The sequence below is a fragment of the Quercus robur genome, chromosome 9 (assembly GCF_932294415.1).
Source record: "Quercus robur chromosome 9, dhQueRobu3.1, whole genome shotgun sequence".
NCBI lineage: Eukaryota > Viridiplantae > Streptophyta > Magnoliopsida > Fagales > Fagaceae > Quercus > Quercus robur.
Genome location: NC_065542.1, coordinates 49,849,019 through 50,137,376, shown reverse-complemented (window position 1 = coordinate 50,137,376; position 288,358 = coordinate 49,849,019). Strand labels below are relative to the sequence as shown.

General features: G+C 35.6%; 11 protein-coding genes and 3 long non-coding RNA genes across 18 annotated transcripts in view; 11 read left to right on the top strand and 3 right to left on the bottom strand.

Annotated features, from left to right (window-relative positions):
* LOC126698906 (protein FAR1-RELATED SEQUENCE 5-like) overlaps positions 1-1,992 on the top strand; it is a 5,001-nt gene extending 3,009 nt beyond the window's left edge. The window contains exon 4 of the mRNA XM_050396410.1: positions 1,460-1,992. Coding sequence (XP_050252367.1) covers positions 1,460-1,702 — 243 coding nt within the window. The 3' untranslated portion in view covers positions 1,703-1,992. The remainder of the gene's footprint in view (positions 1-1,459) is intronic.
* A 7,340-nt stretch (positions 1,993-9,332) lies between these two features.
* LOC126698905 (uncharacterized) lies at positions 9,333-10,374 on the top strand. Its single transcript, XM_050396409.1, has 2 exons — positions 9,333-9,568; positions 9,655-10,374. Exons 1-2 carry the CDS (start codon positions 9,555-9,557, stop codon positions 10,205-10,207), a joined length of 567 nt encoding a protein of 188 aa, XP_050252366.1. The 5' UTR covers positions 9,333-9,554; the 3' UTR covers positions 10,208-10,374.
* Positions 10,375-54,387: 44,013 nt separating this feature from the next.
* LOC126698904 (uncharacterized) lies at positions 54,388-57,093 on the top strand. 2 transcript variants are annotated; one of them, XR_007646635.1, is made up of 2 exons: positions 54,388-55,453; positions 56,829-57,093. It is a non-coding gene; the product is annotated as an uncharacterized LOC126698904 (long non-coding RNA). The 2 variants fall into 2 exon arrangements; XR_007646636.1 differs by having other exon boundaries at positions 56,590-57,093.
* Positions 57,094-93,636: 36,543 nt separating this feature from the next.
* On the top strand, positions 93,637-101,620 carry LOC126698898 (UPF0481 protein At3g47200-like). Of its 2 annotated transcripts, none has more exons than XM_050396404.1 (3): positions 93,637-93,783; positions 94,534-94,615; positions 99,955-101,620. In XM_050396404.1, the coding sequence occupies exons 2-3, from the start codon at positions 94,604-94,606 to the stop codon at positions 101,404-101,406; spliced, it is 1,464 nt and encodes a 487-aa protein (XP_050252361.1). In that variant the 5' UTR covers positions 93,637-93,783; positions 94,534-94,603; the 3' UTR covers positions 101,407-101,620. The 2 variants fall into 2 exon arrangements, with proteins under 2 accessions (XP_050252361.1, XP_050252362.1); XM_050396405.1 differs by lacking the exon at positions 93,637-93,783 and adding an exon at positions 94,294-94,435.
* A 25,659-nt stretch (positions 101,621-127,279) lies between these two features.
* LOC126701159 (UPF0481 protein At3g47200-like) lies at positions 127,280-135,987 on the top strand. Its single transcript, XM_050399281.1, has 3 exons — positions 127,280-127,368; positions 130,533-131,813; positions 135,979-135,987. Exons 1-3 carry the CDS (start codon positions 127,357-127,359, stop codon positions 135,985-135,987), a joined length of 1,302 nt encoding a protein of 433 aa, XP_050255238.1. The 5' UTR covers positions 127,280-127,356.
* Positions 135,988-136,311: 324 nt separating this feature from the next.
* On the bottom strand, positions 136,312-234,344 carry LOC126698900 (protein FAR1-RELATED SEQUENCE 5). Of its 2 annotated transcripts, XR_007646632.1 has the most exons (4): positions 234,184-234,344; positions 233,072-233,523; positions 229,369-229,659; positions 136,312-136,399 (listed from the first exon to the last, which is right to left on the bottom strand). XR_007646632.1 is itself a non-coding variant. In XM_050396407.1 (3 exons), coding segments are annotated over exons 1-3 (654 nt in total). In that variant the 5' UTR covers positions 234,185-234,344; the 3' UTR covers positions 229,281-229,458. The 2 variants fall into 2 exon arrangements, 1 of the variants encoding a protein (XP_050252364.1); XM_050396407.1 differs by lacking the exon at positions 136,312-136,399 and having other exon boundaries at positions 229,281-229,659.
* Positions 155,358-157,276, top strand: LOC126698902 (uncharacterized). Its single transcript, XR_007646633.1, has 2 exons — positions 155,358-155,689; positions 156,874-157,276. It is a non-coding gene; the product is annotated as an uncharacterized LOC126698902 (long non-coding RNA).
* Positions 164,271-165,891, bottom strand: LOC126701158 (uncharacterized). The gene is made up of 2 exons (XM_050399280.1): positions 165,559-165,891; positions 164,271-164,846 (listed from the first exon to the last, which is right to left on the bottom strand). Exons 1-2 carry the CDS (start codon positions 165,889-165,891, stop codon positions 164,271-164,273), a joined length of 909 nt encoding a protein of 302 aa, XP_050255237.1.
* Positions 171,890-189,692, top strand: LOC126698899 (UPF0481 protein At3g47200-like). Its single transcript, XM_050396406.1, has 2 exons — positions 171,890-172,025; positions 188,356-189,692. The coding sequence occupies exons 1-2, from the start codon at positions 172,005-172,007 to the stop codon at positions 189,256-189,258; spliced, it is 924 nt and encodes a 307-aa protein (XP_050252363.1). The 5' UTR covers positions 171,890-172,004; the 3' UTR covers positions 189,259-189,692.
* LOC126698901 (UPF0481 protein At3g47200-like) lies at positions 214,946-220,077 on the top strand. Its single transcript, XM_050396408.1, has 2 exons — positions 214,946-215,230; positions 218,502-220,077. Exons 1-2 carry the CDS (start codon positions 215,219-215,221, stop codon positions 219,828-219,830), a joined length of 1,341 nt encoding a protein of 446 aa, XP_050252365.1. The 5' UTR covers positions 214,946-215,218; the 3' UTR covers positions 219,831-220,077.
* Positions 215,238-218,413, top strand: LOC126698903 (uncharacterized). The gene is made up of 2 exons (XR_007646634.1): positions 215,238-216,960; positions 217,901-218,413. It is a non-coding gene; the product is annotated as an uncharacterized LOC126698903 (long non-coding RNA).
* Positions 234,345-240,385: 6,041 nt separating the features above from the next.
* On the top strand, positions 240,386-245,998 carry LOC126698897 (protein FAR1-RELATED SEQUENCE 5-like). The gene is made up of 3 exons (XM_050396403.1): positions 240,386-240,605; positions 244,561-244,982; positions 245,605-245,998. Coding segments are annotated over exons 1-3 (627 nt in total). The 5' UTR covers positions 240,386-240,604; the 3' UTR covers positions 245,809-245,998.
* A 3,130-nt stretch (positions 245,999-249,128) lies between these two features.
* Positions 249,129-256,453, top strand: LOC126698896 (protein FAR1-RELATED SEQUENCE 5-like). Of its 2 annotated transcripts, none has more exons than XM_050396402.1 (3): positions 249,129-249,423; positions 252,137-252,737; positions 255,926-256,081. In XM_050396402.1, exons 2-3 carry the CDS (start codon positions 252,183-252,185, stop codon positions 255,941-255,943), a joined length of 573 nt encoding a protein of 190 aa, XP_050252359.1. In that variant the 5' UTR covers positions 249,129-249,423; positions 252,137-252,182; the 3' UTR covers positions 255,944-256,081. The 2 variants fall into 2 exon arrangements, with proteins under 2 accessions (XP_050252359.1, XP_050252358.1); XM_050396401.1 differs by having other exon boundaries at positions 249,131-249,423; positions 255,939-256,453.
* A 1,190-nt stretch (positions 256,454-257,643) lies between these two features.
* Positions 257,644-262,411, bottom strand: LOC126698895 (uncharacterized CRM domain-containing protein At3g25440, chloroplastic). Its single transcript, XM_050396399.1, has 4 exons — positions 262,219-262,411; positions 261,411-261,732; positions 259,385-259,792; positions 257,644-258,384 (listed from the first exon to the last, which is right to left on the bottom strand). Exons 1-4 carry the CDS (start codon positions 262,338-262,340, stop codon positions 257,848-257,850), a joined length of 1,389 nt encoding a protein of 462 aa, XP_050252356.1. The 5' UTR covers positions 262,341-262,411; the 3' UTR covers positions 257,644-257,847.
* Positions 262,412-288,358: the final 25,947 nt, after the last annotated feature.

Below are 288,358 nucleotides of genomic sequence, written 5' to 3'. Positions count from 1 at the left end.
TTTAGTTTATATTGCTTTGGTCTGATGATAGTTTTTGAAACAAGATTTTTTTATGAAAGGATTTATGCAACAAATGCAAGTGGAGAATATAAAGTTGTCTTCTGTTCTTTGTCTACCTCGCAGCTCCCTTAATAAAATATTCTCCTGTCTAATAAATCTTGAGCAGAGGAAAATTTGTTCTGTCCCTTTGCCTGCTGATTGGTTTCTACTAGAAGCTAATTTTATTCAACTAATCATAATAACAATATCTTGATCTTTGTATACATTTTCAATTGAATGTTTTAATCCTCTTAGCTGGAATTTGCTTGCCAAGATTTATCCTTTTAAATCACATGGATTCGTCCTATTCGGAGGACGAATATCTATTGACTTAGATGCCTTCTTTAGCCAAGAAGTGGTCGTCTATATTACTATGTTAGGGGATACGTTAGGTGTTCAAATCATAGAATGCTATTTTAATCTATGTAGTATGTCTCTTTGTTTGTTTCCATTCTTTCAGAGGAAATTTCTTCCACTTTTGTGTCTTCTCTTAATTATTTGAATATATCAAGATTTTAGGTGAAATCTACTACACAAAATTACTGGAATAGGAATTGGTATCCCTAAGAATAAATTGTGATTCCCATTCACTTATTTGGTTGCTATGGTGGAATACAACCAAGAATTAGAATTTTTTTCTTCTTTGTTATAATTAATCAGTTCCATATTGGAAAAATATATCATATGCACAGGTTGCTACCTGGCAGGATCAAGTACATTAAATGTGGCTAGATCAAGTGCATGCAAACATGTAGTTACAACAAAATAAATAAATGTGTAGTTGTGTTTATTTAGTGTCTAAATAATGTTGGTTTTCAATGTGTAGTTTACTGAATATTTGGTGCTGTTTATGGTTTGGTAAGTGTAAAAAGTGAATGCCTGTGGCATCATGTGGCTTCAACTGGCCTGATGTTGCTATTAGAAGAATTGTCATAGACTTGCTTGATTTGACGTGATTTTCCCAATCGAAATTAATGCTCAGCAATTAGGATGAGTTCCTTTTTGTTTGCAATAGGCCAATGGTGAACTGGTGGTAAGTACCCTGCAGCACCGATCTTTTTCTATGTCATGGTCCAGGTCCTTATGAATGCGGCAGAAAATGTCTTTTTAACTTCCTTTGAGAAGGGTCCCTGAAATCATCAGTCAAGGGTTTGATGAATTTGAGTGAAAAGTAGGCCAGATTTTCAACTGATTCACAACGAGTAATTCCCTACTAGCTTTGTAGCTTGAAAGGGCCATCATATATCATTATCATTCTTGGTGCACCACATTCCATTTGAACTTTTTTCTTGATTTGGGGAGTAAGTTTAAACAATGTTTTATTTCCAACTCGCAATTCCTACAATCATTCTCTCTTATTGGCATACTCTTTCATGCTCTCTTATTAGCATAATTTGTTCATGCATTGTTTCTTGTGAAGCTGACTCAAGCTTCCAGTAGTAATTCCATCTTGGACTGGATATACCTGTACTCTGCGAAGCACTTTCATCAGTTCACTGCACTGCCACTCATGGAGAGTAAGTGGCTACTTGGCTGGTTGCCAATGTACTGGCACTCATCCTGGTTGAGGATCAATGTAGGTTGTAGAAAAAAGGCACTGGATCCAACAGATTTGTCCAATTATTATGAGTTGCAACCCAATTTTTATAGGTATTTCCTCTAAAAGTATGCTCTCAATTTGGCCATGTCTGAGGGTGATTGGCAGTAGAGAACTTTAACTTTATACCCATCAAGTTAATGAGTGCAGTCCAAAGTTCTCCAGTAATTTGAGTTTCTTGGTCATGCACAATGTCCTCTTGCAACCTAAAGTACTTTACAAGCAGTGTGGTGAAATGCAGAAAATGCCTTCAAGGAATTAAGGTTTCCAAACTGATGAGGTGCATGGCTCCATAAGACACTTGCCTCATTGAAGCAAGGCATCAACTTTTATCTTGCATGCCTATGCGTTTAAACTTTAAACAATATAAATTGTTATCTCTGTATTTAAATGATAATGGGCTATTTATGGACAAGGCCCTCACCCATGAAGGTGAGCATTAAAAGAGAAGTAAAAAATAAAATTTATCTGTGATACCCTTCTGTATCAAGTGCTGCACTAGGTGCTTTTTTATATCTGAAGAAATTCAAGAGACATGTAAATAGTGTCCTAGAAAGAATTTTTTAGGTGAAAGAGTTGTGATTATAGGTCACTGCTTGGATGAAAAGATTGTAGTGCTTTTTCTTGCCCTTTGCAGAGATTGTTCATAATGTAGATTTAATGTGATGGGGGTTTGGACTTGGAAGTTTGTATACCGGGCATGATGTTTCGTGGAGAATGTCTCTGGAGAGATATAAGGACAGCCGAGATTTCTTTTCTAGGTTCTGAACTATTAAGATTAAGGATAGTAATCCAGACTGTTTTCAGCAATGTGTTTGGTCTGGGAAGCTATGAAGCCTTTCTTTGTTATTCTGCTCAATATCAATGAGGATGATGCTTTTGCTGCCAAGTTGTTTGCATGGTGTCAACTTTATTGCAGTCATAGACTTACAAGATTTTTTTATGATTAGGAATTGGATTATCTCTTCAAGCTTTATGTATTTTTCTAGGGGCTAGGGAGAGGGCAAGGGGGTGACCTGGACTTTAAATAGGAATCAACAATTTGTGGTCATCCCTTTTACAAGGTTTAAAGGCCTCCTGGGCCTAGGTTTTCCGTGGAAGTTTCTGCTCATGGGGTCCCTTCAAAGGTTTTTTTTTTTTTGGGGTCCTGTGTCCCTGATTGTACTACCCACAAACACCAAAATTTCTTATCTACTAAACCTTATTTAGAGGAGATACTCTCTTTTTAGTTGCTGCAGAATCCATACTGACTTGCTACCTCTTGATGGATTCTGCAGCAACTAAAAAGAGAGCATCTGCAGCAACTAAAAGAGAGTATATGGCCATATCAGGCCATATACTCTCTTTTAATCCAAATTTATGAGATGCTTGCTGGTCTGGAGTATATGGCCTGATACTTGATCTTATAGATGATTTTGTCTGTATGGAAAAAAATGAAATAGTCAGACCTTTAGGCTGGATTTGGTCCTTGTGAATGAAGTAAGTAGTTTGTCGTTTGAAGAGATGTAAGTTTTCCTTACAATTATATTTTTTATGCACTTCTCACTTGCATGGATGATAGACTTTTTCTTTGCTCTTTCTCCTTTTTCAGATCACATTGATTGCTTAAACTTTTAGGTGGTGTTTGCCATTGCTCCATAAAATACAAAGAAAAGGAATACTTTTTGCCAACTATTCTAAAAGGACTTTTCATTGAAGATCTATTTGGTAATGAGTTAGGAAGTCCTAGGTTATGCAACTTTGTTAGAAATTCCATCTTATGAAAGCAGGGTAGGAGAAATATTCTTGGAACTCATGTGCTGGAAGCACCCAGATATTCTAATAAAAATTTCTTCATTGACTTGTAAGTCAATTTTTTCTTATTTATTGTGTCAATTGGGCCAGAATTAAATCAAAGCACTCAAGAAGGTATCAATAAAGTAAGTATCATGCCTCAAATTTCACAATGCTGCATACCAACAGGGGTGGTCAAAAGTATTTTAGCATTTCCATGTGTTACTCCACTGGAAATATGTGAATTGTCTCTTCGTTTACTCTTGGAGTCAAGAATGGCATCATGGGAAGGATGGTTTAATATTTGGACAAAACTTAGGTACAGTACTTAAGTACTGTTTCTTAGATTTCCTTCTTAAAATTCAGCTATGCGGCTTTTTTTTTCCATAGGATGAAGTGTTTTTTTAGTTAAATACTGCTATATGGCTGAATTTTAAGAGAGGAACCTAAAGAACAGCATCTAAGTCTTGCCTTTAATATTTTTTGAGAGCATTTCTCGTGATTATAATTTCACCACTAGCAATTTTCCTTCCTTGCATGTAATAGCAAATTTACACCAACAGGGGAAAAAAGGGATAGATAGATGAAACAAATGGTTTTCTGACTCCAAGGCTAAACCTTTTTTTTTGGTCCTAACTAATGCATTAAAATGTGATTGGTTCCCAATAAGAAGATTGGGATGTTTTCATATTTGTTACTTCACAAGCCTTGAGTAAATTTTTATGACTTTTTTGTTCACTGTAGAATTCACAGTGAGTGTGTCTAAGCTTCTTTATCAATGTTAAGTCATTCAAAACAATTAGTAGTGGCTTTTTTGGCATATCAGTTTTCTGCCATCCTCATTTGTAATGAAAGTATGATGTGTTTTTGGAGGAGGGGGAGAAAACCCCCTCATTTCAGCTTTGTTTACATGAAAAGCATTTGCCTGCAAATAGTTTTTACAATTTTTAATAGCTGTTCTTTACAATTATTTTGGTGTATTTTTATTTTTTTATAGTTAAAATTTTAGAAATTGTATTTTAATATGTTCAGCAGAAGTACATTCTGTTGTGGCTTGCTGAGTGTTTAAGAAAAGTGTCTGACACTGACTAAAATAGGCTGCCTACCACAGGGGGCAGAGCAAGAGCTGCATTGTCATCAATGAGGACATTGTTCCCACTGAAGTTAGAAAATCTTATAGGTTCATGTACAATTTTAAGATTATTTATCTTAAGTGCCACCTACTTAAAAAATTGTGTTAATTATGAAACTTTACTTGAAAATTAGGGGTGTTACAAATTTAAAATAAATAGATTAGATTAAAGAACAGTAAAAGATTTAAAACAGAAAATTGATGTGGGTGAAAGAGGGGAAGACCCTACCATCTAAATATCAAAATATTTAATAACATTTGACCATGCAAGTTTTTTTGTTGTGTTGCCAATTTGATTTTAAATGTTTATATCTTTGGCATTTTTATTGTACTCATTGGTTTATGACTATTTATTTAATGTAGTCATTTGTCATAAGACTAGCAATTATAATCTTACTGAAAAGTGGGATGTTTATATGTCATGATTCATATGGTTTCTTAGAAAAATGAATACTATTATTTATTGTAAACGTAATTGGATGTTAACTATCAATTAATGTAATTTATTTTCCTGAGTAAGACATTGTAATTTATACTTCTTTTGAAACTTTCACTATTACTGTACTAATGTTATATATGAATATGTATGAAATAACTTAATTTAGGTCTTTTTCCATACATGAATGAAAGACAGTAGTAAAATCTAAAGATATCTATAATTTTCTTAAGAAGAGTGTCATATTTAATTGTCATTTGAAGTGAACTATTTGTGTAAGTCTTAACTCTTTATTATCAACTATTAATTTGAACCATTCTCTCATAATATAAATAGATATAGGGCTCATTCATCAAATCACCAGAATTTCCATTAATTCAATGGTACTTTTTTACAGAAAAAAAAAAAAAAGAAAAAAAGAAAAGAAAAAGAAAAGGGCTAATATCATGCCCAACTAAAATAGCTAAAGCTACTGCTTTTGTTTAAGTAGTTAATTATAATTGTTGGGCTGTAAATGATTTCTACAAAATTATTGGAGCTTAATTGTCAACATTTAGATTTCTAAGGATTGTTTGTATAGTGTAATTCCTTCCATATTTATTACTTTACTCTAATGGAAAATCTTGGAGGTATCATGGCTTAATTAAGCTTTAGCCAAAGCTATACAATTATGTTTATGCATGGTTGTTCTGTGCAGGATGAGAAAGATAAGAAAATACGGGAACTGTCCACGGAGCTCGGTCGTGCGAACCAACAAATAGCACAGTGCCAGGAGCAACTAAAAATAATTTTGAAATATATTGAACAACATGCAAACCACCTTACAAAAAGTGTTCAAAAAATAGTTGAGAATGTAAAAGAAGTTGATGCCGAGGGTCAAAGAGTAACTATATGATTTGTAGGTGTTAGCAAGCATATAGAACCTTCTTGTAATTTTCTCTTATTTAATAGTTGTTCAAGAGGTTGCCAATGATAGAAAAAAGAAAATGATTCACACAAGAAGTGAACAAATTGGAGATGCATATCCTTATGAATTGGTTGCCTATCTTGTTTTACATACTGTGGGCAACCAAAAGAGGTTGGGATTTGTCTTTGAAAATCTTTGTATGATAGTGGTAACTAATCTCTTTTGTGGGATTTCACTCTTGTAGATACGTTAAAACTTCTTGACCAAGTTGCCTGCATTTTTAGGAGGTAAAATACAGAAGAACTTCATTTTTATTCAATTAATTCAGGGTGGTACAGATGGACCCAAAAATGAAGGGTCTTAAATGAGAGACACTCTTTCATATAAGATAAACCATAAACTGACCATTAACTCTACCCAAAACACCATTAGGTAATCATAGTAGCTCGCTCCCTACTATAAACTATAAAGCCAATATCTAAGAAGCTTAGATAGACCCAAGATAAAGGGTCTCGATTGAGAGATCCGCAGACACTATTTCATGAGTTAAGCCATAAACTGACCACAACTCTTTCCAAAACACCATTATGTTTAGTTTTAAGTGTTAGCTGGCGAACATAGAAAAAGGATGCTAGTGCGTGACTCTAATTTCTAATCTGGTTGGATCAAAAAATTTATTCTAATAAGGCATAATTGGATTTTTGCTAGTGCGTGACTTTAATTTCTAATCTGGTTGGATCAAAAAATTTATTCTAATAAGGCATAATTGGATTTTTGAAGATTATGCAATGTTATTTGGAACAGATCAATTGATGAATTGGGAATATAAGAAAATTTATGGACAATCTCGTCTATGAGCAAAAATTGCAAGCCTTTACTTATTAGTTTGGGCCAAATATGTATGTTCTAGTTAATTCATTTGGAGTGTTTTCTGTTGTTAAATTAAGGATGTAAATTCAAATTTCGTCTACACTAAAAAAAAAATCTATTGGTGTCTTTGACTTGACTTGATAATCAAGAATAATTAAAAAAAATTGATGTCACATGTTTTTAAATACTATCAAAATTTTTTTTTTTTTTTTTTTGAGAAACAAATCCTCTCATATTTTATTAAAACAACAGCAACAAAAAGTTTGGATCAAGCATCATATTCTCCATCTAATTGATGTTATGGCCAATCAATTGTAAGTAGTCAATCTTTCTCCCCAAAAAAATTGTAAGTAGTCAAAAGTGCATAAGGGTAACCAATATTATCAATTGGCTCTCGTTAAATTAATACATTAATTTTTTTTTTTTTAAAGTAAGAAATGAAAAGAGTGACTGAAACTCATAATTTTTTTAATCCTAAATCTACTTTAAAGTTTAAATAAGTATTCTTTTGACTATGTAGATAATGGTTTATGAATAAGGCATATAGAAGATTTAAAAAAAAAGGCATATAGAAAAGTTAGAACCATGTGAAAAAGAGAGGAATTTGGATATGGTATTGGCTTTGCTATAAGAAATTTCAAAGGAATCTTCGTAACACAGCAAAAGTAGGTGCGGGTTTGGATTCAGCGTCCATGGCCACATTTTACACTGTAGCGAATTTTCAGTTTTTTTCCCCCTGGATGCGTATCTGGAACTGTTCATTGTCCATGAACAGTAAAAAAATAGAGTGAACAGTAATTTTTTTACACATTAAAAAATTATTTTGCTACAGTGTTTTCAGTTTTTAATTTTCAGTTTTCCGTTTCAGTAAAATAAAGTTGTATTCAAACGGAACTAGATATTTTCAGGGACCAAAGTTGGGTGGAAGCTCACTTTAATGGCTTCTTAAAAGCTCTACACTTCTATGCCAACAACAATACAACATGGACTTATGGATGTGCAATTAGTCAACCATATATGTGAGTGTGGTAATCTGTCCCACTTGAAACCTGTAATATTTTATTTTCAGGATGTGAAATTAGGATTTTTTATTTTTTTTTTGAGATTTTTCCAATTGAACTAATTAGAACCCACAAAAAACTTGAAACTTGATTTTTGTTTGACTTAAAATTTGCAATATTCTATAGATGTGAAGATGGCTATTATTGGTACATCTGGAAGATGTAAATTTTTTCTTATATATAAATAAAGGTTTTAAACTTGGCCATCTTTTCTTTGTTTTTGATGAATGGCCATCTTTTCTCATCCAATGTATGGATTACTTGTAAAGTTTAATCATTGAATAAAAGTAATAACGCGTAAACTTTTACGTTTTACCAAAGAAATAATAATATTTGCAAAGTTGCAGGAAGAATGTTAGGTGAGGTGGGGTGGGGTGAGTTCCTCAAAAAAAAAAAAAAAAAAAGGTGGGGTGGGGTGAATATTGTAATTTTACTACTTTAGAGAGAAAGTGAAAGCAATGAAAATTATTTACAGCCACGTGTCCTTCGGCTGAAAGTTTCAAATTTCCCCCCTGAATCTTGGTCCAGAAGATACCTCAGTTATATAGAAAGTCGGTGGAAAATTCAGGTCACCATCATGTCATCTGGACTAAAAGTATGATATAACAACTCAGCAAATAAAATGTGTGATATAATAAAAACTTTTAAAAAAATCACTAAAATTTGATTTGTATGTCATTAAAAAAAAAAAAAAAAAACAACTTTTCTCTATATGCCGACTGACCTCTAAAGTCTAAACCAACAAAAAGTTAATGATTAGGGTGGTGTAGATGATTATTTGACCAAAAATAAAATAAAGTAAAAGACTGAAATATGCTTTTTATTAATAAAATATGTTTGTAAAATTTAAAATATTGTAATTTTATATATTTATTCACAATGTCATGCCAAAATTAATACCTTATAAATTTTTGGCTGACGTACTGGGAGTAACACTTCTGATAATTTTCAAAATATGGTTTGATTTAGGTGATTAATAAATGATTATTTAGTAAATAAATTTTAATTTAGTTCAATTAAAACATTTAAAGTTCAAATTTTATTTAAGAGTTTTATTAATGTAAACCCTTAAAGCAATAGTTAGTAAATTATTTTAGAAATTTTTTTAATGAAAAGCAAAAAATTACTTAATTTTTTTGTAATTTTTTCAAATTTTAATAATTTTTTTTTTTAAACAGATGATTGATATGTGCCTTAAGATTAAGAGCATGACTCTTTATTTTATACCAAAAATTGAGTGATATTTTTTATTGAATAACAAAAAAACAATTATTATAAACCGGATATTATTACAAAAGGAAAAAGGATACACTCTTTTTTTTTTTTAAATCAGAAAAAAAAAAATTTCATGAAAAGAGGGGCACTTTATTTATTATCAATTTGGGGGCATTCCAGTCATTTTGTATTGTAATGCCTTTGTCCAACATCATGTTTAGACATTTGTACTTTTGTTTTGAAACAGTCCTCACCATCTGCCACCTTCACTGCTTCAAAGTTCACACCCTTATTTAAAGACCATACCAAATTCACCAATAAAGCAAAAACCCAAAAGCAAACCACAAACAAAAAGCAAAGTATTCTCTCTCTTCTTCCTTCCAAGAAACCATCATAAACCCTACAAGCAACAATCAATTAACAAAACAAAACCACACCTCCTTCCTTCATCAACATCCTCTCTATCTCTCTCCACACAAAGAAAAACATAAACCCCTTAAGCAACAATATATAGCAACACCACCATGTCCATGGATGAGTATTCTCTCTCTCTCTCTCTCTAGCTTTGATTCAGATAAAACCCATATCAAATATATAGCTCATATATGTGTTTTCTTTTTGCAGATCTCCAAAAGACTACAGCAGAGTGACATCAACTTCTATCACGGAGACAACAACAAGTGTACACGTGACAGCCTTGGATGGCCTAGTGAATGTAAACTCACTCTTCACAATAGCAGTTTTTGTGGGTCTTTCTCTAACAACACCAAATCAACGCAGCCTTGAACCCAACACAGCCTGTGATGCTGGCATTGACGTGGCGAGGAAACTCTTGGTGTTTGAGGTTGTCTCTTTTAGCTTCTTCTTGTTTTCTTCATTGGTGGCACAGGGGCTTAAGCTGGCTATCAACTTGTTGAATAGTAAGGATGTGGATGAGGCCTTCAGGGCCCACATAAATTTGAAGGTTTTGAGGCTTGGAATGATGGGGTCGGCTATTGGGTCGGTGATGGGGTGCTTGTTTTTGATGCTGTCAATGGTGAATGTGATTCAGATCAGGTTGGGGATGTTGTCTTGTGGGAGTAAATCTGCTGTGCATGCTGTGGCCGCTTTGCTAATCTTGGTTTCTTCTGCTCTTATTGTTTATATTTCCACTGCTATTTATGCTTTTTTGCACTGATCTTGTTGTTATTGTTGCTTCAAAATTATGTATTGGTACTTAATGTCTCTGTGTATTTGTGTGCGGAAAAGAATACATATGGCCGACCCCAAAATTTTGGGAAAAGGATATCTCTCTGTTTAAATGGATCCATTTTATGATTGGGGTAAAAATTAAATTATGTGCCAGTCTGTGTTTAATGTTTGATCTAGGAAATCGAATCTTAATGGACTCTTTCCATTTCCATTTCATGTGAAATGGAGAGGATCGATGGCTTTGTTTATTTTTGACTACTTGTGCTGCGCCTACCTCGCTAGTGCTGTTTGAGGGTCCTCACTGGTTATAACTGAAATGAGGGCAAGTCTTTGTGGGTTAAGGAGGAATTTGAGATGGGAAATTTGGGAATTGTTAATTCTTGAGGATTCATGAAAAGTTGGTTGTTCGGTTGATAAGTTAATTATAATTTGTGTGAATGTCTCAATTCCTCTGAAATGGGAGAATTCTAACCATGTAGGAAATGTTAATCTTGCATATCTTGTATGTGTTAGAAAATGTTCCTAATTGAGCTTATTTTTTATAATTCTATTGTCATGATAAGTGGGGGAGAGGGGATTCAAGCACTGGTTCTCCTTATAAAGGTGATCGGACAATGTCATTGAGTAACAAGGCTCTTGGCTTGCCTAATTGAGCTTATTGTTGGTAAATAGATAACTTTTGTTTGTTGAGACCCTGTTAAGGATAAGATTAGTTTGATTTGGACGCCAACTAACTTGATGTGGAATTACAGATCTTCACAAACGGCCACATCATTAAAAATTAAATTATGTGCCAGTCTGTGATTGTTAGATCTAGGATATCAAATCTTAATGGACTCTTTCCATTTCATGTGAAATGGAGAGGATCAATGGCTTTGTTTATTTTTGACTACTTGTGCTGCGCCTACCTCACTAGTGCCGTTTGAGGGTCCTCATTGGTTATAACTGAAATGAGGGCAAGGCTGTGTGGGTTTAGGGAGAATTTGAGATGGGAAATTTGGGAATTGTTAATTCTTGAAGATTTATGAAAATTTGGTTGTTCGGTTGACAAGTTATAATTTGTGTGAATGTCTCAATTCCTATGAAGTGGGAGAATTCTAACTATGTAGGAAATGTTAATCTTGCATATCTTGTATTTGTGTTAGAACTTGTCCTAATTGAGCTTATTTTTGATAATTCTATTGTTGTGATAAGTGGGGGAGAGGGAATTCAAGCACTGGTTCTCCTTATAAAGGTCATTGAGTCACAAGGCTCTTGGCTTGCCTAATTGAGCTTATTGTTGGTAAATAGATAACCTTTGTTTGTTGGCACCCTTTTAAGGATAAGATTAGTTTGATTTGGATGTCAAATAACTTGATGTGGAATTTGACCTACTTATTTGATTAGATTTGGTTATAATTTTATTAATGTGATAGGATGTTCACTTAATCAGCTCAAAACCTAATCTATAATAATTGTAATCATCAATATGAGAGTATTGGTTAGGAAAGGAGTTAGCTTTTATTATACTCAGCTGGATTATATACTAGTACTAATAATTTGTTGATCAGTTTGTATATTGGTACCAAAATCTTCCCCTTTTAAAGATTTTATTGGGAATAGTGCTGGTTTGGAGTCCTCATTTGTTATAAATGAATAAGCACATTGTGTCTAATGGGGATTAATATTAGCCTGTAATTCTGTTCTGTTTAAAGTGTTTTGGTTGGAAATTATGCCCAATTGAGCTTGCTGTTAATAATTAGCTAACTTATGTCTATTTCAACCCATTAAGGACAAGCTTAGTATTATTTAAATTGCCTGACCAACTTGATCTGCCATTTGACACATTTACATGATAAGATTTGGTCCGAATTCAACCTATACTCTAGAATCTTCCTCATCAATGTGAAGTATTACTTTAATTTTCTTAATTGATTAGCAAATGAGTTAGCTTTTACTTGGATAATCAGCTAGCTTGGTTAGCTTTAGTTTTACCCCTCGATTAGATATGTTGTTGACCTTATTGTTAATTTATCTTTGTGGTATCACATTTAAATGTTGGTTAGACTTACCCTTGTACCGATGTGGATGGTGATGTTCTATTACACATATTGGAGAAAAACATTGTTGGCTAGACTTGGTTATCTTAGCTAGTTGAGTGTTTTTGAAACTAGCTTGGTCAATTACTTTGCTGAACTTTTGTTTACTAAGCTTACTGGGTGTGGATTAGTTCAAACTGTGCAGTGCTTGGGAATTGATCTTATGTAATTTTGACCAAAACTATTAGGCTATTGGATGATTGGCTGACAATATTTGGTTAAAAGCTTTTTTACATAATTACCTGGCTTATTCAATTTGGTTTATATTGGCCTTAACAAGGTAGGAAGACTATCTCATCCAGAGACTCTACATATATATGTTCCCAGAAGCTCCTTTGAAGTTACCAAGTCCTACATGGTTATTTCCTTCATTATTGTCATCTATGCAACTGGTATCTATAATAACTACCTCAAAGATATATAGCTGCTATTCTTAGACCAATAAATCAAATGACTGGCTATCCTAGATTTTATTGAAGTCATCTCATGCTGGTTGTCTGATCCAGGAAGGCCTTTTTTAAATGTTAGTTAAGTCCTTGATCAATCTCAATATGTCACAAGTCTCAAAGCTCCATGCCTTCTGTTAGTTAATGAAGCAGAAAAGATTGGATTTTAATGGCCCAAAAAGACGTGAAGAAAGGCTTGAATCCATAAAAGATTGGATTCAAGTCATTCTTAACCTAATCCCTTAATGAAAAAGAGGTAGGAAAAATGTATGGTTTTAGAGAGAGAGAGAGAGAGAGAGAAGGGGGGGGGGGGGGTGGTGGTGATTGCTTGGAGTAGTCAGTCACCAAGAATATGAAACTAGTGTCTCCAGGAGTCCTTGTCCCTTTGAATTTTGAACCACAAGTTATGGGACAAATAGTTGGGCCCTTGAAGACAGACTGGTGATATCTATGGTTTTCTCTTTGCAATTTGACCCTATTGGCCTCTCTACTGCTGAGGGTAAAAGAAAATTTTCATTAATTTGATTGATAGCTTTGAGTTTGCTCTGGCAGCAACGTTTGATTGGACTTGATAGAATGAACAGGAGTTCCTCTGCCTCCCAGTGACCAAATAAAAAATTCTGATTAAATTGCCAACCTGAATTTCTCCCTGACGGTTTTGTTTCATATGTTTTTAGGCTTCTATCAAATTTCATTTTCCAGAACACAGGTAATGTAGTAGCAATGGCTTGAAAGAAGCCATCTGTTTTGTTTATTTTTTTGGAAAGAAGCCATCTCAAGTCTAGAGCACAAAGCCTGGAAGCAAAGAAATAGGCTGTTTACTTGTCAACTCAAGAAAAACAACTTCACTGGGGTCAAGGCAACTCAAGGAAACAAGGGATGGTGTTTTTGCTCTGTTAAGGGCAAGAGGCTATTATTGAATGTCTTCCCTCTCACGGTTAAGTCCACAGTTATGCAGAAACTAGGAAAGCAGTAAGTGATGGAATGATGATCACGGCATAATTAGGTAATTTTCTGTAACACATAATAGGTGGACTTAGTTTACTTAGCCAGTTGAGTTTTGTTGAAACTGGCTTGATCAAATACTTTTCTGAACCATTGTGTGCTACTAAAGCTTCTTAGATGAGGGTCTAGTTCAAACTGTGGAGAGGAACTTGGGAACTGATTTTAAGAAAAAAAATATTAGGCTATAGGATTATTGGTTTATACTGGCCTTTCAGAATTTAAGAATGCCATTTCATATAGAGACTCACCATATTTGTGTTTCCAGAAGTTGCTCTCAAGTTACAGGGTTCTACATGGTTATACCGAATATCTTTATTAGCATCATCTATATTATTCATATCTATAATAACACCCTCAAAGATATATGACAGCTTTACTTAGATCATTCGAACAAATGCCTAGTTGTCCTAGATGTTTTTGAACTCATTTCTAACTGCTCAAACTTCTTAGTCTTGGTTATTTTTATTTGCATAGCAAATCTAGCAGCAACTGCATTATGATCTTGCTGTTCAAGAACATGGTGGATGATGGGAAGTAACATATATGGGGGTTAATTATAAACTGGTTTTGTATTCTTCAGCCAGGGATGGCCTTCTTAAATTATTTGTCAAAAAGTAGCTAAATGATATTGCCTAGTCTCCTATACGAGGAGAATATGAGTTTGTATCTACCCCCACTTGTTGTGACAATTGAATTATCAAAATAGTTATGTCCTTGCTTCAGCATGAGTCAAGAAGCTCCATAACTTAAGTTAGTTAATGCATCCGAAAAGATTAATTCAAATGACTAAACAGTACAGTAAGAAAGACTTGGGTCCATAAAAAGATTGGATGGAGGTAAGAATAGGGAACTTAAGATTGGATTTAAGCCATCAATGAAATAGAGATAGTGAGAATGTTGGGTTTTGGAGGAGAGAGAACAGACCAGTCCGCACTTTTGAGTAGTCAAGTCACCAAGAATAGTTCCAAATTCTTGTCTAGTGTTTCCGTCTGGCCTCCTCTATTTTTATTTTTTTGATAAGCTTCAATGTGTTATTACCTTGCAAGCGGCTGCAAGAGCCTCTGGAAGCCTAAGAGTTCTAAGAAAGAATTTAGCTGCTGCATGTGCAGCTAAATTACAGTCTCTCTTGACCCAAAGAAAAATACAACCAGCAATAAACTCTCTAAAACATAGAATATTACTGATAATGTTGCAAATGGAGAAATCGGGTGCGGAGGCGGGCGAGGCTAATGAGTCGAAGCAAGACTTGGCATCACCCTCAAAAATAATATGGCTCCATCTTTCAATTTTTGCGAGTTGCAGTCCATAGGATGGCAGTAGCTTCGGCTTGGAGGGGTGAGCAAATGTAATGTGTTCTCGACCAGACTTTGATGGCAATGCCATTATCATCTCTTGCTACGGCTGCTAGAACTGTGAGAGATTTTGTCGTAGCTTCATCAACGTTAATCAGTTAATCTTGATCCAACCATGTGGGGAGGCTGCCATTTGCTGTGTTAGACTAGACAATTATTGGTCCAAGTGAGAACAAGCATATTAATCTATAGTATATAAACTAATAATCCTACATTGAGTTCATTAATACAAGTGCTTAATATACTGTAATATGTAGCTATCTAGGGCTTCATTGTAGATTTAGGTTGAACCACATCAACCTTTATATGTGAATTTCTATCTTAAAAAAAAAAAAAAAAAAAAAAATACTGGTCAACATACATTAGTTGCTTTACCAAGATGTCAAATTGGGCTTCAGACTTAACAAAGACCCACTTTACCAAGACGTAAGGATTACAAGAAGTGGCCCATCGTTTGGTCCCTCATGGACTCATGGCTATGTCCAAAAAATCAAAACAAACCAACCACAATAGTGTTACAAGGTGATCACATATAGCTTGTCTTTTCAATGGTGTAATTCTATGCAAGGTATTGATACTGGATCCTATCTATTTCAACAGTTTTGTCATGCCAACCAAGATGTCCACCTTGTCATCAGTGCCATGTCAGCGACACTAGATCTTGCCATGTCAATCGAGCAACATAGGTGCCACACTAAGCTTTATATTCAAGACCTTCCAAACTCAAGCTTTCACCTTTAGTTTGAGGGAGGGTGTTAGATATATTATGGCCCAAGTGGCCCCATACCAATTGTAAGCCCATGTACTTGTCGAATAAACATATTAATTTTAAGTTAGCCTATGGTTATCCTAGAGTTAGTCAAGTATTCTCTAGTATATAAATCCTACATTGGGTTCATTGTAACACAAGTGTTTAATATAATATGTAACCGTCTAGGGTTTTATTATCAACATAAATCTTTGTGTGTGCTCTCTCTTTCATGCTTTTACTTATCATTCAATCATCACACACAATTACAAAACAACATTCACATGCTAGAAACCAAATTGGGATTAATTGAGTGAAGGTGTACCTGTTCCATTAGCTTAGTGAAGGTGTACTAATTTTGGAGAATGAGATTAATTGAGTCCACAATATTAGCAAACTTATGCGAACCTCAACTTATTGGACATATGTTTCACTATTCAATAAAATTTTATTTTTTCAAATGCCATTGCATTAAGTTTTCTCCTTATATCTACTAGTCTCTAAGCATGCTCTCACGCGCGTGCTGAGAGACTCTTCTATTATTTTTTTTCCCTAAAGTCTAATTTCATTTATCATAATTTAGAGTTGTTGCATTTTTCAATTACAAAAATACATAAAGGTGTGGTGAGATTTATATAAAAAATTATTTTACCCATAAACACATAAATAGCTTCACATTTCTAGGTATTTTTATGATTGGAGAATGCAACAACCCCAATTATAATGAATGAAAATTATTAAACTTTATTTATAAAAAAAAGTCTCTAAGCAAGCATGTGCTTAGAGGCTAGTATTCCTAACATCACTCATTTATTAGAGAAGATCAAAAATTTATTTTAAAAAATACAACTATTCGACAATCAAGTTATTTGAAATTACTAACCATTTCTTAAAATACATAAATTTAAGTTTTATTGATATAACAAAATTTCACAATAATTTTTTACTTGTGATGATTTGACACCATCACATATTATGAAAATTTGTTGTGCACTTAAAACAACCGTGACATTTAAAAAATGTAAATACAATATTTTAGCTAGCGTTGTAAAACTATAATATAATCGTATAAATATAATTTTTTCACTTGTAGCTCAATTGATTCCCAAGTATTGATAGTATTTATAGGCTTTCATGTTATCATTTTTTTTTTAAATTTTTTATGGGAGTTATCTAGATATATTAAATCTTAAAAGGTAGTCACTTAGTACACATCCATAACAAAACAAAAAACAAAATTTAAAAAGTATTAATTTTTTTTTTGTTCCAAGAAAGACTCTCGCATTTTTTTGGTTTTTAGATTTTAGGAAAAAAAAGTTCTACATCCACAACATTTTCACAAAATTTTCAAAACAAATCTTAACAAAAGTTTCAGATTTCTAAAGAAAAAAAAAATTGAAATATATATATGTAGGGTCACGTTCCGAAACGAACCGTAATAGTAGTTGGGTCCGAACGTGAATGGGCCCATACAATATCATTTGTAGAGAGTGGGTTTGAAAGACTAAGTCGTGATTACCCGGCGGTGGTTTTGTTAAGGTGTTCATGCATGGTTCAGGGGTATTCACCTCTGGAGCCCTTTTTCCCCAGTGGGACTGCCCAGGCCCCTTTTTAGGTTACATATTTTTTCTTTTATACTAGCATGCGTTCAATTTCCTTCGTCCACGTGTAGAGTCGACCTTTCCAAGACTGATACTTGTCCCATCAGTCCCAGACCCAAGTCGTTGGGAGTAGTTGATAAAGCTAAAGAACACGGCTCTGTTAGGTGCAAAGCTCTGTCTGGGAAAGGTAGTAAGGGCAGCCTTTCCTAGATATTTCAGATTTTCTTTCAAGATTGTCTCTATGCCGCTTTTGCCCCTTTTCTTGGTGGAGCTTTGGGCCAGCCGAGGGCTGCACCGTCCTCGGCTGCTTCTCTGGGCCCATTTGTGCTTTGCGCTATTGGGCTTGGACTACCATCTTCTTCGGCTTGGGCCTTAAGGCTTCCCGTGAATAAGTGGGCCTGGCCCATATATTGTTGGGCCCCACAATAGCCCCTCAAAACCCTGCTGTCCGACCACTTGGTTGGAGAGGGGGGTTTTGATAACTCCGAGCCTTTATTACGGCTCATTTAATTCGACCCTTCCCTGGCGTTGGCAATTCTCCGAATGCCCAGGAAACGCTCCAATCTACGAGATATCCTTCTTGATTTAGCCTTGATACGTTCTGTCCGTTTGGCTACCCGAAGTAGGTCTTTAATGTTTTCCCTTCACGAGACCTCTCAAATTCAATGGCTACTGATGACGTGGGGGAGCGGAACAGGCGCATTCTTGCTGGCAGAATTCCTTGAAGATCTGAACACATTTAATGCCATCCTCTTCGTCCCTTATATAAAGAGGGTGGACATGAGTTGTTTCTTCCATATGTGAATCCCTTAATCCCCCAGAAAACTGAAGTCCTTAGATTCCTCCCAGAATTTACATTTACCCTCTGATTATACCTCGACCCGTAATACATTCGCCACAGTCATAGGTGATGAAGAAACCTTCTCCCTCCCAAAAATACCTTGTTCTGACCAAGCTCGAGATGGCTCAATCGGGGCAAGGATGGCGGAGACTCAAGATTTGTCTCGCCTTCCTTTCAGCCAAAATCCGAAGTAGGAACTCGTCACGTCGCACCTTCGGCGTGACTGAACCGAGGACACACAGCATCATCACCACCCGCTCTCTCATGAGCATATCTAATGTGGTACTGGTGTGCTAGGAGTCAGGACTGGGGCAGGGACTAAATGCCCCTGCTTCTTCCTCTCTTCGTTCACTGGCGCCACCCTTTACTTTTCTTTCTTCTTCTTTCCACCACCAGCTCCATCCTGGTGCTTTTCCTTCTCCCTCTTTTGCTCCTTTCTCCTTCTTTTCATTTCTTCCCTCTTCTTCTCCTCCTTCTCTTGCTCATGTCCTCCATCTTCCTCATTCATCTCCTCCATCTTCCAATTCTTCTTCCTTCTCCTTCAAATTCTTCTTCCTTGTCCTTCATCTTTTTCTAAAGAAAGTTCTTCTCTCAATATGAGTAATACTGAGGCAGAGATCGGAGAGACTTTGAAGATGAGTCCACAAGACACCTGACTGTTTACTTATCTGTATTGCAGTTGTTATTGTTGCTTCGGCAGTTCACCTTTTGTATAGGCTTGTTTAAGCCCTTCTTTGTACGTTGTAACAATTTTCCATATTAATAAAAGTTGCTGTTTATTTATTTCGCATGTTCTGTTTTTATAAGTTTACAAACGCTGCTTGGCACAATAATATAGCATTTGAATCAATGACAACTAAGGCTAAAATATTTGTTAATAAAAAGATGCCACCATAACTTTAATAAAATTATTATTCGACATAACAATCCGACCAGTGAGGAACGAGACTTACCTTAAAATTAGCCGAGATGGGGACTAAGTGCTCGATAAGGTGTAAGAAGTAGTTATCCGAGGACATGTCACCCTCCCAATGAATAGTTTCCTTAGGCTAACGACCATCAGGTCGTTTCGTCATCTTCTTAACATACTGGCCTTAACCTTTTCCAGTATTTGAGCCGAGAAACTTCTCCATCCGAGTAGTTGATTTCCCAAAAGGCCTGAGTCCGAGGACTTCGCAAAGCCTGGGTCCTGTTTAAGACTTATGCTTTTCTTTTATGTACTTGGTTTCCCCATAGGCTTGAGTCCGAGGACCATGCAAGTCCTAGGTTCTGTCCAAGACTTATGTTTTCAGTACTTGGTTTCCCCATAGGCTTGAGTCCGAGGACCATGCAAGTCCTAGGTTCTGTCCAAAACTCTTTGAGTTCAGATTCTCCCTTTCATCAGGCATTTCCCGAGGTGCCGAGCTGGGGTTGTCCTCGGCCACGGCTATTTCTCGGCGTGGGCCACAGCACCTGGGCCCTCACGTAGAGCGGGCCTGGGCCGCGAATTCACTTAGCCCACGAATTAAGAGATATTTCTGCAACCTCTGGCCACGCGGTACTCTCTGACGTCCCAATGATCGAGGTGCGTCTTTACGAGGCTTCTTTAATCTTGTGGTTGCAGTTGACGTTGGAAGTTGAGCCAGAACCATTTTGTCTGTAGCGTTCCTTGGGATGCTGCGTGAGTTGACTACCACCACCTTATCTTTTCAAATAAATAGGAGGGAGAGAGAGTTGCTTTATATACGCACAAATCCTTCAGTTTTCTCCCACATCATAAATCCCGTATCTGGTGCTATCCTCCCTTAACATAACATGTTTGAGGTGAGGGTTGGGAAGAAAGAACTCTCTCCGCCACAGAAGCGTCGTGTCCCCATGAAACTCAACATAGTAAGGTATGGGCACAGGAAGCATAAGTTCAGGAGAATACTCCATTTCGACCGAGGGGGAAGGGTGTCTCTCCCTCTTTTAGCCAAAATCCGAAGCAGGTTCTGCTCATGCCAGAATTTTGGTGTGTCAGAAGAAAGGTTCTCCGCCATCAGCACCTCTGCCTTGTGGCAGGCGAATATTTAGAGAAAGCCCCTCAACTTCTCACTCCCTACACCTTTCCTTCAACGGTGTCAGGTTCAAGTTGGGTTTTTTTTGCTGCCTGAGCCATGGGCATGTAAAAGCACTGAGGAAGAATAAGGTCTTGGAGCTGTAGCCAACCTATCCTTTGACCCACCTCCTCGGCTTTCTCTAATTCTCTTGTATTTTTCTTTATTACTTATGTAGTGAGCTTTGACATAGGCTGATTCCAGCTTTTCATTGTACGCTGTACTATCTCTTTGTTTTAGTAAAAATGGGAATTTATCTTATTGTTTTGGGTACTGTTCTTTTGGCAACACCACTTCGTGAATGAGTGTGCTCCCTGCATGTGTTTTTCCTCGGCGATACTTAGGGCAAGAGCCCCTTGAAACATAATTCAACTAGTTCTAATTTACCTATACTACCAGGCGTAATAATAATAATTGGCAGTAAGTTAAACTTAGGAAACTAACCGAGATAACGGTTGAACGTTCTGTGATATGTGCGAGAATGCTGTCCCAGAACGATAAACTCTAAATAATTCACCCAAGGGGGTGACCGAGTATCGCGCGACTTCGATTATGCTTTTGGAAACATGTTGCTCCATTCCGTACTGGCCCCCTTGGCGTTGAGGATCTGAGGGCAAACTATAGAATCCATGTAGATCAGGAATTAACCCAATCGTTAATGGAAAGTTCTCCTCGGGGAGATTCTAAGATCCACGTAACGTAGCTTTCTTTGTAAGTAGTTGGTTTCCCCAGAGGCTTGGGTCCGAGGACCATACAAGGCCTTGGTTCTGTCCAAAACTTGTATTTTCTTTGTAAGTAGTTGGTTTCCCCAGAGGCTTGGGTCCGAGGACCATACAAGGCCTTGGTTCTGTCCAAAACTTGTATTTTCTTTGTAAGTCGTTGGTTTCCCCAGAGGCTTGGGTCTGAGGACCATACAAGGCCTTGGTTCTGTCTAAAACTTGTATTTTCTTTGTAAGTCGTTGGTTTCCCCAGAGGCTTGGGTCCGAGGACCATACAAGGCCTTGGTTCTGTCCAAAACTTGTATTTTCTTTGTAAGTAGTTGGTTTCCCCAGAGGCTTGGGTCCGAGGACCATACAAGGCCTTGGTTCTGTCCAAAACTTGTATTTTCATTGTAAGTCGTTGGTTTCCCCAGAGGCTTGGGTCCGAGGACCATACAAGGCCTTGGTTCTGTCCAAAACTTGTATTTTCTTTGTAAGTAGTTGGTTTCCCCAGAGGCTTGGGTCCGAGGACCATACAAGGCCTTAGTTCTGTCCAAAACTTGTATTTTCTTTGTAAGTAGTTGGTTTCCCCAGAGGCTTGGGTCCGAAGACCATACAAGGCCTTGGTTCTGTCCAAAACTTGTATTTTCTTTGTAAGTAGTTGGTTTCCCCAGAGGCTTGGGTCCGAGGACCATACAAGGCCTTGGTTCTGTCCAAAACTTGTATTTTCTTTGTAAGTAGTTGGTTTCCCCAGAGGCTTGGGTCCGAGGACCATACCAGGCCTTGGTTCTGTCCAAAACTTGTATTTTCTTTGTAAGTAGTTGGTTTCCCCAGAGGCTTGGGTCTGAGGACCATACAAGGCCTTGGTTCTGTCCAAAACTTGTATTTTCTTTGTAAGTAGTTGGTTTCCCCAGAGGCTTGGGTCCGAGGACCATACAAGGCTTTGGTTCTGTCCAAAACTTGTATTTTCTTTGTAAGTCGTTGGTTTCCCCAGTGGCTTGGGTCCGAGGACCATACAAGGCCTTGGTTCTGTCCAAAACTTGTATTTTCTTTGTAAGTAGTTGGTTTCCCCAGAGGCTTGGGTCCGAGGACCATACAAGGCCTTGGTTCTGTCCAAAACTTGTATTTTCTTTGTAAGTAGTTGGTTTCCCCAGAGGCTTGGGTCCGAGGACCATACAAGGCCTTGGTTCTGTCCAAAACTTGTATTTTCTTTGTAAGTCGTTGGTTTCCCCAGAGGCTTGGGTCTGAGGACCATACAAGGCCTTGGTTCTGTCCAAAACTTGTATTTTCTTGTTCATTTATCCACTTCTTAAAGGTTAGCTCCTCGAATAAAGCGGGGGAAGCTATCTTGATGTTTGGAGCCCCTAGACTTGCCATGCCACTGGCATTATGAGGCGTAGCCCCTGGTGGGAACTTGTGTCGGAACAACGACAAGGTGTCGCCGGTCATAAAGGCATCCTCGTAGACCCCTGTTCAACAGAAACTCAACTCCATCGCCGCTCGAGTTCACGCGTAAGCCTTCCCACAGACGGCGCCAATTGTAGGGTCACGTTCCGAAACGAACCGTAATAGTAGTTGGGTCCGAACGTGAATGAGCCCATACAATATCATTTGTAGAGAGTGGGTTCGAAAGGCTAAGTCGTGATTACCCAGCGGTGGTTTTGTTAAGGTGTTCATGCATGGTTCAGGGGTATTCACCTCTGGAGCCCTTTTTCCCCAGTGGGACTGCCCAGGCCCCTCTTTAGGTTACATATTTTTTCTTTTATACTAGCATGCGTTCAATTTCCTTCGTCCACGTGTAGGGTCGACCTTTCCAAGACTGATACTTGTCCCATCAGTCCCAGACCCAAGTCGTTGGGAGTAGTTGATAAAGCTAAAGAACACGGCTCTGTTAGGTGCAAAGCTCTGTCTGGGAAATGTAGTAAGGGCAGCCTTTCCTAGATATTTCAGATTTTCTTTCAAGATTGTCCCTATGCCGCTTTTGCCCCTTTTCTTGGTGGAGCTTTGGGCCAGCTGAGGGCTGCACCGTCCTCGGCTGCTTCTCTGGGCCCATTTGTGCTTTGCACTATTGAGCTTGGACTACCACCTTCTTCGGCTTGGGCCTTAAGGCTTCCCGTGAATAAGTGGGCCTGGCCCATATATTGTTGGGCCCCACAATATATATATACATATTTTTTTTTGGGATAAAGGAAAGGCTTCAAGTTATCTCTTTTTTTTTTTTTTTTTTTTTTAAATGGAGAATCTTTATTTGTTGTTGTTGATTTTTTATATTATTATTTATGGGAGTTATCAATTTTTTTTTTAATCCTAAAATTTAGCCACTTATTACACATCCATAATAAAAGTTAAAAACAAGAAATTGTACCTAATATTTTTTATGGGTAGTAAATTAGTAATTATTTTTAACAGTACAATTCAACAAATAATAAACAGTTCACTGAATTGGGTATAATTGAAATTTAAAATATTAAAATAACAAAAGTTAAACTTAAAAGACTAAAATATCAAAACGTGAAACATAGAGAATAAATTTTACACGATTTGACCTAAAACAAAAGAAAAAGTACGAAGATCCCAAGGAATCCTTTGGCCTCACTTTGTTGCTCTCCTAGTTCTTGCATTGCTGCAGATTCCAGCTGTCCACCATGAGAGGGAACGAAATCAAAACTTAATGTTGTCCTGTTGTGTGGCCCTTAACAGAGAACAAAAGTTAAGAAACATCTGAAAAGTGAAAACCTCTGATTCACGTTTGTTTCTTCTTGAGTTTACTTTGACCCAAACTGAACTTGTTTTTCCTCCAAATCTAAGAGCATCCACTTTGATATCTAATGTGTCCCCCAGTAAATAGTATTGGATAAAAAATAAAAATAAAAAAGAAGTTTATTCAGGGTTACTTTTGCTGTTATGGTTTAATGTATCATGTATGAACTTTTTTTTTTTAATTATCCAATATCATAAGGTCTCAACATTTTGCATTGGATCCATTGCAATTGGTTGAATTTAGGATCGAATGGACTCAGGTTGAGAAGGTTTGTTGAGTTTGGTTCAAATTGAACAACCCTTTAGTAAAAGGCGAAAGAACAGTTTGCTCTGTGCTCACCGCGCGGCTGCGTCAAATTGAACAACCCTAGATATATTAGATGCAGCTAAAATGGTTTACAAGAGAAAGACGAGGTGGTTAACATGACATAAAACTAAGGCGGCTTGATCTAGATTGAGGCCTAAGGCGATTCAAGTGAATTTTAAAAAAATATTTAATATCAATTAAATAACATTTAATTAACTTTCTAGATTATAATTTTGTATTTAAAAACCATTTTTCATGCCTTTGAGATATAAATTACTAATTAAATTATTTTGTTTAGGTTTTGCTAACATTTTTTTTTCAAATTTTTTTTTTTTACAATTTTAAATTTTGAAAAATTGTTTATGCAAAAATAACTATAACAACATGTACAATTCTATAATTAGTATTAATAAATATGTTGTAAATAGTGAGTTCATATGAAAGTAACATTAATCTAATCGCAATAGTTATGAGAAATTGGTGGAAAATTTTGTGTCCCTACCATTACTTTAAGAAAAAATAAAAAAACTAGCATTCCACAAATTTTGGGGCCTTTTTATGATAGAGGTCCTTAGAGCACTAGCATCAGGTCTCTTAAAAAAAAAAAAAAAAATCTATTTTCATACTTAAAAAACCTTTTCTACTTTAATATAGCATTTGACAATACACTTTATATCACATGTTCTAATTTCATGTTCTATTCATTTATCTATTCATTTTTCTCTTTCTCTACCAACTCACCCATAATCAAATGTGATCCACCACTACCCATAATTAGGGTTGGCAAAATTGGACATGACCCATGAACCCGACACGACACTACACGAAATAAGCAGGTTATGGGTTGAGACTTAATGGGTTCATATCATATTTGGGTTAACATAACTAACCTATTTAATAAATGGGTTGGGTTAGTGCTCAACCCATGGAACCCGTTTGACTTGATTTACCTATTTAATTAAATAACATTTTACCAATATACCCTTCAAACCCTAGGTATATAAACTTATTACTTGTTGTAGTTTATTTATTTATTTTTGACATATTATGATTGATTATTTGTGATATTGAGATATGCTTTAGTTTTAATTTTGAATGATTATTTGTGATGCAGTTACTCGTTCGTTCTAAATTTTATATTACAAATATTTGTTTGTTTTTTCATAATTTTTTTTTTTCATTTTGATAAAATCTGATAAATAGGTTGACTCAACTGACCCATTTAATAAATGAGTCGTGTTAGAGTTGATGAATCTTGACCTGTTTAATAAACATGTCAAATTGGTGTTAACTCATATAGTCGGATACTCATAAGTTGACACGACACAAACCTGACACGCGAACACGAATTGTCACCCCTACCCACAATCACAATGATAACAACCGATCTCCACAACAAGGAGAGAGAGAAGATTTGTGGCAAGGAGAGAGAGAGAGAGAGAGAGAGAGAGAGAGAGAAGGACAAGAGAGAGACAGTGGTGAGTCTTCGTCGAGGGACACCTAGAGAGAGAGAGAGAGTAGAAAGAAGAAAAGAGAAGAAAGAAAGAAAGAAAGTGAGAGGCGGTCTAAGAAGAAAGAAGAGAGAGAGAGAGGAAAAAATAAAGAGAGAGGTAGAGAAGAAAGAAGAAGAAAGGAGAAAAAAACAAAGAGAGAGTTATAGAAGATAAAAAGGTGAGGCGGAGAAGAAAGAAGAAAAAGAAAGAGAGAGAAGAAAAAAGTCATAAAGAGGAGAGCGAAAATGAATTATAATTTTTTTTAGCATTTTTATCCGTATCATTCTAAATTTGGAACGATATTGTTCATCTATGCCAAATATTTTGAAACATCTCATGTAAGAGGTTTTTTGGTGTTTAGTGCGCCAAATGTCAAATATTTGGCATTCGGCACACCCGATGCTAATGCTTTTAGCCTTAGGTCTTGGTCTAGAGTGCCCCACCCTCCCTTAAAAGTTACCATGGCTTTTGAGTGGAGTTGTAGTGTATCTTTGTGTTAGAACTCATTTCCCTCTCCCTTGTGTGTGTGTGTGTTTGTTTCTCAAAAAAAAAAAAAAAAAAGGTCTTGGTCTAGAGCGAATCATGCATAAAAGTATAAAACTTTCTAAGAGTCTTTTAGCTCAACGAACACCTCTTGGTGGTTTAAAGATGTTGCCTAGATCTCAATTTTCAAATGCCCACTCTCTCAACTATTTAATTAAATATATATATATATATATATGTGTGTGTGTGTGTGTGTGTGTCAAAACATTTATAATAATAATAGAATAAATATGAGTGAGAATAAAGATAATATGGATCTTGAACAATCAAATTCCAAATTAAAAACGGGAATATGAATGTTCCATATTTAGATTTGCTTTGAGAGAAAAAGAAAAAGTGGAATTTGGATTATGAAGAATTGAATTTTACCCAATCCTACTCTTCCAACGTAGTTCCTCAAAAAAAAAAAAAAAAAAAAAAAAAACTTCCAACGTATGAACTCCTCACATTAATAATTTATTCCATTTGATAATTGATTCCCAAAAACTTAATTTATTTTGCTATTATCAATTATTTGCCTATTGCCTCCTTTTAGGTTTAAAGGTTTGTAATTTAAGTTAATTTTACTAGTATGTAACCTTGCGCATATATACGGGTACAATTAAAAACAATTACAATTATATAGATCAAATTATATATTTTTTATAGAAGATGTTGAAATTATACATAGTATTAGCTTACATCTTTAGATGGATATGCAACGTAGAATTGTACTCCAATTTAGAATTTAATTGGATTTGGACTTTTCGATTTTTACACTCAATAATTTACTTAGCGCAAAAATTAAAAATTAAATAACACACATGGCATACAATTAGATTCAAATTTGATTTTCTATGAGTTTTGGCTTTATATATAAATATATATATATATATATATATAGAGAGAGAGAGAGAGAGAGAGAGAGAGAGAGAGAGAGAGAGAGAGAGAGAGAGAGAGAGAGAGAGAGAGAGAGAGTCTATTTTTCAATCATATCATCAATGCAAGACTTTTTTTTTTTTTTTTTTCAAATTAAATCAAGAGTAATGTAACTTAATTAGTAAGCATTTCTCATTGTTTCTAATCAATATACGTGGTTTAAACTTTGGGCTCTGCGTAATAGATGTAACTTAATTAGATGCTAAGTGTGCGTTTGAATTGAAATGAAAAATTAAAATTATTTCACTATTCGGCCTATTTTTGCTGCTATTCATAAGCCCCACTACACTTTTTGATACTATTTATGGGTCCTACTGTACTATTTCAACTAATTTACTTTTATCTATAATACTTTCAACAATAATTTTTCAGTTTCAGCAAAATAAATGGTATATAAACACATCCTAAATCTCTTATTGATGTCTTGTCTTCTTTGAGCTGTACTAATAATTATATATCCTCTATGATGGATGATTGCAGGCTTCTAACTCCTTAAATTCAGTTTAGCCACTATTTTCGGGAAGTTAATAGAAGTGCTGATAAGTTAGTTAGGATGGGAGAGAAATAGATTAGTTTATTTGAAAGTCCCCTTGTGGACATAGCAAATGTTTTAGAGTTTGATTTAGTTGGCCCGTTCATGAAACTCTTTTTGTTACTAGGCCTTTGTTTAATGCAAATCCTTTTAACCCAACCCAAAAAAAAAAAAAAAAAAAAATCAAATACTCGAAATTATCAAAAAATTAAAAAAGAAAAAGAAAAAGGGAGGGGGGACAATGTTAGCTGTAAACGACAGAAAGTGTATAAAAAAAGAAGTGGACCTATATCAGACCGCTGCAACTGTTACTTCTCCTGTGTATATATTGCAGTGGTCTTATATTATTTTATTATAGAATCTCACAATCTCACAGTGTCTCTGTTAATCTCTGTTCTCTTCTTTATTTTTATTTTTCTTTTCCCACAAATCGCACCTCGGTCCGGAACTACTATCATGCCTTCGGCTGCTAGTGCTAATGCTAGTGCTACACGTACAATATGTTAACAATTATACCTGAGGTATGCTTTCATAATATAATATTTCCTCGTTATTTAAGTTCCATGTCTATCTACCTATTTATTTAATTTCTCGTTATTTATCTTGCTCGATTTTTTTTTTTTTTTTTTAACTAATGAATTGTTTGGATTGAGGGAAAGTGGGGTAGAGTTGGTAAGAAATTAGATTAATTTTCAATCAACTCGACTCTACTTTCCCTCAATCTAAACTGACATAAATCTTTGTAAGCAGTCCCATACAACAATTATTTGCTGAATTTTCTGTCCTTTTTGCCCCTATCCCCCACGTGACTCTCTCAATTTCTCCTCTCTCCTCTCATTTACTTCACTACTTCTTTTCTCTCTCACCATTCTCTCTACAACTCTCTCTCTCTCTCTTCTCGTCTCTTTCTTTTTTTTCTTTTTTTTTTTTACCCCACCATTAAATCCATTGTTTTCCTTCCCTATTGTACGGTTATTTTCTATCGTGATCCACGGTGGGTATTTCAGGGCTAGTAAAATTCTTTCAGGTCTGACAAAAAGGCTTTCAAACCCCAATCTCATTTCAATTGAATCTTTAATTTCAGTCGGTATTGATCGAAACGGTCCATAATGGGCCGAAATTTCATCGAAGGTGGAATAGGGGGCTTACCTTTCCAGATTATATATTAGTACGAGATTTTTAAGCCGTTTCAGCCAGACTGAAACGTTATCCATATTACATCAATTAATAAATATTATGCAGTAAAATTTATAGTATCTATAGTATTTTTGCAAAAACTATTTACATTTAGTTTAGTAAATTTTTAATTATTAAAATTCTTTCATTTACGAAATTGACTTTCTTGCTATTATATTTTACAATTATTTTTAATGAATTTTAAGTTATTTGTGATAATCAATTGTCAAATGTGGTTTATCTACTCTATTGATATCATTTTTGGTCACCCTCTTCTACATTTTTTTTTCAATTAAAAAAAATTGCAAGGAATATTATTAATCTATACAAAACTAAAGTGAAAGTTCAACAATTAAGCTAATCCACATTAATTTTATGTTTTTCTTAAATTTTATTGTCAATCTACTCAAATTTTATATCAAGTATCCGTACAATTTTTAATACTTCTATTCTGCTTATATGTTAAGGGTCTTGTTAACACTTGTATAAAAAAAATTGTCAAAAAAATTGGTCATATTTTTCTTTTCCGATAAAAAATTTAAAAAAAATATTTCCTATACCATGCCCTTAGAGCATTCGATAACTTTTCTCATATTTTAAAACTACTTTCAACCTAATTAAAGTTACTCTCGATTTCAAAATTCTCTAGGAATTCAAGAATTTAACTCAAGTACAAGGACAAACTTCAATGAGAAATTTATTGAACAACACCGTATTCCCATTAAAAGAAAAAAAATTGTGCCTTTTCAATATATTTCCATAATAAATTAATTTTAATAAAACATTAGAAAATTTCATAGTATCACAATAACAAAAATTGTAATAGGAAGTAGGAAGTATGTATATAAATATATCAAAAAGTACCTTCTTTTACCTACTAAAACGAAACAATTCAATTTGGCTATTTAATTACTCGGGTTTGGCTTATCTCTAGCACTTTTTTAACTGGAAGCTTCTTTTGTTTTAATGAGAAATTGCCACATTATCTACTAACTTTTTTTTTTTGGAGAAATAATTACAACATACTACTAACCTTGTAGCTCGAACTCTTTCCCCCTAGACCCCCAAGCACTTTGTACATGGGAAGGTGCTAATTCAGCTACAAGGCCTTTGACACATAATCCACTAACTAAATAAAATGTGAAAATTAAAACTCACTACTACTTGTCATTATATATTTAAAACAAAATGACATGTCCTTTTAAAAAAAAGTACTCGAAGTAAGCCACACGCTAATTACTCTATGTCTCTATCAAACTAACAAGGAAACTATCTATTAAAAAAACATTGAAATTAATGATTTAAGTACCAAAATGATTTGTTCTATTAATTATTGTTTCAAAAGAAGCCATTTTAAAATTCTTCATTTAAAATTACTATTGTCCTCCAGTTAAAATATTTGCAAATCTTTTATGTGATCAGCTTTACAGGACAATGAAGGAGGATGATTAAATTTAATTTTTTTTTTTATAAATTTTTATAAACATTAAATATAAAATGATCATTATTCTTGTAACACCAGTGCATTTTAACATATAAAAAAACAGTGCCATAGAATGAACTTTGAAGTCAAATTATAGCTTGCTGCACTTCACACGGAGTGTGTTTTTAATCCTAGTGGCCTTTATCTTAATTAGATAGGAGGCTCTTCAACTACAAATGGAATTGAAAATTTGGTAATTGACATCACAAGAATGCTTGAAAGTTTGAAGCTACAATTCTCACCTGGGAGTTTGATCAGTGTTCCAGATCACCTCCGTAAACTAGATGAGCAAGCCTTCACTCCTCTGCTTATTTCAATTGGCCTTATTCACCACTCCAATGTAAAATTACAAATCATGAAAAAGTGTAAAGTACTGTTTTGTGAGTGTTTCATTCATCAGGCTAACATAAACTTGCAGCATATAGTACACACAATAAGAGATAAGGAAGAAGAAATTCGCTCTTACTATGCAGAGACTATTGTGTCCAGCATAAGCAGTGATGATTTTGTGACAATGTTCCTGGTGGATGGGATGTTCATTCTTGAGTACTTCTTGAGACAATTTAACCCATGTTTGTTCAGGAACGATCCTAAGATGATAGTTGATTGGATGCCTCCAATTTTGAAATTTGACTTGGTATTACTTGAAATTCAGCTTCCCTTTTTTATTTTAGAGATTCTGTTCAAGCAAGCAAACTTTCCGGCTGAATTAAAGTTAGGACTCCTTCCTTTAAGGAAACTTGCTTTTAAATTCTTTCAATGTTACAACTTTCAAATGATGTCCCCTAGGAATTTCGATGCAAAAATAGAACACTTCACAGATCTGGTTAGATTCTTTTATCTAAGTGGACAATTATCGGATAGAAGCTCTGGAGGGGCTAAACTGTCATACTTTGCAACCCAATTGCATGAGGCAGGAGTCAAGTTGAAGGGAGTCTAGTTTGAAGAGAAGATAGGACATTATAGAGGGTATAGACGCTTTCTTGACATTAGGTTCGATTTAAACAATGGACTGTTGGAAATCCCATGCATTAAGTTAAATGATGAGAAAATACATCTTATTCGAAACATTACTACATCAGAGCAATCCCAATATGTAGGGCAGGCATTAGTTACGGATTTTTTTGTCATCTTGGATTTCCTTATCGATAATTCCAAAGATGTAGATTTACGTTGTGATAAGGGAATCCTCGTTAATTACCTTGGCGACAGCAACGCAGTAGCATCAGCTGCCAACAGTTTTAACACCAATATCTTATGGGATTATATAAACCTTGAATACTTGAAAATGTGTGAAGATTTGAATGCATTCTATAAGAAACATTGGCATAGATGGAAGGCAACGTTATGGCATCAATATTTTAGCACTCCTTGGAGATCTGCTTCTACTTATGCTGATATTATTCTTCTGTTGCTCATGCTCACACAAACTATATGCTCTTTAATTTCAGAGCGGAGGAGGTATGGAATGCGCTTCAACAAATGCACCCACAAAGTCACTAGGCCCAAACGGTATGTCCCCAATTTTTTATCAAAAGTACTAGGATGTAGTTGGTACAAATGTTATTGATTGTGTATTGCATACTCTTAATTCTGGGGTGATGCCCCCTGGCCTAAATGAAACTTTGATTTGCCTCATTCCAAAAGTGAAGTCTCCCCAAAAAATTACTGAATTTCGCCCTATTAGTTTGTGCAATGTAAGCTGTAAGATAATCTCCAAGGTGCTTGCAAATTGGCTGAAGAGGATTCTTGCCGATGTTATTAACGAATCTCAAAGTGCTTTTGTTCTAGGGAGGCAAATAACGGACAATGTTCTTGTGGCATTTGAAACAATGCACTGTATCAATGGAAAAAAGAAAAGCAAGGAGGCTCTGATGGCTTTAAAGCTTGATATGAGTAAAGTATATGATAAGGTGGAGTGGCAATACCTGAAGGTGATTATGCGAAAATTGGGATTTAATGAGAGATGGATTTCTTTGGTGCTTATGTGTATTAGTACAGTTTCCTATTCAGTACTAATTAATGGGTAAGCTAAAGGAAACATTGTTCCTTCAAGAGGGCTTAGACAAGGAGATCCAATATCTCCTTATTTGTTCTTGTTGTGTGCTGAGGGCTTGTCTACAATGCTAAGAAAGGAGGAAGAGCAAGGAAACATTCGGGGAATCTTAGTATGCAGAGGAGGTCCCCAAATTTCCCATCTCTTCTTCGCGAACGATAGTATTGTTTTCTGTAGGGCAACTGTGGATGAGGGAAGAAGAATTCTTCAAGTTTTGGAGGATTATGAGGTTGAGTTGGGGCAAAAATTAAATAAGGATAAAACTTCCTTATTCTTCATCAAGAACACAAAGAGAGAGGTTCAAGAACAAATAAAGTAGATTTTTGGGGCTCAAATCATTCAACATCATGAAAAGTATCTTGGTTTGCCCTCTCTTGTGGGAAAGGGGAAGAGGAAGGCCTTTAATTGCATTAAGGATCAAGTGGGCAAGAAAATTGCAGGATGGAAAGTGAAATTGCTCTCAAGTGTTGGTAGGGAGATATTAATCAAAGCCGTAGCCCAAGCAACCCCCACGTACACGATGAGTTGTTTCAAGTTGCCAGATTCCATTTGTAGGGAGTTAAATGCAATGATGAGTAGCTTTTGGTGGGGGCAAAAAGATAAGGAGAGAAAAATGGTGTGGATAGCATGGGAGAAGCTCTGTATTCTGAAAGAAGAAGGGGGCATGGGCTTTAGAGATTTAAGAGCGTTCAACCTTACTCTTCTCGCAAAACAAGGATAGAGAATCCAATAGAATCCTAACTCCTTAGTGCACCGGGTATTCAAAGCAAGATATTTTCCGAATAGGCCTTTTAAGGAGGCCGTGCTAGGAAGGAGACCCTCATATGCTTGGCGTAGCATTCTTGCAGCAAAGGATGTTGTTGTTTTAGGATCAAGGTGGGTTGCTGGATTCCTTCAAAGTAGTTAGCCCGAGGACCACGTTGGAATCAAGCAAAGTTCCCTGGCTACTAGATAAGGAGATGAGGTTGTGGGATGTAAGCAAAGTAAGAAGTTCATTCCTCCCTCATGAAGCTGATACAATTCTTGGGATTTCCATTAGCCCTCGCTTGTTAATGACTCTTTAATTTGGGCTTGGACAACCAATGGGGGGTTTTCGGTGAAGAGTGCATACAAGGTTGCCCAAAAATGCTTGAAGAAGAGTAGCCACAAGGCGGATGCAGGGAATACCTCGGAAAATAATAAGATGAGATCCCTTTGGAATTTAATTTGGAAGTTAAAATGCCCAAATAAAATAAAACAATTCATGTGGAGATCCTGTAGAGACATCCTTCCAACAAAGCAATGTTTGAGAGCTAAGGGAATTCACATTGAGGATGACTGTGATCAATGTGGGATGTGTGAATCCACGGGGCATATCTTGTGGGGGTGTAAGTTGGCTGCTGAGGTGTGGGTTGTTTCAAGACTTAAGCTGCCAGCAGTACCCAACCAGCCACAAGACTTCCTTGACTTAGTTTGGGAAATTAGAGAGGCGAAACCGGGCATAGATTGGGAGACTTTTGCAGTCATGGCTTGGAGCCTTTGGAACCATAGAAATGCACTTAAACATAGGGGACAGCGTAAGGATGCATGCCGAATCATAAAAGAAGTAGCAGAATATGTTAAGGAGTTTAGACAGGAAACTCACAACTTGTGCAAGCCTTCAAATCCACCTAAGTCTCATTGGTCTCCTCCTAGGTGTGGTTGGTATAAAATAAATGTGGATGGGGCTGTTTTTATGGAGTTTGGAAGTTGCAGGGTGGGAGTGGCTATAAGGAATGAAGAGGGGCTGATGATGGGAGCCATGAGCAAATGGGTGGAGCTGCCGCTGTAGGCTTTGGAGGTAGAGGCATGGGCAGTGCAGGAAGGTGTTCAGTTAGCATGGGAGTTGGGTTTAAGGGAGATCATAATTGAAGGAGATGCTCAAGTAGTTATCATGGCCTTGCAGAATTTTGAGTCTTGTCGTGGCCTATTCAGAAAGTTGTTGAGGGCTCTTTGCAAAGCCTTAGCTGTTTTAAGGCATGGACTACTTCTCATGTTCGCAGGAGTGGAAATGAAGCAGCTCATTTGATGGCTAAGATGGCCAAAACTCTATCGACATGTAAGATATGGGTAGAAGACATTCCGCCCATTATTGTAGACCAAGTGCTCAAAGATGTAACAAATATGTATTTTGTTTCGGTCTAATGAAAATATATCCAAGTTTCTTATAAAAAAAAACAAAAAAAAAGTGGCAACAGATTTTGCTAATCACTTTAGCCTTTGTTATCTGTTAATTATCTTTTGTTTTTAGTTGTTACTGTTTTGAATAAGGGTTTATCCTTATCATTAGGAAGTCTTTTTAGTGTGTTAGTGTTGGAATTGGATTAGATAAGCATAGTGCTTATGATCTATATCCGTTTAATTATCCTTTTGAGTTCTGTAATTCTATTTAAGACGGCATGGTTTTCAATAATAATTTTATCTAAAAATTTATCAGAAACTTTAATTGTTATTTGGGAGTTCTGGTTTTTATCAGATTCAAATTGGTTGTAGGGAGAAAGGACAAAAATTGTTAGATCAATTTTCTGTTGAGTTATTCTATTCCCACAAATAAATTCACAACTTTTGCCACAATTTTTCTATGTGACAGATTGTGATTGGCTTCTTGTCCCTTTCACGTGAACCTTTTTTTTTCCTCTCTAATCACAATCAACCTCATGGAGAATTGTGGCAAAAATTATGTATTTCTTTGTGGTATTAGAATTTTTATTTTCTATTTCCTATTGAAACTACAGAGGAAGAGAGTAAGGAATTTTATGAGAATTTATATTCTGGGGTCTACATTTGCATTAGCAAGCCAAAAACAAATATTATGCATTAGGTCCTATCAGTAAAAAAATACTATAAAATATTTATTATGCATTAGAAAGATAAATAAATAAGCATGTTATATCTTGTACAAATTCTGGGAAATTTTGATTTGTACATCATGCACCTTGTATGCCAAGAAAACCGTGGCTGATTTTTACATTTCCAAATTTTTATTTTTGATTACAATTATTGAGTAGGCAATAGTACTTTATGGTCCCCACTAATTTTGGAAGTTCAAGTAGTATTTGATTTGCCACTGCAATTCAAATACTCCCATGAGGCTCACCTAAATTAAGAATTGATTTTCAGAAGTCAACTGCTTTCTTAGCAAAGATTAATCTCAATACACAATATAACTTTAGAACGTCCAAGTTCGACATAATAGCTAATCGGCAAGCTATTTAGCCTTATTAATTGCATGAATGGTTCTTTCTCAAAAAAAAGAAAAAAAAATTGCATGAAAGGAGAGGAGAAGCATTTTAAAGAGAAACCTTTTCCTTTAGCTATTATCCTTATTTCTATGCTAGTAAAGAAACATTAGAAACATAATTTTTATTGTTACTTGTTAAGATTCTAAGTTGTAATTATAAAAATAGTCACCAAAATATGACTTTTATAAGATAAAAATTTATGAAAAAAAAAGTCAGAGAAATGAAATTTCTTGTCCCTAATTTATTGATTCCTACGTTGTATGTTGTTGTTATTTGGATGGTCATAAAATGGTGTGACCTTAAATTGAGATAGATTTATGTTAACGTGTGTCTTTGTACACTCATTAAGGAGGTTTCAAAAGGTTCTCACCTACATTTGGAAAATAGCAAAAACTAATAAAAATAAGGAATCAATTGTATTATAAAATTCAGTCTTAGTGGGTGCCCCTCCTATCTTTTTTTGTTCATTAATTTTATTTATGTTTTTTAAAAAGACCTATTAACAAAAACCATAAGACAATTTTTTTTTAAAGACCTATTATCTTTTTTATTTTTTATTTTTTAAAAAGACCTAAGACAAACTAGTTCAACTCTTCAAGATCCAAAATAGGTGGAATTTGGATCTTGAAGAATTGAATTTTATGCAATCCAACTCTTCATCAAATTACATGAAGGAAGATTCACGGGTTGAGATGGGATGAATTGAAAAAAGCTAAAGGGGAGGGAGGCATGGGATTTAGGGTCCGTTTGGTTGGAGGAGTGGAAAAGTGAGAGGGTGAAAAATTAGTGGGAAGATGGAAAAGTGGGAGGATAGAAAAGATTTGGTTTTCCTCATGTGTGCTTGGTTGGAGGGGTGGAAAAGTGGAAAACTTTTTTGTTTGGTTTGAGAGAAAAAGGGGAGGATGGAAAATGTAGTTTATGTAAATTGACTATTATGTCCTTGTTATATAATATATAAGAAATAGATATATTTGCACTCATTAAATAATATAAAAATTAACACAAATACATATGCATTTATATTACTTTTCTTTATTATTATATATTTTTAAAAATTTATGGGCAACAAAAATTGATTCTGCATTAACTGGGAAGACATAAGGAAAAAAAAAAAAAAAACTTTATCCACATGACCATTGTTACGTAAACTGGAAAGATATTTTCAAAAAAAAAAAAAAAACTTTATTCACATGACAATTGTTATGTAAACTGGGAAGACATTTTCAAAAATAATGAGGACAAGGCAAAAAAAAAAAAAAAAAAAAAAACAGAGAGAGAGAGAGAAGAGAACCTGGAGTTCATGTTGATGTACTGTGAAGATGCTAAAAAAGAGATAAGGATAAAGAGGCAAAAGGTTAATAAGGTCATAGGGCCAAAATTGGGAATTAACCTTGTTTGCCAAACAATATAATTAGTAGGCACTATTACAAAACTATATTTTTTACTAACATCTCGAGTTTAAAAGACTCGATTTAGGGCCTATAAATCAAGTCTCAAAGACTCGATTTTAGTGTTCTGATCACGTCTAATGTGGCATTTTTTTCACGTGGCGTCCACCTGAAAATCGAGTCTCTAAGACTCAATTTATAAGCCAACCAAGTAAAATGTTTTAAGCCTACATCTTTAGCCTCCTTACACACATGTTTAGCTCTCTCATGTACAAACCATTCCCCCCACCCCATAAAAAATGACTTACCATCACCATTCACCACAAACATCAACAACCACCAAAACCCACATTTGCCTATCCCACATCAAAATCCGCCCACCACCTTGGGGTTTGTAGAAGATCATGACTGAGCAAAACCCACCACCAAAAAAAAAAAAAAAAAAAAAAAAAAAAAAAAACCCAAGGCAAGCAAGCCTAGATCCACGGCGAGCAAAACCCAAATCCACGACGGCAAATCTATGGCGAGCAAAACGTAGGCCCACAGTGGCAAACCCAAAATGATCCGGCCACCTCTCTGTATACCACTCCCAACCCAGCCACCGATTTCATCCAATCTAATTTCATCCAGGCCCAGCTAGCCACCACTCCTAACCCACCTACCCAAAATCAAAACCCACCCATCACCCCACCACCACATACACCCCAGCAACCACCAAAAAAAAAAAAAAAAAGCAACCCCAAAGAAGAACAAGCGTCAAAACCATCGATTAGCAACCACTATCGCTTGGATCCATCACCACCACCACTTACATGCAGTCCGTAAACCCAGATTAAAAAAAAAAAAAGGATTGTAGATCAATTGAGAAAAGAGAGAGAGGGAGAATGGTGAAAAGGAAAGAAAAGAGAGAGTAGTGAGAAAGGACCCGATCTTACCCGTAGCCCAATTTGATGGAGGTTGAAAGGTAAAAGAGGCAAGAGATGGAGGTAGAATGGTGAAGAGGAAAGAAAAGAGAGAGCAGTGAGAGAGGAGAGAGAGGGAATGGTTTGTACATGAGAGAGCTAAACATATAAGGATTTTACTTGATGGGTCGGCTTATAAATCGAGTCTTAGAGACTCGATTTCCAGGTAGACACCATGTGGAAAAAACGTCACATCAGACGTGACCAGAACATTGAAATTGAGTATTTAAGACTCGATTTATAGGCCCTAAATCGAGTCTTTTAAACTCAAGATGTTAGTAATATATATAGTTTGAAAACAATGCCTACTAATTATATTATTTGGCAAATAGTGTTAATTTCTAATTTTGGCCAAGGTCACAAGTAGTGGGAAAGTGAGAGGGGTAGGTGAGTGCAATAAAAGTGAGGATATTTGTGTAATTTATTACCCACATCATCTTTTCCCCTTAGTTTTCCTCCCAAATTGGGAGGGCAAAATTATGTGGGCCTGGAGGAATTATTTTCCACACCATTTTCTTTTTCTCTTATTTTCTCTCCTGAACCAAACAAGAGAAAATTCCATTTTCCATCCTATTTTTCTTTCCTTCTTTTCTATCATCCATGTTGTCACCCCAACCAAACGGGGCCTTAGAGAGATAGCCATGTTCAATGATTCCTTATTGGCAAAACAAGCTTGGAGGCTTCTACATAATTCAGACTCCCTGTTTTATAAAGTCTTCAAAGCTTGCTTCTTCCCAACTTGCTCAATAATGGAAGCCAAAAATTCACATGCAGGTTCTCACACATGGACTAGCATATTACATGAGAGGGATGTGTTGCTTAGAGGATGCTGATGGAGGATAGGGAATGGAATATCAGTGAGCATTTGGTAGAATTTTTGGCTACCAAGGAAAAAATCACCACAGGTACTATCCCCTATTACTGATTCTATGGCAGGTGCTTAGGTTGATATTCTCATAGACGAAACAACAAGACAATGGAATCATGAATTGATTGATGGCATCTTTATTCCCTAAGAGGCAGATTTAGTCAGAACATACCATTGTCATAGTAAGAAGCAAAGGATAGCTTATTTTGGCCTTTCACTCATAACGGGCCATACACAAGTCCAGATACCGATTCTTGAAAGCTGTGGAGGAAGCCGAGATCAATGAAGAACAATTGGAGCGGGATAGATCACTTTGGCGAGGAATTTGGTCTTTGCAGGTTCCAAACAAGATTAAAAATCTGATATGAAGGGCCTGTAGAAACTCATTGCCGACTAAAGAAAACTTGCTACGCCGACCATAATTGACAATTCAGTTTGTGATCGATGTAAGCTTGCACCCGAATCGACAATCCATGCTTTCTAGTCCTGTACCGAACTAGATGTGGTATGGGAAGATGACTCGCTTTGGAACTGCCATCGAACAAATACCTTCAAGGAGCTTCTATCATGGCTCATCACAAACCAGCATCACCTGGAGTTATTCTCGGTCATGGCATGGTCAGTTTGGACCCAATGGAATCAGATTTGATTAAACAAACCCAACAGCAACCCACACTCGATTGCTTCACTAGCAAAAGAGCACCTTATTGAGTTTAAGGCGGTTCAACTTCCCGCACCACCTACGTGTTCTACTCCTTCTTTGACACGGTCTCGGTGGCAGCATCAAGTGCAGGGAGTGGTGAAGATAAACTGTGATAGAGCCATTTTTTCTGACAAGAAAAAATCGCCCATTGGGGTGGTGATCCAAGACAGCCTTGGCTTGGTATTAGGTTCACTCTCTAAGCAATTACCTCAGGCCTATACCCCATTGGAGATTGAAGCAATGGTAGAATCAACAACACTACAATTTGCCTAGGACTCGGGATTTACTTATGCTGTCCTTGAGTCCGATTCACAAGTCTTGGTGAATGCCCCCTGCAATGACACTATTTTCTTGTCTTCAAATGGCTTGTTAATTGAGGATATAAGACTTAATGCTAGGTTTTTTAATCAATTACATTACTCTCATATTAAGAGAGAAGGTAATAAGGTTGCTTATAATTTAGCTCCACATGATTTATGTATTTCAAATTTTGTTGTGTGGATGGGGGATGTTCCCCCACCTTTACCTCTTGTTGTCCTAGTTGATATTGCTGGGTTTTCATATTAAACAAGTTATGTTCCCTCTCAAAAAAAAAAAAAAAAAAAAAAAAACCCTTCATCATATGAACTCCTCACATTCATAATTGATTCCCAAAAACTTAATTTATTTTGCTATAATCAAATATTTGCCTACTTCCTCCTTTTAAGTTTAAAGGTTTGCAATTTAATTTAATTTTTAGAGTATCTATTTTTTAATCATATCATCAATACTAGACTTTTTTTTTTCAAAGTAAATCAAGAGTTATGTAACTTAATTAGTAAGTACTTCTTATTACTTTTAATTGATATACTCAAAATTCAAATAATCCAAATTATCAAATTATTAAAAATTAAAATTAAAAAGAGGGGGACAATGCTAGCTTTAAACAATACATTAGTTTATAAGTTCAGTTTTTAATTTTTAATTTTTATGTACAGTTTTTTAAAATCTCATTTTTTTTTTCTTACTTTTCCAAGACTCAAGTATACTTTAGAAGTAAAAATTTCAACAAAAAACTATACCTAACCTTCATTGTGTTATTACTTATTAGCAAGATCTAGAAGTGGACCATATCAGCTATACCTAACCTTCAGAGTTCAGAGTGCTGGCTGGGTGAAGTTGATACAATAAAACAGGAGAAAATGTGACGAAAGGCCACGGAGAGTAAATGAAGTAATAGTTGCAGTGGTCTTTATAGTATCTCACTGTCTCAAAAGCCCTCTCTCATCTTTCCCTTCTGTTTCTTTTACCACAAATCGCATCTCGGTCCGGAACTCCTACCTCTCCCTTGGCTGCTAGTGCAGTAGTACTGCTACACAAACAATATGTCAACTGAGGTATGCTTTAGTAATATAATATTTCCTCCTTATTTAAGTTCCATGTCTATCTACCTATTTATTTATCTTGCCGAAAATCATCTCTTTTTTATACTAAAATCTTCATAAGCTGTTTCCATGCAACAATTATCTGCTGAATTTTCTGTCATTTTTTTTTTTATAATTATTTTTAAAATATGAATCTAATGTAATTGGTTTTAAAAGGGTAAAGACAAATTGTTTAGCCAAAAAAAGTAAGGCTAAATTGGTATTTTTGTAAATAAGGATGGATTGGTGTTTGTAAATAGCACCTTCCAACATGTCTCTTTCTTCTTCTGTTTTTCTTTTATATTTACCCCACCATTAGATCCACTGTTTTCCTTCTCTATAATACTAGTTTTATCTACAGTGATCCATTCTCTTTTTAATTATTTTATAGTGCTTGCGCTACAGTACTTCGGTTTGTTCAATATCCACCGTTACTCTGAATTTGCATATATATTATAATAATAATAAAATATTAATAAAACAAGTTTTCACAATATTTTCATAATTGTTGAGAACGTGAGATGTTAATTTTTATAAAATAATAAAATATCATACTATAACCAATCACAGCAAAAAATAAAAGTATTGTAAAAAAAAAAAAGTGATACATCTACAACAATTTTATAACAAATCTTAGATAGTAAATTATTATTATAATTTAAACTTATCAATGAAATTACTTTTTTACCCACTAATAATAACCTGTAACAACCTATTACTTATAATTTGTAATGAAAATGTTATGAACATAGCATTTCTCTTGTGAAAATATTAAGACATCTTGTTGTCGTCACTATATTTTCACAATTGCTAAAGTGTCAATTCTTTACAAATCAAAGTAAAATATAACAAAATTGTAAAAGTATTATGAAAATGTTGTGTGACTTGTGTCATTTTTTGTGTTTCTAGAATTTTCTTTTTTATTAGTCAATTTTTGTTAAGCCAAATTCACAGTTTCACATATAGTTTTCTTGGGTTGAATTTTTGTATTTTGTTTTGTATTTTTTTTTCTTTATGCACTATTTTAAGTAAAAACACATAGTTTTACACACAAAAAAAAAAAACTTAGGATTAAAATAATTTTCATCCTTTATGTTTTGGGTAGTTCACAATTTCTCTTTAAACTTTAAAATCAAGCAATTTCCCCCTTAATATTTTGGAAAAGAGCAAATATGTTATATTATTATTCTCTCAATTAAACTATAATGAAAAATTATGATTCTTAAAATATTGCAATGTGTAGTGGCTAAAATACTATCACTAAATTTTAACATTCCAAAAATTTTATTAATGTATTTTGAGTTTTAGATGGTAGTAATGCTTAAAAAGTTTGAATGGTAATATAAGGTGTTTTATTTGTTACCTTGAGAACATTGATTTTCGGTTTAAATCTTAGAAACTTATAATTTATCTAATGAAAAATTTGATGACACATGCGTTTTGTTATATATTTTTTCTTGCCTAAAGTGGGTGTTCATAAAAACTAATTAAGTTAAAGATTGCACCTAGACTCATGTAAAATGATAAAGAAGAACGTATGAATGATTTTTTTTTTTCAATGTGTATGGTTGAAGGTATTTGATAAAGAGTTTCAATTGTAGCATATAACATCATTCATTGTGAAAATTTAAATATTGTGACAAAGTTTTAGCAAAACTCAGTTTCTTATTGTTGGAAGATAATATTTGTTATCATTCTTAAAAGTTTTTAATGAGTGGATATTGCCTTTAGCAAATAGGTATCAAAATTCTTATACAAATGAGATTAACTTTATATGACATACATTTTTTATGTATATAATTTCATATTTCTTCAAATAAATATTCTATCTTAATTTTCTTAATCAAGAGGTAGCACGTGTCTTACATGTGCCACCCACACTAGTGTGTTTGTACACACACACATAGTGTATTTACATTTTAGTTTAGTAAAATTTTAATTATTAAATTTTTTTTGTATAAACTATATATATATATATATAGTGGTAAATCCGAAACGTTTCCGGTATGAAATCGACTTCCTTACTATTATATTTTACGATTTTTTTGATGAATTTTAAGTTGCTTGTGATAATCAATTGTCGAATGTGGAATATTATTAATTTATACATAATTAAAGTGAAAGTTCAACAATTAAGTTAATCCACGTTAATTTTATGCTTTTCTTAAATTATATTGTCAATTTACTCAAATCTTATATCAAGTATCTGTATAATTTTTAATACTTTTGATTTGCTTATACGTTAAAGTTTCAGTTAACACCCATATAAAAAGTTGTCAAAAATATTAGTTATTTTTTTTTTCTTTTTGCATAATTTTTTTTTTTTAAATATAGCCTATACCAAGCCCTTAGGGCATTTGATAACTTTTCTCATATGTTAAAACTACTTTCAACCTAATTAAAGTTACTTCTGATTTCAAAATTCTTTGAGATTTCTAGAATTTAAGTCAAAGTACAAAGATTAACTTCAGTGGGAAATTTATTGAACAATACCATATTCCCATTAAAAGAAAAAAAATTGTGCCTTTTCAATATATTTCCAAAATGAAGAAATTATGATAGAACATTAAAAAATTTCATAGTATCACAATAACAAAAATTGTAATAGGAAGTAGAAAGTATGTATATAAATATATCAAAAAGTACTTTCTTTTACCTACTATAATGAAGCAATTCAATTTGGCTATTTAATTACTCTGTCTCTATCAAACTAACAATGAAATCATCTATTTTTAAAAAAAACAAAAATCAAATGATTTAATTAGTACCAATATTATTTGTTCAATTAATTATTGTTTCAAAAGAAATCATTTTAAAATTCTTCATTCAAAATTACTATTGTCATCCAGTTAAAATATTTGCAAATCTTTTATGTGATCAGCTTTATAGGACAATGAAAGAGGATGATTAAATTAAAATTTTATAAACGATTAAATATAAAATGATCATTATTCTTGTAACACCAGTGCATGCATTTTAACATATTAGAAGATAGTGGCATAGAATGAACTTTGAAGTCAAATTATAGCGTGTTGTACTTTACACGGGGTGTGTTTTTAATCCTAGTGGCTCTTATCTTGATAGATAGTAAGCTCTTCAACTGCAAAGGGAAGTGGAGATTTGGCACTTGACATCACAACATTGTTTGAAAGTTCGAAGCAACAATTCTCAATTGGGGGTTTGATCAGTGTTCCAGATCACCTTCGCAAACTGGATGAGCAAGCCTTCACTCCTCTCCTTATTTCAATTGGCCCTATTCACCACTCCAATCCAAAATTACAAACCATGAAAAAGTGTAAAGTACAGTTTTGTGAGTATTTCATTGAACAGGCTAATATAAACTTGCAGAATTTAGTACACACAATAAGAGATAAGGAAGAAGAAATTCGCTCTTACTACGCAGAGATTGTTGTGTCCAGCATATGCAGTGATGATTTTGTGACAATGATCCTGGTGGATGGGATGTTCATTCTTGAGTACTTCGTGAGACAATCTAACTCACTTTTGGAGGACGATCCTACAATACCAGTATGGATGCATACAATTTTGCAATCTGACTTGGTATTACTTGAAAATCAGCTTCCCTTTTTTGTTTTAGAGATGATGTTCCAGCAAGCAAACTTTCCGGCTGAATTAAACTTAAAACCCCTTTCTTTAAGGGAACTTGCTTTTGATTTCTTTAGTTGGTACAACTTTCAAAGGATAGACCTTGAGGATTTCAATGCGAAAATAGAACACTTCACAGGTCTAGTCAGATTCTTTTATCTAAGTGAAAGCGAACAATTACCGTACGTAAGACCTGGAGGGGCTAAACTGTCATACTCTGCAACCCAGCTGCATGGGGCATGAATCAAGTTTAAGGTGGCCCTGGAAAAATATGGTAGATGCTTTCCTGACATAAGGTTCGATTTAAAGAATGGAGTTTTGGAAATCCCATGCATTACGTTAAATGATGAGAAAATACGTCTTATTCGAAACATTATTGCATTAGAGCAATCCCATTATGTAGGGGACGCATATGTTACAAATTTCTTTGCTCTCTTGGATTTCCTTATCGATAATTCCAAAGATGTAGATTTACTTTGTGATAAGGGAATCCTTGTTAATTACCTTGGCGACAGCAACACTGCAGCATCAGCTATCAACAGTCTTCACACCAATATCTTATGGGATTATATGAACCCTGAATACTCGAATATATGTGAAAAATTGAATGCATTCTATAAGAAACCTTGGCATAGATGGAGGGCAACGTTATGGCATCAATATTTTAGCACTCCTTGGAGATCTACTTCTACTTGTGTTGCTATTATCCTTCTGCTTCTCACGCTCACACAAACTGTATGCTCTCTAAAGTCCACTAAGTGGTGACAGATATGCAGCAATTTTGCTGATCACTTTAGCCTTTGTTATCTGTTAATTATCTTTTGTTTTTAGTTGTTACTATTTTGAATAAGGGTTTATCCTCATCATTAGGAAGTCTTTTTGAGTGTGTTAGTGTTGGAAATGGATCAGATAAGCATAGTGCCTATGATCTATATCCGTTTAATTATCCTTTGAGTTCTGTAATTCTATTTAAGACTGCATGTTTTTCAATAATAATTTTATTTGAAAATTTATCAGAAACTTTAATTATTATTTGGGAGTTCTAGTTTTTATCATATTCAAATTGGTTGCAGGGAGAAAGGACAAAAATTGTTAGATCAATTTTCTATTGAGCTATTCTATTCTATTCTCATAGATAAATTCACAACTTTTGCTACAATTCTTCTATGTGAAAGACTGTGATTGACTTCTTGTCACTTTCATGTAGACCTATCTTTTTATTTTTCACTAATCACAATCAACCACATGAAAAGTTGCAGTAAAAATTGTGTATTTTTTTTGTAGTACTAGAATTTTTGTTTTCTATTTCCTATTGAAACTACCGAGGAAGAGAGAATTGTCCATTGCAAAGGGATACACCATTGATGAAAATATCTGAAGTGGAAGGAAAGTAAGGAATTTTATGAGAATTTTTATTCTGAGGTTTACATTTGCATTAGCAAGTCAAAAACAAATATTATGCATTAGGTCCTATCAATGAAAAAAAAATACTATAAAATATTTATTATGCATTAGGCAAGATAAATAAATAAGCATGTTATATTTTGTACAGATTCTGGGAAATTTTGATTTGTATATCATGCACCATGTATGCCAAGAAAACCGTGGCTGATTTGTACATTTCCAAATTTTTATTTTTGATTACAAATTATTGAGTAGGCAATAGCATTTTATGGTCACCACTAATTTTGCAAGTTCAAGTATTTGATTTGCCACTGCAATTCAAATACTCCCATGAGGCTCACCTAAATTAAGAATTGATTTTCAGTACTCAACTGCTTTCTTAGCAAAGATTCTCAATATACAATATAACTCTAGAACGTCCAAGTTCGACATAATAACTAATCGGCAAGCTATTTAGCCTTATTAATTGCATGAATGGAGAGGAGAAGCATTTTAAAGAGAAACTGTTTCCTTTAGCTATTATCCTTATTCCTATGCTAGTAAAGAAACACTAGAAGCACAATTTTTTTGTTACTTGTTAAGATGATAGTTGTAATTATAAAAATAGTCATCCAAATATGACTTTTATAATATAAAAATTTTTGAAAAAAAAATTCAAAGAGAAATGAAAATCCTTGTCCCTAATTTATTGATTCCTACACTGTATGTTGTTATTTAGATGGTCATAAAATGATGTGATCTTAAATTGAGATAGATTTATGTTGATGGGTATCTTTGTACATTCATTAAGGAGGCTTCAAAAGGTTCTTCCTTGCATTTGGAAAATAGCAAAAACTAATAAAAACAAAGAATCGATTGTATTATAAAATTCAATCTTAACGGGTGCCCCTCCTATCTTTTTTGTTCATTAATTTTATTTTTATTTTTTTGAAAGACCTATTAACAGAAACTATAAGACAAATTTTTTATTTTTATTTTTTAAAAAAGACCTAAGACAAACTAGTGTTTACCACCAACTAATGTACTGTGAGTTTTATTTTTTATTTTTTTATTTTTTTTTAATGCGAGATAATAAGGGGCTGTTTGGATTTTTAGTTTCCATCACCCATAACTCTGTTTCTCTCACCTATAACTCAAAATATGTGGGTCCCATGGCTGAATGGTTTGTTTGGGGATGTTTTTAGTTTTTGTTTCTATCACTCAATTTTCTGACTTTTGAATGATGAGTTATGGAAATTGAAAACATATTTTAGGTGTTTTGAAGTTAAAAAAATAGAGTCATGATGGCAATCTTGTAAATACACACACAATGAGAGACCCACCAGCTGCAACTTTTGACTTCACTCTCCCCCTTTTTTTTTTCTTCATCTCAGACCCGTAAAAAAAAATATAAAAAAAAAATTAAGAAACAAACTTTTCTTTCTTTGTTCTTCGCTGCAAGCATCAGATCTTTTTTTTCTTCCTTTTTGCCTTTATCATCTCAGATCCATAAAAAAAAATGGAGAAACATACCCACGAAGGAATATTTGAAGAAGAAGACATACCCATGGAGGAACAACGGCGATTGGAACTTCCACGGGCATGGATCGGTCTTTTAGCACACAACAGCAATGGATAAGGGAAAAAAACAGGGAGAAAACGAAGAGAAAAGCAGAGAAAAATGAAGGGGAGAGGCGGAGAAAGATAGTTAGGGGAAAAAGAAAAAAAAAAAAAGAAGAAAAGGAAAGAGGAAAGTCTTATGACATGGGTCAGTACATGGGTCCTAGTTTTTTTAGATTTTTTGGTTGAAAACATAATTGAGTGATATGTGCCAAACGGGTGGGTATAGGAAATTGGGGTATTTTAAGTGATGAGTGACGAAAATTGAGTGAGGAGTGATGAGTGATGAAAAAAAAAAAAAAACAACAACAACACCAAATAGCCCCTAAGTGACTATGAAATAAAAGGTGTAGCATGCTCACCATGTTTTCTATCAAGGTCCCCAATACTTAAAAAAGCACTTTGGTCAAGTCTTAATTGTTAGTAATACTGTGATTGCAATTCCCTTGGAATGTTTTCTAAAAAAATGGGATTAATTATGACTCATGGATACATCATTCAATTTCTCACTAACCAGCATACTTCTTCACTCTCTTGGAGTAACAAGAAGAATTTTTCTTTAGCTGGTTTATTACAACTAAAACAAGACTGTTTCATTCAGCTAGTAACGAGTGTTCTGCCGCAACGATTCCATTCATCCTAGGCAAGTTCAGCAATATATTGGAAGAAAATTAGGAGAGTTTTATGGTCTGCTACTGACAAGAAGAAGAAGTATTGTTCTTAGTCTTGAAGAAGATCTTAATATTACACTTAAAAGATCTAAAAATTGGAGATGGGAAAAGCACTTCTTTGTGGTATGATATTTGACACCCTTTCAAATTTCGTGTCTTGATTCAAAGAAGATTCTTGCATGATGCTGACTGCCAACTTGTATTGTAGTAGTGTAAAAATGTTGGAGTTGGCCTTGGGTAAGCTCCAACCAGTTAGTTGCCACAATCATCAAACTAATTTGGAGTTATCCAGGTGGTGGCTTTTTTGAGTTTGCATCTTTTTTTTTCTTTTTCTTTTTTTGAATGGAAAAATTTTATTAAGAAAGAGAGTTGAGAAACAACACTAACATCTTCCAAAATTACATCCAAAAGATTCAGAGGAGCTGAGCATGGGCCAAAGAAACCAAAAATGCTATTCAGCAAAGACCAGTGGGCCAATATATGGGGCAGCCCTGTTAGCAACTCTAGGGACCCAATCAAAAGAGATAGGTCTATTATAATTACAGTTTACTAAACTTTTGATCTCAGCTATAATGCTTACAATTCTCCCAAGGAACAATGACACATGAAGATAGCCCTAGAAGGATTGAATACAAGTTTTGCAATCACCCTCTATGCATAACGTGACCAGGTTGCAATGCATAGCCATGTAAACTGCATTTTCAAATCGCCTCTACTTCTGCTTGGACAGGGACATTGCGATTCACAGCTTGAGTAAGGTCCAACTCAACTATTTACATCGTTTTGATAATGGTGGTCATGGCTAAAAGTTGGTATTTACAAATCTTCTACTAGGATAATGCAAATGCAATCAGTTAGAATGTTATCAATTTAAGAGTAAAGCATTATTTATTGATTTCCTTTAAAAATATCATAGATTCTAGTATGTTTGAAACAAAAGAAGATAAAGGAGATAAGAGGAGAGTGAAGAATGGTCAGAATATACTAATCTGGAATTACCCTTAAAATATTAAGTGCAGATTTGTAGGTATAGACCCTAGTAAGCATCAAAAGTTATGCATTTGGTGTCATACAATCTGAAATTTTCCCTGTAGAAACTGGATTCCTTTATTGTTTCTTTAATGTGCTTTTGGTGGTGATTAGGGTGCCCTCAAATGCAGATTTTTACTGAAAGTTTATTTGTTTATTTGCTGAAAATTTATTAAAAAATAATTATACTCGGAAAAAGTAAGGCATTAAAAAGTTATACATAAACAAATAAACTGAAAAGTTACTTTCAAAAAAACAAAAAAAGTGGTGATGCCAAACAAAGTTTATTTGCTGCTTAATACCCTACAAGTAGAATTCGCAAAGCATCAGTTGAATCAATAGTTCACATCATCCTCTTTTTTTTTTCTTTTTCTTTTTTTCTTTTTTCTTTTTTTTTTATTTTATGTAAAGTACCAGCTGCCAGCCACTTAGATTCTTAATATGATTATCAAGCATCTACTAATGGCCAATTTGCTAATCAAAGTTTTTCTGCTATACCATGAATTGGAAGAGCAAGCACCCAACTGCAAAGTGCAAAGTTTATTGAAGGCCCCACATTCAGCAAGGATGGTTGGTTGAAACTTGAATATGCTTATTTTGTAAAAATACCGCTTCTGAGGGCCTGAAATTGTATTGGCTATTTATATATGGCTGGTTTTACTATTTGGAGTCATAATGTGCCATTTCAGTTTTTACTCAATGGTAAATACAACAAATCAGGTACAAATTCATAGATTTGAATCAAAATGACTAAGACACCCCAATAAAAAAAAAAAATGATGAAGGTTTCATTCTCAGTAGCCATGCCACAAATCAAGCTAAAGACAATTTCAGTCGAAGCACCAAGAATACATTTGTGGATTCAAAATCGAATTGTATCTATTGATGCCTAACCTTACTAGCATATCAGAAAGATAAATAACAATACTATATAATTGGAAGATTAACAAGATTTTAGTACCTAAGGTTTGGATCAACAAGTATTACCTTTTAGGCAAAACTAGTTTGTGAGTCATAGACTTCCAATCCCCAACAATATGAACACAATAGAATTCAACAAAGAGAGTGAAAATACAGCTTAAAATGGAAATTTTCAAATTGAAGTTCTGGCTCTAACTTCATCTTGATGTTTGATGTCCTGTAAATATTTTGGCTCTATGTTTGCAGGGATCATAAAGTGGAACAAGAAATTCAATAGATGCTCACACTCTTATACCTAACTAGTTTGCATTTGCCGTCCCTTCAAAAATTGGTAGCAAATATTGCTGTAAAAAATAAAAATAAAAATAATAAATAAATAAAAAGAGAGAGAGAGAGAGAGAGACAATATGGAAGATTAGGTGGCATATAAGAAGCAAATTTCATTTGCTTTAATGGGGTCATTTGATATTTAAAGTTTTATATCAGTGTACTAATTTAAATTGATGATATTTGTTTATGAGGTATTATGGATAAACATTCCAGTAATTAGCAGAAAGCTTTGTGATGCAATTGTGTTTCTAGCTTCTTTGGGCTGTTGTCATGGTAACCATAAATAAAGCTTTTCTAATTTTTTTTTAATATTACTTTTTTTTTAATATTTTTTTTTAATTTTTATCTCTATTATGAATTTATGCATTTTTTAATTATCGAAAAACCTGGAAGCATTATGAGATTTATGCATTTATTGGTATTCATGGCAATGAATGAAAAATTATGACACTAAACCTAAAACCTAGGGGAGTAAGAGATTTAAGTGTTTGTGAGTGAAATAATTTTTTGTGCTACATCTAATCACTCTCTAAACCACTCCAAATTAGTATACATGAAAATTTTTTGTCCTTTATAAAAAAAAAAGTGGCTAGTGTGTGTGTGTATATATATATATATATATATATATTTTTTAAATAAAGTCAAATTGTATAAATCTGTATCTATATATATCTAAAAGTTGAAATGTAGCATTTATTATTGTTATACTCCTATTAAGCCACATCAGTGCCACGTCATTAATCAATTTCCAACATTTTCTCAATCATTTTTAATTATTTTTCTCCTTATTAATTTTCACCTAACAATTACACTTTTTCTAACATTTCCTCACTTTTACTTTTTTACCCCACTATTCTATACCTTAACCTTACAATTCCTCCATCTATTCATCTTCCTTTTATTTTGACTTTTCTTCTTCCTATTTTATTTACTATAAAAATTTGTTATTTTCTCTTCCATTCAATTCATATTTTGCTCACAAAAAAAGGTGAATACTCTCTCTCTCTCTCTCTCTCTCTCTCTCTCTCTCTCTCTCTCTCTCTCTCTCTCTCTATATATATATATATATATATATATATATTGCCATCATTCTTTTGGTGGATTTTTAATTCTTTATTGCGACTCTAATTTAGATTGATGAATTTTTATATTTAAATCAACCATCCAAGGCTAGACCATCCTTCTTAACACCACCACCGAAGCAACCAAACCCAATTTCCATGGTACAAACCCACCATCAAATCAACAATGACTACATGGCCACTCTCATGCTCCTCCACTGTAGCCACAATAGCCACCATGACCCAAAGCTAGCCAAGACCCATGTGACCCATTGTGACCTAACACCGTGACCCATCGAGACAAAACACCAAGACCATGCCATTGCCGATCTAAGTGAGAGGGAGAAGAGTGAATAAAATATAGGAATAAATTTTTGCATTTTAGCTGCAGTAACATTTATTTTTAGATATTATAGTAGCAAAAACGCATTTGCTACAATATTATGCACGTCTTGGTGTGGGGGTGTTTTAATTGTTTTTTTTTTTTTTTAATCTTTTGTTGCTACAATGTTATGCAAAATGCTTTTTTTTTTTTAATTTTTTTTTTTTTTAAATTTGGGTTTTGCATACCCAATGTTAATTCTCTTTGATCCCACACAAGTGTGTATCACACAATGTAAGCCCACAAAGGCCATACAAATTATCTTGGAAAATTATTCAACAAAATAGTATTGCCAATAGTGCTAAACCAAAGAAGATTGATGCAACATGAGGTTCCCATAAATAAGAAGGAACTAATAAGACTTGTTTGTGGTATAAATGGATAGGCCTTGAACTACACAATAAAAAGCAATGATTCACATTTGAAAGAGATTTTGGCCTAAACATATAGATTTAAGCTTTTGAGTTAAGTTGCGTTCTTATATGTTATATTAAAACTTCAATTAGAGTCTCCCAAAGTCTTATATCTCCCTAACAAGCATATAATAAAATTTAGACAAATGTCTACAAACTTATAGGCATAAGAATGAAAATTATCATTTTTTACAAAAAAGAAAAAGAAAAAGAAAAAGAAAAAGAATGAAAATTATACATTTACATTGTATCTATGTTATACTTATATTTATGGTATTATTCTCATATTTGATATCACATTTGTTGCAACCTCTTTTTTTTTTTTTAAAATTAACATATTTTTTATTTTGAAAGTAAGCTCATATAAATTTTTTTCCTGCCGGGGAGATAAGAATGTAAAATTTACAATGATTTTTTTATAAGAAATAATAAATGTATTTTTTTCAAAATTTTGGCATCCCACCCCCCATAAGGTGGCTCCGCCCCTATGTATGAGTTACTTTATTTAAACCAAAAATAATAATAATAATAATAAAGGTAAAGATGTTTAATAACTATAATTTAGGGTTTGTTTACTTATTGCTGAAAATTGAAAACACTATAGTAAAATAATTTTTAAATATGTGAATAGTACCGTGAGATCTAATTTTAAAGTTGATCCTGTTGAAATCCGTACTTATGGGTCCTGTGAACAGTGTACAAGATCTACAAAAAAAAAGACAAACGCACAGTCTGCCCGCTATCCAAACCCAACCTTAATAGTGAAAATAAGTAAAATTTAGATAGATGTCTACAAATTATAAGCAAGTCACATCATTCCTTCTTCTTTTTTTATTTTTTTATTTTATGGAAATCACATCATTCCATTTGTTTCAACAAAAAAGAAAAGAAAAAGAAAAGAGAAGTTATTCAATATGTTGTCTACAAATTATAAGCAAGTCACATCATTCCTTCTTCTTTCTTTTTTTAATTTTTTTTTTATGGAAATCACATCATTCCATTTGTTTCAACAAAAAAAGAAAAGAGAAGTTATTCAATATGTATATTAAAACCACTTTGTTATATGTATCTAGTATATAATTTTTTTGAAGATGGAGATTGTCTCCTTTGTCTGACTTTACCTAAAGAAGAAAGGATTGCTCTATTTAGCAGGTTTTTTTTTTTTTTTTTTGCTAATCGAAAAGAAAAAAAAAAGTTCACATCTTTTTGGGCAAAACAAATATCTACTTTTGCTTTTGTAATCTTGATGCAAAGATACGAACTCATCTCCAACATATAAAAAAGCGCAAAGATAAGAAATGCCCTTCACAAATTTGAGCATAAATTACCTTTCTCTCATTTCGTCAATTATTCAGCAAAAAAAAATTACCTCTCTCTTTAAATAATAAATAAAATAAAAGAAAAAGTATGAAGATCCCAAGGAATCCTTTGGCCCCACTTTGTTGCTTTCCTAGTTCCTGTATTGCTGCATATTCCCGCTGTCCACCATGAGAGTGGAGCCAAATTCAGTGGCTTTGGCTCCCCTGAATTTGTTCTTCCTAGATTGGCGTGTAAACTACGGCTTTGCATCCTATAATAGCGATAGGCTTCTTCAAAGCCAAATCTAAGAGCATTTAATCTCTGTTCTCATCTTTTTCCTTTTCTTTTCCCTCAAATCGCATCTCGGTCCGGAACTCCTACCTCTCAAATTGCATCTGCTAGTGTAGTAGTACTGCTACTCAAACAATATGTCAACTGAGGTATGCTTTAATAATATAATATTTCCTTCTTATTTAAGTTCCACGTCTATCTACCTATTTATTTATCTTGCCGAAAATCATCTCTTTTTTATACTAAAATCTTCATAAGCTGTTTCCATACAACAATTATCTGCTGAATTTTCTGTCATTTTTTTTATAATTATTTTTAAAATATGAATCTAATGTAATCAATATATATATATAAAACCGAAGCTTTTGAAGCTTCCACAATTTTCCACATCAGCATAATATTAAAATAAAAAAAAATAAAAACTTTTTCAAGCAACATAAAACTTTTTTAAACCCCGATAAACGCAAAACCAGCTCTCTACCTTCTCCTTCCTCAAAAGTCAAAAGATAGCTCTCTGCCTTCTCCTTCCTCAATCAAAACCCACCATACCCACAAACCAACAGAGATCTCCTTCCTCAGACCCTATTTCTCCCGTTCCCCTTCTCCTTTCCTGTTCCACTCACAACCACCATAACTCAGCAGACAGTAGCAGCACCACCACCTACAACAATCACAACCCACAAACCACCATAGTCAAACCATATCAAACCCACAACCGAAAAGCAAAAAAGCATTTTGAAGATCTGCGATTGCAAAATCTGGGGGAGTCCGATTCTCGATGAATGCTGCGAAAGAGAGACAGGAGAAAAGTAACATCGATTGCGAAATTTGGGGGAGTCCGATTCTAGAGGAATGCTGCGAAAGAGAGACAGGAAAAGAGTAACATCGAGATGGTAACTTCTATATGAACGTTGTTCTCTTCTCCTTTAAATTAATAAAAATTTACTGACTCCAATTGTTCTTGCTAATTTCCTTTAGCTTGGGCATGTATACTAATCTGAAATAACAACTCATATGGTGTTCAATGCACAGGGGAAAATTTCATGTATTTTCCTACAAACTTTTCTAAAACCCGATAAACTCTTCTCCATAATCCCATGCTTACAAAGCTTTTCCTACTTCATTTGTTCTTGACTTTCTATCTTCTGGGTATTAAATTTTCAAGATTGACCTGAAGAATTGGGATCCTTTTCTGATGTTGGACTATTTTTCATGTATGAAAAATTCAATCTAATCTTTTTCAAATTTCAAATTTCTTTTATTGATATTACTGACTCGCTGTTGATCAATAGGAATTAGAAAATTTATGTTAGAGCTTTATTATTTGAAACTTATTCCTCTTGGTTTCATAAAAAAGGGATTTTAGGGTTGAATTGGACTTTGATGGAACTGATGGGGTTTGATGGAACTGATGTAACAGAGGGTTCTGAGAGGCTAACAGAAGCTATAGGTGATGATTCTGAAGCTGTGAATCCTGTGATATGTGCTATTGGGTTTAAGCCTGGATGGGATTTGTTTGCTTCATGGAAGGTCAGTAAATTTTGTGCCTGTGTGATTGATATCTATGCTCATTTGGCCTTTTGTAGCCTATTTCATATTTGTATTTTTACATTGTTCATATTCATGCCCTATCTGTAGTCATTTTTATGCTGTTGTCTTTGTTAATTGTCATTCATAATGCCTCAAGAAAATAATGAGATTTATACTTTGATGTCATCCATAAGCATGTTGATGAAGGCAATCTTATCTCAGTGTCAAACTAATTGCCTCAATGCATAGGTAACTTAGAGTTTGATGTTTTTATTTTGAGTAGGAGAGTATCATATTTGTTCAATTAGAGAAGGGTTGTAAATACCCTTTTATTTTAAGGATGATCTTCTATTGACTATGCTGCATTTTGTGTTTACAATTTCACACTTATATTGGTTTGTGTGAAAATCTTCTGGTATTTACAACTTCTTGTCATGTACTTTCTTTTAGCTTTGTTTGGATTCAGCTGTTAATCAATTGTAATTAAAATTTATCATGGAAGGATGTTGGTAGAAAGGGGCAACGAGCCTAAAGTACAATATAGAAAGAGCTATTGACTCACTACACTATAGGTTGTTAAACAACATCAAAGTATATTGATAACCTTTATCTGTTTTGAGAATGATAAATTCTATTTTGGACGAAAAACACTAAGAGGGCATTGATACCAATGAAAAACGTACAAAGTCAAACAGTAATTTTTCTGTACTAGACATGCTTCCTACCTTCAAGCAGTTAGGGCCTTTCTGATGGGAATATTGCTTTTCTTGCAATTGCTGTGTATTTATCTTGATCTTGAAGAAGCATGAAGTTAGCATTGCTCCTTTGTTACTGTCTTTAACTTTCTTCCATTCTTAGGAATAAGTATTTCTAACTTTCAAGCAGAGGAGCACACTATTTGTGATAACTGATGACTATAGTCCTTTAGTTGAGTAATACAGTAGTCTTCTTGTATTTGAACATAATCTTTGGACACATTAAGAAGACAATAGGATTACATGATCTTCAATTAATGGTTGTAATATTTTCTCAAATAAGGGCATCTATGTGTGACATGTATACAGGTTACAGTCTAATAAAAAGAATTGTTATGGGTGTGTTGATTATTCTAACTGAAAAATACAATGTTTTTGCAGGTTGATAATTTTGTAGGTTGATTTTCAAACCACATGCTCATATCTTTTGATTTTCATGATGGAAATAATGGACTGTATGTAATTTAAAGTCTTTGGTTTTATCTTTAATGTGAGTTACTAAATTCAATTGTGGATTAGTGAAACTAAATAATATGATTCCTATTCTGTTAAGTGGACATTTTCATGTGGTGGGTCTTTGTTATTGTCAAGGAAGTTAATAAGTTATTTTCTTTTTCAAGGCATATAAGCTACACTTTTGGGAGATCTAGAGTATCATGGAAAAGAAAGAACGCTGCCAGGGGCCTAAAAACAACTTTCTATTGCCCTTTGGGACCATGATTTAACTTTGTCTTGTGGTTGAAAATGAGATTACATCATACAAAGATACAATTGTGTACAACAATGAAGATTTTCAACCAGGAGAAGTGGAAGCATATAAGCATAAACAAATTATTTTTGTATATATTTGTATGTAAGTTTTTGGTGTTATATTATTGCAATTTTAATATGGAAATTGTTACTATAAACTTTGATTTATTTGTTCAAATATACAAATTTTATTTATTAGTGCTTAATAAAGAAGAAAAAATACATATAATATTTTAAAATAAATTTCCTGAACTTTCCCGTGCATAGCACGGGTTAGCGACTAGTTGGTTTTAAAAGGGTAAAGACAAATTGTTTAGCCAAAAAAACGTAAAGCCAAATTGGTATTTTTGTAAATAAGGATGGATTGGTGTTTGTAAATAGCACCTTCCAACATGTCTCTTTCTTCTTCTGTTTTTCTTTTATATTTACCCCACCATTAGATCCACTGTTTTTTTTTTTTTTTTTTTTTTTGGTTAAAGACTGTTTTCTCTATAGTACTGGTTTTATCTACAGTGATCCATTTTTATTATTATTATTTTATAGTGCTTGCGCTACAGTACTTCGGTTTGTTTAAAATCCACCCTTACACCGAACTTGCATATATAATAATAAAATATTAATACAATAAGATTTCACACTATTTTCATAATTGTTGAAAACTTGAGATGTTAATTTTTATAAAATAATAAATAATCATACTAGAACCAATCACAAAAAAAAATAAAGGTATTATAAAGAAAAAAAAAAGAGCTACATCAACAACATTTTCATAACAAATCTTAGGTAGTAAATTGTTATTTTAATTTAAACTTATCAATGAAATTACTTTTTTATCCACTAATAATAACCTGTAACAACCTATTACTTATAATTTGTAATGAAAATGTTGTGAACATAACATTTCTCTTAAGAAAATATTAAAACATCTTGTAAAATCAAAGTAAAATATAACAAAGTTGTAAAAATATTATGAAAATGTTGTGTCATTCTTTGTGTTTCTAGAATTTTCTTTTTTATTAGTCAATTTTTGTTGAGCCAAATTCACAGTTTCATATAAAGTTTTCTTAAGTTGAATTTTTGTATTTTGTTTTATATTTTTTTTTTCTTTATGCACCATTTTAAGTAAAAACACATAGTTTTACACACACACACACACTTAGGATTAAAATAATTTTCATCCCTTATATTTTGGGTAGTTCACAATTTCTCTTTAGGCTTTAAAATCAAGCAATTTCCCCCTTAATATTTTGGAAAAGAGCAAATATGTTATATTGTTATTTTCTCAATTAAACTCTAATGAAAGCTTATGATTCTTAAAATATTGCAATGTGTAGTGGCTAAAATACTCCCACTAAATTTTAACTTTCCAAAAATTTTATTCATGTATTTTAAGTTTTAGATGGTAGTAATGCTTAAAAAGTTTGAATAGTAATATAAGGTGTTTTATTTGTTACCTAGAGAACATTGATTTTCTTAGTTTAAATCTTAGAAACTTATAATTTATCTAATGAAAAATTTGATGACACGTGTTTTGTTATATATTTTTTTCTTGCCTAAAGTTGGTGTTCATAAAAACTAATTAAGTTAAAGATTGCACCTAGACTCATGTAAAATTATAAAGAAAAATGTATGAATGAAAAAATTTGCATTGTGTATGGTTGAAGCTATTTGATGAAGAGTTTCAATTGTAGCATATAACATCATTTATTGTGAAAATTTAAATATTGTGACAAAGTTTTAGCAAAACTCGGTTTCTTATTGTTGGAAGATGATATTCGTTATTATTCTTAAAAGTTTTTAATGAGTGGATATTGCCTTTAACAAATAGGTATCAAAAGTTTTATACAAATGAGATTAACTTTGTATGACATACATTTTTATATATATAATTTCATAGTTCTTCAAATAAAAATTCTATCTTAATTTTCTTACTTAAGAGGTAGCACATGTCTTACACGTGCCACCCACACTAGTGTGTTTGTACACACACACATATATATATCAAAAACTATTTACATTTTAGTTTAGTAAAATTTTAATTATTAAAATTTGTTTATTTAAACTATATATATACAGTGGTAAATCCAAAACAGTTTCGGTATGAAATCGACTTCCTTACTATTATATTTTATGATTTTTTAACGAATTTTAAGTTGCTTGTGATAATCAATTGTCGAATGTGGAATATTATTAATCTATACATAATTAAAGTGGAAGTTCAACAATTAAGTTAATCCACGTTAATTTTATGCTTTTCTTAAATTATATTGTCAATTTACTCAAATCTTATATCAAGTATCTGTATAATTTTTAATACTTCTAATTTGCTTATATGTTAAGGGTCCAATTAACACCCATATAAAAAGTTTTCAAAAATATTAATTATTTTTTCTTTTTGCATAAATGTTTTTTAAAAAATATAGCCTATACCAAGCCCTTAGGGCATTTGATAACTTTTCTCATATGTTAAAACTACTCTCAACCAAATTAAAGTTACTTCTAATTTCAAAATTCTTTGAGATTTCTAGAATTTAAGTCAAAGTACAAACACTAACTGCAATGGGAAATTTATTGAACAATACCATATTCCCATTAAAAGAAAAAAAAATTGTGCCTTTTCAATATATTTCCAAAATGAAGAAATTTTGATAAAACATTAAAAAATTTCATAGTATCACAATAACAAAAATTGTAATAGGAAGTAGAAAGTATGTATATAAATATATCAAAAAGTACTTTCTTTTACCTACTATAATGAAACAATTCAATCTGGCTATTTAATTACTCTGTCTCTATCAAACTAACAATGAAATCATCTATTTAAAAAAATAAAATAAAATAAAAACAAAAAAAAACAATGAAATTAAATGATTTAGTAAGTACCAAAATTATTTGTTCAATTAGTTATTGTATCAAAAGAAATCATTTTAAAATTCTTCATTCAAAATTACTATTGTCATCCAGTTAAAATATTTGCAAATCTTTTATGTGATCAGCTTTACAGGACAATGAAAGAGGATGATTAAATTAAATTTTTATAAACGATTAGATATAAAATGATCATTATTCTTGTAACACCAGTGCATGCATTTTAACATATTAGAAAATAGTGGCATAGAATGAACTTTGAAGTCAAATTATAGCGTTTTGTACTTTACACGGGGTGTGTTTTTAATCCTAGTGGCTCTTATCTTGATAGATAGGAAGCTCTTCAACTGCAAAGGGAAATGGAAATTTGGCACTTGACATCACAACAATGTTTTTAAGTTCGAAAATTGGAAGAGCAAGCCTTCACTCCTCTACTTATTTCAATTGGCCCTATTCACCACTTCAATGTAAAATTACAAACCATGAAAAAGTGTAAAGTACAGTTTTGTGAGTGTTTCATTCAACGGGCTAAAATAAACTTGCAGCATTTAGTACACACAATAAGAGATAAGGAAGAAGAAATTCGCTCTTACTACGCAGAAACTATTGTGTCTAGCATATGCAGTGATGATTTTGTGACAATGATCCTAGTGGATGGGATCTTCATTCTTGAGTACTTCGTGAGACAATCTAACCCATTTTTGTTCAGGAACGATCCTAAGGTGATAGCGGAATGGATGCATCCAATTTTGAAAGTTGACTTGGTATTACTTGAAAATCAGCTTGCCCTTTTTGTTTTAGAGATGTTGTTCGAACAAGCAAACTTTCTGGCTGAATTAGAGTTAAAACCCCTTTCTTTAAGGGAACTTGCTTTTGAATTCTTTTAATGTTACAACTTTTAGACGAAGACCCCACGGAGATTTAATGCGCAAATAGAACACTTAACAAATCTGCTTAGATTCTTTTATCTAGGTGAAGAAATACCGTATAGAAGATCTAGAGGGGCTAAACTTTCATACTCTGCAACCCAGCTACATGAGGCAGGAGTCAAGTTGAAGGGAGTCGAGTTTGATGAGAAGATAGGATGTTATAGAGGGTATAGACGCTTTCTTGACATAAGGTTCGATTTAAACAATGGAGTGTTGGAAATCCCATGCATTAAGTTAAATGATGAGAAAATACAACTTATTCGAAACATTATTGCATTAGAACAATCTCATTATGTAGGGGACGCTTATGTTACAAATTTCTTTGTCATCTTGGATTTCCTTATCGATAATTCCAAAGATGTAGATTTACTTTGTGATAAGGGAATCCTCGTTAATTACCTTGGCGACAGTAACGCAACAACATCAGCTGTCAACAATCTTAACACCAATATCTTATGGGATTATATAAACCATGAATACTCGAAAATATGTGAAGATTTGAATGCATTCTACAAGAAACCTTGGCATAGATGGACGGCAACGTTATGGCATCAATATTTTAGCACTCCTTGGAGATCTGCTTCTACTTGTGCTGCTATTATTCTTCTGCTGCTCACGCTCACACAAACTATATGCTCTCTAAGGTCCACTAAGTGGTGACAGATTCTGTTGATTACTTTAGCATTTGTTATCTGTTAATTATCTTTTGTTTTCAGCTGTTACTGTTTTGAATAAGGGTTTATCCTTATCATTAGGAAGTCTTTTTGAGTATGTTAGTGTTGGAATTGGATCAGATAAGCATAGTGCTTATCTATATCCGTTTAATTATCCTTTTGAGTTCTGTAATAATTTTATTCAAGACTGCATGTTTTTTCAATTATAATTTTGTCTAAAAATTTATCAGAAACTTTAATTGTTATTTGGGAGTTTTGGTTTTTATCAGAGATTCAAATTGGTTGTAGGGAGAAAGGATAAAATTGTGACCAGCTTCTTGTCACTTTCATGTGGACCAATATTTTTTTTTTATCCCTAATCACAATCAACCACAGGAAGAGTTGTGGCAAAAATTGTGTATTTTTTGGTAGTACTAGAATTTTTGTTTTGTATTTATTATGCATTAGGTCCTATCAATAAAAAAAAATATTATAAAATAATTATTATGCATCAGGCAAGATAAATAAATAAGCATTGTTAGGTTCTAAAAACTTAGGATCTTATGTATTTAGAACTCTAATATGTATTGTTGGCAAACCATGATCAAAACAAGATGTTTAGTCATGTTTAGACTTGCTCAAAGTTGGTTCATTTATGTAAAGTTGGATTTAAGTTATTGTAGAATTAAAAGTGCAATTTGGCCTGGTTCGATCAATTGAAGCTTAGGCTGGATCAATCGAAATTCGGGCAGAATGCGTTTTCTGCAGAATTCCAACTCAGCCCTAGTTTATTTAAAACGTTTAGGGTTTTGTATTTTTGCCTTAAGTATATAAGGCAAACTCTAGCCACGTTTTATAGTTACTCATATTGCTGTTTGTGTAAATCTCTTGTGAAATTTGTGAGGAGCTTTCCTTTACATAAACTTAGGATTATTAAGAAGGAGATTCATTCAAGAACTTGATGATCATTCAGTTACTGCAATAGAAGCTTAAAGAAACACAAGCGGGTGTGCTTGTACTTGTTGGAGAATCCAAGAAAGAAGGAGTCCGTGGTCTCAGAGCTTGCACATGGTCATGTCAGTAAGTTTCTACTGGTGGGTAGCAATAGGATGTTAGCGGTCTAAGTCCTGTTGAACAACTTCGATTCTTTCATAGTGGATTCAGGTTTACCTTGAGGATAGCTAAGTTAAATCCTTCCCAGGTTTTTACCGGTTTGGTTTCCTAGGTGATCATATCATTGTGTTATTTATCTTTCTGCTGCTTTGCATAATATAATTGTTTGATTGTGATAACCTAGATTTGGAATTTGGACTAAGTAACAACTTGGCTAATTACCTAGGTTAATCCAATTGTGTTTTTAAGGGGTCTAAAAACTATCAAGCATGTTATATTTTGTACAAATTCTAGGAAATTTTGATTTGTACATCATGCGCCATGTATGCCAAGAATACCGTGGTTGATCTGTACATTTCCAAATTTTTATTTTTGATTACAAATTATTGAGTAGGCAATAGCACTTTATGGTCACCACTAATTTTGGAAGTTCAAGTATCTGATTTGCCACTACAATTCAAATACTCCCATGAGGCTTACCTAAATTAAGAATTGATTTTCAGAACTCAGCTTCTTTCTTAGCAAAGATTCTCAATACACAATATAATCTAGAACGTCCAAGTTCGACATATATAATAGCTAACCAGCAAGTTATTTAGCCTTATTAATTGCTTGAATGGAGAGGTGAAGCATTTTAAAGAGAAACATTTTCCTTTAGCTATTATCCTTATTCCTATGCTAGTAAAGAAACACTAGAAGGGAAGGAAAAATTATTAGGTACTCCCGGAGTATCATAAATGCATACTCCTTCCTCCCACATGAATAATGGGTCCCACCATGAATTTAATTAGTGGGACCCACCATTCATGTGAGAGGAGGGAGTACGCATTTATGGTACTCCGGGAGTACCCAATAATTTCCCGATGGGAAGGGCTTGTGTCCGGTAAAAGTTATCACTGGACACATCAGGATTCGGACACGTGTCCAAAAGTGGACACGTCTCCGCAATCTAACATGTTCAGTGATAACTTTCACTGGACACAAGCCGCACCCACACTAGAAACACAATTTTTTTTTTTTTTATTTGTTAAGATGATAAGTTTAAATTATAAAAATAGTCACCAAAATATGACTTTTATAATATAAAAATTTTCGGAGAAAAAAAATTCAAAGAGAAATGAAAATCCTTGTCACTAATTTATTGATTCCTACGTTTTATGTTGTTGTTATTTGGATGGTCATAAAATGGTGTGACCTTAAATTGAGATAGATTTATGTTAACAGGTTTCCTTGTGCACTCATTAAGGAGGCTACAACAGATTCTCGCTTGCATTTGGAAAATAGCAAAAACTAATAAAAACAAAGAATCAATTGTATTATAAAATACAGTCTTAGTGGGTACTCGTCCTATCCTTTTTTGTTCATTAATTTTATTTTTATTTTTTAAAAAGACCTATTAACAGAAACCATAAGACATTTTTTTTTAAAGACCTATTATCTTTTTATCTTTTTTTTTTTTTAAGACCTAAGACGAACTAGTGTTACCACCAACTAATGTACTGTGAGCTCATTTACTTTTTTTTTTTTTTTTCGAGATAAAAAGTGACTATCAAATAAAAGGTACAACATGCTTACCATATTTTCTATCAAGGCCGCCAATGCCTAAAGGCACTACTTTTTAGAATGTGATTCCTTTAGCTAGGTTCTGATCAAGTCTTAATTGTTAGTAATACTGTAATTGTAATTACCTTGGAATATTTTCTAAAAAAAGGGGATTAATTATGACTCATTGATACATCATTCAATTTCTCACTACCCATTATACTTCTTCACTGTCTTGGAGTAACAAGAAGAATTTTTCTTTCGCTGGTTTATTACAACTAAAACAAGACTGTTTCATTCAGCTAGTAACAAGTGCTCTGCCGCAACGATTCCATGCATCCTAGGCAAGTTCAGCAATATATTGGAAGAAAATTAGGAGAGTTTTATGGCCAGCTACTGGCAAGAAGAAGAAGTATTGTTCTTAGTCTTGAAGATGATCTTAATACTACACTTAAAAGATCTAAAAACTGGAGATGGGAAAAGGACTTCTTTTTGGTATGATATTTGACACCCTTTCAAATATTATGTCTTAATTAAAAGAAGATTCTTGCATGATGCTCCAACCAGTTAGTTGCCACAATCATCAAACTAATTTGGAGTTATCCAGGTGGTGGCTTTTTTGAGTTTGCATCATTTTTTTTTTTTTTTGGGGCTGAATGGAAAAATTTTATCAAGAAGAGAGTTAAGAAACAACACCAACATCTTCCAAAATTACATCCAAAAGATTTAGAGGAGCAGAGCTTAGGCCAAAGAAACCAAAAATGCTATTCAGCAAAGATTAGTGGGCCAATAAATGGGCAGCCCTGTTAGCAACTCTAGGGACCCAATCAAAAGAGATAGGTCTATTTATAATTACAGTTTACTAAACTTTTGATCTCAGCTATAATGCTTACAATTCTCCAAGGAACAATGACACATGAAGATAGCCCTAGAAGGCTTGAATACAGGTTTTGCAATCACCCTCTATGCATACCGTGGCCAGGTTGCAATGCATAGCCATGTAAACTGCATTTTCAAATCACCTCTACTTCTGCTTGGACAGGGACATTGCGATTCACAGCTTGAGTAAGGTCCAACTCAACTATTTACATTGTTTTTGATAATGGTGGTCATGGCTAAAAGTTGGTATTTATAAATCTTCTACTAGGATAATGCAAATGCAATCAGTTAGTCAGAATGTTATCAATTGAAGGGTAAAGCATTATTCATTTCCTTTAAAAATATCATAGATTCTAGTATGTTTGGAATGAAAGAAAATAAAGGAGTCAAGAGAAGAACGAAGAATGGCCAGAATATTCTAAATTGGAATTACCCTTAAAATATTAAGCGCAGATTTGTTGGTATAAACCCTAGTAATCATCAAAAGTTATGCATTTGGTACCATACAATCTGAAATTTTCCTTGTAGAAACTGGATTCCTCTATTGTTTCTTTAATGTGCTTTTGGTGGTGATTAGAGTGCCTTCAAATGCATATTTTTACTGAAACTTTATTTTGTTTATTGGCTGAAAGTGGATTAAAAAATAATTATACTTGAAAAAAGTGAGGCATTAAAAAGTTATACATAAACAAATAAACTGAAAAGTTACTTTCAAAAAAAACAAAAAAAGTGGTGATGCCAAACAGAGTTTATTTGCTGCTTCTACCCCACAAGTAGAATTCACACAGCATCAGTTGAATCAATAATTCACATCACCCTCTCTCTTTTTTTTTTTTTATAATGTAAAGTACCAGCCAGCCATTTAGATTCTTAATATGATTATCAAGCATCTACAAATGGCCAATTTGGTAATCAAAGTTTCTCTGCTATGCCATGAATTGGAAGAGCAAGCACGCAACTGCAAATTGCAAAGTTTATTGAAGGCCCCACATTCAGCAAGGATGGTTGGTTGAAACTTGAGTATGCTTATTTTGTAAAAATGTCGCGGCTGAAGGCCTGAAATTGTATTGGTTATTTATACATGGCTGGTTTTACTTCATCATCAATATGAGAGTATTGGTTTGAAAGGAGTTAGCTTTTATTATACTCAGCTGGATTATATACTAGTACTATTAAGTTGTTGATCAGTTTGTATTTGGTACCAAAATCTTCCCCTTTTAAAGAATTTATTGGGACTAGTGCTGTTTTGGAGTCCTCATTCGTTATAAATGAATAAGCACATTGTGTCTAATGGGGATTAATATTAGCCTGTAATTCAGTCCTGTATAAGTGTTTTGGTTAGAAAATGTGCCCAATTGAGCTCGCTGTTAATAATTATCTAACTTATGTCTATTTCAACCCATTAAGGAAAAGATTAGTATTATTTAAATTGCCTGATCAACTTGATCTGCCATTTTACACATTTACATGATAAGATTTGGTCGGAATTCAACCTATGCTCTAGAATTTTCTTCATCAATATGAAGTATTACTTTAATTTTCTTAATTGATTAGCAAATGAGTTAGCTTTTACTTGGATTATCAGCTAGCATGGTTAGCTTTAGTTTTACCCTTGATTAGATATGTTGTTGACCTTATTGTTAATTTATCTTTGTGTTATCACATTTAAATGTTGGTTAGACTTACCCTTGTACCAATGTGAATGGTGATGTTCTATTACACATATTGGAGAAAAACATTGTTGGCTAGACTTGGTTATCTTAGCTAGTTGAGTGTTTTTGAAACTAGCTTGATCAATTACTTTGCTGAACTTTTGTTTACTAAGCTTGTTGGGCGTGGATTAGTTCAAACTGTGCAGTGCTTGGGAATTGATCTTATGCAATTTTGACCAAAACTATTAGGCTATTGGATGATTGGCCGACAATATTTGGTTAAAACCTTTTTTACACAATTAGCTGGCTTCGACAATTTGGTTTATAACTTTATATTGGCCTTAACAAGGTTTAGGAAGATTATCTCATGCAGAGACTATACATATCTACGTTCCCAGAAGCACCTTTGAAGTTACTAAGTTCTACATGGTTATTACCTTCATTATTGTTATCGATGCTACTGGTTTGTATAATAACTACCTCAAAGATATATAGCTGCTTTACTTAGACCAATGAATCAAATGACTGGTTGTCCTAGATTTTCTTGAAGTCATCTCTTGCTGGTTGCCTGACCCGCGAAGGCCTTTTTTAAATGTTAGTTAAGTCCTTGATCAATCTCAATATGTCACAAGTCTCAAAGCCCCATGCCTTCAGTTAGCTAATGCAGCAGAAAAGATTGGATTTTGATGGCTCAAAAAGACGTGAACAAAGACTTGAATCCATAAAAGATTGGATTCGAGTCATTCTTGATCTATGCCCCTAATGAAAAAGAGGTAGGAAAAATGTATGGTTTTAGAGAGGGAGAGTTGGGGGCGGGGGGGTTGTGATTGCTTGGAGTAGTCAGTCACCGAAACTAGCTTCTCCAGGTGTCCTTGTCCCTTTGAAGTTTGAACCTCAAGTTATGGGACAAATAGTTGGGCCGTTGAAGACAGACAGGTGATATCTATGGTTTTCTCTTTGCAATTTGACCCTATTGGCCTCTCTATTGCTGAGGGCAAAAGAAAATTTTCATTAATTTGATTGATAGCTTTGAGTTTGCTGTGGCAGCAATGTTTACATGACTGGACTTGATAGAATGAACAGGAGTTCCTCTGCCTCCCAGTGACCAAAAAAAAAAATTCTGATTAAATTGCCAACCCTGAATTTCTCCCTGATGGTTTTGTTTCATATGCTTTTAGGCTTCTATCAAATTTCATTTTCCAGAACACAGGTAATGTAGTAGCAATGGCTTGAAAGAAGGCATCTGTTTTGTTTATTTTTTTTGGAAAGAAGCCATCTCAAGTCTAGAGCACAAAGCCTGGAAGCAAAGAATAGGCTGTTTACTGTCAACTCAAGAAAAACATGTTCATTGGGGTCAAGGCAACTCAAGGAAACAGGGGTTGGTGTTTTTGCTCTGTTAAGGGCAAGGGGGTATTACTGAATGTCTTCCCTCTCACAGTGAAGTCCACAGTTATGCAGGAACTAGGAAAGCAGTAAGTGATGGAATGATGATCACGGCATAATTAGGTAATATTCTATAACACATAATAGGTGGACTTAGTTTACTTAGCCAGTTGAGTTTTGTCGAAACTGGCTTGATCAAATACTTTTCTGAACCATTGTGTGCTACTAAAGCTTCTTAGCAGTGGCGGAGCCAGAAATTTATATTTGGGGGGGCCAAACATAAAATTAGACAATTGATTATTTATGTGTATATATCAATTATATCCATACTAACAATAATGTACATACAATTTAATAATCAAAACCCAAAAGTGTATTATTTCTAAATTACCATCTCTTAAACTTGTCCATGAACCTAGATTTTTCAAATTAAATTATCATCCATTAAATATAATGACTAAAATGTTAAAAAATACTAATAATTTAAAGATTTTTAAATAAAAGACAAACAATCGTTCAAATTTCAATATATAAAAAAAAAAATAGCTATAACTGCAACCAAATACATATTATATTATTTTATATATAAATTAAATGATAGAAATAATATATTTTAATCATATACATTTATGATGTGATGATACATTGATTATTTTAATATTTTAAGAACAAAAAAAAATATGAGAATGCGAGAGTAGCCTTCACAGCTACGCACCTGCTTTTGCAAGAAGTATTTTAACCACACACATGGTTATGCAGTGGAGGAAAATAATTTAAATGTTATTTCCACAATATTTTTACAATAATTTCACAATAAATCTTAAGTAGTAAGTTGTTATTAGTTCTAATTTTAATCCACAACTTAAATAATTTTTTTTACGCACACGTAACAGCTAATAATAATTTGTCACTTAAAATTTATTGTAAAAATATTGTGAATATAATACTTCTTTATTAAAATAACTCTACTATATATATGCTAATTTTTTCAAATATTTTGGGGGGCCAAGGCCCCCTTGGGTCCCAATGTGGCTCCGCCACCGCTTCTTAGGTGAGGGTCTAGTTCAAACTGTGTAGAGGAGCTTGGGAACTGATTTTAAGAAAAAAAATATTAGGCTATTGGATTATTGGTTTATACTGGCCTTTCGGAATTTAAGAATACCATTTCATTTAGAGACTCACCATATTTGTGTTTCCAGAAGTTGCTCTGAAGTTACAGGGTTCTACATGGTTATACCGAATATCTTTATTATCATCATCTATATTATTCGTATCTGTAATAACACCCTCAAAGATATATGACAGCTTTACTAAGATCATTCGAACAAATGCCTAGTTGTCCTAGATTTTATTGAACTCATTTCTAACTGCCCAAACTTCTTAGTCTTGGCTTTTCTTTTTTTCTTTTTTTTTTTTTTGCATAGCAAATCTAGCAGCAACTGCATTATGATCTTGCAGTTCAAGAACGTGGTCGATGATGGGAAGTAACATAAATGGGGGTTAAATATAAACTGGTTTTGTATTCGTCAGCTAGGGATGACCTTTTTAAATTATTTATTGTCAAGAGCCTTGCAGGTAAATGATATCGCCTAGTCTCCCATATGAGGAGAATATGAGTTTGTGACAATTGAATTATCAAACAAGTTATGTCCTTGGTTAATCTCAGCATGAGTCAAAAAGCTCCATAACTAAAGTTAGTTAATACAACCGAAAAGATTAATTTGGATGACTAAACAGAACGGTAAGAAAGACTTGGGTCCATAAAAAGATTGGATGGAGGTATGAAGATGGAACTTAAGATTGGATTTAAGCCATCAATGAATTAGAGATAGTGAGAACGCTGGGTTTTTGAGGAGAGAGAACAGACCAGTCAGCACTTTTGAGTAGTCAATCACCAAGAATAGCTCCAAATTCTTGTCTAGTGTTTCCGTCTGGCCTCCTCTATTTTTATACCTTTTTGATAAGCCGCAATGTATTATTACTCAGAAGGAAAAGGAAAGCAGTCTACCTTACAAGCGGCTGCAAGAGCCTCTGGAAGACTGAAGAGTTCTAAGAAAGAATTTAGCCGCTGCATGTGCAGCTAAATTACAGACTGTCTTGGCCCAAAGAAAAATACAACCAGCAAAAAACTCTCTAAAAATATAGAATATTGTTTGGTTTTTAGACCCCTTAAAAATACAATTGGATTAATCTAGGTAATTAGCCAAGTGATTACTTAGTCCAAGTTTCAGATCTAGGTTAACACAATCATATAATCATATCATGCAAAGCAGTGGAAAGATAAATAACACAAAGACGAGGTGAGGGACGGACGTAGGTGAGGGTCCAGGCCCCCTGAGTCCAAAATTTTATTTATTTATTTTATATATATTTCATTTTTGTAGTTGAGCCCCATTAAAAAACAATTGACCCTTCGTCTCCCCATCAGCCTAACTAGCATAACCCAAATAGGCAAATAGCAATTATCCAACCCAAAAACTTAACAAAAATAACAAAAACATTCGCAATGGTGATTGCATTTTAACAAAAAAAAAAAAAAAAAAACTATTTTACTACTAAAGAATCAAAAACTCGTGTTATTGAATAAGCTATCTAAATTTTATGCAACTACAGTAAATTGGTATAAATACCAGTTGACTGTAATAAGTTGTTAAAAATAAAATATAATATTTTATTAAGATTATATATTTTTTTTCAATTAAAAAACTCAAATTTTATTTCTTCATTTATAATTTTAATGAGTTATTTACATTATTTTAAATGAAGTGAAAAAAAATAGAACATTTAATATTGGTTATATATTGTAAAGTGAGGTGGTAAAATAGATGAATTAACTTTTTAAGGTGCTAAAAGCTAAAATTTTTAGTACCACCGTTGTAAATGCTCTAATTTCAAAAAAAAAAAAATCATCACTAGCCTAATATTAGAAAAAATATATATATATATATTTTTTGTCTTTGTTAATAGATGATTGCATCTTAATATATTTAAAAATAATAATTTTTTATATTTATAATTTTTTTAATACTATATAAATATCTATTTAGATTTTTTTTTTCTTTGTACTCCAACTCCGTTAGCTTAAAATTCTAAATCTGTCCCTGATTAAGGTATATAATAAACAGTGGTAGTATAGCCCGTCCTTTTTGGGTGCAACCAAATGGATGCCATCAACGAACTTCTGCTGCAAACAGGACTCATACCTAAATGGGTTGGAAAACGTGCCTAAGTCTTATCAGCTTAGCCAAACCCCAGTTGGCCTATATTTTTACTTCATTTTTTGGACTTTTGAATAAGACAACACAAGCCAGTCAACGTAGTCACGTGATGTACAATAGCAGGAGAGCTTTCTTGCTCTTCTTTTGCGGCTAATGCAACTACTTTTTAGCTTTTATCTGACCTAGTGGACATACATTCAAGGACACTGCATGACTGTTGCACCAAATGCTATAGACACTAGTCAAAAAGTATTTGAAAAAGTGTAAGGAACTTAACGCTACTAAAATCAAGTTTTATGTGGTTTTATTTTTCAAATAAAAAATAAGTTTAAATCTTCTGTCATTTTTTTTTCTCTATTTTATATTTTATCAATAAATATTTGTCATGTGTTTATATAATTAATTAAATATTATCATTATTGACTTATTAATATTATAATTATTAATTAATAGTAATATTTAATTAATTAGGTGAACATATGGTAAATATTTATTGGTAAAGTATAGAGTGAAGTAGAAAAAGTGGGACAGAAGATTTGGACTCATAAAAAAGCCACATCAACAACTTCCACTTTGGCACAAATTATATGAAAATTGATTTTAATGATATCAAGTTATTTATAAAATTCAAATTTGCTAAAATTGAGATTAAAAACATCGACAAATTGTTAAATAGTTTCAAAAGAATGACATTTTACTACATAGTTTTTAAATTATGGATAAATACCAATTTTGGTCCTTAAAAATCAAGACTTTAGTGCATTTCAAGCATACGTTAAGGTCAGCGACGGACCTAGGTGAGGGCTTGGGCCCACTTGCATCCAATATTTTTTATTTATATATTTTAATTTTATAGTTGGATCCCATTCAAAAACCATTGATCCTCCTTCTCCCCATCAGCCTAACTAGCCTAACCCCAATAGGCAAATAGCCTCTATCTATCTCAAAAACAATAAAAACATTCATAATGGTGATTGTATTTTAGTAAAAAATTACTATTTTACCACTAAATAACCAAAAAATCATGTGTTATTGAAAAAGTTAAATCTAAATTTTTTGCAACTACAGTAAACTGGTATAAAAACAAATTGACTGTAGCAAGTTTTTAAAAAATAAAATACAATATTTTATTAAGATTATATCTTTTTTATTTAAAAAACTCAAATTTTCTTTATTTATTTATAATTTTAATGAGTTGTTTATATTATTTTAAATGAAGTGACAAAAAAATAGAACATTTGATATTAGGTATATATTGTAAAGTGATGTAGTAAAATAGATAAAGTAATTTTTTGAGTTGCTAAAAGCTAAAATTTTTAGCACTATCACTATAAATGTTCTAACTTCAACCAAAAATAAATAAATAAATGTTCTAACTTCAACCAAAAATAAATAAATAAATCCTCTCTAGCCTAGTATTAAAAAAAAAATTGTTGTTTTTTTTCTTTGTTGGTAGATGATTGCATCTTAATGTATTTAGAAATAATGATTTTTTGTATTTATAATTATTTAATACTATATAGATGCCTATTTAAAGTATTTTTTTTCTTTATACTCCGACCTCATTAACTTAAAATCCTAGATCTATCCCTGGTTAAGGTATATAATAAACTATAGTAGTATAGCACATTCTTTTTAAATACAGCTAACTCTTATGAATGCCTACTAACAAACTCCTGCTAACAGTTGGACTCGAATCTAAATGAATTAGAGGAAGTACACAAGCCTAGCCAGCTCAGCCAAGCCCCGATTCGCCTTTAATTTTTACTTCATTTTTTGGACTTGTGAATAAGACGATACAAGCCAGTCACATGATGTGCAATAGCATGAGAGCTTTCTTGCTATTCTTTTGAGGCTTCCTCTCTTAGAGTATCTCCAGTAAATTTTTGTACTGTTTAGAGAATGAACAGTGACTTTTACCTTTTAGTTATCCACTTTTTCAAATGCACTTCCAACAGATTCTCTATCCCATTCTCTATCTCATTTAAATATTATTTTTTTCATTCATTATTTATTCTTTTTTTTAACAATTACATATTTTTCAACATTTTTTTATTCAACAGCTGATTATTATAATAGAAAAAATTATTTGAAGAATGAACAGTAGCTCATCAGACTTGATGAGCTACTGTTCATGAACCCAAAAAAAATCCGGATATAAAGAGTCTGTTAGAGATCTATTTTGTGGGTTCACTTTCTATAGTAGAGAGGATTTTGGATTTAGAGAGCTTGTTGGATATGCTCTTATCACATCAATGCTGCTACAATCTTTTGCCAAGTGCACACAGAAGAAACCGTTTTATTTATCAATCCTACTCAATTTTTTTTTAATAATAAATATTTGAAGGGTCTGTTAATATATGCTAGAACATATATTAATTATTAATTTTATAAAAATTTGAAAAAGAGATAAATAAATTTAATCTCTTTTAAATATGAGTATACGTTAATAAAATTCATATTTTAATAACTTATAAGTATATTTATATGGGTTAAATTTTATTCTTTATATTAATACTAATTCAATAAGTTATGTGATAAATTAGTAAGAAGATAAAAAATAGTGAAAAGTTGAAAAAGTGGAAGAATATAATAGATTTAGTTTTTCACATGTGTTTGGTTAGAATGATTAAAAAGTGAAACTATAAAAAAATTGAGAGGATAAAAGCGGTAAATTGTACAAGTTTGCAATTACAACCCTGTTACATAAAAAAAAAAAAAAGTTTTTTTTAATACTTTATAAAGTAATTTTTTTAATTACTACAAACTTACAAGCTAATACAATTAATAAAATATCAGGCAAAAGAAGAATAAATAAATAAAACTACCGCTTGATATGAAAAAATCAAAATAAAACAATTAAACAACCAACGGGCAAATGAGTAATTTTCCCTTTATCCTGAGCCAATCTAGTTTTCTTTCCATATATCTATTCATAGGATTGTTGATTTACTTGTGGGTTTAGGAAAACCACACCAAATTTTTTCCCCTTTTTCCCCAACCAAACAATCCAAATAAATGTTTTCTCTGCTATTTTTTATCATCCTTTTCTATCTTTCCTTAAATTCAAAAATTTTTAGATAGTCCCAGAATTTAGTGAAATATTACTTCTTCCTCTTACATTTAGGGTCTGTTTGGATAGAACTTATTTTGTTGAAACTGAAAACTGAAAACACTGTAGCAAAATAATTTTTAAATATGTAAATAGTACTGTGGGACCCATATTTAATGAAAAAATTGATAAAAAATGAAATTTGTGGCTTCGTACACAGTGCACAGATGCACTGTTCACGCAAAACTGGTCAAAAGTTGCGGTTACTGTTCATGTATAGTACATGAACAGTAACCGCGTTGGAGTAAAACGCGTGCTCCAAAAAAAAAAAAAAAAAAGGCAAAACGCAGCAAACAAAACGCGTATCCAAACTAACACTTATAATGAACCTCGATTTAATGAATAAATCCCATCATAAATATAAGAAAAAATAACACCATTTTCCTTACTGCAAAAATACCAAAAAATTACTCCCTCAAATCAACCCAACGGATGCTTTCTCTTGTTTCTGGTCCTCTAGTTACTGTCACCCACTCAGACTTTTAGTCAATAAGTCATTATATTTTACTTTATATTTTAGACTTATTTTACTTTATATTTTAGACTCGGGAATAGGACAACACAAGCTAGTCGCGCAATCACATCAATGCTGCTACAATCTTTTGCCAAGTACCTACAGAAGATACAGTTTTTTATTTTTTTTCAGCCTACTCATATTTTTTTTATAATAAAATTTTATTTTTTTATACAACAATCACATTTACTGACTTTTTTTTTATCATCGAAACATTTATAATAAAAAAAACTAAATACAAAATGATATTGTGAATAAATTATTTTACACAATTATAAATAAACTAATGTGAGAGATTGTGGAAGTCGGTGGTGCAAAATATAGCGCTTTTTCTAGTTTAAAATGCAAATGCTTTTAGGTTCACCTTTCTTCGAATCGAATTGGGGAATAAAAAAAAATCATGTCTTGGACTTGTTTGCACATGATCATGTTTGGAAGTTGGGTTCGGAAAAAGACACTCCCAATCCGTGCATCACGTGGGCAAGTCTGAATTTCTCTGAATTCTGAGACATCCGTGACTTTTGTCCATTCCCAGCTACTGCAGCTGCATTAAATTGAACTTTGCCTACTACTAGCCAGTCCTCCTTCAGACGAGATCATGGTCGGATCAACCAATTTTTGGGGCACTACCTACGGCAGCCCTCTATCAGAGAGTGCAAACTCTTTCAAAAATGTGAGCAAACTAATTCAAAGCTCCCATTCCATCCATTCTTCTTTTTAGGTGAAGCGAAATGGCTGATTTACTTCATTTTTTGGACTTGTGAATAAAGACAATACAAGCCAGTTACTTGATGTACAATAGCTGGAAGGCTTTCTTGCTCTTCTTTTGAGGTTTCGTCAATTGTCACATCAATGCTGCTAGAATCTTTTGCAAAGTACAGAAGATTTTTTTTTTTTTTTTTAATTTTTATCCCTACTCATATCTATTTAATAATAAATATCTTCCGATTAATATATGCTGGAATATATATTAATAATTAATTTTACAATTTTTTTTAGTGAGAAATTAAAGAAATAGTCAAAAAATTAATCACTTTTTCTTAAAAAAATTTCAAAAATTGTTTAAAAATATGTGCTCGGGTCTTAATACATTTGGGTTTTAAAGCAAAAATAGAAATTGAGGGCCCTTTATATATATATATATATATATATATAAATATCACTTTTAAAAAATTAAATTTTATTTAAATTTTATTATCTTATTTTAGATGTAAAATTATTATTAATTAATGAATGGTCTAGAATTTTTTATTTTATTTTATAAAAGGTCTATAAACACAAAAAATTTAACAAAACTTTTCATTCCTACTGATATTGTGAACAAATTTTACACAATTATAAATAAACTAACGTGAGAGATTGTGGGAGTCGGTGGTGCAAAATATAGCGATTTTTCTAGTTTAAAACGCAAATGCTTTTAGGTTCACCTTTCTTCGAATCGAATTGGGGAATAAAAAAAAAAAAAATCATATCTTAGACTTGGTTTGCGCATGATCATGTTTAGAAGTTGGGTTCGGAAAAAGACACTGCCAATCCGTGCATCACGTGGGCAAGTCTGAATTTCTCTGAATTCTGAGACATCCGTGACTTGTCCATTCCCAGCTACTGCAGCTGCATTAAATTGAAATTTGCCTACTACTAATTTCTTCACCAGCCAGTCCTCTATCAGACGAGATCTAAGTCGGATCAACGAATTTTTGGGGCACTACCTACGGCAGTCCTCTTTCAGAGAGTGCAAACTCTTTCAAAATGTGAGCAAACTAACATTCAAGGCCCCCATTCCATCCATTCTTCTTCTTTTAGGTGAAGCGAAATGGCCGATTTACTTCATTTTTTGGACTTGTGGATAAAGACAATACAGGCCAGTCACTTGATGTACAATAGCTGGAGAGCTTTCTTGCTCTTCTTTTGAGGTTTCGTCTCTTGTCACATCAATGCTGCTAGAATCATTTATCAGGTACATACAGAAGATATATATATATATATAATTTTAGCCCTACTCATTTTTTTTTAGTAATAAATATCTTCCGATTAATGTATGGGGGGATATATATTAATAATTAATTTTTACAATTTTTTTATGTGAAATTAAAAATATAGTCAAAAAATTAATCACTTTTTCTTAAAAAAAATTTCTAAAATTGTTTAAAAATATGTGCTCGGGTCTTAATACGTTTGGGTTTTAAAGCAAAAATAGAAACTGCGGGCCTTTATATATATATATATTTAAATATCACTTTTAAAAAATTAAATATTATTCAAATTCTATTATCTTATTTTAGATGTAAAATTATTATTAATTAATGGATGATGTAGAATATTTTTTTTTATAGAAAGTCTATAAACACAAAAAATTTAACAAAATTTTTCACACCTACTGATGTGGTAAAATAATAATGGTAAGTAAAAAAAAAAAATATTAGTGGTGGATTTATGTGAGAATTAGTAAAAGTTTGCCAACTTGATTATTGTGAAAATATTGTGAATTTTATTGTGTATTGCTCTTTGTTATTTTGAGAAGTACTACATTTACAATAAACCCATTACTGAAATTATTTTTTTGTTATCAATAACAACAGCATGTAACAACCTGTTACTTAAAATTTGTTGCAAAAATATTATGAACGCAATATTTCTATCGCTCCTTTTTTTTCTTATTTTTCATTTGATAAAAAATAAAATTTTATTTATTGACTAATATTTGGACTTAATTAAATTAAAATTTGAGGTTTATTTTTTATGCTTGGGGCTTAGGCAAATGCATCAATTACATTTAGTATTAAGTGGACATTGAATGTATGCCTTAGGCTTAAGGTTAAGGTATACGTTAGTGTTTCTCAAAAAAAAAAAAAAAAAATGTATACGTTAGTGATTCTCATATTTTAATAACATATAAGTATATCTGTATGGGTTAAAGTTTATTCTTTGTATTAATACTAATTCAATAAATTATGTGATAAATTAATAAGAGGATAAAAAATGGTAAGGGGATCAAAAGTAAAAAAAAAATTAAAAATTAAAAATTTTAGTTTTTCATATGTATTTGGTTGGAATGATTAAAAAGTGAAGAGATCAAAAACGCTAAATTGTATAAATTTACACTCATGACTCAATTACATAATAATAAAAAAAAAGTTTTTTAATAGTTTATAAAAAGTAATTTTTTTAATTACTACAAATTTACAGACTAATACAACTAATAAAACATCCGGCAGAAGAAAAATAAATAAATAAAATAAAATTGCTGTTTGATATGAAAAAAACAAAACAACACAATTAAACAACCAACCCGTGCATGTTACAGGGTAGATGCTCTGGAGTCATTTTTCTCTGTCCTAACCCAATCTAGTTTTCTTTAGATATGTCTATCCGTGGGTGGGTTGATTTTTTTGTGGGTTTAGGAGAGGAACGCTTGAACCACACCAAAATATTTTTCCTTTTTTCTCCAACCAAACAATCCAAATAAATGTTTTCTCTCTTACGTTCCTTCATCCTTTCGTATCCTCAAATCAACCCAACGGAAGCATTCACTTGTATCTGGTCCTCTAGTTACTGTCACCCACTCACACTTTGGCCAATAAGTCTTAATATTTTAGACTTGGGAATAAGACAACACAAACTAGTCACGTGATATACACAACTCCCCTCTCAAATCACATCAATGTTGCTACAATCTTTTGCCAAGAACATACAAAAGATAATTTTTTTTTTTAATAAATTTTAGCCCTACTCATATTCTTTTAATAATAATTTTTTTGACATATAAATTTTTTTTTAATTTTCTTAAATTTTTTTCTTCTCACAATAATCATCTTCCACTCACTTTTTTTTATCACCAAAACATGTAAAATAAAAAAAATAAAAAAAAACTATATGCCAAATGATATTGTGAATAAATTTTACACAATTATGGGTTTAGGATTTACTTATTTTGTTGAAACTGAAAACTTTTTATTGGAAGTACTGTAAATAAATGTAAAATTTAGCTGAAATAATACAGTGAAACTCATAAATAATATTAAAAAACGCAGTGAGACTCATGAATAGTGACAAAAATAAGTTAAATAATAAAATAAGTTAACGAAAATAATTTTTGCTAAACATACTTTAATGTGTTCAAAGACAAACAGTACTGGATAAAAAAAAAAAAAAAAAGTTTCTCTCAAGGTTACTTTTGCTGTTATGGTTCAATGTATGATTTTTTTTTTTTATCCAATATCATTAGGTCTCAACATTTTGCACTAGATCCGTTACGAACAGTTGAATTTAGGATCGAATGGGCTTAGGTTGAGCAAGTTTGGTTCAAATTGAACAACCCTAAATAGATGTAGCTAACATGGCTTACAAGAGAAAGACGAGGTGGGTAACATGACATAAAACTAAAGCCGCTAGATTAAGGCCTAATGCGATTCAAGTTATTTTTTAAAATATTTAATATCAATTAAATTACATTTACTGTAATTAACCTTCTAGATTATAATTTTGTATTTAAAAACCATTTTTCATGCATTTGAGATTTAAAATTACTAATTAAATTATTTTATTTAAATTTTACTAACATTTTTTTTTCAATTTTTTTTACCATTTTTTATTTTGAAAAAATTGTTTATGAAAAAACAACTAAAACAACATATAAAATTATGTAAGTAATGCAACCATTTAGAAAAAGAAAAAAAAAAAACTATTAGTCGTTGTGATAAGTGTTAATAAAGATGGTATTAATAGTGAATTCATATAAAAGAGATATTAATCAAATCATAGTAACTGTGAAAAATTTTGTGTCTCTAATGTTACTTTAAAATAAAATAAAATAAAATAAAAAACTAACATTTTACAAAATTTGGGGCCTTTTATGATACAGGTCCTTAGACTTAGGTCTTGGTCTATAGCAGATCATGCATAAAACTCTTCAAGAGTCTTATCAATTTCTCCGTTGAAAGGCATTCTGTGACTATCCGACTTTGAACGGCAATGATTTAAGTCTAAAAAGTGTCATCCGATCCCTTTCACAACAAGACATACATATCTAGAAACTAAGGTAAATTATATCACCGAATTATGAAAACATGAAAAAGCTTAAATTTATTAAGGTCCCATATTTGAATGGCTTGTTGAAGCAAATCAAATAATATATATCAAAATAATAACCTACAAGAAGCTCCATGATGCTGCAATAATTTGGGGTTGTTTGGATTGCCAATTCTCATAACTCAATTCTCAGTTTCCATAACGTATAACTCAAAAATGGTGGGACCCATAGCAAAAAGGTTGTTTGGCAAACGATAACTCTGTTTCCATCACTCAATTCTCTGATTTTTGAGTTATGAGTTATGGAAACTGAAAACAGCGCCGCAACTTTTGACTACCTTTTGACTCTTTTTTTTTTTTTTTTTTACTAGTTCGGTCTTCAGTTCGTTTTTTTTTTTTTTTTTTTTTTTTTATAGCTTCGGTGAGTCTGGGTACTGAAAAAAAAAAAAAAAAAAAAAAAAAAAAAGCTGCACTGACTGAGAGGTATGGGCTCATAAATAGTGTGAAAAATATTAAGTGATGGAAATTGGGTAATAATGCCAAACAGATGTGAAAAATTGAGTGATAAGTGATGAGTGATGAAAATTGAGTGATCAAAAAATCGAATCCAAACAGCCCGTTGAAGTCCAATATAGTCACTTCAATGTGAAAGAAACAAAGATTTCTCACCACAATAGTCATTTAAAAGAACCTTAAACTATCAATTTAAACAATATATAGTTGAACCTAGTGATTTTGTGCAGTTGAACGACAGAAAGCGAACTGCACAGTTGAAATCACGAGTGGTGCAATCGGTGAAAGGACATTAGCTCCGGCAAGACCACAGATAGCAGGTTTCGTTTGATCCTCTCTCTTTCTCTCTCTTAAAACTGAGTCCTAAGTTTCTCTTTCCTCTCAATTGGTTCATTTGGGCCTGGCTATATATATATATATATATTTTTTTTTTTTTTTTCTCGTGCCTTCCACGTGAGTTAAATGTTAGTTTATTAACCAAAGACTAGCAAATGTAGTGTGCGTTTGAATACTGCTATTTTGCTGAAAACTTATTACTGAAAACATTGTTGCAAAATATTTTTTATTACTACAAATCGCTGTTCATCCATTTTTAGCACTTGGCTGGTCCATGAACAGTGCCATGGACCAGCCAAAAAAACACAATCTACAAAAACGCAGTAGCAAACGCTAGAAACAAACGCACCCATAGTGATTTGGCTAAGGTGTGAAGTTGGGGGACTAAATTAGCTAAAATAAAAGTTCATGGAGTGTCATGACAACAATCCCATACTTTAGGAAGTGTCAGGGCATTTTTCCCATAATAAAAGAATAAATATGAGAGAGAATAAATAGAATCTAGATCTTGAATAATCAAATTTCCAAATTAAAAAGGGGAATATGGACCACCGCGCACCCATGGTGCGGTGGTTACTCCACAATTATAAATACTTGTGGGATGAGAGGGGTAAGGAAGATTATAAATACTTGTGGGATTAGAGTTCAAATTTCCAAAAAAGAGTCACACACATATACACTTAGATTAGGCTAGAAAGAATTTCTATATTGTATAAAAAAAAAGGGGGGAATATGGATATTCCATATTTAGATTTGCTTTGAAAGAAAAAAAAAATAGTTGGAATTTGGATCTTGAAGAATTCAATTTTATGCAATCCAACACTTCATCATATTACATGAAGGAAGATTCACTGGTTGAGATGGGATGAACTAATAAAAGCTAAAGGGGAGAGAGGCATGGGATTTAAGGTCCATTTGGAAGTTTATAAAGGAATTGAATGATCAATAAAGGAATGGAATAGAATTTAAAAATCTTGTTTGGATGTTATAAAATAAAGGAATGAAAACGAATTGAACGTAAGTAACACCGTTTGAAAATGACATTGGAAGGAATTGAATAAAATCATTTTATAATAACATTATTGTAAGGACTCGATTTGTAACGACCCCAAGATGGTATTGGGGTTGTACGTTAAAGGCCCAAACAATATAATTTGTAGAGCGTGGGCTTGAAAGGCTAGGCCTTGGTCACCGAACAGCGGTTTGGGTGGCTCCGGTCACTGAATCTCGTCCGAGGAGTTTATAGAGCTTTGTGCTCTTATTATCCTCCTTTTTCTAGGACTCTATGGTTCGGAAGACGATTTGTCCCCCACCCTTTCTGTATTGCTTCTCTTTCCTTTTTATACTAGCATTTACCCTCTCTCTAGTGTCCACGTGTAAGCTCAATTTCTAGGGTTTGAGACATGTCCTATCAGCCCATACCTAGAGTGGTTGGGGGTGGTTGTAAAAGTTGAAGAGCATGGTGAAGAGCATGGATCTGTCAGGCGTAAAGTTCTTTATTGCAGTATTGGCAACCTTTTACTTAGGCCGCTCCTGCACTGTGCTCGCCCTTTCTTTTAGGGGCACTATGAGATGCTGAGCACAAGATCATCTTCGGCCATATCCTCAGGCCTTTTTGGACTTTTATTGTGCGTCCTCGGCAATGTATCTCCTTGGCTCAGGCCTTGAGCCTTAATATAAAGTGGGCCAGGGTCTTAAATTCTCTGACCCCACATTAGCCCCTCAAAATCCTGCTGTCCGACCTCTTAGTTGGAGAGGAGGGTTTTGGTGATGCCAGGCCTTTATCACAGTTCGCCTAACGTTGCCCTTCATTAATGTCGGTGTCTTTTCATTTGCCTGGGAGATGCGCCAGGTTATGAGACATTCCTTAAGATTTACTCACGTCACGCTCTTGCCGTTTCAGTGTACGAGGCGCATTTTTAATAAGTTTCCTTCACGAGGCCACCCAAATCCGACGGTTGTAGACGGCGTTGGGAGTTGAGTGGAAATTATCTCGTTCGCAGCTCTTCTTGGAAATCTATGTAAATTAAATGTCACCAGATTTACCTTCCATATATGAAGCAAAGTAGGAGATCACTTCCTTTACGTACAGACCCTTCAGTCTTTTCAAATTCCCAAACTTCCAGCCGCGCTCAAAGCTTTCATTATTAGTGCAACCAAGCCTTAGAGAGTGACATGCTTAAGGCAAAGGTGAGTGTGAAAGGACCACACCCTTTCCAGAAGCACTGAGTCTCTCCGAAACTAAAGATGGCGCAGTCAGGACAAGGGAGACGGAGATTCAAGACAGTTCTCCCTTTTCACAAGGCGGGAGAGAAGCCTCCCCCTCCTTCAGCCAAAATCCGAAGCAGGTGCTGGTCGCGTCAAATTTTTGGTGTGACAGCAATAGAGTTTCTTATCGTCGGTACCATCCGCTCTCTTTCGAGTGTTGCTAATATGGCACCTGCGTGTTAGGAGTCAGGGTTGAAGCGGGGATTAAGTATCCCTACTTCTTCCTCTCTTCCTTCACTGATGCCTCATTTTGCCTCCGCTTCATCTTCTTTCCCATCACCGAGGCCATCCTGGTGTTTCTACTTCTTTTTCTTCTTCTTCTTCCCTTCCATCAATGGGGTCATCCTGTCATGCGTAATCACTACTAGAGCAGAGTTTAGAAGGATTTGTTGTTTCCTTGTATCTTTTTTTTTTTTACTTTACTTTTTGCTTTTGTAATCAGCTTCTGGTATAGGCTTGTTTAAGCCCCTCATTGTACGATGTACTATTTATTTGTATTAATAAAGAGATGACTTTATTTTATCCTAAGTACTCTTTCTTTTCTGCAATAATCATATTGTAAGTGGATGTGCTATTGTATGGTTATTTTTTTATTCTGAACGATACTTAGGGCCGAAACCGTTGTTAAGAAAAAGATATTATTCTGAATTTATTGAAACTAATCGGCACAATAATGTTGACCTGAAAAAGGTTACATATATAAGACTAATCGAGATAATAGCTGAACGCTCGGTATTGCGTATGAGGTAATCATCCGAGGATGGGTAACCCAAAATGAACTACCCGTGCGGGTCGTCAAGTACTAGGGTGCTTTGCCACGTTCCTAATAACATTCATAGCCTTAACCATTTTTGGCATCCGGTCCGAGGACCTAAGTACGACCGTACCGGACTTAAACGCTCGTTTGCGTTAGTTCCTTTAGAGCTGAGGATCTGAGGACAGGTCGAGACCTTCATTCTGTCTAGGACTTAATCCGATTTTTAGTAAATAATCTTCCCGTAGGTCTGAGTAACCTAGAATTCTCCTTAACTAGTTGGTTTCACTATAGGCTTGAGTCCGAGGACCATACAATATCTTGGTTCTGTCCAAAACTTAATTTTTAAGTAGTTTGTTTCCCCATAGGTTTGAGTCCGAGGACCATGCAATACCTTGGTTCTGTCCAAAACTTAGCTTTTTAAGTAGTTGGTTTTCCCATAGGTTTGAGTCCGAGGACCATGCAATACCTTAGTTCTGTCCAAAACTTAGCTTTTAAAGTAATTGGTTTCCTCATATGTTTGAATCCGAGGACCATGCAATACCTTGATTCTGTCCAAAACTTAGCTTTTTAAGTAGTTGGTTTCCCCATAGGTTTGAGTCTGACGACCATGCAATACTTTGGTTCTGTCCAAAACTTAACTTTTTAAATAGTTGGTTTCCCCATAGGTTTGAGTCCGAGGACCATGCAATACCTTGGTTCTGTCCAAAACTTAGCTTTTTAAGTTTGGGGGGATTAGCCCCTCGGCCAAGGTGTGGGACGTTGATCTAAAGTTGGAAGCCCCTAGAACCGTCCGCGCTACTGACGCTTCGAAACGTAGCCCCTAGTGGAACTTTATGTTGGGGCACAACAACGAGCTGCTGAAAGCGATGGAGGGACTTTCTCGATCCACCGCCTAGGCCAATGCACAAGCCTTCCCATAGACGGCGCCAAATGTAAGGACTCGATTTGTAACGACCCCAAGATGGTGTTGGGGTCGTACGTTAAAGGCCCAAACAATATAATTTGTAAAGCGTGAGTTTGAAAGGCTAGGCCTTGGTCATCGGATAACAGTTTGGGTGGCTCCGGTCATTGAATCTCGTCCGAGGAGTTTATGGAGCTTCGTGCTCTTATTATCCTCCTTTTTTTAGGACTCCATGGTTCGGGAGACGATTTGTCCCCCACCCTTTCTGTATTGCTTCTCTTTCCTTTTTATACTAGCATTTACCCTCGCTCCAGTGTCCATGTGTAAGCTCAACTTTCTGAAATTTAAGACTTGTCTTATCAGCCCATACCTAGAGTGGTTGAGGGTGGTTGTAAAAATTGAAGAGCATGGACCTGTCAGGCGCAGAGTTCTTTATTGCAGTATTGGTAGACTTTTACTTGGGCCGCTCCTGCACTGTGTTCGCCCTTTCTTTTAGGGGCACTATGGGATGCCGAGCACAAGATCGTCCTCAACCATATCCTTAGGCCTTTTTGGACTTTCATTGTGCATCCTCGGCAATGTATCTCCTCGGCTCAGGCCTTGAGCCTTAATATAAAGTGGGCCGGGGTCTTAAATTCTTTGACCCTTATTATACCCCTCATTTTAAAGAACATAAAAAATAATCAATGAGAACTTATAATTGCTTTGAAATGTTTAGCATTTAGCGGATGATGTGAAACTAGTTAGCCACAATTGGGTCTGTGTTAGATTATTGAATTACAATATAGTTTTGTCAAGGTGAATAGATTGCATCACGCTAATCAATAATTTAACAGATGAAGATAATGGCATGAAAAATTGACAATAGCACAATTTCTTTATTTCAATTTGCAAATATTTTTTAGGAGCTGCTAGTTTTAGGTTGGACATTTTTCGACTGGTGGGCTTTACAATGGATTTGATAGTTTAATACATCCCCATCTCTCAATTTCTTATACTGAGCAACATCACTCTAAGACCAGAGATAATAGAACTATTAACATATCAATTTCCTGATATAAAACTAAAATAATTCTAGTTTAAGGAAAAATAAAATTTTATTGTAACTAACAGACAAGTTATGTATATTTCTATGTTGTAAAGCAATTCACGCATCACATATTTATACGCAATAAAATAAATATTTTCTAAAAATGCAAACAAATATCTTTTTATTTTTTTTAAACTTCAGTAATAAGTCTTGCCAAAACAAAATAAAATAATATAATCCATTCCAAAACTAAGGTTGGCCAAAAAATCCCACACTTTTTTTTTAATTTTTAGGCTTCGACATCAGTGTCAATAAGACATATTTGTGCCCATGATCTGGGCAACCAAAGAACATCTCCTTATATGTTGGATTTTCCATCAAAACTATTTAGGCCTCAGTCTTTGATATTGGATCTAAGTCGAATACGCCCAAAGCTGCATGAACTTCTGTTACATATGACTTTGCAAAGCACTTAGCCATAACCTCAGTCGCCCTATCAATTGCCATTGATACATTATCAAATGACTGGGAAATTACATTCCCGAGTTCATCATCTTCTGCCAGTTGTCTTTTCTTACTTTAAGAAGACATTGCATCTTGTGATGACATTCGAGAACGTGCAACATTAATTTTTAGTGACCTCTAATCATCTTCCACTTCAAAGTTCTCCAAAGAAATTTTATTTTGAGATATCAAATTATCAATCTCATCAATAGCGGTCGGTGCAACATACTTAGCACGTTTCTCCTTTGCTGTTTCAGCATGATCACCTTTTGCTCTATCTTTAACCCAAAGTTGTGTCATCTTAAAGTAGTTGGGCATAGGTGTTGTCATCCACTTCTTGACTGCAGGTTTAGACTGTTACAAATCAAGACAAATGGTTAAACAACAGATATAATTATATAATATAAAATTAAACTCATAAAAAATGATAATTTACCGCTATGAGTGGCTCCTAAACTTCGGGTTCAGCTGTCCATGTATTTGAAGAATCGTTCCATCCAAAACCACTCAATTTATCTTTAAATATGTCATAGCACTCATGAAAATTCTTCTTCAGTGTCTTTTGTCGATTTTTCACCTTATCTTGTTAATCTCCATGTGAAATTTTTCAACCAACTCTTTCACTATGTCATCATATGTCTTAAAGGTAAAAGTTCCATTAGCTCTACCACCTATGATCACCTAATGTAAAAAAGCATCCACTAAAGCATCATCCATAACACTACTTCATTGTACTTCTTTGCTTGGATCTCCACCATTCTTCTTTGATATCTTACCCATGCTATAATTAATAGGACAAAAAATACATATAAAAATATTGTGTAAATATTAATATTAATTATCTATAGATAGAGAGCAATATCAAAATGAAAAGAGAAATTTGCATAACATTTAGGTTTGGGTAATTGAAACATAACATAGTCTTAAACGACATGACAAGAATAAACACAAAAGCTATCACATTTGGATATAGTTTTGCCATATGGCTAATGCTATAGAATCTCTTATAATATCTCCTTGCCTAGCATCCTCATCATCTTCTCTTGGAGTAGGGGTCATACATTCACGATGAAAATGTAAAATCTCTTCATCAACTTCAGCAATAAGATTTTGGTCAGGATCGACACCTATTAAATAATTATGAAGTATGCAACATGCTAAAATGATTTCATTTTGTGTATCAACACAATAACTAGGCTTTGTAGTACTTGCTATGATAGAAAATCTCTTTTTAAGTACACCAAATGCTCTTTCAATAGTATTGTGCAATGATGCATGTCACAAATTAAACAATTCTTTAACATTTTCAGGGGGACGAACAAAGTACTTTTTTAAATGATAATGCACTCCACTATAATGTGCAATTAGACGACTTCTATTCATGTATCCCGCATTAACAAGATAATATTTACCTAATAAACAAGAACAATTGTTAATTATATACTATAAATTTTTTAATTATAAAGAATACATCTTAATACGTATTTGAATTCAATTTACTTTGTAAGATTTTCAAATTATTATTTGAAGTTAAAGTACTCTTTATTATTCTCGAATCTAAAGCAGTACCTTCCCAATCCGGTAATACGTACGTGAATTTCAAATTAAATAAGCATGCCGCCAACACGTTTTTTGTTGGGTAACCCTTCCTATCCCGATATCTTGGTGCATCCTTATTAGACACTTTGACACGAATATGTGTTCCATTAAGTGCCCTAATACAATCCTGAAATTAAAAATATCTCTCAAAGACATTTATCTTAAAATATACTTATACTAAACTACTATCAAATATATAATGTATACATTATATATTTACCTTAAAATATGGATTGAAACTACTACTCTGTAATATTTCAACTGGCACTTGGGTTCCATCAAGTTCTCAAAGGAGCTGATCCTCTAACATAATTATTGATCTTAACACATTTTGAAAATGGCAACTAATTGTCTCATTGGAACGACAAAAAAAGAAGGACATTGTACAGATCTTCACATTACGTAATAGAGTGCGAAGAAACTTGGCAACTTGCTCTTCGATCGTGGCACGTTGTGTGTCTTAAAGATCACCGTCTCTTCGCAAAATGTCACACAAACCTTGAAAAGCTATTGGACCCATGCGTATTACATCATAGCATTTTTCATTAGATCTAAGTCAATGCATTATTTCATCACAAACTAATTGTCTTTTTTTGGTTGATTGTGTAGGAATGTGGGGAACACGTCTTTTCAATCGTTACCTTCGATGAATAATATAGCATAAAAAACGGCATGAAGCATGAACCAAGGCTAATTTCCGCATATATTCTGAAAAAATTATGGTCTTAAGTACCTCATTATTCAAATCCATCTAGGTAAAAAACATAGTTATGTTATTAGTTGGAATCTTGGTCAAAGAAATTATAGGCACATGTTCCATTAGCCAATAAGTATCACTAGTATAGAGGAAGAACAGATTATACACATACTGGCAGGTAATCATTTATTGAACAGCCAAAGAAGAGCACTGAATAGATGTATATATGCAGGCAAGGGTTGTGGAGGATTTAAAGTTCTTGGTCTGTTGTCAATAGAAGCAATGGGAGAGGCCACATTTATCAGCAACCATTATGTTAAGAGTTATTGATTAGCATAAAGATTCAACATAAAAATTAAAACAAGATTTAATGTGGTTTGGCCAACTATAATCCTACATCCACCGATAATGCCAACAAAAATGCAATATTAATTACATGATTTATAAACACTACCAATGCTTATAAACAAACCTTACATAGTCAACTCAAACTAAATACCAACACTCTCTTTCTCTCTTTTCTTTTTTGGTTTTGATTTTTTTTTTTAATGAATCAATCTCAATCCACAATCCCAAGACATCAATGTATACATTGGCTCTCTCAAACTCAAGATAAAAATAGACTCTCAACACACATCTTTTGTACGCGTGCATTTTTCAGCCCAAAATATAGAAAACAAGTTCCTCACACAAACCCACACCACATTCTTTAAATAACCTTCTCCCAATGTAAAACTCTCCTTTTAAGAATGCTGTTTTGAGCTAAAGCAATATAACCAGTAGAAGCAATGATACATTCCTCAAATTTGTTCATAAATTTGGAGAAGATTGATCACAAAACAAAGATAGAAAATATATGACAAGACATGAAGTAGGAGGCAAACATAACAGAACCTGTAGAAACATAAGAAAAAGAAAGACTTACTTGTGAGCAGTAACCAAAACTTGTGGCAGTCAAAGAATAACATGTAGCTATGTCGATGAACAACAGTAGCTTCAATGTTGTCTCATGAAACAACAATAGCTTCACTTTGTTGCAAATAGGCAATAATGTGTAGCTATGCTTTTTTTCTTACGGCTAATTGAGAAAAGAATGGCTGATATTAAAGGGTATTTTAGGGGTTTTAACAAAAATTTCATTCAACCTAAATCCATTCCCTCCCATTCCTTCCAATTTTAAGGGGAACAAAAATTTGAAGTTTTGAAGGAAAAGGAAGGAATGAGCATTCCCTTCTAACCATTTCATTCCCTCTCACTTAAGTTCTGCTTGGGAGTTTATAAGGGAATGGAATGAGATGGTCATAAGGGAATGGAAATGAATGGAATGGAATGTAATGTATTTAAGTAAGAGAAATGAATAGAATGAAATGGAATTAAGTAACCTTGATTGGATGTTTTAAAATAAAGGAATGGAAATGAATAAAAATGAATGGAATGTAAGTAATCCTGTTTGGGAGCAACATGGAGAGAGTGTAATGAAATCATTTTATGACAATATTATTATTAGACCCCTATTTTAAAATAAATGGTATAGGGGTATTTTGGGAGTTTTAGTAAAAAAATCATTAAATCTAATTTCATTCCCTTCCATTTCTCCCAATTTCGGGGGGAATGAAAATTTGAGGTTTTAAGGGAATAGAGAGGAATGAGTGTTCCCTCCTACCAATTCCATTATCTCTCACTTAAACTCCCAAACAAGGGAATGAACTTTCCATTCCCTCCATTAAAACTCCCAAACAAGAGAAGGGAAGAATATTCTAAAATTATATTTTTTATTCATTTTCATTCCATTCCCTCCTCCCAGTTAAAACTCCCAAACAAGAGGAGGGAATAATATTCTAAACATATTCCTTTTATTCCATTCCATTTCCTACTTCCAAACGAAGCCTTAGAGATATAGCCATATTCAATGATTCCTTATAGGCAAAACAAGTTGGAAGGCTTCTGCTTAATTCAAACTCCCTGTTTTATAAAGTCTTCAAAGCTTATTTCTTCCCAACTTGCTCAATAATGGAAGCTAAAAATTCACATGCAGGTTCTCACGCATGGACTACTATATTACATAAGAGGGATGTGTTGCTTAGAGGATGCCGATGGAAGATTGGGAATGGAAAATCAATGAGCATTTGGCATAATTTTTGGCTACCAAGGAAAAAATCACCACAGGTACTTTCCCCTATTATTGATTCTATGGCAGGTGTTAAGGTTGATATTCTCATAGACGAAACAACAAGACAATGGAATCATGAATTGATTCCATAGAGGCTAGCTTATTTTGGCCTTTCACTCATAACGGGTCATACACAGGTAAGTCCGGATACGGTTCTTGAAATCTGATGAGGAAGCTGAGATCAGTGAAGAACTATTGGAGTGGGATAGATCACTTAGGCGAGGAATCTGGTCTTTACAGGTGCCAAACAAGATGAAAAATCTGGTATAGAGGGCTTGCCGAAACTTATTGCCAACTAAAGAAAACTTGCTACGCCGAACCATAATCGACAATTCTATTTATGATCGATGTAAGCTTGCACCCAAATCAACAATCCATGCTCTCTAGTCCTGTACCGAACTGGATATGGGATGGGAAGATAACTCGCTTTGGAACTGTCGTCGAATAAATACCTTTATAGACTACAAAGAGCTTCTATCATGGCTCATCACACACCAGCATCACCTGGAGTTATTCTCGGTCATGGCATGGTCAGTTTGGACCGAACGAAATTAGATTCGATTGAACAAACCCAATAGCAACCCACACTAGATTGCTTCATTGGCGAAAGAGCACCTTGCTGAGATTAAGGCAGTTCAACTTCCTGCACCACCTATGCGTTCTGCTCCCTCTGCGACACGGTCTCAGTGGCAGCATCCAATGCATGGGATTGGTGAAGATAAACTGTGATGGAGCCATTTTTGTCGACAAGAAAAAATCAGGCACTGGGGTGGTGATTTGAAAAAACCTTGGCTCGATATTGGGTTCACTCTCTAAGCAATTACCTTAGGCTTGTGCCCCATTGGAGATTGAAGCAATGATAGCGTCAACAACACTACAATTTGCCTTGGACATGGGATTTACTCGTGTTGTCCTTGAGTTCGATTCACAACTCTTGGTGAATGCCCTCTGCAATGACACTATTTTCTTGTCTTCAAAATGGCTTGTTAATTGAGGATATTAGACTTAATGCTAGGTTTTTTAATCAATTACATTACTCTCATGTTAAGAGAGAAGGTAATAAGGTTGCTTATAATTTAGCTCGCCATGCTTTATGTATTTCAAATTTTGTTGTTTGAATGAAAGATGTTCCATCACCTTTACTTCTTGTTTTCCTAGCTGATATTGCTGGGTTTTCATATTAAAACAAGTTACGTTCCCTTAAAAAAAAAAAAACTCTTCATCATATGAACTCCTCACATTCATAACTGATTCCCAAAAACTTAATTTATTTCGATATTATCAATTATTTCCCAACTTCCTCCTTTAAGTTTAAAGGTTTGCAATTTAGTTTAATTTTTAAAGTATCTATTTTTCAATCATATCTTCAATACAAGACTATATATTTTTTTCAAAATTAAATCAAGAGTTAACTTAATTAGCTAAGTTGCATCGACACAAACACGGGTATGGATACAACATGGGTACGGATACAAGGGCACGGTAATTTTTGAAAAATACGGGTACGACACAGCGTGAGTAGGACAATTAAATAATTAATTAAAATTTATATTTAGGCATATTTTTAAAATATTTTTAGACATAAAATACGCTTATGTCTAGAATTTAAATTACGTAAAAATTACAAATAAGTAAATTAACATTAAAAATAGTACAATAAGAGCACTTGCAGCAGTGGAGTTAAATAGCTAAATAGTTATTTTAGCTCCACTAAAACACAAAAAACCACGATCCAGCAGTGGAGCTATAGCTATTTTTGTTAGCTTTATTGCTATAGTGCACATCTATAGATAGATGTGCACTGTAGCTAAGAGCTAAAAAAAAAAAAAAAAAAAATTTATTCCAGCTGGGGAATAAAATAATACAACTTGCTTCTTTTTTTTCACACTGTGCCTCTCTCTCTCATTCACTCTCATCTTATCTGAAGATCATCTCTCTCAAGCTCACTCTCTCAACTCCGGTCTCTTAAGCTCACTCCGTTTACCTCCGTTGGCCCGACTCATCGTCAACGTCGCCGCTAACAAGCTCGACATCATTGACCCACCATCTGTCCCAAGCTGTCGATCAGCCTCAGACCCGCGGCGCCATCTGCCTCTAACCCACGTCATCGATCTGCCATTTGCCTCAGACCTACGGGTAGAGCGATGAGATCGAAGCCGAGTGAGATATGTAGCGTAATTGGAAACCAAAGCATCGACAAGGATGTTGATAGCGTGGGTAGCATCGACGCATGGGTTTGTCTCCGATTTGTGTTGGGTTTGTCTATGGTTGGTGATTTTGTTTGGTTTGGATTGAGGAAAAAGATTGAGGATTTGAGTTTTTTTTTTTTTTTTTTTTTCGCTGTGGACTGGTGGTGGTGGTGGGGGATGTTTCTTCTATGTTGGGTGTGGGTTGCTATGTTTGCCTACCAAGAAACTCTAAGAAAATATGAGAAGTTTGTGTGGATATATTATTTTATTGTAATAAATATATTATTTTATTGTAGTAGATATATTATTTTATTGTGATATTTATATTATTTTATTGTGTTGAAAGCTAAAATAGATCCACTGTTATAACTTGTGAGTAGGTGAAATACATAAAATAACTTTTTAGAATGTCAAATAAATATATTTTTAATTTCACTGCTATAAATGGTCTAATACACATAAAATGTTTAGAGTACGGACATAAAGTTTAAATGGATTATATTCAACACCAAACTAAAAACAGAAAGGGAAACTAGCTTTAAACTTGATGTGAATTTTAAAATAAAAAGAAAAATGAATTTTAAAATAAACCTTTTAGTTGAAGTGTTAAACACGTGAGTGTAACTTTTACTGACTACTGATTGATGTGATAAAAGGGCGTTCGAATGGTTAAAAAGTTATATTCAAATTTTCACTTTTTGTTAAACTTTCACAGTTCAAGACGGTGTCAATTCCTTAAAAAGTGTGTCAATTAGTAAAAAATTATTCAACTCTCATGCGGTAGAGGCGGATAAGACAAGAGAAAGGAATATAAAGAGAAAACTTGAAAAAGGAAGAGAAGGAGATGAAGCTAAAATAAGAAAAGAACGAAGCAGCAGTAGCAGCAACGTGAGGCTGAGAAGAAAAAGCAGAGAACTCTGAGATCGGCGTTGTGTCGGTGACTGGATCTGTGGTGGCAACCAACGACAAGGTTTTTACTTTCTCTTTTTTTTTTTTACCGGCCGGTTCAGATTTACCGCCGAAATCCGGAATTTTCTCCGGTATAACCGAAATAACTCGGGTACGGCCGGTGAAGAAACCGACACGCCGTGTCCGAGACGAAAAAAAAAAGACACCACTCGGACACCGGAGTCCGGCGAGTCTTATCGGTATCAGTGTCCGACACGTGCTTTGTCAAAAATGACGCGTCGGTGCAGCGTCGGTGCAACCTAGTTAATTAGTAAACACTTCTTACTACTTTTAACTGATATGTTCAAAATTCAAATTATTCAAAAAAAAAAATCAAATTATTAAAAACTAAAATTAAAAAGTGAGGGACAATGTTAGCAGTAAACCGTACATTAATTTATAAGTCTAACTTTTAGTTTTTATATAAATTTTTTAAAATTTTATTTTGTTTTTCTCATTTTTCAAGTTATAAATATACCTAAGAAATTTCAACAAAAAACACTTCCTAACCTTCATCGTGTTATTAGCAAGATCTAGAAGTGGACCGTATCAGCTGTACCTAACCTTTAGAGTTTAGACTTCAGAGTGCTGGCTGGGTGAAGAAGTTGATACAAAAAAAAAAAAAAAAAAAAAACAAGAGAAAATGTGACGAAAGGTCACGGAGAATAAATGACGTAATAGTTGCAGTGGTCTTTATTCTTTATAGTATCTCACAATCTCAAAAGCCCTCTCTCACTCTCATCTTTTTCTTTTCCTTTTTTTTTTCCCACAGATCGCATCTCGGTCCGGAACTCCTACCTTTCCCTTGGCTGCTAGTGCAGTAGTAGTGCTACACAAACAATATGGTAACTGAGGTATGCTTTAATAATATAATATTTCCTTCTTATTTAAGTTCCATATCTATCTACCTATTTATTTATCTTGCCGAAAGTCATCTCTTTTTTATACTAAAATCTTCATAAGCTGTTTCCATACAACAATTATCTGCTGAATTTTCTGTCATTTTTTTAATAATTATTTTTAAAATATGAATCTAATGTAATTGGTTTTAAAAGGGTAAAGACAAATTGGTATTTTGTTAAATAAGGATGGATTGGTGTTTGTAAATAGCACCTTCCAACATGTCTCTTTCTTCCGCTGTTTTTCTTTTACATTTACCCCACCATTAGATCCATTGTTTTCCTTCTCTGTAGTACCGGTATTTGCTATAGTGATCCACGGGGGGGTATTTCAGGGGAAGAAAAATTCTTTTAGGTTTGAGGAAAAAATTTTTGAACCCCAAATCTCATTCCAGCCAAATCTTTAATTTCGGCCGGTACTGACTGAAATGGTCTGAAGTGGGCTGAAATTTCATTGAAGGTGGAATAGGGTGGCTCACCTTTCTAGTTTATGTACTGGTACGAGATTTTTCTGCCGTTTTGGCCAGAACGGAACACTACCCATAACTAGGGGTGTCCACCCAACCCGGACCCCACCAGAACCGACCCACCCGTAACCGACCCGTGAGCTCTGGCGGTCAGTTGTGGGTTACAAATCCCAGAAACTGACTCCGGTGGGTCGGTTGGCGAGATCTCTCTTCTAAATCCCACCTCAACCAACCCGACCGAAGACTTACAAAAGTCCGGCGAGTTTTTGGTCAAATTTCTTTAGATCCAACGAAGTTTATTCTGGATTTGGGGAGAACTCAGCTAGAACATCTCACCAGATCCGGTGAGATCTCCGTCGGATCTGGCAAATTGTTGCCTGAAATAAATGATTTTGACGGATTTTTCACTGTGGACGGACCCAACCGGAACTGACCGCTTTCTAGTACCGACCCGACTGCTACATTCCGATTCCCTTGCCAAGTGGTGGCGGGTCTGAACTTCCTCCACCCGATTCTGTCGGGTCGGTCGCGAGTTAGGCATAAAACCCAACCGGACCGACCAATGGGCACCATGGCCATAACAGCATTAGCATTTTCCAAATGTAAGGGATATTTGGCATTTTAAGTCCAAAAATATATTGCATCAAGAAATGCTATTGCTAAGTATTGCAAACCCTTTTACAATACTACTACATCACAATTATAAAGATAGAATTATACTGTAGCACAATTCTTAAAAAAAAAAAACTAAAATTTTATTGTGATGGTTATTGGGAGAAAGAAAAAATAAATGATGGTGATTGGGGGAAATATTATTTTATTATGTAGATATATTATATAATGAGTAAAATAGGAAAATAAAAATTTGGGATGCTGGAAGTAGTGTAAAATGGGACTTTATAATTAATAAAGTAGTTTTTTGAGTTGGTAAAATAGAATAGAGTAGCATTTTCTAATACTAATGCTCAAACATTGACGGGGATAAAGAGGGAGATAAAATGTAAAAAGCGGAGACAGTGAGTGGACAAGATTAAAACAGATAGGATCTCTCTATATATAAAATGAGACAATGAGTCAGTTAGTGCTACGGTACTGCACTACTGGTATGTTCAATTCTTTTTATTTTTTATTTTATTGGCCTTGTGCTTCGGCACTTCGGTTAAACCCATGTTTACGCTTGCCTCAGTTGAACTTGCTTAAATAATAAAATTAAAATATTATTACGACAAATTCTCACAATATTTTCATAATTATTGAGAATTTGAGATGTTAATTTATATAAAATAATAAAATATCATATTAGAACCAACCACTACGGCCAAAAATAAAGGTATTGGGAAAAAAAAGAAGAGCTACACACACCATTTTCATAACAAATCTTAGGTAGTAAATTGTTATTCTAATTTAAACTTACCAATGAAATTACTTTTTTACTTACTAATAATAACCCGTAACAATCTACTACTTATTATTTGTAATGAAAAAAAAGCAAATATGTTATATTGTTATTCTCTCAATTAAACTCTAATGAAAGCTTATGATTCTTAAAATATTGCAATGTGTAGTGGCTAAGGTTGTGTTTGGTTGCTGTAAAACGTTTTTCGGAAAATACATATTTTTCAGAAATGCTAATTTTCGGAAAAGGAAAATATTTTTATGTGTTTGGTAAAAAATTTTCCGGAAAATATTTTCTGGTGTTTGAAAAAGAACCACAACCCAGAAAAAAATCATGTGATCTCGCCTTCGCGAGATCGTGGTCTCGCCGACGTGATCTCGCGAACCTCGAGATCGCGGTCAACGTCGCCGTTCGCGAGATCGTGGTCAACAACGCAAGATCGCGATCGACGTTTCGCGAGATCATGCCGTCGATCGTGATCTCGATCCGGCGCGATCTCTCTCTCTCTCTCTCTCTCTCTCTCTCTCTCGCGCGTGCGCTCTCTCTTTCTCTCTCTCTTTTTCCGGAAATCCTTTGGAGTGTAAATAGAAGTGGTAATTGATTTCCGTGGTCAAAGGCTTTTTTTTTTGGGTCAACGGATTTCAATTTCCGGAAAAGCATTTCCAGAAATGATTTTCACCCAAAACAAACACAGCTAAAATACTCTCACTAAATTTTAACTTCCCAACAATTTTAGATGGTAGTATTGCTTAAGAAGTTTGAATGGTGATATAAGGTGTTTTGTTTGTTACCTAGGCAGCGTTTGGGCTGCGCGTTTCTGCGTTTGCGTTTTCTCTTGTTCACGTTTTTTTTTTTTTTTTTTTTTTTGGCCTGCATTTGTTGACTTTGGGGGACAAATTTTACTGTTATAAGCATTGAATACACTGTTCATGCACAGTGCTGACACTGTTCACGTATTAAAAAATATTAAAAATAGGTCCTACGGTTCTATTTGCATATTTAAAAATTATTTTGCTACAGTGTTTTCAGTTTTTAGTTTCAGCAACAATAAGATCAATCCAAATGGACCCCTAGAGAACATTGATTTTCTTGGTTTACATCTTCAAAACTTATAATTTATCTAATGAAAAATTTGATGAGACATGCTTTTTGTTATGTATATATTTTTCTTGCCTAAAATGGGTGTTCAAAAAAACTAATTAAGTTAAAGATTGCACCTAAACTTATGTAAAATGATGAAGATGAAAGAATGAAATTTTTTTTATTTGTGTATGGTTGAAGGTATTTGATGAAAAGTTTCAATTGTAGCATATAACATCATTCATTGTGAAAATTTAAATATTGTGACAAGGTTTAGCAAAACTCAGTTTCTAATTTTTGGAAGATGATATTTGTTATCGTTCTTAAAAGTTTTTAATGAGTGGATATTGCCTTTAGCAAATAGCTATCAAGATTCTTATGCAGAGGAGATTAATTTTTTATGTAAACAGTTTCCAGTGTGAAATTGACTTCCTTACTATTATATTTTACGATTTTTTAATGATTTTTAAGTTGCTTGTGGTCATTAATTGTCGAATGTGGAATATTAGTAATCTATGCATAATTAATATGAAAGTTCAACAATTAAGTTAATCCACGTTAATTTTATGCTTTTCTTAAATTATATTGTCAACCTACTCAAATCTTATATCAAGTATATGTATAATTTATAGTACTTCCAATTTGCTTAAATTTTAAGGGTTCAGGTAACACACATATAAAAGAGTCTTTTGGGTTAAAATTGCAAATTTTAAAGTTAATTTGCGTTATAGCTACTGTTCGAAGTTAATTGGGAATCTGAGGAGAGAGACTGAATTTCGGCAATGGCGTTGCCGAAATTCAGCCAAAAAAGATGGAGAGAGAATAAGGCTACCGAAATTCAACCAGAAAGCAGGAGAGAGGAGAGAGAATAACCAAAATTTTTTTTTTTTCCCCCACAATTTCGGTAATGGCATTGCCGAAATTGTGGGGGAAAAATTTTTTTAGGAAAAAAATTTTTTTTTTTCCCCACAATTTGCCATTGCCGAAATTGTGGGGGAAAAATTTTTTTAGGAAAAAAATTTTTTTTTTCCCCACAATGGAAAAATTTTTTTAGGAAAAAAAAAAATTTTTTTTCCCCACAATTTGCCAAAAAATTTTTTTAGGAAAAAAAATTTTTCCCTCACAATTTCGGCAATGTCATTACCGAAATTGTGGGGAAATAAAAAAAAATTTCCCGAACAATTTCGGCAATGGCATTACCGAAATTGTGGGGAAAAAAAAAAAATTTTTCCTAAAAAAATTTTTCCCCCACAATTTCGGCAATGCCATTACCGAAATTGTGGGGGAAAAAAAATTTTTTTTGGTTATTCTCTCTCCTCTCTCCTGCTTTTTGGTTATTCTCTCTCCTACTTTTTTTGTTATTCTCTCTCCTCTCTCCTGCTTTCTGGTTGAATTTCGGTAGCCTTATTCTCTCTCTATTTTTTTTGGCTGAATTTCGGCAACGCCATTGCCGAAATTCAGTCTCTCTCCTCAGATTCCCAATTAATTTCGAACAGTAGCTATAACACAAATTAACTTTAAAATTTGCAATTTTAACCCAAAAGACTCCATATAAAAGGTTGTCAAAAATATTAGCTATTTTTTTTTCTTTTTGCATAAATTTTTTTTTTAAAAAAATATACCCTATACCAAGCCCTTAGGGCATTTGATAACTTTTCCCATATGTTAAAATTACTTTCAACCTAATTAAAGTTACTTCTGATTTCAAAATTGTTTGAGATTTCTAGAATTTAAATAAAGTACTAAGACTAACTTCAATGGGAAATTTATTGAATGATACCATATTCCCATTAAAAGAAAAATATTATGCCTTTTCAATATATTTCCAAAATGAAGAAATTTTGATAGAACATTAAAAAATTTCATAGTATCACAATTACAAAAATTTAATAGGAAGTAGAAAGTATGTATATAAATATATCAAAAAGTTCTTTCTTTTACCTACTAAAATGAAACAATTCAATCTGGCTATTTAATTACCCAATGTCTCTATCAAACTAACAATGAAATTATCTATTTATAAAGAACAATGGAATTAAATGATCTAATTAGTACCAAAATTATTTATTTAATTAATTATTGTTTCAAAAGAAACCATTTTAAAATTCTTCATTCAAAATTACTATTGTCAACCAGTTTTCAAATCTTTTATGTGATCAACTTTACCTGACAGTGAAAGAGGATGATTAAATCAAAATTTTATAAATGATGTAATATAAAATGTTCATTATTCTTGTAACACCAGTGCATGCATTTTGATAGTGGCATAGAATGAAATTTGAAGTCAAATTATAGCGAGTTGTACTTTACACGTGGTGTGTTTTTAATCCTTGTGGCTCTTATCTTGATAGATTGGAAGCTCTTCAGCTGCAGATGTAAGTGGAGATTGGGTGAATGACTTTAAAGCAATGTTTGTAAGTCCGAAGCAACAATTCTCAATTGGGTGTTTGATCAGTGTTCCAGATCACCTACGCAAACTGGATGAGCAAGCCTTCACTCCTTTGCTTATTTCTATTGGCCCTATTCACCGCTCCATTACAAAATTACAGACCATGAACAGGTGCAAATTACAGTTTTGTGAGCGTTTCATTCAACGGGCTAACATAAATTGGGAGGAATTATTATACGCAGTAAAAGAGAAGGAAAAAGAAATTCGCTCTTACTATGTAGAGGATATTGTGTCCAGCATAAGCATTAAGGATTTTGTGAAAATGATCGTGTTGGATGGGATGTTCATTCTTGAATACTTCTTGAGACATTCTAACCCACATTTGGAAAGGAACGATTCTATGATTGCGGAATGGATGCATCGAATTTTGAAATTTGACTTGGTAATACTTGGAAATCAGCTTCCCTTTTTTGTTTTAGACATGCTATTCAAGCAAGCAAAATTTCCGGCTGGATTAGGGATACGTCCTTTGAATTTAAAGCAACTTGCTTTTGCATTCTTTGAATGTTACGACTTTCAAGGACCTGGGGTTTTGCCATTGGATGGGCACGTAGAAAACTTAACAGATCTGGTTAGATTGTTTTATCTACGTGGAATATCAACGAATGTAAGACCTGAAGGGGATAAACTGTCATACTCTGCAACCCAGTTGCATGAGGCAGGAGTCGAGTTGAAGGGAGTCGAGTGGGATGTGGAGGGCGGATGGTTTGTTGACAAAAGGTTCTGGGGGTTTGAAAGCAGACGTAGGAGTCGAGAATTTGTAAATGGATCGCGTAGATGCTGTCTTGACATACGGTTCCTGCTTCCTGAGGCACTTGTCAAGTTGTGGGGAGTTGGGCTTGATGAGGAAGAGGAATTTAATAGACTGCGTAGACACTTTCTTGAGATAAGGTTCCACAATGGAGTGTTGGAAATCCCCTGCATTAAGTTAAATGGTGAGAGAATACGTCTTATTCGAAACATTATTGCATTAGAGCAATCGCATTATGTAGGGCACACATATGTTACGGATTTCTTTGTCTTCTTGGATTTCCTAGTTGATAATTCCAAAGATGTAGATTTACTTTGTGATAAGGGAATCCTCGTTAATTACCTTGGCGACAGCAACACAGCAGCATCAGCTGTCAACAGTTTTAGCACCGATATGTTATTGGATTATATGAATCCTGAATACTCGAAAATATGTAAAGATTTGAATGCATTCTGTAAGAAACCTTGGCATAGATGGAGGGCAACGTTATGGCGTCAATATTTTTGCACTCCTTGGAGGGCCGCTTCAACCAGTGCTGCTATTCTGCTTCTTTTGCTCACGGGCATACAAACTGTATGCGCTCTATGGTCCACTAACTGGTGACAGGTATGCAGCAGTTCTGCTGATCACTTTAGCCTTTGTTATCTGTTAATTATCCTTTGTTTTCAGTTGTTACTATTTTGAATAAGGGTTTATCCTTATCATTTGGAAGTCTTTTTGAGTGTGTTTGTGTTGGAATTAGATCAGATAGTCATATTGCTTATCTATATCTGTTTAATTATCCTTTGAGTTTTGTAATAATTCTTTTCAATTCTATTCAGGTTTGCATGTTTTTCAGTAGTAATTTTATCTGAAAATTTATCTGAAACTTTAATTGTTATTTGGGAGTTCTGGTTTTTATTAGATTCAATTTGGTTGTAGGGAGAAATGAAAAAATTGTGACTGACTTTTATCACTTCCACGTGGACCCATTTTTTTTTATTCACCAATCACAATCAAGCACATAAAGAATTATGGCAAAAGTTGTGTATTTTTTTGTGGTACTAGAATTTTGTTTTCTATTTCCTATTGCAAGTGTAGAGGAAGTGAGTATTGTCCAATGAAATGGGATATATCTCTGATGAAAATAGCTGAAGTGGAAAGTAAGGAATTTGATGAGAATTTTTATTCTGAGTTCTAAATTTGCATTAGCAAGTCAAAAACAAATATTATGCATTAGGTTCTATCAATAAAAAAAAAAAAAATACTACAAAATGTTTATTATGCGTTAGGCAAGGTAAATAAATAAGCTTGTTATATTTTGTACAGATTCTTGGAAATTTTGATTTGTACAACATGCATCAAGTTTGCCAAGAAAACCGTGGCTAGTTTGTAGATTTCCAAATTTGTATTATTGATTACAAATTATTGAGTAGGCAATAGCACTTTATAGTCTCCACCAATTTTGGAAGTTCAAGTATTTGATTTGCCACTGCAATTCAAATACTCCCATGAAGGTCACCCAAATTAAGAATTGATTTTCAGAACACAGCTGCTTTCTTAGCAAAGATTCTCAATACACTATATAACTTTAGAACGTCCAGGTTCGACACAATAGCTAATCGGCAAGCTATTTAGCCTTATTAATTGCATGAATGGAGAGGGGAAGCATTTTAAAGAGAAATGTTTTCTCATGGGCCAGATAGTTTATGGGCCAGGCCCACTTGCTCATGGGGAGCCCGCAAGCCCAAGCTGAAAAAAGTTGTGGCCCAAGCTTAAAGGTATAAGGCCGAGGATGGCCCAGATATGCGGCCGATGACGGTTTAGTCCTCGGCAAGCCTAAAGCTCCCTTGACAAAAAGGGTGAGAGAGAGCTATAAGAACAAATCCGTAAGAAAGATCTAAAATATCTCAGGGAAGTTGTCCTTAATACCCTTCACTGATAAGACTTTACACCTAACAGAACCTGATTTTTAGGCTTTATTAACCATCCCCAACAATTCTGGGATTAGATTGACGGGACAAATATCAGTCCTGGAAAAGTTGACCCTACACGTGGACGAGGGACAACAAACGTTGGCTAGTATAAAAGGTAAGGTAAACTAATTAGAGGGGGATCCCCATCTCACTCTCTGAAAAAAACTCCAAGGATGAGAATGCCCGGACAATATATGTATACCACCACGAAAAACCCACCGCCGGGTAACCGGAGAAAAACATTAGTGCTCCTCGGACCTGATCCGAGGAGCCCAATCCCTCAAGTTATAAAACTGTGGGGCTTGGATATCTAGGCTGAAGCCTTTTCTTATCTGAGTTCCCTAAAATCTGGTTTGGACCAATGCCCTGTGACCAAACGCCAGCCTTTCAAGCCCACTCTCTCTACAAATTTTATTGTGAGGGATCCTTCACGCGCGAGCCCAACGTCATTGTTGGGCCGTTTGAGAATCGTGTCCCTACAATTGGCGCCGTCTGTGGGAAGGCTTACGCGTTGGCACGGGTGGCGCATGAGTCAGCTCTCTAGCAAGCAGAGATTCGCGAGTTTTTCCCATCTCCGGCGACGTGCAGTTGTTGCTCTGACATAAGCCTCTGCTAGGGGCTACGCCTTGCACTGCTAACGGCGCGGGCAACTCTAGGGGCTTCCGGCCTCAAGCCAACTCTCCCCTCCCTGGCCTAGGGGTTAACCTTCGAAAAGTAAATAAGTATGGAGAAAAAATTACTTAAAAAGAAATCTTACAAGTTTTGGACAGAACCAAGGCCTTGCATGGTCCTCGGACACAAGCCTATGGGGAAACCAAGTACAAAAAAGAAATCTTACAAGTTTTGGACAGAACCAAGACCTTGCATGGTCTTCGGATACAAGCCTATGGGGAAACCAAGTACACAAAAGCACAGTCGGAGCTCCTTATTTCCCAGTCAATCGCTCGGATGGATTATTTAGGGATTATCAGTCTTGGACGGTATTCGCGCGTTTATCATAGAATATTCAACTGTTATCCCGGTTAGTTTCCTAAATTTGATTTACTATGAATTAGAATTAGTTAGATTATGTTTCAAGGTATTTGCTCTAAATATTCTTGAAACAACACGCACATGGAGCACACCCATTCACAAAGTAATGTTGCCCAAAGGATCAGTACATAAAGCATGTAAATAAATTTCTATTTTTACTAAAACAAAGAAGTAGTACAGCGTACAACGAAAAGCTGGAATCAGCTTATGTCAGAGCTCACTACATAATTGAGTAGAAAGATACAAGAAAATAAGAGAAAGCTGATGAAGTGGGTCAGAGGAGAGGATGGCTACTGCTCCAAGACCTTGTTCTTCCTCAATGCTTTTACATACCCATAACTCAGGCAGCAAAAGAAACCCAACTTGAGCCTGACACCGCAGAAGGAAAGGTGCAGGGAGCCGGAAGTTGAGGGGCTTTCTCTAGATATTTGCTTGCCACAAGGCAGAGGCACTGATGGCGGAGAGTCTTTCTTCTGACACGCCAAGATTCTGGCATGAACAGAACCTGCTTCGGATTTTGACTAAAAGGGGGAGAAACACCCTTTCCCCTCGGTCGAAATGGAGTATTCTCCTGAACTTATGCTTCCTGCGCCCATACCTTACTATTTTGAGTCTCATGAGGACACGGCGCTTCTGTGGCGGAGAGAGTTCTTCCTTCCCAACCTCCACCTCAAACATGTCATGTTAAGGGAGGACAACACTGAATATAGGAGTTGTGATTTGGGGGAAACTGAAGGAGCTGTGTATATAAAGCAACTCTCTCTCCCTCCTATTTATTTGAAAAGACAAGGTGATGGCAGTCAACTCACGCGGCGTCCCAAGGAACGCTACAGACAAAATGGCTTTGGCCCAACTTCCAACGTCAACTGCAACCACAAGATTAAATGGGGCCGCGTAAAGGCGCACCTCGAACACTGGGACATCAGAAAGTGCCGCTTGGCCGGAGATTGCATAAATACCTCTTAATTCGTGGGCCTGGTGAATTCGTGGCCCAGGCCCGTTCTGCATAAGGGCCCAGGGGCTATGGCCCACGCCAAGGAATAGCCGCTGCCGAGGGCAACCTCCTGCTCGGCGCCTCGTGATATACCTGAAGAAAGGAAGAAATTGAACTCAAAAAGTTTTGACAGAACCAAGGCATTACGTGGTCCTCGGACTCATGCCTATGGGGAAACCAAGTACTCCAAAAAAGTTTTGGACAGAATCAAGGCATTGCATGGTCCTCGGACTCAAGCCTATGGGGAAACCAAGTACTCCAAAAAAGTTTTGGACAGAACCAAGGCATTGCATGGTCCTCGGACTCAAGCCTATGGGGACGCCAACTGCTCGGACGGGAAAGTCCTCGGCTCAAATACTGTAAAATGTTAAGGCCAGTATGTTAAGATGGCAAAATGACCCCCTATTCAATAGCCTAAGGAAACTGTTCGTTTTGCGGATGACATGTCCTCGGATAGTTACTTCTTACACCGTATCGAATATCAGTCCTCATCTTGGCTAATTTTGAGGTAAGTGTCGTCCCTCCCTGGTCGGCATTACTATGTCAAGTAATTCTGTTAAAGTTATGGTGGTATCTTTTTATTAGTAAGTATTTTGGCCTTAGTTGTCATTGATTCAAATGTTATACTATTGTGCCGAGCAGCGTTTGCAAATTTATTAAAACATATAAACAGAACATGCAAAATAGAACAACAATAATTTTTATTAATATGAAAAATTATTACAACGTACAAAGAAGGGCTTAAACAAGCCTATACAAAAAATGAATTGCTAAAGCAACAATAGCATCCGCAATACATATCAGTAAACAGTCAGGTGTCTTTTAAACTCGCCTTCAAAGTCTCTCCAATCTCTGCCTCAGTACTGCTCATATCAAGAAAAGAACCTTCTTTAAAAAAAAAAAATGAAGGAGAAGGAAGAAGAATTGGAACACATGGAAGCACTTCAGCAAGTTCTTGTCAGCAAGCAACGCAAAGGAAGAAGAAGATGGAAGACATGAGCAGAAGATGGAGGAGATTAATGAAGAAGATGGAGGACATGAGTAAGAAGGAGGAGAATAAGAGAGAAGAGATGAAAAGAAAGAGAAAGGAGTAAAAGAGGGAAAAGGAAAAGCACCAGGATGGATATGGTGGTGGAAAGAAGAAGAAGGAGAGGCAAAGGGGGGCGCCAGTGAACAAAGAGAGGAAGAAGCAGGGGCACTTAGTCCCTGCCCCAGTCCTGACTCCTAACACGCTGGCGCCATGTTAGATATGCTCGTGAGAGAGCGGACGGTGGTGATAATGGATGATTTTGACTCAGTCACACCGAAAGTGAGATGTGACGGGTCCCTGCTTCGGATTTTGGCTAAAAGGAAGGGGAGACGAATCTTGAGTCTCCGCCATCCTTGCCCTGACCGAGCCATCTCAAGCTTTATTAGGACATAGCGTTTCTGGGAAAGGAATGGTTTATTCATGGCTGACTATTATGGTGAACGTATTATTGGATAGGGTATAACCAGAAGGAAGAAGTGAACTCTGGGAAGAGCCTGGGGTATTCAGATATGAGAGAATCACCTTTTGTCTTCTCTCTTTATGTAAGGGACGAAGAAAAGAGTACATAACACATTTAGATCCCCGGGGAAACCTACAAATAAGAATGCGCCGTTTCGTTCTCCCACACCATCAATAACCGTCAGATCTGGGAGGCCTCGTAAAGGGAGGATATTAAAGACGTGCCTTGAATACCCAAACGACATAAGGGCAACGTGCTCAAATTAAGGGGAACAGCTCGTAGACCGGTACATTCCTTAGGCATGTGAAGAGTCACCCGCGTCCTTCAAGGGCTGAAATGAATGAGCCACAATAAGGGCTTAGCATTACCAAAACCCACCTTTCCAACCAAGATGTTGGACAGCAGGGTTTTGAGGGGCTATTGTGGGGCCCGATATTTCATGGGTCAGGCCCACTTGCTCATGGGGAGCCCGCAAGACCAAGCTGAAAAAAGTTGTGGCCCAAGCTTAAAGGTATAAGGCCGAGGATGGCCCAGATATGCGGCCGAGGACGGTTTAGTCCTCGGCAAGCCTAAAGCTCCCTTGACAAAAGGGGTGAGAGAGAGCTATAAGAACAAATCCGTAAGAAAAATCTAATATATCTCAGGGAAGTTGTCCTTAATACCCTTCACTAATAAGACTTTACACCTAATAGAACCTGATTTTTAGGCTTTATTAACCATCCACAACAATTCTAGGATTAGATTGACGGGACAAATATCAGTCCTGGAAAAGTTGACCCTACACGTGGACGAGGGACAACAAACGTAGGCTAGTATAAAAGGTAAGGTAAACTAATTAGAGGGGGATCCCCATCTCACTCTCTGGAAAAAACTCCAAGGATGAGAATGCCCGGACAATATATGTATACCACCACGAAAAACCCACCGCTGGGTAACCGGAGAAAAACATTAGTGCTCCTCGGACCTGATCCGAGGAGCCCAATCCCTCAAGTTACAAAACTGTGGGGCTTGGATATCCAGGCTGAAGCCTTTTCTTATCTGAGTTCCCTAAAATCCGGTTTGGACCAATGCCCTGTGACCAAACGCCAGCCTTTCAAGCCCACTCTCTCTACAAATTTTATTGTGAGGGATCCTTCACGCGCGAGCCCAACGTCATTGTTGGGCTGTTTGAGAATCGTGTCCCTACAGAAGCCATAAGACAATTTTTTTTAAAAAAAAAAATTTTGTAAAAGACCTAAGATGGACTAGTGTTTTCAACCAACTAATGTATCGAGAGTTTTTTACTTTTTTTTTTTTTTTTGGGATATAATAAGTGGATATCAACTAAAAGGTGTAACATGATCACCATGTTTTCTATCAAGTTCCCCAATTTTGAAAGGCACTTCTTTCTAGAATTGGATTCCTTTAGCTAGGTTTGTCAAGTCTTAATTGTTAGTAATAATGTGAATGCAATTCCCTTGGAGTTTTCTAAAAAAAGGGGACTAATTTTGACTCATTGATACATCATTCAATTTCTCACTACCCATTATACTTCTTCACTCTTGGTGTAACAAGAAGAATTATTCTTTTGCTGGTTTATTACAACTAGAACAAGACTGTTTCATTCAGCTAGTGACAAGTGTTCTGTTGCAACGATTCCATGCATCCTAGGCAAGTTCAGCAATATATTGGAAGAAAATTAAGGAGAGTTTTATGGTCTACTACTGGCAAGAAGTATCGTTCTGTGTCTTGAAGAAGCTCTTAATACTGCACTTAGAAAATCTAAAAATTGGAGATGAGAAAAGCACTTCTTTGTGGTATGATATTTGACACAAAAAGAATTTTATTGACCTGGGGCCATTTTCTTAAGAATTGAACTAGCGCGAATTGAAGGTTATATAGCTAAGTTTCTTTCTAAGCCTTCTTATTATCTAAAACGTTGCAGGGTAACATATTTCAGTACTCTTGTAGCAGTAGCTGTCACGCTATAATCAACCTAAGCTAAGAAAATAGAATAAGATACCATTTGGGAGCTTCAGAATGCTTGAACCAATTAGGATGTGTGTTGAAACTAAAAGGCCGATTGATTCTCTGCATCAAGGTAAGCTGCATTCTGTCAATCAATGTAGCTCTCAGCATCAGGGAAAGGTTCAAGCTGAAATCGTGACAAGAGGCATTGATCAAACAGCTGTTGCAGAATCGGAATTGGTAAAGGAAGATCTAATGGTCCTGATTGAATCAATGCCACATAGATTAGGAGGTTAGGGAGCTGATTTGGTGATAAATACGTTTGCAAATTAGTTCTGATTCTGTTGTAACAGATTTTCCCTCCAATTAGGGACCCAAATTTTGTGTCTCGATTCAAAGGAGACTCTTGCATGATGCCGATTGCCAACTTGTATTGTAGTAGTGTAAAAATGTTGGAGTTGGCGTTGGGTAAGCTCCAACCAGTTAGTTGCCACAATCGTCGTCAAACTAATTTGGAGTTATCCAGGTGGTGGCTATTTTGAGTTTGTATTTTTTTTTTTTTGGCTGAATGGAAAATTTTATTAAGAAGAGAGTTGAGAAACAACACCAACATCTTCCAAAATTACATCCAAAAGATTCAGAGGAGCTGAGCTTGGGCCAAAGAAACCAAAAATGCTATTCAGCAAAGAGTGGGCCAGTATATGGGCAGCCCTGTTAGCAACTCTAGGGACCCAATCAAACGAGATAGGTCTATTATAATTACAGTTTACTAAACTTTTGATCTCAGCTATAATGCTTACAATAGTCCAAGGAACAATGACACATGAAGATAGCCCAAGAAGGCTTGAATACAGGTTTTGCAATCACCCTCTATGCATACCGTGGCCTGGTTCCAATGCATAGCCATGTAAACTGCATTTTCTAATCGCCTCTACTTCTGCTTGGACAGGGACATTGCGATTCACAGCTTGAGTAAGGTCCAACTCAACTATTTAAATTGTTTTGATAATGGTGGTCATGGCTAAAAGTTGGTATTTATAAATCTTCTACTAGGATAGTGCAAATGCAATCAGTTAGTCAGAATGTTATCAATTGAAGGGTACAGCATTATTCATTTCCTTTATAAATATCATAGATTCTAGTATGTTTGGAACGAAAAAAAAAATCAAGGAGTCATGAGGAGAGTGAAGAATGGTCAGAATATTCTAATTTGGAATTACCCTTAAAATTTTAAGCGCAGATTTGTTGGTAAAGACCCAAGTAATCATCAAAGTTATGCGTTTGGTGTCATACAATCTGAAATTTTGCCTGTAGAAACAGGATTCCTCTATTGTTTCTTTAATGTGCTTTTGGTGGTGATTAGAGTGCCTTCAAATGCATATTTTTACTGAAAGTTTATTTTATTTATTTGTTGAAAGTTGATTAATAAAAATTATATTTGGAAAAAGTGAGGCATTAAAGAAGTTATAAATAAACTGAAAAGTTACTTTCAAAAAAAAAAAAAAAAAAAAAAAAAGAGGTGATGTCAAACAGTGTTTATTTGCTGCTTAATACTACCCCACAAGTTGAATTCACACAGCATCAGTTGTCAATAATTCACATCATCCTCTCTCTTTTTTTTTTTTTTTTTTTTAATGTAAAGTACCAGCCAGATATTTAGATTCTTAATATGATTATCAAGCATCTACTAATGGCCAATTTGCTAATCAAAGTTTATCTGCTATGCCATGAATTGGAAGAGCAAGCACCCAACTGCAAAGTGCAAAGTTTATTGAAGGCCCCGCATTCAGCAAGGATGGTTGGTTGAAACTTTAATATGCTTATTTTTAAAAAATACCGCTGCTGAGGGCCTGAAATTGTATTGGTTATTTATGTATGGCTGGTTTTAATATTTGGAGTCATAATGTGCCATTTCAGTTTTTACTCAATGGTAAATACAACAAATCAGGTACAGATTCATAGATTTGATTCAAAATGACTAATACACCCCAATAAAAAAAAAAATGATGAAGGTTTCATTTTCAGTAGCCATGCCACAAATCAAGCTAAAGACAATTTCAGTCGAAGCACCAAGAATACATTTGTGGATATTGATGCCCAACCTTACTAGCATATCAAAAAGATAAATAACAATACTATATAATTGGAAGATTAACAAGATTTTAGTACCTAAGGTTTGGATCAACAAGTATTACCTTTTAGGCAAAACTAGTTTGAGTGTCATAGACTTCCAATCCCCAACAATAAGAACACAATAGAATTCAACAAAGAGAGTGAAAATACCGCTTAAAATGGAAATTTTGAAATTGAAGTTCTGGCTCTAACTTCATCTTGATGTTTGATGTCCTGTAAATATTTTGGCTTTATGTTTGCAGGGATCATAATGTGGAACAAGAAATTCAATAGATGCTCACACTCTTATACCTAACTAGTTTGCATTTGCCGTCCCTTCAAAAATTGGTAGCAAACATTGCTTTAAAAAAAAAAAAAAAAAAAAAAAAAAAATGAAAAAGAAAAAAGAGAGGGAGACAATTATGGAAGATCAGGTGACATATAAGAAGCAAATTTCATTTGCTTTAATGGGGTCATTTGATATTTAAAGTTTTATATCAGTGTACTAATTTAAATTGATAATATTTGTTTATGATGTATTATGGACAAACATTCCAGTAATTAGCAGAAAGCTTTGTGATGCATAATATTTGTCATGGTAACCATGAATAAAGCTTTTCTATTTTTTTTTATATTACTTTTTTTTTTTAATCTCTATTGTGAATTTATGCATTTTTTAATCTTCGAAAAACCTGGAAGCATTATGAGATTTATGCATTTATTGGTTTATTGTTCATGGCAGTGAATGAAAAATTATGACACTAAACCTAAAGCCTAGGGGAGTAAGAGATTTATATGTTTGTGAGTGAAATAATTTTTTGTGCTACATCTAATCACTCTCTAAACCACCCCGAATTAGTATACATGAAAAGTTTTTGTCCTTTATATAAAAAAAAAATTGGCTAGTGTGTGTGTATATATATATTTTAAAAATAAAGTCAAATTGTACAAATCTATATCTATATATATATATATATATATCTAAAAGTTGAAATGTAGCATTTATTATTGTTATACTCCTATTAAGCCACATTAGTGCTACGTCATCAACCAATTTCCAACATTTTCTCTATCATTTTTAATTATTTTTCTCCTTATTAATTTTCACCTAACAATTACATTTTTTCTAACATTTCCTCACATTTACTTTTTTACCCCACTATTCTATACCTTAACCTTACAATTCCTCCATCTATTCATCTTCCTTTTATTTTGACTTTTCATCTTCCTATTTTATTTACTATAAAAATTTGTTATTTTCTCTTCCATTCAATCCATATTTTGCTCACAAAAAAAGGTGAATACTCTCTCTCTCTCTCTCTCTATATATATATATATATTGCCTTTATTCTTTTGGTGGATTTTTAATTCTTTATTGCACCTCTAATTTAGATTGATGAATTTTTATATTTAAATCAACCACCCAAGGCTAGACCATCCTTCTTAACCCCACCACTAGAGCAACCAAGCCCAAATTTCATGGTACAAACCCACCATCGAATCAACAATGACTACATGGCCACTCTCATGCTCCTCCATGGTTGCCACAATTGCCACCATGACCCAAAGCTAGCCAAGACCCATGTGACCTAAAACCGTGACCCATTGAGACAAAATGCCAAGACCATGCCACCGCCGATCTAAGTGAGAGAGAGAAGAGTGAATAAAATATTGGAATAAATTTTTGCATTTTAGCTACAGTAACATTTATTTTTAGATATTACAGTAGCAAAAATGTATTTGCTACAATATTATGCATGTCATGGTGTGGGAGTGTTTTAATGTTTTTTTTTTTAAATCTTTTGTTGCTACAATGTTATGCAAAATGCTTTTTTATTTTTTATTTAATAATTTTGGGTTTTGCATACCCAATGTTAATTCTCTTTGATCCCACAGAAGTGTGTATCACACAATGTAAGCCCCCACATAGGCCATACAAATTATCTTGGAAAATTATTCAACAAAATTGTATTGCCAATAGTGCTAAACCAAAGAAGATTGATACAACATGAGGTTCCCATAAATAAGGAGGAACTAATAAGACTTGTTTGTGGTACAAATGGATAGGTCTTGAACTACACAATTGAAGCAATGATTTACATTTGAAAGTGATATTGGCCTAAACATATAGATTTAAGCTTTTGAGTTAAGTTGCGTTCCTATATTTTATATTAGAACTTCAATTAGAGTCTGACAAAGTCTTATATCTCCCTAACAAGCGTATAATAAAATTTAGATAAATGTCTGCAAACTTATAGGCGTAAGAATGAAAATGTAAGGTTGAATTTATTTAATCATTTGCTGGCTTTATTTCGTGCCAGATTTGCTTGTAATTTAGCAATTAGATACCCTGTATTTAGGTGGGAATTATGTAAGGGTAGTGTGTGAGAGAGTGTGAAGAAATCTCAAGAAGTGTGCAATTCAAGGGAGTCTCACGACTAGCAAGTCGCCAGAATGGCACACGTGTGAAGCATGCAGGGGGAGCTAAAGGGTCATGTTAGCTGGAGCACTACAGGACAAAACTTTCAGTCTGACCAGGCAGTTAGCTCTCGACTCAAACTCGTGACTCGTTCCAATCACGAGGTCGAGTCGCTAGAATGCCTTGTTTGGTTGAAACTGACTTTTTGCATTCCTCATACACACTACTATAAATACCTTCATACCCACGAAATGTAGAGAGTTTCCAGAGAGAATTTTGATAGAGAAACCCTAGAGAAAAACAAGATTGACTCATCCACAATCTTCATCTTTTGATTCTCCAGATTCCTCTACTCTCACCCTCTCCATTGACATATCCTTGAAAGGTACAGTTAGCCAAATCCTTATCTCACCATACCCATATCAGTGAAGAGGTATTTTGGTACTTAGGAAGCAGTTTAGAAATGACCAATTCATTTTGGTTGATGCAATGGGCGATTGCGGGATCTAGTAAGTTAGAGAAGACAAGGTTCGGCGTAATCCTGTTGGAGCAAGAAGCTTGGAGGGCTTAGGTGCACTGGGTAGATTAGACTTGGAAAGTCTTCTGCTATTCATGTATCCTAACTTTATTCTCTAGTGTATTATTGACCGCTTGGAGGGCGGAGGAGAGGTTTTTTGCCGAGTACTTCGGTTTCCTCTTCAATAACACATTGCTGTGTTATCTTTGTGTTTGCATCATTCTTCCCTAACTCTTTACCATTTAATTGCTATTGTGTTCGTGATTAATTATGGATTAGAGTGTATTACCAATTTGGGTTTAGCTTAAATTCATATTCCGCACATATATTATTTGTTTATAAGCTTGTGTTGGTAATTTTATTTGGGGGTCTAAATGTTCATTGGTGTTTTACACACTAATTGAACTTTCAGAAAATTATCATTTTTTACAAAAAAGAAAAAAGTAAAAAAATAATGAAAATTATAAATTTACATTGTATCTATGTTATAGTATTATTCTCATATTTGATATCACATTTGCTGCAACCTCTTTTTTAAAAAACAATTAACATATTTTTTATTTTGAAAGTAAGCATATATAATTTTTTTTCCCGCGGGGGAGCTAAGAATGTAAAGTTTACAATGAATTTTTATAAGAAATAATAAATGTATTTTTTTCAAAATTTTGGCCCCCCACCCCATGAGGTGGCTCCGCCCCTATGTATGAATTACTTTATTTAAACCAAACAATAATAATAATAAAAAAGGTAATGATGTTTAATAACTATAACTTAATAGTGAAAATAAGTAAAATTTAGATAGATGTCTACAAATTATAAGCATATCACATCATTCCTTTTTATTTTATTTTATTTTATTTTTATGGATGGAAATCACATCATTCCATTTGTTTCTTAAAAAAAGAGAGAGAGAGAGAGAGAGAGAGAGAGAGAGAGAAGTTATTCAATACGTATATTAAAACCACTTTGTTATATATATGTAGTATATAATTTTTTTGAAGATGGAGAACGTCTCCTTTGTCTGGCTTTACCTAAAGAAGAAAGGATTGCTCAATTTAGCAGGCTTTTTTATTTTATTTATTTTATTTTAAATTTTAATTTTGCTTTAATTTTTCCACCAATCGAAAAGAAAAAAAAAATGTTCACATCTTTTTGGGCAAAACAAACATCTGCTTTTGCTTTTGTAATCTTGATGCAAAGATAATAACTCATCTTCAATATATAAAAAAGCATAACTAAGAAATGCCATTCACAAATTTGGGCCTTAATTACCTTTCTCTCATTGTGTCAATTACTCAGAGGGCAATTATATTGATGCTATTGTTACGGAATCAACCTCAGGCCTCAAATAGAGGATTACAGGGTTCTACGGACACCCAAAAACCCACAAGAGAAAGGAATCGTGGGATCAATTTCGAGCCTTGAACAAGAAATTCCAGCTTCTGTGGATGTGCTTAGGGGATTTCAATGAGTTATTGCCTATGACTGAAAAGATGGGGGAATGCAAAGACCTCAGTGCCAGATGGATGAGTTCTGAGTTGCAATTAGTGAGTGTGGGTTCAAGGATTTAGGGTACAATGGCCCGGATTACACTTGGTGCAATATGCAGGAGGGAGAGAGAAGAATGTACTTAAGGTTGGATTGAGTTTTTGCTACACTGGATTGGATTGATCATTTTAAGGAAGCTCGAGTACATCGCATAGTAGAATCCACCTCTGATCATTGTGCATTGCTATTGTCAAATTCTCTTGCTCCCCAACCACCTAGAAAACGTCGATTTAATTTCAAAGTTATGTGGACTAGGAGGGAGGATTATAGAGACGTCATTACAGCAGCTTGGAATAGTGGAATAAACTTAAGCTCCCCAACTAGTATGGCTTTGGGTCTTAAGCAGTGTGCTATAGAATTGTCTAGATGGAATAGGCTAGTCTTCGGATAGGCCCTAAAGAAGATTCAAGAAAAGAGGAAGGCTTTATGCAATATGGTGTAGAGGGACAGAGATGGGTGTATGGGTAGAGAAATCAATGAGCTTCAAAAAGAAATCAATGATTTATTGGAAAATGAAGAAATTATGTGACAACAAAGATCAAGAGTTCAATGGTTGGGTATGGGGGATCGCAATACAAAATATTTTCATTCCAAAGCATCGGAAAGGAGGAATAAGAACACAATTGTTGGCTTAAGGGATAAGAATGGAATTTGGTGTGACAATAGGGAAAGTATAGCATTTGTGGTAGTTTCGTATTTCGAAAAGCTGTATACTACATCTCTCTCAAGCCATATAACAGAGGTTACTAACACAATTCCTATAAGAGTCACTAGTGAGATGAACCAGAATCTGATCGAAGAATTCATAAAGGAGGAGGTAGTGGCAACCCTACAACAAATGCATCCCACAAAAGCTTTGGGCCCAAACGGTATGTCTGCTATTTTCTTTCAGAAGTATTGGGATATTGTTGGAAATGATGTCACTAAGATGGTTATAAATGTCTTAAATTCAAATATGTCTATGGTTGAAATTAACAGAACCAACATAGCCCTTATCCCAAAAATTAATAATCCTACAAAAATGAAGAGTTTAGGCCTATAAGATTGAGCAATGTCATTTATAAAATTAGTTCTAAGGCTCTAGCTAATCGTCTTAAAACTATCCTTCCCCAAATAACAGAGGTTACTAACACAATTCCTACAAGAGTCACTAGTGAGATGAACCAGAATCTGATCAAAGAATTCATAAAGGAGGAGGTAGTGGCAGCCCTACAACAAATGCATCCCACAAAAGCTCTAGGCCCAAACGGTATGTCTGCTATTTTCTTTCAGAAGTATTGGGATACTGTTGGAAATGATGTCACTAAGATGGTTTTAAATGTCTTAAATTCAAATATGTCTATGGTTGAAATTAACAGAACCAACATAGCCCTTATCCCAAAAATTAATAATCCTACAAAAATGACAGAGTTTAGGCCTATAAGATTGAGCAATGTCATTTATAAAATTATTTCTAAGGCTCTAGCTAATCGTCTTAAAACTATCCTTCTCCAAATCATTTCTGAAAATCAAAGTGCTTTCCTCTCAGAGCGCCTAATTAATGACAATGTGCTGGTTGCTTTTGAACTCATGCATTACCTTGATCACAAAAGGGAAGGGAAGGAATGTTTCATGGTAGTTAAGCTTGACATAAGTAAAGTATATGATAGGGTTGAATGAAGTTTTATTGAGAAGGTCATGGAGTGGATGGGTTTTCTTGAAAAATGGATTAATCTAATAATGCATTGTATTACTACTGTATCTTATTCTGTCCTTGTGAATGGAGTTGCCTACGGAAGCATTGTTCCATCTAGGGGTCTTCGTAAAGGAGACCCCCTATCATCTTACCTATTTCTCCTTTGTGCAGATGGATTCTCATCTCTCATCAGTGATGCTACTAGAAATAAGATGCTTAATGGAATCTCAATTTGCAGAGGCTGCCCCATGATTACCCACCTATTTTTTGTTGATGATAGCCTCCTTTTTTGTAAAGCGAGTAGACAAGAATGTCAAAAACTCATTGAAGTTCTTGAGCTCTATGAAGCAGGGTTAGGGCAGAAAATCAACGCAGACAAATCCTCTGTTTTCTTTAGCCATAATACCCCCAATGAGTTAAAAAATGAAGTGCTAGAAATTTTGGGCCCAATGCAAGATCAGAGGCACAGTAAATATCTTTGCCTCCTATTAGTTATTAGTAAATCAAAAAAGGAAGTGTTTGTAGAAGTGAAGGAGAGGGTGGGGAAAAAATTATCGGGGTGGAAGGAAAGGATGTTGTCCAACGATGGAAAGGAAATCCTAATCAAGGCTGTAGCCCAAGCCATACCAACTTATACTTTGAGCTGCTTCCAGTTTCCTTAAGGGCTTTGCAAGGAGATTGAAGGAATGATGAGAAGATTTTGGTGGGGGCAAAGGCAGTAAGAGTAAAAAATTGCTTGAGTTAGCTAGAAGAACATGTGCAAGTCTAAGTTAAGAGGAGGAATGGGGTTCAGAGATCTTCAGGCTTTCAATTTAGCTATGTTGGCTAAACAAGGATGGAGGCTGCTAAATAGCCCACACTTATTGGTGGCTCGCGTATACATGGCAAAATACTACCCCCATGGCAATGTTCTCAACTCAAAGCTGGGTAGTAACCCTTCTTATGCATGGAGAAGCATATTCAATAGCTTGGAAGTAATTAGGAAAGGGACCTGGTGGAGGGTAGGCATTGGCAGATTAATTCACATATGGGAAGATAAGTGGCTCCCCACCCCTTCAACTTACTAGGTAATTACCTTCCCTCAACCTTTTGAAGATTTCCCAATGGTTTCATCTTTAATAGACAGTGAGAATAGAAGATGGAATGTTGAATTAATTAGATCTCTGTTTCTCCCCTTTGAGGCAAATACAATCCTGAATATACCATTGAGCTACAACTTACCTAAGGACAAAGTAATCTGGATTGGTAATAGAAAGAGTGAGTTTACTGTTAGGAGTGCAAATTACATCGCCCTTAAAATGATCGAATTTGATGAGGTGGGGGAAAGCTCTTATGGTGATTTTAGAACCCCATTGTGGAGGAAAATGTGGCATCTAAAAATTCCAGCAAAAATTCGGATTTTTGCCTGGAGAGCTTGCATGAATGCTCTCCCAACAAAGCTGAACTTGAACAAAAGGGGGATCAACACAACTGTCTTATGTCCTATCTGTGAACAGGAGGTGGAATCCATAATGCATGCTCTAATTTCTTATGTTTTAGCTAGAAAGTTTTGGGACAGATGGGTGGAATGTCCAGTGAGCTTCAGTTCTGCTCATCTAGATGTGTCTGATATTGCCTTAAAAATACTGGCAGATGGCACTTCTAAGGATCTTGAAACCTTCTTCGTCACTGCCTGGTCACTCTGGTACAGTAGAAACCAAGTAGTCTTTGAAGCTAATAACCAAACCCTAAACCAAGTTTGGAATTTTGCTAGAAGAATTATTCAGGATTACAAGGAGGCATCCAATTTATTCGCTTGTGGTAAAGTTGCCGTGGAACAAAAATGGAGACCCCCTCCCCCAGGGATGTTCAAAGTCAATGTGGATGGTGCTACGTCAGGTGATCACAATCCGTCTAGCATTGGGGTGATTATTAGAGACAACAGACGTGAAACCATCGCTGCTTTATATATGCCTCTCAATGGTCAGTACCCAAGCTTGGAGACTGAAGTCATTGCTTTAGAGAAAGGAGTTCTTTTAGCTAAGGAAATGGAGTTGCAACAAATCGTGTTAGAAAATGATGCACTCACAGTGGTTCAACGCTTGTTAGCTAATGACAAAGAGGGAGACTTGGGAAATCTTCTTCAAGGGATCAGTGACGTCTTGAATACTTTCAGCTGTTGGCAGATTAAGCACCTGAAAAGTGTCTGCAACAGGGTTGCTCATGAGCTAGCACAATTAGCAAAATGTACTGGTACCAAGCAGGTTTGGAAGGGAGTTTCACCTCCTTCAGTGCAACACCTAATCCAGTTAGAAAAGGCTTAATTTTGTTGGCTTTCCAGCCTTGTACCATGACCTTGTTGTCCTCCATTTTCCGTTGAATGAAAGTAGTTTTTTTCAATAAAAAAAAAAAAAAAAAAAAAATTACGTTTCTATTTAAATAATAAATAAAGTAAGAGATTTATTAACATATGCCTTTAAGACATATATTAGTAAATCATAACGAAAAAGTGTTAGAAAACTTTTTAGGAAACTACTTTGACAGTTTTTTAAATTTTCTATTAAAAACTTTCTCAAAATGAATGATTAATTTGTATCCCAGTTAGAAAAAGCTTAATTTTGTTGGCTTTCCAGCCTTGTACTACGACCTTGTTTATCCTCCTTTTTCCGTTGAATGAAAGTAGTTTATTTCAATAAAAAAAAATACTCAGCAAAAAAAATTACATTTCAATTTAAATAATAAATAAAATAAGAGATTTATTAACACGTGCTCTTAAAACATACATTAATAAATCATAACAAAAAAGTATTAGGAAACTTTGTAGGAAATCATTTTAACAATTTTTTAAATTTTCTATTAAAAACTTTTTCAAAATAGATGATTAATTTGTATCTTAAAGACACACATTAACTGAACTATATACTAAAAAAGAAAAAGAATATGAAGATTCCAAGGAATCCTTTGGCCCCACTTTGTTGCTTTCCTAGTTCCGCATTGCTGCAGATTCCAACTGTCCACCATGAGACGGAGCGAATTCAAATTTCAATGTTGTGATTGTTGTCCTGCTGTGTGGTCCTTGACAGAGAACAAAAGTAAAAAAAAAACAAAAAAACAAAAAAAAAAAACATTTGAACAGTGAAAACCTCTGGGTTGACGTTTGACGTTTGTTTCTTTTTTGAGTTTACTTTGACCCACTTAACTTGTTTTTCTTATTGCCTTGCATCCTCCTGCAGCGATAGACTTCTTCAAAGCCAAATGTAAGGGCATTCACATTGATATTTAATGGGTTCAAAGACAAATCTAGGAGCATTCACATTGATATTTAATGTGTTCAAAGACAAACGGTATTGGATAAAAAAAAAAAGTTTATTCAATGTTACTTTTGCTGTTATGCTTCAATGTATGATTTTATTTATTTATTTATTTTTTTTATCCAATATCATTAGGTCTCAACATTTTGCACTAGATCTATTACGATCGGTTGAATTTAGGATCGAATGCCTGAGCAAGTTTGGTTCAAATTGAACAACCCTAGATAGATGTAGCTAACATGGCTAACAAGAGAAAGGCGAGGTGGGGAACATGACATAAAACTAAGGCGGCTTGATCTAGATTAAGGCCTAAGGCGGTTCAAGTTATTTTTTAAAATATTTAATATCAATTAAATAACATTTACTGTAATTAACTTTCTAGATTATAATTTTGTATTTAAAAACTATTTTTCATGCATATGAGATTTAAAATTACTAATTAAATTATTTTATTTAAATTTTGCTAACATTTTTTTTTCAATTTTTTACCATTTTTTTATTTTGAAATTTTTTTTATGAAAAAACAACTATAACAATTTATAAAATTATATAAGTAATGCATCCATTTAGAAAAAGGAAAAAAAAAAAAAAACTTATTAGTAGTTATAATCAGTGTTAATAAAGATGGTGTTAATAGTGAGTTCATATGAAAGTGACATTAATATAATCATAGTAGTTGTGAAAAATTTTGTATCCTTAGCATTACTTAAAAAAAAAAAAAAAAAAAAACAAAACAAAACTCGCATTCTACAAATTTTGGGGCATTTTTATGATAGAGGTCCTTAGCCTTAGGTCTTGGTCTAGAGCGAATCATGCATAAAACTTTCCAAGAGTGTTGTAACTTAGCTAACATCTCTTGGTTGTTTAATGGAGATGTCTAGATTTCAATTTTCAAATGCCCTCTCTCAACTATTTAATTAAAAAAATGTTATATATATGCGTGTGAGGGGGGGGGGGGGGAGATTTACTTACGTGTGCCCTTAAGGAACACATTAGTAAACCATTTTTTGAAACTTTTTAAGGGAAAACGAAAACGTAATTAACTATTTTGACAGCTTTTTTAATTCTTCATAAAAAAATTTTCAAAATGGATGGTTAATATGTACATTAACCGGACCCTATATACATATTTGTGTCAAAACATTTGTAATAATAATAGGGAAAATGCCCTGACACCTCCTTAAAGTTTGGGATTATTGCCAAGACACTCCCTTAAACTTTATTTATGCCAATTTAATACTTGAAGTTCACACCTTAGCCAAATCACTCCATTCGTTAGTATCCCGTTAATAAACTAACGTATTAGCTGGGCTTATAAACCAAGCCTTGTCATTTAGATAGTGGAAGTTTTCTCATACAAAACGACAGGGAAATGTCCCTGCTCATGTTTTGGCCCCACACGCCAAGTTTATTGAGGACTATGTAGCCTTGTTAGAGGATTGTCCTTAGACATGGCAATACAGGTAAGAATTTTCTGACCTGACCTGACTCGACCTGAAAAATACCTTACCTGAACTCGATTTTTTGACCCGAAACAAAAATGGGTTGACCTGTGACCCGACCCGATTTTTTTACGGGTCAACTCGACTCAATCTGAATAACTCGTGACCTGATCTGTTAAAAAAAATTCGCTAAAAAAATATTTAAATTACGTTATGATACTAAGCACATAAAACACAAAGTATCAAAACTAATAATCAATATATAATAAATATAAAGTAATAAATGATTAAAACTCAAGACATGACATTGACATGAGAAAATCACTATTTGATTCATCAAAACCAAGAGAAGTGCTACTGCTTGCCAATTGCCAGGAGACAAGACTACACTCTACACTACGCTACACTACACGTTACACAACACAAGGGCCAAGGCAGCAAGGCTGTCAAGACTCAGGAGTCAAGACAATCATTAAAAAAAAAAAAAAAAAAAAGATTATAATGTTGTATGGTATTATATTATTATTATTATTATAAAAATGTTGTATGGTATTATTTTTCATTGTAATTTTTTTTAATGATTAGGGGCTTGTTTGGAATCCCTGTTTGAGTAACAATTTTCACATTTCAAATATATTTATACACTTTTTCACCCATATGTATTTCAAAAAACTACAAAAATCCCATCTCAAACTACTCTACCAAACATTCCATAGGAATTTGATCATTATGAAAGTGGTCGTGGTGCCAAAACAAAAAAATCTCAATTGGACTTATATTTAGAAGAGTCTAGACTTAACAAAAAGCAAAATTCAAAGTTGGAAGTTTTCTCTTGGTAGAAAGAGCATTACAATCGGTTTCCAAAGTTCTCTTTAATGGCACGGGATCTTATGAGTATTCCGATAACCACTGTTGCTTCTGAATCAAGTTTTAGTACTGGAAAAAAAATTCTTACTTCGTATCGATCATGTTTTTTATCTGAGAATGTAGAAGTTACGTTGTGTACTAAAAGTTGGCTATATGGATTTGAAGGTAATTTAATTTTTTTATAGTCATAATTATACAATTTTAATTCTTTATTGATTTGCTTTCATGGTACATTAAGTTATATTAAAATATTGTATTGTAGATGAAGATGCTGACAAAATTGGCCAACTTGAGTTACAATTTGCAAGTATGAATATTTGCAATGCTGAATCTACTACTAATGTTGAGTAGATTGAGAATGAGGTGTAATTCTTATAAAATATTTACTTATTATTCTACTTATATGTTATGTTTATTTTTAAATATTTTTTTGTTTAGTTTATCTTTCTAAGTAATCTAACTTTACTATTATTTTAAATGCAACAGGAACATGTGCACTTAAGAAGACCGATAACTTGTTACTTTGCTGGCTTACTTGTTTTGTTTGTTTTAAGATCTATATCTTTTTGAAGATGTAAACTTGTAATTATATGCATTTTGACAGTGAACTATTAACATTAAAGAATTTTTCCATCATGAATTTATGACTATAAATAATTTTTGTCATGCTTAAAACTATCAGAATTGGAAGAATATTAATAAGTGGCATTAAGTTCAATTTATTTGTTTAATTGATTTTATTCATTCTCTCTAAATAGGTTGTTATTGATTTGTTTTTGTAATTGAAAAAAAAAATTGTTTGAAAAATACAGGTAAACCCGACCCGAACTCCAACCCGACCCGCGCCACCGGTTTTGCCATGTCTAATTGTCCTAGCATCTTAGAGCACGTGTGTGCTCATGATAGGCTTGTATTTGATCTTTCTGTTGTTTAATAAAATCTATTATTTCCCATTAAAAAAAAAAAAAAAAAACGTTCGTTCAACTCGTGTGAGGCACAACGAAGAAAAAAAAAAAAAAAAAACCAGGCCCAGATGAAACGATGAGAGGAAAGAGAAACTTAGGACTCGGTTTTGAGAGAGATAGAGAAAGAGAGGTCGAACTAGACCTGTCGTCTGTGGTTTCTCCAGAGTTAGAGTCGAAGTTTATTTCCCACCGCCAATCACGCAGCCGTCTGTGCTCTCACCAAATCCTTGCATATCTTATCAATTTCTCTGTTGAAAGGCATTCTGTGACTATCCGACTTTGAACGGCAATGGTTTACAGTCTAAACAGTGTAATCCCTTTCACAACAAGACATACATATTTAGAAACTAAAGAAAATTATATCACCGAATTATGAAAACATTAAAAAGCTTAAATTTATTAAGGTCCCAGATTTGAATGGCTTGTTGAAGCAAATCAAATAATATGAGGGCGTTTGGCCTCCGCGTTTCTGTGTTTGCGTTTTCTCCATTCACGTTTTTTTTTTTTTTTGACAAATTTTACTGTTATGAACAGTAAATATACTGTTCATGTACTATGCTGATACTGTTCACGTATTAAAACATATTAAAAATGAGTCTCACGGTACTATTTACACATTTAAAAATTATTTTGCTACAGTGTTTTCAGTTTTCAGTTTTAAGTTTCAGTAACAATAAGCTCAATCCAAACGGACCCGATATATTAAAACAATAACCTACAAGGAGTTCCATGATGCTGCAATAATTTGAAGTCCAATATAGTCACTTCAACGCAAAAGAAACAAAGATTTCTCACCACAACAGTCATTTAAAAGAACCTTAAACTATCAATTTAAACAATATTTAGTTGAACCTAGTGATTTTGTGCAGTTGAACGACAGAAAACGAACTGTACAGTTGAAATCACGAGTGGTGCAATCGGTGAAGGGACATTAGCTCCGGCAAGACCACAGACAGCAGGTTTCGTTTGATCCTCTCTCTCTCTCTTAAAACTGAGTCCTAAGTTTCTCTTTCCTCTCAATTGGTTCAGCTGGGCCTGGCTAGTTTTTTTTTTTTTTTGGTGTGTGTGTGTGCCTTACACGTGAGTTAAATGTTAGTTTATTAATCGGAGACTAGTAGATGTAGTAATTTGGCTAAGGTGTGAAGTTGGGGGACTAAATTGGCTAAAATAAAAGTTCATAGAGTGTCACGACAACAATCCCATAGTTTAGGGAGTGTTAGGGCATTTTTCCCATAATAATAGAATAAAGAGAATCTAGATCTTGAATAATCAAATTTCCAAATTAAAAAGGGGAATATGGACCACTGCGCACCCTTGGTACGGTGGTCACTCCACAATTATAAATTCTTGTGGGGTGTGAGGGACAAGGGTCAGAGTTCAAATCTCTAGAAAAGAGCCACACACATATTCACTTCGATTAGACTAGAAAAAATTTCTATCTTGTATAAAAAAAAATGGGGGAATATGGATATTCCATATTTAGATTCGCTTTGAAAGAAAAAAAAAATAGTTGGAATTTGGATCTTGAAGAATTCAATTTTATGCAATCCAACACTTCATCATATTACACGAAGGAAGATTCACTGGTTGAGATGGGATGAACTAACAAAAGCTAAAGGGGAGGGAGGCATGGGATTTAGAGATATAGCCATGTTCATTGATTCCTTATTAGCAAAACAAGCTTAGAGGCTTCTGCATAATTTGAACTCCCTGTTTTATAAAGTCTTCAAAGCTCACTTCTTCCCAACTTGCTCAATAATGGAAGCTAAAAATTCACATGCAGGTTCTCACGCATGGACTAGCATATTACATGGGAGGGATGTGTTGCTTAGAGGATGCTGATGGAGGATTGGGAATGGAAAATCAGTGAGCATTTGGTAGAATTTTTGGCTACCAAGGAAAAAATCACCACAGGTACTATCTTCTATTATTGATTCTATGGCAGTGGCTAAGGTCAATGGAATCATGAATTGATTGATGGCATATTTATTCCCGAAGAGGCAAATTTAGTTAAAACAATACCATTGTCACGGCTGGAAGTAAAGGATAGCTTATTTTGGCCTTTCACATATAGTGTGTGTTTGTGTTCGCGTTTGCTGCGTTGCGTTTCAGTTTCTACGTTTTCTCCTTTTTTTTTTTTTTTTTTTGTTCACGCGTTTTTCCCTTCACAAGCGGCTACTGTTTATGTACTGTACATGAACAGTAGCCGCAACATTTGACCAGTTTTACGTGAACAGTGCATTCGTGCACTGTTCACGGACCCACAAATTTCATTTTTTATCAATTTTTTCATTAAAAATGGGTCCCACGGTACTATTCACACATTTAAAAATTATTTTGCTACAGTGTTTTCAGTTTTTAGTTTTCAGTTTTAGCAAAATAAGTTCTATCCAAACACACCCATAATGGGTCATACACAAGTAAGTTTGGATATCGGTTCTTGAAAGCTGAGGAGGAAGCTGAGATCAATGAAGAACAATTGGAGTGGGATAGATCACTTGGGCGAGGAATCTGGTCTTTGCAGGTTCCAAACAAGATTAAAAATCTGATATGGAGGGCCTGCTGAAACTCATTGCCAACTAAAGAAAACTTGCTGCGCCGAACCATAAGCGACAATTTAGTTTGTGACCGGTGCAAGCTTGCACCCAAATCAACAATCCATGCTCTCTGGTCCTGTACCGAACTGGATGTGGTATGGGAAGATAACTCGCTTCGGAACTGCCGTCGAACAAATACCTTCATTGACTTCAAGGAGCTTCTATCATGGCTCATCACAAACCAGCATCACTTGGAGTTATTCTCGGTCATGGCATGGTTAGTTTGGACCCAGCGAAATCAGATTCGATTGAACAAACCCAGTAGCAGCCCACACTCGATTGCTTCACTGGTAAAAGAGCACCTTGCTGAGTTTAAGGCACCACCTATGAGTTCTGCTCCCTCTTCGACATGGTCTCGGTGGCAGCATCCAATGCAGGGAGTGGTGAAGATAAACTGTGATGGAGCCATTTTTGCCGACAAGAAAAAATCGAGCATTGGGATGGTGATTTGAGAAAACCTTGGCTCGGTATTGGGTTCACTCTCTAAGCAATTACCTCAGGCCTATACCCCATTGGAGATTGAAGTAATGATAGCATCAACAATACTACAATTTGCCTTGGACATAGGATTTACTCGTGTTGTCCTTGAGTCCAATTCACCAGCCTTGGTGAATGCCCTCTGCAATGACACTATTTTCTTGTCTTCAAATGGCTTGTTAATTGAGGATATTAGACTTAATGCTAGGTTTTTTAATCAATTACATTACACACATGTTAAGAGAGAAAATAATAAGGTTGCTTATAATTTAACTCGACATACTTTATGTATTTCAGATTTTATTGTGTAGATAGAGGATGTTCCACCACCTTTACTTCCTGTTGTCTTAGTTGATATTGCTGGGTTTTCATATTAAAACAGTTATGTTCTCCTAAAAAAAACTCTTCATCATATGAACTCCTCACATTCATAATGGATTCCTAAAAACTTAATTTATTTTGCTATTATCAATTATTTGCCTACTTCCTCCTTTTATGTTTAAAGGTTTGTAATTTAATTTAATTTTTAAAGTATCTATTTTTCAATCATATTATCAATACAAGACTATTTGTTTTTCAAATTAAATTAAGAGTTATGTAACTTAATTAGTAAACACTTCTTACTACTTTTAACTGATATAATCAAAATTCAAATACTTCAAATTATAAAATTATTAAAAATTAAAATTAAAAAGAGGGGAACAATGTTAATTGTAAACAATACATTAGTTTATAAGCTCAGTTTTTAACTTTTAATTTTTATGTATAAGTTTTAAAAAAAAAAAAAATTCACTTTCTCAAAGGATAAGTATACTTTAAAATAGTTTCAGTAAAAAAATTTCAACAAAAAACTATACCTTCATCGTGTTATTAGCAAGATCTAGAAGTGGATCATATCAGCTATACCTAACCTTAGAGTTCAGAGTGCTGGCTGGGTGAAGTTGGTTAAAAAAATAAATAAAAAAGAGAGAGGATAAGATGTGACGAAAGGTCACGGAGAAGATAAAAAAAAGAGGATAAGATGTGACGCAAGGTCACGGAGAAGATGTGACGAAAGGTCACGGAATGACGTAATAGTTGCAGTGGTCTTTATACTTTATAGTACCTCACAATCTCAAAAGCCCTCTCTCATCTTTTTCCTTTGTTTCTTTTCCCACAGATTGCATCTCGGTCCGGAACTCCAACCTTTCCCTTGGCTGCTAGTGCAGTAGTGCTACGCAAACAATATGTCAAATGAGGTATGCTTTAATAATATAATATTTCCTCCTTATTTAAGTTCCATGTCTATCTACCTATTTATTTAATTTCTCGTTATTTATCTTGCCGAAAATCATCTCTTTTTTATACTGAAATCTTCATAAGCTGTTTCCAACTTTCCATACAACAATTATCTGCTGAATTTTCTGTCTTTCTTTTTTTATAATTATTTTTAAAATATGAATCTAATGTAATTGGTTTTAAAAGGGTAAAGACAAATTGCTTAGCCAAAAAAACGTAAAGCCAAATTGGTATTTTTGTAAATAAGGATGGATTGGTGTTTGTAAATAGCACCTTCCAACATGTCTCTTTCTTCTTCAGTTTTTCTTTTATATTTACCCCACCATTAGATCCACTGTTTTCTTCTCTATAGTACTGGTTTTATCTACAGTGATCCATTCTTTTTTTATTTATTATTATTTTATTATAGTGCTTGCGCTACAGTACTTCGGTTTTTTTCAATATCCATTATCAACAGTTACGCTGAACTTGCACATATAATAATAATAATAATAAAATATTATTACAACAAGTTTTTACAATATTTTCATAAATGTTGAGAACATGAGATGTTAATTTTTATAAAATAATAAAATATTATACTAAAATCCAATCACAGCCAAAAATAAAGATATTATAAAGAAAGAAAAAAGTATTACATTCATAACATTTTCATAATAAATCTTAGGAAGTAAATTTTTATTCTAATTTAAACTTATCAATGAAATTACTTTTTTACCCACTAATAATAAATCTTAGGTACTAATAATAACTTGTAATAATCTACGACTTATGATTTGTAATGAAAATATTGTATACATAGCATTTCTCTTGTAAAAATATTAAGACATTTTGTTGTTGTCACAATATTTTCACAATTGTTGAAATGTCAATTCTTTACAAATCAAAGTAAAATATAACAAAGTTGTAAAAGTATTATGAAAATATTGTGTCATTATTTGTGTTTCTAAAATTTTTTTTTTATTAATCAATTTTTGTTGAGCCAAATTCACAGTTTCACGTACAGTTTTTTTACATACAGTTTTCTTGGGTTGAATTTTTGTTCAACCACTATTTTAAGTAAAAACACACCGTTTCTCTCTCTCTCTCTCTCTCTCTCTCTCTCACACAAAACTTAGGATTAAAATAATTTTCATCCTTTATGTTTTGGGTAGTTCACAATTTCTTTTTAAAATTTTAAAATCAAACAATTTTCCTTTTAATATTTTGGAATAGAGCAAATATGTTATATTGTTATTCTCTCAATTAAACTCTAATGAAAGCTTATGATTCTTAAAATATTGCAATGTGTAGTGGCTAAAATACTCCTACTAAATTTTAACTTTTCAAAAGTTTTATTCACATATTTTGAGTTTTAGATGATAGTAATGCTTAAAAAGTTTGAATGGTAATATAAGGTGTTTTATTTGTTACCTAGAGAATATTGATTTTCTCGATTTAAATCTTAGAAACTTATAATTTATCTAATGAAAAATTTGATGACACATGCATTTTGTTATATATTTTTTTCTTGCCTAAAGTGGGTGTTCATAAAAACTAATTAAGTTAAAGACTGCACCTAGACTCATGTAAAATGATAAAGAAGAACATATGAATGAAAAAAAATTTAATTGTGTATGGTTGAAGGTATTTGATGAAGAGTTTTAATTGTAGCATATAACATCGTTCATTAAGAAAATTTAAATATTTTGATAAAGTTTTAGCAAAACTCAGTTTTTTTATTGTTGGAAGATGATATTCGTTATCATTCTCAAAAGTTTTTAATGAGTGGATATTGCCTTTAGCAAATAGGTATCAAAATTTTTATACAAATGAGATTAACTTTGTATGACATACATTTTTTTATGTACATAATTTCGTACTTCTTCAAATAAAAATTTTGTCTTAATTTTCTTACTCAAGAGGTAGCACGTGTCTCACACGTGCCACCCACACTAGTGTGTTTGTACACACACACATATATATATCAAAAACTATTTACATTTTAGTTTAGTAAAATTTTAATTATTAAATTTTTTTTATTTAAACTATATATATAGTGGTAAATCTGAAACGGTTCTGGTATGAAATTGACTTCTTTACTATTATATTTTATGATTTTTTTAATGAATTTTAAGTTGCTTGTGATAATCAATTGTCGAATGTGGAATATTATTAAGCTATACATAATTAAAGTGAAAGTTCAACAATTAAGTTAATCCACGTTAATTTTATGCTTTTCTTAAATTATATTGTCAATTTACTCAAATCTTATATCAAGTATTTGTATAATTTTTAATACTTCTAATTTGCTTATATGTTAAGGGTCCAGTTAACACCCATATAAAAAGTTGTCAAAAATGTTAGTTATTTTTTTTCTTTTTGCATAAATTTTTTTTAAAAAAATATAGCCTACACCAAGCCCTTAGGGCATTTGATAACTTTTCTCATATGTTAAAACTACTTTCATCCTAATTAAAGTTACTTCTGATTTCAAAATTCTCTGAGATTTCTAGAATTTAACTCAAAGTACAAAGACTAACTTCAATGGGAAATTTATTGAACAATAACATATTCCCATTAAAAGAAAAAAAAATGTACCTTTTCAATATATTTCCAAAATGAAGAAATTTTGATAATACATTAAAAATTTTCATAGTATCACAATAACAAAAATTGTAATAGGAAGTAGAAAGTATGTATATAAATATATCAAAAAGTACTTTCTTTTACCTACTATAATGAAACAATTCAATCTGGCTATTTAATTACTCTGTCTCTATCAAACTAACAATGAAATCATCTATTTAAAAAAAAAAAACAATGAAATTAAATGATTTAATTAGTCCCAAATTATTTGTTCAATTAATTATTGTTTCAAAAGAAATCATTTTAAAATTCTTCATTCAAAATTAGTATTGTCATCCAGTTAAAATATATGCAAATCTTTCATGTGATCAGCTTTACAGGACAATGAAAGAGGATGATTAAATTAAAATTTTATAAACGATTAAATATAAAATGATCATTATGCATTTTAACATATAAGAAGATAGTGGCATAGAATGAACTTTGAAGTCAAATTATAGTGTGTTGTACTTTGCACGGGATGTGTTTTTAATCCTGGTGGCTCTTATCTTGATAGATAGGAAGCTCTTCAACTACAAAGGGAAGTGGAGATTTGGCACTTGACGTCACAGCCATGTTTGAAAGTTCGAAGCAACAATTCTCAACTGGGGGTTTGATCAGCGTTCCAGATCACCTTCGCAAACTGGATGAGCAAGCCTTCACTCCTCTGCTTATTTCAATTGGCCCTATTCACCGCTCCAATCCAAAATTACAAACCATGAAAAAGTGTAAAGTACAGTTTTGTGAGTGTTTCATTCAACGGGCTAATATAAAGTTGCGGAATTTAGTACACACAATAAGAGATAAGGAAGAAGAAATTCGCTCTTACTATGCAGAGACTGTTGTGTCCAGCATAAGCAATGATGATTTTGTGAAAATGATCCTGGTGGATGGGATGTTCATTCTTGAGTTTTTGATACAATCTTACCTAATTCGAGGAGGGGACGATCCTACAATCAGAATTCCAAAATGGATGCATCCAATTTTGCGATTTGACTTGGTATTACTTGAAAATCAACTTCCTTTTTTTGTTTTAGAGATGCTATTCAAGCAAGCAAACTTTCCGACTGAATTAGGGTCAAAAGACTCAGAACCCCTTTCTTTAATGAAACTTGCTTTTTATTTCTGTGCATGTTACCGCGTTCAAATGATGCCCCCTTGGATTTTTGATACGCAGATAGAACACTTAACAGATCTGGTTAGATTCTTTTATGTATGTGGAAAACAACAACATAGAGGACCTAGAGGGGCTAAACTGTCATACTCTGCAACCCAGCTGCATGAGGCAGGGGTCAAGTTTAAGGTGGCGCCCGAAGAATATGGTGGACACTATAGACACTTTCTTGACATAAGGTTCGATTTAAAGAATGGAGTGTTGGAAATCCCATGCATTGAGTTAAATAATGAGAAAATACGTCTTATTCGAAACATTATTGCATTAGAGCAATCCCATTATGTAGGGGCCGCATATGTTACAGATTTCTTTATCATCTTGGATATCCTTATCAATACTTCCAAAGATGTAGATTTACTTTGTGATAAGGGAATCCTCGTTAATTACCTTGGCGATAGCAACACAGCAGCATTAGCTGTCAACAATCTTAACAACACTATCTTATGGGATTATATGAACTCTGATTACTTGAAAATATGTGAAGATTTGAATGCATTCTATACAGAACCTTGGCATAAATGGAAGGCAACATCAATGTTGTGGCGTCAATATTTTAGCACTCCTTGGATAGCTACTTCTACCTGTGCTGCTATTATCCTTCTTGTGTTCACAGCCATACAAACTGTATGCTCTCTAAGGTCCACTAAGTGGTGACAGATGCAGCAATTTTGCTGATCACTTTAGCCTTTGTTATCTGTTAATTATCTTTTGCTTTCAGTTGTTACTATTTTGAATAAGGGGTTAACTTATGATTATCCTTATCATTAGGAAGTTTTTTGAGTGTGTTAGTGTTGGAATTGGATCAGATAAGCATAGTGCTTATCTATATTCTTTTAATTATTTTTTTGAGTTTTGTAATTCTATTCAAGACTGCATGTTTTTCAATAATAATTTTATTTGAAAATTTACCAGAAACTTTAATTGTTATTTGGGAGTTTTGGTTTTTATCAGATTCAAATTGGTTGTAGGGAGAAAGGACAAAATTGTGACTGGCTTCTTGTCACTTTCATGTGCACCCATCTTTTTTTTTTCACTAATCACAATCAACCACATAAAGAATTACGGCAAAAGTTGTTTTTCGTGGTACTAAAATTTTTATTTTATATTTCGTATTGAAAGTACAAAGGAAGAGAGTATTGTCCATTGCAAAGGGATATATCACTAATGCAAATATCTAAAGTGGAAAGTAAGGAATTTTATGGGAATTTTTATTCTGAGGTCTACATTTGCATTAGCAAATCAAAAACAAATATTATGCATTAGGTCCTATCAATAAATTAAAAATTACTAAAAAATATTTATTATGCATTAGGCAAGATAAATAAATAAGCATGTTATATTTTGTACAGATTCTGGGAAATTTTGATTTGTACATCATGCACCATGTATGCGAAGAAAACCGTGGCTGATATGTACATTTCCAAATTTTTATTTTTAATTACAAATTATTGAGGAGGCAATTGCACTATATGGTCACCACTAATTTTGGAAGTTCTCTTTTTTTTTTTTTTTTTTGAGAATCAATTTTGGAAGTTCAGGTATTTGATTTGTCACTGCAACTCAAATAATCCCATGAGGCTCACCTAAATTAAGAATTGATTTTCAAAACTCAGCTACTTTCTTAGCAAAGATTCTCAATACACAATATAACCTAGAACGTCCAAGTTCGACATATATAATAGCTAATCAGCAAGCTATTTAGCCTTATTAATTGCATGAATGGAAAGGATAAGCATTTTAAAGAGAAACCTTTTCCTTTAGCTATTATCCTTATTCCTATGCTAGTAAAGAAACACAATTTTTTTTTTTTTTTTGGTTACTTTTTAAGATGATAAGTTTGAATTATAAAAATAGTCACCAAAATATGACTTGTATAATATAAAATTTTTGAAAAAAAAAAGTCAAAGAGAAATGAAAATCTTGTCCCTAATTTATTGGTTCCTACGTTGTATGTTGTTATTTGAATGGTCATAAAATGGTGTGATCTTAAATTGAGATAGATTTATGTTAATGGGTGTCCTTGTGCACTCACTAAGGAGGCTTCAAAAGGTTTTCACCTCCATTTAGAAAATAGCAAAAACAAATAAAAACAAAGAATCAATTGTATTATAAAATTCAGTCTTAGTGGGTGCTCCTCCTATCTTTTTTGTTCATTATTTTTATTTTATTTTTTAAAAAGACCTATTAACTAGTGTTTACCACCAACTAATGTACTGTGAGCTTAATTTACTTTTTTTTTTCCCCAAGATAAAAAGTGACTATCAGATAAAAGGTGTAACATGCTCACTATGTTTTCTACATCAACGTCCCCAATGCTTAAAGGCACTTCTTTTTAGAATGTAATTCCTCCAGCTAAGTCCTGGTCAAGTCTTAATTGTTAGTAATACTGTGATTGCAATTCCCTTGGAATGTTTTCTAAAAAAATGGCATTAATTATGACTCATTGATACATCATTCAATTTCTCACTACCCATTATACTTCTTCACTCTCTTGGAGTAACAAGAAGAATTTTTCTCAAAAAAAAAAAAAAACAAGGCTGTTTCATTCCGCTAGTAACAAGTGTTCTGCCGCAACGATTCCATGTATCCTAGGCAAGTTCAGAAATATTTTGGAAGAAAATTAGGAGAGTTTTACGGTCTGCTACTGACAAGAAGAAGAAGTATTGTTCTTAGTCTTGAAGAAGATCTTATTGCTACACTTAAAAGATCTAAAAATTGGAGATGGGAAAAGCACTTCTTTGTGGTATGATATTTGACACCTCTTCAAATTTTGTGTCTTGATTCAAAGAAGATTCTTGCATGATGCTCCAACCAGTTAGTTGCCACAATCATCAAACTAATTTGGAGTTATCCAGTTGGTGGCTTTTTTGAGTATGCATCTTCTTCTTCTTCTTCTTCTTCTTCTTTTTTCTTTTTGGCCGAATTGAAAAATTTTATTAAGAAGAGAGTTGAGAAACAACACCAACATCTTCCAAAATTACATCCAATAGATTCAAAGGAGCTGAGCTTGGGCCAAAGAAACCAAAGATGCTATTCAGCAAAGACCAGTGGGCCAATATATGGGCAGCCCTGTTCGCAACTCTAGGGACCCAATCAAAAGAGATAGGTCTATTTATAATTACAGTTTACTAAACTTTTGATCTCAGCTATAATGCTTACAATTCTCCAAGGAACAATGACACATGAAGATAGCCCCAGAAGGCTTGAATACAGGTTTTGCAATCACCCTCTATGCATACCGTGGTCAGGTTGCAATGCATAGCCATGTAAACTGCATTTTCAAATCGCCTCTACTTCTGCTTGGACAGCGACATTGGGATTCACAGCTTGAGTAAGGTCCAACTCAACTATTTACATTGTTTTGATAATGGTGGTCATGGCTAAAAGTTGGTATTTACAAATCTTCTACTAGGATAATGCAAATGCAATCATTTAGTCAGAATGTTGTTTCAATTGAAGGGTAAAGCATTATTCATTTCCTTTAAAAATATCATAGATTCTAGTATGTTTGGAACAAAAGAAAATAAAGGAGACGAGGAGAACAGCGAAGAATGGCCAGAATATACTAATCTGGAATTACGCTTAAAATATCAAGTGCAGATTGTAGGTATAAACCCTAGTAAGCATCAAAAGTTATGCATTAGGTGTCATACAATCTGAAATTTTCCCTGTAGAAACTGGATTCCTCTATTGGTTCTTTAATGTGCTTTTGGTGGTGATTAGAGTGCCTTCAAATGCAAATTTTTACCGAAAGTTTTTTTTTTTTTTTATTTGCTGAAAGTTGATTAAAAATTAATTATACTCAGAAAATGTGAGGCATTAAAAAGTTATGCATGAACAACAAAACTGAAAAGTTACTTTCAAAAAAAAAAAACTGGTGATGCCAAAGAGAGTTTATTTGCTGCTTAATACCCCACAAGTAGAATTCACACTGCATCAGTTGAATCAATAGTTCACATCATCCTCTTTTTTTTTATGTAAAGTACCAGCCAGCCATTTAGATTCTAAATATGATTATAAAGCATCTACTAATGACCAATTTGCTAATCAAAGTTTTTCTGCTATGCCATGAATTGTAAGAGAAAGCGCCCAACTGCAAAGTGCAAAGTTTATTGAAGGCCCCACATTCAGCAAGGATGGTTGGTTGAAACTTGAATATGTTTATTTTGTAAAAATACCGCTGCTGAAGGCCTGAAATTGTATTGGTTATTTATATATGGCTGGTTTTACTATTTAGAGTCATAATGTGCCATTTCAGTTTTTACTCAATGGTAAATACAATAAACCAGGTACAAATTCATAGATTTGAATCAAAATGACTAAGAAACCACCCCCCCCCCCCCCCCCCCCCAAACCAAAAAAAAAAAAAAAAAAGATGAAGGTTTCGTTTTCAGTAGCCATGCCACAAATCAAGCCAAAGACAATTTCAGTCACCCCCCCCCCCCCCCCCCCCAACCACAACAACAACAACAAAAAAAAGAAAAAGAAAAAAAGATGAAGGTTTCATTTTCAGTAGCCATGCCACAAATCAAGCTAAAGACAATTTCAGTCAAAGCACCAAGAATACATTTGTGGATTCAAAATCCAATTGTAAATATTGGTGCCTAACCTATTAGGAAAAACTCGTTTCTGAGTCATAGACTTCCAATCCCCAACAATATGAACACAATAGAATTCATCCAAGAGAGTGAAAATACAGCTTAAAATGGAAATTTTCACATTGAAGTTCTGGCTCTAACTTCATCTTGATGTTTGATGTCCTGTAAATTTTTTCACTCTATGTTTGCAGGGATCATGAAGTGGAACAAGAAATTCGATAGATGCTCACACTCCTATACCAAACTAGTTTGCACGCCTAGTAGATTGCTTAGGTTCAAATCCTGCCTATTAACTTATAAAAAAAAAAAAAAAATCCTGCCTATTAAACCTAAACCAAAAACAAAAGAGTAACGTTACAAACACAATATCTTTTACAACTGCAGAGTTAATAAGTTGTTATTGATTCTCATACCGACCCACCACTAACACCATTTTAGCGTCTACCATTATTAACTTGCCATCTCAACAGTTGTGGAAATGTTATGACTAGAGTTACTAAAAACAAAAATAAACTAGCACCAACTCGCTAAACACCTCACCAAATTTTATTTGCCTTATTTATTATACAATAAGAGGAGTTCAACCTACAATGCCAGACTAAAAAGAAAAACCTACAACTAAAATTTATATCTTGAAATTAAATGATACATAATCAAAGAAATTGTACAGAGACAAATCAAATTGAACATCTACTGCAGCCACTAGCTATGCGAAAGGGCTAACCTCTTTGATTCAATTTCCCTCACACTTTGAACTATGTCATCAATGTTTCTAGATAGGTGATGCGAATGGTCCTCCATATCTCTTAGAACCATATCAAGTTGTTCTTGAAAAGCTGCAGATCGCTTTCGCTCTCGCTGTAACTCAGCAGTCAATTCTCGAATTTTTACATCTTTCTCATCCTGAATGAAATATCAACAACACTAAAAACATATTGATAGTAAAATGTAAAGAAGCTTTTCTCCAACAAAAATATAATGTATTTTTTATGGCTCGAAAAATCAAATTATCAAATCAAAGAAATCATAACAATTAAGGTACCCATTTCAAGGTCAGAATTCATTTGCTGGAGGAGAGAGAGAGAGAGAGAGAGAGAAACAATATTAATATTTTTGTTCTTCAATTATCTATTGGGAAAAATTATCAGGAAAAATATCCAACATCATTGTCAAGGACAACAATTTTTATAATGATAGTGGATTAAAAGATTCAAAGCACTAACATTTTCTTATGTGTAAGGGGACTTGGAAAAGATAATGCCACTGATTTTCCTGCTCTTCCATTCATATAGTGGAAAAGCTAAATGATTGACTGCTATAAAAAATCATCTCATTGTTCAAGTGTCATCTAGTGAATTAGAGAAGCCAAGGTCTGCAGGACTTCGCTAACCTTTTTCACAAAACAAATTAATATCTCAAGAGTGAGTTATGTCTTTTCCAAGCTTTCAGAATCTACAAATTTGAAATCATTGACTTCCAGCCATTCTCAGTGTTGTTAAAAGTTCCAGGTGCATTTAAATGCAAATGACTCTTAAGAGCCTAGACAGAAAATGCAAAGCGCAGGTGCATGCCTGATTCAATTAAAGTGCACATTTTTAAAAATATAATCTAAAGTCTAGAGAAATATTCATAACATTTAATTTTAAAGATAAAATAGCAATATATTTTGGGTAATAATACCAAAAAAATCCCTTGAGGTTTGCCAGTAAATCACTTTAAAGAGTTATCTGCTAACCAACAACCTTTTATTTTCTTCTAAATCTTATCCTGTAGGTTTTGATATATATAATAAGAAATATTTTTGTTTGTAGTTAGCACAGCCTAAAAATAGTGTTTTTTATAATCCAATAACTAATTTTATGATCCAACGGTTTTTTTTTTTTTTGATAAGTAAGAAAATTATATTAAAAAAACCTCATGAAAACATAAGGCAGAACAGAGAGTATAGAGAAGGAAACATAAAAAGGGAGAAGAAAAGGAGAAAACAAGAAAACAAGCGAAGCCAACAAAGAACTAATTACAAAGAAAAGAACTAAGGAACATAGAGATAGAATCACTAGAGGTGAGTCCCCAATCCCTAGACCAATCAAAAAGAGAGCCACTAAAGTAAGCAAGCAGTTGGTCATCGGTTTTGTCCCTGTCCTCAAAAGTACGCCAGTTTCGCTCCCTCCAAATGCACCACATTAGGCACAACGGAGCTAGATTCAAAACTCTAGAAGAGTGCTTTCCGAGCCAGTTCCACCAACCGAAAAGCATATCTGCAATCAATTTTGGCAAGACCCAAGAAATCCCAAAAGATCTAAAAACAGGCTCCACAACTGAAAAGCTTTTCCACAATGAAGAAGCAAGTGATTCACCGTCTCCCCATTACTGCGGCACAAAATGCACCAATCAACAAAATCGAAGCCTCTACACCGCAGAATGTCCCCTGTAAGAATCTTTTCCCAAGCTGCAGACCAAACAAAGAAGGAGACGTGCGTAGGAGCCTTAACCTTCCAAACACCTTTCCAAGGAAAGATAATAGGCAAGGGACATCGAAGCTTATCATAGAACGATCGAACATCAAAATCCCCCTTCTTTGACAGTTTCCAAATCATACGGTCTCTTTGCTCAAAAAGAGGTAAATTAGAACCTAGGTAATGAAGGAAATCATCCACAACACCCGACTCCCAATCATTCGGATTTCTAAGAAGAAGAACCTTCCAACTTCTCCGGGCCTCGGTCCCCAGCCGCTCGAGAGACAAGGCTACAGATGCCTCCCTATTAATAGCAATCCCATACACTACCGGGAAGGATAGACGGAGAGGTAAGTCCCCACACCACTGATCCGTCCAAAACTTCACCCTATCCCCCACCCCTACCACAAACCGGATGTGTTTGCTAAACACCTCCCAAACTTTCCGGATACTTCTCCATAAACCACACCCATGAACACCCCTGCCTAATTTGGACGACCAACCCCCCCACTCTTCCCCAAACTTCAAAGCTACAACCCTCTGCCAAAGATGAGTCTCCTCAACCCCAAACCGCCATAACCATTTTCCTAGTAACGCTTTATTAAACGTAGTTAACTTCCTTATACCCAAACCACCATTAACCTTAGGAGCACACACCTTATCCCACCCCACCAAATGAATCTTCGAATCCCCCCACAAGAAGTCCCTCTGAATCTTCTCAATTTTATTAGCCACATGCGAGGAAATGGTAAAAAGGGATAAATAGTAAGTAGGAAGGCTAGAAAGCGTACTCTTAAGCAGCGTCAACCTACCACCTTTAGATAAATACAACTTCTTCCACCTGGCCAATTTCCTGTGAAATTTCTCCAAGATAGGATTCCAAATAGAAGGGGACTTATGGGAAGCCCTCAACAGCATACCAAGATAGGTCATAGGCAAAGACCCAATCCGACAGCCCAGAATCTCTGCCAAGGCATGAACATTATTAACCTCCCCTATAGGAACCAACTCGATCTTCGAGACATTAACCTTCAAACCTGTCACAGCCTAGAAACAAAGGAGAAGCATCCGCACATGAAGGATCTGCTCCACATCCGCATCACAGAATAGAATAGTATTGTCCGCAAACAGAAGATGCGAGACACATTCCCCTACACCCCGACTACCAACAGCTTGGAAATCCTTGATCAAGCTAGCACCTTCTACTCTTAATTTTCAACATCCTACTTAAAACCTCCATCATAACCAAAAACAGCATTGAAGATAATGGGTCCCCTTGTCTTAGACCCCTCGTGCTCTCAAAAAAATCAGCTGGCGCCCCATTAATCAAAATAGAAAACTGGACAGTAGAGATACAAGTGCGAATCCATCTACACCATTTCTCCCCAAAGCCCATTCTCTTCAAAAGATCTAGAAGAGCCTCCCAATTCACATGATCGTAAGCTTTCTCAATGTTAAGCTTACAGTGCACCTTACGTCCCATGACCCAATTCACATGATTGTAATTGATTCATATACTTTGAAAGTTTGAACTTTCCCAGTGCACCTTACGTGCTTCATTCAGGTAACAAAAGTGCTTCACTCCTAGAGCTTCACCTTGCACCAAGGCACTTTTAACAACATTGACCAATATTAAAGGAATATGTGCCTTCTTTTCTTCAAGCATCTAGAACTTTGAGCAGCTTATTCAGTAGATGACTAATTAATACTCATTCAAAGATATCATTATCTTTTATAGAAATCTAAACATAAACAGCATTAATACTGCTTCAAAGAGGCCTTCATTAAAGAAAATAATAGTTTGGTAATCAGAAAAATTTTCATTTTAACAATGTTAAAGATTTCAAGATGTACAGAAACAAGAAAAAAAAAGGCCTCAAAAGAAGATGACTTATGAACAAAAGAGGTTCCATAGTGCGGACACCAAATATTATGCTGATTTAAACCAAATTTGTGCTTATTTGAAATTTGAATAATTTTGATTTTATTTTGATCGAGGATTTTATGGGATTGTATTCATGGCATGATTATAACGTTCCTTGTTGATGTAAGCTTGAAAACCCTATTAAAAGATGTTCCAGTAAATATTTGGGACGTTGAATTTTGAATGATTCAATGGATAAAAAATACTCAGTTGAGTTTCCTCTATAGCTTGGTGGTGATTCCAAGCAGTCCTTGGTAGTTGAAGTCTAGAGTTTGTGCCCATTTCCCTTGTTTCCCTTTATTTTCTATTTGTGTATCTACCAGTGCTGCATCAGATTTAGTATCAGAGCAAATCTCAATCCATCACAATCTTGCTTTTCCACACCAATATCCAAGACACCATCACTGGCACCAACAATATTAACCAATTTGCATCCATACCCACAAACCTGAAATCACCCAATCTGCCCAAATCCAACCACCAACAGTAATCAAAACACCACAAACTCTCACCCCACAGTCAGCCAACACCTAAAACTATGACTCAAATTGCACAAAATCCACAGTTATCACCTTTCTCTAACCCATCACTAAAGCTCAACCTCCATCAAGAACCCATCCTGCCATCATCTACGAAATCCATAGCCCAAGCCCCTGCCGTGAGCCCCACCATTGTCATCAAACCCATCATTCCCCTGTTGGCTCTTGGAAACTCCATTCACCACTCGTGAACTTCGACCTTGTAGCCAAGAGTACTGACCCAAAAAAGAAGACGACAAAAGCATGATTTGTACCCAAAGGCCCAATGTCCACAAGCCTTCAAATCAACTCATTTGAAAGGTAAACAACACTCAAGCCCAGCCCAAATCCGTCCCTCAATCAACCTGACACATTAAATGCCCAACCAATTACCCTAACCTAACCCATTTTTAAAAGAAGAAGAAATAAAACCCAACCCATTACTTGTGCGTAAGCCTGCGCCCTCCTTAACTCCATCCAATGACCTTTCGGTTGGATGGTGGAGGATTGCTCAATGCTAATTGACACAAGAGTATTACCTATAGCTATACTCCAAAAGACCGAGTCTCTCCCACCAAGGGGAATTGATACGGGTACTAGACATTATGCTGATTTGAACCAAATTTTCTCTCATTTATACTCCAAACATAAGCAATATATTGACAATGCAACTAGGAATGGCAACGGGTCAGGTTCGGGCCGGGTTTTTCCATACCCAGACCCGACCCACGGCCCGAACCTGGCCCGTTTATTAAACGGGTTTTTTTTGGGGGCTCGGACCCGCCCCACTGGGCTCCGCGGGCCCCGTCCAACTAGGCCAAATTTGGGCCTAATTCTCGGACCAAATCATGGCCCAATCACAATCAAATTTTTTTTTAAGGCCCAGATGCCAAAAATAGGCCCAACCAACTTAAAATATGAAGGGGAAAAAAAAAAAAAAATTCTTACACTAAATCAGCTTGTGTAAGATATTAGTATAAGTATATGCATTATGCCATAGTGTAAGATTTTTCCTCTTTTTCTTTTTTCTTTTTTTTTTTTTTTTTTTTTTTTTTTTTTTTTTTTTTTTTTTTTTTGTAAAAAAAGAGGAAACAAATCAGTTCTTTTTTTTCTTCTTTTTTTTTTCTCTTCTTTGTTAATACAAATTTTTCACCATAAAAAAATAAAAAATACAAATCACAATCCCAAACATAAACAAAAACAGAAACACAAATCAGTTTGTTTTTTTGGCTCTTCTCTGCTAATACATATTTTTTACTAGAAAAAAAAAAACACAAATCACAAACAGAAAACAAAATCAATAAATCCCTATTTCGATTCTTTCGTATCCGATACCGACGTTGATGTCGCCAAGCGACATACGCACCGCGGCGGCATGCGCAGCTAAGGCTAGGTTGCATAGATCGTCAGAGGAAGACATCACTATTTTGATTGACATAGATGAGTCTTACACTCAGCCAATAGGGAAAAACATCCGCTGGGCTTTGAAGGATCTGGTGCGATCGGCTGTGCCTGGAGAGTGAGAATGAGGCCGTGAGGGTGGGTGAGAGTGAGTCCGTGAGGGGGGCGACGACCATGCGGGTGGGTGAAAGGAGTGTGAGACGGAGCATGACTGCGTGAGGTGTGAGGCCGTGAGACGGAGTGTGACTGCGTGAGGTGTGAGGCCATGTGCTGTGTGAGGCAGTGAGGGACGAGGGTGAGGACTAAGGAGGTGCGAGCAGAAATGAGGGAGTGAGGGTGAGGAGGCTGGAGGCGTGAGCTGAAAAATAAGGGAGTTAGGGTTAGTGTTTATAGCTATATATATATAGGGGGTTTTTTAGTAATTCCATGGTAACCGGATCTTATCCAGGTCGGGTTTCGGGTTTTTTTAATAAAACCCGGACCTGACCTGGACCCACTTCGGGTTTTTTTTTAAAAACCCATACCTGACCCTATTCTTTATTGGGCCAGGTAAAATCCAGCCCATTAGGGTCGGGCCGGGCCGGGTATCCGCGGGTCGGATCTAAATTGCCATCCCTAAATGCAACATCTCTCCACAAATTTTTACCTTAACAAAAAGTGAAAATTTATTATTTTAGAGAACAACTACCATTAACATATCCTTCTATGTCACAAGCAGCATCATCCAATAACAGAGATACATGACAAGGGTTCGATGCTTCTTAAAGAGATCAAAAGCACAGAAAGGATAACCTTTCTAAGCACATATAATCAAACAAATTCATCTTATTAACCTTATTATCTACCAACATAGCTTCACCTTGTAACTAAAACTAATTTGCCAACAAGTAAAAGCTTCAAATCACCTAACCCCCCTCCTTTTCCAACACTTGTTACCTTTCACATTTGAAGAAGATGGTGGCAGGAATTTGCTTAGCTGTGGCTTACACTGTTCAGGTCACTTCCTCATTAATGCGGCTGATAAAGCTGTTGTCTTCCAATTAATGTGGATGCAACAGGCTACACCAGGCCTAAAGCTTCCCTACTGCCCACTATCTTCCACTCTCTTTAGATCCTAACTTCCCCTCAGAATGCCTCAGAGTACCTTGATTCATTTCTTCGCCTCCTCAGGTGGCTTCTTCATTTGGGCCCGTGGCTTACAGCATCTCCACATCATTACTGAAACCCTTCAACTTCCTCCTCGGTCCTCGGGCCAATATCATGACCCTTCAGCTTCATCCTTGGTCCTCGGGCCAATAACGCGACCCTTTAGCTTCATCCTTGGTCCTTAGGCACCTACATGAACCATGGATGTCAATTAAATAACATTTCATTAACTTTCTAGATTATAATTTTGTATTTAAAAAACATTTTTATGCCTTTTAGATTTAAAATTACTAATTAAATTATTTTGTTTAGGTTTTGCTAACATTTTTTTTTTTTCAATTTTAAATTTTGAAAAAATTGTTTATGCAAAAACAACTATAACAACATGTACAATTCTAGGATTAGTATTAATAAATATGTTGTAAATAGTGATTTCATATGAAAGTAACTTTAATCTAATCACAATAGTTATGAAAAATTGGTGGAAAATTTCGTGTCCCTACCATTACTTTAAAGAAAAAAAAAAAAAAAAAAACTAGCATTCCACAAATTTTGGGGCCTTTTTATGATAGAGGTCCTTAGAGCACTAGCATCAAGTCTCTTAAAAAAAAAAATCTATTTTCATACACCAAAAACCTTTTCTACTTTAATATAGCATTTGACAATACACTCTATATCACATGTTCTAATTTCATGTTCTATTCATTTATTTATTCATTTTTCTCTTTCTCTACCAACTCACCCATAATCAAATGTGATCCACCACCACCCACAATTAAGGGTAGCAAAATTGGATACGAATTGTGAACCCAACACGACACGAAATAAACAAGTTATGGGTTGAAGTTTAATGGGTTGTGTCATATTCGGGTTAACGTGAATGACCCATTTAATAAACTGGTTGGGTTAGTGTTCAACTAATGGAACCCGTTTGACCTGATTTACCTGTTTAATTAAATAACATTTTACCAATATACCCTTCAAACCCTAGGTATATGAACTTATTAGTTGTTGTAGTTTTTTTTTTTTTTTTTTTGACATATTATGATTGATTATTTGTGATATTGAGATATGCTTTAGTTTTGAATGATTATTTGTGATGCAATTACTTGTTAGTTCTAAATTTTATATTACAAATATTTGTTTGTTTTTTCATAATTTTTTTTTTCATTTTGATAAAATCTGATAAACAGGTTGACTCGACTGGCTCGTTTAATAAATGGATTGTGTTAGAGTTGAGTAATCTTGACCCGTTTAATAAACATGATGAGTTAGTGTTGACTCATATAGTCAGATACTCTTAAGTTGACACGATATGAACCCGATACGTGAACACGAATTGTCACCCCTACCCACAATCACAATCACAATCACAATGACCAATCTCCACGGTGAGGAGTGAGAGAAGATTTGTGGCAAGGAGAGAGAGAGAGAGAGAGAGAGAGAGAGAGAGAGTAGAAAAAAGAAAATAGAAGAAAGAAAGAAAGTGAGACACGGTCTAAGAAGAAAGAAGAAAGAAGAGAGAGAGAGAGAGAGAGAGTGATAGGAAAAAAGAAAGAAAGAGAGAGGCAGAGAAGAAAGAAGAAGAAAGGAGAAAAAACAAAGAGAGAGTGATAGAAGATAAAAGAGTGAGGAAGAAGAAAGAAAGAGAGAGGCATAGAAGAAAGAAGAAGAAAGGAGAAAAAGCAAAGAGAGAAGAAAAAAGTCATAAAGAGGAGAGAGAAAATGAATTATAATTTTTTTTTAGCATTTGTATCTGTATCATTCTAAATTTGGAACAATACTATTCATCCATGCCAAATACTTTGAAACATCTCATGTGAGAGGTTTTTTGGTGTTTGGTACGCCAAATATCAAATATTTGGCATTTGGCACATCTGATGCTAATGCTCTTAGCCTTAGGTCTTGGTCTAGAGCAAATCATGCATAAAACTTTCTAAGAGCCTTGTAGCTCCACTAATACCTCTTGGTGGTTTAAAGGTGTTGCCTAGATCTCAATTTTCAAATGCCCACTCTCTCAAGAGTTAGGCCCTTTTGGATATACACCACTGTAAGTTTCTTTAAAAAACATTCTCTCCTCTCCCCGTGTGTGTGTTAAAAAATACTTAGTATTCTAAAAAAAAAAAAAACTATTTAATTAAAAAAAACTATATATATGTGTGTGTCAAAACATTTGTAATAATAATAGAATAAATATGAGTGAGAATAAAGATAATATGGATCTTGAACAATCAAATTCCAAATTAAAAATGGGAATATAAATGTTCCTTATTTAGATTTGTTTTGAAAGAAAAAGAAAAGGTGGAATTTGGATCATGAAGAATTGAATTTTACGAAATCCAACTCTTCCAACGTATGAACTCCTCACATTCATAATTTATTCCATTTGATAATTGATTCCCAAAAACTTAATTTATTTTGTTATTATCAATTATTTGCCTATTGCCTCCTTTTAAGTTTAAAGGTTTGTAATTTAAGTTAATTTTACTAGTATGTAACCCCACATTATACATTTTTTTTTTTTTTTTTTTATAGAAAATGTTGAAATTATACATAATATTAGCTTACATCTTTAGATGGATACGTGGCGTAGAATTGTACTCCAATTTAGAATTTAATTAATTTGGACTTTTCGATTTTTATACTCAATAATTTATTTGGCACAAAAATTAAAAATTAAATAACACACATGGCGTACAATTAGATTCAAATTTGATTTTCTCTAAGTTTTGGCTTTATATATATATATATATATATATATGAGAGAGAGAGAGTAACTATTTTTCAATCATATCCTCAATGCAAGACTATGTATTTTCTTTTGAGTTATTATATTCCCACAAGTAAATTCACAACTTTTGTCATAATTATTCTATGTGGCAGATTATGATTGGCATCTTGTCACTTTCACGTGAACCTTTTTTTTATTCACTATTCACAAGCAATCACACGGAGAATTGCGGCAAAAATTATGTATTTTTTTTTGTGGTACTAGAAGTTTCGTTTTCTATTTCCTAAAACTATAGAGGAAGAGAGTATTGTCCATTGCAAAGGGCTACATCACTGATGAAAAGATCTGAAGTGTAAAGTAAGGAATTTTATGAGAGTTTTTATTCTGAGGTCTACATTTGCATTAGCAAGTCAAAAAAAAATATTATGCATCATGTCCTATCAATAAAAAATAAAAATAAAAACTATAAAATATTTATTATGCAATAGGTAATATAAATAAATAAGAATGTTATATTTTGTACAGATTTTGGGAAATTTTGATTTGTACATCATGCACCATGTATGCCAAGAACACTGTGGCTAATTTGTACATTTCCAAAATTTATTTTTGATTACAAATTATTGAGTAGGCAATAGCACTTTATGGTGACCACTAATTTTGGAAGTACAAGTATTTGATTTGCCACTGCAATTCAAATACTCCCATGAGGCTCACCTAAATTAAGAATTGATTTTTAGAACTCGGTTGTTTTCTGTAAGGACACAATTATTCAGCGACCCAAGAATGACATTGGGCTCGTATGTAAAAGGCCCGAACAATATAATTCATAGAGAGTGGGCTAGAAAGGCTGGACCTTGGTCGTTGGATGGCGGTTTAGTCGTGATTTTCGTGGAAGCTCATACGAAGGTAGGTTTGGCCAGAATAGCTAGGCTTCACATCGGTGTAGCTCTGAGGGTTTGAGTCCTCGGATTTAGTCCGAGGAGCATCACATTCTTCCCACTCTTCTTTTTGTGGGATCTTTTTTCCTCTCCCTTCTTTTTGGGATCCCCCTCCCCTTTTGCTCTCTTTCCCTTTTATACTAGTGTTTACTTCCCGTTTAGTGTCCACATGTAAGTTTTGCCTTTTTGGGATATTGACTCGCCCTATCAATCCATACGTCAGAGTGGTTGGGGGTGGTTGGGAAAAGTTAAATAGCATAGTCTGGAGTATGGGCTTGTCAGACGCAGGGCTCCACATTACGGTGTTGGCAGCTTTCTCCCTTGTACTGCTCTTGTACTGAGTTTGTCCTTTTCTTCAAGCGTTTTGTGAGGCGTTGAACGCGAGATCGTCCTCGGCCACATCCTTGGGCTTTTGAGGGACTTTCATCATACGTCCTCGGCAGTAAGGCTCCTCAGCCTAGGCTTTGGGCCCTGAATACAAAGTGGGCTGGAACCTCAAGCTTATTCAAGCTTTTTCATTGTACATTGTACTGTTTCTTTGTACTAATAAAAGATGAATTTGTTTCCCTCTAAATACTTTTCTTTTTTGCGGAAATTACTTTGTGAATGGGTATGCTACATGTGTATTTTCCTTTAATGATACTTAGGATAGAAACCTTGTGACAAAAAACTACCAATTTGAACCTATTGAAACTATCAAATATAATAACACCAATCAATAGCAAATTAAACTTATGAGATTAACCGAGATAACGGTTGAGTGTACCGTAACGCGCATGAAGTAGGTGCCCGAGAATAAGGAACCCAAAATAATCCATCCGAGAGGGTTGTCGAGTAGTGTGGAACTTTGGCCGTGTTTTCGATAATACATGGCCTCTGATCCGAGGACCGAGGTTTGATTGTACCAGGTTGTGCCCAAAACTTGTATTATTTATTTATTCTTTTTTTTATTTAAGTAGTTGGTTTCCCCATAGGCTTGAGTCCGAGGACCATATAAGGCCTTGGTTCTGTCCAAAACTTGTATTTTTTCTTTTAAGTAGTTGGTTTCCCCATAGGCTTGAGTCCGAGGACCATACAAGGCCTTGGTTCTGTCCAAAACTTGTATTTTTTCTTTTAAGTAATTGGTTTCCCCATAGGCTTGAGTACCATACAAGGCCTTGGTTCTGTCCAAAACTTGTATTTTTTCTTTATAGTAGTTGGTTTCCCCATAGGCTTGAGTCCGAGGACCATGTAAGGCCTTGGTTCTGTCCAAAACTTGTATTTTTTATTTTAAGTAGTTGGTTTCCCCATAGGCTTGAGTCCGAGGACCATGCAAGGCCTTGGTTCTGTCCAAAACTTGTATTTTTTCTTTGTAGTAGTTGGTTTCCCCATAGGCTTAAGTCCGAGGACCATGCAAGGCCTTGGTTCTGTCCAAAACTTGTATTTTTTCTTTGTAGTAGTTGGTTTCCCCATAGGCATGAGTCCGAGGACCATGCAAGGCCTAGGTTCTGTCCAAAACTTGTATTTTTTCTTTGTAGTAGTTGGTTTCCCCATAAGCTTGAGTCCGAGGACCATACAAGGCCTTGGTTCTGTCCAAAACTTATATTTTTTCTTTGTAGTAGTTGGTTTCCCCATAGGCTTGAGTCCGAGGATCATGCAAGGCCTTAGTTCTGTCCAAAACTTGTATTTTTTCTTTGTAGTAGTTGGTTTCCCCATAGGCTTGAGTCCGAGGACCATGCAAGGCCTTGGTTCTGTCCAAAACTTGTATTTTTTCTTTTAAGTAGTTGGTTTCCCCGTAGGCTTGAGTCCGAGGACCATGCAAGGCCTTGGTTCTGTCCAAAACTTGTATTTTTTCTTTGTAGTAGTTGGTTTCCCCATCGTCTTGAGTCCGAGGACCATGCAAGGCCTTGGTTCTGTCCAAAACTTGTATTTTTTTCTCTGTAGTAGTTGGCTTCCTCATAGGCTTGAGTCCGAGGACCATGCAAGACCTTGATTTTGTCCAAAACTTGTATTTTTTCTTTGTAGTAGTTGGTTTCCCCATAGGCTTGAGTCCGAGGACTATGCAAGGCCTACTTGTATTTTTTCTTTGTAGTAGTTGGTTTCCCCATAGGCTTGAGTCCGAGGACCATGCAAGGCCTTAGTTCTGTCCAAAACTTGTATTTTTTCTTTGTAGTAGTTGGTTTCCCCATAGGCTTGAGTCCGAGGACTATGTAAGGCCTTGGTTCTGTCCAAAACTTGTATTTTTTCTTTTAAGTAGTTGGTTTCCCCATAGGCTTGAGTCCGAGGACCATGCAAGGCCTTGGTCCTGTCCAAAACTTGTATTTTTTCTTTGTAGTAGTTGGTTTCCCCATCGGCTTGAGTCCGAGGACCATGCAAGGCCTTGGTTCTGTCCAAAACTTGTATTTTTTCTTTGTAGTAGTTGGCTTCCCCATAGGCTTGAGTCCGAGGATCATGCAAGGACTTGGTTCTGTCCAAAACTTGTATTTTTTCTTTATAGTAGTTGGTTTCCCCATAGGCTTGAGTCCGAGGACCATGCAAGGCCTTGGTTCTATCCAAAACTTGTATTTTTCCTTTTAAGTAGTTAGTTTCCCCATAGGCTTGAGTCCGAGGACCATACAAGGCCTTGGTTCTGTCGAAAACTTGTATTTTTCCTTTTAAGTAGTTGGTTTCCCCATAGGCTTGAGTTCGAGGACCATGCAAGGCCTTGGTTCTGTCCAAAACTTGTATTTTTTCTTTGTAGTAGTTGGTTTCTCCATAGGCTTGAGTTCGAGGACCATTCAAGGCCTTAGTTCTGTCCAAAACTTGTATTTTTTCTTTGTAGTAATTGGTTTCCCCATAGGCTTGAGTCCGAGGACCATGCAAGGCCTTGGTTCTGTCCAAAACTTGTATTTTTTCTTTGTAGTAGTTGGTTTCCCCATAGGCTTGAGTCTGAGGACCATACAAGGCCTTGGTTCTGTCCAAAACTTGTATTTTTTCTTTGTAGTAGTTGGTTTCCCCATAGGCTTGAGTCCGAGGACCATGCAAGGCCTTGGTTCTGTCCAAAACTTGTATTTTTTCTTTGTAGTAGTTGGTTTCCCCATAGGCTTGAGTCCGAGGATGATGCAAGGTCTTGGTTCTGTCCAAAACTTGTATTTTTTCTTTGTAGTAGTTGGTTTCCCCATAAGCTTGAGTCCGAGGACCATACAAGGCCTTGGTTCTGTCCAAAACTTATATTTTTTCTTTGTAGTAGTTGGTTTCCCCATAGGCTTGAGTCCGAGGATCATGCAAGGCCTTAGTTCTGTCCAAAACTTGTATTTTTTCTTTGTAGTAGTTGGTTTCCCCATAGGCTTGAGTCCGAGGACCATGCAAGGCCTTGGTTCTGTCCAAAACTTGTATTTTTTCTTTTAAGTAGTTGGTTTCCCCGTAGGCTTGAGTCCGAGGACCATGCAAGGCCTTGGTTCTGTCCAAAACTTGTATTTTTTCTTTGTAGTAGTTGGTTTCCCCATCGTCTTGAGTCCGAGGACCATGCAAGGCCTTGGTTCTGTCCAAAACTTGTATTTTTTCTCTGTAGTAGTTGGCTTCCTCATAGGCTTGAGTCCGAGGACCATGCAAGACCTTGATTTTGTCCAAAACTTGTATTTTTTCTTTGTAGTAGTTGGTTTCCCCATAGGCTTGAGTCCGAGGACTATGCAAGGCCTACTTGTATTTTTTCTTTGTAGTAGTTGGTTTCCCCATAGGCTTGAGTCCGAGGACCATGCAAGGCCTTAGTTCTATCCAAAACTTGTATTTTTTCTTTGTAGTAGTTGGTTTCCCCATAGGCTTGAGTCCGAGGACTATGTAAGGCCTTGGTTCTGTCAAAACTTGTATTTTTTCTTTTAAGTAGTTGGTTTCCCCATAGGCTTGAGTCCGAGGACCATGCAAGGCCTTGGTCCTGTCCAAAACTTGTATTTTTTCTTTGTAGTAGTTGGTTTCCCCATCGGCTTGAGTCCGAGGACCATGCAAGGCCTTAGTTCTGTCCAAAACTTGTATTTTTTCTTTGTAGTAGTTGGTTTCCCCATAGGCTTGAGTCTGAGGACTATGTAAGGCCTTGGTTCTGTCCAAAACTTGTATTTTTTCTTTTAAGTAGTTGGTTTCCCCATAGGCTTGAGTCCGAGGACCATGCAAGGCCTTGGTCCTGTCCAAAACTTGTATTTTTTCTTTGTAGTAGTTGGTTTCCCCATCGGCTTGAGTCCGAGGACCATGCAAGGCCTTGGTTCTGTCCAAAACTTGTATTTTTTCTTTGTAGTAGTTGGCTTCCCCATAGGCTTGAGTCCGAGGATCATGCAAGGACTTGGTTCTGTCCAAAACTTGTATTTTTTCTTTATAGTAGTTGGTTTCCCCATAGGCTTGAGTCCGAGGACCATGCAAGGCCTTGGTTCTATCCAAAACTTGTATTTTTCCTTTTAAGTAGTTAGTTTCCCCATAGGCTTGAGTCCGAGGACCATACAAGGCCTTGGTTCTGTCGAAAACTTGTATTTTTCCTTTTAAGTAGTTGGTTTCCCCATAGGCTTGAGTTCGAGGACCATGCAAGGCCTTGGTTCTGTCCAAAACTTGTATTTTTTCTTTGTAGTAGTTGGTTTCTCCATAGGCTTGAGTTCGAGGACCATTCAAGGCCTTAGTTCTGTCCAAAACTTGTATTTTTTCTTTGTAGTAATTGGTTTCCCCATAGGCTTGAGTCCGAGGACCATGCAAGGCCTTGGTTCTGTCCAGAACTTGTATTTTTTCTTTGTAGTAGTTGGTTTCCCCATAGGCTTGAGTCTGAGGACCATACAAGGCCTTGGTTCTGTCCAAAACTTGTATTTTTTCTTTGTAGTAGTTGGTTTCCCCATAGGCTTGAGTCCGAGGACCATGCAAGGCCTTGGTTCTGTCCAAAACTTGTATTTTTTCTTTGTAGTAGTTGGTTTCCCCATAGGCTTGAGTCCGAGGATGATGCAAGGTCTTGGTTCTGTCCAAAACTTGTATTTTTTCTTTGTAGTAGTTGGTTTCCCCATAAGCTTGAGTCCGAGGACCATACAAGGCCTTGGTTCTGTCCAAAACTTATATTTTTTCTTTGTAGTAGTTGGTTTCCCCATAGGCTTGAGTCCGAGGATCATGCAAGGCCTTAGTTCTGTCCAAAACTTGTATTTTTTCTTTGTAGTAGTTGGTTTCCCCATAGGCTTGAGTCCGAGGACCATGCAAGGCCTTGGTTCTGTCCAAAACTTGTATTTTTTCTTTTAAGTAGTTGGTTTCCCCGTAGGCTTGAGTCCGAGGACCATGCAAGGCCTTGGTTCTGTCCAAAACTTGTATTTTTTCTTTGTAGTAGTTGGTTTCCCCATCGTCTTGAGTCCGAGGACCATGCAAGGCCTTGGTTCTGTCCAAAACTTGTATTTTTTCTCTGTAGTAGTTGGCTTCCTCATAGGCTTGAGTCCGAGGACCATGCAAGACCTTGATTTTGTCCAAAACTTGTATTTTTTCTTTGTAGTAGTTGGTTTCCCCATAGGCTTGAGTCCGAGGACTATGCAAGGCCTACTTGTATTTTTTCTTTGTAGTAGTTGGTTTCCCCATAGGCTTGAGTCCGAGGACCATGCAAGGCCTTAGTTCTATCCAAAACTTGTATTTTTTCTTTGTAGTAGTTGGTTTCCCCATAGGCTTGAGTCCGAGGACTATGTAAGGCCTTGGTTCTGTCAAAACTTGTATTTTTTCTTTTAAGTAGTTGGTTTCCCCATAGGCTTGAGTCCGAGGACCATGCAAGGCCTTGGTCCTGTCCAAAACTTGTATTTTTTCTTTGTAGTAGTTGGTTTCCCCATCGGCTTGAGTCCGAGGACCATGCAAGGCCTTGGTTCTGTCCAAAACTTGTATTTTTTCTTTGTAGTAGTTGGCTTTCCCATAGGCTTGAGTCCGAGGACCATGCAAGGCCTTGGTTCTGTCCAAAACTTGTATTTTTTCTTTATAGTAGTTGGTTTCCCCATAGGCTTGAGTCCGAGGACCATGCAAGGCCTTGGTTCTATCCAAAACTTGTATTTTTCCTTTTAAGTAGTTAGTTTCCCCATAGGCTTGAGTTCGAGGACCATACAAGGCCTTGGTTCTGTCGAAAACTTGTATTTTTCCTTTTAAGTAGTTGGTTTCCCCATAGGCTTGAGTTCGAGGACCATGCAAGGCCTTAGTTCTGTCCAAAACTTGTATTTTTTCTTTGTAGTAGTTGGTTTCTCCATAGGCTTGAGTTCGAGGACCATTCAAGGCCTTAGTTCTGTCCAAAACTTGTATTTTTTCTTTGTAGTAATTGGTTTCCCCATAGGCTTGAGTCCGAGGACCATGCAAGGCCTTGGTTCTGTCCAAAACTTGTATTTTTTCTTTGTAGTAGTTGGTTTCCCCATAGGCTTGAGTCTGAGGACCATACAAGGCCTTGGTTCTGTCCAAAACTTGTATTTTTTCTTTGTAGTAGTTGGTTTCCCCATAGGCTTGAGTCCGAGGACCATGCAAGGCCTTGGTTCTGTCCAAAACTTGTATTTTTTCTTTGTAGTGGTTGGTTTCCCCATAGGCTTGAGTCCGAGGATGATGCAAGGTCTTGGTTCTGTCCAAAACTTGTATTTTTTCTTTGTAGTAGTTGGTTTCCCCATAGGCTTGAGTCCGAGGACCATGCAAGGCCTTGGTTCTGTCGAAAACTTGTATTTTTTTCTTTTAAGTAGTTGGTTTCCCCATAGGCTTGAGTTCGAGGACCATGCAAGGCCTTGGTTCTGTCGAAAACTTGTATTTTTCCTTTTAAGTAGTTGGTTTCCCCATAGGCTTGAGTCCGAGGACAACGCAAGGCCTTGGTTTTGTCCAAAACTTGTATTTTTCCTTTTAAGTAGTTGGTTTCTCCATAGGCTTGAGTCCGAGGACCATGCAAGGCCTTGGTTCTGTCCAAAACTTGTATTTATTTACTTATTTATTTACTTTTCGAAGGTTAGCCCCTCGACGAAGGTGGGGAGAGTTAGCTTGATGTTGGAAGCCCCTAGAGCTGCCCGTGTTATCGGCACTGCGAGGCGTAGCCCCTAGCAGAAATTTATGTCGGAGCAACAACTGCCTGTCGCTGGAAATGGAGGAACCTTTGCAGACCTTTGCTTGATAGGGGCTTGACTCCACCGCCACCTGCGCCAACGCGAAAGCCTTCCCACATACGGTGCCAATTGTAAGGACACAATTATTTAGCGACCCAAGAATGACATTGGGCGCGTATGTAAAAGGCCCGAACAATATAATTCATAGAGAGTGGGCTAGAAAGGCTGGACCTTGGTCGTTGGATGGCGGTTTAGTCGTGATTTTCGTGGAAGCTCATACGAAGGTAGGTTTGGCCAGAATAGCTAGGCTTCACATCGGTGTAGCTCTGAGGGTTTGAGTCCTCGGATTTAGTCCGAGGAGCATCACATTCTTCCCACTCTTCTTTTTGTGGTATCTTTTTTCCTCTCCCTTCTTTTTGGGATCCCCCTCCCCTTTTGCTCTCTTTCCCTTTTATACTAGTGTTTACTTCCTGTTTAGTGTCCACGTGTAAATTTTGCCTTTTTGGGGTATTGACTCGTCCTATCAATCCATACGTCGGAGTGGTTGGGAAAAGTTAAATAGCATGGTCTGGAGTATGGGCTTGTCAGACGTAGGGCTCCACATTACGGTGTTGGCAGCTTTCTCCCTTGTACTGCTCTTGCACTGAGTTTGTCCTTTTCTTCAGGCATTTTGTGAGGCGTTGAGCGTGAGATCGTCCTCGGCCACATCCTTGGGCTTTTGAGCGGCTTTCATCATATGTCCTCGGCAGTAAGGCTCCTCGGCCTGGGCTTTGGGCCCTGAATACAAAGTGGGCTGGAACCTCAGATTTCGGGCCCCACACTTTCTTAGCAAAGATTCTCAATACACAATATAACTTTAGAACATCCAAGTTCGACATAATAGCTATTCAGCAAAAAAAAAAAAAAAAAAAAAAGTTCGACATAATAGCTAATCGGCAAGCCATTTATCCTTATTAATTGCATGAATGGAGAGGAGAAGCATTTTTAAGAGTAACCTTTTCCTTTGGTTATTATCCTTATTCCTATGCTAGTAAAGAAACACTAGAAACACAATTTTTTTGTTACTTGTGAAGATGATAGTTGTAATTATAAAAATAGTCACCAAAATATGACTTTTATAATATAAATTTTTTTGCAAAAGAGAGTCAAAGAGAAATGAAAATCCTTGTCCCTAATTCATTGATTCCTACCTTGTATGTTGTTATTTGGATGGTCATCAAATGGTGTGACCTTAAATTGAGGTAGATTTATGTTAACGGATGTCCTTGACTCCTTGTACATTCATTAAGGAGGCTTCAAAAGGTTCTCACCTACATTTGGAAAACAGCAAAAACTGATAAAAACAAAGAATCAATTGTATTATAAAATTCAATCTTAGTGGGTGCCTCTCCTATCTTTTTTGTTCATTGATTTTATTTTTATTTAAGAAAAATGCTCCAACACCCACCTGAACTTTCAAGTAGTAGCCATAACACCCCCCTTGAACTTTAATTTTAGCCGATATACTTCTTAAACTTTAGACACCTGCCAAATCAATACATCTGTTATTCTTCTATTAATAAACTAACGGAGAAACTCACGTGAGAGGCACTTGGGAATAAAAACCAAAGCTGAACAGCCTGAACCAATGAGAGAGAGGGAGAAAGTTTGGGCTCTGTTTAGAGAGAGAGAGAGAGAGAGGGGAGATGATCCAACCAGAAGTCCATAACCACCTCGGTATCCTCTCTCCGGTGCCAGAGTTCCACCATCGTCTCACTGACTGTTCACAGCTAGTATACTTTTCTCTTTCCCTTTTTTTATTTTTTTGCTGCTCTCAGTTTTTCCAATTCTCCTTGTGCGATTTTTGTTCTTGGTTTGATAGCTGGTTGTGGTGGATTGGGTAGGCTTGGTTGTGGTAAAATGCACATAGTTGGTTGTTTTTCCAATTCACTGCTCTTTCTATGTAAAATGCAATGCTTTTTGAGTATGCTACATAGCTGTTTGATGAAATGCCAAAGAGGGATATGGCCATTAGAGGGGTTGGTTGTTTGGTAGGATTTTAGATGGGTTTGAAATTTCTTGATAATAATTATAATTTATTTTGATGCATTTCTAATAACTTAATCTTTTTGAGTATATTATTATGACAAATCCATTGATGAGAATTTTCTTTGGCACCATATGGTTGTGAGCTAATTGGTGGAAGAACAAGCTGGGCTACTTTGGCACGTTTTCTCCTACATTGAACGATATCCATTATTTACTTGCTACAAATTAAGGTAGTTCATCATGAGAACTACTTCTTTAATACTAAAACAACATTACATATATTAGTAATAATAAACTAGACAAATGATATAATCGGTGGCAGTAAGGTAATCATATTCCAGGATTATCTCTAATGGGGTTTGGTTGATTGGTAGGATTTTAGATGGGTTTGCAATTTTTTGACAATAATTCAAGTTTATTTTGATGCATAGAACTAACTTCTGTGGGTTAAAAACTTCATTTTGATTTTCAATGCTTGTAAAGAGGTGGTATTTTAGAACTTGGTGTGTATATTTTAGCACTTGGCTTTCAAACCTCAATTAGTTAATGGTATAGATGCTGTAATATGTATACCAAATGATCATGTTAAGTTTTTGCATTCAATTCCTTTTGAAATAAGGGAACCTTTTAGTATTTGGGATATTGTTTGTGTCACATAGAATGACTCTTTACATATTTGACTCTTTATTGACTATTTGCAATGAATTATGTTCTCTATATTGTTTATTTAATAAGTGGCAAGAATATGGCAAAACTAGTTTCTTTTTCTTTTCTATTTTTTGGGGGGAATAAAACGGGTAAAAATCTCAAACTTTAAAGGAATAGTTTAGCTTATGGATGGGGAAGTTAGAATTTTCTTTTCTTTTCTCTATATTGTTCTTTCTTTCCATCTCTTTCTATTAATCTTCTTGTTAATTTTGTATTGCAGCCATGGATAAATGTCTACTGTCACTTCCTACAAATTCATCCGATGAGGATGGGAATTCAAGGCCTAGGTTCCATGAGTTTAACCAACACACTGGCATGAAGAATGTATAGCTAACAGATGGACTCAAATTTGTATCACATGTAGTCTTCAAGGAGGCACTAAAGGAGAGGTGTATTACAGAAAATCATGATTAGGAATAAGTGAAGAGTAACAACTAGATGTAAAAAAAATTTCTAATAAAAAAAAAGTGGTTGGAAGATAGGTGCATCCCAAACACAAATGGGTGTTATTTTTTTGAAACAATTTACTATTTGTAAACGCTCATTGTTTTAAGAACAAAATTTCTCTCTAAACTAGTTTGGAAAGAAACTTTTCAAACTTCTTATATATCTTTTTTTTTTTTTTGTGTGAGTTTTGAAAATCTAACCGTTAAATTTCATGTTCCTTATGTTCTTAACATGCATATCAAATTTCGTTTAAATTGGATATTATTTACTGTTTAATCAATAAACTTATTTTGTATATACAATTTTAGATCATAAAAATTTGAAATTTTAACATTTGTTTGATGAGATAGCAATTAATCTTTGATTTTCTTGAAATTTTACATGCATGAAGAATATAATAAGAACATGCAATCTAACGATTAGATTTTTAAAATTTACACTCAATATAGTGATATATGAGGAGTTTGTAGAGTTTTTCTTTAAACTAGTTTGGAGAGAAACTTTGTTCTTGTTTTAATTCATGGTAACTGAGGAGAACATTTTACTAATGGTAAACCTTTTGGTTTGATATTTCATCACTTAATGTATATCAAAGCAATCAAATAAAATGATATTGTCAGTGTTAACTGAGAAGAATGATTTTATTTAACCCATATATTGGCCTATTTTTGATAGGATAAATTTCACTATTTTCTTGATAATTTTCTTTAGCTTTCTCAGTAATAACTAATAAGCTCTCAGGAAATTTCTACTATTTTTTGAAAGGAGAAATTTTCTTTAAATTTCCACATTAGCACTTCAAGCTAGAAGCTTTTTCAATAACTCATACATTAATAGAATTCCATTAATTTCATAAGTTGAACATTATATAGTTGTGAACATTTTTATATTATATTACATCTAATCTAAATAGGTAGGTATATTACATCACAAGCCTTGTTTTTAGGGCTCCTACATAGATAGTCACTGCAATGTATATATAGTAAGCTGGTACTAGAGTCCATATTTACAAAAGCCACTGAAAACATCTCCTCCATGTTGACATGTTGGTAAAATATATTGATATATCCTCCAAGCCACTTAGGGATCCTCTATGTGCATTTCAACTTTGTTCTTCCCCAATACCATACATTATGATCCTACACAACAAAAAAATTAAACAAACAAACAAAAAAAAAAAATTATTAGACTATGCACAACTTAGAAACCAAACACAAGTAAATGAAACCCAAAAGAAACAAATGAACACCCCCCAAACCTGGTACTTTCACCACATAATTCAAAAAAGTATAATTTTGCGTCACATGTCATGAAAATTAATGGCTCTATTCTTAGCTTGTCAGATTAAGACGTAATCTGTAGTTGATATTAGTTCATACTACTAAGTCTAATAAAACCATAATAAAAAATTCATTATGTGTATTGTTGAATTTTTCCTTAACAAAACTAAGTTGCAATTAACAGGACTCCAATAATGTAAGCAAAGAACTTCTAAAGAACAAAAATATATAATTGAATCAATGAAAATGATCAGCATATAGAAGAAATACGTAATGAAATAATAATTTTCTACATTTCATCAACCTCAACTGGATGATTCATAAGCTCATAACATCAAATATTGGTTACATACTTACACCACCAACAAACTCAAGGCCATTTAAAATTATCCTTATCTTCTTTTTCTCTAGTAATCAAACTAACGAAATCATCAATCATCTCCCTTGAACCATTTAGAAGAAGAAAATTTAAAAAACCAGTGTTACCTTTTGAACCACCAAATGTAATACAGCCACTGCTTTTTCAAATTTTCTTTCACAAATCGTTAAAAGAATTACATGATATTATACTAGAGAACAAAATCACCTCACTTGATATGTATAGTAATTTTAAGTCCCAAATTTAACATTTGTTTTATTTTTAATTTCCATTAGCTTATATGAAACAATCAAGCTCACTTATTAATCATCTAACTACACTACATAAACCACATTCACTATAGAAGAGCCAAGTAAACAGTTAATAATAGTAGCCTAGCTTGTTCTCCCACCAATTAGCTCACAACCATATGGTGCCAAAGTAAATTCTCATTAACAGATTCATCATAATAATATACTCAAAAAGATTAAGTTATTAGAAATGCATCAAAATAAACTAGAATTATTATCAAGAAATTTCAAACCCATCTAAAATCCTAACAAACAACCAGCCCCTCTAATTGCCGTATCCCTCTCAGGCATTTCATCAAACGGCTATGTAGCATTCTCAAAAAGCATTACATTTTACATACAAAGAGCAGTGAATTGGAAAAACCATCAACTGTGGGCATTTTACCACAACCAGCTATCAAATCAAGAAAAAAAAAAATCACACAAGGAGAATTGGAAAAACTGAAAGCAAAAAAAAAAAAAAAAAAGGGGGGGAAGAGAAAAGTATACCAGCGGTGAACAGACAGTGAGACGACAGTGAAACTCCAGCACCGGAGAGAGGATACCGAGGTGGTTATGGACTTCTGGTTGGATCATCTCCTCTCTCTCTCTCTCTCTCTCTCTCTCTCTAGACCGAGCCCAAACTTTCTCCCTCTCTCTCAATGGTTCAGGCTGTTCAGCTTTGGTTTTTATTCCCACGTGCCTCTCACGTGAGTTTTATCACTAGTTTATTAACCGAAGATTAATAGGGGTATTGATTTGGCAGGTGTCTAAAATTCAAGGAGTAAATTGGCCAAAATTATTAAAGTTTAGGGGGTATTATGGCCACTACCTAAAAGTTGAGGAGGTGTTTGAAAATTTTTCCTTTTTTATTTTTTAAAAAGACCTATTAACAGAAACCATAATATACTGTGAGCTTATTTACTTCTTTTTTTTTTTTTTTTTTTTTTTTTGCGAGATAAAAAGTGACTATCAAATAAAATGTATAACATGCTCACCATGTTTTCTATCAAGGTCCCCAATGCTTAAAGGCACTTCTCTTTAGAATGTGATTCCTTTAGCTAGGTCCTGGTCAAGTCTTAATTGTTAATAACATTGTGATTGCAATTCCCTGGGAATGTTTTCTAAAAAAAAGGGATTAATTATTGATACATCATTCAATTTCTCACTACCCATTATACTTCTTCACTCTCTTGGAGTAACAAGAAGAATTTTTCTTTAGCTGGTTTATTACAACTAAAACAAGACTGTTTCATTCAGCAAGTAAAAAGTGTTCTGCCGCAACGATTCCATACATCCTAGGCAAGTTCAGCAATATATTGGAAGAAAATTAGGAGAGTTTTATGGTTTGCTACCAACAAGAAGGAGAAGTATTGTTCTTAGTCTTGAAGAAGATCTTAATACTTTTAACCCCAAAAAAAAAGTTACCATTCCACAATTTTTGGGGCCTTTTTATCATAGAGGTCCTATTCGCCGCAGGTCTTGGTCTAGAACGAATCATGCATAAAATCTTCCAAAAGCCTTGTAACTCAACTAACACCTCCTGGTGGTTTAATGGAGTTGTCTAGATTTCAAATGCCCACTCTCACAACTATTTAATATATATATATATATATATATATATATATTTGTGTCAATGGTACATGATGCGAAAAGGTTAGGCACCCCAAGCCAGCTCAGCCATAGTTGACCTTCATATATCCTTGCTTGATTTGGACAGGGGATAGATTTATCCTAGAAGTTTAAAAGTGTGTGTTTGCATCTAGACCTAGGTGTAGTCTATGGGACATGTGAGACACGATATGGAAAGCGATACAGATATGTGGACAAGGAAGCACTGAAATAGTCATGGAAAAGAAACTGATTCATGGCAATGAACTCAAAGAGACAAGGCATGGCATGGAAGACAACATGTTAAGACAAACAAGTGTGTGCATGTGTATACCCAATCATGCATGTACACGGGTACATGCATGTGGTTATCAAATAGATTTGCGAGTCTCACTCCAAAGGATGTTTAACTATTATGAGGAGGGATTATTAATTGAAATGGAAGCTTCATTAATTGATGTGTGTTTTCCCTTTATTAGACTTGAGTTGTCTTGATTTGACATTAAGAGCCTTATGAATTTTAAGGCTTAACAAAGATTTGATGAATTAGGGTTTGATTGATTTGATTTCTGCTGTTACCATTTAGATTCAAATCAATCACCTTAATTAAAACCTTCTTTCAAATACTTCCCTTATATTTGAATAGCCATTTAATTTCAAACAAATTGAATGTTGATTGACTATTACTTTTAAGTTTATACAGTATTGAAGCATTTTAAAGTTTGAAATGTTTGCCTTATTTATGTCTACGACTTATAGTTGCCTTAATGAGTTTGAGTTAGAATTAAATATTGGATGAGAGAGAAGAGAGAGAGTGGATTAGGGTTTGGAGATAGAAAAGAAAATATATTTATATATATATATATTTGGTATTTTGCAATTAATGTCAAACAAGGAAAAAAAGACAAACAGAATATACACTTTAATGATGGGTAAAAGCAAATAAGGAAAAATAATAAAACATAACATTCATGACAAATGAAATAAGAAAGGCAGGAAATTTGATTGAGCCCAAACTGGTGTACACCGTAAGAAAGGTACATGCACACTTGAGACTCAAAAAAGATTTCCAAAAAACAACCAAAACAAGAACCCTAGCTGCATGAAAAGTGCGTATGCCAGGATATGGATGCATTCATTTCTTATCCTATGCATATGCATCTCATGGCAGATTAGGGTTCTTACATGTTCTTGACACAAACAACAAAATTGAACAAAATTAAAGAAACAATATGAAATGTATACATGCAAAACAAAATATTAAGGCTTAAAAATAGCAAAAAATGTAATAAAAACAAGAAGTGAGGAGGAGAATACGGTTCATGGAAAATATTCACATCTCCTCCTTGTAGCACTTACAGTGATGTAGTTTTAACCAGACCCTCGGGCAAAATCGACCACTGCAGCTATGTTTGGGGGAGAATGAGTTGAGCGACTTGATTAGGGTTTGCTAAAAGGCCTTAAGTAGTATCATTGCAAGCTTAAACCAAACGAGAATTCAAATATGGATGAGAAAAAAATTACCTTCAAATCAACAAGGATTTGAAGATCAACCTAATGCTTAGCCCTTTGCCCTTCTAGCCTTAAAACTCTAGGTTTAGGTTTTATTTGGGAATTTTGGAAGAGTTTTGGTAAGGCTTAATTTTTTGACCCCTTTGGATGTTGAAAATGGAGATATTTATAGGGGAAATGGGTAGTTAGGGTTTGACGACACATTTGGGCAGTCAGTTGATCAGGCTGGTTGCCCTAGAATCTCATCAAAATGAAAATTAAGTGATTTTAGGCTTGTTGTCCAGAGAGTGCTCGCCACAGATTGGGTGCATACACATCATATACCCAGCGTATGCAGTCTTTGTAAGCCTAGGCCAAATCAAATCTAAAATTGTCTTTTGGGCTTTGGGCTTCCCACATATTTTTATTATTGGGCTTAGGCTTGGACTGTATAGGGTCATGTTTAAGCTTGTCATCCTTATTGGGTTCCACACACGATGCTGATTATTTTGGTAGCGATTTGATTTCTCATCATTGGAACCAAGGGGCTTGGATATAGGTCGGAACGAAATGGGGTGTTTACAGTATCATTGTATATATATACATTTGTGCTATAGTAATTACATGAATTTGTAAAAATGCATTTAGGGTTATTTTACACAATTACTGTAGCACAAATGTATTTTTGCACAATGATGCATAAACTAATGTGGGTGTATTTTGGATTTGATTGGACAAATTTGGAGTCTTATGCTATCTTACCACTAATGCAAATGCTATAACAATAAAATTAATATAAAATTGTAGGGAAGGGGGCCGAAAATTTTAGAAAGATGAGGAACAAATATAAAATTGTAAAAAGTATACCTATATATGTATATAAATATATATATATATATATAAATTTCCTAAGACTAGGGTGCTCGGGCCAGATTATGAAGTTCCATCAGAGGAATGTATTAAAAAAATTCTACAACATTTGCAATACTAAGATTTTTGGTATACTTAGGCAAATCAACAATAGTAAGAGTGTTGAGATCAACATCTGAGACCCATTATTTAGTCCCTCTAGCATATTCCTAGGTTGCACCGACACGTGTCGGACATCGATACCAGTAAGACTCGCCTAACTCCGGTGTCTGAGCGATGATTTTTTTTTTCGCTACTCCAACATAGCGGCGACGCTGCGCCAACACGGCGTGTGAAGGATTTTTAGCTCCACCACGGATCAGGTCACCGACACAACGCCGATCTCAGAGTTCTCTGCTTTTTCTTCTCAGCCTCACATTGCTGCTACTACTGCTTTGTTCTCTTCTTATTTTAACTTCATCTTCTTCTCTTCCCTTTTTAGTTTTCTCTTTATCTTCCTTTCTCTTGTTTTATCCGCCTCCACCCCCTGAGACTTGAATAGTTTTTTACTAAGGGTGTATTTGGTTGCTGTAAAACGTTTTCCGAAAAATACATATTTTCTGAAAATGCTAATTTCTGGAAAAGGAAAATGTATTCAGGCTGTTTGGCTGTCTCGGAAATCGTTTTATGGAAAATCAATTCCGGTGTTTTGTTCGTCCAAATATTTTACGGAAATCGTTTTACGGAAAATCAATTCCTGTGTTTGGTTCGTCCAAACATTTTACGGAAAATACTTTACGGAAAATCAATTCCCATGTTTGGTTCAGTCAAACATTTTACGAAAAATAAAATTCGTTTTTTACGGAAAATCAATTCCGGTGTTTGGTTTGTGGATCATTTTACGGAAAATATGAAATGTGTTACAAATTCAAGCACCTGCATTATCTAGACAAACCTGTAACAGTACAAAACTAATCATCCACTTCAACATCAAAAATAATCATTCAAATTCAAGAACCTGCATTGCCTAGACATATCTGTAACAGTACAAAAATTATCATCCACTTCAACATCAAACATAATCATTTGAATATACCCATAATATTTATATAAAAACAACCACATCAATCGTTCACCATTGGCATTACACCTCCATGGTGTACAAAAATGATACCTATTCGTGGTATCTGAATAGTACAAATACATAATTTGGGCAATTGTATCATCCCAATAATACAAAAAAGTACATATATAATACATTGGTAGGTCAATACTAATACTACAACAAAAGTTAATTCCTAAATCTACCATCACAGTCAACATGAAATAAGCAAATCAAATTTGTGAGAAAAAAATAACCATCTAACCACAGCTTCCTCAACCTAGCATTCTTGTCTAAAAATCCACGTGCCATCTTCTCATTTTCACACAGATGGTCGAAGGCAGTAGCGAGCATATCTTCGCTATATCCATCCGCCATCATAGCCATTACCTCATTGTACAAAGCTATGTAATCGACCGGACCCCGATTGATTTCTTTCAGAGCGACAGCTATTTCCTTCAGTTGATCAGACAGATCAGTCAGCACACTATCATCAGCATTAGAAGCTGCACACCCTCTTTTGCGGGACTTGGAAATTCCTGACCTAGTGGTAGATGATTGAACTGCATTCTTCCCTTTTTCAACCACACATTCCTCCACATTATCTGCAACAAACTCCGCACTATCCCCATTCTCTGGCTCATTTTCGATATCCACATAGGACTTAGAAAAGCCACCTGTGGCTGTGTCCTTCCCCACAACAATCGCTAATTCATCATAAAAGTCAATTTTTTTGTTCAGATATTCTGCATGCTTTTGATGTGCCTGTAAGGAAGAAAGGAACGTATATAACAATGCAATAATAACTTCACTCATAAATTCAATATAAAAGACTATGAAATAACAATTAAAGCAAATACTCCATACTTTTTCCTACATTTTCTCAGTAATCAAACAAGTAATGCAAGAAAACTCTCAAATAAGGATTGAACAAGTCAATACATTGTGCTACTATTATGCACACTTCACTGCTAAGAGAGCCCAATTAAAAAAAAAAAAAAAAATATATATATATATATATATATATATATATATATATATACAACAGCAAGCACAAATCTTTTGGTCAAAAACTTTGTTTTCTTTCCTTCACTTTTTCCTGGCAACCAAATAGAAAGATCAAAGAAAACAGTGGGTCCTTAATTTCCTATTATTCCCAAGTCATTGCTGAAAAAAACCCATTAAAAAATCACCTTAAAAAGAAAGTATCAATCTTTTCTTTACTTTCCCAACATTTTATTAGCAACCAAACAGAGAACCAAAGAAAATTGTAGCTCAGACACATATACACATATAGATAGATGAAAACACATAGGTATGTATAGATATAATACATAGCTAAGGTGACATGAAAGTTATATTTGAAAAACCTTATAAAAGCAATGAAATCCTAAAAAGAATGACACTATAAATTTCATATAAAAGGTAAAAACATATATTATCATCTATATTAAGAAAATATAGTTGGAAGCCATACCATAACTTCTTCTTGGTATGTTTTAGCGTCGCAAGTTATCATTTTCAGATTTTCGTCCCAACCAAATCCACTCTTCTTTCTAAGAGTTTGAATAGTGGACCACATGGTCCTTAGAGTTCGCATCCGATTGTCAACATAGGATGGGTGGCACTTAACCCCGAATTGGACCGTTATCTCCTTCACTACAAGAGCAAAGGAGCCGGCCCTAAAAGTACTAGAGGGCTTATTGCCCTTTGCAGCCTCCTCTGTAAATATCCTAAGCATCATCTCATGCATGGGTGGCAGCCACCTAAATTGCTTGCTGCTGCTAACTTTTTCTTTGCCCTTTGACATTACTACATATGAAAATAGTATAGTGAGAGTAGCATTTAAAAATGAGAGTAGCATTTAGTAATTACGCTCGGAACATGAACAACAAATCAAACACACATACAACCACGCTTATAAATGTGCACAACAGAATGAAACATGCTAACTATGGAAATGACAATGTAATACCATCAAATAACAATGTAATGCTACAAATACTTTTTCATTACACCACCAAAAGTCTATAGTAAATACATTGTCTTTACAAAAAACGAAAAGAAAAAGTACATTACAATCATAGAAACCTAAATAAAGTACTACTCTCCAGTCCTGGTATAATCAGACCACATGGCTTGGCATATCTCATCTCTCTTAGCATTCCATGATCTACTATCTTCGACGGACTCCCGACGTGATTGTGTTTCTTGTTGGTGGTCACTAGACTCTACTTGGTTCATTGCATCTTCCATAATATGGTCATTTGGTTCAACCCCCATAATGTGATTATGAACCCCACAACACGCTAACACTACTTTCACTTAGGTTGGGAAAGACCAAAATGGTTCTGCATCCAACACTCGAAAACGTTTTTTCACCACTCCAAACCCTCGCTCAATGGTAGTTCTCAATGAAGAGTGTCGGAGGTTGAACAATTCTTGCGCATTCTCAGGAGGACGATCACTAAACTCTTTCAAGTGATATCGCACACTCCGATAAGGTGAAAATATTCCATTTTTATTACCATACCCAGCATCACCAAGATAATATTTACCTACATATATTAAAAAATAAAACCAAATCACTGCTATGCTTAGGAAAACGCACAATATTTATTAAACTAATAAAACAAAAAGGTGAAGTAATCGTATAATCCCATCGGGAATTGAAAATCCCCCTGGCCTAGCAAATGCATCATTTAACACACGTGAATCATGTGCACTGCCTTCCCATCCAACCAATACATAAGTGAACTTTAAGTCAAAACTAATGGCAGCTAACACATTTTGCGTGGTTCCATCTTTACGACCACGAAATCTTCCTTGTATTTCAGGTGGCACAGATGCACGAACATGTGTACCATCTATTACTCCAACACAATCCTAATTTTTGACAAACATAATGGTTTAAAATTACATAAATCTTCACAATTTACAAAAATACACAAGTCGCAATATTTACCTTAAAATATGGGTAAAAACTTCTGCTATTCCTTATCTCTGGAGGTGTATCTTCGCTACGCAATCTTATTAGAGCTCTATATAATTTCAGGACCCCTTAAGGACGACCTTGAAGTATCTATGAACAGTCTCAGTTGATCTATAGATCCGACTACCCATTACACGAAACCTCACATTATGACCAATAATGTGTAAGAAAATGAACACTTGCTCCGTAACAGACATGTGAATAGTTAGACGTACGTGCTCCCCCTCAGTGAGGATGTGACATAAGTGGTGGAAAGCTATAGGCTTCATCCTAAGTTGATTCGCACAATGTCTCTCACTTCCATGCAGAACACTATTTATGTATTCCTCTCTCTCGGCGGCATGGTTAACATAAGGCGTCCTAGGCAGTTGTCTACGTCTACGTCGCAATTTCCTTAACAATGCAACCCCCACAAGGAGGACAAATGCAACTGAGGCAAGAATTACGGCTTTGGTTTTTTTCTTCATCTAACAAAATCACAAACATTGTGGTCTAAGAGGTATGTAAACAAGTATGCTATTGATTACACCATAAATAAAATCAGCCACAAACATAAAACATCCAAACCATATTGATAACGAGTACCAAATCACCTTGCATTCTATTTACACTATCACAATACCATCACATTGATAATTGCACATTGATATATCACAATACCATCACATTGCATTCTATTTACAATCAATATTTACACTATCACAATACCATCACATTTATAACTGCACATTGATATATCACAATACTATCACATTGCATTCTATTTACAATCACCTATATAACCAAAGCACCTTCAATTAAGGTTTAAACACACACATATTCTACTACAAGAACATAATAACACCAAGCATGGGTGAAGCTCCAAAATTTCTACACATAACCCAACTAGCCAAATTAAACAAAAAATCACAGCAAAAGTTCTACACATAACCCAACTAGCCAAATTCTAAAAAAAATCACAGCAAAAACCAATCATGCATAACCAGTCAAGCTCCAAAATTCTTAAAAAAAATCAAACCTCAAACCAATCGGGAATAACCTGCAATCAGAAAAGCCCCAAAATTTCATATGCATAACCCATAAATACACAGTTTAATAAACAATGGATAATTAAAAAAATTAATAAATAAAAACAAGTAAATAAATAAATAAATATTTATATAAATAAATATATATATATATATATATATATAATGCAGAGATCAGATCGGGAGGTGGGTCAAGAGGATGGGTTGGACCGGTGAGGTGAGTGGATCGGAGGTGAGTGAGTGTGTGGATTGGACGTGTGTGGGTCGGAGGTGAGGTGAGTGTGTGGCAGTCAACCGGTTCCGGAAAACTCACCGTGAGTCTGTGTTTGGCTCGGTGATCGAAGTGGCTGGACCGGTGATCGACTGGCTGAGCTGGATCGGGTGCGTTGGTCTGGATTGGTGTGAGTTTGAGCTCTCACTCACCGTGGGTCTGCGGTGTTTGGCGTAGTGATCGTCTGGCTGAGCTCGGCGTGACCGGCGTGAGGTAGATCGGTGTCGGTGGCTGGATCGGAGCTCTCGTTCTTTCTCTCGCTCGTTGGCTGGATCGGAGCTCTCGATGGCTGGATCGATCGGAGCTCTCACACTTGATCTCGCTCGTTGGCTGGATCGGAGCTCTCGATGGCTGGAACGGAGCTCTCGTTCTTTCTCTCGCTCTCTCTATGTTGTGTTTTGCGTTTTTTTCTCTCGCTCTCTCTATGTTTTGCGTGACCCGGAAATGATTTGAAGTGAAAATGAGAGTGTAAAATCATTTCCGGGTCAAAGGGGAAATTTCAGTCAACAGGAAGTCATTTTTCGAAAAATATCATTTTCCGTTGCTGTCAAACACGCGAGTTTGGGGGAAAATGATTTCCTAAAACCATTTTCTCCCAAAACAAACGCACCCTAATTGACACACTTTTTGAGGAATTGACACTGGTTTGAACTGTGAAAGTTTAACAAATAGTGAAAATTTGAATGTAACTTTTTAACCATTCAAACTCTCTTTTATCACATCAATCGGTAGCCAGTAAAAGTCACACTCACGTGTTCAAAACTTCAACTAAAGGCTTTATTTTAAAATTCATTTTTCTTTTTATTTTAATTGTCTAACTACATTTAAGATCTATTTAAATACTGTTTATTGTTGAAAATTGAAAATTGAAAACAATGTAACAAAATAATTTTTAAATATGTGAATAGTACTGTGAGACCCAATTTTAATAAAAATTTTACTGAAAAGAGTACTTGTAGGTCTCATGAACAATACATGGGACCCACTAAAAAGTCATACGCAGATACTAAAATAATTTTAGTGCAATCCAAACATAGGCTTAATTCTTTCTTTTTCTTTTGTAAATGTATATAATTACGTGTAACTTATTCACTTTTAAAAAAATAAACATATATCCCCTCAATATTATTATTATTGGTTATTTTGGTTTGTACTCTAAACATTTTATGTGTATTATTCTACTACTTCGGGTGTTAGTTTACTTATTTGTAGTTCTTACATAATTTAAATGTTAGACATAAACGTATTTTATGTCTAAAAATATTAAAAAATATGCTTAAATATAAAAATTTGATTACTTATTTAATTGCCGTACCCACGCCGTGTCGTACTCTTATTTTTCAAAAATTGTCACACCCCCATATCCGTATCCGTGTTTGTGTCGGTGTAACTTAAGCATATTCAACATGTGTATCATGTAATGAATACCCCTCCATGATATATTATATAAACATATCAAATGGTGGATCCATATTCAACGCGCTACACACACATATAAATGCATTTATATGTGTGTTCAGTGTCAATGGTTGTAGTCCAACCGAGTGGTCCTTGTATTGTGCTTTGTCCCTACTGTATGTTTGGATCATAATCATTGCACACAGTTAATTTACCAATTAAAAATGTTCATTATTTTACACCATTCACACAGCTCATCATCACCCAAGAGGCTCACCCACTAAAATTAAAAAACAGTAAAGTAACCAGAACTAGGCGTTTTATTTAGTTGTTGCCATGATGGTTGATGTTGTTGGGTATACCAATATAAAATAAATGTTTGCACATGAAAGTATGTCTCCAACAAGAGTATTTACGTAAACAATTTGGCAAAAAAATAAAAACATTTTATATCCACTAGGAGCTTTTTTGGGCATGTTATTCATTACTGACATAATATACAAGTTATTTGTAAATGACACAGGGTGTCAAAATGTGAAATCTAAAGCCCAAAAAAACATGAAAAAAAAAAAAAAAAAAAAAAAAAAAAAAAAAAAAAAAAACCTCCAACAAACCCAATAAAAAAACTCCAAAAATCCAAACCCAATGACAAAAGCAAAATCCAAGAAAAAGAGAGAAAGAGAGCTTAAAAAGAAGAGAAGAAAACTGACTTCAGCATCGCCTAGAGCCTTTGATGATGGAGGCAATGGTCTGGGTTCACGATGGATGTGAGTTGAGGTTCTGGCCTCTGGGTTCACAGGAGCCGTAGAGCTGGGTTAGGGAGGGAAGGTTGTAAGGGTGAGGGAGTTGGGTTAGGGTGGTCGTGAGGTTTGGGTTTTGATTTTTGAGTTTGGCTAAAAACGGCGTCATATAATTAAACTTGAGTTTTGTGTTCTTACTTTGGGCTAAATGACGCCGTTTTGATTGTGCCAAGTGTTCTCTTATTTTTCACTAAAACGACGTCATTTGGGGCTGATTTGGCACAAAATAAAATACGTCAGTATATGATATGTCACTTAACAGCAGAAACTAACCACAGGAGGGGTGTGAATTGTTAACAGAACCAAACATTAGTGTAAAATCAAATTTATGAAATTTTGGGGTGTAAAATTGAAACAATCCCAAATTTAAGGAGTGTAATTTGCAATTTATCTTAATTTTTTTTTTTTTTTTGAATTTAGGTGATGTTGACATGGAAATCTAGATAGACATCTATATGTCATTCAATTAATATTTTGTTTAGACTATTAGTTACGTCAACATTTTTCATCCATAGTTTAACGGCAGTGACCATTTTGACACAATACCATAAAGTTAGAGGCCAAATTAACACATTTAAAATGTCAATGACTAAATTGAAATACAACGTAAAGTTTAGGGACCAAGTTTGTAAATTACCGTAGAATAAATATGAGAGAAAATAATGAGAATCTGGATCTTGAACAATCAAATTCCAAATTAAAAAGGAGAATATGGATGTTCTGTATTTAGATTCGCTTTGAAAGAAAAAAAAAGGCGGAATTTGGATCTTGAAGAATTGAATTTTATGCAATCCAACTCTTCACATTCATAATTTATTCCATTTGATAATTGATTCCCAAAAACTTAATTTATTTCACTATTATCAATTATTTGCCTGTTGCCTCTTTTAAGTTTAAAAGTTTGCAATTTAATTTTTTTTTTAAAGTATCTATTTTTCAATTATATCATCAATGCAAGACCTTTTTTTTTTTTTTTTTCAAATTAAAAATCAAGATTTATGTAACTTAATTAGTATGCATTTTTAACATATATTCAAAATTAAATACTCTAAATTATCAAATTGTTAAAAGTTATAAAAAAAAAAAAGAAAAAAGAAATAGAGGGGGGTGGGGGATAATGTTAGCTGTAAACAACACATTAAGTGTATCATCGTGCTATACCTAACCTGCAGAGTGCCAACTGCCGGCTGGGTGAAGTTGATAAAAAAAGGCAGGAGAAAATGTAACGTAAGTTCACAGGAGAAGGAAATGACGTAATAGTTGCAGTGGTCTTTTATATATTGCAGTGTTCTTTTATAGTATCTCACAATCTCACCGTGCCTCTGTTGATCTCTTTTCTCATTATTCTTGTTTTTCCTTTCCCACAAATCGCATCTCCGTCCGGAACTCCTATCTCGCCTTCGGCCGCTAGTGCTAGTGCTAGTGCTACACAATATGTCAACAAGTATAACTGAGGTATGCTTTCATAATATAATATTTCCTCGTTAAGTTCCAATTGTCTGTCTATCTATTTATTTAATTAGATCTTTGCCGAAATTATCTATTTTTTATAAGTACCAAATCTTGATAAGCTGTTCCATACAACAATTATTTGCTGAATTTTCTGTCATAATAATTCATAATATATGTAATTGAGAAAGTACGATACACAATATAAATAATTCAATTTAGAAAATTATAAATTTTGTTAAGACTTACCAATTTTGATAGGAAAACGCTTAACCATTGAGAAGATTTTTGTATACGAAATAGTCAGTGCAGAAGAAATTATTATTTTGGCTCATTTATAATGTATTATCACTTCTGAATTTAATCAATTTGAATGTGTATGTTATAAATATATGTTAATTTAATTTATTTAGTTAGCTTTGTTAGATATTACTAGCCTCATCACATGCGCAAGTGTGTGAGGGGGGGGGGGGGTTTAATGTCATAGTTTTCCATCCATCCCAATTTGAGATTCACATGTTTGTCCACTAATATTATACATTTACAAACTATTGATATAGCCAAAAGTTTCATGAGGCTAGCTTTAAAAAATGAACAAATCCACACACTAACATATGATTTCAAGGCTATTTTGGTGTTCATTTTTTGCAGCTAGTCTCATAAAACTTTTGATAGTATTAGCAGTTTGTAAATGTGAAATATTAAAATAAAATCTTATAATCTTACCAAAAAAAAAAAACCCATATTTATTAGATTTGCATGGCTTAATTACTTATATTTAATAATGAATATGACAAAATTAGCAAAAGTCAAATAATTCAAAAAGTAAGAAGTAAGGGTATATAAAAATTGGTCAAAATATTATTATCTTCTTTACATTGGCCTTTAGACAAAACAATAAGAAGTTGATTAAAAATGGTCTACAAAAAAATTGAAGTTGCAAAAGAAAACAGTACTGCATATGTTCTATCATATGTTTTATTAATAAACTAGCCTCGTCACACGCGCTTCGCGCGTGCGATGAATCTTTTTTTTTTTTTGTTAGTGGTCCTATTTTGTAAAAAAAATAGTGTTTTTTTTTTTAATTTTATATATATAATTTTTATTTTAAAATTTTAATTTATAAGTGAATAAATCAATTTGAAAATTAATAGGAAAGTGGTCATATTTTTTAGGCAATATTATAGTGGGAGTTAGTGTTGCATTTTTACCGGATTGTCCTTCAATTTTGTCTCTACTTAAACATAAAGGTGTAGGGGTATTTTTGAACTAAAAAATGAGGAATCCAAACAGAAGAAACCCTTTAAATAATAGTATAGATAAATAAAAATGTAAGAGTAGAAATGTTTTGTCAAATGACCTAAAAAGATCAATATCCAATGTGCCTCGGTTCAACGAAATGGATATACTTGGAAGGAAATTGATCTGGTCACATTGAGTCCTACAAACACAATTTTGTTCACTAGAAGCATTCTTGGTAGATTAATATACTGTGAAAATACATTAGAGCCATTGATCATTTTATTTTAAGGGTCCAGTTAGTGAGGTGCCCTTAAAAAATTTGTTAATAAACTATTTTTAAAAAGTTTTGATACAAATTTTAGTGAAATAGAAAAAAATAAATAAAATAAATCCATTTTTTCTTCTTTTCTCATAAAATTTTCATAAAATGTTCACTAAACTAAAATAAATATAAATAGGCATAATTGCTATCCTTACCTACAATATATATATATATATATATATATATATTTTTTTTTTTTTTTTTTGAAGTTGAACCAAACCATTTTCATTAATTTGGAAGACTAGAATCCAAATACAAAACATCCACCACAGGTGGAGGATCCTCCTCCATCCATACAATTTCATCATCAATTAATCTAGCAAATCTAGTCAAAGCATGAGTGACACTGTTTGCATTGCACCTAACACAATTAGTCGAAATAGATCTAAAACCTGCAACCAAGCACCAAATATCCTCATAAATTAATCCAAGCCGCGAGAGGTTTGGTTGAGCCTAAGAAACCGTCTGCATCACCAAAGCACTATCACCTTCCAAAATTATCTCCATGAAGCCAGCATCTATTGCAAACTCGAGGGCTTTGCGACATGCCATCACTTCCACCTCTTTACTATCCCTTACAACACTGCCCTTCATAGCAAGAGCAGCCATTACTTTGCCCTTTTCATTCCTAATCACAACCCCGTAGACTGAAGCAGCTCCCTTATCGAAGCAAGCGCCATCGAAATTCAACTTGAATAAATTTCCCTGCGGAGGCTACCATGTCTACTACGTTGGAGTCTGAATTGGAGTTGGCACCCTCAACTGATCTTGTGCTTCAGTATAATCCCTCAAATATTCCAATGCTCACTGAGAGGACCTTGAAGGATGCTGGAATACACCCGCGTGCATGACTGTGTTCCGCTAATGCCATATCTGCCAACAAGTGACCCAAAACAGATCCCATTCCTCCCCTGAAAGCTTTGACATTAGACCTGTAACCAGCTGCAGAAAATCAACCTGTGCAGTACCTAATTTTTGAAACTGACTTGAACTCCCAACCCAAACATCCTATGCCACCCTATAACCCCAAAGCACATGCAAGACTGATTCAGCCTCATTCTGACAGAAGCAGCATCGTGCCTCCTCTACCACCCTTCTGCGTACCAGATTTTCTTGTGTAGGCAAAATGTTAAGAAATGCTCTCCACGAGAAAATTTTAATCTTGTTAGGAACATTGGCCTTCCAAATACGTGACTAGAGTGCCCCATCTGTTCTTTGCATTGACGTCTCCCCCATATTGCTCTCTTCCATCCTTAACTACTTTGCCACATAATACCCGGACTTTACTACAACAACCTCCAACCTTGTTTTGCTAGCATGGCTAAGTTAAATGATCGTAAATCTCTGAAACCCATTCTGCCCTCTTTCTTGGACAGTGTTAAAAAACTCCAATTTTTTCAGTGTATTTTCCTCTCCTCCCTAATTTGTCCCCACCAAAATCTAGCACACATAGTGTCCAATTCATCACATAATTTTCCCGGTAATTGAAAAACCCTCATTGTATACGTGGGAATGGATTGAGCCACTGCTTTTATAAGAACCTCCTTGCCAACCCGAGAGAGCAACTTCCCCTTCCAACCTTGCATCTTTTTTCAAACCCGTTCCTTAATGAAAGCAAAAGTATCATATTTTCTTCTTCCTATCAAAGTAGGCAGCCCCAGGTAAGCATCAAACTTCTCCACTTCCTTTACCTTTAGTTTCTCAATTATCCATGCTTTTTGCTCCACAGACACATTGCTACTGAAATAGGCAGAAGACTTCTCCAAGTTAATGCATTGGCCCGAAGGTTCAGCATAGAGCTGTAGAGTATCAAAAACAACCTGCACTTCATCTTTAATAGCATGAGAAAAAAATCAAAGAATCATCAGCAAAAAGCAGATTAGTTATAGATGGGGCACTTCTACACACTGCCACTCCGTGCAACCTCCCTTCAAATTCAGCTTTAGCAAGGAGCGAAGTAAAGCCTTCAGCACATATCAAAAACAAATAAGGGGACAAAGGATCACCTTGGCGTATACCCCTAGAAGGAGTGATATTCCTTTACACTGTGTTTGGTTGGGGTGAATTTAGGGGGGATGGAAAACATAGGAAGGAAAATGTTGAGGAAAACAGTGTTTTCCACTGTTTGGCAAGCTGAAGAAAATAGGAGGAGAGGAAAACCTGGGAGATTATTTTCTCTCTTGGGCCCACAAAGTTTTTCCTCCCAAATCGGGAGGAAAAGCCTAGAGAGAAAATTCTCTCTAAGCACTTTTACCGTAATGCCCTCACCACCTACCTCATTCATGACCTTCTCACCTATCCCACCTAATGACTCTTGCCCACAACTCCTTATCACTTTTTTTCCTTTTCTCATCTTGACTTCACAACACCAACGTCCAGCCAAAAGGTTCTCTTCTCTCCTTTTTTTTTTTCAACGTGATCTATTGTTTCTTGTCCTCATTATACTCCTCATTCATCTATTGTTTCTTATTGATTTTTCTGTTTCGTATGACATTCAATTTTTTTTTTTTTCGAATGCTAATCCTTCAGCAATGGTTGTTTTTCCAATGCCACTTTCACCAAGAAGAATGGGGTTATTTTTGGTTCTACGGCAAAGTATCTGAATGATTCTTTGAAGTTCGGTTTCTTGGCCAATAACAGGATCTATAAGCCTTCCACTTGCACGGGCAGTAAGAACCACACAAAACTGTGCTAATGCAGTTATTTTTGCTAACTACCTTTTTGCTGGTTACAAAATCCTTTGTCCAATTAAATTTATATGTACACTATTGTAATTTTTACTTTATAATAATAATAAAAAATATAAATTTATATATATGATGTGGTAAATTTTATATTATTTAAATGAATACAAATAAATCTATTTCTTAAATATTATGTAACGAGGGTATAATAGTCAATTTATATAAATTACATTTTCCATCCTTCCCTTTTTCTCTCTAACCAAATAAAAGAGTTTTCCACCCTCCCACTTTTCCACCCCTCCAACCAAACACACAAGAGGGAAAACTAAATATTTTCCATCCTCCCACAATTTTCCATCCTCCCACTTTTCCACTCTTCCAACCAAACAGACCCTTAAGCTTTACCATTGATTTGGACTGAAAAGGAGGGTCTAGAGACACAGCTCATAACTCTGTCCACCCAAACCTCCAGAAACCCCAATTTAATCATCATGCCTTTAAGAAAGCCCCATTCCACCCTATCATAGGCCCTACTGACATCCAATTTAAGAGCTAAGACCCCCTTCTTCCCCTTTTTTCTAATAGGCATGGCATGCAAAGTCTCATAGGCTACTAACATGTTATCAGTAATAAGGCATCCAGGTACAAAAGCACTTTGAGTAAGAGAGATTAACTGTGGCAAGATCAACTTTAGCCTGTTTGCCAAAATTTTTGAAATAATTTTATATATCACATTACATAGGCTAATAGGTCTGAAATTTGCCATTTTTTCCGATTTCTTTACTTTGGGAATCAAAACAATATGAGTATAGTTAATGTCAGGCACCATATAACCAGTATGTAAAAAATCTAACACCGCATCAATCACCTCATTATCTACAATATGCCAAAAATTTTGATAAAAAAGTGCATTCATACCATCGGGTCCAAAAGCCTTTGTTGGTCCCATCTGGAACAACGCTGTTTTCACTTTTTCACTACTATATGGCATGGACAGCACCTCCATCATATCATCAGTTATTTTTTGGTTAACTGTGTTAAGGCAATCCTCCATTCTGTCACAAGTGCTAGCTTTAAAAATATTCATGAAATAATCATATGCCACATCCGCCACTTCATCCACCTCCTCCACCCAAGCCCCATTAGCAATCTTGATTCCCTCAATAAAATTCCTTCACCTTTGTTGGGAAGCCTTGGAATGAAAAAATTTAGTATTTCTATCCCCATACTTTAACCATGACACCTGGGACCTTTGACGCCAAAAAATCTCTTGCTTAAGCAATAAATCATCCAACTGTTTACTCACTTCAAGAAATTCACTTCTGCCATCTTTGGTCATCTCCTTTGCATTCAACACTTCCAACTTTTGGTGTAATCTTTTAATTTCCTCTGTTTTAGGTTTAGTCTTTGAAGAACCCCACGCATGCAAATCAGTCCACAACCTTGGATTCGATCCCTAACACCCCTCAAACCTAAACTGCCCTGCCCTCCTTTTGACCATGCCTCAAGCACTGCCTCCTCACAATCATCCCATAACAACAACTCTCCTTAAACTTGCAACCATCGGCCCCCCTTCCCCTAAGCTACCTATCATCCATAGTTCTCAACAGAATAGGAATATGATCAGAAGCATGGCTGAACAAGTGAGAAACCAAACTGGCAGGGAACTTTTCAATCTAATTTTTGTTAGCAACAACTCTATCCAATCATTGGTTCGTGTGGGCTGAACTTGGCTGCCAATTTGTCCAAGTGAATTTACGCCTAGTAAAACGCAAATCTATCAATTCACATTTCTCCAAGGCAACCCGAAAATCCTCCATCTGGTTATGGTAAGGTGCATAGACACTTTTTTTCTCCGATGCATGAAGTATGGCATTGAAATCACTGATACAACACCAAGGACCCTCAACAAGAGACCTTAAATGAGATAAAAGTGCCCACGACTTCCGCTTTTCATTTGCCTCTAGCCATCCATAAAACCCTGTGAAATACCACAAAAAACCATCCTTTTCCACTACCTTAGCCAAAATATGGTTGTCAGTAAAATTAATAACATCTAAAGTCACCTCCTCCTTCCAAAGCAAAGCCAACCCTCCACCCGAATTAGGCTTTTTCACTATCAATTTTTTTTTAAAAGGTACATCACCACAATGCTTCTCAAATCCACTTCGATCCAACCTTGTTTCCACTAAGAAGCGTACATCAGGATCTTGTTCCCTCACTAATTTGTGAAGGCTTTGAACTGTCCAAAGGTTCCCAAGCCTTTGGCAGTTCCAACTTAAGAGCCTCATTGCTCTCGGCAAGGGTGTTGCAACACCCCCGCCACTTCAGTCATGGTTAAGTCCTCACAAACCTTACCTTTTTTCCCATTATCACTTTCCGCCTCTGCCTCCCCATCAACTACCATAGCTAGGTTGTTTCTTTTTCCCAAAATGGATTTAGCACCCTCTTTTAACATTCCCACAGGCCTAACATCCATCCGGACTAGTCTGGTCCATGTAGAGGACTTTCTAATGTTACTCAGCCCAACACCAGCATCACTAATTTGCACGTGCTCCTCATGTATTTTTTGCGCCAACTCAGTCCTCTCGTGTAAGAATGGATTCTGCCCTCCCAAAATTAAGGAACTTGAATCTCTACATCCCTTATCCACGTCTCCACTCCCTTGATTCTTGGCCATATTCCCGCTATCAGCCCAATCTTCTCCCACAGGTCCGGTAGCACCCCCCACGCCCTCCATAACCATTTTGGTATTGTTTCTCTTCTCCCACCACCGCTAGCTCCCACCTCCGCCGTATTCTGTGAAGCAGACTGGCCCTTGCTTACACCTTTCTTTCCCTCATGCTCATCATCCTTCCTAACTTCCCTCTTCCGTGGTGATCTCGTTGTACCACCCGAAGCCTTTAGCCAATCTCCATAACCACATTCAACCTCAACCCCAAATTTTGTTTTGCTAAAATACTGAGCACAGAACCATAGTTCATGCCCAAGTAGTCCACAGTAATGGCACAATAGAGGCAATCGCTCGTACTTAAGATTCATTCAATATTTCTTCCCATCCGAACCTGCCAAGAAAGCCCCATGACGTATCTCTTTTTCTAGCAGAATAGCTACCTTAACTTGCATAAAAAAATTATGGCTATCATTGTTATGCCATCTCTCAACCTCCAAAGCCCTACCCAATCAGTTCCCCACCTCCTCCACTACCCGGGCAGATCTCATCTCAAAAGGCGCCCCCTAGATTTGTACCCATAGAGCTATTGAATCAAACTTGACATTCGTTGCCATCATCCCCGACTTCCATCTTGTTAATAGTAATGCTTGATTATCAAAACTCCATAGACCTTCAGTGTAGACTCTGTTCAACTCAAATTCAAATCTAAACTTAAACTGAAACAAGTTTGACCCTACTTCAACAACTTGCACTCCATCTTCCAGTCCCCATGCTTTTTTGAGTGTCACCAAAGCTGCTCTTTTATTAAAAGGTTTGCAAGTTAAAAACTTCACAATAAAACTCAAAGCACAACTCTCTAATTCTTCTTGTTAACCTTCATTAGATATATTGATTGTCTCTTCTTCTTCCAAGGTAAACTTCATCTTCTCTAGGATTTGTGATACATCGTTTGCCATGATTGTGGACTCCACAGCAATAGAAAGCAATGGCAAAAAGAAAGCAAAAACGTAGCCCCCGTAGGAAACCCTAGGGAGAGAGTTCTCGTGGAAAACAAGAGAAAGAATCTCCTACATATATATATATATATATATATATATATATATATATTTACTTAGTATGTGGTATATTTACATTTAAATTATGAATCTAATGCACCGTTGGAAGGATTTTTATTTTTATTTTTTAAGCGATGTAATTGGTTTTAAAAGGGTAAAAAAAATTGGTATTTTTGTAAATAAATATAGAATGGTGTTTGTAAATAGCACCTTCCAAGAAGCTTCTTTTTCAAAATTACAAAAGTCTGCCCCATTCCACATGTGACTATCTTTTATCTCTCCTCTTTCCTCTGATATTCTTCACTACTTCTTTACTCTCTCACTGTTCCCTCTATAACTCCCTCTCTTCTCGTCTTTTTCTTCTTCTTCTTCATTTTTTCTGTTTACCCCACCATTAGATCCATTGTTTTCCTTCTCTATAGTACTGACATTTTCTACAGTGATCCACGATGGGTATTAAGGGTAGAAAAATTCTTTCAGGTTTGAGGAAAAAATTTTCAAACCCCAAATCTCATTCCGGCTGAATCTTTAATTTCAGCTAGTACCGACTAAAATGGTTCTGAATGGGCCGAAATTTCATTGAAGGTGGAATAGGGGAGCTTACCTTTCCGATTTATATACCGGTACGTGATTCTTCAGCCATTTTGGCCAGAACGGAATGGTATCCATAACATTGGACAAAAGTAAAATTGAGATTTCAAAGTTTACAACATCTGAAGGGGGGAGAAAAAGAAGGATGAAAAAAAAAAAAGATACAATGTAAAAAGTGGAGACAATGAGTGGACAAGATTAAAAGAGATAGCAAGATATATATATATATATATATATATTAATAAAAGGATCAAACATTAGATAAAAGTTATAAGAAAGTACTACAAATAGAGTTAGCCTATATTAGACATAAAGTGTTGTATACATTGCACTGGGAAGCTGGCTGCATTAGCAGCTATATCTAAAACTTGAGCTATCACTGCTCTAGTTACAAACAAAAATTGAGTGACCATTCCCTGCTGGTGAAAGTTGTGGAGATCCGTTATAAAGGCCTGGTCTTGCCAATTAGGCCTTCTAAGATTGTTGCACATGTCTACCAGGTTTTTATCAATGCTGATAATGACTGCTCTACGAAGATCCAGCTCAATTGCCTTGTTCAAAACTTCCACCACAGCCTCCTACATTGTAAGGTGCTTAGTTTGTCTTCCACTACTGGCTCCTCCTTTGAATAATAGTGTTCCCTCCATGCTCCTAGCTTCAAATGAATAACCACATCTTCTAGTCCTCCTATTTTTGTAAGCTGCCACCTTGATAAGAGTTGCCAGTCTTAATTGAAACAGGTGTTCTAGTCTTAGATTTCTTACTTTCCTTGTGAGTCTGAATCTGGTGGAAAGCCTCTCTGTACCTATATGGTCTAGCAAGTCTGTATGAATTAGGTGCCTTAAGTTATGCGTGATAGTGAGCTTCTGATCTGGTAGCCATCCTAGTAGCAAACCTCCACTAAGTCCCACCTGAGGAACTTCCTAACCTTTCCAAAAACCACATTTCTTCAAAATACCGGCTCCTTTGTCTTTATCCAGCTTAGTCTCCATCAGAAACATAATAGAGGGCTTATACTCCTGGGCCTTTTTTTGGCATTGTAAAACTGTAGAGGGGTTGTCCAACCCTCTACAATTCCAGCTCAATATTCTCATGGTTGCTGGGGAAACTGTTGAGGGTCAGCTTCCCAACACCCTTCATTTGGATCAACATGGACTTGTGGAGTAGAGAGCACTGTTAGAAATTCTTGAGGGGTTATATGCACATAATTTTGGCTTTCTTTGTCAAAATCCCCCCCCCCCCCACCCCCAACATAGTCTCTGTTTTATATTCCTCCCAAATTTCTCAATTTCCTTTCTAATTCTCTTTTTAGGACTATCTGAGGGGCTTCTAGCATTCAAATTTGAGGTGGATATTCCAATAGGATTAAGGAGGGGGTTTTGAAAGGCATCTGTTTTTGGGCTTTGTAATGGAGAAGGGCTTGAGCCAAGAGAAAGTAATTCAAGAGAAGTGAAGTCTTTTTCCTTATCTATATTTCGGGTTTGAGAGATGGCAAGGGGGGTTGCATGTTGGTTAGGACCCTGGGCCTCGGAGTCTTGGCCCATCTGAAGATTAATTGTAGACTGGCTCAGTGCTCCCATGTTGGGCTTCCACATTATGTGAGGGGACAAGGTTCGGCCTAGTACTAGAGCTCCCCAATTTGAAATTAAATCTTTCGCGGTTTACCCTTTGAACAAGGGAATCTATGAAGGAGTCTAAAGATTCTGGTATGTAGCCTTTCCTCTAGGTACTACTTTGCAAAATCTCAGGCCTTTCCTTATTTAAACTGTATAAGATGAGTGGCACTGTCCATTGGTGATGTATGGACCATTCCCTTCTATCCATGCCCACTTCAAGTTTGAATTTTCAAGTGGTATCCAAGGTTTGAATTTTCAGGTCGTATCCAAGGCAGTTCTGTTGCATGGTAGGGTAGGGTTCATAGAAGTTAGGCTCAGTGGATTGAGCTACCATTAGATTTCCAAAGAATGAGTTTAATGATGCTACAGAGTTTGCTGGAGTGGGTGGTATTGTTCTAGTGTTTAGGTTCAAGAGGTTGATTGCAGCATTAAGGGTTGATTCATTGTTATAAGTTGGGTAGCTATTAGTGTGGTGTTGATTATCTAGAGGGATGTTATTATTATTGGTAGCAAGAGGGTCAGTGGGTCTAGGAGCTATTTCTTGAGGTGTGTTTGGTGAGTTGGGGGTATTGTGGTCAAGGTGCTTAGGGAAGACCTCACCAACACTTGCATGTCCATGATTCTGGTTTAGGTGTCCAAACCTGACCTGGGTTGTCCACCTCCTTCTATGGAATGCCCTCAACTCATTAGTAAATTGTAGTTGCAGTGCATCAAACCTGTACTGCACTTGGTGAAGATCTTGAATCCTTACTTTGTCTTTATAGCATCCTTTCAACATCATCCATACTATGGGTACATTGCCTGCGTGTGTGACCAATCAGTCCACATCTAATACATAGCTTGTGGACTCTCTCGTATCTATACTGAATCCATATGCTTGATCCCTCGTCTATTCTTAGCATGAAACCAGCAATGACAGGTAACCAAGGATCCACTCTCACCTTAATACGCATAAACCTAATATTTCTAGGTATTATATCCTCCTAATCAACCCTTTCTACTATTCCCATCAATTGACTCATATATTCTACTAGCTCAAGGTATTGATATTTAAGAGGTAACCTATGCAATTGAACCCAAACTGAGATATAGTTTAATTGAAGTCTATTAATTACTAGATTGGGCCTCCACTTCTCCAATACAAATAAAGCACCTTCAACAGACCAAGGTCCCTCACTACAGATATGGTTGAGGTCTTTTGTGTTTTCAAAATGAACTATATAAAAATATGATTCTCGAACCACAATAGAAACCTGACCTCTGATTCTCCATGCAGCATTGATAATGTTCTGTATATAACTCACTAAAAACTTTTGATAATCTAAAAGGAAGCCAATAGTGCAGTGCTCCCAAAAAGCTCTCTGGATTGTTACATCTTCTACATCAGGCCTGATGAGTGGCCCATGCCTAGCAAAGGGGGTCTCCTCCTCATCACTTGAGATCAGATCTGGATAGTAGGATAGTTTAGTGTGTATATATATACACACATTTTTCAATCACATTTATCATCACATATCAATTGATAGATATTTTGCAATGAAATCTATAGTATCTATAGAATTTTTGCAAAACCTATTTACATTTGGTTTAGTAAATTTTTAATTATTAAAATAATTTTATTCAAACTATATATATATATATATATATATAAATATATATAGTAGTAAATCCGAAACATTTTTGGTATGAAATTGATTTCCTTGCTATTATATTTTATAATTTTTTAAAATAAATTTTAAGTTATTTGTGATAATCAATTGTTAAATGTGGTTTATCTATATTGATTTCATTTCGGTCTCCGTCTTCTACTTTTTTTTTTTCAATTAAAAAAAAATTGCAAGGATATTATTAATCTATACATAATTAAAGTGAAAGTTCAACAATTAAGCTAATCCCCATTAATTTTATGCTTTTCTTAAATTATAGTCAATTTACTCAATCTTATATCAAGTATTTGTACAATTTTTATTACTTTCAATTTGCTTGTATGTTAAGGGTCCAGTTAACACCGGTATAAAATGCTGTCAAAAAAATTAGTTAATTTTTTTCTTTTGGTGAAAATACCATTTTTCTACATTTTGGGGTTACAGTTAATTTGGTCCTTAAATTTTGGTATCGGTCAATTTGGTCCCTGTTATTTTCAACTTACAATCAATTTAGTCCCTACATTTAACTTACTAACAAAAAATGCCTATGTGGCAAATAGATTGCATGCTTGGTGCACACATGGCTAACATAATAAAATAATAATAATTAATTGCTACCAAAAAAAAAAAAAAAGCCAAGTCAACCATTTTAAAAAAAAATCCACCTCTTAAAAAAAAAATTATGAATTTAAAGAATTAAATGAATTAATTAAAGAACTAAATGAATGAAAAAAAAATTCCCAACTTTTCTTGAATTTTCTTGGCAACTAAACACAAAACCCAGTCGAGTGATTTAAAAGAGTTAAAAAATGAATAGCTTTTGCTAGATAGGTTTCTCGTTCACAAATGGCGAAGAGATATTCAGATCTAACGAAAGCTCTCAAGTTTGAATGGACTCTCTTGAACGAGAGTGTGGGTTTGCGAGAGAGAGAGAGAGAGAGAGAGAGTCCTGTGTCTTGTTAAAATCTAACTCCACTGAACCCAGTATGAAAAACCTTTAAATTTTCTTGAAATACTTTGATAGAGAAAGAGAGTGGGTCTGTGTTTCAAATTTTTAAGTTCTTGAGTATAGGTCTGTGATTTAACTCCACTACCTTGTTCCTACTTCCTATAAAGTGGGCCTATGTCTCAAATTTAAACTTTAAATCTCACACATATTGCTCAGGAGATGCTTCTATGAAAGCTAGTCAGCGATTATTATTATTTTTAATATGTTCGGTAATGTCTGAGAATTTTCTTTGTGGCATTTCATCGCATAATTTGGATTTGTATTTGGTAGTCTTTGGATAGCAGGTGTAGGTAAGGGAGAGTGGTAGTGGAATTGGCAGTAGTGATTGTGGTGGCTGCTGGGTTTTTGTGTTTTTCTAAATTGCAATTTTTGGTTGCCAAGAACATTCAAGAAAATCTGGGTTCTTTTAAAAAAAAAAAAAATCTAAATTAATTATTTTAAACTTTTTATATTCTGAGGTAGATTTTTCTATTTTAAAATTTGCTGATGTGGCCTTTTTTTAGTGGAAATTAAATGTTTTTTTATTATTATATTAGCCATGTGTGCGCCAATAATGCAAACCATTTGCCATGTAGGTATGTTCCATTAGTGAGTTAATGGTAGGGATCAAATTGACAACTATCAAAATGTAGGGACCAAATTAACTGTGACCCCAAAATGTAGGGATCAAAATGGTATTTTTGCCTTTTCCTTTCCCATAAAATGTTTCTAAAAATGTAGCCTATAACAAGCCCTTAGGGCATCCGATAACTTTTCCCATATGTTAAAACTACTTTCAACCTAATTAAAGTTACTTCCGATTTTAAAATTCTCTGAGAATTCTAGAATTTAACTCAAGTACAAAGACAAACTTCAATGAGAAATTTATTGAACAACAGCATATTCCCATTAAAAGAAAAAAAAAAATTGCTCCTTTTCAATATATTTCCATAATGAATAAACTTTGATAAAACATTAAAAATTTCATAGTATCACATTAACAAAAACTGTAATAGGAAGTAGAAAGTATGTAATCAGGGTCGGCCCTTCCACTAGGCCACTTAGGTCATTGCCTAAGGCCCTCAAGTGGAAGGGGGGCCCCTAAATTTTGGAAAAAAGGGTATTAGAACAACAATAGAAAAATTGGTTCATGATGAAACCAAAAAAAATATCATTAATCTCTAGAAAAACCGAAATTAATAACTAGATAAAATACAAATCCAGGCTTAAAAAATTACTCACAAAATAACTAGATAAAATTCTTTCTTTCTTTCTTTCTTTTAATCTTGTATTTTATTATTATTTTTTTGGGCGTTTTGTTGTGTATTTAGTAGTTACTATTGTACTATAGTGTCACGGACTACACAAGACTAAAGCAAATAATAATAATAATAATTCAATCCAAATAACAAACAACGAAATGAAATAATAATACTAAAAGGAAAAACAAAATAAAACATGAAGAAGAATTGCAAGATAACAATTAAAATAACCGAGATATTCAATTTTGCAATACAACAAATCTTGATAATAAACTTCAAAATAATTTAGAAGAAAATGAAAATAATGATGAAGATCTCATAAATGAAGAAGAAGTTCACCAAAACGAGTTAGAAGAAGACAAAATAATACAATTGAAAATTTGAAAGATAATAACAAAAATAACCACAATCATGTCGAAATACATGCATTGTTTATAAAATTTTACTAACAATGTATGTTACAGTTGCTTCTGTAGAAAGAAGTCTTTCAAAATTAAATTCAATAAAATGATATCTAAGACCAACAATGTCCCAAGAAAAATTAAGTGGATTAGCTATATTATTAATTGAAAAATAGATTGTTAGGACATATGTGTTTCACTTGTTAAGAACATATGTCATGATTTTATGTAATTGGTTTATCCTTTGACAAAACGCACTTTACTTGTATTTGGGTAGATTTAGGATGTTTTAAATACTTCTAGAAACCTTGTTTCAAGATCAAGTATTGAAACTTTCAAGTGTGTTCAAGAAAACAAGTTCAGAGTGCAAAATCATTAAAGCTCGACAGCTGCATCTATCGAGCTTAAGGAAGCTGTTCTTCATTCGGTGTTGTCGACACCTGCTATCTGTCGAGGTTTAAGATTTTCAGAATTACAATCTGATTTTCTTGGGATCCGTGAATGTGTCTTTGGTCCTTCTTTTCTCCTAAACCTAGACATATAAAAGGATCAATTTAAGGGCCGTCAAAGTGTTCACAAGTTGTACAAGTTTTGAGCAAACTCTGTTCAAGTTAATTGTGACCGGAGACAAAATTCTTGCCCTAGTTCATCTCTCTCTCTTAAAGAAGTTGCTGTGTATGTGCACCGTAGGGTTTTGTGACCAAGCATCTTCTTGATCTTCATCGTTTGGATGAACTGAAGAACTTTGCAACCAACAACCTTCTTAGTTGGTGATTGAAGTCGCGTACTGAAATCCGCGCAATTGGTTAGTCACGTACTGGAAGTCATGCATCTGAAAGGGGAACTGTCACTACAGAACAAGTCCAATTGGGTATTGGGGTAAGGGTTCAACTGTAGGTTGGTAAGGTACTTGGATTCCTTTACTTGTAACCGCTTGTTGTGATAATGGTGGAGTTTCGGGAGTGGTGACCTGAAAATCACCCGGTGGGATTTTTGCCGTTAGGTTTTCCCCATTCGTAAACAAATCACCGTGTTATTTATTTTCCGCTACATTATTAGTTTATTGGTGATTTGTTTGTGCTACCACGCGTTTGCATGATAAATTGATTAATTAATAACTTGGCTAATTAATTAATTAATTTCTATCACAAGGGGTCATTCAATTTGTAGCCTATCATAGATGTTAGAAGAATTTGAATACAAAAATTTAATTAGTTAATCTACATCTTAAAAGGCAAGAAACATAGATTTTAAATGAATTATATTATAATATAAAAATATTAAATAAATAATAATTTAATTAATACATAAATATAAAAAGACCCCATTTTAGTTATTGCCTTAGGCCCAAAATGTCTAGGCCGGCCCTGGTATGTATATAAATATATCAAAAAGTTCCTTCTTTTACCTACTAAAATGAAACAATTCAATTTGGCTATTTAATTACTCTACGTCCCTATCAAACTAAAAATGAAATTATCTATTAAAAAAATGAAATGAAATGATTTAAGTACCAAATTATTTGTTCTATTAATTATTCTTTCAAAAGAAAACATTTCAAAATTCTTCATTCAAAATTAATTACTATTGTCATCCAGTTTAAATATTCGCAAATCTTTTATGTGATCAGCTTTACAAGACAATGAAGGAGGATGATTAAATTTATTTATTTTTTATAAAAAAAATTTATAAACATTAAATATATAAAATGATCATTATTCTTGTAATAGCAGTGCATTTTAACATATTAGAAGATAGTGCCATAAAATGAACTTCAAAGTCAAATTATAGCGTGTTGTACTTCACACGGTTCCTCACCTAGCGTTTTAATTCATAGTGGCTCTTATCTTGATAGACAGGAGGCTCTTCAACGGCAACTGGAATTGGAAATTTGGAAATGTCAACAATATCTGGAGGTTCGACGCAGCAATTCTCAACTGGGGGTTTGATCAATGTTCCAGATCACCTTCGCAAACTGGATGAGCAAGCCTTCACTCCTCTACTTATTTCTATTGGCCCTATTCACCACTCCAATGTAAAATTACAAACCATGAAAAAGTACAAAGTTCTATTTTGTGAGCGTTTCATGCAACGGGCTAACATAAACTTGCAGAATTTAGAAGACAAAATAAGAAGGAGGGAAGACGAAATTCGCTCTTACTATACAGGGACGATTTTCTCCAGCATAAGCAGTGATGATTTTGTGACAATGATTCGGGTGGATGGGATGTTCATTCTTGAGTACTTCTTGAGAGATTCTGACCCACGTTTGGTAAGGAACGATCATATGATAGCGGAATGGATGCGTCCAATTTTGAAATTTGACTTGGTATTACTTGAAAATCAGCTTCCCTTTTTTGTTTTAGAGATGTTGTTCAATCTAGCAACCTTTCCGGATGACTTAGAGATAAATCACCTTCCTTTAAGGTATCTTGCTTTTGGTTTCTTTCAATGTTACAACTTTCAAATGAAGGAGCTTGGTTATTTCAATGTGAAAATTGAACACTTCACAGATCTGGTTAGATTGTTTTATCTAAGTGAACAATTACTAGATAGAAGATCTGGAGGGGCTAAACTGTCATACTCTGCAACCCAGCTACATGAGGCAGGAATCAAGTTTAAGGGAGTTGAGTTTGATGAGAATATGAGACGTTATAGAGGGAATAGACGCTTTCTTGACATAAGGTTCGATTTAAAGAATGGAGTGTTGGAAATCCCATGCATTGCATTAAATGAGGAGAAAATACGTCTTCTTTGAAACATTATTGCATTAGAGCAATCCATTTATGTAGAGCACGCATATGTTATGGATTTCTTTGTCATCTTGAATTTCCTTATCAAAACTTCCAAAGATGTAGATTTACTTTGTGATAAGGGAATCCTCATTAATTACCTTGGCGACAGCAATGCAGCAGCATCAGCTGTCAACAATCTTAACACCAAAATCTTAGGGGATTATATGAATAAAGAATACTTGAAAATATGTGAAGATTTGAATGCATCCTATGAGCAACTTTGGTATGGATGGAGGGCACCGTGGCATAGATGGAAGGAAACGTTATGGCGTCAATATTTTAGCACTCCTTGGAGAGCTGCTTCTACCAGTGGTGGTATTATCCTTCTTGTGCTCACAGCCATACAAATTGTATGCTCTGTAAAGTCCACTAAGTGGTGACAGATATGCAGCAGTTCTACTGATCACTTTAGCCTTTGTTATATGTTAATTATCTTTTATTTTTAGTTGTTATTGTTTTGAATAAGGGTTCCTCCTTATCATTAGGAAGTCTTTTTAAGTGTGTTAGTGCGTGTTGGAATTGGCTCAGAAAAGCATAGTGCTTATCTATATCCATTTAATTATCCTTTGAGTTCTTAATAATTCTATTCAAGACTGCATGTTTTTCAATAATAATTTTATCTGAAAATTTATCAGAAACTTTAATTGTTATTTGGGAGTTTTGTTTTTATCAAAGATTCAAATTAGTTGCAGGGAGAAAGGACAAAATTGTGACTGCCTTCTTGTCACTTTTACATAGACCCATATTTTTTTTTTCCCCTAATCACAATTAACTACATGAAGAGTTGTGGCAAAAATTTTGCATTTTTTTGTGGTACTAGAATTTTTGTTTTCTATTTCCTATTGAAACTATAGAGGAAGAGAGTATTGTCCATTGCAAAGGGATACATCACTGATGAAAATATCTAAAGTGCAAAGTAAGGAATTTTATAAGAATTTTTATTCTGAGGTCTACATTTGCATTAGCAAGTCAAAAACAAATATTATGCATTAGGTCCTATCAATAAAAAAAAATACTATAAAATATTTACTATACATTAGGCAAGATAAATAAATAAGCATGTTATATTTTGTATAGATTCTGGGAAATTTAGATTTGTACATCATGCACCATGTATGTCAAGAAAACCGTGGCTAATTTGTACTTTTCCAAATTTTTATTTTTGATTACAAATTATTGAGTAGGCAATAGCACTTTATGGTCACCACTAATTTTGGAAGTTCAAGTATTTGATTTGCAACTACAATTCAAATACTCCCATGAGGCTCACCTAAATTAAGAATTGATTTTTAGAACTCAGCCACTTTCTTAACAAAGATTCTCAATACTCAATATAACTTTAGAACGTCCAGGTTCGACATAATAGCTAATCAACAAGCTATTTAGCCTTATTAACATGTAATTATAAAAATAGTCACCAAAATATGACTTTTATAATATAAAAATTTTTGAATAAAAAATTCAAAGAGAAATGAAATCCTTGTCCCTAATTTATTGATTCCTACGTTGTATGTTGTTGTTATGTGGATGGTCATAAAATGATGTGATCTTAAATTGAGATAGATTTATGTTAATGGGTATCCTTGTACACTCATTACGGAGGCTTCAAAAGGTTCTTCCCTGCATTTGGAAAATAGCAAAAACTAATAAAAACAAAGAATCAATTGCCATTAGACAAAATTTTTTTTTCTTTCTTTTTTTTAAAAGACTTAAGATAAACTAGTGTTTACCACCAACTAATGTACTGTGAGTTTTTTACTTTTTTTTTTTTTTTTTGCGAGATAATAAGTGACTATCAAATAAAAGGTGTAACATGCTCACCATGTTTTCTATCAAGGTCCCCAGTGCTTAAAGGCACTTCTTTTTAGAATGTGATTCCTTTAGCTAGGTCCTAGTCAAGTCTTAATTGTTAGTAATACTGTGATGGCAATTCCCTTGGAATGTTTTCTAAAAAAAAAATGGGATTAATTGTGACTCATTGATACATCATTCAATTTCTCACTACCCATTATACTTCTTCACTCTCTTTGAGTAACAAGAAGAATTTTTCTTTAGCTGGTTTATTGCAACTAAAACAAGACTGTTTCATTCAGCTAGTAACAAGTGTTCTGCCGCAACGACTCCATGTATCCTAGGCAAGTTCAGCAATATATTGGAAGAAAATTAAGAGAGTTTTATGGTCTGCTACTGACAAGAAGAAGCATTGTTCTTAGTCTTGAAGAAGATCTTAATACTACACTTAGAAGATCTAAAAATTGGAGATGGGAAAAGCACTTCTTTGTGGTATGATATTTGACACCCTTTCAAACTTTGTGTCTTGATTCAAAGAAGATTCTTGCATGATGCTCCAACTAGTTAGTTGCCACAATTATCAAACTAATTTGGAGTTATCCAGGGGGTGGCTTTTTTGAGTTTGCATCTTTTTTCTTCTTCTTCTTCTTTTTTTTTTTTTTTGGTTGAATGGAAAATTTTTTATTAACGAGAGAGTTGAGAAACAACACCAACATCTTCCAAAATTATATCCAAAAGATTCAGAGGAGCTGAGCTTGGGCCAAAGAAACCAAAAATGCTATTCAGCAACTATGAAGCACGGGTGCGTTTCCGGATTTGGGTGCGGGTGCGGGTGCAAGACTCGGCAATTTTTGAAAAAGTAGGGTTTAGGTGCGGCGGGGTGCGGCGATTAAAAAATTATTAAAAATATTTTTATTAATATTTTCTATGTATTTTTACTATTAAAATATTCTTAAAAAACACATTATATGTCCTTGGTTTACAAAACAAAGAAAGAAAAAGGCAAGAAACACAAAACAAAAAAGAAAACACAAAAAATAAATTTTATATATATATTTTTTATGAAGCCTACGTTTAAATTAAACCCATGCCTTAGGCACAAATTAAACCAAGCCCATGCCTTGATGCTCAAGCCCATTTGAATGGTCAACTTTCCAATGAAATTTAAAAAAAGAAGAAGCTAGAAGTCTAGTCATTAAATAATGGCCTAAATACAAAACAAAGCCCAAGAATAAAGTGGTTGGTCAATGAGTAGATGACAGCCAAGCATTACTTCACCATCTCCATCATCTGCAAAGCAACTCCAGAGTCCTCAGTGTTGACACAAAAACTGAAACGGCAAAGAGGCAAAAAAGTGCAGAAAAATTAGAGAGAAAGCGCGACTGAGACAGAAAAGAAGAAGAGAGGCGATGCGATCTATAAAAGTCTAACAGCATCTCATGGTGGTTTGAAGCATCAACAATGGGGGTAAGTACCAAAAATAAAATCCAGATCTGAACCGCAAGAACCGTTAACAGTTTTCAAACCCGGGAGGTTCTTTTCTTGTATAGGCCGGTTCTTGAGAGTTAAAAACCTGGTTTGGCGGAAATCGGCCTGAATCGGCACGAGTTGAAGCCGAGTTGGAGCAAATCCATAAAAAATAAAATAAAATGAATAAAAAAAAAAACTCAGACGCGGCACAGACGCACTGGCAGCAGCGTCGCCACACCAGACGTGGGTGCGGCGCCCATTTTGCCGTGTCCGTGCATCATAGTTCAGCAAAGACCAATGGGCCTATATATGGGCAGCCCTATTAGCAACCCTTGGGACCCAATCAAAAGAGATAGGTCTATTATAATTACAGTTTACTAAACTTTTGATCTCAGCTATAATGCTTACAATTCTCCAAGGAACAATGACACATGAAGATGGCCATAGAAGGCTTGAATACAGGTTTTGCAATCACCCTCTATGCATACCGTGGCCAGGTTGCAATGCATAGCCATGTAAACTGCATTTTCAAATCACCTCTACTTTTGCTTGGACAGGGACATTGCAATTCACAGCTTGAGTAAGGTCTAACTCAACTATTGACATTGTTTTGATAACGGTGGTCATGGCTAAAAGTTGGTATTTATAATTCTTCTACTAGAATAATGCAAATGCATTCAATTATTCAGAATGTTATCAATTAAAGGGTAAAGCATTATTTATTCATTTCCTTTAAAAAATCATAGATTCTAGTAAGTTTGGAACGAAAGAAGATAAGGGAAACAAGAGGAGAGCAAAGAATGGCCAGAATATACTAATCTGGAATTACCCTTAATATATTAAGCACAGATTTGTAGGTATAAACCCTAGTAAGCATCAAAAGTCATGCATTTGGTGTCATACAACCTGAAATTTTCCCTGTAGAAACTGGATTCCTCTATTGTTTCTATAATGTGCTTATGGTGGTGATTAGAGCGCCTTCAAATGCAGATTTTTACTTAAAGTTTATTTGTTTATTTGCTGAAATTTTAATAAAAATATTATTATACTCGGAAAAAGTGAGACATTAAAAAGTTATATGTGAACAAATAAACTGAAAAAGTTACTTTCAAATAAATAAATAAATATATAGTGGTGATGCCAAACAGAGTTTATTTGTTGCTTAATACGCCACAAGTAGAATTCACACAGCATCAGTTGAATCAATAGTTCACATCATCCTCTTTTTTTTCTTTTATCTTTTTTTATGTAAAGTACCAGCCAGCCATTTAGATTCTAAATATGATTATCAAGCATATACTAATGGCCAATTTGCTAATCAAAGTTTTTCTGCTATGCCATGAATTGGAAGAGCAAGCACCCAACTATAAAGTGCAAAGTTTATTGAAGGCCCCACATCCAGCAAGGATGGTTGGTTGAAACTTGAATATGTTTATTTTGTAAAAATACCGCTGCTGAAGGCCTGAAATTGTATTGGTTATTTATATATGGCTTGTTTTATTATTTAGAGTCATAATGTGCCATTTCAGTTTTTACTCAATGGTAAATACAATAGATCAGGTACAAACTCATAGATTTGAATCAAAATGACTAAGAAACCCCAATAAATAAAAAATGATGAAGGATTCATTTTCAGTAGCCATGCCACAAATCAAGCTAAAGACAATTTCAGTCAAAGCACCAAGAATGCATTTGTGGATTCAAAATTGAATTGTATATATTGACGCCTAACTTTACTAGCATATCTGAAAGATAAATAACAATAATATATAATTGGGAGATTAACAAGATTTTAGTACCTAAGGTTTGGATCAACAAGTATTACCTTTTAGGCAAAACTCGTTTGTGAGTCATAGACTTCCAATCCCCAACAATATGAACACAATGGAATTCAACAAAGAGAGTGAAAATACAGCTTAAAATGGAAATTTTCAAATTGAAGTTCTGGCTCTAACTTCATCTTGATGTTTGATGTCCTGTAAATATTTTGGCTCTATGTTTGCGGGGATCATAAAGTGGAACATGAAATTCAATAGATGCCCACACTCCTATACCTAACTAGTTTGCATTTGCCGTCCCTTCAAAAATTGGTAGCAAACATTGCTGTAAAAAAGAGAGAGAGAGAGAGAGAGAGAGAATTATGGAAGATCAGGTGACATATAAGAAGCAAATTTCATTTGCTTTAATGGGGTCATTTGATATTTAAAGTTTTGTATCAGTGTACTAATTTAAATTGATGATATTTGTTTATGATGTATCATGGATAAACATTCCAGTAATTAGCAGAAAGTTTTGTGATGCAATTGTGTTTCTAGCTTCTTTGGGCTGTTGTTATGGTAACCTTAAATAAAGCTTTTCTATTTTTTTTTAATATTACTTTTTTTTTTTTAATCTCAATTATGAATTTATGCATTTTTTTTCGAAAAACCTGGAAGCATTAATGAGATTTATGCATTTATTGTTTTATCATTCCACACTGAACCTAAAACCTAGGGGAGTAAGAGTTTTTTTTTTTTTTTTTTTGACAGTAAGAGATAGGATTTTATTAAAATAATAGTATTACGTTACATCACATCTTTTGGACGTTGGCTAGACATGTATAGCCACTCCAATCAACTACCCAGCATAGGCATGTGTGCATTCTTAGTTTACAAACATACATTTAGCTACCCCCCTTTTGTACTCCTCTACTGACAAAGTCTCTGGTATTCCTACAATAGTGACAACGCTCCTTGCAAGATGTCCGCAGGTTGAGATTGTTTTTTGTCAAATAGGTACCTGTTGCGTGCATTCTAAATAGACCAAGATACAATAGCCCATACCTTCAACTCTCTTTTGTTGTAAGAACTCTCATCAGTTCTCTCACCAAAATATAAAAGTCCTCCACTTCAGAGCTCCGTTTCTGCATTTTGCCCTTTACCAGCGCCCAAACATTTCTAGCCAGTGGATAGCCCCAAAGAGCATGGGCCACGGTTTCGTCATGTTGTTGGCATATTGCACAGGTCGGGTTCAATGGGATTCTCCTTCGACATAAGTTTTTGCTAGTAGGGAGTATATCGGAGCACGCACGCCATACAAAATTTCAAACTTTGGGAGGAATATTTAACTTCCATACAGGGACGGAACCAGGATTCGAACCTGAGGGGGGCAAAGCTTAAAACAAAATTTTTTTTTTTATGAAAATAAAAACTAACATCTATTTCATATTTAACAAAATACTACATATAAAATAAGTGTTTCTTAAACATTTCAACACATTTATCAAAATGGAACTCGGCACTATTTCAGAGGAGATCCAAAAATATATATATTTAAGGGCAAATCTTAATTTTTCAAATTACATATGTATACCAGTTTTTTTTTTTTTTTTTTTTTTTTTTTTTTTAACTGGGGGGTCTATTAGGACCAAAATTTAAAATTTCAACATATATATATATATATATATACACTAGCTTTTTTTTTTTTTTGGGGGTGGGTGGGGGTGGGGGTGGGGGGGGGGGGGGGGGGCAATGGCCCCCCCCTGCCCCACTGTAGTTCCGCCCCTGCTTCCATATACGGTTTCACAGTCTTCTGTCCTTCTGGGCCATCTATGGTCATCTATTTTTATACTTATCCCATTGCCTACCTTCCACACTGTCGCTGCCTGAATTAATTCCCTTGCCTCCAGTAAGCTCCGCCACACATAGGATGGATTGTGTCCCAAAGCAGCCTCCACAAATGAATTATTAGGGAAGTACCTTGCCTTGTACACTCAGAAAAACAGTGAGTGGGTATCTTGTGTCAGCCTCCATGCTTGTTTGGCTAGCATAGCAAGATTAAATGCATGAATGTCTCTAAATCCCATTCCTCCTTTCTTCTTTGGTTTACATAATTTCTCCCATTTTATCTAGTGAATTTTCTTCTCATTTTTTGTTTGGCCCCACCAATATTTGGCTAGCACGGAATTAATATCATCGCAAATCTTATTTGGGATTTTGAACTTGCTCATGGAGTAAGTTGGGATTGCTTGTGTTACTGTCTTGATTAGCACCTCCCTACCCGCCTTTGATATGTATTTTTCTTTCCATCTCATCACTCTTTTTGTTACTCTCTCTTGTACCTCCCTAAAGGTGCTTGCCTTGGATTTGCCTCCCACCATTGGTAGTCCTAGGTACCGCTCACAATTGGTCATGATTTGTGCCCCTAACATGTTTTGAATGGAGTAAGAGATTTATGTCTTTGTGAGTGAAATAATTTTTTGTGCTACATCTAATCACTCTCTAAACCACCCGAATTAGTATACATGGAAATTTTTTGTCCTTCATATAAAAAAAAAAAAAAAAAAAAAAAAAAAAAAAAAAAAAGAGAGAGAGTGACTAGAATGTGTGTGTGTGTATATATATATATATATATATATTTAAAATAAAGTCAAATTGTACAAATCTATATCTATATATATTTAAAAGTTGAAATGTAGCATTTATTATTGTTATACTCCTGTTAAGCCACATCAGTGCCACATCATCTACCAATTTCCAACATTTTCTTAATCATTTTTAATTATTTTTCTCCTTAATTTCTCGCCTTACAATTACACTTTTTCCAACATTTTCTCACTTTTACCTTTTTACCCCACTATTCTATACCTTAATCTTACAATTCCTCCGTCTATTCATCTTCCTTTTATTTTTACTTTTCTTCTTCCTATTTTATTTGCTATAAAAATTTGTTATTTTTTCTTCCATTCAATCCATATTTTGCTCACAAAAAAAGGTGAATACTCTCTCTCTCTCTCTCTCTCTCTATATATATATATATATATATATATATATTGTCTTCATTCTTTTGGTGGATTTTTAATTCTTTATTGCACCTTTAATTTAGATTGATGAATTTTTATATTTAAATCAACCACCCAAGGCTAGACCATCCTTCTTAATGCCACCACCAAAGCAACCAAACCCAAATTCCATGGTACAAACCCACCATTGAATCAACAATGACTACATGGCCACTCTCATGCTCCTCCACTGTAGCCACAATTGCCACCATGACCCAAAGCTAGCCAAGACCCATGTGACCCATTGTGACCTAACACCGTGACCCATTGAGACAAAATGCCAAGACCATGCCACCGCCGATCTAAGTGAGAGAGAGAAGAGTGAATAAAATATTGGAATAAATTTTTGCATTTTAGCTACAGTAACATTTATTTTTAGATATTACAGTAGCAAATATGCATTTGCTACAATATTATGCATGTCATGGTGTGGGAGTGTTCTAACGTTTTTTTTTTTTTTTTTTTTTAATCTTTTGTCGCTACAATGTTATGCAAAATGCTCTTTTTTAAAATTTGGTTTTGCATAACCAATGTTAATTCTCTTTGATCTCACACAAGTGTGTATCACACAATGTAAGCCCACAAAGGCCATACAAATTATCTTAGAAAATTATTCAACAAAATAGTATTGCCGATATTGCTAAACCAAAAGAAGATTGAAGCAACACGAGGTTCCCATAAATAAGGAGGAACTAATAAGACTTGTTTGTGGTACAAATGGATCGGTCTTCAACTACACAATAAGAAGCAATGATTCACATTTGAAAGAGATTTTTCCCTAAACATATAGATTTAAGCTTTTGAGTTAAGTTGCATTCCTATATGTTGAAAGCTTGAAAATGTGTTAAAAACACAAGAACTGTTTAGACCCCCAAAAAAAATTACAGCTCGATAGATTTTATACTAACTTAATTCTAAGTGCGGAATAGTGTAAATGCGAGTAGATAAACAAACAAGCTACTCTAACACATATTCATATAATCACAGCAGTAAAATGAAATGTAAAAGAGTAGGGAAGAAGAATGCAAACACAGATAACACACCGATGTGTTATCAAAGAGGAAACCGAAGAACTCGACGAAAAACCTCTCTGCCGCCCTCCAAGTGGTAATCGATCCACTAGATAATCAGTTGGGATACATGGGTTATCAAGAGACCCTCCAAGCCTAATCTACCCGCTATACCTAAGCCTTCCAAGCTCATACTCCAACAAGGCTTCTCAGAACCGTGTCATGTCTAGCTTTCCAGATCCCGCAACAAGCTCCATGTTGCATCTGCCATCCTTGGCTTCTTCCAATACTTCCCAGTAGCACCAAACGATCACTTGTCACCCTGAAAGGGTGTGATAAGTGTTTGGGCTCTCAACCTCTCAATAGTATGGAAATGGAGAGGTAGGAGTTGAGGAAAATCCACAAGCTATTGTGTAGAGGATTGTGGGTATAACAATTTCTAACTCTCAAGGTGTTTAGCTAAGGTTTTCTTTCAGAAGTACTCCTTAACATTTGTGGGTAATGTGGGTATATATAGTGTGGGTATAGAAAGTGTGTATCAAATAGTACAGTCTGGCGAAACAAAATGTCTCGTAGGTGTCTCGCGGGAAAGCCTTACCCCCAAGATACTCGCGAGACACAATTGTCTCCATCTGTACTAACTCTTCACATTCCAATCATGTGCAGTGCACATGCATTACTTTGCGGGATGCTAAGTCGCAAGATACCCACGAAAACCTCTTCAGTCTTCAACAGCTTGAGTGTTCACACACACTCTCTCTATCACACAACCCTTACAATCAAATCCCACAATAAATACAGGGTACACAAGATTGAATAAAATTACAATTAAATTTGGCACGGAATAAAAGCCAACTAAATACAAAGTTGTAAATCACAACTTTACATATGTTATATTAAAACTTCAATTAGAGTCTCCCAAAGTCTTATATCTCCCTAACAAACGTATAATAAAATTTAGATAAATGTCTACCAACTTATAGGCGTAAGAATGAAAATTATACATTTACGTTGTATCTATGTTATAGTATTATTCTTGTAGGGGCGGGATTTGTGTCCTTAGCCCAAAAGGTAAACGAATTAAGGCCCAAAGAGCCCAATACAATGAATTTGTAGATAGTGGGCTAAAAAACTAGGCTTCAAGGAAGTGGACAACGCCCCCGATGAGCTAAAGATGGTAAGAAAACAAAGAATGACAATGAATAAACAAGTGTTGTGCAAGGAAATTCTTCCTCGGCAATGTCCGAGGAGAGTAGTTCTTGAATTTACTTCTCTTAGACTTTATTACAATTGCTATTCTTAATGCTACAAATTTTTTCTCTTTCAATTATCAGATGCTCCCCTTCTCTGTAAAGGGCTTCTTCTCCTTTATATTACCCCCCTTTGCTCTATCTCAGCCCTCCACATATAGATCAAATGGCTGGCTTTTGTCCCTGTCCCATCAGTACCTTCCTAAAACTTTTAGTGGTAGTTGTAAGGCTGAACATCACTGCTCAGGCATCACTTCCACACTAATGCGGCCAAAGAGTTAGATATGGAGCATTTAATGCGGTGGTAGCAGCTTTCCCTTAGATATTTCTCACTTTCCTCTTACCTTATTCCTTCCCGATGCTTATCCCTACCAGTAGAATTACCCAGAATGTTGCCCCTGATGGCAGGCCAACCCTCTTGACCTCTGCCTTGTTACGTCGAGGTGAAACTTGTCCTCGGACATACTTCCTAGAACCTTAAGACTAGACCTCTTCGCCCATCCACTGTCTTGCATTCCCACACTTACATCTACCTATCCTCAAACTATTGAATGTCCTCGGATAGGGCCCATGGCCTAATATACCCTTCTGGGCCTGCCATCCCTATAATAGCCCCTCGAAATTCTCCTTTTTTGCTCCTCAGGAGAAAAGGAGGATTTCGATATTACCATTATTATCCTCTTCCTGTCATACGTCACCTCTGTATGTGCAGATGCCTTTCCAATTGCCCAACGCAAGCTCCTGACGTTTCGGCATCCGGGATGTGCCTGTATTAAATTTTTGGGGCTCCATGTCCCCCACGTTCTACAACATGATGAAGATCCAATGGCTAAGGATCTCATTGGAACTTGAGTGGGAATTCTCCCGCTCTCTTTTCCCTCTGATACAGATACTGTTCGAAGACCTCATTCACTTCTTTTTTGTAATCATAAATATCAAGAACCAGTCTAAGGAGAGTTCCTTCCTTTGCATAAGTCATTTAAACATTTTCTTTTACTTTCTTTTATACTCTTTTTTATACAGAGCCCTTCTCTCCTCGACCCCCCTAACTTCCCTTCACCTTCCTTTCTCCTTCAACTATTTCTGACAAATAGGTAGATTTGCTTACCTGGTAGACTCCCCAACGAGTATAGAGAGCTTTAAAGCTTAATATGGAATCCCACAAAGGGTTTCCATTAGGTACTATAAACAAGGGGACTAGTACGCCCAAAGGCAGGAGGGAGAAGTGGTAATCCCAATGATTGCCTTCATAGAGGGAGGGATGAGAATCTCCATGGGCAGAGTCACTAGGGATTACCTGATAGCCCATAGATTAGCCCCCACCCAATGTGCCCCAAATATATTTAGAATCCTAGGTAGTGTTAATGCCCTTAACGAGAAGATGGGTGTAAACCTCACCCATCACGATGTTAACTGGGTTTACAACTGCCATAAACTAACAGGGCAGGGATACTGCCTAAAAACTAGAGAACCCATAGTCAGGCTCATATCGTGTCTCCCTGAGTCTAATAAAGGTATGAATAAAGATTTTTTAATTGTCTCAGGGGAGTGGCATGATGGGCTCCACTACCCGACGAGAGAAAGGACACCAAGTGGGGTTCTTAGGTCTAGGTTTACTGTTCGAATGTCACCTCCCCTCCTCTCTAACATCTTCTGTGCTCCCTTCTTCCTGTTTGTGTTCGTAATTGAAATTCCCTTTGGTTTATGCCATTTTTCTGACCTTTTCTTTTTTTTTTGTAGATAAGTACGCCGCTATTCTGAACCTAAACCTCATTAATCAACCAGATTTGAACAAGATACTTGAAGCCGAGGTCTTCGTTCATAGTGACGGGCAACTAAGGGCAGCTCATCTCATCCTCAGCTACAACCTACTATCATCCAGTTTTCAAGTACCCAAGTGCGTCATCAAGGCCAGAGACAAGCGTCTGTACTTTAGAAACGTCACCATTTCAGGCTTTCTCAACCCAGGCCCTGCTCTAGAAGGTGTACAAGAGGTAACCCTGTCGTTCCAGTACCTAGCCGAAGAACCCACCCCTTCCCAGCCTACTATCAAGGAAGAGGAAGAGGAAGAGGAAGAGATAGTCGAAGTCTCAGATTTTGAAGACTTCAAAGTTTTCAACCAACCTCTATCCCTAGAAATCCCGACTGGTGACCTCCGCCACCTCCTTTCAGTGCAAGTAGGTCACACCGAGGAAGACCCCACCATTCCAAACGCCATGGTCCTTTAGCAAAAGACCAGATCAAGCCTTCAGGACCTGATAGAGTCCCAAGCAGGGGGCCATGTTCCAAAGAAGGCCAACCAAGCCAAGCCTCCCCCCCTCCAACCAGTCAACCTCTTCAACTTAACCCTGCTGACCACAAGAGGAAGAGGGTTCAGAAAGGCCAGGAGACGATGGAAGGAGGAAAGGGCTCTTTCCCCAAGGAAGTCGAGCCACCAAAGGGAGCTAAACAGGCCAGGGTAACGCAGACCATGGTGGATAAGAGAAATGATTCTCAATTCGGGGTCCCGGCCTAGACTCCTGCCATAATACTGGATGGAGCCCCCTTGCTCGCCAATGCCTCCATTAGGGATTTCCAGAAAGGGAGGGCTAGATACATGGCCAATGCCATGGAACAGGCTTTACTGCGACCTAAGGATATGGCCAACCTAAGGTCATTAAGGAAACATGAAGTGTTCCTCAGCTTGAAGAGGGATCTCGCCCTGGTAAGTCCATTAATTAGCTCTTTCATACCTAAAATCTTAAATGTTTTGCCTTTTTTTTTCTTTTTTTTTTTTTTTTTTTTTTTACCATTGTACTTTTTTCTTGGAAAGGCTATCCAAGCTGCCCATAGAGCCGAGGAGTTGGTGAACAGCTCCCACAGGCAGATGAAGGATGAAGAAGCCAGGCGTATTGCCACGATGGACACCTTCAAGGTAGCAGACAAGAAAATTCAGGAGCTAAATACCCAACTTATTGAGGTTGACCGAGGAAGAAAGAGCGCTGAAGCCGCTTAGCAAGGGGCGGAGAAGCAAGCCAAGACTCAACGCAAGCAACTCTGTCAAGCTAAGGATGAGTTGGCTACCTCTAAGGAACATGCAAAGGCCCTGAAGAAAAAGCTATAAGAGGCAAAGAAAGCTGCGGAGAAAGCTGAACAAGAGGGCTGTGAGATGGGAATGGCAAAGACTGAGGAGGCCCTTAGGGCTGAGGTCTTAGAGGTATATAGGTTCTACTGCCTCCAAGTGTGGAATGAGGCCCTCGACCAAGCTGGGGTTAAGGCCTCTTTTGCACTAAGGAAAGCGAAGAATGTATACTACCCTCCTACCATTTGTGCCTCAGGCTCCTCGAGCTCTAAGGCTGACTTTGGTTCTAAGGAGGCAGATACTGGCAAGGACAGCTTGGCCACGACCCTTCCTTCTTCTAACAGTCCTCCCAAAGAAGCAGAGGAGCCTAGGTTTACTGAAAAGGAAGCAGACACAAGCAAGGAAGCGGCCCCTGATGCCACCCAGCCTCCTATTGCCCCCAAGGACCCCTTCAAGGAGAAAGAGGCCTCCCACAACATGGAGATTGTCCTGGCAACTCTACCTATGCTTGCCAAGAAGGACCCTAAGGTAAAGGCCCAGCATCTTCAGCATCAGCCCCTGCCCAATCCGCCAAGGCCCTGGCAAAAGACAAGCTTGTACTAAAAACTTAGTAGTTGCTAGGATAGTTTCTTTTTTATTTCTAGATAACTGTTGTTTTTGTCTCCAACATTTGTAATCAATTTGCATTTTATAAAGTTAAGATTAATGACAATTATGAGCTCTTCTTTTACATTTGTGGTATTTATACAAATCCTAACATAGTTTCTGCTTTACTTCATGTTTAATCAATACGAAAATGAGACATAGCTTCATTCAGTTATCTGCATAAGTGATAATATAGTTGCTACACCCCACATAATAAGCAATAGACCAGGCTAAACCTTCCAAATTTGCAATATCAACAAAGTATACCCTTAACTTCAAAAACATACTTTAAGCATAGTTAACTCAAAGGACCCTACGTACCCTTGGACTTTCCTTTGGTTCCAGAGAATGGTGAAGCATCCTCCCAACTAGGGCTCAACATAACCTTCCACTTGACAGTAGACTTAAAGATTCATAGATAAAAATTAGCTCATGAATTGATCATAGATATACCTACAAATGCTTTAAGTGATGCTCAAGAGTATTCTTTTAATTAAACTACCACAATGAGTGTCTTTGCTATTCAGCATGGCTGGGCTGAGCGCTAATTCACCCAAGGAATGTGGTTTGAGGAACCAAAGTTAACCTTGGTTTTGTTTAATACTTAGATAGATAATAGGAAGTATTAATTTACCCAAGACATGTGATCCGAGGAGCCAGGCATAACCAAGATTTTGTTTGATACTTAAGCAAATGATGGAGAGTATTAATTTACCCAAGGTATGTGGTCCGAGAAGTCAGGCATGACCAAGGTTCTGTTTAATACTTAAACAAGTAATAGGAAGTATTAATTTACCCAAGGCATGTGGTCCGAAGAGGCAGGCATAACCAAGGTTTTGTTTAATACTTAAACAAGTAATAGGAAGTATTAATTTACCCAAGGCATGTGGTCCAAGGAGCCAGGCATAATCAAGGTTCTGTTTAATACCTTCATAGGTTATTCACATTCTAAGGGTGTGGTACAATATTTTCATCTAAATCTTCCAGGAAATATGCACCTATTCCAACCACCAAGGTGATACGGTATAGCCCTTCCCAATTGGGCCCTAGCTTTCCCCATACCGAGTTCTTCGTAGTACCCAAAACCTTTCTTAATACTAAGTCTCCAGGTGCCAATGGTCTCAACCTCACATTGGAGTCATACCCCTGCTTAAGCTTCTGCTGATAGTACGCCAACTGAACCATGGCATTTTCCCTCCGTTCTCCAATTAAATCCAGGCTCTTCTCTAGTAGGTTGTCATTGCTATTTGGGGTGAACAAGCTTGTCCTTAATGTTGGGAACCCAGTCTCTAGGAGGATTACAGTCTCGGCCCCATAAGTCATTGAAAATGGTGTCTCCCCTGTTGACTTACGAGAGGTAGTCCGGTATGTCCAAAGAACATATGGCAGCTCTTCCACCCATTTACCCTTTGCGTCATCCAGTCTCTTCTTAAGTCCATTCACTATGACCTTATTGACAGCCTCAGCCTGTCCATTTCCCTGTGGATAAGCCAGGGTGGAGTACCTATTCCTAATAACCAGGTCACAATAGTACCTCCTAAAGTCTTTACTATCAAACTGAAGACCATTTTCCGAGATGAAGGTATAAGGGACCCCAAATCGAGTGACAATATTCTTCCACACAAATTTATTAGCATCCACGCCCTAGTATTTGCCAATGGTTCAGTTTCAACCCACTTGGTGAAGTAATCCGTGCCGACCAGTAGCCATCTCTTACTCCATGTTGCCTTAGGAAAAGACCCTACAATATCCAAACCTCATTGAGTAAAAGGCCAATTCTAGACAGAGGATTGAGGACACCCTTTGGTTGATGAATGTTTGTGGCAAATCTTTGACATTGGTCACACTTCTTCAGAGGATTGAGGACACTCCTTTTGCATATTTGGCCACCAATATCCCTGAGTGAGGGCCCTGTGAGACAAGGATCTACCTCTAGTATGACTCCCACAAATCCCTTCATGTAACTCTTTTAAAAGTGGCTTTATTGCCTCAGGGTGTATACATAGCAAATATGGCCCAAAAAAGAAGCACTTGTACAACCTTTGATCCTCAGACAACCAAAATTGAGAAGTCTTTCTTCGCACTTTGTCAGCCTCGGCCCTCTCCTCGGGCAAGATATCCTCCTTAAGGAATAGCATGATAGAATCCATCCAGCTAGGTCCCACCCTAATTTGATGAATTTGGACCTTCTCCTTACTCATCTTAGTGGGTTTGCATAAGTCCTCAACAAGGATAACCTGAAGCAAGTCCTATGTCGAGGAGTTTGTGAGAGTGGTAAAAGAATCAGCATGCGTATTCCTACTCCTGGGGATTTGTTGTAGGGTGAAAGATTCAAACCCTGATTGCAAGCATCAAACCTGATTCAAATACTCCTACATTCTCAAATCCTTGGCTTCTAGCTCTCCTCTCACCTAACCTACAACCAATCTCGAATCTGAAAACACCTCCACCGTTTTTCCTCCCATTTTCTAAACCATAGCCATTCCCATCAACAAAGCCTCATACTCAGCCTCATTGTTTATGGCCGAGAAGCCCAACCTTAGGGATTTCTCAATAATGATCTTCTCAGGAGATACTACAACTAGCCCCACTCCGGATCCTCTTTGATTTGCTGCGCCATCAACATATGCTCTCCAGGATAAAGGCCTTTGCAAGAAGACTACACCAACTAATTTTTCATCCATGGTCTACTTTTCTCCCTCCTCTTCCAGTGGGGATTCAACAAACTTGGCCAATAGATCTGCGAGTACTTGGCCTTTAATAGAGGTACAAGGCATATACTTGATATCGAAAGCCCCTAGAATCGTGCCCCACTTGGCAATCCTCTTTGTGTAATCAGCTCTCCGAAGTAGTGATTGAAGCGAAAGTTGGGTTAAAATCACAACTGTGTGAGCTTGGAAGTAATGAGGGAGCTTACACGTAGCATGCGCCATTGCTAAAATGGCCTTCTCCAATGGTAGGTAATGAATCTCAACCTCATGTAGTGACTTGCTTACATAATAAACTGGTCTCTGCACTCCATTATCAACTTGTATTAGTACCAAGTTGACCGTATGGGAGGCTAGAGCAACATAAGCAAATAGGACCTCCTCTTTCTCGGGCCGGGACATAATAGGTGACTGAGAAAGGTATTCCTTCAGCTGCTGGAAGGCCAGGGCACACTCCTTGGTCCACTCAAATCCCTTCCATTTATGTAACAACTGAAAGAAAGGCCTACACCTGTCTGCTGACTAAGAGATGAATCGATTTACAACAGTAGTCATCCCTTTCAACTTCTAGACGTCCTTGGGATTCTAAGGAGGTTGCAAATTGTTAATTGTTTTAATCTGATCAGGGTTGACTTCAATTCTACGATAAGTGACCATGTAGCCTAGAACTTTACCCAAGCCAATTCCAAAAGAACACTTGGAAGCATTTAGGCGCAATTTGTGACTTCTTAGTATTTCAAAAATATTCCCGAGATCGCCCACATGCTCGGACACCACCTTACTTTTCACCACCATATTATCTATATAAACCTCTATACTTTTGCCTTGTTGTGGCTCAAACATCCTAGTCATCATTCTCTGATAGGTAGACCCTGCATTCTTAAATCTAAAGGGTATCACCTTGTAGTAGTAATTTCTAGTAAGAGTAACAAAAGTTGTTTTCTCCTGATCATCCACAGCCAATGGCATTTGATAGTACCCTTTAAAGTTATCTAAAAAGCTCATCCAAGGATGGCCTATAGTTGCATTCACTAATTGATCTATCTGAGGCATGGGGAAGGGGTCCTTTAAGCAAGCTTTATTTAAATCTGTGAAGTTTACGCATACTCGCCACTTCCCACTTTTCTTCCTCACCATCATTGTATTGGCTAACTATTCAAGGTAAAACACCTCTTTAATAGCTCCAGCCCATTTAAGTTTGATCACCTCCTCCTTGACGGCATCAGAATGATCCTTAGATAAGCGCCGAGGTGGTTGCTTTTTGGGGATGACAAATGGATCGACATTTAAATGATGGCAAATGAAACCTGGATTCAACCCCGAAGCTTCGTAAGCACTCCATGCAAACACATCAATATTCTTCATAAGAAATTCTATCAACTCTTTCTTCTCTTAAGAAGGCAACTGATCTCCGATTTGGAAAAACTTCTCCTTGTCACTTCCAATGATGACTTTTCTTAATTCTTCACATTTTGCCCCTTCCATCATCACATCTGCAGATAACATTGTGACCCTTGATTACTATAAACCTTGCTCAACAGGGGCCGAAGACTCAACTTCACTCTGATGTCTGATCGCAACTACCAAGCATTGTCTAGCCATAGACTGGCTCCCAAACAGCTCTTCAACCTGTTCCTCGGATGGGTACTTCACCTTCAAGTGTAGGGTAAAGGAAACAGCTCCCATGGCATGAAGCCAGGGTCTAGCCACAATAGCAGTGTAATGGGAGTAAGCATTCACCATAATGATGTTCACCTCCACCACCTCCAATCTTGCTTGCACGGGTAGCCTGATCTAGCCCTTTGGGATAACTTTCTTCCTATCAAAGCCCAATAAAGGGGAAACATAACTAGTCAAATCCTCGGGCCTCAACCCAACCCAAGCCCCTTATATAGATCGGGGTACATGATTTCAGCCCCACTGCCCTGGTCGACTAGCACACTCTTCACATTATACCCTCCTATCCTAAAGGTAACCACCAAAGTATCATCATGTGGCTGCGAGGTCCCAACCTTGTCTTCGTCAAAGAAGCTCAAAGTTAGTCGGACATCCATTTTGCTCCTCTTCAGATCAGGGTTTAAGTCCTCGACAAATGGAAGATTAATAGACATCACCCTGGACAAAAAGGAACCAGTTCTCCCCAGGGTAGTTAGAATTACACTAATTGTACCCAATGGGGGCCTGGAAGAAGCATCTCTCTGTGTCCCCAATCCAGCTTGACCACCCTGCCCATTAGGCTGATATAGAAATTGTTTCAACTTTCCTATCTTAACTAACTGCTCCAGATGACTCTACAAAGTCCTACACTCCTCAGTGGTATGTCCTCGCTCCTGGTGGTATTGGCAATGAAGGCTTTGGTTGTGCTTCGTGAGGTCTACTCCCATCTTATTGGCCATTTAAAGTATGGCTCATTCTTGATTTTTTCCAAGACCTGATGTACTGGCTCTCGGAACACCGTGCTAACCACTTGAGTGGCAATAGATCCAGATTGTCCAGCAAAGTCCCTATGAGGCCTGTTATTGTTGTATCTATCCAATCTAAACTCCCTTTTGTCCTAAGGGACCACTTTAGCCTTTCCCTTTCCTTACTGTTGGTCTTCCTCAACCCGTTTATACTCGTCAATACGGTCCATGATCCGACACACACTCCTAACAGGCTTCTTGGTTAACGACTTCCTCAAATCATGCTTGGCAAGTAGGTTGACCTTGAAAGTTCTTATAGCCACATCATCAAAGTCCCCATCTATCTCATTGAATATCTCCTACTATCTATCTAAGTACGTTTTCAGGGTCTCTCCCTCCCTCATGTTCAAAGATAACAAGGAATCTAAGGGTCAAGGAACCCTACTGCAAGTCACAAATTGGGCCCTAAATGCCCTAGTAAGTTCCTTAAAGGAGCTAATATAACTTTCTCTCAGACCATCGAACCATCTCATTGCCATAGGGCTCAGACTGGATGGGAACATTTTGCACATCAAGGCTTTGTTTTTGGAGTGAACAGTCATTCTCTGGTTGAAATGGCTAACGTGCTCCACTGGGTCCGTTCTGCCATTGTACATGGTGAATGTTGGCTAAGTAACTCGCCGAGGAATTCTTCCTCCTTTAATCTTACGAGTAAAAGGTGACTTAGAAATCTGATTCAAAGCCCTGCCCATAGCATTATTGCCCAAACCTTGGTGAGGCGAACTTTCCCCTCTCTGCCTATAATGGTGATCCTTATCACACAAAAAGGACTCACTAAGAGGAGTCCTAGACCTGGGCCGGTAGCTATCATCACTATTGTCATCAAAAGAAGGGCCAGAACTTGAAGGGGTTCCCCCGCGTCACTCGCGGCGTAACCTCCTTCGCAAATGGTCAATCTCCAATTACATGCTTCTAGTATTCTTTTCATGAGAGAGGTGACTTCCACCTCGAGATTGACCTCCCCCAATATGCATGGTATGCACACTAACCTCCTGGTCCCTCATTTGCTCAAGGTTGAGGAACTAATCCTGACGTTGGGAACCAATGGATTCCTCTTGGTTTGGCCCTGAACCTATCATAGTTAAACATTGAACTCAATAAAGCTCAAGTTTCCCTACAGACGACGCCAATTGTAGGGGCGGGATTTGTGTCCTTAGCTCAAAAGTTAAATGGATTAAGGCCCAAAGAACCCAATACAATGAATTTGTAAAGAGTGGGCTAAAAACCTAGGCTTCAAGGAAGTGGACAACACCCCCAATGGGCTAAAGATGGTAAGAAAACAAAGAATGGCAATGAATAAACAAGTGTTGTGCAAAGAAATTCTTCCTCGGCAATGTTCGAGAAGAGTACTTCTTGAATATACTTCTCTTAGACTTTATTACAATTGCTGTTCTTAGTGCTACAGTGTTTTTCTCATTCAATTATCAGATGCTTCCCTTCTCTATAACGAGCTTCTTCTCCTTTATATTACCCTTCTTTGCTCTATCTCAGCCCTCCACGTGTAGATCAAATGGCTGGCTTTTGTCCCTATCCCATCAACACCTTCCTGAAGCTTTTAGTGGTAATTGTAAGGTTGAACATCACTGCTCAGGCATCACTTCCACATTAATGCGGTCAGAGAGTTAGCTACAGAGCATTTAATGTGGTGGTAGTAGCTTTCTCTTAGATATTTCTCACTTTCCTCTTACCTTATTCCTTCCTGATGTTTATCCCTACCAGCAGAATTACCCAGAACGTTGCCTCTGATGGCAGGCCAACCCTCTTGACCTCTACCTTGTTACACCGAGGTGAAACTTGTCCTCGGACATACTTCTTGGAACCTTAAGACTAGACCTCTTCGCCCATCCACTATCTTGCATTCCCACACTAACATCAACCTGTAGTGATGGACTTCTTCAAAGCCAAATCTAAGAGCGTTCACATTGATATTTAATGTGTTCAAAGAGAAATCTAGGAGCATCGAGCATTCACATTGATATTAAATGCGTTCAAAGACAAATGGTATTCGATAAAAAAAAAAAAAAAAAAAAAAAGGTTAATTCAAGGTTACTTTTGCTGTTATGGTTCAATGTATGATTTTTTTTTTTTTTTAATCCAATATCATTAGGTCTCAACATTTTGCACTAGATCTATTACAATCGGTTGAATTTAGGATCGAATGGGCTTAGGTTAAGCAAGTTTGGTTCAAATTGAACAACCCTATATAGATGTAGCTAACATGGCTTACAAGTGAAACACGAGGTGGGTAACATGACATAAAACTAAGGCGGCTTGATCTAGATTAAGGCCTAAGGCAATTCAAGTTATTTTTTAAAATATTTAATATCAATTAAATAACATTTACTGTAATTAACTTTCTAGATTATAATTTTGTATTTAAAAACCATTTTTCATGCATTTGAGATTTAAAATTACAAATTAAATTATTTTATTTAAATTTTGCTAACATTTTTTTTCAATTTTTTTACCATTTTTTATTTTGAAAATTTTGTTTATGCAAAAACTTGTGTGTGTGTTTGTTTCTCAAAAAAAAAAAAAATATATATATATATATATATGTATAAAATTATATAAGTAATGCATCCATTTAGAAAAAGGAAAAAAAAAAAAAAAAAAACATATTAGTAGTTGTAATAAGTGCTAATAAAGATGGTATTAATAGTGAGTTCATAAGAAAGTAACATTAATCTAATCATAGAAGTTGTGAAAAATTGTGTCCCTAACATTACTTAAAAAAAAAAAAAAAAAAAACCCTAGCTTTCTTCAAATTTTAGGGCCTTTTATGATAGAGGTTCTTAGCCTTAGGTTTTGGTCTAGAGTGGATCATGCATAAAACTTTTCAAGAGTCTTGTAACTCAACTAATATTTCTTGATTGTTTAATGGAGTTCTCTAGATTTCAATTTTCAAATGCCCTTTCTCAGCTATTTAATTAAAAATAAATTATATATACATTTGTGTCAAAACATTTGTAATAATAATAGAGAAAAATGCTCAACACCCCCTTGAACTTTGGAATTATTGCCAAGACATCCCTTAAACTTTATTTATGCCAATTTAATGCTTGAACTTCACACTTTAGCCAAATCACTCCATCCGTTAGTCTCCAGTTAATAAACTACCGTTCAACCCGTTTGAGGCACAACGGTTAAAAAAAAAAAAAAAAAAAACAAACAAACAAACAAACAAACAAACAAAACCAGGCCCAGATGAAACGATGAGAGGAAAAAGAAACTTAGGACTTTGTTTTGAGAGAGATAGAGAAAGAGGGGTCGAACCAGACCTGTCGTCTGTGGTTTCTCCGAAGCTAGAGTCGAAGTTTATTTCCCACTGCCTAGCACGCCGCCGTCTGTGCTCTCACCAAATCCTTGCATATCTTAGCAATTTCTCCGTTGAAAGGCATTCTATGACTATCCGACTTTGAACTGCAAAGGTTTAAAGTCTAAAGAGTGTAATCCCTTTCACAACAAGACATACATATTTAGAAACTAAAGAAAATTATATCACCGAATTATGAAATCATTAAAAAGCTTAAATTTATTAAGGTCCCAGATTTGAATGGCTTGTTGAAGCAAATCAAATAATATATATTAAGATAATAACCTACAAGAAGCTCCATGATGCTGCAATAATTTGAAGTCCAATATAGTCACTTCAACGCAAAAGAAACAAAGATTTCTCACCACAACAGTCATTTAAAAGAACCTTAAACTATCATGAACCTAGTGATTTTGTGCAGTTGAACGACAGAAAATGAACTGCATAGTTGAAATCACGAGTGGTGCAATCGGTAAAGGGACATTAGCTCCGGCGAGACCACAGACAGTAGGTTTCGTTTGATCCTCTCTCTCTCTCTCTCTTTTAAAACGGAGTCCTACAAGTTTCTCTTTCCTCTCAATTGGTTCATTGGGCCTGGCTAGATTTTTTTCTTTTTTCTTTTTTTTTCCTTTTCTTTTTTCATGCCTTACACATGAGTTAAAGGTTAGTTTATTAACCGGAGACTAGCAGATGTAGTGATTTGGCTAAAGTGTGAAGTTGGGAGGACTAATAGTCTGTTTGGATAAAAGAGGGAAGGAGGGAGAGTGAGGGGAGAGTGGAGGGGAGTAGAATAGAGTTGGTTAAAAATAAGTTAATTTTGTGATAAATTTATTTTACTCTACTCTCCCTCCCTCTCCTTCAATCCAAATAGACCGTAAATTGGCTGAACTAAAAGTTCATGGGGGTTTCATGACAACAATCCCAAAGTTTAGGGTGTGTCAGGGTATTTTTCCCATAATAATAGAATAATATGAGAGAGAATAAATAGAATCTAGATCTTGAACAATCAAGTTCCAGATTTAAAAGGGGAATATGGATATACCATATTTAGATTCACTTTGAAAGGAAAAAAAAAATAGCTAGAATTTGGATATTGAAGAATTGAATTTTATGCAATCCAACTCTTCATCATATTACATGAAGGAAGATTCACTGGTTGAGATGGGATGATCTAACAAAAGTTAAAGGGGAGAGAGGCATGGGATTTAGAGATATAGCCATATTCAATGATTCCTTATTGGCAAAACAAGCTTGGAGGCATCTGCATAATTCAGACTCACTGTTTTATAAAGTCTTCAAAGCTCGCTTCTTCCTAACTTGCTCAATAATGGAAGCTAAAAATTCACATACAGGTTTCACGCTTGGACTAGCATATTACATGGGAGAGATGTGTTGCTTAGAGGATGCCGATGGAGGATTGGGAATGGAAAATCAGTGAGCATTTGGCAGAATTTTTGGCTACCAAGGAAAAAATCACCACAGGTTCTATCCCCTATTATTGATTTTATGGCAGGTGCTAAGGTTGATATTTTCATAGACGAAACAACAAGACAATGGAATCATGAATTGATTGATAGCATCTTTATTCCTGAAGAGACAGATTTAGCCAAAACAATACCATTGTTATAGCAAGAAGCAGAGGATAGCTTATTTTGGCCTTTCACTCATAACGGGTCATACAAAAGTTAGTTCGAATACCGGTTTTTGAAAGCTAAGGAGGAAGCTGAGATCAATGAAGAACAATTGGAGAGGGATAGATCACTTGGGCGAGGAATCTGATCTTTGCAGATTCCAAACAAGATTAAAATTTTGAAATGGAGGGCCCGCCAAAACTCATTGCCGACTAAAGAAAACTTGTTGCACCAAACCATAATCGACAATTCAGTTTGTGACCGGTGTAAGCTTGCACCTGAATCAACAATCCATGCTCTCTGGTCTTGTACCGAACTGGATGTGGTATGGGAAGATAACTCACATTGGAATTGCCGTTGAACAAATACCTTCATTGACTTCAAGGAGCTTCTATCATGGCTCGTCACAAACCAGCATTACCTGGAGTTATTCTTGGTCATGGCATGGTCAGTTTGGACCAATGGAATCAGATTCAATTGAACAAACCCAGCATTAGACCACACTCGATTGCTTCACTGGCAAAAGAGTACCTACCATTATTGCTGACAAGAATAATGGGCATTGGGGTGGTGATTCGAGACAGCCTTGGCTTGGTATTGGGTTCACTCTCTAAGCAATTACCTTAGGCCTATACCCCATTGGAGATTGAAGCAATGGCAGCATCAGCAACACTACAATTTGCCTTGGACCTGGGATATACTTGTGCTATCCTTTAGTCCAATTCACAAGTCTTGGTGAATGCCCTCTGCAATGACACTATTTTCTTTTCTTCAAATGGCTTGTTAATTGAGGATATTAGGCTTAATGCTAAGCTTTTTAATCAATTACATTACTCTCATGTTAAGAGAAAAGGTAATAAGGTTGCTCATAATTTAGCTCGACATGCCTTACGCATTTCAGATTTTGTTGTATAAATGGAGGATGTTCCACCACCTTTACTTCCTATTGTCCTAGTTGATATTGTTAGGTTTTCATATTAAAACAAGTTACGCTCCCCCTTAAAAAAAAAAAAAAAAAAAAAAAAAAAATTAAGAAAAAAACTTAATTTATTTTGCTATTATCAATTATTTGCCTACTTCCTCCTTTTAAGTTTAAAGTTTGCAATTTAATTTTATTTTAAAGTATCTATTTTTCAATCATATCATCAATATAAGACTATTTTTTTTTTCAAATTAAATCAAGAGTTATGTAATTTAATTAGTAAGCACTTCTTACTACTTCTAACTGATATATTCAAAATCCAAATACTCCAAATTATCAAATTATTAAAAATTAAAATTAAAAAGAGGGGGACAATGTTAGCTGTAAACAATACATTATCTTATAAGCACAGTATTTAACTTTTAATTGTACAGGTTTTTAAAATCTCTTCTTTCTTTCTTTTTTTCAAAAAAAAAAAAATCTCATTTTTTTTTCTCACTTATTCAAGATACAAGTACCCTTTCTGTAAAAAATTTCAACAAAAAACTATACCTAACCTTCATGGTGTTATTAGAAGTGGACCATATCAGCTATACCTAACCTTCAGAGTTCAAAGTCCTGGCTGTGTGAAGTTGATACAAAAAAACAGGAGAAAAAATGTCGAAAGGTCACGGAGAATAAATGGCGGAATAGTTGAGTCTTTATACTTTATAGTATCTCACAATCTCAAAAGCCCTCTCTTAGCTTTTTCTTTTGTTACTTTTTCCACAAATCGCATCTCGGTCCAGAACTCCTACCTCTCCCTTGCTTGCTAGTGCAGTAGTGCTACGCAAACAATATGTCAATTGAGGTATGCTTTAATAATATCATATTTCCTCCTTATTTAAGTTCCATGTCTATCTACCTATTTATTTAATTTCTCGTTATTTATCTTGCCGAAAATCATCTCTTTTTTATACTAAAAAATCTTCATAAGCTGTTTCCATATAACAATTATCTGCTGAATTTTCTGTCATTTTTTTATAATTATTTTTAAAATATGAATCTAATTTAATTGGTTTTAAAAGGGTAAAGAGCCAAATTGGTATTTTTGTATATAAGTATGGATTGGTGTTTGTAAATAGCACCTTCCAACATGTCTCTTTCTTCTTCTGTTTTTCTTTTATATTTACCCCACCATTAGATCCATTGTTTCCCTTCTCTATATTACTGGTATTTTCTACCGTGATCCACGGTGGGTATTTCAGGGGCAGAAAAATTCTTTCAGGTTTGAGGAAAAAAATTTAAACCCCAAATCTCATTCCGGCCGAATCTTTAATTTCAGTCGGTACTGATTGAAACGGTCCAAAGTGGGCTGAAATTTCATTGAAGGTGGAATAGGGTGGCTTACCTTTCCGGTTCATATATTGGTACGAGATTTTTCCAGCCGTTTTGGCCAGAACAGAACACTATCCACAACATTGGACAAAAGTAAATTGAGATTTCAAAGCATACAACATGTGGACGGGGATAAAAAGAGAGATAAAATGTAAAAAGTGGAGACTATCCACGGGTAGGATATCTCTATATATAAAAAAGAGCCAATGAGTCAGTTAGTGCTACAGTACTTGCACTACACACTTTGGTTAGGTCTGTCCACGGGTCGATTCGGATCAATTTTGGGTTTGATCCTAACTCAATCTAATTAGGTCGGGTGACTGAGTTTTGGACCTGTATTCAACCGAATATTCAGGTCGGACCCAATGTTTTGGGTCATCGGTTGGGTAGGTTGGAGTTGTTGGTTACTTGGTTAGGGTTTCAAATAATAAATCCTTGGTTTTATTTTATTTTAACAACTGATTTCCATAACAAATAAAATCAATGAGACATACAAAAAGAGAGATGAGAAACTGATATTATTTACCCAAAGAAAATTTAAAGTGAGAATTGAGTTGGTGACGAGACGATAGTAGATTGAGGAGGAGATAATGGTGACAACTAGGCTTTGGAAGGAGAACTGAGTGGGGAGGAAAAACAAGAACAACACAAGTTGATTTCTTCAACCTTCAACCCATATTAATCGTAGGTAGAGAGGGGCGGCGGCTAAGGTTTGTAGTGAGTAGTGAGCTGCTATGGTTTGGAGTAGAGAGAGGTGAAGAGAGAACTAAGGATCTAAGAGTTTGAGTCTTTGAGAAAGTGAGATTGAACTAAAGAGTAAGCTGAAGAGGTTAGAGAGAGAGAGAGAGTTCTTGTGACTGTGGAATTAGATTGTGGCTGTGGGATTTAGAATTGTGATATCATATTAGATCAAAACAGTGATTTGTAAACTATAATTGTGACCATGGGATTCTAGTTCTTGATTTTAATTTTAAGTTTTAAAGGTTGATTTGAAATTTGGGTAATTGTGCCATTCTGATATGAGATTGTGACTAGAGCTGTCATGTTAAAGAAAAAGCAGTCTAAAACACTAAAGCATAATTTGTGACCGTGGATCTTGAATATTGCTTTTGATTTAAACGGTTGATTTGGGAAGTGGAAACTTGTGTCAAAAAATTCTGACTACTTTCTAGTTACTAAAAAGTTAGGGCAGGACATGGTTAGGTAGGGCTGTCCACGGGACAGTTCAAATCGATTTTGGGTCTAATCCGAACTCGACTCAATTAGGTTGGGTGACTGAGTTTTGGACCCGTCTTTGACTGAATATTCGGGTTGGACCCGATGTTTCTAGTCATCGGTTGGGCAGGTCAGAGTTGTCAGTTAGGGTTTCAAATAATAAATATTTGGGTTTATTTTATTTTAGCAGCTAATTTCCATAACCAAAAAAAAAAAAAAAAAATCAATGAGACACACAAAAAGAGAGATGAGAAACCGATATTATTTACCCAAAGAAAATTTGGAGTGAGAACTGAGTTGGCAAGGAGGAGATAATGGTGACAACTAGGCTTTGGAGGGAGAACTGACTGGGGAGGAAAAACAAGAACAACCCAAGTTGATTTCTTCAACCTTCAACCCATATTGATTGTACGTAGAGAGGGGCGACGGCTAAGGTTTGTAGTGAGTAGTGAGTTGCTATGGTTTGGAGTAGAGAGAGGCAAAGAGAGAACTAAGGATCTGAGAGTTTGAGTCTTTGAGAAAGTGAGATTGAACTAAAGAGTAAGCTGAAGAGGTTAAAGAGGGAGAGAGAATTCTTGTGACCATGGAATTAGATTGTGGCTGTGGGATTTGGAATTGTGATATCATATTAGATCAAAAAAAATGATTTGTAAACTATAATTGTGACCATGGGATTTTAGTTCTTGATTTTAATTTTAAGTTTTAAAGGTTGATTTGAAATTTGGGTAATTGTGCCATTCTGATATGAGATTGTGACTAGAGCTGTCATGTTAAAGAAAAAGCAGTCTAAAACACTAAAGCATAATTTGTGACCGTGGATCTTGAATATTGCTTTTGATTTAAACGGTTGATTTGGGAAGTGGAAACTTGTGTCAAAAAATTCTGACTACTTTCCAGTTACTAAAAAGTTAGGGCAGGGCATGGTTAGGTAGGGCTGTCCACGGGACAGTTCAAATCGATTTTGGGTCTAATCCAAACTCGACTCGATTAGGTCAGGTGACTAAGTTTTGGACCCGTCTTTGACTGAATATTCGAGTCGGACCCGATGTTTCGAGTCATCAATTGGGTGGGTCGAAGTTGTCAATTAGTTGGTTAGGGTTTCGAATAATAAATATTTGGGTTTATTTTATTTTAACAGTTAATTTCCATAACAAAAAAAAAAAAAAAAAAAAAAAAAAAAAAAAAAAAAAAAAAATCAATGAGACATACAAAAAGAGAGATGAGAAATTGATATTATTTACCTAAATAAAATTTGGAGTGAGAACTAAGTTGGTGAGAAGGAGACAAGAGTGGCTTGATGAGGAGATAATGGCGACAACTAGGATTTGGAGGGAGAACTGAGGATGATTAAATTAAAATTTTATAAACGATTAAATATAAAATGATCATTATTCTTATAACAGCAGTGCATTTTAACATATTAGAAGATAGTGCCATAGAATGAACTTTGAAGTCAAATTACAGCGTGTTGTACTTTACATGGGTCATCACCTTAGTGTTTTTGATCCTAGTGGCACTTATCTTGATAGATAGGAGGCTCTTCAACTGCTTATGGAGACGAAACTGCTTATGGAGATGAAAATTTGGAAAATAACATCAGAACAATGTTTAAAACGGCGGAGCAAGATATCTCAATAAGGAGTTTGGGTTTGATCAGTGTTCCAGTTCACCTTCGCAAACTGGATGAGCAAGCCTTCACTCCTCTGCTTATTTCAATTGGCCCTATTCACTGCTCCAATGCAAAATTACAAACCATGAAAAATTGTAAAGTACGGTTTTGTGAGTGTTTCATTCAACGGGCTAATATAAACTTGCAGAATTTGGTACACTCAATAAGAGTGAGGGAAAAAGAAATTCGCTCTTACTATGCAGAGACTATTTTGTCCAGCATAAGCAGTGATGATTTTGTGACAATGATCCTGGTGGATGGGATGTTCATTCTTGAGTACTTCTTGAGAGAATCTAACCCAGATTTATGGGGGAACAATCCTATGATAGCGGAATGGATGCCTCCAATTTTGAAATTGGACTTGGTATTACTTGAAAATCAGCTTCCCTTTTTTGTTTTAGAGATGCTGTTCGAGCAAGCAAACTTTCCGGCTCAATTAAGGTTAAAACCCCATTCTTTAAAGGAACTCGCTTTTGAATTCTTTCAATGTTACAACTTTCAAAAGATGATCCCTCGTTTTCTTGGGCAAATAGAACACTTCACAGATCTGCTTAGATTCTTTTATGTAGGTGACAAATTTCTGTTTAGAAGACCTGGAGGGGCTAAACTTTCATACTCTGCAACCCAGCTACATGAGGCAGGAGTCAAGTTTAAGGGAGTCGAGTTTGATGAGAAGAAGGGGTTTTATAGAGGGGATAGACGCTTTCTTGACATATGTTTCGATTTTAAGAATGGGGTGTTGGAAATCCCATGCATTAAGTTAAATGATGAGAAAATACGTCTTATTCGAAACATTATTGCATTAGAGCAATCCCATTATGTAGGGGACACATATGTTACAGATTTCTTTGTCATCTTGGATTTCCTTATCAATACTTCCAAAGATGTAGATGTACTTTGTGATAAGGGAATCCTTGTTAATTACCTTGGTGACAGCAACGTAGCAGCATCAGCTGTCAACAATCTTAACACTAATATCTTATGGGATTATATGAACTCTGATTACTTGAAAATATGTGAAGATTTGAATGCATTCTATAAGAAACCTTGGCATAGATGGAGGGCAACGTTGTGGCGTCAATATTTTAGCACTCCTTGGAGAGCTGCTTCTACCTGTGCTGCTATTATCTTTCTGCTACTCACGGCCATACAAACTGTATGCTCTCTAAAGTCCACTAAGTGGTTATAGATATGCAACAGTTCTGCTAATCACTTTAGCCTTTGTTATCTGTTAATTATCTTTTGTTTTTAGTTGTTACCCTTTTGAATAAGGGTTTATCCTTATCATTAAGATTTTTGAGTGTGTTAGTGTTAGATTTGGATCAGATAAATATAGTGCTTATGATCTATATCCATTTAATTATCCTTTGAGTGCTGTAATTCTATTTAAGACTACATGTTTTTCAATAATAATTTTATCTGAAAATTTATCAAAACCTTTAATTGTTATTTGGGAGTTTTGGTTTTTATTAGATTCAAATTGGTTGCGAGGAGAAAGGACAAAAATTGTTAGATCAATTTTCTGTTGAGTTATTCTATTCCCACAAATAAATTCACAAATTTTGCCATAATTTTTTTATGTGACAGATTGTGATTGGCTTCTTGTCCCTTTCACGTGGACCCTTTTTTTTCTCTCTCTAATCACAATCAACCACAAGGAGAGTTGCGGCAAAAATTATGTATTTTTTTGGGTACTAGAATTTTTATTTTCTATTTCCTATTGAAACTACAGAGAAAGAGAGTAAGGAATTTTCTGAGAATTTTTATTCTGGGGTCTACATTTGCATTAGCAAGTCAAAAACAAATATTATGCATTAAGTCCTATCAATAAAAAAAATACTACTATAAAATATTTATTATGCATTAGGCAAGATAAATAAATAAGCATGTTATATTTTGTACAGATTCTGGGAAATTTTGATTTGTCCATCATGCACCATGTATGCCAAGAATACCGTGGCTGATTTGTACATTTCCAAATTTTTATTTTTTATTACAAATTATTGAGTAGGCAATAGGACTTTATGGTCACCACTAATTTTGGAAGTTCAAGTATTTGATTTGCCAGTGCAATTCAAATAATCCCATGAGGCTCACCTAAATTAAGAATTGATTTTCAGAATTCAACTGCTTTCTTAGCAAAGATTCTCAATACACAATATAACCTACAACGTCCAAGTTCGACATATATAATAACTAATCGGCAAGCTATTTAGCCTTATTGATTGCATGAATGGAGAGGAGAAGCATTTTAAAGAGAGAGCTTTTCCTTTAGCTACTATCCTTATTCCTATGCTAGTAAAGAAACACTAGAAACACACTTTTTTTTGTTACTTGTTAAGATATAAGTTTAAATTATAAAAATAGTCACCAAAATATGACTTTTATAATATAAAAATTTTTGAAAAAAAAAAAGTCAAAGAGAAATGAAAATCCTTGTCCCTAATTTATTGATTCCTACGTTGTATGTTGTTATTTGGATGGTCATAAAATGGTGTGACCTTAAATTGAGATAGATTTATGTTAACGGGTGTCCTTGTGCACTCATTAAGGAGGCTTCAACAAGTTTTCACCTGCATTTAGAAAATAGCAAAAACTAATAAAAACAAAAAATCAATTATATTATAAAATTCAATCTTACTGGGTGCTCCTATCTTTTTTGTTCAATAATTTTTTTTTAGAAGACCTAGTAACTAGTGTTTACCACCAACTAATGTACTGTGAGCTTATTTACCTTTCTTTCTTCTTTTTTTTTTTTTTTTTTTTTTGTGAGAGATAAAAAGTGACTACCGAATAAAAGGTGTAACATGCTCGCCATGTTTTCTATCAACATCCCCAATGCTTAAAGGCACTTCTTTTTAGAATGTGATTCCTTTAACTAGGTCCTGGTCAAGTCTTAATTGTTAGTAATACTGTGATTGCAATTCCCTTGGAATGTTTTCTAAAAAAATGGGATTAATTATGACTCATTGATTCATCATTCAATTTCTCACTACCCATTATTCTTCTTCGCTCTCTTGGAGTAACAAGAAATATTTTTCTTTAGCTGGTTTATTACAAATAAAACAAGACTGTTTCATTCAGCTAGTAACAAGTGTTCTGCCGCAACGATTCCATGCATCCTAGGCAAGTTCAGCAATATATTGGAAGAAAATTAGGAGAGTTTTATGGTCTGTTACTGACAAGAAGAAGTATTGTTTGTAGTCTTGAAGAAGATCTTAATACTACACTTAAAAGATCTAAAAGTTGGAGATGAGAAAAGCACTTCTTTGTGGTATGATATTTGACACCCTTTCAAATTTTGTGTCTTGATTCAAAGAAGATTCTTGCATGATGCTCCAACCAGTTAGTTGCCACAATCATCAAACTAATTTGGAGTTATCCAGGTGGTGGCTTTTTTGAGTTTGCATCTTCTTCTTTTTTTTGACTGAATGGAAAAATTTTATTAAGAAGAGAGTTGAGAAACAACACCAACATCTTCCAAAATTACATCCAAAAGATTCAGAGGAGCTGAGCTTGGGCCAAAGAAACCAAAAATGCTATTCAACCAAGACCAGTGGGCCAATATATGGGCAGCCCTGTTAGCAACTCTAGGGACCCAATCAAAAGAGATAGGTCTATTATAATTACAGTTTACTAAACTTTTGATCTCAGCTATAATGCTTACAATTCTCCAAGGAACAATGACACATGAAGATAGCCCTAGAAGGCTTCAATACAGGTTTTGCAATCACCCTCTATGCATACCGTGGCCAGGTTGCAATGTATAGCCATGTAAACTGCATTTTCAAATCGCCTCTACTTCTGCTTGGACAGGGACATTGCAATTCACAGCTTGAGTAAGGTCCGACTCAACTATTTACATTGCTTTGATAATGGTGGTCATGGCTAAAAGTTGGTATTTATAAATCTTCTACTAGGATAATGCAAATGCAATCAGTTAGAATGTTATCAATTAAAGGGTAAAGAATTATTTATTCATTTCCTTTAAAAATATCATAGATTTTAGTATGTTTGGAACGAAAGAAGATAAAAGAGACAAGAGGAGAGCGAAGAATGGCCAGAATATACTAATCTGGAATTACCCTTAAAATATTAAGCGCAGATTTGTAGGTATAAACCCTAGTAATCATCAAAAGTTATGCATTTGGTGTCATACAATCTGAAATTTTCAATGTAGATATGTGTAGGGTCACGTTCCAAAATGAACCATAACGGTTGTTGGGTCAGGATGTGAATGGGCCCATACAATATCATTTGTAGAGAGTGGGATCGAAAGGCTAAGTCGTGTTTACCCGGCGGTGGTTTTTGTTAAGATATTTATGTATGGCTCAGGTGTTTTCGCCTCTGAAGCCCTTTTCTCTTTCAGTGGGACTGGAGGCCCCCCCTTTAGGTTACATATTTTTTCTTTTATACTCGCATGCGTTCAATTTCCTTCGTCCACATGTAGGGTCGACATTTTCAAGACTGATGCTTGTCCCATCAGTCCCAGACCTAAGTCGTGAGAGTTGTTGATAAAGTTAATGGATAAGGCTCTGTTAGGCGCAGAGATATGCATGGGGAAGATGGCAAAGGAAGCCCTTCTTAGATATTTTAGATTTCCCTTCAAGCACGTCCCTTTACCTTTTTGCCCTTGCTCTTGGGTCAGCCGAGGACTGCACTGTCCTCGGCTGCTTCTCCGGGCCAATTGGGCCATACTATTCTTGAACTCTGGCCATGACCTTTTTCGGCTTAGGCCTCTGGACCCTTCATCAGCAAGTGGGCCTGGCCCGTCAATTATTGGACCCCACAATAGCCCCTCAAAACCCTGCTGTCTGGCCTCTTGGTTGGAGAGGGGGGTTTTGGTAATTCCGAGCCTTTATTACGGCTCATTTAATTCGACCCTTCCCTGGCGTTGGCAGTTATCCGAATGCCCAGGAAACGCTCCTATCTACGAGATATCCTTTTTGATTTAGCCTTTATCCGTTCTGTCCGTTTGGCTACCCGAAGTAGGTCTTTAATGTTTTTCCTTCACGAGAACTCTCAAATTCAATGGCTACTGATAACGTGGGGGAACGGAACAGTCGCATTCTTGCTGGCAGATTTCCTTAAAGATCAGAACACGTTTAATGCCATCCTCTTCGTCCCTTATATAAAGAGGGTGGACATGAGTTGTTTCTTTCATATGTGAATCATTTAATCCCCCAGAAAACTGAAATCCTTAGATTCCTCCCAGCATTCACATTTACCCTCTGCTTATACATCGACTCGTAATACGTCCGCCACAGTCATAGGTGATGAAGAAACTTTCTCCCTTCCAAAAACACCGTGTTCTGACCAAGCTCGAGATGGCTCGGTCGGGGCAAGGATGGCGGAGACTCAAGATTTATCCCGCCTACCTTTTAGCCAAAATCCGAAGCAGGAACTCGTCACGTCGCACCTTCGACGTGACTGAGCCGAGGACACACAGCATCATCACCACCCGCTCTCTCATGAGCATATCTAATGTGGTGCCGGTGTGCAAGGAGTCAGGACTGGGGCAGGGTTTCAATGCCCCTGCTTCTTCCTCTCTTCGTTCACTGGCGCCACCTTTTACTTTTCTTTCTTCTTCTTTCCCCCACCAGATCCATCCTGGTGCTTTTCCTTCTCCCTCTTTTGCTTCTTTTACTTTCTTTTCATTGCTTCCCTCTTCTTCTCCTCCTTCTCTTACTCATGTCCTCCATCTTCCTCATTCATCTCCTCCATCTTCTGCTCATGTCCTCCATCTTCTTCTTCCTCAGCATTCTTCGGTGACAAGAGTTTGCTGAAGTGCTTCCATGTGTTCCAATTCTTCTTCCTTCTCCTTTATCTTTTTCTAAAAAGGTTCGTCTCCTGATACGAGTAGCACTGAGGCAGATATTGGAAAAGCTTTGAAGGCGAGTTTAAAAGGCAGCTGATTATTTACTTATCTTGGAATTAGCCAGGATGCTAGTGTTACTTTGACAGTTCATTTTTTGTATAGGCTTGTTCAAGCCCTTCTTTGTACGTTGTAACAGTTTTCCATATTAATAAAAGTTGATATTCATTTATTTCGTATGTTATGTTTTTATGCTTTTACAAGTTTACCAACGCCGCTCGGCACCGTAATATAGCATTTGAATCAATAGTCACTAAGGTTAAAATGTTTGTTAATAAAAAAAGGTGTCACCATAACTTTAATAAAATTATTTAACATAGCAAAGCCGACCAGTGAGGAACGAAACTCACCTTGGAATTAGCCAGGATGAGGACCAAGTGTTCGATATATTGTAGGAAATAACTATTCGAGGACATTTCACTCGCCAAATGAACAATTTTCTTAGGTTAGTGAAAGTTGGGTCGTTTCGCAGCCTTTTTAACACACTGGCTTTAACCTTTTACAGTATTTGACCGAGAACCTTCCCCATTCGAGTAGTTGATTTCCCAAAAAGCTTGAGTCCGAGGACTTCGTAACGCTTGGGTTCCGTCTAAGACTTAGATTTGTTCTCATTACTTGGTTTCCCCATAGGCTTGAGTCCGAGGACCATGCAAGCCCTAGGTTCTGTCCAAGACTTTTTGAGTTCAATTTCTCCCTTTCCTCAGGTATTTCCCGAGGTGCCGAGCAGAAAGTTGTCCTCGGCAACGGTTATTCCTCGGTGTGGGCCATTGCCCTTGGGCCCCCATGCAGAACAGTCCTGGGCCGCGAATTTACTTGGCCCTCAACTTAAAGGGTATTTACGTAGTTTTGGGTTACGTGGTACTTTTTGGCATCCCGATGTTCGAGGTGCACCTTCCAGAGACTCCTTTAATCTCCTGGTTGCAGGTGGCGTTGGAGATTGAGCCTAAGCCATCTTGTCTGTAGCGTCCCTTGGGACGCTGCATGAATTAAATGCCACCACCTTTATCTCTTTAAATAAATGAGATAGAGTAAATTACTTCATCTTCGCACCCATTCTTTAGTTTTCTACCAAATCACAGCTCCGATACTCAGTGCTGTCCTCCCTTAGCACAATATGTCTGAGGCGAGGGTAGGGAAGAAGGAAATCTCTCAGCCACGGAAGCGTCGTGCCCTTATGAGACTAAAAATGGTGAGGTATGGGCACAGGAAGCATAAGTTCAAGAGAGTGCTCCATTTCAGTCGAGGGGAAAGGACGTCTCTCCCTCTTTTAGTCAAAATCCGAAGCAGGTTCTGTTCATGCCAGAACTTTGGTGTGTCAGAAGAAAGATTCTCCGCCATCAGCGCCTCTGCCTTGTGGCGGGCGAATATTTAGAGAAAGCCCCTCAACTTCCAACTCCCTGCACCTTTCCTTCAGTGGTGTCAAGCTCAAGTTGGGTCTCTTTTGCTGTTTGAGTTGTGGGCAAGTGAAAGTATTGAGGAAGAACAAGGTCTTGGAGCTGTAGCCAACCTCTCCTCTGATCTACTTCCTCGGCTTTTACTTTTTTCTCTTGTATCTTCCTTTCTTTTTGGTTATGTAGTGAGTTTTGACACAAACTGATTCTAGCTTTTCATTGCACACTGTACTATCTCTTTGCTTTAGTAAAAAATGGCGATTTCTTTACTTGTTTTGAATGCTGTTCTTTTGATAAAACTACTTGGTGAGTTGGGGTGCTCCATGTGTGTGTTTCTCTTCGGCAGTATTTAAAGCAAGAACTCTTGAAACACAATCCAACTAGATCTAATCTATCAACACTATCAGGCATAATAATGACTCATAGTAAGTTAAACTTTGGAAACTAACCGAGATGACGGTTGAACGTCCTGTAATAAGCGCGGGAATATTGTCCGAGGACGACAAATTGTAAATAATTCATCCGAAGGAGCGACCGAGCATTGCATGGCTCCGGGTATGCTTTTGGAAACACGTTACTCCATTCTATACTGGTCCCTTTAGCTTTGAGGATCCGATGGCAAACTAGGAAGTCCATGTAACACAGTTTTTCCTGATAAGTAGTTGGTTTCCCTAGAGGCTTGGGTCCGAGGACCATACAAGGCCTTGGTTCTATCCAAAACTTGTGTTGTCTTTTTAAGTAGTTGGTTTCCCCAGAGGCTTGGGTCCATGGACCATATAGGGCCTTGGTTCTGTCCAAAACTTGTATTCTTCTTTTTAAGTAGTTGGTTTCCCCAGAGGCTTGGGTCCGAGGACCATACAGGGCCTTGGTTCTGTCCAAAACTTGTACTCTTCTTTTTAAGTAGTTGGTTTCCCCAGAGGCTTGGGTCCGAGGACCATACAGGGCCTTGGTTCTGTCCAAAACTTGTATTCTTCTTTTTAAGTAGTTGGTTTCCCCAGAGGCTTGGGTCCGAGGACCATACAAGGCCTTGGTTCTGTCCAAAACTTGTGTTCTTCTTTTTAAGTAGTTGGTTTCCCCAGAGGCTTGGGTCCGAGGACCATACAAGGCCTTGGTTCTGTCCAAAACTTGTGTTCTTCTTTTTAAGTAGTTGGTTTCCCCAGAGGCTTGGGTCCGAGGACCATACAAGGCCTTGGTTCTGTCCAAAACTTGTGTTCTTCTTTTTAAGTAGTTGGTTTCCCCAGAGGCTTGGGTCCGAGGACCATACAAGGCCTTGGTTCTGTCCAAAACTTGTATTCTTCTTTTTAAGTAGTTGGTTTCCCCAGAGGCTTGGGTCCGAGGACCATACAAGGCCTTGGTTCTGTCCAAAACTTGTATTCTTCTTTTTATTTGCTCATCTTCCGAAGGTTTAGCTCCTCGAATAGGGTGGGGGAAGCTGGCCTGATGTTTGAAGCCCCTAGGCGTGCCCATGTCATTGACACCGTGGAACGTAGCCCCTAGTGGGAGCTTATGTTGGAATAACAACAATGTGTCGTCGGTGATAAAGGCACCCTCGTAGTCCTTTGTTCGACAGAAGCTCAACTTCACCACCGCTCGAGCTAACGCGCAAGCCTTCCCACAGACGACGCCAATTGTAGGGTCACGTTCCAAAATGAACCATAACGGTTGTTGGGTCAGGATGTGAATGGGCCCATACAATATTATTTGTAGAGAGTGGGATCGAAAGGCTAAGTCGTGTTTACCCGGCGGTGGTTTTTGTTAAGATATTTATGCATGGCTCAGGTGTTTTCGCCTCTGAAGCCCTTTTCTCTTTCAGTGGGACTGGAGGCCCCCCCTTTAGGTTACATATTTTTTCTTTTATACTCGCATGCGTTCAATTTCCTTCGTCCACGTGTAGGGTTGACCTTTTCAAGACTGATGCTTGTCCCATCAGTCCCAGACCTAAGTCGTGAGAGTTGTTGATAAAATTAATGGATAAGGCTCTGTTAGGCGCAGAGATATGCATGGGGAAGATGGCAAAGGAAGCCCTTCTTAGATATTTTAGATTTCCCTTCAAGCATGTCCCTTTACCTTTCTGCCCTTGCTCTTGGGTCAGCCGAGGACTGCACTGTCCTCGGCTGCTTCTCCGGGCCAATTGGGCCATACTATTCTTGAACTCTGGCCATGACCTTTTTCGGCTTAGGCCTCTGGACCCTTCATCAGCAAGTGGGCCTGGCCCGTCAATTATTGGACCCCACAATATGTAAAGTACCAGCCAGCCATTTAGATTTTAATTTTTTTTTTTTTTTTTTTGATAAGTAATAAGATATATTGATAAAAAAAAAATTAAAAAAAAAGGAACCATTTAGATTTTAAATATGATTATCAAGCATCTACTAATGGCCAATTTGCTAATCAAAGTTTTTCTGCTATGCCATGAATTGGAAGAGCAAGCACCCAACTGCAAAGTGCAAAGTTTATCGAAGGCCCCGCATTCAGCAAGGATGGTTGGTTGAAACTTGAATATGCTTATTTTGTAAAAAAACCGCTGCTGGGGGCCTGAAATTGTATTGGTTATTTATACATGGCTGGTTTTACTATTTGGAGTCATAATGTGCGATTTCAGTTTTTACTCAATGGTAAATACAATAAATCAGGTACAAATTCATAGATTTGAATCAAAATGACTAAGAAACCCCAATAGAAAAAATGATGAAGGTTTCATTTTCAGTAGCCATGCCACAAATAAAGCTAAAGACAATTTCAGTCAAAGCACCAAGAATACATTTGTGGATTCAAAATCGAATTGTATATTAATGCCTAACCTTACTAGCATATCAGAAAGATAAATAACAATACTATATAATTGGAAGATTAACAAGATTTTAGTACCTAAGGTTTGGATCAACAAGTATTACCTTTTAGGCAAAACTCGTTTATGAGTCAGAGACTTCCAATCCCTAACAATATGAACACAATAGAATTCATCCAAGAGAGTGAAAATACAGCTTAAATTGGAAATTTTCAAATTGGAGTTCTGGCTCTAACTTCATCTTGATGTTTGATGTCCTGTAAATTTTTTCACTCTATGTTTGCAGGGATCATGAAGTGGAACAAGAAATTCAATAGATGCTCACACTCCTATACCTAACTAGTTTGCATGCCTAGTAGATTGCTTAGGTTCAAATCCTGCCTATTAAACCTAAACCAAAAACAAAAGAGTAATGCTACAAACACAATATCTTTTACAACTACTGAGTTAGTAAGTCGTTATTGATTCTCATACCGATCCACCACTAACACCATTTTAGTGTCTACCATTATCAACTTGCCATCTCAACAGTTGTGGAAATGTTACAACTAGAGTTATTAAAAACAAAAACAAACCAGCACCAACTTGCTAAACACCTCACCAAATTTTATTTGCCTTATTTATTATACAATAAGAGGAGTTCAACCTACAATGCCAGACTAAAAGGAAAAACCTACAACTAAAATTTATATCTTGAAAATAAATGATACATAATCAAAGAAATTGTACAGAGACAAATCAAATTGAACATCTACTGCAGCCACTAGCTATGTGAAAGGGCTAACCTCTTTGATTCAATTTCCCTCACACTTTGAACTATGTCATCAATGTTTCTAGATAGGTGGTGTGAATGGTCCTCCATATCTCTTAGAACCATATCAAGTTGTTCTTGAAAAGCTGCAGATCGCTTTCGCTCTCGCTGTAACTCAGCAGTCAATTCTCGAATTTTTACATCTTTCTCATCCTGAAAGAAATATCAACAAATCTAAAAACATATTGATAGTAAAATGTAAAGAAGCTTTTTTCCAACAAAAATATAATGTATTTTTTATGGCTCGAAAAATCAAATTATCAAATCAAAGAAATCATAACAATTAAGGTACCCATTTCAAGGTCAGAATTCATTTGCTGGAGGAGAGAGAGAGAGAGAGAGAGAGGGAAACAATATTAATATTTTTGTTCTTCAATTATCTATTAGGAATAATTATCAGGAAAAATATCCAACATAATTGTCAAGGACAACAATTTTTATAATGATAGTGAATTAAAAGATTCAAAGCACTAACATTTTCTTACGTGTAAGGGGACTTGGAAAAGATAATGCCACTGATTTTCCTGCTCTTCTATTCATATAGTGGAAGAGCTAAATGATTGACTGCTATAAAAAATCACCTCATTGTTACTTATCAAAAAAAAAAATCACCTCATTGTTCAAGTGTCATCTAGTGAATTAGAGAAGCCAGGGTCTGCGGGACTTCGCTAACCTTTTTCACAAAACAAATTAATATCTCAAGAGTGAGCTACAGCTTTTCCAAGCTTTCAGAATCTACAAATTTGAAATCATTGACTTCTAGCCATTCTCAGTGTTGTTAAAAGTTCCAGGTGCATTTAAATGCAAATGCCTCCTAAAGCCTAGACAGAAAATGCACAGTGCAGGTGCATGCCTGATTCAATTAAAGTGCACATTTTTTTAAATATAATCTAAAGTATAGAGAAATATTCATAACATTTAATTTTAAAGATAAAATAGAAATATATTTTGGGTAATAAAACAAAAAAAAAAATCCCTTGAGGTTTGCGAATAAATCACTTCAAAGAGTTATCTGCTAACCAACAACCTTTTATTTTCTTCTAAATCTTATCCTGTAGGTTTTGATATATATAATAAGAAATATTTTTGTTTGTAGTTAGCACAGCCTAAGAATAGAGTTCTTTATAATCCAATAACTAATTTTATGATCCAACGGTTAATTGTAATTGATTCATATACTTTGAAAGTTTGAATTTTCCCAGTGCACCTTACGTGCTTCATTCAGGTAACAAAAGTGCTTCACTCCTAGAGCTTCACCCTCTGCACACTTGCACCAAGGCGCTTTTAACAACATTGACCAATATTACAGGAATATATGCCTTCTTTTCTTCAAGCATCTAGAACTTTGAGCATCTTATTCAGTAGATGACTAATTAATGCTCATTCAAAGATATCATTATCTTTTATAGAAATCTAAACATAAACAGCATTAATACTGCTTCAAAAAGGCCTTCATTAAAGAAAATAATAGTTTGGTAATCAGAAAATTTTTCATTTTAACAATGTTAAAGATTTCAAGATGTACAGAAACAAGGAAAAAAGAGAGAGAGAGAGAGAGAGAAAAAGAAAAAGAAAAAAGAACATGATTTATGAACAAAAGAGGTTTCATAGTGCGGACACCAAATATTATGCTGATTTAAACCAAATTTGTGCTTATTTGAAATTTGAATGATTTTGATTTTATTTTGATTGAGGATTTTATGGGATTGTATTCATGGCATGATTATAATGTTCCTTGTTGATGTAAGCTTGAAAACCCTATTAAAAGAGGTTCCAGTAAATGTTTGGGATGTTGCATTTTGAATGATTCAATAGGTAAAAAATACTCAGTTGAGTTTCCTCTATAGCCTGGTGGTGATTCCAAGCAGTCCTAGGTAGTTAAAGCCTAGAGTTTGTGCCCATTTCCCTTGTTTCCCTTTATTTTCTATTTGTGTATCTACCAGTACTGCATCAGATTTAGTATCAGAGCAAACCTCAATCCATCACAATCTTGTTTTTCCACACCATTATCCAAGACACCATCACCGGCACCAACAATATTAACCAATTCACATCCATGCCCACAAACCTGAAATCACCCGATCTGCCCAAATCCAACCACCCACAGTGATCAAAACACCACAAACTCTCACCCCACAGTCAGCCAACACCTAAAAATATGACTCAAATTGCACAAAATCCACAGTTATCAACTTGCTCCATAATAAAACTAGAGCTAAACCTCTATCAAGAACCCATCCTGCCACCATCTACAAAATCCATAGCCCAAGCCCCTGCTGTGAGCCCCACCATTGCCACCAAACCCATCATTCCCCTGTTGGCTCTAGGAAACCTCCATTCACCACTGATGAACTTCAACCTTGTAGCCAAGAGTGACCCCAAAAAAAAAAAAAAAAGACAAGAATGATTCGTATCCAAAGGCCCAGTGTCCACAAGCCTTCAAATCAACCCATTTGAAAGGTAAACAACACCCAAGCCCAGACCAAATCAGTCCCTCAATCAACCTTGACACATTAAATACCCAACCCATTACCCTATCCTAACCCATTTTTAAAAGAAGAAGAAGAAGAAGAAGAAGAAGAAAAGGAAATAAAACCGAACCCATTACTTATGCATAAGCCTGTGCCCTCCTTAACTCCACCCAATGACCTTGCGGTTGGATGGTGGAGGATTGCTCAATGCTAATTGACACTAGAGTACTACCTATAGCTATACTCAAAAAGACCAAGTCTCTCCCACATAGGGGAATTGATGTAGGTACTAGACATTATACTGATTTGTTTGATGCGGGTACTAGACATTATGCTGATTTGAACCAAATTTTCTCTCATTTATACTCCAAACATAAGCAGTATATTGACAATGCAACATCTCTCCACAACTTTTTACCTTAACAAAAAGTGAAAATTTATTATTTTAGAGAACAACTACCATTAACATATCCATTTCACAAGTAGCATCATCCAATAACAAAGATACATGACAAGGATTCAATGCTTCTCAAAGAGATCAAAAGCACAGAAAGGATAACCTTTCTAAGCACATATAATCAAACAAATCCATCTTATTGACCTTATTATCTACCAACATAGCTGCATCGTGTAACTAAAACTAATTTGCCAACAAGTTAAAGTTTCAGATCATCTAAACCTAACGTCAAATTCTATTGGGATTTTTTTTTACAAAGGAGAAATTTCAACAACATTTTTTTTTTGGGGATAATTCAATAATTACAACGGAGGAGGGGGAATTTGAACCATGGATGTCACGGACACACCAAGAGGTGCCAACTAATTGAGCTACAACGCTTTTGGCTAATAACATAAGCTAGAATAAAATCTAAGCTTATTAAGAACTAAAAAATTTGGTACTCAACTAACATAAAGCTACCCCCATGTTCTGTTAGATAACCAAGTTATAACTGCTTGAAATTTTCTATGATGCTACTGTAACAGTATAAGAATATAATGGTTTAAATCCACATTATACTAGTAGATAATGCAACTTTTATAAAAGAAAAGAGCATATTGGCAACTATTTGTATAGGAGTTAATTGAGCACTCACGGGTGTTTGTGATAGAAGCACACTTCGTCTACCATTAGCAGGTGTAACTACCAATGGATGATTATGCTCCTTTACAAATCTTGTAACAACCCATTTCCCAGTTTTCTCTTTCTTCACCACTATCATTGCCTTACAACCTTCCCTTGTGATTGCCCGAGGTTTCCTATTTTCACTTCTTTTGGGCCTCAATTTACGAAAACCCTCTTTATTACACACAAGTCGACGCCAAACAACTTTCCCATCACGCATTGATCTCCGAAATGCATCAACGCGCATGATGAACCCCATGCGAGTGGCGTATGCATCATAGAACACCTTGGCAGCCTCCTCAGATTCAAAATCCATACCCACATACGGCTCCATATCTGAACTCCCTTCAGTTGAAACCAAATCCTTCCCATTAGAACTCTCTATCATATCCCCATCTTCACCCGAAGAATGGTGTTCATCCACTGCCAGAAAACCATTTTGCACCCCTCATAACAACCAATCTCAAAAAAAAAAAAGTAAAATAAAACAAAATAAAATCATGTCAAGGCCATCCCCACTCAACAACAAGTTCATCTATTCAAAAATCAATGATATACAAACAGATACCCAAGATAAATGTCTACAAAAACTCAATCAACCAAATTGTGGATGATGGGTACAAAAATTTACAGCATATCTATGAAGCTAACCCAAAAACCAGTCTTGACCCACATAATATAACAAGCTAAAAATAGGATTGCTAATGAGTAAAAACAAAACAAAACAAATTCAATAACAAGCTATTCTATTCAAAAACAAATGTTATACAAAAAAGTGTCTACAGAAACTTAATTAAGCAAATTTTGGATAATGGGTATTACAATTTTATAGCATATCTATGAAGCTAACCCAAAAATCAGTAGTAACCCACACAATATGATATCAAATTAAAACTGGGTTTGACAATGAAAACTATTTTCCGGACTTAGAATTTGATTTCCCAAAATTTTCGGGGCAAGCAAACAGAAACAACTTAGTTTGCCAAATCCTTAAAAAAAAAATATATATATATATATATATATATATATATCAAATTGAAATGACATGCGAAAAAGAAAAAAAGAAGAGTGAGTGATTCTTACTTGAATCAGAGATCTAAATCCCAAAAGCAAACAGCTAGAGAGGAAGATTCTTCGGAACGCAGAGTTCAGTTCAGACTTCAGTGTGTGTGGTCTACTACTCTTATGTCCTGCCACGTCAGCATCCGTTTTGGTTTGCTTGCTTTTTTATTTTTATTTTTTAAATAGAGCTAACTATTTTCTTGAAGTAGGTTTGTTTGCTTCTTTTTTTTTATAGTTTAATAGCCTTAATTAGTTGAAATCTTTCAGTCAAAAAATTAGTTGAAAATGGAAGTCTTGAACTTTTTTTTTTCTTTCTTTAACAGGATATGTAAGCTTAATTAGTAGGTTGTAAGTTTGTTTTGATATTGTACTAAAGGAGTTTAAGTTTGTTCACAACTCTTAACTAAGGGTGTTCATGGGTGAGGCCAAGTTAGTTTTGGACTCGACCTAGCACTTGACACAATTACCTGAGTGAAGGGTGAGATCCGCCACCAATCGCATGGATCAGTTTAGTCAGATTTTCAAGTGGGCAACCTAGCACTCGACCCATTTGAGGTTATTTCAAACCACTGAACTTGTTGCTCTTCTATCAACTTTTCGAGTAAAGATTAAATTTATTTGACTAACGTTTGCCCCACTCTTAAGGTAATTGAGTGCGATTCTCCCTTCTTGAAACAAGTGTTCATTAATATCAAATCATATGTTGTTGCAAAAGATAAGAGTTACGGTAGGTTAATGATCAACATAAAATTTAGTCACTTTATTATGAATGGATCAATACAAATACTCTAGCCTTTCTTATAATAGAAATTCTTAGACACGATTGCCATAACTATAGCAACTTAGTCTCAAATATCTTAATTTCATGTTCTATACTTAATCACAATCCTTGAATCTAAATTATGCTATCACTCCTTGGCTAAAGTCTTCTTTCTTTAGATATTACCAAACACATAACCCTTAACCACAAAATCAAATAGCATAATTCTTCTACACCAGCTCAAGCCAAGGATGGAATGTAGCCTTGAAGCAAGAATTTTGCATTGAACACAAAGATTCCCAAACCACCCTTTTGCAATTTCAATTTTTCCATTTAAGGTAGCTAAGCAACAAGCCAACAACAAACTCTAGTGAGCTCACCTTGGTCGCTACGTTACTACCATATGGATTAGCCACAGTCTCTCTTGTCTTTATAACCTTCATGAGGAAAACTAGACTTCTAGAGGACTGGGTAAATCCCATCAGTCCAATGCTAACAAAATCAAAAGGCTCAGCACAAGTGGGTCCAGTTTGATGATTAAAGACATATTGCCAAACTCAGTTCCTACAGATCAAACAACTCACTTGGAGGAATGCAGATCATGGTCCCTACATGGCCTAGCTATTGGCATGGACCATGGGGGCAAATTTTTTTTTTTTGATAATCGCGAGGGGGGGGGGGGGGGAGGGGGGGAGTTGTGCCACCATATGTGGCTTACCCCTCATGGCGTGACCTACTAAGGGCACCCCCCGTTAGGGAATATTAGATTGAGACAGTTATTATGACCGGGGTGCCATAGACTTCACCCTAACACCCCAAGAGAGCCAGCAGAAGAGGCGCAATGCAAGTCAGGAACCCACCCCCCACATGGTACTTGCCACAACTCAAACGAGGGACCTTGTGCTTGCATGCGGGATCTCTCCCAACTTGGCCACCCCTCCTTGGGTGTAAAAAATTCACTTAAATACCAACTGAGCACTCTCACTTAAAAAGCAGTGTTTACATTTTTTTTTTTTTTTTTAACTAAAGATCACTGTTTAAATGAGACAATTGTTAATAAATTATTTTTAAAAAAAATTAACACCATTTTCATTGGAAATATAAAAAATCATCAAAAGAATTGGTTTTTTTTTTTTTTATTCTAATCAAAAGTTTCTAAAAATATTTCTTAAATTAATATCCTTTAGACATTTATTAACTTTTCCTTTATTTTAATTATATAAAATTCAAAAAATATTTAATATAATGTTTTAATTATAGGTGTCCCTCATTTTAATTAATAAAATAAAATAAAATAATCTTGTTTTTAAACAACGGACTTTGAGATCAAATTCATTCTTCTAGTAAGAATACTAGAAGTGTATTTGTGCTAAAACTGAAAATGATACTTGTAAGGTCACAATTTGGGGTCCAAGCCTGAATATGTATGAATCCTTGGTCCAATGAGCCCGATACAATGAATTTATAGAGAGATGGGTTGGAAACTCGGGCTTTACAAGTTAGACACGCGACCAACATGTCCAAATCATAAAGAAAGAAAAGATAATATCCATTTACTATGGAGTGTTGTCCTCGGATCTCATCCGAGGAGGGAGTTGATCCTTAATATGTTGTTTTTTCTCCCTTTTTCCCAGTCCCCCTTTTGTTTTCGCTCTATCCTCCTTCCATCCCCACTGCCCACATGTAGATTCAGATTTATGGTGCTGATACTTGTCCCATTAGCCCCTCTTCAAAGTCGTTGGGAGTGGTTGTAAAGGTTGGAAAACAGGGTTCAGTTAGTTGCAGAATACTTAATGCATTGGCAGCAGCTTTTTCTTAAATATTTTAATGTCTCTCTTTGTCCTTTTCTTTCTAAATACTTATCCTCTTTCATAGAGTGGTCCGATGTGTCACCTTCAGATGGCTAGCCGTCCCCTTTCTCCTCGGCCTGGCATGTCCGAAGAGGAGTTCGTCCTTGGGATGGACCCCAGGCCCAACATATACATTGGTCTGGGCTTCCCCGTTTATTATCCCCACAATACTAGATCAAATTCTTATTTTTTTTAATATTGAACGTAACCTATTATGATTATCCGGTTCATACAATTGTACATAAAACTCAAAATCAAAGCAATTTTAGTTCATACAAATCTCTCTCTCTCTCTCTCTCTCTCCCTCCTAGGCCACCAAAAAAAGAAAAAGAAAAAAAGTTATAATATATTTTAGTCCACATAACTATGTAAGTTTTGAGGGTAACACTTAATCTAGGGTTTTGCATATAAAATAAAATCACTTATAGTATTTGTTTTATGTTAAAACAATATGTAAATATGTTGGTATATAAGCAACTCACTATTTGTTTTCACAAAAGTTTAATGTTTTACCCATGAAATACCACTAGGGGTTAAGTGTTAGGCTCCGAACTTTATAGGGATTCCACATAAGGAATTTGTGCATTTTATTAGTAATTGTGTAGTTTCTTTTTGTCAAGATCCATTAAGTTTGAGCTATTAAAGTACCCCAAAACTATGATTTAAAAAAAAAAATAAATAAAAAGTAAAATTCTATCATTTTAAGGTATTCAACATTTTATAGTTGACGAATATTGGTAAAAAGATCACATTGTCAATGATTTTAAATAGACTAGCTAAGCAGGTCAGGTCGGAAAAGTTCGAGTTTGATCTAATTGAGTATAATTTTGAACCATATCAAACTAAACTGGGTTGCAAAATCAGTGACTCTTACTCGCTCTTTATTGGGTTAGGTCACTTTGGTATGGCCAACATTTTCTTCAAATGAGGATTTTTTTTTTTTTTTAAAGGAATTTAAGTATATTATTTTTGTCTTCCTTTCAATATAAATACGAGAATAAAAAATGAAAACACTTAAAAATAAAAGTTAAATAGTACCTAAATTCTTATGTTTTAGGGTCTAAGATTCACTAGTTTAATAATTTCACCAAAAAAAAAAAAAATCCGGATGTCATAAACCAAATATTAACCTCAAGTGCAATTGTCATATGTAAAGCATGAAATAAATTTAAATCATCTACAAAAAAATATTTAAATATATAAAGCACTAAGAATAAAGCATATCATGATAGGCAACAAAAAGTAATTAATTAATATGGAAATCTATAAATAAACTTATGAAAACTACTTAATCCACTCAATGTTAATATTAGATCCAGAGCTCTAAATATTAATATTTAGGGATTGCATCTCAAGTTGTGAGCAATTTGTGTTAGTATTTTAATAAATAGTATAGACATTTTATATAAAGTTTAGTATACAATGAAAATGGGTTAACAATAAAGAAATAAAATTTTAGATTCTGTAACTATGGTTTTTCTGTGATGGATTAAATATTACTTTCAAATTCATATAATTAACTTCCAGTGAGATCAAAGCTGGGATAAACAAATTCAAACAAGCAGGGGTATATCAATGTCAAACATGCAAATACAATAACTAAATAATCTAGTAATAACAATAAGCCAACAACCTAGGGTAAAAAATACAAACACTAAATTATGAAATATATAGGAAGTACTTGCCAAATTCATCAATTGCTGATTAAAGAAAGATAGCACATAGCATATAATTTGATACCATAAATAAAACTACCAAATTGTTTTTAACCTAAATCCCAAATATGTAATAACCAATTCAGCCTTATTAATTAAGGTTTTTTTTTTTTTTTAATAATTTATGAAAACATTATTGTTAAGGTTGTCAACTACTAAATGTAATCACTATGTGTGCATTTGCAATTGGCTTAAAAAGCCAACTTTTTTATTATTCAGCTTATTTTTTATACTATTCATGGGTCTCATTGCATTTTTTGGTATTATTTATAGGTCGCATTGTACTATTTCAGCTACCTTTTAGCTTTATTTACAGTATTTTCAATAAAAAATTTTTCAGTTTCAACTAAATAAACTGTTTCCAAATAGACATATATCCTTCAATCACTAACCAAACTGAAGGTCTAAAGAGAGAAGATTAGCCATGGTAAGGATTTTGTATGAAAAATTATTGTCAAAGTTGCCAACTACTAAATGCAACGAGAGCTAATAGGTGACAGTTTTATGAAAGAAAATTAGAGCATATACTATCTCCTTCAATTACTAAGTAAGACTAAATATCTAAAGAGAGAAGATAAGTCATGAATAGGGTTTTTGTATGGAAAAATTACAGTCAAGATTGCCAATGAAGAAATGCAACGGGATATCTTAGGTGATTGTTTAGAGGAAGAAAATCAAAGCATACACTATCTCCTTCAATTACTAGGCAAGACTGAATCTCTTAAAAGAGAAGATAAGTGATTAATAGGGTTTTTGTGTGTGTATATATATATATATATATATATAAAAGAATTTAAATCAAGGTTGTCAACGACGAAACACAATTGGAGATCTCAGGTGACTGTTCTGACTAAAAAAAAAAAAAAAAAAAAAGATCAGAGCATACTATTTCAGCTACCTTTTAGCTTTATTTACAGTATTTTCAATAAAAAAATTTTCAGTTTCAACTAAATAAACTGTTTCCAAATAGACATATATCCTTCAATCACTAACCAAACTGAAGGTCTAAAGAGAGAAGATTAGCCATGGTAAGGATTTTGTATGAAAAATTATTGTCAAAGTTGCCAACTACTAAATGCAACGAGAGCTAATAGGTGACAGTTTTATGAAAGAAAATTAGAGCATATACTATCTCCTTCAATTACTAAGTAAGACTAAATATCTAAAGAGAGAAGATAAGTCATGAATAGGGTTTTTGTATGGAAAAATTACAGTCAAGATTGCCAATGAAGAAATGCAACGGGATATCTTAGGTGATTGTTTAGAGGAAGAAAATCAAAGCATACACTATCTCCTTCAATTACTAGGCAAGACTGAATCTCTTAAAAGAGAAGATAAGTGATTGATAGGGTTTTTGTGTGTGTGTATATATATATATATAAAAGAATTTAAATCAAGGTTGTCAACGACGAAACACAATTGGAGATCTCAGGTGACTGTTCTGACTAAAAAAAAAAAAAAAAAAAGATCAGAGCATACATTGTCTCCTTCAATTACTAAGTAAGAATGAAGGTCTAAAAAGAGAGGATGAGTCATGAATCAAGATGGAAATAATGAGGTTATTATCTTTAAAAAAATAAAAAATTAACCTTACCCGACCCATCATTTTAGTATGTTGGTTTTCCGATATGAATTGACATGTTTTTCACATATTCAAACACACACACGCACATTTGTTCCTTCTTCTTTTTTTGGTTTAAATCCATTTTTTGAGGCTCTTTTTATTTATTTATTTTTACTCAATGGATTAAAATAACAGCAAACTAAAATTTAGAGAGATCAACAACAACAACAACAACAACAAAAAAAAAAAAATTATTTATTTATTTTTTAAAGAAGCAAATCAAGAATCCAATTACAAAGCCCACATGACTATAAGCCGAGCACCCAAGCCCTCCTTTGCGAAAGGGTCTCTCTCTCTCTCTCTCTCTCTCTCTCTCTCTCTCACATGACACCAAGACTCCTTTCCACGTTTTTTCTCAAAACCCAAACACACTCTTCTCTTTTCTATAATCTATTGCTTCACTTTTTGAAACCCAATTCTCAATTCTCAATTCTCCATAGTCCATGAAAGCCAAACCTCACTTCTCCCACTCCGTACCATCGCGCACACATACAGTAAGTCTTTTTCTTTTTAGTTCTTTTTTTTTAATATCTCTGTAATTATGAGCTAATTTTTTCTGCTCTGTTTGGTTGAAGAGAAAATGTGTGGGAATTTGATATATGCATTTCTTTTTAATTTGTTGAAACTTTGTTCAGACTTTCCGAAAAATCAACATGTTGAAAACTGTACTATTTGATTATTGTTTATGTTTATGTTTTTTTTTTTTTTTTTTTTGAAAAAACAATACAAAGTATATGAATGGGCCCATTTTGTCTTATTCTATTTGTATTAATTTTTGTGGGTTTTTAATTCTGATAAGGTAGGGAAAGCTTGTTATGATCACTTCAGTGAGCTCTTTTTTGCTAATTATGTTTCTTTACACCTTGAATTATTATGAGTATTTTCATACCCAATAAAAAATTTTGATTTTTTTTAATAAGTATAGTAATTTTTTAGGGAAATACTTGGGTTCAGTTGCTTAGATGCTATTCAACCATATGGTTTGTATTGACCAATGTAGTAAAAGTAATGTTAAATTTTTAAAGTACAATAAAATTAAACTGTGTGATTCATTGGTCAATGCAACCGGCAAGTAATGTTAAAGACACAAACTTTGGGTTGGCAAGCTTTTACTAGTTCTTGTTTGAACTCACCACTAACATCACTTTTTTACCTACCAATAATAACTTGCCACCTTAACAATTGTGAAATTTTTTGTGGCTCTGGACTTATTGGCAACCATATGGTTGAATTTAATTGGAGAACCTAGGGTATAGTATGTAGGTTTTGAACGCGCAACTTCACTTTCTACCTATTCTCGTAGGAGGAAAAAGTGCAGTTTGAGCCGGCATTCATTGGAGAATGGGGGAGTAAGTATAAAAGATGTGACAAGACATTCTTTGAAGAAATTATACTTTTGAATTTTAGTTGAGCAATAGAATCTAAATAAAGAGTCACAAGGAACATTTCCTTAAGCTTGGAACTTGTCAAATATAGAGCTTAGGAAGATGGATTTGAGAGAGTCTCCATTAAGTTATACGTAATTAAAAGTATGATGATTTCTTTCCTGCCAAATCATCAGCATAAATGAGAACTGCCCTCCAAATCATACCACTCTTGTGATGAACAAAATCCCTTTCCACCCCGAGTTAAGGAAAAAAAAAATCTCTTTAGCAATGTAACAAAAGCAATTTAAACTAATCTCTAAAAACAATTAATCACGACCCCCAATTTATCTTAGAAATACATTGTAATGATAAACCAAAAAGACTCAATTACCTGTAGATAACTTGAGCTGTGGTGCCTATATGCTTAGCCTATTACTTTAGTTTATGTCTTGTCAATTAAATCTACAGTCTAACTGTTTTTATAGCACAAGAGTTTCCTTTAGAAAAAAAAAAAAATTGCATTCTAATACACAATGACTTGGATTACTCATGAAATTACTAAAATGGGGGGGGGGGGGGGTATTTATAAATGACTAAGTTATCACCAAGGCATTCATGGTCCTCGAGTTGCGAACTCAGGTGGGTCCAAGTGGGTAGTAATTTTTTTTGGTGAGTTTACACACGCACCTAGTGGACTCTGAGCCCAAAGCCTTGCCCTCCACCCTTGAGCTGTAGCTCATTGGCAGTATGTTGTAACTTTCCTTGGTAAAGGTTGTAGACAAAGCCTTCTTCTAATCAAAGGCCATAGTATGCATAATCAGACCAAATTGGACAATCCAATACACTTGTTTTAACATCAATTAGATTTTGCTTTGGGTGCCTTTGCCTAAGTAGGCCAACCATAGGTCTAGTAAGTGAATGTGCCCTAAGGAGACTTGAATCTATTCTATTGCTTCAATTTCACAAACATTTTAAAATGAAAATTTCCTGGGGCACACAATATGTTGAAATAAGTCAAATGACACTGTTCTGACCTAATGTTTAAGAGGAGTAGCGAAAATTCAATAAACTGGAAGTTTCTAAACTAAGAAGATAGCATTCTTACTTTTTTTATTATTTATTATTATAAACAAGAAGATAAAATTCTTATATGCATACTATCATAGGTTTAGTGGGCAGCTAGCTAACCTCTGCAGCCATTTTGTCCCAACAAGGGTTGCAAGCAAACTAATGGGTATTTTATTGGTAACAATGCATCCATGTGGCTTACTCAAAGCTATGTTGGTGCAAAACATGCACTTGGTAGAAATATGGCTATTTTTTTTTTTAATAGTATGAACAGTTTATAATACAGCTAAACCCAAAGTTTTGGGACTCAAGCTTTTTTGTTGTCGTCACAGTTATAATAAAATGAGGTGGGAAGAGAAGTAACTTCAAAACTAGCTGGCACTACTAAGCTAGTTCAACAATATATTAATTAGTCACCATCCCACAAAATAGCATTCTAACTAGAATTCTTACTGATAAGATGGTATATCAATATGGTTGGGTGTCAGTAATCCCATAAGTTAAAAAACAGCCTTAATCCTAGAACTAATTATAAAAATGTTACATAAGCCAAGAAATATTGCAAGACAAATGGCCATAAGCAAAGTCACATGCCCTGGACAAGCTTGTTTGTGACATCCTTCACATTGTATTATGTGACTCTCTTGTCGTGGCCTTCATCACTTCTTTCAACGTAGTGATTTTTGTTCTACCATCTTGAACTGTAGAGCCTTGAGAAGGTAGGTAGGTGATATTAACAAGTTTCTCCTACTTGCTTATGTACTCATGAGCTGAAGGGCCCCAAGTCCAAGTTTCAATTCCCCAGGTTGCTGCAAGACCCACAAAACTTAGATTGACACCCCCTGGATAATGTGGGTGTTCAAATGTAGCATTGGAACAGCATCATCTGCCTCATGAAGTTTAGTGACTTTAGTCCCATTACCAAGTGATGGTTGTCTATCTCAGTGACTGAATCTCCACTCTCCCTTCCATCTTCAAAGTTAAGTGGACATCCTTAATCTCCAAAGTTCAACCCAAGTGGACTTCCTTAATGATACTTTGGAATGGCTTAGCTTTAGAGTTTAGAGTCTATGGTCTGAATCTAAATCTCATCAATTGAGATTCGCAAACCCAAGCGCTTTGATTCCCTTAGACTAGAGATTCTTTATGTTGCACCCGTGTCCAGAAGGGGTAGAAATTCAACTTCTCTTCCTCTAGGAAAGACTCCCAAGTTCCTTGGCCCTTCATGACTCTGGCTTGTCATCTTTGGCCTTCTTCAACTTCTTTACTGGAATTGTCCATCTCAATACCCTTAACTTGATAGTCTCTCACTGTCTGACGATTCATTTTCCTTTATTTGATCACCTTGTTCACTCTTTCACAAGTTGGATCCACAGATAGGTGATCACCATTTTTAAATGTGTAGTTAAGTAGACATTACTAGCTTAACAGGTGGTTTGATCATTACTTTCCTTCTAGATATATATTTGATTTGTACCTTAAAAATGAGGTCCTATCTCAAAGGAGGTCAAAGGTGGTTTGATGAGTTGGTATATTTATGTACTAAAAACTATGTTATCAAGCTTGAAACACTTCTCAAGTTCCTTTATTATTGTCCCCTAATTCTTTGCAACTGTGGTAAAGCTTGAAAAATGACCTGAGATACACATACCATGTGGTTGAGAAAGCTTTGCATCATAATTGCCTGTTTGACTGCAATGCCATTCTAATAATTTTCTTAGTAAGTTTGAATGTAAAAGTAAAACTCTTGATTGATAAGCTTTAATTTAAAACTTTTGAAAGAAAAAGTTTCAAACAGAATTTGATTGGACATACTTATATAAAAATAAAAATAAAAAACAGAATTCTGATTGGACAATAAAGGAAATGGCTCTACTCTTTTTATTATCATTATTATTTTCCAAATTCTGGCTGGATAATGCCATTACTCAAAAATATGAAATGAGTTGTATTATCTTCAGTTGATGTATCTCACCAACATAAATGATGATATCTACATGGATTTTTGTGGCAGTGGATTTGGAGAAAGAAGTTGAGGTAATAAACAGCTCTCTTGAAGTTAACCCAGGTTCATTCGAAGAAGGTGCAGTTCTTGAACCTTATGTGGGTATGGAATTTGATTCTGAAGATTCTGCAAGAAAATTCTATGTTGAGTATGCTAGACGGGTAGGATTTATTGTGAGAATAATGCAACGCCGCCGTTCTGGGATTGATGGGAGAACACTTGCCCGTCGACTTGGATGTAATAAACAAGGTTTCTCTCCTAATCAGAGGGGGACAATTGGACCAGAGAAAAAACCACGGCCTAGTGCACGTGAAGGATGCAAGGCTACTATTTTGGTGAAGATGGAAAAGTCTGGGAAATGGGTTGTTTCAAGATTTGAAAAAGAGCATAACCATCCTCTGGTTGTTACTGCCAATGGATTTAGCACGTCGGTAAGTTTACCTGACTTAAGTAATTGTTAAGGTTGATTAACTTCACACTTGTTCATTATTTCTTAGTTTAATTCTTTTAATGGTTGAGTTTCTCGCTTGAGCTTTTCCACATTTTGCGAGTTCATTCAAAGTCTTAGTTCCATATCATTCATTTGTGTGACTGTTACTGAGTTGTTTCTGAACTTGATAAATTGATGTCTACTTTTGTTGTTATAAGTAGACCAGTTATGGCATATTCCGTCCCAAATTCCTCACTTCCCACTGGTTGAATCCATGAGCTAGCTCATGGCACTTCCTCATCCTATAATAATGAACTGGAGAGTGAGATCATGTGTCAAGACTCAATGGGTGTTCATGGACTCAAGATGATAAACATATAATTTGTTTAAGATTCATTTTTATACTAGAGATTCAAGTGATAGCCCAACAGTAATGACATCCTTTGCAATGCTCCATGTCTGTTGTTCAAACTCCACCTTCCCCCTTTCCCCCACCTATCCCAAAAAAAAAAAAAAAAAATTACTATGTTGTGGATCAGTCTTATCTTTTTGGTTTCTTTCCTGTATAGTTTTTGATTCATTTCTGATTCAGCTAAGAAATGAATATTTATCCATTCTGTCAGGGTGATAAGGATAAGAAAATTGAAGAACTTACAATGGAGTTGGAGCGTCAGGAGCAGCTGTGTGCTGCTTATCGAGAAAAACTACTCAGTTTTATGAATAATGTTGAAGATGAAACAGAAGAACTGTCCTCTAAAATCCAAGTTATAGTTGACAATGTGAGGAAAGTTGAATCGGAAGTGCAAAAACATTCCCGCTATAGATAGCCTTGGCATCTAAGTATATATTTGCTAGATTTGAGATTGTGTATAATCCATATTGAGTTTCATGAATCCTTCTGGTGATCTCTAGGGCTTACTAGAATCAGTTTCTATTAAGTCCAGATTGTATTCAACATTGTACCGGCTTTAAATTGTTTTGTTAGTATAAATGGAAGTTCAATAATTGTTCTCTCTCTCTCTCTCTCAACGTAATTTCAGGATATCTCTGGTTCTTGTTTTTTCTTCTCTGGTTACATTGCTAACTGTACTAATAAAATTTCCAGAGAGTATAGATCTTAAAGAGCCAGAATTGATTCTTGCTTTTGAAACAGTTTATATTTTAAATTCAAAATTAGGAGAAGATAAGTACATACGTAACATACCTCACTAGTCACTACCATATGACATGTTGAAATTATTTACAGAAAACTGTTATTGAAAACAATTATATTTTCATAGAATATGAAAATTATATATATATATATATATATATATATATATTATTTCTAACTTTAATTCTCAGTTTAGAAAAATAAAACCATTGTTTTTCAATGGTTCTGAGTTTTTATTTTACTTGGGTTTTTTGAAAGGTGAAAAATTATCAAACCTCCAAGGATAGCACAATTGGACGGGGAATGCATTTCCTGAAGTACAGTTTATTTTGACAAATTGAGTAATATTACTAACACAATATTTTACACAACAAATTTCACAATTATTGAATTAATAGATTATTTTTTATTTTATATACGCTCACTATTGACATCTTTTTATTATCTGCTGTGGGGCCCGAAATCTGAGGTCCCAGCCCACTTGGTGTTAAGGGCCCAAAGCCCAGTCCGATAAGCCCTGCTGCTGAGGACGCGCGATGAAAGCTCCTTGAAGGCCCAAGGATGTGGCCAAGGATGACCTCACGTCCAACATCTCACAAAAACGCCCGAAGAAAAGGACAAACTCAGTGCAAGAGCAGTACAAGGGAGAAAACTGCCAACACCATAATGCGGAGCCCAGCGCCTGACAAGCCCATACTCATACCATGCTATCCAGCTTTTCCCAACCACTCTGACGTATGGATTGATAAGACGAGTAACTACCCCAAATAAGGAAAAACTGACACGTAGGTGAAGAACGGGAAGAAGATACTAGTATAAAAGGGAAAGAGAGCTGAGACAAAGGGGGGGATCCTACAAAAGAGAAGAATGGTGAGAATGAGACGCTCCTCGGACTAAGTCCGAGGAGTCAAATCCTTCAAGCTATATTGATGTAAAGCTCAGCTATTCAGGCCAAACCTACCTTTGTATGTGCTCTTATAAAATCAGGACCAGACCATTGTCCTGCGTCCAAGGTCATGTCTTTCAAGCCCACTCTCTACAAATCATATTGTTCGGGCCCATTACATACGAACCTAGCGCCATCCTTGGGTCGTTAAAAATTGTGTCCTTACATCTGCTATTAACAAGTTTCACCTTGACACTTGTGAAATTTGTTATGAAATATGTTTATTGTGATTTTAGACTTATGTGGCTAGAAATTATATTTTCTCCAAAAAAAACTTAGTTATAAAAGAAATATATTTTTTTAATAAATAAAAAAACCACCGAACAAGCCCATATGATGGTACACAACCAAACAGGCCTCAAGGACATAGAATCATAGATGAGCCCAATTCCTTTTATTCTTTGGGGGATGAAATAAAACCGATTATTTCTGCTTTAAATGATACACTTCGGCCTTACAAATAATGTTTGTTCAAAAAGCTTTCAATAATATCTGAAGTTTTACGAAGTTAATACCGACCTTAAAGCTTTCTCATTAGCTTTAGTTAAAAAATTATATTTTTAATCTCAAAAAAGCAACTTTATTTACTTTACAACCAATTTAGCAATACACATTAACATTCCACCTTTTTTTTTTTAAGGAAAAATTAACATTCCACTTTTCATTGTGCAATACAACATAATATAGAAATCTAAAATAATAATTTTCTATATTATTATTATTATTATTATTTTTTTGGTTAAAAGGAAACTTATATTAAAAACTAGGAATTACAAAGTATAGGGTAGGCCACACCCCAAGTATCAGCCAATAGTTGGTACAAAACAAAGGGAGGGGGGGTGAGAATACAAAGGAAATTTTCTCCAATGGAGCAACCTTCTTTAGCAAGTAGATCAGCACAATGGTTTCCTTCGCAATAGGTGTGGCACACAAGCACTTCCTCAAAAGGTTTGGATGAGCAACCTGCAATCAGAGATTAAGGCATTGCAAGGATGGTTAGCCATGATGTTGTTTTGGGCAGTGACAAAGTCAGTGACTACTTTGGCATCAAGCTCAATGTAGAGTTTCATAATGTTTAGATTTTTAGCTAAAGTGAGACCGTCTCTTAAACCCCAAAGTTCAGCAACAAGGGAGTGGGTGAAGCCAATGTTTCTAGAGAATCCTCCAATCCAGCTGCCTCAATGGTCCCTAATAAGCCCAAAAATTTGCCAAGGAGCAAGTGCCCAATCTCCAACCCGTGCCAAGAGTGCAAATGTGGTCAGCCTTGAGCAGACCAGTCCAAGTTTTAGATATTTTTTTAGAGGCCGAATGGTTGGGTGGGTATTTAAGTGACAAAGTTTTGACCCAAATGTCCATTGAGTTTTTTCGAAGAGCCCACACTCTTTTAGCAAGAAGGGCTAAATTTCTTGCATAGGCTTTTTTGATTCCTAGCCCACCAAGGAATTTTGGGCTTGTCACTGTACTCCAATTTTTGAGGTGGATTTTTTTGCAAGCTTCAGTATCACCCCAAAGGAAGTTTTTATTGATTTTATCAATTTCCTTGCAGACTTGTTTAGGGCAAAAGGATGCTTTGCATGATGTAGGTGGGTATGGCGGAAGTGATGGAGTTGATAAGAGTAATATTACTGCTTATTACAAGCTTAGAATTGGTAGTAATAGAAGGTTGAACCAAAATTAAACTTGCTTATTAAAATCAATTCATTTCTCTCCTAAAGTTTCTAATTATGGAGGGAAATAGAATTTAACATTTGAGTAAAACGTAATAGAAATAAATAACAATGTTATTTTAATCACATTATTTTTTATATATTAAAGTTCTAAACAAAAGATATATAACATTTTAAATTTTTAAGGTTTTTTTTTTTTTTTTTGAGAATCATTAAGGTTTTATTTTATTTTAACTTTAACCTTCATCTTTTACTGTTTTACACCAACTATTAACTGCTATAAAAAAAAAAAAAAAAAAAAATTTCAAATTTTCACTGCTTTCTTAAAAATAAGTAGTATATTTTTAATTTTTTTTATCAGGTGTTAAATTACTATTTTTTGTGTCTCATCAAAAGAACAATATTTTTGTTCTCTTCTTTCTATCTAAAGTCTAAACCCGCTTCGTTTGGTTTCCATGAAAACGTGGGAAAATAAAAAAGATTGAAAATTTGAAACTTTGAGTCTTGGGGCTGAAACCATCTTGAATTAAAATAAGATAAAAACTCTAACCAGAGCAATCCAAAATTGCTTTATTAAGAGTTTGGGTGAGAGGAGGGTTCTGATTTCCAGTGATTTTACCTTGATTTTCTCAGCCACATTTATTCAAACACCATGCTCTGAGAAAACCCATGTCAGGTATGGACCCAAGTTCTTATTTTTAAAGTTTCAATATGTATGGTTGTTGGGTTTTGCTAATTACTGTGTAAATTTGAAATTTTTTGGCTTTGTAAAAGCTATAGGCTGATAGTTTGTGTCGCAAAATTTGATTTAGCTACACCCATCTGCATTGTAATTGTAAAAGCTATTGTTCAGTCCCTCAAATTCACAATTTTGATATAAAAATGTTTCTCACCCTGCAGTTCTTCGGTAATTGTTTCAGTTTTAAGAGGATTTTTACCATCTTACTAACAACTAATAATGGATTAGGAAGTTGCATTTTTTTTTTTTTTTTCGTTTCTTGTTGCTACTCAACTAATGACTTGTATGATTTGTTTGTTCTCTTTATAAGTGAAGAATTGTTGCATTATGTCGGGTTGTAGGTGTAATTCAAGTTGGCTTGCTTCTATATAATATTTGTTTCTTGATTTCATTTTTTTATTGGAAAGTCACACATGCACCTCACGGGTGATCTTACCTTCCATCCTTTATTAGGGAGGAGGAAATGTCATTTGAGCTAGAGCTCCTTGGCTTAATTAGGTTGTGCTCATGCTCTTAAATCTGGATTGCTTGTTTTACTTAAAACCTTGTCATTGTTCGTCATTCTCTTTTGAAAGAACTTAAGTCTGTCGTGACAGAACCATGGAATCTTGCAGAAACTTGGGATGATTTCTACCTATTAAAAAAGTCATTGCTGTATTAATAAGAAAAATATAAAAAGTTTCTTATTTTGACATTTAAATAATGAAATTTTTATGCAATCAATACCATTTTTCTTGCTCGATTTTTTATTTGAAGAAAAGAGCTTTTCACATAAACTAACTGTTCACTTTCTGAATATTTTTGACTACTTATAGTTGAAATTGTATTAATATTCATAATATTAACATTAATTAATACAATATGAATATTTGTATTCGCAGAAGCATACATGCATATGCATGTGTGTTCGGGAAATCAAGCACTCATGTATACACCATCATCCACCTTGCGTGCACAAAACATGCATTCAGGGTTACACTTACACCCTTACTTCTGTAACTACTAAAAGTTTGAATGAAGGCATGCGTGGTTTCTAGAAGTGAAAGTGAGACTTAAATGAACGTGACACGGGACATATTTAGAGAGTCTATCTACATTTGCTTGTGGTGGGCTTTTGGTTTGGAAAAGTTATGATCTCATGGTTAGTTATGGCAAGGGAAAGGCTTTAGGGTTTGAAAAGCTTCAATTTTTGGTGGCTGACAGAGCTGGGAATTGAGGAATAAAAAAGAAAAAGAAAAAGATTAGGATTATAGTTTTAGGGTTCTCTCAAGGGGTTATTTGATGGCCATTTGATTGAGAAAGTATGTAAGTTTTTAGGCATGTAAGGAGAAGGGCTTGATTTGGGTTTGTAAAGAATGAAAGATAGAAAGTTTTTGTTGTTTAAGGGCTGTATAAACAGTAATGGTGTGCCAAATAATAGCAAGAGAAAACACTCATCATTCCATGGTCTCTGAATTTGAGTACATTGAGCACATATATATATAAGGACTTTTTCTTGTACTAGTAGCATTGGAAATCCTAATTGGACTTGTAAACTAATGACTCAATAAAATCTAAATGAACACGAACTTGGACTTGAAGAAAATAAACCAAGACACTTCAAATCTCATAAAAAATTCCAAACCTGACTCAGTTACCTAATATCGTTGTGATTAATTTGGATAGGAGTATTTAAAGAGAAGGGTTTTGCTTTCAATTTTTAGTTTAAATTAAAGTTGTAATTTTTAACCATTAATGACTGTTAGTGTTTAGTCAAGAAAGGTGCATGCACAAGAATTATTGTTGCCAGGAATGTAAGCTTTCTAAATCCTTTTTTTACTTTATAAGAGTAAACTAAGAGCCTGATATTTTGCATTTAATAAATAGATGTGCTCTGTGCTACTGTATTGTTCACCTATGAGCTGAAGTTGTGTTTGGCTATATGACAATTTAGTTCCACAAAACTTTGCAATTGCTACAATTTGATTGCCTAGAATTCAGAGTAAAAATGAATCGTTGACCCACCCACTATGGTAACATCTGGCATTCTCATGATAGCAAGGTGCTCCCCTTTATTTTGAATACCCCCCAATCTGATGTTATGGAACCTGTATAATCCGAAATTCTGGAAATAGATACCGGGGCTTTGCAATATTTGATTGATTGCAATTCTGTATATTCCATTTACTTTAGAAGCTACCAAGGAATTCATTAGAGGAATGTTTCCAATGGAAACTGAGCATTTCATGGTTTAAAAATGCCAAATCTCATGGTAAGGGTTAGAGAAGGGTAATCACTCATTCTTGAAACCAGCATCCTTAAGACCAAAGAGACAGGAGGAAAGAGGAGGGGGGGGGGGGGGGAATGTAGCAGTTGATCTTTGTGTACTAATTGTGATAAGGCTACCACTGGGAAAATTGTGATTTCCTCTAATAATCATTTTCTTATCTGCCTTGAGAATGATGCCTTTATTCTGTTTCACCATGGTTTGCCAAATGCAGAATGCCTCGTGTTTTGTTTTTCTGTTCTCATTAACTATGTTCTTGTGGCATCTTTGGTTTTTAATTTTACGCTAAGTTGTCCAATCTTTGTGAAGATATTAGAAATAGAGTTTCTCAGCAAAAAAAGATATTAGAAATAGTGTTGATTTAATATGACCTTCTGCCTGCAGCTTCATGATGGACTGGAAGCCTGTCTAAATCTGTTCTGGGAGGATAATGGAAAGCCCATCTAATCAAGCTTTTGATTCAGATGAGAGTGAAAAATGTTTGCAAATTGAAAGCTTCGTTGAGCATGAATTTGCTGATTATGATCTTTCAAAGGATGTTGATGCTTGTATAGGTGAAATTGATAAGATAGTAGAACAACCAAATGAAAGTTTTCCGTTAATAGGCAATGTGTTAGAACCATACATAGGCATGGAGTTCAAGTCAAGAGATGATGCTCGAGAATTTTATATTGCTTATGGTAGGCGTATTGGGTTTACGGTACGAATTCATCATAATCGGCGCTCACGAATGAATAACATGGTTATTGGTCAAGATTTTGTTTGTTCAAAAGAAGGTTTTCGTGAAAAGAAGTATGTGTACAGGAAAGATAGAGTTCTTCCTTCACCTCCTCTCACCAGAGAAGGTTGTCCTGCAATGCTGAGGCTAGCTTTAAGGGATGGAGAAAAGTGGGTTGTTACCAAATTTATACAAGAACACAATCATACATTATTATCTCCGAGTAAAGTTCCATGGAGAGGATCTGGGAAAAGTATGATAAGTGAGGTATGCTTTTTTTGAAATTCTCTATGATATGATAGGTATTGTTGCTTATTGTGATGTCAATTTGAATTTTTCAGTTGTACGGAGTTAATTGGTTATGACAATTTTTTTGTTACTGGTGGCAACCTGCTTGGCTCAAGCCAGATTGCTTTAGCCTGTTAAGAACAGGATAATTCAGTTGCAAACTTGTCTCAAGACCTCATGCACTGGTCTTGGTTTTCAAGTTAAAGCCACAGCTCTGTGGAGCTGTTCAACATACTTTATGCTGGGCTTCGGTTTTGTTAGCCCTTTTGGGCTTTTGAAGTGTTGGATGATGTGATATATGTCAACTTATATGCTTTGTTATGTTATTTCTATTGATCCCACTTGCTCAAAATGCACCATGAACCATAGCATGTAGTCATGTACAGCATAATACAATTTCATATTTTTTGCACACACACACACACATATGAACCCATTGAACTTACCCATCACCTCTTATTATAAATAATTCGATTAACAGGAAATCTCACACAAAACTTACAAGAAAAGATTCTAACACATACAATGGAAGGTAAAAAAAAAACCATAGTGACGAAAATCGTGAACAACTTATGCTTTCTATGTCTTATTTTCCATAGCATCTTGATTACATATATTTTTTTGGAATTGTGAATCCCCTTGTCTTTTATCTATCTATGTTATGTTTTGTTATGATTATGTCTTTAGTATTTTAAAGATGTGACTAGTATTTTAAAAGGTCATGTGAGGCACGTGAATTTTAACAAATTGGATGTTAGGATTTCACTGTTCTATGTGAGATGGAGGATTAGGATTCTAGGATTATTAAAGAGTTATAAATAGCATTATTTTGGTTCATTGTAGGAGCCTTTGAAGTTGATATTTGATTGTTCCAACATCAATCCTATTATCTTTTCTATGCTAAATCTTGTTTTTTTCTTGGACTTTTGTCTTAAACCCTTCTACACTAGGTCTAAGTTCTCTTGACTCCAGTTATGGCATATTTCTAATACAAAAGGTCCAAAATGCACATGTTTATAATATAATATGCAGTCTAATTATTTTAATTACCCTGCCGCTTAAAATTTAAAAATATTTGACATTATTCTACAGTGTCTGTAGCTAACATTAATAAGATTTTTATCTTCTTCACCTTAAGAACATTAGGCATATTTTCAACCAAGCCATTTGATCCGTAATTGAGAGAACTTTTTTTTTTTTTTCTTTAGTGAAAGGTTCTCACTTCTTTCAAGAATGGGTTATAACTATTTGTTAGCAATAGATTCCATGATAAATCAAGGTGGTTTCTGATATTTGGGACAATTTGGACCAGGCATCATTTGATTCGGTGAGCAGACTTTTAATTTTGGATACATTTTTTTTAAATATAAAGATTTTTGGACGATATGTCTTCTTGGCCGTTGTATACCCTTCCATCTGTTGAACCATTTACAAGAGGGTGAAGTAACAAAAGATTTGGTAGTGGGAACAAGATTAAATCAATTTGTAGCTCTCAACTCACTGAGGAGACATGTAGCACTTGCAACGTTTTACCTTTTCCAACCTTTGATTAGATTTTTCTAGTACATGACTTGGGACAATTGATACAAAGAGATACAAAAATAAGGAGGTTATTAAGTAGTGCAATGCGTGGATTAAAACCGTTTCTGAAAAGGTAGTCGAGGCAACAAGCAAGCTCAGATGAAATATATCAGATTGCAAGTTTGAAGGTTTTAATTCCATGGTCGTAAAAAAACTGTTTATTGCTATAAAATTGATGGATGCCTTCCCAAAATATCAGAATTGGCTGGATGGAAGAAAATGTATTTATCAAAGGGTAGGAGATTTACTCTTCTTAAGAGTATGTTGTCTAGAATTCCGACAAATTTCCTGTTCTTGTTTACTATTCCTACTAATGTGACTAATAGGATAGAAAAGATCCAATGGAATTTCTTGTGCGGTGGGAGAGAAGGGGAATTTAAGTTCCAGTTGGTCAATTGGAACCTCGTGTGTTCTCCAATAAATTTTGGTGGATTGGAAGTGAGGAAATTGAGCACCTTAATCATGCCTTATTGGATAAGTGGTTATGGAGGTCTCACGAGGAGCCCAATATGGGTAGGAGTGGGGTGAATGGATGTCAGAGCTGTTAGAAGCCTCATGGGTGTAATTTATGGAAGGGTATTAGAGCTAACTGGGTGTTGTTCTCTGTTTTTGTTTTTCATACTGGGGGATGGTACGAGGATCAGATTTTGGCATGATGTATGGTTTGATGATTGTCTCCACTAAAAGACATAATTTGGCACGGTTTGACAACACCAAAACATATGGACCTTACAGTTCCCGTAAAAATTTATATCCAGATTTACATTTGATTGTGGATAGTGGGGATTCACCTTTTTTTCCCAATTTGTGATTTATATTCAGTTGAGGTGTGCTCCTATTATGAGCGTTTAAGAGGGACCATTAGTACTCAATTCCTTTGTGTTTGGAGAGGTAATGTGCCTAAGAAGGTGGATTTCTTTGTATGGGACATAAGCCTTGGGTAAAATTTGACAGTCGATAATCTAATTAAGCAGAATATTGTTCTGATTAATTGGTATTGCATGTGTAAAGGTAGTTTTGAATCAGTGGATCATTTATTAATATATTGCCCATTTGCCCGTGACTGATCATTTGTGTTTTTGACTATTGGGATTTATTGGATGATGTCAAAGGATGTCATAGATGTTTACTTATGCTGGAGGGGATTGTATAGTTGGCATAAGAATAGTGTAATTTGGGATGCAATACCTCCTTTTCTTATGCGCACTATTTGGAGAAAGTTGGATAATTTTACTTTCAAAGGCATGGAGCTATTTGTTGTTAAGATTGTCTATTTCTTGCACTTTTAGATTCAATGTTGTATTACGATTAGGAGTGCTACTACTTTAGTTTATTTCATGGATCTCTTTAATCTTCATTTTTTTTTTTGCTGAGTCATTTGTTATTCTTTAGGAGTCTATAATAGTATAATGTGAGCTTTCCTCATTGAATAAAATTCTTTTTTAGTTTCATTTATATATTTAAAAAATGGTGTTAAAGGTAGGATGGCTAATATTGCTTGCTTATGGGAAATACATTAGAAAGGTCAAATGCTTCCTATTCTAATGTAGTTCTCCTTAATCTATCTATATGTTTTTACCTTGCAGTTGTTACATGCAGGATGAGAAGGATCAAAGAATTCGAGAGCTGACCATTGAACTTAGCAATGAGAGACAACGATGTAAACGTCACTGTGCTGCTTACCAAGAACAGTTACATATGGTGTTGAAATATATTGAGGAGCACACTGACCACATGTCAAGAAGAGTTCAAGATATAGTTCAGAATGTAAGGGAACTTGAGGAGGAGGAGCAGCAGGACTCTGATTTATAATAGGATTTAGAACTTAAACATTTTTCTCTTTTTTGACTTCATTGGACCCTTGATATCACTAATTAACAGGAATTACTTTAGGCCATTCTGTGTAGGTTTGATGGACACTTATGAAGGATGAATGGTGTCCATTTATTGATGGTTCCTCTCTACTAGCAGGAATCACGCTGCAAATTGCATGGAGAAATAATATATTGTGATCTATAACATTACTGCAGTTTGCTATTGATTGTATTCATGGAAAAGAATCTCGACTCTCAACTCTCGAAGTGCAATTTCCATGGTAGCCACTAAGTTACTCTACCTTTTTTCCCCTTACCTGATAAAAGTAGATAAGTTTGATTGAATCAAATCGGCTGCATCTTTCAATAGAGTACTTTCATAAAACAAGGACTGTCTCACAACCAAACACTGGCTAAAGTTAGCAGCTTGTATAGCCTTGCTTTCCAACATGTGATGCCTTCCAATTCCTAAAGCACTAATAAGATATATCTTATGTAGTTATGTATCTCATATATGTATTCTTCCTCTTATAGTGTGTGGATTTCATAATTGTGTGTGGCCTACACGCGCAGGAAGGGAGGATGCATATATCGTGCATGAGATATCTTCTTAATACCAATGTCTTTTACTGTAGTGCTGGAATACCCGCAATTTATGTGGAACAAATTGCTTTCTTTGTTTCTATTTCCTCTGCTTCTTTCACCATCTTTTCTCTCATAGACACAGCTATTATAGACTGGCCATTTTATGTTGTATGATTGCTTCTACTCCTGTTCCATGAAGATCATGCAAAAAAATGCCCCATCCATATTGAGCTTATATTTTCCGTTTGGTGGTGTCCACTTGCTCCCCAGCCTATTGGCCTTTTCTTATGTGTTATGTCATCCATCTATTCTTTCAAATACCCGTGCACTTTTTTTGTTTTTTCTATCTTTTCTGGCTCTGCTTCTACCTTCGCTTTTGAAGCTATTCTCTCTCTCTCTCTCCACACCACCCCCCCCCCCCCCCCTCCCACAACCCCACATATACTTCCAAGAGAAAAGTTCTTTCCTCCCATTCCTTGCCTTCCCAAAAGATGTCCAAATAAGGCAAAACTGAAGTGTAGGATATCTTGGTTTAAAGTTACAATGCTTATAGAGTACATGGGGGAGGACACTGCTATTAGGTAGGATGTCTATTTGGAAAGAGAAACTGAAGCACACCTTTCACTCAGTTGAAGGTACTACAAAAAGGGTAGCTAACATTTGAAGCTTCAAGGCTCTGCCTAGATAGAAGCACATGCTAAAGATATAAAGAACATGCTTTAAAAAATCATTGCTAAGCAAATATGTTCTTTTAGTTGTCTAAAAGCCAATTACAGGCCCCTAAGAAATTTAAATAGCGTCTGAAGGTTGCAATGCTTCTCAGAGATCTAAGCACATTTTAAAATGCCTATGAGTTCTAATTCAAGTTGCACCATTTTGTCTTGTAGAAATAAGATAATGTGTGAAGTCATAACTTGAAGATCTACTGGATGAGAGTATAACTTAGAGATAAAGAGAAAGACCTTGGCTGTGATCACCCATCCAAAGCAACAAAGAAAATTTCCCTTGCAACCAAACACTACTTCTAAAGGAAAGAAGAAGAAGATTAAATTAACATCTAATTAATCACATCGATACCAATCAGGCAATCATAAATAATTTAAAACCCTCTATCGTCTCTTTTTCTTTAAGAGTGAAGCAGCACGCAGAAATATACGATCAACCTCATCAAAATTTGGTGAGTCAGAATCTTTCTCCCATGATTTGGCAGTTTTTGAGTCTGCAGATATTTGACGCAGGTGCTCCTCAAAATCTTCACATTCTCCATCACTTTCAACTGGGAATTTTTCAAACTTATCCAAATAAAGAGGTCGTTCCGCCTTATTCTCAGCCTCCGAATCAGATTCAGTCTCAAAAATATCTGATAGATCTTCAGAATCTGATGCCATACCTGTATCCATCATAGGATCATCCTCAGAGCATTCCTTGTTTCTATTCAATATTTCTTTCAGCTTATCGGAATTGTTCAATTGGAAGTTTGAACTGCTCTCGGGATCAATTCTTCCAATTTCAGTTCCTTCAATCTCTTGAATATTCTCAGGCAGACTTTTAGCTTGTGCTTGGAGCAACTCAAGATCCTGTTCAAGTTTTGGAATATATTTTCTTACAGCTCGGAGGCCATCTCTATATTTGGATTTATCCAAAGCCTGCAGGTGAGTGAAGAGAGAAGAAAATGAAGTATGAGAACAAGCAATGATGTATGAAAGCCATTCATAGCAAAAAAATGTTGAAAGGCTTTATACTTAAGATATATGACAATACTAGACTAGTAAGGTGCAGGCACGGGATTCAATCCACTTTGCATGTGGGATAAAGAAACTTATCAACAGTTATTGAAAAGAAAAGATGAAAAATGTGGGTAAAAAGCTATTCTATCATTCACCCCACCCCCTTTTGTGGGAAAAAAAAGAAAGAAAAAACCCTTTATGTCAGTGAAGAGAGACATTTGAACAAGGATATAATTAAGCATCAAAGAGTCCAAGGGCAGCTTTAAACCCATTTCCAAATTTTAGATGCCTAAAACAGGCACTCCACATAACCAAGGACAACCCATTTATGCATGTAGTTTTCTTGAGTGATAACACGGGATCCAACCAAATAGAAGGCTTATGTGACAATGGAACATGCTCTGAATAATTACTGAACTTTAAAGGGCTTGATTATTAACCTTTCAGAAGAGTTCAAGCAATTTATTTTACAAGAGCATTTGGCAACAAGAAATTGATCCAGACAATGTAAGAATACCGTTAGGGAATGATGACTTCAAAGACACAGATGGTTAGATGTTAGAATTAAGTTATTACAGTGGTTGTCATTTCCTATTCCTCTTCTTTAATATTGCAGAAAATTAAACACCTACCTTTTCTTCCCCCCCCCCCCCCCCCCCCCCTCTTTTGGGAAAGAAAGCTACCACAGCAACCCACCCAGAACTATGTTGAAAAATAAAAAAAGAAAAGATGTCCCAAACCCCAGAAAAGAGAGTCGATACAAGATTGGACAAGAAGGATGCTTTGACATCTGAACTGATTTTACATCTCTAACAGTTGATGCATTTACATCTCATATGTAATATAACAGTTGATGCATTTACATCTCTAACAGTTGATTTTACATCTCATATGTAATATAAAAGAAAGAGATCAGAACCTTCTTCCTGGAGAGAGTGATCCTGGGTGACATAATCTCTGTTGGCGGCTGAGAATAGTTCTTCCCCCTGTACATAATAATTGTGTTCTCTTCATGAATGTCAAGCACAATTCCTCCAGTCAATCTTGCCAGCTCAGCAGCAATCTCTCGGACCTCCTCTGGCGAAAATGTCTTGACCACCACCTGCAGAGTCTGGTGCTTTTTCCAATGCAGATGCATGTTCAAAATTACACCCTGGTAGATTCCCCGTCTTCCAACAGGCACGTAATTCTTGCATTTGAGACCCATCTTTAAGAAGAAAAAGTGTTCCTCTGGGGTCAATATCTCTGGATCATGAGTTGTTTCTGATGTCTCTTTCGGCTCAATCTTCTTAAGGCCATCAACAAATCTTTCCTCTTTCTTTCGAGCCTGGAAAAAGACCAAGCAAGCAATATAAATACATTTATAAAAAGAAGATAGAGAAAGACATAGAGTAATGAGTTTTAAGATCAGTAAGTCATTTATGATTGATGCAGCCTCAATAAGTGAAGATCAATACTGAATTTTCATATATGTTACTTGCAAATGTAGACAGAAGATCCCAAAAATCATGGAAAGACTATCTAGGTTAAACTAAGCAATTTAGTTTGTAAATTAGTGCGAGCTATTAATGTAAAGATACAAAAAAACTAAAGAATCTATGTACTTTGAAAATCAGATAAGTGTTTTAAATGTTCCAGGGTACTTCCAAGTAAGCTAACTGGGTTAATAGTTCATTTTGCTACAAAAATATAAATAATATTTTATCCTATAGCTCTGGCCTTGACTTGTTAATGAGTAAATTTGTGTTAAAAATATTTTAGAAATACTGTCTAACAGAAGTATAGTCCACTTTGAGCTTACAACATTAACTCCATTGCTAGAATTGTCTTCTGCAACACTCACTAATAAGACTTGAGACAAGTCTTTGGCACAAAGCAGATGGATACCTTTGACCAAAATATCAAGCTACCCATCCAAAAAAAAAATCAAGGGAGATCCATAAGTATACAGCTGGTATACTCCATGCTGCCCATTGTAATGTTTGTCTACTTCAAACAATTGATCTTAATTATTAATAAAAATTATCAAAGAATCTTTCTTACTTATAAAAAAAAATGTATCAAAGAATACTCTACAAGAGCAAATATAACATTATGAAGTCTAAACCTCTATAATCTCCATCATTCAAAATTGAAATCTTGTATAGATTCTACACAACAGCAGTAAAGAACTAAAACATGCTACTCAAAAAAATGTAAGTCGGCCAAATAACGGACTCCACTATCTATATATCAGAGACATTTCCACCAAATGCAAGATACCCTTTAGGTATCTCCCCATCCATCTGAATATCATATAATATAGAATAGCATAACTCATCCAAGCATAGCAACCTTCATAAATGTAATAGTTTAACCCAAAAGGCCAATTAGCTCCACTAAAACTCCTCCAGCCTCTAAGTTTAAAGTTATGACATGTTAGTACAACTCTAGCCACAAATATGTGCATATTAGGCTTGGAAAAAGTAAGATGACATGCAAGACCAACAGCTAGAAAGCAGTTTAGTGTTGGAGCATACATCCCAAAGTTTAAACTGTCAATGGTATGGATATTTTTTGCCCGTCTTTTTGATAAGCAAACCAAGTCACATAGTTTGTATAACATCAACACCCAAATACACTCTCGTTCCAAAGAAAAGCGATCTAAAACTCAAAAATCAAATTCAAAACTGCATATGTGGCTGCTACTCCACAAAAATAAGACTCTATCAAACTTTAAAAAAATTGATAATGACATGTTACTAAGAAAATAAAGAAGTATCATCCTGTTAAGAGCATTTATCACCTGTTGAAAAAATTTAGGGAATCTGATAGGTTCTGTTGTCTATCATATTGGGTAACTTAAATCATTCTAATCCATGATATATTTACATAATAATAAAAAGAATAGGAAGCTCTTCTTTTGGACTATAAAAATGAGGGGACAAATAAAAAAATGGACTTACCTTACTCAATTTGTAAAGAATTTTTTCTTCTGCAGTCATTCTTTCATACTCTTTCTTCTTCTTCCACCTAAAAAACTTCAGCCACCTCACAACTGCTCTTTTACCCTTTAGCTTTTTTCTCTTCACTTTAGTATCAACAGTACCACCAACAATTGCGCTCTTCTCAGGCTGCTTCAGTGGTTCCAAAACTTTGTCAGCCGAACTTAAAAATGGGTCTGAATGAATCCATCGACGCCCCTCAATGGGAAAACTTTTAACATCGCAGAGGATCCGAGAAGTAGATTGCTCCTGACCCAGTACCTTGCATATAAAATCACCCATGCTATTGCAGTGTGAGGTAATCTTTAGGCACATTGTTTTCCAGTAAGAGCTAAGTAATATATGAATTACAAAACTCACCAAAAATGAGAAAACATAACTTCAACCTCTAATTAAATTCTCACACACACACACACACACACACACACACACACACACACACACACATATATTAGTTCAATAATCTCGATATGAAATATTTATCTAAATTCTTCAACTCAAACATTCACTTTCAGTAATTGAAATGCTCTGAGTCCTAAGTCTACAAAGAGAGTGTAGCATACAAAGTCAAAATCTTTTTGAAACTGAAAGCCTCCCTTCTATTCATCCACTGAGTGAAGAAGAAGAAGATGATGAAAAACCCATTACAAAATTTGAATTGTAAATGTAAAGATTGAATCTTTGATGATTTGGGAGCTACCAAACAGAGCCAAAAAAACAGTTAATGAATGCAAAAACTCTATGTTACAGTATAGAAAGAGAGAGCTACCTGGTTCTGCGAAGTGGGTATTTGGAGAAGAAGAAGGGAGTGAAGAAGAAAGAATTGGAGAATAGATTCTTGAAAGGATGAGACTTGGAGAGAGCCCCAGAAGCTAAAACCCTCACAAACATATTTTCTCTTTTTTTTTTTTTTTTTTTTTTTTTTCTTTCTTCAGTTGCAATAAAATTAAAATCGATTCCGCAATCCACATCCACAGCTTCGTTTTTCTTTTTCTTCTAACTTTTTCTTAAATAGCTGTGTTAACGAAACTTTTTTTTTTTTTTTTTTTTTGAGAAAGGTGTTAACGAAACTTGATTAAATTATTTTCACTAATTATCGAATCATTTTTAAAAAGGGGCTAAAATGTAAATTGTAATTTTTAAATTTGACCAAAAGTAAAAAAAAAAATTTAGTTCAAATTCATTTCAAGCATCTAATTTTATGTTTCAAATTTATTTAATTTAGATATTTCGTTTATTTTCGTTAAAAATTACATCTTAAAACATTTCTTCTCACATGAAAAAAATATATAAAATTAATAAAAATATTTTATAAATTTTTTACGTGAATTTTTTTATAATTTTTTTTTTCATTAGTTAATTTCATATTTAATAACAATTTTTTAACAGAATTAAACATAAAGTCTAAATTGAATAAATTTGAAAACTCAATTGAGCAAAAATAAAATTAGAAACCTAAAATGAATTTCAATTAAACTTAGATGGGCCATTTGCATTTAGGGAATTAAAAAAAAAAAAAGTCATAGAACAAACACACACAATTTGAGTACTACTTGAATTATATAGTTATTAAATTCAAGCTAAACTTCTTTGTTGAAACAATGAACTAGTTTGGTTAGGACCATGGCATTTGTTATAATTATTGACATAACTTGATAAGGTGTGCAATTGTAAATGGTAAACCATCAGTTACATATGAACCCACTATTTCATAATCACACACATTATAATTGTGGCAAGAGTTATGGTACAAAATTTGTGTCCAATGAACGAATCACCCAATACTTAGATTGGTGTGAGTTGCAACTGATGGGATTGACGAGAACACGTTATGATGACGAGGTAAGCGTAATGACGAGGGTACCCCATGACGACAAACAAACCATCAACGACGAGGAAAGGAAGGTCATTCAATGGTGCCAGCAAGTAACCTGGGCAGTTACGAAACCAGCAAAGCAGACCGTTGGAAGCTAATAAAAGCCCTATAATTAGGCTTAAGGCGTTATGAAAGAAGAGCATTTACACTCCAACGGCTAGCAGTCAGGCTCACAGATATAAAGCTCTAACATTTGCAGCATAAGGTACGAGACTAAGATTCTGAAAATACACTTCTTGCTTTTTAGTTCTGTGAATAGTCTGGTTGTTCTAACTTTGGCATCGGAGACGTTGTGGCAGGCACCACACCGGTGACCATACTTCATAAGAGGACCAGGCGCTAACAAGGAATTCCATCTGCCTATTGAGACTGACGAGTTTGCACCTCATTAGTTTGGCGCCGTCTGTGGGAAACTTCAATATTTTCAGATTCATATCTGAGAACGTAGCTCCCATCAACCCTCTACATTCATATGGAATCCAACCCAGACTCAGCAGCCTTGGCCCAGCAAGTCCAGGCCCTTGCAGCCACCATTGAAGAACTCACCAAACAGAATCAGGAAATGAAGCTGCGGCTCCAGCAGGTTCAACAAGCTCAACAGGAAGAGAACCGGTCCAAAGATAACTTGGAGGAAGAAGGGGATAGTCAACGGAGAGGAACCCCCCGAAGACCAGCTACTCCGGACGAACAGAACTCAGATCTTCTTCGAGAAATGAGGAAAGAGATGGACGAACTAAGGAGCGCTATCAAAGAGAAGACGGACCGAAGCGTAGACAAAATGATAAGGGCTACGGATTCGCCATTCACTGCTGCGGTACTTGAATGCCTCGTGTCGTCAAAGTTTCGCTTGCCTCAATTGGAGCCATTTGACGGACTCAAGGACCCCCAGGATCATCTTAATACCTTTAAGACGACTCTGGGTCTTCAACAACCTCCTGACGAGATATTGTGTCGTTCCTTCCCGACAACTCTCAAAGGAGCTGCAAGAGAATGGTTTACTAAGTTGCCGAACTCGTCCATAGACAATTTCGATCAGCTGAGTAGTGCCTTCTTGCGCCACTTCATAGGGGGACAGCGCCCAAGGAGGCCAGTAGATTACTTACTCACCATAAGACAGGGAGAGAAGGAGACTCTGAGGTCATATGTAAAGCGATTCACCCGGGAAACTCTGGAAGTAGACGAAGCTGATGACAAAGTACAGCTAACGACCTTCAAGGCAGGGTTGAGATCCAGAGACCTCGTGGCCTCTCTTGCAAAGAACCCCCCGAAGACGATGGCGGAGATGCTCCTGAAGGCACAAAAGTACATGAACGCGGAAGATGCCCTAGCTGCCATAAAAGATAACGAGAGGCCAGGAGACAAGGCCAAGAGGGAAGACGACCGTAGGGGGCAAAAGCGAGACAGACCAGAACGTCAGAACAATGACGGGAATAGGAGGAAGGACGATAAAAATCCTCGGACGGTAAAATTTACTCCCTTGGTTATGCCTGTTGACAAGATTTTCACGCAGATCAAGGACGAGCACTATCTCAAATGGCCCAGGCCATTGCACTCATCCCCCAACGTACGTGACAAGAATAAGTATTGCCGGTTCCATAGAGACCACGGCCATAACACAGAAGATTACAGAGACCTGAAGGAGCAAATAGAGGAATTAATACGGAAAGGGAAGTTGCAGAAGTATGTAAAGAAATGAGAATATAGCAAGTTCAGAGACGACAACAGGACCCAGCGTGAATCCTTCACTCGGGATGACGACCATCCGTCCCAGCCTCCACATAAGGTGATCGGGGAGATAAACACGATCACTGGAGGACCATTCTCAGGAGGATCATTTAAATCACTCAAAAAAGCATACCATAGACAGGTGAACAGCGTCCACACCATGCCTCCGTCCAAACACCGACGAACATGCCAGGACATGTCCTTCAGTGAAGGAGACGCCAGGGGAATAAAGCAGCCCCACAACGATCCCCTGGTCATAGTACTGAACATAGAAGGGTTCAATACCAAAAGGATCCTTGTTGATAACGGGAGCTCAGCGGACATTATATACTTCCCAGCCTTCCAACAGCTGAGATTAGATCCAAAAAGGCTTCGCCCTTTTGACTCTCCACTCGTCAGCTTCAGTGGAGACAGGGTCTACCCCAGGGGTATAGTGACGCTGACGGTAACGGCTAGGACCTACCCATTGCAGTTGACCCAACAAGTAGACTTCCTGGTGGTAGATTGCCCCTCATCCTACAATGTCATTATTGGGAGGCCCACCCTCAACAAGTGGAAGGCGGCGACGTCAACCTACTGTTTGAAGGTGAAATTCCCGACAGACAACGGCGTGGGTGAAGTGAAAGGTGATCAAGTCCTGGCAAGGGAATGCTATCAGGAAGTGCTGGCAGGAAAGGAGAACCATACGTGGATGATTGAAGAAAAAGAGGTAGACGGGATGGAGACCTTGGAAACAGTGGAACTGGTAGAAGGGAATGCAGACAAGACGACCAAGATAGGGACGACGCTAAGTCCCGAGATGAGAACGAGGCTCATAAAGTTCCTTAAAGGGAATCTAGATGTCTTTGCATGAAGTCACGAGGACATGCCAGGCATATCTCCAGAAGTCATCCAGCATAGGCTGAATGTGGACCCCAGCAGGAAGCCCATTCAGCAACGACGAAGAACCTTCGCCCCAGAGCGAGATCAGGCAGTGGCAGAGGAAGTAACCAAACTCTTGACAGCCGAATTCATCCGAGAGGTATATTATCCAGAATGGCTCACCAACGTCGTCCTGGTAAAGAAAGCGAACGGAAAGTGGAGAATGTGTGTAGACTTCACCGACCTGAACAAAGCATGCCCAAATGACAGCTTCCCTCTACCAAGGATAGACCAGCTCATGGACTCCACCGCCGGACACAAATTACTGACGTTCATGGACGCCTTCTCAGGGTACAACCAGATAAAGATGGCTGAAGAAGATCAGGAGAAGATAGCCTTCATCACAAGCCAAGGACTCTACTGTTACAAGGTGATGCCTTTTGGGCTGAAAAATGCTGGGGCTACGTATCAGAGAATGGTAAACAGGATGTTCAGCCAACAGATTGGCAGGAACATGGAGGTGTACGTGGACGATATGCTCGTCAAGAGCAAGGAAGAGCTCACACATCTGGACGACTTCGAGAAAACTTTTGCAACCCTCAAAAAACACCAGATGAAGCTGAATCCGAGCAAGTATGTTTTTGGGGTAGCCTTGGGGAAGTTCTTGGGATTCATGGTGTCCCAAAGAGGAATAGAAGCAAATCCAGAGAAAGTACAAGCTATTATTGACATGGCCTTACCCAAAACCGTCAAGGACGTTCAAAAACTCACAGGAAGAATAGCAGCTTTAAATAGGTTCATCTCTAGGGCCACAGACAAATGTCTGCCCTTCTTTAAGACATTGAAGCAGGCTTTTGCTTGAACCGACGAGTGCGAAACGACGTTCCAAGAGCTGAAGCAATACCTGAGCAGTCCGCCTCTCCTAAGCCCGTCCAAAGAAGGAGAAAACCTATACCTGTACCTGGCAGTGTCAGCCTCGGCAGTAAGTGCAGCTTTGATTAGAGAAGAGGGCAAGAAGCAACTCCCGGTTTACTACGTCAGCCAAGCTTTCCAAGGGGCTGAGTCCAGATACCCAAGGATAGAAAAGATTGCGTTTGCACTAATAGTGGCCTCGCGCAAGCTCAGGCAATATTTCCAATCAAATCCTATTCTAGTAATGACGGACCAACCAATCAAGAAGTCAATGAGCAAGCCAGAAGCAGCAGGGAGAATGGTCCAGTGGGCAATTGAACTTAGCCAATTTGACATTGAGTACCATCCAAGAACAGCAATCAAGGCACAAGCTCTGGCGGACTTCATCGCAGAATTCACGTTCCCTGACGAAGACAGGATTACCGACGAAGCAGATAAACTAGTAATACAGACTGATGGTTCGTCAGCCCAAAAGAAGGGGGGAGTAGGGGTCATCATAACCACCCTTGACGGAGAGGTGCTGAAATATGGGGTCCAGCTAAAGTTCCCAGCCACCAACAACGAAGCTGAATACGAAGGAATACTGACGGGACTGAGACTTGGGAAAGCTCTTGGTGCCAAAAATTTGTTGATCCAAAGTGATTCGAAGCTAGTGATTGGACAGATCAAGGGAGAATACGAGGCAAAAGAAGAAAGGATGCAGAAGTACCTCAAGTTGGCAAGACAGCTAGCTCAGGAATTCGATACAGTGGAGTTCATACAAATCCCAAGAAGCCAGAATATGGGAGCTGACGAAGTGTCAAAACTAGCGTCGTCAAAAGAAGAAGGGACTAGCACGGACCTGGCGATGGAAGTCCAGAAACACCTTAGTATCGAGGAAGTTGCAACCTTCACCATCCGGAGCACCGACACCTGGATGACGCCCATAATGTCCTTCCTCCAGGACGGGCACCTACCTCAAAACACTGAAGAAGCCAGAAAGATCAAAAAGAGGGCAGCCAGATTCACGATCCTGAATGACGTCTTGTACAAGAGAGGCTTCTCAATGCCCTACTTGAAGTGCGTCGACGAGGAAGAGGCCAAATACATCTTGGAGGAAGTACACGGAGGAATTTGTGGCGACCATGCCGGCTCCAAATCCCTAGTAAACAAAGTGGTAAGGGCAGGATATTTTTGGCCAACCATGCAGGTGGATGCTGCTGAGATCGTCAGGAGGTGCGACAAATGCCAACGATATGGGAATGTGCAGCGGCTTCCAGCAGAGAAAATGACGACCATAGCTTCCCCATGGCCATTTGCACAATGGGGAATCGATATCGTCGGTCCTCTGCCCCAAGGTAAAGGTCAGGTAAAATTCCTCCTTGTTGCTATTGACTATTTTACAAAATGGGTTGAAGCAGAGGCCCTAGCAACGATCACTGAGGCTCGGATCCAGAACTTTGTGTGGAAGAACATAATCTGCAGGTTCGGGATTCCCTCGACAATCATATCAGACAATGGAAGGCAGTTTGACAGTCAAGGCTTCAGGGAATTCTGCTCAAGCCTTGGGATCAAGAATCAGTTTTCATCCCCAGGGCATCCTCAAGCAAACGGGCAGACGGAAGTGACGAACCGGACGCTGCTCAAGATTATCAAGACCAGACTGGACGATGCAAAAGGTGCCTGGCCAGAAGAACTACCAAATGTCCTGTGGGCTTACAGAACCACTGCCAGAACCCCGACAGGAGAAACCCCCTTCAGGCTTACCTATGGTACAGAAGCAGTAATCCCAGTTGAAGTAGGGGTCACAAGTATCAGGCGTGGAACCTTCAACAAAGAGATCAATGACGACGAACTACGACTGAATCTAGATTGTCTGGATGAAGTAAGAGTCAACGCATCCAGCAAGATGACGAAGTACCAAAGAAAGATGGCCGAATACTATGACAAAAGGGTCAAACTGAGATGCCTGGACATAGGTGACCTCGTCCTACGCAGGACCACCATGGCAACTAAAAACCCTACTCAGGGAAAGCTGGGTCCTACGTGGGAAGGTCCCTACCGAGTCGTTCACTACTCAAGACAAGGAAGTTATCACCTGGAAACCATGGACGGACAAAGACTCCCTCGACCATGGAATATTGAGCATTTAAAAAAGTACCACCAGTAAATGTAATAGACAAAGGCAATTGCTCCTGAATTCAATAAAAATTTCTTATCCTTTGATATCTTTATGCAGACAGGTCCAGTCAATCGTAAGTCAAACTAACAAGAGTCCACCTTGACGAGTGTATGTCACTGACGACAACACCAACGAATACGAGAAAGGGGGCTAAGTGATAAGATTCCGCCAAGACGGATGTAAATCACTGACGAAGCCCTAAGTGACGAGATTCCTTAATAGGATGTAAGTCACCCTAAAAAAAAAAAAAAAAAAAGGGCTAAGTGATAAGATTCCGCCAAGACGGATGTAAATCACTGACGAAGCCCTAAGTGACGAGATTCCTTAATAGGATGTAAGTCACCCTAAAAAAAAAAAAAAAAAAAAAAAAAAAAAAAAAAAAAAAAAAGGGCTAAGTGATAAGATTCCGCCAAGACGGATGTAAATCACTGACGAAGCCCTAAGTGATGAGATTCCTTAATAGGATGTAAGTCACCCTAAAAAAAAAAAAAAAAAAGGGCTAAGTGGTAAGATTCCGCCAAGACGGATGTAAATCACTGACGAAGCCCTAAGAGACGAGATTCCTTAATGGGATGTAAGTCAACGTAAAAAAAAAAAAAGAAAGAAAAAGAGCTAAGTGATAAGATTCCGCCAAGACGGATGTAAATCACTGACGAAGGATACGCAAATGGCAAAGTCCCACTGAACGAGCCAAGGACATTGACAAGGAAAAGATCAAAAAGAAAAAGAAGAAGGACAGATATCCACAACAAGGATAAAGAGTGACGAGCAAATCACAAGGAATTTGCACTAAGTACCAGCCAAATACAAGGTACGCTAAGAAATTTATGCTAAGTCACGCACATGGGCACAAACACAGACAGTAATACCACAGAAGCAGATAAACGTTAAATCATAGAAAAGCCCAAAAACATAGGGCAATTATCCTTGTTCTCTTAACAGGTCCAAAAGATATTGTTCTGAAAATAAAAAATAAAACATATATATATGTACATCTCAAAAAAAAAAAAAAAAAAAAAAAGAAAGGCCTAAAACATAATGGGCAAATATGAGTGATAATTTTTCTAAGGATCAAGCTCGGGCGTCTGAAGCGTCAGTAACCGGGCCGTCAGCAGCAGGAGCATTCTCAGCATTAGGGGCGTCGTCACTAGGAGCATCACCTTTAGGCAGAGAGGATTGGGTGGCCTCGTCAGCAGCCATCTCTTGATCCACCGCTTCCAAATCCAACGTCGGCAGATCAACCCCAGCAGGGTGCTTGACGAGGTATCTGCGAAGGAGCTCGAAGCCCTTGAAGTACCAACTGAAGAGTACTGTGGAATACTCTTCAGTTTGTTGAAAAGCCTCGACAGACCTAGCCGCAATCGTCTTCAGTTTTTCCTTCGCCGCCTGAAGCTAGTCGTCCTTCTCCAAATTCAGCTGACGCTCAACCCTAAGATCAGAGTTCAAAGCCTTGACTTGCTCCTTCAAGGTTGCAGCCCCGTCCATGGACTCAATGAGGTCCTTTTTTAGTGCGAAATTCTCCTTTTCCAGAGCCTCCATCCTGGACATCAAAGAAGCCACCTTGGCCTCTTGAGTAAGATACTCAGAGGCAAGGTGAAGGCTTTCACCCAACGCCTGTTGAAGGAAGATAAATGCGTCAGTAAAAAAAAAAAAAAAAAAAAGGGTGAAGATCGATGTTAGAGGAAACCAGGGAAAGCGTGTGACGACCTTACCTGTACAATTTTATGGACGTGCTGACCAGCAACCACGTTGACAGGCACTCCAGAAAAAACCCTAAGGTCCTCAGCCTGCACAATGTTATGTGCCCGCTCCACAGCCGCTCCCTCGTCGTCAAAAATGGACGAACCAACCTTTTCCTTCTCTTTGCCCTTGGCAGACAATCTCGGCCTCTTGGACGACGGGGTAGGGATTTCCTCAACTGAAGTAGCTGGGGAGGCCACCCTCGCACCTTCAACTCCTGAGACGATGGGAGAGGCATCCGCAGGGGGGACAACAGATGGTCCCTTCCCCGTAACGCGAACTATCTTCTTGCCAATATTGGACAAGGGTTCATCCTTCTTGGCCCTCATCTTGGCGTACATGTCCTTGTTAAATTTGGTCGTCATCTCTAAAAAAAAAAAAAAAAAAAAAAAAAAATTTTTTACTAAGAAATCCAGAGTATGCAGGTAAAGGACAGTACCGACGAAGAAAACACTTACTCTTCTTCTCTTCGATGGTAATATTGCGCAGAACGTAAGGAGACGGATCCGGGCCTAAGCAGTAGAAAGAGAGTGTTCGCGGGTCAAGAAGATCATCCCAGCTCTCAATCGTCCTCGCGTATTCAGTCGCCTTCTGGACACAACCCCGGTACTTGCTCTTCAACTTTGGGCGTTTCTTAACTACAAAAGAAAAGGAGCAAGCGGTTAATGACGACCAAACATGCAAGACAAAAATAAACAAACAAGAAGAAACATGGACGCACCTAAATCTGGGGTTCCCGACCGACGAAGCAACCTTGGGATATCACCCCAAGCCTCGCTAGAAGGGGTCTCAAAGCCATCCCCGGACACGAAAATGAAACGTGACTTCCAGTACCTGAATGACGAGGCTAGACCCTTAACGATTCTATCCCCCCTCGTCCAAGGAACTAGTTCATAATATCCATACTCCTTTAATTCCTTCAAACGGTAGATATGGACGAGCTCACTTACTTTGATCATGTCCTCATTGGCCGCTAGCCATATTTCCATACAATTAATAACTATCCTCCAGGAGTTAGGCATAAGCTGCCCGGGGGCAATGCCAAAGTAATCCAGGAGCTCCATCACAAAGGGATGGACGGGTAACCTGAGTCTTGAAGTGAAAGCGGCCTCATAGAGACACACTTCCCCAGGAAAGAAATGACAAGCCCAATCATCAGGACCAGGCTGACGAACGCGGACCCACACAGGAAATTGAAACCTATCTTTAAACCTGGCCACCGTATCCGCGTCCAGCCCACACTCCTCGTTGAGAGCGTAAAAAGCCCTAACCTGACGAGGGGTAGAAACGGCTGTATCACCTTCGATTGGGCCGCCGCTAGACGACAACCCAGTGTCTAACTCACTGGACCTCACCTCAGACATCCTCTTCATCTCTCTCTCAAACCAAGCCAATGACCGACCCAAAATCGGAGATAGCTCCCCTAAAACCACACTCAAACCACTACCTTCAAAGAGATAATCCCCAATCAAAGGAAAAAAATCCCCGGAAACACCCAAAGCCGCCCCTAAGCGAGCAAAAAAGAAAGAAACTGAGGGGCAAGCTTCCCAAACCTCAGAAGAATTAACCATGAAAAAGGGGTCCCCAATCCTAAACGCCCAAACACAAAAACAACGAAAGTAAAAGACAAAGGGAAAATCAGGAATTTGTAAAGAGGTTCATAAAAGAATAATCTGAGAAATCGAAGAAATAGCGTACCTTGAAAAGAGGAGCAGTCGAGGTCGGAGAAACTTGTCGCCGGAGCAAAGTTGAAATCACCGGAATGAGATCGAAATGGTGGCAGAAACGAAGCAAAAGGGGCAAACGCTCGAAGTAGGAAGGAAAAGAAAAACCAGAATGAAGGAAAAGAAAAGTTTTTTAAACTCAAAAACCCAAGGAAACTGAAAAGCAGCGGGAAACCCAAGGGTCGTGCCATTAATACCATCAATCAGCATATGCCACATGGCCACGTTCCATACCGCGCCGCCATCCATCATTAAATTCGGAACGAAATCCCAAGCGTCACAAACAACTCACTGAACGAAACTTTTTCACCTTCTGTGGCCCTCATGACACGTCACTGACGACCACAGAACCTGGGGGGCAATTGATGGGATTGACGAGAACACGTTATGATGACGAGGTAAGCGTAATGACGAGGGTACCCTATGACAACAAACAAACCATCAACGACGAGGAAAGGAAGGTCATTCAATGGTGCCAGCAAGTAACTTGGGCAGTTACGAAACCAGCAAAGCAGACCGTTGGAAGCTAATAAAAGCCCCATAATTAGGCTTGAGGCGTTATGAAAGAAGAGCATTTACACTCCAACGGCTAGCAGTCAGGCTCACAGATATAAAGCTCTAACATTTGCAGCATAAGGTACGAGACTAAGATTCTGAAAATACACTTCTTGCTTTTTAGGTCTGTGAACAGTCTGATTATTCTAACTTTGGCATCGGAGACGTTGTGGCAGGCACCACACCGGTGACCATACTTCATAAGAGGACCAGGCGCTAACAAGGAATTCCATCTGCCTACTGAGACTGACGAGTTTGCACCTCATCAGCAACTATGTCAAACCTGGTGTGTGATATAGACAAAGGTTGGAGGAAAAATCCTTAAAACTTCTCTTATATCATTTTATTGGATGTGAATTTTGATAAATCTATTGCTAAATTGAATTTTCTTATTATATTTTCTATGCTTGCAAAATTTCAAGAAGATCAAAAATCAATAGCTATGTCATCAATCAGATGTTTAAATTTTAAGTTTTTGTAGTCTTAAATTATGCAAAAAAATATATATCTATGGATCGAATAATAATTAACATCCGATTATTGGAACAAAATTTGATATACATGTTAAGAACACGAAGAACATGCAATCCAATAATTAAATTTTCAAAATAGCAATGTTAATTTAGACTAAAACTTGACCTGATATTGGCATTGTTTAGTGGGTATGGATCACTAATCCAATCATAGCTTCAATTAAAATTAATAATATTTCAAAAAAATCTACAAAAATGAGTTAAAATTGATAAAAATACAAAAAAAAATCATAGGTTAATTAGATGTTAATTTAATCTTCTTTTTCTTTCCTTTAGAAGTAGTGTTTGGTTGCAAAGGAAATTTTCTTTGTTGCTTTGGATGGGTGATCATAGCCAATGTCTTTCTCTTTATCTCTAAGTTATACTCTCATCCAGTAGATCTTCAAGTCGTGATTTCATGCACTATCTTATTTCTACGAGACATAATGGTGCAACTAGAATTAGAACTCATAGGCATTTTAAAATGTGCTTAGATCTCTGAGAAGCATTGCAACCTTCACACACTTGTTAAATTTCTTAGGGGCCTGTAATTGGCTTTTAGACAATTAAAAGAACATCTTTGCTTAGCCTTGATTTTTTTAAAGCATGTTCTTCGCGTCTTTAGCATGTGCTTCTATCTAGGTAGAGCCTTGAAGCTTCAAATCTTAGATACCTTTTTTGTAATACCTTCAACTAAGCGAAGGGTGTGCTTCATTTTCTCTTTCCAAATAGACATCCTACCTAGTAGCAGTGTCTTCCCCCATGTACTCCATAAGCATTGTAACTTCAAACCTAGATATCCTACACTTCAGTTTTGCCTTATTTGGACATCCCTTGTATATTTGTGGTTTTTTTTGGGGGGGGGGGGGGGGGGTTTAGAATAGCTTCTAAAGGGAAGGTAGAAGCAGAGCCAAAAGAGATAGAAAAAACTAAAAAGTGCACGAGTATTTGAAAGAATAGATGGACAACATAACACATAAGAAAAGGCCGATAAATTGAAAACCAAGTTGAAAATGTTGGTAAAGGAAAGGAAGAGGGAAGAACTTTAAAAGGGTATGTTGTAAAATGTGTGGTTTTTTATGCTCCACTGACGCTTTAACTGCAACTTTACCAAGTTTTTTTCTACTCCCGAAAGCAACAATACTTTATTAATAGAAAAATCAATTTTAACGGGTGCTGTAGCACCCGTTAACAAAAGCCATAAAATATTTACAATAAAAAAATATTTTGAGCTCAACAAGTTTCTCCTTACAAAATTTAATAATGATTGATTCCTTAAGTTCTAAGCACTACTGCATTGCATGAATAGCACTTTCATATGTTTGTTGACAAAAGAGACGCAATGAATTTACAGGCACTTAAAAGTTGCACCCAAACCCACACTTTTGCATTTGGGAACAGCTAAAAAAACTAGCTTTCAGCTTATTTCATATATCCCATGGGACACAGTTTATTATCGGGGGCCCACATGCTGGACCTTTCAGGAGTAAAACATTATTTGGTAGTGTAATTTTGAGCCCACTTGCACGGAAGTCTATTTGGTATTTCCTCGTTGTCACATAAAGGTGGACTCCATTCATCATGACCCACCACCATGAGAGGAAGAGAGTATATTTTTAAAGGGATTGAAATCCGATGTAATAGCAAAAAGCTATTACACCATGCAATTAATCATGATGTGTGAGAGAGGTAAAAAAAAGGATAATTACAGTAAATTCATATGTAGTTTGGTCTAAATTTATCTTGTCTATTCATGATTTGAAAAATGTTACTTTGCTCTCCTAAGGTTTGCACCGTCAAGTTTTCATAACTCACCTATGTTACAAATGAGGGTAAAAATGTATTTTTGCTTACTTTTTATATCTCTCTCCTCTCCAAACAAAAAAACCTAAAAAGACGAGAAACTAAGATCAAAAGTGAAGGTTTTGTAAAATTTAAATGTAACACTACTCACCCACCACCGTAACTCCATTTTAAAAGAGGAAAACAAATTAAATGTAATGTAATTAAAAGAAGAACAAAAGCAAAAACAGAATAACCAAACCAACAAATAATTTAATATATAAAAACTTTTATACTTTGTGTTATGCTACTGGTTATTATTGGAGCCTGTACTTGACCAGCCGCTTGTGATCTGGGAATTTGGTCATAGAGGCAATTCCTTAATTCTTATATTGGGTTTTTGTTCATTTGGAGTGAATGGTGACAAGCTGACAGGGATGGCGTGGCAGTGTTTGTTTGTGTCTTTTTTTCTTTTCTTTTTTTATAGAAAAATGTTTGTTTGTGCCCAATTGAACGCATGCGTGGGGGTTTGGTTTGTTGGCTTGGGGGTGCTGTGGGAGACTGGGATTGGTGGTGTCGGATTTGGTGCCATTGGGTCTCGGGAAAAGACATGACCTTTCTGCCACTTTGAAGAATCCAGTGGAGTTGCAGCTGTGGTTGAGATTGGTTTGTATTCTAATGAAATTGGTAACCTCTAGTGAAAATTTTTAGCTCAAATTGGTAGATCTAACCATTAGGTGAGGCCTTTTTTCTATTGTTGGGTATTGTGTTTCATCAGAACTACAATGAAATACCGCAAGTTACATCAAATTCCATTTCAGCTAGGACATCATCCAGCCAAACCAGATGTCAACATTCTTGGCTTTCTTAGTCATGAGCAACATAGTTTCAATTCCTTTCGGTATGGTTGAAACAAAAATGGCTAAAGCTTTGCAATCTTAATTTAATGATATTACCAAAGTGAGAAGTGCAAAGATCCTCCCCTTACAGTAGATTGATGATGACTAGAGCATCTCCCTCGAAAAATAAATTCTTGAATGCTTGGATGCAAGGGATTGATGATTGAAAGTTGAAACTTTTCTGCTTATGTATAATTTTGTTTTATAGGAAGAAGGCAAAGTGCTTATTTGTAATGGTTTGAAATTTCATTTTCAATGTTCATCCATTTTTGAAAAATTTTCAAACCCTATCCTTTTGATTCAAAGTTATGTTTATTTTTGTCTAAAAATGTGTTTTTTTTAACGGCAAATTGAGATGTGGGTTACAGAAGGCTAACAGTGCAAACCTCAGGTGAGCAAAGTAACACTTTTCAAACTACGGGTAGGCAACGTGAACTTAAGCCAAACCACAAGTGGGTTTACTATACTTACCCCCAAAAATAAAGTATAAAAGTGAAATGGTAAAAAGTTGAGGGTAAAAAAAAAAATTATTTAAGGGTTGAAATTAAAAGTGACTTTTGCAATCTTTTTGCTTTTTTTTTTTTATTAAAAAAATATTTATAATAGTTTTTTTTACTATACTTTCAACAAAAAGTTAAATAAGTTGTTTCCAAACGAATTATATTATATGAGAAATACTATGTCCACAGTATTTTCATAATAATTTCACAACAAATCGTAAGTGAAAAGTAGTTAATGATTGTTATTAGTGGACAAAAAATTAATTTTAGTGGTGAGCTAGATTAGAACTAATAACATCTTGCCACAAATGACTTATTGTGAAAAGGTTTTGGATATAACATTACTCATATTATATAATATATATATATATATATATATTTATATATATATATCCAAGTATACGTTTCTTGGACAGTGAAAGGAATTCATATGCATATTTTTGCACATATATTTCAATAAATCGAAAATACCATAGTTTAGTTCAAGAGAAAAAGAGAACTAAGATGAGATGCGTTGATTGCTTGAGGTTGAGGCAATGAAAGCAGAAGGCTGGGTCAGTGAGTCTAGGGTCAACGGTGGCTGCAGCTAGGATAGTGGGACAAAGACAATGGGTATGCCATTTGGCAATGAAAGGGGCCGGAGCAAAAATTGGGTATTTTTTTTCAAATTGTTTATGTGGGGCCTGAGAATTCAGGGCCCAAGCCCATTATACATCAAGGCCCAAGGACTCAGCCCAAGGAAGGATTCCTCCTCAGACAGGCCAGGCCGAGGAGAAAAGGACGCATCAGACCACTCCGTGAAAAAGGATAAGTACTAAGAAGGAAAAGGACAAAAGGAAGCATGTAAATATCCAAGAAAAAGCTGCTGCCAATGCATTAAGTGTTCTGCAACTAAAGGAACCCTGCTTTTCAGCCTTTACAACTACCCCCAACGACTTTAGGGATGGGCTGATGGGACAAGTATCAGGACCATAAATATAACTCTACACGTGGACCCTAAAGAGGGGAGGGAAACGAGTATAAAAGGAAATTAAAGCCAAAGGAGGGCGGGGCGGAGAAAAAAGGAGAAGAACGGGGAAGAACTTAATGCTCCTCGGACCAATTCCGAGGAGTCCAACCCTTCAGGCTACATCGCCGTAGGGCTTGGATGTTCAGGCCGAACTCCCTTCTACATAAGCCCCCCTAAAATCAGGACCAGACCGTTGCCCAGCGACCAAAGGCAAGCCTTTTAAGCCCACTCTCTACAAATCATATTGTGAGGGATCTTTTATGTACGAGCCCAATGTCATTCTTGGGCCGTTAAATAATCGTGTCCTTACAATTGGCGCCGTCTGTGGGGAGGCTTGCGCGTTGGTGCAGGTGGCGTTTGAGTCAACTCTCTAGCAAACAGAGATTCACGGGGTTTCCTCCATCTCCGGCGACTTGCAGTTTGTTTCTCCGACATAAACTTCTGCTAGGGGCTACGCCCTGCAGTGCCAACGGCGTGGGCAGCTCTAGGGGCTTCCGGCCTCAAGCCAACTCTCCCCACCATGGTCTAGGGGCTGACCTTCGAAAAACAAATAAACACAAAAAAGAAACTACAAGTTTTGGACAGAACCAAGGCCTTGCATGGTCCTCGGACTCAAACCTATGGGGAAACCAAGTACACAAAAGAAAATCACAAGTTTTGGATAGAACCAAGGCTTTGCATGGTCCTCGGACTCAAGCCTATGGGGAAACCAAGTACACAAAAGAAAATCACAAGTTTTGGACAGAACCAAGGCCTTGCATGGTCCTCGGACTCAAGCCTATGGGGAAACCAAGTACACAAAAGAAAATCACAAGTTTTGGACAGAACCAAGGCCTTGCATGGTCCTCGGAGTCAAGCCTATGGGGAAACCAAGTACTTAAAAGAAAAAACTACAAGTTTTGGACAGAACCAAGGCCTTGCATGGTCCTCGGACTCAAGCCTATGGGGAAACCAAGTACACAAAAGAAAATCACAAGTTTTGGATAGAACCAAGGCCTTGCATGGTCCTCGGACTCAAGCCTATGGGGAAACCAAGTACACAAAAGAAAATCACAAGTTTTGGACAGAACCAAGGCCTTGCATGGTCCTCGGACTCAAGCCTATGGGGAAACCAAGTACACAAAAGAAAATCACAAGTTTTGGACAGAACCAAGGCCTTGCATGGTCCTCGGAGTCAAGCCTATGGGGAAACCAAGTACTCAAAAGAAAAAACTACAAGTTTTGGACAGAACCAAGGCCTTGCATGGTCCTCGTACTCAAGCCTATGGGGAAACCAAGTACACAAAAGAAAATCACAAGTTTTGGATAGAACCAAGGCCTTGCATGGTCCTCGGAGTCAAGCCTATGGGGAAACCAAGTACACAAAAGAAAAAACTACAAGTTTTGGACAGAACCAAGGCCTTGCATGGTCCTCGGACTCAAGCCTATGGGGAAACCAAGTACACAAAAGAAAATCACAAGTTTTGGATAGAACCAAGGCCTTGCATGGTCCTCGGACTCAAGCCTATGGGGAAACCAAGTACACAAAAGAAAATCACAAGTTTTGGACAGAACCAAGGCCTTGCATGGTCCTCGGACTCAAGCCTATGGGGAAACCAAGTACTCAAAAGAAAAAACTACAAGTTTTGGACAGAACCAAGGCCTTGCATGGTCCTCGGACTCAAGCCTATGGGGGAAACCAAGTACTCAAAAGAAAAAACTACAAGTTTTGGACAGAACCAAGGCCTTGCATGGTCCTCGGACTCAAGCCTATGGGGAAACCAAGTACTCAAAAGAAAATCACAAGTTTTGGACAGAACCAAGGCCTTGCATGGTCCTCGGACTCAAGCCTATGGGAAACCAAGTACTCAAAGGAAAAACTACGATGCATGGACCTCAGAATCCATCTGAAGGTAACTCTTCATTAACAATTGGGTTAATCCCTAGACTGCAGGGATTCCCAAGTCTGCTCTCGAATCCTCGGCACCGAAGGGATTGGTGCAATATGGAGCAATATGTTACCAAAAACACAATCGGAGTCCCTTACTGATTCAGTTACCCACTCGGATGAATTATTCAGAGTTTATTGTTCTCGGACGGTCTCCTTGCACGTATTACGGAATATTCAGCTGTTATCTCGGTTAGTTTCCTAAGTTTAATTTACTGTGAATTATCGTTATTATGCCTGGTAATGTCGGTTAGTTAGGGTTAGTCGGATTATGTTTCCAGGTTTCCTGCTCTAAGTATCACTGAAGAGAAACACACACGGAGCACACACATTCACAAAGTAATTGTTGTAAAAAAAAAATATATATATTCAAAACAAGTAAATAAATTCTTCTTTTATTAAGACAAAGAAATAGTACAGCGTACAATGAAAAGCTGGAATAAGCTTATATTAAAGCTAACTATATAAGCGAAAAGAAAAATACAAAAGAGTAAAGATGAAGCCGAGGAAGTAGCACAGAGGAGAAGTTGGCTGCTGCTTCAAGACGTTCTTCAGGGAAGACCATTCCTCAATACTTTTACATGCCTATAACTCAGGCAGCAAAAGAGCCCGACTTCGGGTCGGCACCGTTGAAGAAAAGGTGCAGGGAACCGGAGGTTGATGAGCCTCCACGGAACCACGCCTGCGGTACCGCAGACGGCGCTGATGGCGGAAAACCTTTCTTCTGACACACCAGAAATCTGGCGTGACCAGAACCTGCTTCAGATTTTGACTAAAAGAAAGGGGAGATACCGCCCCCACCATATCCAGGCGAGAGGACACCTTAAATCTGTGCCTCCCCTGCCCAGACCACATCACCTTAAGTCTAGGAAGGGTCTGGTGCCTCTGCGGCGGGTGAAGTCCCTCCACCTCCACCCAAGCCTCAAACATGTTGCACTAAGGGGAGACGATACTGGAGGTGGGATCTGGTTATAGAGAAAGGGTTATGATTCTGAAGAGAGCAGAAGGGTTTATATGCCAGGAGAACAACCACCTGTCCTACTTATATAAAGGGTAAGGAGGTGTCATTTTATTTAATTTGAGCAGATTCCCAAGAAACGCTGCAGACAAGGCAACTCTGGCACAATTTCCAACACCATTCTCCACCACAAGATTTAAAGGTCCTCGTGAAGGCGCGCCTCGAATACTGTAATGACAAAGGGCACTGCGCGGATGAAGAATAAAGTAATGCCTCTTAATTCGGCACATCTCCCGCGCAAATGGAAGGACACAAGCAGCAGTAAGACATGGAATTTGAACAAGTCACGAGGAGGGCTCAGCATCACCAAAACCCTCCTTCCCAACTAAAAAGTCAGGCAGCAGGATTTTGAGGGGCTATTGTGGGGCCTGAGAATTCAGGGCCCAAGCCCATTATACATCAAGGCCCAAGGACTCAGCCCAAGGAAGGATTCCTCCTCGGACAGGCCAGGCCGAGGAGAAAATGACGCATCAGACCACTCCGTGAAAGAGGATAAGTACTAAGAAGGAAAAGGACAAAAGGAAGCATGTAAATATCCAAGAAAAAGCTGCTGCCAATGCATTAAGTGTTTTGCAACTAAAGGAACCCTGTTTTTCAACCTTTACAACCACCCCCAACGACTTTAGGGATGGGCTGATGGGACAAGTATCAGGACCATAAATATAACTCTACACGTGGACCCTAAAGAGGGGAGGGAAACGAGTATAAAAGGAAACTAAAGCCAAAGGAGGGCGGGGCGGAGAAAAAAGGAGAAGAACGGGGAAGAACTTAATGCTCCTCGGACCAATTCCGAGGAGTCCAACCCTTCAGGCTACATCGCCGTAGGGCTTGGATGTTCAGGCCGAACTCCCTTCTACATAAGCCCCCCTAAAATCAGGACCAGACCGTTGCCCAGCGACCAAAGGCAAGCCTTTTAAGCCCACTCTCTACAAATCATATTGTGAGGGATCTTTTATGTACGAGCCCAACGTCATTCTTGGACCGTTAAATAATCGTGTCCTTATAGTTTCATTTTTAGATTACGATTTTTTGGTTTAAAATTTGATTGGGTATATATATATATTTTTGATTGGGTATTTGGTTTATAGCAATTTAATTTTTATTTTTAGATTTTAGTTCTATAAAATTTTTTTGATTGGGCTGGGACAGTGGGATAGAGACGGTGAATTTTCTTTAATTTTCAGGTTTTAGTTCTATAAAAAAATTTGGGCTTTTTCTTTAAGTTTGAAAGGTCTAATATATCATTAAGGGGACCAAATTATGGACCAGCATTTAATTTTATTGGGTCTAAAAATATTTAGGTGGTCACAACTTTTTTTTTATGGTGGACAAATATATAATTTTTAAATTATTATATATAATTTTTTTCCTAAATGAAAATAAAAGCCAAAATTGTATTTTCTATATATTGAATTATATGCGCAAATAGTACCAATTCCTTTCATTGTCCAAGAAACGCGTACCAAATCCTTTAGGGAAAGTATGCATGAAGTAAATTTGAATTGAGGAGAAGGCTGAGGAAGCCTCTGAAAACACCATGACAGATGCATATTCCAGACAACACGGTGTAAAAATTTCTCTCTTTTTTAACCAAACGTGAGGCATGGGGCACCTATTCAACAATCTAATTTTAATTTTTTTTATTAATAGTCTTTGTGTAGGGTAGTAAACTAATTTGAGAATATTGTAAATTGTTATTAGAGTTTGTTTTTTTGATGAACATTATTAATGTTTGTTGTGCAAAGGAATTTACAAAATAAAATTTCATGTTACTAAAGACTCTTTAAAAGTTTAAATGGTAACTAATTAATAAAAGACTAACGTTTTCTAATGGATAAAGTTTTCTTTATTCATTAGAGGGACCTTAAAGTACCGCATGAATCTTTACTCAGAATCATAATTCTTGGTTAAATCTTTTCCTTTTGTTTCTTTTTAAGATATGCAAGTATATAAGATTGCAAAGGAGTTATGTTAAAAATTATTACTATATATTTTACTTTATAAATCTTAGGGTAAAATACTATTTTGATCCCTAAACTTTATTAAAAGTTTGTTTTTTGTCTCTAAATTTTAAAAAGTTCTTTCTTCATCCCTAAATTTTGTAAAAAGTTTTTAAAATAGAAATAAAAATGAGGATGAAAAAAGAACTTTCTCAATAGTTTAAGGATAAAAAACAAACTTTTAGTTAAGTTTAAGGATATTAATAAAACATTTTCAATAGTGTATAAATCTTTAAAAGTTTAAATGGTAACTAATTAATAAAAGACTAATGTTTTCTAATGGATAAAGTTTTCTTTATTCATTAGAGGGACCTTAAAGTACTGCATGAATCTTTACTCAGAATCATAATTCGTGGTTAAATCTTTTCCTTTTGTTTCTTTTTAAGATATGCAAGTATATAAGATTACAAAGGAGTTATGTTAAAAATTATTAATATAAATTTTACTTTATAAATCTTAGGGTAAAATACTATTTTGGCCCCTAAACTTTATTAAAAGTTTGTTTTTTGTCCCTAAATTTTAAAAAGTTCTTTCTTCATCCCTAAACTTTGTAAAGAGTTTTTAAATAGTATAGAAACAAAAATGAGGATGAAAAAAAAAACTTTCTCAATAGTTTAAGGATAAAAAATAAACTTTTAGTAAAATTTAAGGATATTAATAAAACATTTTCAATAGTTTAGGGTTGAAAAACGAACTTTTCAATAGTTTAGGTTATGAATGAAAAATGAACTTTTTAAAGTTTAGGGATAAAAAACAAACTTTTATTAAAGTTTAGAGACCAAAATAGTATTTTATCCTAAATCTTTTTTATGTATTGCTGTATTGCTAATTGCAAAAAAATAAATTAAATATTTATGATTTATTTGTTGTAGTACCCTATATATATATACCATAAAGGGGGAAGGACGCACAGCTGAAGGGAAGAGACGGAAGCACAATAACATTGTAAAAATAATGTATGTAACAAGAAAATAAATAACTTGAAAGTAAGAACAATTATAAGGCGCTAGAACCAGCCAAGTATATATGAAAATAGTTCAAAGTAAATGAAAGCAATATAGAACTGTCCGTTATGGTGGTAATCCATCCAAGGTGGCGGTAGCAACAAATAGAACAATGAACATAAAACTGAAAATACTTGTTATTGAAAGTAGGATAAACACTTACAGTAGTAGTGAATACAAGATCTCAACAGTTACAAGTTAATAGTTACAAAGCTTGAACTAGTCCTAGTTACAAGGTTTGTAGAGTTACAAATTTTGTAGTGAACAAGGTAGTAGTAGTAGTAGTAGTATGGTGAATTCTCTCTCTAAGAAGGCTTCCTAAGGGAAGGAGTTCTAAGGGAAGAGAAATCTGAACTAAAACTTGACTTGAAGAACCCTTAAGGGACAACCCCCCTTAAATAGGCAAAGTTCCGAGTAAACAGTACTTGTGAACAATAAAAGTTAACAGTGAAAAGTAAAAGTTGGTGTGACTAAAAGTTACGTGAAACATGGAGAATCATCTTTTCAGAACATTATCATCAGAAGTGGAAAATAATAGTGGAATTTCATCAGTAAGTAAACAATGTAGCATTTGGCCTTTGTGCAGGTTAGAAAAATAAGCTCAATCTTCTTGAAGATCTGGAGTGTTATCCTCATCATGTCCGAACAGCTCCTGATCATATGGGAAATAGGGGCTATGGGCAACAGATTCTTCTGAAGAGGCTTTGGATTCTTCTTGATCAGCAACAGTTTCTTCTGTCCATTTGAATAAAGCTAAAAGAGCATCAAGATTTTTTCTCAAATTGTCAATAGGGGAGCTCTTATTCTTTGCTGGAGGCTTAACATTCTTGCTAGAAGAAGAAGAGGGAGCATCAGCAGGGGCAGGGGTTTGAACTAGGGAATGATCCTTGGCAATGGGCAAAGTAGCAACAGATGAAAAATCTCTGGAAATAGTAGCAATAATACGTTGAGTGTGAGGGAATTTCATCTCATGTTTCTGATTATTTGAATAATTTGAATTGTCCTACTATGTTTAATTACAGATGGTATCAAGATGTTTTTACTTCCAGAGTGATGCTCCAGAAAGATTGTCATAAGCCTTATTGGAAAGAAAAGTTTATTGATAGTCTGCCTCCTATCTTTGCTCATAAGGTAAAACAAGAATTAATGGGAAAAAATGATTCTATTGATTATGATAATATAACCTATGGTGATATTTTCAGTACTATTAAAAAACTTGGTATCAATATGTGTAATGATGAAAAATTGTTAGAACACCAATTAAAGAATAAAAGAAAAGCTAAATATGAAATGGGAAATTTTTGTGAACAATATCGTTTACCTCCTATTGTTCCTTTTAGGCAAAAAAGTAAAAAACATGACAAAAGCCATAAAAAATATAAAAAAATACATAAATAACTTTGTTAAACCTAATGATTTCTATGCTAAGAAGAAAAATGTCTCTAAAAAATATGTTAAACAAAGATCAGGTAAAGGTAAATGTTTTAACTGTGGTAAACCTGAATACTTTAGTAAAAACTGTGAAGAAAAACCTGGTAAGTTAAAAAACAAATTTAACATGTTAAATACTATCAATTATCCTAACATTATCAATGATTCTTTGCAGGAATCGGACAATGATGCATGGATAAATACCACTAATAAGTGGGATAATAATAATAATATTCATATTTATACCACTAGTAAGTGGATTATTATGGAAAAGAAAAATAAGGGAAAAGTTCCTACACAGGACTATTCTCAAACCAAGAGACTCCCAGTGGGACCTTTTGCAATGCATGAAGGCGAATCTTCTGGAGTAAAACCCAGCGGATCAACATCCCTTCAGGGATATGTCCCAGCCAAAATGACATATTCCAGCGGTGATATGATAATTGCTTTACAGGAAGTCTTATCTAGATCCTTACAATTTCATAATGGAGTCTATAGTGAATTATCAGATTCCATAAAATATATTCTTGATAATCTCTATGCTGCTTTTACTAGAAACAATCGTTCCCTGTTTGAAAAATCTCTCCAAGCTCTCGAAATCCACCTTGTTAATCTTACTGCTCAGAATGAAGCTTATATAAGCCACTGTGCTAACCTTATTTCAGAAAAAATCCTTGCTTCGGAAAATGACCTTGTTTCAAACCTTGTTCCAGGAAATATTCCTATTTCAGAAAATGCGGCTTTTAGAAGCCATCTTGTTGACCATCCAAATATTACAATTGATTCTTACATTAGTCAACTCTTTGGCAAAGAAGATATCCATTCAAAGGATAAAATGCCTATAATGGGCACTGATTATGCTAGATTGAGTCTTAAGACCCAATCTATGATAAGAAGTGCTTTTGCCAACTTGCCATCAGATATACAATCCCGTATTCTGAGAAGCAAGGCTATGTTTAGGTCTTTTGACCTATGGTTCAAATGTTTTAAGAAACTTGTTACAGCCACTATTCCTAATCCTAATGAATTAGATGAAGGTGATAATGTCTTTATTCAGCTTGATTTGGAAGAACACTTTGGAAGTACTCTCAGAGTATATGAAAAGAAACACCCATTTCCTGGCCTCTTAATAAATTATGATGATGGGTCAATTGTTGCTAATGATTCAGATGATGATGATGACAGGGACCCTAACTGGCTTTCACAAATGTTTGAATATGGCTTTATCAGATCTATAAAATTAACAAGCCATTATCAAGCCAGCCAACTCCCACAAATTATTCAGGATGCCATTAAAGAATTTAACAGTCCTTTTGTTTCCATCAGATGTTGGAGTACGTTGCCAAAATGGGAAAGAGATAATTGGATGAATGTCCAGCCTTCAAAGCATCTCATTCTCCTTAATGGTCACATTCACTAAGGGCCATGGTTTGAAGGAAATTCTTAATTATCCTTTGATAATCCTTTTGCTCTTGCAGAATGTTGGAGAAATTATTTTAATAACCAAATTATTAATGTTGCTCAGAATTTATGGAAAAATTATAATTGCATAGGAAGCATAGATAGGATTTTTGTCTTTGGTCCCAGACCATATTGTGATGCCGTTGCTCATTTGCGGATTGTTGATCATTCTAATCCAAGGATTCTTCTCATCCCGGGGAAAACCCCAACGTTTGAGCCTATTTTATATTGTGGATTCTGTAACCAGTATGCTATTTACCATGAGCATGAATGTGATTCTCCACAAGGCCCTTTTGATCCTTTTGATGGTTATCCATTTGATGCTCACTCTACTGATTGATGAATTTATTCCTGAGGTTACTACTGTTACAAGACTGATGCTACTTTATTTGTTTGGCTTGCACAAAAGCCAAAATATTTCATTGTCCTTGACGAATATGTTGCTGAAAATCTGGAACTGTTTCATGATGCTCCGGATTTTGCAGAAGATTTTGATTTTCCTATTTGTCTGGCCTGCACAATGGCCAATGCTTCAATATTTGCTACTGCTAGAAGCTTGTTTCCCACCAATATGATGCTTTTGAAGGTTCCTAATAATTACTCTCAATGGGCACAAGATGACAAAGTTTCTTTTTCTTGTGATTGGTTCTTTTGGGCACCAATAATGATGAAGAAGACTCTATATATGCTACTGCATCAGACTTTGATTCTCCTCCTATTGAAAATCCTCCTGTTTACCAAAATCAATTAAGAGTTTTGACTATTTTAAATGATTATTTTGAGATTGATTGGGATTCTTTGTACAATGAGTTTATACTTTCAAAAAACAGACCTAAAAGAAAATATTTCCAAAATAATTTTGTTCAGTCTGAAAAAGACCGTGTTAAGAGAAAATGGTTGGAAAAGATGAATTAATTGAAAAAACATGTTTTGTTTTTTGATTTTCTTGAAAATTATTATGTTTCAAAAGATGAGGTTTCAAACCAACATTTAAATGTGATAAAGAAATCAAATTTTGTTAAAATAGATAAAACCATTATTAGGTCTAGTCATTCTCCTCTTGAGCCAATTTTGATAACTACTAAGAATGATAAAGTGACAAAAGAGAATGTGAAGGCCTCTCCTTTCAAAATTGCTGATGATCAAACTCCTATTATTAGTCTTATTGAACAAAACAATTTTACTAATCAATCTTTGCATATTATTGGTCAACAGCTTGACTGTATTAAAGAAAAAATTGTTGAAAAACTTGTTTCTGAAAAATCTGTTTCTGTTAAAACTGAGAAACCTTTGATTGATTTACCCAGTCAAAGAGAAAAAGTTATGTTTAAAACTTCTCAGTCTAAGACTCTTAAAATTGTTGAAAAAATGCTTTCTGATTTAAAAGTTAAAACTGAGGGTACTTCTACAAGTACTTCAGCTGCTCAAACTATTTCCCAAAAAAAGATTGTTTCTGAAGAAAATACAAATTCTGATACTGTTTCTTTTGTCTCTGCAAAAAGAATCTTTGATGATGATTTACTAGAAATTAAAAGATTTGTTGGAAACTCCAACCCCATGTCTTTTACTAAAAACTGGTATTCAAAACCCACTCCTCCTGATATGCAGTTTGAAGAAAGATCTTTTCAAACACAGTTTTCTGTTTCTGCTGATAAGCTTTACGAATGGAATATTGATGGTTTGTCTGAACAAGAAATCATTAATAAAATAAGTCATATGCCTATGGTTGGTATTGCTTATCAAAATAATCATGATCTTGATCAACCTGAAATTGTTAATTTACTTGTTACTGGTTTTTTTGGTACTCTTCAT

Bases quoted from the DNA above. Each gene is read 5' to 3' on its own strand.
- LOC126698899 (XM_050396406.1), top strand. From the start codon at position 172,005: ATGTCAACAAGTATAACTGAG. The intron at 172,026-188,355 runs GTATGCTTTCAT...TTATCTTGATAG, and splicing joins TGTCAACAAGTATAACTGAG to ACAGGAGGCTCTTCAACGGC.
- LOC126698896 (XM_050396401.1), top strand. From the start codon at position 252,183: ATGGAAAGCCCATCTAATCAAGCTTTTGATTCAGATGAGAGTGAAAAA. The intron at 252,738-255,938 runs GTATGCTTTTTT...TGTTACATGCAG, and splicing joins GGAAAAGTATGATAAGTGAG to GATGAGAAGGATCAAAGAAT.
- LOC126701158 (XM_050399280.1), bottom strand. From the start codon at position 165,891: ATGTCAAAGGGCAAAGAAAAAGTTAGCAGCAGCAAGCAATTTAGGTGG. The intron at 164,847-165,558 runs GTATGGCTTCCA...TCTTCCTTACAG, and splicing joins CATACCAAGAAGAAGTTATG to GCACATCAAAAGCATGCAGA.
- LOC126698897 (XM_050396403.1), top strand. The intron at 244,983-245,604 runs GTAAGTTTACCT...CCATTCTGTCAG, and splicing joins CCAATGGATTTAGCACGTCG to GGTGATAAGGATAAGAAAAT.
- LOC126698900 (XM_050396407.1), bottom strand. The intron at 229,660-233,071 runs GTGAGTGCTCAA...TATTTCTTTCAG, and splicing joins TGCTTCTATCACAAACACCC to GATGAGAAAGATGTAAAAAT.
- LOC126698895 (XM_050396399.1), bottom strand. From the start codon at position 262,340: ATGTTTGTGAGGGTTTTAGCTTCTGGGGCTCTCTCCAAGTCTCATCCT. The intron at 261,733-262,218 runs GTAGCTCTCTCT...ACACTGCAATAG, and splicing joins TACCCACTTCGCAGAACCAG to CATGGGTGATTTTATATGCA. The intron at 259,793-261,410 runs GTAAGTCCATTT...GTCTTTTTCCAG, and splicing joins TTCTTTACAAATTGAGTAAG to GCTCGAAAGAAAGAGGAAAG.